The 288,358-nt window shown below is 39.6% G+C and overlaps 2 protein-coding genes, 4 long non-coding RNA genes and 1 other non-coding gene across 12 annotated transcripts; 5 read left to right on the forward strand and 2 right to left on the reverse strand.

Annotated features, from left to right (window-relative positions):
• Positions 1-13,351: 13,351 nt before the first annotated feature.
• Positions 13,352-18,345, reverse strand: LOC129642291 (uncharacterized). Its single transcript, XR_008709596.1, has 3 exons — positions 18,291-18,345; positions 13,991-14,037; positions 13,352-13,521 (listed from the first exon to the last, which is right to left on the reverse strand). It is a non-coding gene; the product is annotated as an uncharacterized LOC129642291 (long non-coding RNA).
• Positions 18,346-21,924: 3,579 nt separating this feature from the next.
• Positions 21,925-24,569, forward strand: LOC129640213 (uncharacterized). Its single transcript, XR_008708705.1, has 3 exons — positions 21,925-22,384; positions 23,408-23,483; positions 24,010-24,569. It is a non-coding gene; the product is annotated as an uncharacterized LOC129640213 (long non-coding RNA).
• A 285-nt stretch (positions 24,570-24,854) lies between these two features.
• On the forward strand, positions 24,855-25,930 carry LOC129640220 (uncharacterized). Its single transcript, XR_008708706.1, has 2 exons — positions 24,855-24,922; positions 25,761-25,930. It is a non-coding gene; the product is annotated as an uncharacterized LOC129640220 (long non-coding RNA).
• Positions 25,931-26,849: 919 nt separating this feature from the next.
• On the forward strand, positions 26,850-50,967 carry RGMB (repulsive guidance molecule BMP co-receptor b). The gene is made up of 3 exons (XM_055565424.1): positions 26,850-27,450; positions 32,611-33,119; positions 47,508-50,967. The coding sequence occupies exons 1-3, from the start codon at positions 27,282-27,284 to the stop codon at positions 48,174-48,176; spliced, it is 1,347 nt and encodes a 448-aa protein (XP_055421399.1). The 5' UTR covers positions 26,850-27,281; the 3' UTR covers positions 48,177-50,967.
• A 15,005-nt stretch (positions 50,968-65,972) lies between these two features.
• On the forward strand, positions 65,973-66,189 carry LOC129642436 (small nucleolar RNA U3). The gene has a single exon (XR_008709711.1). It is a non-coding gene; the product is annotated as a small nucleolar RNA U3 (small nucleolar RNA).
• Positions 66,190-69,991: 3,802 nt separating this feature from the next.
• On the forward strand, positions 69,992-75,454 carry LOC129642292 (uncharacterized). The gene is made up of 4 exons (XR_008709597.1): positions 69,992-70,222; positions 70,358-70,565; positions 71,799-71,889; positions 75,142-75,454. It is a non-coding gene; the product is annotated as an uncharacterized LOC129642292 (long non-coding RNA).
• A 19,217-nt stretch (positions 75,455-94,671) lies between these two features.
• On the reverse strand, positions 94,672-167,473 carry CHD1 (chromodomain helicase DNA binding protein 1). 6 transcript variants are annotated; one of them, XM_055565443.1, is made up of 38 exons: positions 167,335-167,473; positions 165,696-165,766; positions 164,913-165,112; positions 141,384-141,585; positions 140,279-140,389; positions 139,221-139,285; positions 136,904-137,053; positions 136,492-136,766; positions 135,378-135,603; positions 135,115-135,215; positions 134,725-134,903; positions 133,740-133,867; positions 132,647-132,863; positions 131,928-132,017; positions 130,864-131,054; positions 129,982-130,170; positions 128,551-128,713; positions 127,522-127,674; positions 125,539-125,610; positions 124,592-124,741; positions 121,665-121,813; positions 121,180-121,276; positions 120,970-121,065; positions 119,372-119,548; positions 116,237-116,397; positions 114,956-114,997; positions 114,143-114,273; positions 112,912-113,050; positions 112,544-112,694; positions 111,130-111,252; positions 110,192-110,320; positions 109,485-109,748; positions 108,990-109,130; positions 106,967-107,145; positions 99,570-99,666; positions 98,606-98,657; positions 97,636-97,846; positions 94,672-96,207 (listed from the first exon to the last, which is right to left on the reverse strand). In XM_055565443.1, the coding sequence occupies exons 3-38, from the start codon at positions 164,963-164,965 to the stop codon at positions 95,862-95,864; spliced, it is 5,400 nt and encodes a 1,799-aa protein (XP_055421418.1). In that variant the 5' UTR covers positions 164,966-165,112; positions 165,696-165,766; positions 167,335-167,473; the 3' UTR covers positions 94,672-95,861. The 6 variants fall into 6 exon arrangements, with proteins under 6 accessions (XP_055421418.1, XP_055421423.1, XP_055421429.1 ...); XM_055565448.1 differs by having other exon boundaries at positions 165,696-165,763; positions 167,335-167,455; XM_055565454.1 differs by lacking the exon at positions 165,696-165,766 and having other exon boundaries at positions 98,606-98,654.
• Between the last annotated feature and the right edge of the window lie 120,885 nt (positions 167,474-288,358).

Here is a 288,358-nt window from a genome sequence, read left to right on the forward strand (position 1 = left end):
GTACAGTACTTCCATGTATTCTTGCCACCTCTTATTAATCCTTCTGCTTCTGTTAGGTCCATACAATTTCTATCTTTTATTGTGCCCATCTTTGCATGAAATGTGCCCTTGGTATCTCTAATTTTCTTGAAGAGATCTCTAGTCTTTCCCATTCTATTGTCTTCCTCTATTTCTTTGCATTGATCACTGAGGAAGGCTTTTTTAATCTCTCCTTGCTATTCTTTGGAACCCTGCATTCAGATGGATATATCTTTCCTTTTCTCCTTTGCCTTTGCTTCTATAGGTATCTACTTGCTTCTCTTCTTTTCTCAGCTATTTGGAAGTTCTCCTCAGACAGCCATTTTGCATTTCTTTTTCTTGGGGATGGTTTTGATCACTGTCTCCTGTACAATGTTACAAACCTCTGTCCATAGTTCTTCAGGCACTCTGTCTACCAAATCCAATCCCTTGAATCTATTTGTCACTTCCACTGTATAATCATAAGAGATTTGATTTAGGTCAGACCGAAATGGTCTTGTGGTTTTCCCTACTTTCTTCAATTTAAGTCTGAATTTGGCAGTAAGGAGTTCATGATCTGAGCCATAGTTAACTATGTCAATAAAATACAAGAAAATACATGTTAGCTGTTGAGAGATAAGAGAGATTAGATGTTTTCTTATGTATGATCTTCCTGAAAATAGGATCTGTGTCTTTTGGATGCATTTAACTGGATCTGAGGTGGAAAAGGACCACTAGAAAAGCCAACAGGTGTGGAGAACAATGACAGCGAATGGCTGTTTTTACCACCCAGGACCCACTCATGTTTCTCTTGGCACAGAGCCCTGATGCTAGTTCTCCCTCCTCTCAACATGTAGGTTCCAGGTGAGCTACCCCAGATAGCTTGGGGATGGTGTGAGACACAGACCTAAACCAACCAGCATGGCACATTACCCTGGACCAGGCTGATTGACCAGTGATGGGCCCCTGATCCAATGGGAGACAAAGAGACACTTCTTGCAATTCAAGGACAAAGATTTGCAAGCTTTTTTGCATGGCATTTGAAGACTAGACCACAGAAGGTTAAAAACTGCTGCTGATCATGAGGGAGGACCCTCCTGAGATCAAAGTTGACTAGGACAATGTAGAGATGAGAGAGAGAGAAATCCCAGTCCCAGCTGGCATTGATTGAGTCCCTATATCCAGCTGGACCATATGTCTGCCAGCCAGTTGCTACTTTGAAACCCAGGCATCATCAAAGAAAAAGGACCTCTTTCTCTTTTCTTCAGTCTTCAATAAATGATTTCTGATCCTCACAACCATCCTTTTTGTTTTCTGTGAGCCCGCTCATTCTGCCCCTCCCCAAATGTACCTGTGTTTCAGAATGGTCTTATGTGTGTGTAAGACTGTTTACCTTCCAAAATATGAGCTCACCCAGGAAAAGGATTATAATCTTATTCTTTTCACAGATCTTACACAATTTAACTTTTGGAACATAGTAGGTACTCAAACTAATTGTAGAGATCGTGTGTGTGGCATTGTGGAGAGACTTGTAGAGCAAGCACAACTAGATTCAAACTAGATATTGTCTACAATATAGAGCATCTTAGGGCTTCCCTGGGGCTCAGACAGTAGAGAATCTGCCTGCAGTGCAGTAGGCTTGAGCTGGATCCCTGGGTCGGGAAGATCCTGGGACAAGGACATAGCAACCCACTCCAGTATTCTTGCCTGGAGAATCCATGAAGAGAAGCCTAGCAGGCCACAGTCCACAGGGTCACAAAGAGTCAGACACAGCTGAGTGACCAACACACACGCCCAGACACAGAGCATCTTGGTACCTCAGTTTCCCATATGTAAAATGGGAAGAATAACTTTCACAGTTTGTAGTAAAAGTTAGATAATGTTTGAAACATGTCTCTATGATCCCTAGCTTACAGAAAGTCCTCAATAATTATTGTTTTTTTCCAACTCCATTCCCAGTAAACATTATATTAATTGATAATTCAAGCAAGTGGTAATGAGAATGTGATAGAGAACTACAGTTATAGGAAAAAAAGAAGACCAAGTTTAGGAGATAATATAAAGTAATACAACAAATTTTGGTGAAGGACTGAAAAGAATCAAACAAACAAACACGTAATTGAATGTAACCTAGAAGCTGTGAGTACCGAGAGACCACTGATGACTTCATCATGATGCAGGGAGGGAGAAAAAAGCACAGACCATGTTATTGCTGATGAACAAATCCTCCTCCAAAGTTCCAACAATGTAATTGGCAGTTGCAGCAGTAAACTATAATTTAACTGCTGTGAACATGTTTATTAGTCAGACTCTAATTCTCTGTTAGGGCCTCCATCAGCCATTCCAGTAACTAATTGCCCAAATTAAGTTGTAAGCATTGAGCTCATTGATAAACAATTTAATGATAACACATAGCATATGGCAACAGCAAAAAAGAAACAGCTGAATATCCAAAGTGAGGTAAAGCTACCCTTTAGAGATAATCTCAATATTTGGTTGGTACCAGGCCTTCTTGGAATGTCCATTGAACACTTTTGATGAGGTTTGCCAACTGGAAACATGAGGAATGTCTAAATAATAAAATGAAGTGAAGGCTGAAACATCTATTCAGTATATGGATACAGTACAGATCAGTAAATGAAATAATTTAGCCCAATAACCTCTTTTTCCTTACTTAGAAAAGAGTTCAACTTAATTTTGACAATGCATTTCCATTGATGGAGTGGACAGTACCAAAAAGGTCAAAGAGATTATATGTATATTATCTGTAGTATTAAGCACACTTCTATTCAAGCAGTATAAATCTCTGTAACAAATTTAGACAGGGGAATTCCCTGGAGGTCCAATGGTTGGGACTCTGTGGTTTAACTGCAATGGCCCAGGTTTAATCCCTGGTCTGGGAACTAAGATCCCACAGGCCATGCAGTGTGGCCAAAAAAAAAAAAAAATTAGACAAGGAGGGTAGCATCTAGGCTACTGGACCCTTGGTGAAAAGGTACATCTGGATAGTTAACTTTTTTGGAAAGCTGACTTCATAATTTATGCACCCAAACTCTTAATTGTGTTGAGTAGAATTTTTTCTAAAATAAACCACTAATTTTGCCTGACTCTTTAAACAAAGAATATTAATGACTCAAACTGATCGTTATAAATTACAATTATTAAAGCCTCAATACTTGAACACCCTTCCAACTATTATTGTCATTACTAGGAATTTACCTTTAGAGCATAATCATTAAGACATACAAGTATTTTACTTCAAAGATACTCATATAAGATCAGTTTCAGAAATGATTGTTTGATGTATACTCAAAAGCCATGGAAATAGTATAGAATATGAATAGAATATGCAACAGTTACAATATGTTTACAAAGAGAAAAATGACAGTAAATATGTCACACTTTTTAAAAAGGAAAATATAAAAACGGTACTGTGAAAGATATTGTGCGGTGATGCACTATACCTTCAGAGCTACTAATGAGTATAGCACTATTTGCTCTAACACACATACAACAATCAGGCTCTAGTATAGTCCTTTTCAGGTCTTGACCTGACTTTTGAAATGTTTCTGCCTTTCTTCGTGGCTATAAGGCTGTCTGCTCCATCTTCTCAACACTGACAGTGTACCTGTCCCTGGCAGCCCGCCTTCATTTTCATTCTCTTAGCATCATGAGGTTGAATAGGACACCAGTGATCCCTGAAACCAATCTCCTTCCAGATGTTTATGTCAGCTCATTGACAAATCTGTCAAGTGCCATCCAGCTGAAACCTGGACCCATCTACCTGGACAGCTGACTTCATCGTCTGGCTGCATATAGCTCCTTTCAGCCTTGTGAATTTTTTTTATCTATTAATCCCCTTACAATATTCATATTTTGCTTTTAATGATAGCCATTCAAATCTGAACTCCTTTCTAGTTACAGTTTTTTAAATATTTGAAAATAACTATCAAAGTTTTCTCTCTTCCTTCAGTTTTCATTCAATGAATCATTATTTACACCCTACTAGGGCTTCCCTTGGAGAAGGAAATGGCAACCCACTCCAATATTCTTGCCTGGAGAATTCCAGAGACGGGGGAGCTTGGTGGGCTGCTGTCTATGGGGTCGCACAGAGTCGGACATGACTGAAGCAACTTAGCAGCAGCAGCAGCAGGGCCTCCCTGGTGGCTAAGAGGGTAAAGCGTCTGACTGTAATGCAGGAGACCTGGGTTCCATCTCTGGGTCGGGTAGATCCCCTGGAAAAAGAAATAGCAACCCACTCCAGTATTCTTGCCAGGGAAATCCCCTGGTGAGCTATATTCCACAGGGTTGCAACGAGTCGGACATGACTGAGGAACTTCACTTTCTTTCTTTCTTTGGTGAGGGGCACTGCTCTAGACACTGGGAATGTAGCGATGAATAAGTCCAGTAAGGTCCCTGTCCTCATCCGACTCACATTCTAGCAAGGGAGATAATATCAAGAAAATGAATAAGTAAAATAAGATAATTATAGGTCAGAGGAGTTATCAGGCAGAACCTAAATGGGCTTTTGTTCCAGAAAGGCACTAGAAGAGACTGAGTACTTAAAGGAGCACCGTATCTAAGTAGAGACCTGAAAGTTGATGCCCAACCAAGGGAAAAGCCAAGGGGGAAGCAGTTCAGGCAGAAGGAACAGAACATGAATTCACTCTTAGATAAGGAAACTCTCAAAGTGACCGAGGAAGGTAAAGGAGACAAACAACAGCCACTGGAGAGGGTGAGGAATGGGAGGAGCAAGGAGCGTGAGATGAGGTGGAAGAGGCACACAGCACCAGGTCGTGTAGGGACTTGGTAAAAGACTTAGATTTCCTTCCAAATCCAAAGGCAAGTGACAGGCGTGAACGTGATAAAATCTGATTTACGTTTGAAAAGATCATTCCGGCTGCCCAAACATCACAAATTCCAGTAACCATTTCTCACAGGAATGATTTGCATTACTTCTCTTGGTCCCACCCCTCTAAACATGCTCTAGTTTTTCTACATTCTTCTCCAGGAGGAAGCCCAGAGCTAAAGGAGGTGCTTTGGGTGCGATCTGATCATCTGAAATAGTCACCTCTCTTACCTGGGATGTTCTTCTACCACGTAGCTGAAGATTAAGACATCCAGCAAGGTTGAAAATATTCATTATAAAGAAGTTTGTCAAGAACAAAAGTAAATGAACGCTGTTTGAGGGCTCAAAACAGTGGTTCTCAACCTTGCCTGCACAATAGAATCAACTGGGAAGCTTTGAAAAAAAGATGGTGTCTAGACAACATCCCAGGCCAGTTAAATCAGAATCTCTGTAGATAGTCTTTCATTATGCACCCAAAGCTGAAAACCATGAGAGAATGGCTAGCTCGTGGGTTCCAAATTTTATTTTAAGAAGGAGAAATGTGACAAAGGCAGGCTAGCAAATATGCTTTTGTGAGAGGGAAGCTTAACGTGCGGAGATATCATCTGAGAATCTAAAATACATATTCTCATTCCCTGGGTCTGGGGCAGAGTCCGAGAACCTGAATCTCTCAATAATTTCCGAGTGATACCGTTGCTACTGGCTTAAAAGCCACACTATTGAATCAGCAAGGGGCCAGCCCAGAAGTTCTCACAACACGCACCAGAATCACTTGGAGGGTTTGTTAAAACACAGGTTATTGGGCCCCACTCTCAGATATTCTGACTCAGCAGATTCAGGGTGCTGTGAGACCCAAGAATTTGCATCTCTAACACCTCCCCAAGTGGTACTGGGATACTCCCCAGAAGATAGCTTATACAGGGACCACTCTTTGAGGCCCACTGAGCTACCCAATGAGGAAGAAACACATGAATTATAGGCTCTGAAGTCTGGAGCACACACTTTATGTTTGACTTTCATGACCTGCAAAATGTTTCAGGTCTTTTTGTTCTCCCCTGAATTCCATCTAGGCACACTGTTGATGTATATTTCCACAGAAAAAATGCTAACTAAAAGGAATTTTATTTCGAGCAGGAGAAGTGTGGCCATGGCAGGCTAGCAAATATGCTTTTTTGAGAGGGAAGTTACTTTGGGACACTGAAGCTAATCTTGATATGTTTTATCACTAAGAGAGGCTTACACTAAATTTTGAATTATCTCTCAAAGATTTTAGCTACAGTATGCAACCAGTTTCGCTAATTAGTAAAACCTCAAATATTCTGAGTCCTTTTATCTCTGTTGTGTATCTACCTATTCACTTCCTTGCTCACTTTGTTTCAATGCATCTTTGTGTCTTGTGAACATGCTGCATAATGCAAACTCATAAAAATACATACTACTGAAGTGTAAAGAGTTGAGAAACATAAATAGAAAATAAAGTGAATTGATCTTCCAGCACCAAGCATTTTCAGCACGTATTTTTCAGAAGAACATCTTTCCTTCCGGCTTCTCTGCATACCAAACATTTGACAGAGATATTACATTCCATCTGTTATATATATTTCTGCTGTGACATCATTCATTTCCTTTTTCTATCATTCTGTGACTATTTTGTTTTATTAATAAAATGTATTTAACATAATAAACCAGAAAGCCTACTTTCCCTATCAAAATATTTAATCAACATATTTTTTGTTGATGTCCAAGAACTACAAAATAATACCATGATCCACTGGCTATAACAGCTGTCCCCAACCTTTTTGGCACCAAGGGCTGGTTTCATGGACGACAATTTTTCCATGGACCAGGGTGGAAAGGATGGTTTCGGGATGATTTAAGCACACTACATTCATTGTACACTTTATTTCTGTTTGTGGCAATCTCAGGATATTCCACCTTGACTTTAAAGTTAGTGTTCACACTCCTATGAGAATCTAAGGCCACCACTGATCTGATAGAAGGTGGAGCCCAGGTGGTAATGCAAGCAATGGCGAGCAGCTATAAATATAGCTGAAGCATCCCTAGCACACCAGCCACTCAGCTCCTGCTGTGCAGCCTGGTTCCTAACAGGCCATGGACCAGTCGGTGGCCTGGGGGTTGGAGACCCCTGGTATATAACATAGATACAAAAAATCTACCAAGCTTAGCACTCTTCTGTGAATCCGTTAAGAATTCATACAGTTGTGATACAGGTTTTTGTAAAAGCCCAAAAACAATTATAGCACAGTTCTCCTCAATATACCATGAATTCTTACAGCTGTACGTTAGAGTATGAACATGCAAACTGCATACTTGTCAAACCAGACACGGGAGGGTAGATGATTGAAAAGCTTCAAGTGTTGTATCAGTTTTGATGCTTATTCTCAGAACAAAGGACAGTAATAAAAAGTACATAATGGAATTCTGTCTCCTATTCAATTTGTTTATTGATTTATGGGGGTGACGGGGTGCTCTCCTGAGCTACAGAGGGAATGGTCTCTTGGTTAAGATAAACCACAAGTCAGATTTATTAGATTTGTCCACAGTCAGCAATTGTGATCTTCTGCTGGTCTTGCCTTTCTTGGACTGCAGCACTTCTACCATATTCACATCTTCTTTCACTTTGCCAAAGACCACAGGCTTGCCATGTCCAGCTGAGACCGTTCACCTCAGACTGGGACTTGAACCCACGTGTTCAGGACTGATCCCAGCCAACACCCAGTATGGGACTCAAACCCACATGGCTGGGCCTGGAACCCCACAGTCTTCCAACAGAGATCATAGACCACGTTTCAGAACCTAGTGAAGCTCAGGTTCTTGATGTCTCATCGCAGAAAGAATTTGGTGAGAGAGAAAGTGGTAAGAAGTGAATTTATTCAGAGAAACACACTCCACAGACAGAGTATGGGCTGTCCCAGAGGGTGAGTATGGTCTCCTATTCAATTTAAAATGTCAAATTATTTTACTTCTTTTAACCATCCTGATTAGAAACATCTATAAAGGATAACAGAAAGGAAAAGAAAAAAAAAATTCCCATCAAGGTACAATTTACTGAGTTATCTTCAAGAAAATAAAAGAGAAAGATTCACTTGAGGACTTATATAATAATAAAGCTATTCCAGCAGAAACCCAAACAGAAACTAGAAGTTTCACATTGAAAAAAAAAAAAGGGATTTGATGGGCATCTTGTTTAACATCAGCCTTGACAGTTTAAGAAATCAGTGAGTTAACGTGGAGGGCCTTGCAAAGAAGTATAGAAAAACTAAGGGATACACTGGAACTCAGATTCCTTGTGATAAGTATTAGGTAGATGTCAGACAGTGAATTCAATGATAAGTTAAATTTTTATTTACCTCTTTCTCATAGAGTTTAGTTACACCCCTCAACCAGCTCTGTAATTTCTTTAACCACTCCCTGACTGGACTACCCGGTGTTGATTAGCTCCAGGATCCATGGGTGAAACTGCATTCCTGAAGTCACTAGGTTATGAGTATTGCCAATGCACACGGACTGATGTGTGCTTTTTAAGTGAGTTAGCCCTTGTAAGAGTGCACTCCAGTGTTCCTGCCTGGAGAATCCCAGGGACGAGGCAGCCTGGTGGGCTGCCGTCTATGGGGTCGCACAGAGTCGGACACGACTGAAGTGACTCAGCAGCAGCAGCAGCCCTTGTAAGCAACCCTTGAAACATGAGCATTTTGGCAGCTGGAGGGAAAGATGACCAAAAGCATGGACAAACAAAAGAGCTGTACCTGTCGTCATTGTTGTTCAGTTGCTAAGTCATTTCAGGCTCTGCAACCCATGGATGGCAGCATGCCAGGCTCCCCCGTCCTTCACTATCTCCTACAATTTGCTCAGACTCATGTCCATTGAGTTGCTGATGCTAACCAACAATCTCATCCTCTGGTGCCCCCTTCTCCTTTTACCTTCAATCTTTCCCAGAATCAGGGTCTTTTCCAATGAGTCAACTTTTTGCATCAGGTGGCCAAAGTATTGGAGCTTCAGCTTAGCATCAGTCCAGTGAATATTCAGAGTTAATTTCCTTTAGAATGGACTGGTTGGATCTCCTTGCTTTTCTTCCAAGGAACAAGTGTCTTTTAATTTCATAGCTGTAGTTATTGTCCACGGTGATTTTGGAGACCAAGAAAATAAAATTTGTCACTGCTTTGACTTTTTCCCCTTCTATTTGCAATGAAATGATGGGATCAGATACCATGATCTCAGTTTTTTTTAATGTTAAGCTTCAAGCTAGCTTTTTCACTCTCCTCTTTCACCCTCATCAAGAGGCTCTTTAGTTCCTCTTCACTTTCTGCCATTAGAGTGGTATTATCTGCATATCTGAGGTTGTTGCTATTTCTCTCAGCAATGTTGATTCCAGCTTGTGATTCATCCAGTCTGGCATTTCTCATGATGTACTATGCATGCAAGTTAGATAAACAAGGTGACAATATACAGCCTTGTCGTACTCCTTTTCTAGGAATTATTATTCAGGCCAATACTAAATGTGTGTAATTTCTTCCGTGACCAGAGATGGGAGAACCTAAAATCAAATTGTTGGTTAGAAAACATTACTAAACAAACAAACAACATGCCATTTGACCAAAAAAACAAGCCCTGAAAGTAATTATATGCAAATGTAAGATATTCCAACTGAACTGATTGGGAGAAACTGCCACTTACAGTTCTATAGTAGTCCTTTAGAAGCCAGTGTCTTCTATGTTTTCATTAAAAGCTTGGAGTGGAGATTTTAATACTAATCAAATTTATAAATGACTAGGAGAATATATATATGACAATATTTTTGGAAAATTAGAATTAAAATAGAATATGAACCTGAAAGCTGGTAAAATGGATTAAAAATAAAAATAGTTCATTCAGTAAAGAAAAATGTGAAGTTATTCACATAGAAAGCAGTGAGTAGTATAAAACACTAATGAGAACAGAACACAAAGAGCATAAGAAAAATGAAAAATATCAATAATGTGTCACTAAGACAAAAATTCTTTAATGCATTTTATCCTTCATTAAATATAGTATTTAACACAATTGAGTGAGTTTCACTTGGAATGCTTTGTTTTAGTACAAGTGAAATTCACTCAGGGAGTATTACATAATAAAAGAGATACAAATTCTTTCATTCAGAAGAAAACAGAAGAATTACTAAAAGGTCAATAAAGAAATTGCTTCCATGCAAAAGTGATAGAAATGTTTTATTCCAGAAAGAAAAAGAAGACAAAGCAAAAAAGATAGAACTCTTGTATAATATATAAATGGAAAATACTACCAGGGATAATGTTTAAGGGATTTTATTTTATTTTTTTAATTGAGGCAGAGTTGATTTACAGAGTTGTTGGTTTCTGCTGTACAGCAAAGTGATTCAGTTATGCCTATGTATACATTCTTTCTTACATTCTTTTCCACTATAGTTCAGCACAGGATGTTGAATATCGTTCCCTGTAGGATGCAGTAGGACCTTGTTGTTTATCTATTCTATATATGAGAGCTTGCATCTGCTAACCCCAAACTCCCAATCCAGCCCTCTTCCACCCAATTCCCAGTGGCAACAGCAAGTGTGTTCTCTGTGTCTGTGAGTCGGTTTCTACTTTGTAGATAGATTCATTTGTTTCATATTTTAGATTCCACGTATAAGTGATGTGTTCCTAATCCTTCTCTTTCTGACTTCACTTAGTACAATTATCTCTAAGTCAATCCATGTTTCTGCCAATGGCATATTATTTCATTTTTTTTAATTCATGAGTAGTACTCCATTGTATATATGTACCACATCTTCTGTATCCCTTCATCCTGTAGATGGAGATTTAAATTGTTTCTGTATCTTGGCTATTGTAAATAGTGTTGCTGTGAACATTGGGGCACATGTATCTTTTTGAATTATAGTTTTGTCTGGGTATATTCCCAGGAGTGGGGTGCTGGATCACGTGGCAACTCTATAAGAGACATGTCAGTCAGTGATTTTTAATTATCTCCTTCTCACAGATATTAGCTATACTGTTCAACTAGCTCTTCAGACTCTGAAGTCTCTTATAGACACGTGTTTGAATCCTACCTCCTCAACTACCAAGCATGACTTCACCTTTTAATTTCCTTACCTGTACAATGCAGAAAATAACGGTAACAGATTGGAGGGTTGTTATGAGAACTTAATGAGATAACAGTGTAGTTTACATTGGTTTCTGAGCTAATTTCCTATATTAATTAAGAGAATTTAGTTACACTTATGCCCTTCTAAAGCCAAAAACAAGTAATACAAAACAGGTCTCAACTATGGATTATTTTAAAATCAAGTTTTTTTTCCCCAAAATAAAGGGAATAGTCTAAATCATATTCCCAAATGTGCAAACAAAGCTTGTTCATAATACTTTGTTATACTTCAAGAGTGACTTTTGTCTTTAGACAAAACTATCCTTGTTCTCACCCTTATTATCTTTTGTTCCTTAAATTTTAACTTCTAAGATAAGATTTCTAAACTCAACATGTTCTTTCCTGCCTTAAACCGCTCTGTACTCATCTTTGCTCATTGCACATTCATCTGATTTCCAATCTACTTTTTTCAGTCTTTTTCCCAAAAGGCCTACATTTCCTATCACTTCTCTGGCTGCTTTGATCAAACTGGCTGTCCTGAATTTCATATGAAATACGAGGCACTCTAGGTGTTGGCAGGACATGTGAGAAAAACCTAGATCATTAACCTCTAACACTATAACCAAATGCATCATTTTATGTATTTTATCGTATATCATTATCAAAAAAGGTTTTGTGTATCTTTAGGCAAATTTACTAAAGATAGGTATGTTTTTTTAAATTTACTGGTCATCTGGGTATCTACAAGAGACAGAATATAAGATACACCTAGATAGGTATGAATATGAAATCAGTCATAACCAGCACCCTGCAATCTTTCATGATCCATGAATCCTATCACTGAAAAGTGAAACATCTGAAGTGTCAGATGAAGGAAAATTTGGTTTCAATTTCATTAAAGTAATTTTAGTAATATGAAGGCTGTTAAAAACAAAAATATTTATACAAGAGAAAAATAATTCCAAGACTTCATCTGCTTACTGAAATGAAATAAAATTGATTATTCAAATTGCACATTTTTACATGCAGCATGAGAATTCAGGACTGGATACAACACTCATCTTGATGTCAGGCAAGGAAATGTTGAAGGGATTTTTCACTATGAAATCTAACAGAAATCTTAAAGCTGATAAGTCCAAAACTAAAGTTCTGCCTTTCCTCACAGAAAATATTTAACTTTACCTGCGCCCTCTGCTCCCACTCTTTTGTGTATGAAGAACTGGCTAACCAAAAATCACCACCCTTCCCTCAAATATTTGAAGATAACTCACTTCCATTCTTCCTCAAAGGACTCAGATGGGAAAGAGCCTGCCCCGTCCTTCCTCATGACTCCCATGAGACGACCTGATGACTCCATTTTGTGTCTGCCTCTCTCTCAAGGTCCTTTCCTTTTCTTTGAGATGGCCCCCGTTAATGAACTTTCTCCTTATTGCAACGGACTGAATAAAATCATTTCCTTAACTGGTGCATTTTGTTTTTCATACCCAAAACTTGTTCCAACTCAGCTCAGCTGACAGCAGTACATCCTGACGGTGCCTCAGGCCAAAATCCTGAGAGCATTCCTTGACTCCTGTTTTTCTAACACTTCGATTTGATCTATCAAGAAATTCTCTTGAATCAAACATCAAAATATATCCAGAATCAAAACACTTCTAAACAATTCCTTTGCTACCCCTATTGGTCTAAGCCACTATCATCTCTTACACAGTTTATTGAAATAATCATCCCACTGGACTCTCAGCTTCCACCCTGGACTGGTCATCGTGAATTCTCAACCAAACAACAATGAATGAATGAATGAATTTATATCAAATCACTCCTTATTCCTCTGCTCAAATTTCTCCTAAAAATTCAGTTAGACTCCAGACTCCTTACAATTGCCTTAAAGATCTGGGGCCCCATAATACATCTGAACTCATAAGTCTCCCTTGCTCACTCTGTTCTGAGCAAACTGGACTCTTTTCTCTTTCTCAAAAGTGCCAGGCACGCTCCCACCTCAGAATCATTGCACGGGCTATTGCCTTGAAATTCCTTGCTTCAGATAGCTGCCTGGGTCACTCAGTCAAATCCTCCAAGTCTGCTCAGATATCACTTTCTCAGCTAAGCCCACCTTCACCACCCTTTTAAGAACTTTACCTAGAAATCAGCATTCCACCTCACTATCATGTTCTATTTTTCCCAGAGCATGTTACTCCTTTTAATATACTCTACACTGTCTGCAAGTTTATGTGTGTTTTCTCTCTCTCCCTCTAGCAGCGAGGACCTTTATGATTCATGCATTAATATATGTCTCAGTTCCTAAGTCTTTTTTTTTTCTTTCATTGATATATCCCTAGTGCCTAGAAAAGGACTTCCCAGGTAGCTCAGTGGTAAAGAACTCACCTGCCAAGCAGGAGAAGCGGGTTCAATCCTTGGGTCAGGCAGATCCCTTGGAGTAGTAAACAGTAACCCACTCCAGTATTCTTGCCTGGAAAATTAGATGGAAAGAGGAGCCTGGTGGGCCACAGTCCATGGGGTTGCGAAGAGTCAGACATGACTGAGTGACTGAGCATGCATGCCTAGAAGAATAATGGCACATAGTAGGTAGTTCAGTAAATGTTTGTAGAAAGACAGATGGGCCGAATAGCTAACTGACTGAAATGAATGAAGTAGGGATAAAACAGTTCTAACTCTTTTAAAAGTAATAATGAGTACAGTAATGAAGCTCTGCACCAATAACTCAGATTATTTTCCATTGTGATTGGACCAGACTTTTTCCACAAAATTACCTCTCGTGCTCCTTCCAGGCTCTGAATGTGGTAGGAAGCCACTAATATTACTGTGTATCTGGCACCATGGACACCACACAAGCATTGCCATAATCACACAGCCCTTACTAAGAAAATGGTACAAGCTATGTTGTGAAATGGGCACAATTATGTCCATAAGATAATTCTGTTTGTGAATTCACTAGAAACACACAGGCATCCCACTGCAGGAGTGAGCATCCAGCCACGCAGTCCCATGATCAAGCCATAGGCTACTTACTGGACATTTTATCAAGTGAAGACTGTTCATTCAAGTCTTGACGAGAGCTGTACAGAGTGACAGATGAGTGGAGAAAATCTTCAGGTCTTTGCACAGTTGAGGAGAGATTCTTGAGTGGGCTAGATGAGGACTACAGGTTTAATTTTAAATTTCTAAAAATAATTCTTAATGTTTTTTCTCAATAAGCTCCCTTTTTAATTCTCCTATTAATTACACTCATTTAATATGTTGGTGACACAAAAATCTTATAATGTTCTCTGTGCACTCTAACCCCAGGACTGTCCCTAAATAACACAGAGCAGTGAAGTCTAGCAGAAATAAAACTGGACTTTAGAATCAGAAAGACTTGGTTCAAATCCTCTACCAACCACGTGTCACGTACCTTTGGACAGGTTTTTCAATCTCTCGATCTAAATTTTCTCCTTTACAAAAGATGAACAATAATCTGTGCTTAGAGAGAGGTTACGAGGCAGTTAGAGCTCACCCACCCCCACCTCTGAGTCAGACACAGGGTGTCACTCCTAATAATAATTAAATAAATGTTCCTTCTGTTTCTTACCTTCCTAAGGCTTGGGAACAACCAGGACATCTCCCTCATTCAAATTCCATCTGGGAATTAAAGAACTCTACCTTAGATTGCTTAAAATTCTCCCACATAAAGTACTTTTTTGATATAGTTTTTTTTCTTCCTTGAACACTACAGGATTGTTCATACCTTGAGACACTGACCTCTGCCTGGAACCCTTTCCCCTCCACATTATTCCACGCCTTTCCATGATATTTCAGAAAGCCCTTTCTGTTAATGTTGACTCCTTCTCACCCTCATTACTAACAAAAGCCTATTCCTTAAACTCGATAGCATTATTAAAATTATTTTGTTTATTGGCTTGTTTATTTGTTTGTGTTCCCACCATCAGAATATACATTCAGAGCCCTGTCTGAATTATTTTCAGCAATATCCACAAATTTTGAAGCTTGCCAGGCTCATTGGTGCGTGCTCAAAAAGTATTTGCTTAATGGAAGGATTAAGAGAAAGGAATTACATTTGTGCATGATCCTTTCTTTAACAAAGACCGAGTGTCCTGGATGCTGTATGCTTCAGGGGGCCTAGGGGTGTGTATCCCCCATCTCCCTTGTGGCACCCCCTCCAGGGGGCAGGGGCAAGGGAAACGTCATCTATTTCACACAGATCCCCGCACCAGTCATGCATTCCTCACATTCTTAGTTGATGGACAGCCCCAGCTGGGACAGCTGAAGAGCACACTAACAACTCAGCAGCAAGAGCCTGACCTCTGAAAATCCTCTCCTATTCTTCATTTGAAATGAGCCCCACTCTTGAATTCAGGCAGATTTACTTCATTCAAACTTCTGATGAACATGTACTGTTTTCATCCATCCATAGGTTCATCCTCAGGCTTGAATCTAACCTTTCTTCTGGCATGGAGTAACACAGCCTGAGGCTCTCTGTGTGGTTAGACAACTTGAAATGATGGCATGATGAAATATGAGGGAAAAAAAGAAAATACTGGTTTTTTTTGCATTTGAGATTATTTAACATTTATTCCTTTGGCCCCATGGTTTTTTTCAATGTATTAAGTTGGATTAAAATATATCTCCTTGGAATTTTCTCTCCTATCTGTAGGTATAAACATATCATCTGTATATTAGAGAACACTTTTTTATTATTATTTAAACTCTTTTTTTTTTAACTTACTTTTTTTTTAATTTAATTTTATTTTTTAAACTTTACATAATTGTATTATTTAAACTCTTAATTGGTAATGTTGGCTATTAGAATTGAGGTTATCCAATTTCTCAAATGTCTTAGGTTCCATGGCATTTTAAGGATTTTCATATCTTCCATGGTGTCATATTTTTATAATGTTCCTACCATTGTGTATACAGGTGAGTGTGGGAAGAGATTACACCTCTGTAAGAAGTTACGAGTTACCATGGTAGGTCTAAATTGGTTTACAGAAGAGTAACTTCACAGTTTTTTACCTCTCTAAAAAGATTCTTTTACAATTTCTTGAGCTTTACCTTTTACAGAGCAAATGTAATGTAAAAGAAAGTGAATATTTGGGAGATGTATATGTTGCCTCTTAAGATTTAATTACAACAAACAAGTGGGTCCAGGAAATGGCAACCCACTCCAGTATTCTTGCCTGGGAAATCCCATGGACAGAGGAGTGACAAGCTAGAGTTCATGGGGTCACAAAGAGTCAGACATGACTTAGAGACTAAACAGCAATAATAAAATAAGTGGGATCTAATTAAGCCTAAAAACTTTTGCACAGTAAAGGAAATTTGTCAACAAAACAAAAAGAAAACCTACTGCTTGGGGGGAAATGTTTACCAGTGATATGACTGATGGGGGTAATATCCAAAATACATAAACAGCTCATACAACTCAACATTTAAAAAAAAAATTAAAATAGGCAGAAGAACCAAACATATTTTTGACAATGGAAACACAGATGGCCAATAAACACATGAAAAGGTGTTCAACATCACTAATCATCAGAGAAACCCAAATCAAAACCACAATGAGATATCACTTCACACCAGTCAGAAAGGCTGTCATCAAAAAGAACACAAATAATGAATATTGACAAGGGTATAGAGAAAAGAAAATCTTCGTACACTGTTGGTAGGAATGTAAACTGGTGCAGGCACTGATGGAGGTTTCTCAAAAAACTAAAAACAGAACTACCATCTGACCCAGTAATTCCACTGCTGAAACACACACACACACACACACAAATTAAAAAAAAAATATATATATACCCCCAAGTTCATAGCAGCATTATTTGCAATAGCTAAGATAAAGAAACAACATGTGTCCCTCAATAGATTAATGGATAAAGAAGATACAAATATACATACAGCAAAGTACCACTCAAAGCCATAAACAAGAACACAGTGTTGCCATTTGCAGCAGCATAGAAGACTCTTGAGAGTCCCTTGGACTGCAAGGAGATCCAGCCAGTCCATCCTAAAGCAGATCAATCCCGAGTGTTCACTGGAAGGATTGATGTTGAAGCTGAAACTTCAACACTTTGGCCACCTGATGCAAAGTTCTGACTCATTTGAAAAGACCCTGATGCTGGGAAAGATTGAAGGCGGGAGGAAAAGGGGACGACAGAGGATGAGATGGTTGGCTGGCATCATCGACTCAATGGACTTGAGTTTGGGTAAACTCCGGGAGTTGTTGATAGACAGGAAGGCCTGGCATGCTGCCGTCCATGGGGTTGCAAAGAGTCGGACACGACTGAGACTGAATTGAACTGAGATGAACTTGGAGGGCATTATGCTACGTGAAATCAAATCAGACAAAGAAAGATGAAATCAAGCATAGAACAAAAAAGAAGCAGACTCACAGATAAGAGATCAAACTAGTGGTTACCAGTGGCGTTGAGGCAGAAGGGGCAACACAGAGGTAGGGGAGTAGGAGGCACAAACTATTGGGTGTAAGAAAGGCTGTACAATATGAGGGCTATAGCCAAGATTTTATAATAATTCTAAGTGGAAAATAACCTTTAAAATTGCATAAAATTTTAAAGACAATATAAAGTTAGATTAGGAAATCTAGAAAATTTAATGTGCATGCGTTTATATGAGTACAATTGAAAAACATTTATAAACACAATAAAGAGAAGGTCAGTCCGTGCTGTTCCTTGTTCTACTGTCTTACACTGGGCTGAACGGCTGAAAGATGCATGATAAGAGCTTTTCTAATAGCAAGTCCACAAAAAACTGTAGCATCTTTTCCTAGCACTTAAAGGAGATCATTGTCTACTTTCTTATCACATATGTTCTCAAGAATATTAACTTTATTAACTCAATATGCATTTATATATGTACTTTATTGTGTACATATGTAAGAATACTTCTATTTTTTTAATTAGATTACTCTTCAAACTGTTTATTGGGGGTTTTTTGCTCACTCCTTGCAGTATGTAGGGTGTTAGTTCCTCAACCAGGGATTGAATCCACACTCCCTGCTCTGAAAGTTCAGGGCCTTAGTCACTGAACCACCAGGGAAATCCTGTAGGAATACTTTAGAATTGCAGGGTTTCTCCAGAAAATCAGGCTTGCTGACAGAATGTAATAGTTTCCACCTTCTGAAGGATTTTTTCTTTTTAAATTTTCTTTGCTCATTAGCTGCGTGTTCAGGGGTTTTATTTTAAAATTTCTAATTTGCCAGAATTCTTTACCTCAACCATCATGTGAACTGATGGCTCAGAACAGTTCTTGTACATCTTTGTATGGAGGGGATAAAAGCAAAGCAAATTCTCACCCTTTTACAAGTAGAAGTAGGTCTTAGATCCTTTATGATGTCACTCAATTTAAACATTGATCCTGTAAAGTAAAAAAGATCTTGAGAAACTTCAGTAACATTTAACTAAGTAAAATATTTTTATTAATCACTTGTAAAAAGTAGCATTTTCTCCCAGCATTACTATATAAATATTCTATTCCTTACCAATCTTATTACTGGTGTTACTAATATTTAAAATAGTGTGATTTATTAGCAATAACAATAATTCTCAAACTTTATGAGTAAATAGATCTGAGCATTAATCTGAAACTAGAGAAGAATTACAACAGCACATGCAAGCAAAGGGAAACAGGACTTCTCTGGTGGTCCCGCGGCTAAGAATCCACTTGCCAATGCAAAGGACACGTGTTCAACCCCTGGTCTGGGGAGATTCCACATGACTCAGAGCAACAAAGCCCTTGGGCCACAGCTCCTGAGCCTGCTGGGCCTAGAGCCCGCGCCCCAGGACAGAAGCAGCCACTTCAGTGAGAAGTCTGCAAAGGGCAAGACAAAGAGTAGCCCCCACTCACTGCGACTAGAGCAAGCCGGTGTGCAGCAACAAAGACCAGCACAGCCTTTTAAAGAAAGGAAAGGAAAACAAGAGAATCTGAAAACTGGATTCATCTGGTGCTTGATCATTGAGGCTACTCTTTCAATTTGCAAAAGGAAAAACTTAGGAATATCAAATGTAAACAAACTATGAATTTGACAGCTGGAGAGCTGAATGTGTACATTAGCTGAACATTTTAAATGCTGAAGTTCTAGCACGTGTAAGTGGAAATTCAGAGGCTGGTACAAATGCACATTGAGTCATTAGAAGGTTTCTTTGCAGTCAATATAGAAACACTAAGTCAAACACTGAAAGCTATTTTTCTGTCTCTTTTCTATTCCCATCTTTGGTTTATTCTGGCTGGTATGAGGAAAAAGAGATTAAAATGAAATAAGAGAAAAAAGTTATGGAGCATTGAGTAAGATTTGGGAGAATGGCATTGAAACATGTATAATATCATATATGAAATGAATCGCCAGTCCAAAAAAAAAAAAAAAAAGAATTGGGGGGCGGGGGTGGATGGGAAATAAGCCATGTTCTTTTACTAATGAAACCTACCGTGTGGTATTTAATTAGAAATATAACCATTTTTAGCATATATGAATGGGACAGTCATGATGGTAGTGTGACGGATAGAAATGAAAGGAACAGAATTAGACAAGCTCAAAATGTTCCTCCATCACTATTATTTAAACAATAATTTATATTTCCCAATGAAAGTATACTTAAGAATTCTCTTCAATATATAATTTTTAAGTGTGCATTGGTATGAAAGCTAAGCAGTTCTAAAATTCTTTTGTTGAAGCTGAAGAAGCAAGAGATTTATGGTTTAAAAATTAATACTTCATTATAAAATTTCACCTTTTATTGTCATGGTTTCAGAAAAGATTCACAGAAAACAGTCAGGTTTTTCCAGAGGGAGAAATAAGGCTAAAGATTCCAAAGTGAGTAGTGAATCAAAAATTCTGGAAAGAATTATGAAAGAAAGTGAAAGTGAAATCTCTCAGTCGTGTCCAACTCTTTGCAACCCAGGGACTGTAGCCTGTACAAGGCTCCTCCATCCATGGGATTCTCCAGGCCAAGAATACTAGAGTGGGTTGCCATTTCCTCCTCCAGGAGATCTTCCCCACCCAGGGATCGAACCCTGGTCTCCCACATTGCAGGCAGACACTTAACCCTCTGAGCCACCAGGGAAGCTATTGGGCTTTCCCATGAAACTAAGGGAAAGTTTAGTGTATTGATTTGATTAATGCATTTACATGATAGCTGACAAGTTAGCATACAGGTTCCACTGACCAATATTTATGGAAAGGGGTGAAGGGAAAGGGGTTCTGGCAGCTCCTGCCTACTATTTATGTGCTGTCCAAAGCCAGCTTTAGCGGGGCTGTGGTGAAGGACTCCGGCTGCATTAGCAAACGTCCTCTGGGCTGGCTCCCTGGGCTTGCTTTGAACTCTTGTTCATCATTATTTTATGTGGCAGCTTGTCTTTGTGTTGGTGGAAGGGAAAAGAAAAACACAGGAGGCTTGCCTTTAGGTTTTAAATCAAAGCTCTGCTCTACTGATTGTTGGAGTAGCTTTTCAAAGTGAGGACATTAAAATTCCTTGTTTCTATGGACCAGGAGCTGAGGGTTATTATTTTTTTTAATTCTCAGTAGCAAAAAGAGCATTTTCCAATATATCTTACGTTTATCATGAAACATCCCCAGTTTTTGGTTTTCTTTTTTTTTCCAATTTGATTGGCACTTGGAGAAGATAAAGCCAAGTGGATAAATGCTTTAAAAGGGGAAAAGGAAACTACAGAGAGGGTGCCAGCGGGCATGTCTCATCATAGGATTTCAGAACCAGAAGGAACCCGGCCACTGCCCCTAACGCACCCTTTCTCCATAGTGACCCAGGAGCCAAAGACATCAGTTGCCTGACTCCTCTTCAGAAAGTCCCTAAAGGACCCGGCTACCTGGATTCCTACCCCGCCCTTTTTGCCCTGCTCTACGCTGCCTCTAGCGACAGACCGAGCAGCACCAGAGCGGGGACAGCAGAAGGCAAAGAAAAGCTAGAGAGGGTCGGAGAAACTTCCAAGGAGGCAAAAAGTGAAGTGCCTAGGTCAAGACGCTGGACTATCTGCCCAAACGAGGAGACGCAGCCTGCTTGTCTCAGGCCTTGATCGCACAGAATAATCATAGCTACTGCTGAATAACAGTGATGCTTATTTTCAACTTTGGAAAGTCAGCTAGTCCCTTCCCTCTAGCCCCCAGCCCCCCAACCCGCCTTCTGCTTTTACCCAAGGGACTGTCTTCCCTTGAACGTTGCGTGCGCTTGGGCTTGTTCTTTGTAACACACTTCCTCGCCTGTGTCTTAGATGTCTCTCTCGCCTGGTGGTGGTGGTGGTGGGGTTTAGTCGCTAAGTCGTGCCCGACTCTTTGAGCCCCCATGGACTGTAGCCCGCCAGGCTCCTCTGTCCATGGGATTCTCCAGGCCAAGAATACTGGAGTGGGTTGCCATTTCCTTCTCCAGCGGAATCTTCCCAACCTAGGGATCGAATCCAGGCCTCCTGCATTGCAGACAGATTCTTTACCAACTGTGCTACCAGCGAAGCCCCTCTCTCCCCTCGTGATTCCCAAATGGTTGTTCTAGGTTTGTCTTAAGCTATAAACTCAAACCCCTTTTAGAGGGACGGGACAAATGGCTGGATTCCTTATTTCAGCGAAACTCCAGAGGACCAATACTGCCCCCCTCCCTAGTTTAGACGTATTAGGAAGACACTCAGAGGTCGTGTATGGAAAGGGAGGAAGGCATTTAGACGCCGCTGGTGGGCAGAGAGAGAAAGGGGTGGAAAGCGGGGCATCCGCGTCTGTGCGGCAAAGCGCAGAGTAGGAACCACGTGCCCACGTTCCCTGCCGCCCTGCCCTGGCGACAGCTGGCACAGCCACCGACCGGGAATAGGTTGGTGCGGGGGGGTGGAACGGGGAGCAAAATGCAATGCAGCCGGCGAGGAGGGTGGCTTTGGCCGAGTGAAAGGCTCTTTGTGCCGGCCCGCGGGGTGGGGGGAACGCGGGCGAGCAAACCTGGAGGCTGGGGGTCCTGGCCAGCCGCTGCGCGCCCCTCCGCCGCCGCACTGCACAGATCCAGTGCGCGCCGGCAGGGGGAGACGTGGAGGGGTGGGGTGGAGACCCCCTAGATTTGGTCTTTGATAACGAAAGGGAAGAGACAGCAGCTTGGAGAAAGCGAGGACGCAGCTAAGGGCTTTTTGCCTCCCGCCCCCCTCCCCTAGGGAGCCGGAGAGATTGCGGCGGCAGCAAGGGCGCAGCGCCTCACCGGGCGCTCCCTCACAGTCGGGGAACCGGGAGGGCGAGTCCCTAACCCCATCCCGGGGCGGACCCCCCCCTGGCGCCCCCTGGTTCCCGCCGCCCCCACCGGGGAAAGAGAACCGGGCGCCGCGCTGCCTCGCTCAGCGCCCCGGCCGCGTGGCTTGCGGCTTATTTTCCCAGCTGGCAAGCGTCGTGCTGCAGACAAGGGAATGCCTGTGGTGAGCTGTTTATTTTGTTGAAGTTTGCGGTGGGCCAGAGGGCCGGGGTTGGGGGGATGGCGAGCGGCAGGCAGCGACCGGGACTGTTTTGTTTAGGTCTCCGTCCACCTGTGTGGTATAAATCTGCCCGCCTCGGGGCGGCGGGGAGCCAGGGTGAGAAAAGCCCAGCTCTGCAAAGGCCCCTTCTTGCCACGTGCAGACCTAGAACCGCACTGGATTCCCCACTCCCGGCTTCGGCTGGATCCGCCGGATCCCGGCGAACACTGCCACCCCCCACCCCCCCACCCCCGACCTTGCTCAGTGCTGAGAACGGGGCTGGCGCCCCAAAAGGGGAGTCAGCACCTGCGACCCGGGCCCAGCTGGCCGTCGAAGTTCCTTCCCGGGTACCCCCGCTGGTTCCGTGAGGCTCACAGAGCTGGAGGCTTTGATGCGACGGGCGCTTGCGAAATCAGTGGGGACTTGTTGGGGCTGTTTCCCGCAGCAAGTCGGTTCAGCGGTGTCGGGTCTGCCCGTGATTACAGTCTGGGGATCTGGGTTGGCCAGAGTTTCCCTGACTTGAAGCCGGGGGGAGGAGGGGAGAAGGTAAGCGGTTGGCTCCCGGGGGAGCCCAGAGGAACCCCCCTCCCCTCACCTCCCCGCCACCAGGGGCTGATGGCAGTCGCGGCAACGGCTGCGTTTGCCTGGAAGAAAAGCCTAAATACATTAGCGGGCTGGTAAAGCTTTTAAGGCCTTCTCGGGAATGAGTGGCTGGCTAATGAGAGGTTAATTCTGTTTGGAAGGGAAGGCTGCGCTGGTTTCCTGAGATAAATGGACAGGAAGCGCATTACCTCCGCGCGCTGGCAAGCGACTCCCAAATGCTTTTTGCACCTGCCGCTCTGAGCAGCGCGAGCCGCGGCTGAGCCCGCAGGGATCGCGGGGCCAGTCGGGTACGAGCGGGTGATGAACCCCACGCACGCCCTAGGCCCTCTCCTTCCGGGGGCGCAGCTCTTACCCCCGGCCCTGGAAATCCTCTGTCACACCCAGGTGCTGCGTGTTCCGGAGCTCAGGGGTCCCCCGATCCCGCCAAGCCCCCTCCAGGAGCGGAAGGGTTAAGAATGATGTAAGTACGATACACAAGCCGCTAGCCGCCGGGCTGTAGGACTCCGGGCTTCTTCTCCCCGGCTTTGCTGGGGAACAGAGGGGAATCTTTCCTCTAAAATGGGTGGCACACATCGCAGCCCTGGGTCCGATTCCTGGCTCCTCTGCCCCGGGGTGGTCTGTTAGAAGAGGGTCCTGGTAGATTTCTGGAAATGGAGATTCTGTATATTAACAGGGGAACAGTTAGACATCATGTAAAGGTTCCCGAAAAGAAACCCCGTCTGTTTAGAATCCATTAATGTTGCTGGCATGTGTTTTATTTCTACCCATTTGGCACGTTCATACTATGAGATGCTTTCCTGTGTCCCCCAATTGTACTGTTCTGGTTTCCTCTTTTCTTCCTGAAAATAAAAAGGAAGGAAGGAAGAATACAAGGGGCAAGAAACGGGATGGATTTGTTTGAATTATGCAAGCTGTCACCTCACGGTTTTATTTTTTATTAAAATATAAAACTTTTATAAGTCATCGATTTTATGTTTGTGTTCTAGCTCCCTCTCCAGATTTTTCTTCGTAGAGTCTGAAAAGACTCCTTAACTTGCGGCATACTAGCTGGGAAAGTGGGTACGCTATAATTGACCATTCACCACGCTCTTGCTTCCCAAGCTGACTTCGGATCTTGTTAACAGTCCGAATGTACCCGGCGAATGTGTCAACTAACCTAATGTCCTGAAAATAAGAACCACCTTGCGGTTTAATTGTGAAAATTAATATTTTCCTCTAGCATACTGAACACTTATGCAGCAATAAAAAATGAATTCTTAGGCGTATAAATCTTGGGCTTGTCAAATGTTTACAACAGAGGAGCAATAAAGCACCTCAAAAGAAATGAAGTTTTTCCTCTAAAGAACAATAGTTCCATTTCAGGACGCTAGGACGTGCAATGACTCGGGGGTGCCCTCTGTTGGTAAAATCTAGAGCAACCATGTACTTAAGGAACAAGATACAGGAGGGAGAAGAGGAAAGGGAGGAAAATTATAGAAAATCAGGAGTGAAAAAACTCCTGAACTCAAACTAAACTGAATTTGATCCTTAACTCTTGGTTATATGTTTTAAAGTATGGTCAATAAAGTGGGATTCTTCTTTCAGAGGAGTCGAATTAAATCTTGGGTTAAGGAAGAGGAAACATTAGACTGTTAGCAAAATGCTTTGAAAGATACTGTTTACATTTGATTACTTTGAAAAAGAGGTTTACCAGGGTTTCATTGACTTGATTTCATTAGTAATATGTAGTAATTGCAGGAAAATCAATTTGGGGCTTAACAGTATTTACTTCACAGTATCACCTAAAAATCATATCACATAACTTCCCCCCAAAAGTCATTTCTCCAGGCAACTCTGAAGCTACTATTAAGCATATTATGGATACACACAAGACTTGGGTTATATCGTGGGCAGTGAAAGGTATGTTTACCACTTGAGTCATCATAGTATGTAATAAGTAAGTAATGAAAAGTTGCAGTAAAAATAGATAGGCATCCTTCATTAGGGAGCTAGTGGTTTGTATAATTCAGAACGTGTGTAATGAGGAAGCTGGAGTGATGGAAGGTTTGCTCTCAATTATCCTGGTCCATTGACTGGCACTTTTTAACATGTGGAATACTAACATGTCCGTGGTTGATACGAAAATTCCTAAATTAGGGATTCTGAGTAATGTAGCAGGTAGAGTTGCAGACTGCGACTTGGATATAAGTTCATTTAAAATGGCAGCCCATTGCCCTTTGCGGTGCTGCGGTGCTGTGCCAAATCACTTAGTCCTGTCGGACTCTTTGCGACCCTACGGACTGTAGCCCCGCCAGGCTCTTCTGTCCAGGGGATTCTCCAGGCAAGAACACTGGAGTGTTGGAGAAAGGCAAAGACAGGACAGTATTAAGTGGCTCCTGGCCTTTGAGGCCGTTCTTGAGATTAGATACCACTTCACACCTGCTGATAGCAAATTGGAACCTATCATCGACCTCATAAAACATGCTTTCCTGTATCTCTGGAAGTCTCCTTTCCCTCCAGCAATTGGTTTCCCTCTCATTTTTGGAGCCATCCTATCGCAAAAGTAGAAATGGACCTGCTATTGAATTAATTTGCTAATAGACGATGAACATTTGTGGAAAAGCCACGGAGCAACAACAGATCATGGTATAAAATTACACTGCATTAAAACTCACTATCCTCATGAATCTAACTACAGTGTAACAGAACACGTAGACGTTCACCCTACTCTCAGACCCCCCTCCCCAACTGCTTTCAGGAAGGGAAAAATGTCAGAGTGACAGGAACACCAGCTGCCCGCGAACTCCACCAGGGAGCTGGTGGCTACCTTCCCAGGCCATCCGATTCGTTCCGGACCACGGGTCACATTCGCATTTCCAACGCGACTGGCTTTACCAAAAGTCCCGAATCGGCTCAGAAGGCGGTGGCTTTACTAAAAAAAAAAAAAAAAAAAAAAAAAAAGACTCATTTGAAAACACCCTGATGCTGGGAAAGATTGAAGGCGGGAGAAGAAGGAGCCGACACAAGATGAGATGGTTGGATGGCATCACCGACTCGATGGACGTAGGTTTGAGTAAACTCCGGGAGCTGGTGATTGACAGGGAGGCCTGGCGTGCTGCGGTCCGTGGGATCGCAAAGAGTCGGACACGACTGAGCGACTGAACTGAACGGAACTTACTTAAAAAAAAAAAAAAAAAAAAAGTCCACAGCGGGCTCAGAACGCGGCTCAGCAAATGCGATTGGCCTCGAAGGGATCTACCGCCGGGCGCTAGGCATAAACGCGCCCGTTTCCTCCGAGGATCCAGGGCTGTAGGGCAGGGACAGGGTCGGGGGCTGGTGATCTAAATAAATGCGTTACGGAGAGGGACGTTGAACCCGATCACTTTCCTTCTCGGAAAGGCCAAAGGCCGGCTTCTTTGTAACGACTTTGTAACGACTGTACGGAGCTGCCGTCGCCTGTCTCCACTGGGCGCGGGGCGATAGTACATTGCAGGAGAGGGTGGAGGGGAGCGCGGAGGCCGCAACCAGCAATAGGGAGGCTGGGCCGCAGCGCCGCCGACCTGACCGGTGGCGGGCGGGACGCGGAACTCGAATCACCCCGGGGAGGCTGGGAACAGGGGGCGGGGGCCCGGAGGGGCGGGGCCGGAGGGCGGGGCGGGCGCAAGGGGCCCTATGAGTGGCCGACTGCGTCCACAGCTCCCGCCTCTCTGCCAATGGAGTTAGAGGGGGCGGGGAGGGGCGGGGCGGGGCCGGCGCGGATTGGCGGGGCGTCGGGAGGGGCGGGGCGGCAGTGCGGGGCTGAGATTGATCGAGCGCGGGGGCCCCCCGGCACAGAGTGATCTCGGCAGCCGGCGGCTGCGGGCCGCCGCTCGGGGCTCCGTTCGGTGCGTTTCCGCGCCCGCCGAGCCCACGCTGGCCCGGGGACGCCCCGCGCAAGCGCTGCCGGCCGGGCTTCGCACTCGCTCACCGTCTTTGTGTCTTTTCCTTCCCCGCCCTCCGCTCTCTCCTCCCGCCCTCCGCCCGCCCGCCGACTCCGGCCGCCACGATGCCTCCGCTCCCCGCGGCCGACGCCGCCGACGCGCTCCGCCCGCGGCGCCCGGCTCGCTTCTGCTGCTCCTGCGGCGGCGGCGGCGGCGGCCCGCATCCGACGCGGGGCTGAAGGAGGAAGAAGAGGAAGCGGGGCGCTCCCTCCGGCCCATGCCGCCGCCCAGGCCCGGGACCCGCCACGGCGCCCGCGCCGCCGCCCTCGCCGGAGCCCACGAGAGCTGCATGGACGGGCATGGGCTTGAGAGCAGTATCGCCCTACTGCGCCGCCGCCGCCCCAGCCTCCGCCGCCGCTGCCGCCGGGGCTGAGCCGCGCCGCCGCCCCCGCCGCCGCCCCGAGCTCGGCCCGCCGCCCCTGGCGCTGCTGCTGCTGTTGCTGCTCAGCCTCGGGCTGCTTCATGCAGGTACGGGGGGCAAGCGCGCGGGGTGGGGGAGCCGCCTCTAGGGTCAGTGGGGCTGGGGTCCCCTATCCCCCCACCCCCGGGGGGCAGAAGGCGCTGGCCGGAGCGGGAAAGGCCTCCCCAGCTCCTTACCCGCACCGTGGCCGGGCTGGGGCGCGGCGGCAGGAACACACCCGCCAACCGAGCGGCGCGCCCAGGGCACACGGGAGCGGCCTTTCGCCCTGCCTCCCGCCCGCACGCCGTCCCCGCCTTCTGCTCGGACCGTGGATGGATCTCTCCTCCCGCAGCCACTTATCAAAGATGTAGCGCGCGGGCGGGGGGCTGCGCTCCCGAGACGAACGTTCCGGATGCTCTATTGCTCTCTACATGGGTGTTTTACTGAAAGTCGGGCTGGGATCAGGTTTCCGCCGCCGCCGCCGCCGCCGTCGCCTCCTAGGCTGGGGAGAAGAGCCTGATTGCTGCTGCTGCCCTGGAGTTGGGGGTGGCGTCGAGGCGAAGAAATGGCACCCGATGGGAAGATAATTCTACCCGTTTGAAAACCTGGGGGTTCATCTCGAAGTCACTTAAGACGTCTTTAAACTGGGATCGCTTTCATATTTGCGAAAGCCCCTTTTAATTTCAGCTTTCACCCCCCTTTGGAAAAACTTCGTGCTTTGTGGCTAGCCGCGTGTTTTGGGGGATTCCAGGAGAGTGTGACCGATCTCTTGCCTTCGGGAACTTCCCCAGTGGAAGCAGCAGTGAGGAATCTGTTCTTAACGAAGTAAAATCTTTTTGTCTTAGCGACGATGAGCCTTCTTGCGTGTTTTGCTTGTTTTTCTTTTTAAGATCTTTTCATGAACACGATGTATGTCAGTTATATCTCAAGAAAGCCGGGGTGGGGGGCGGGGGGTGATCTAGAACGCCCTTTACAAATAAGTACCATTCCTAGCAGCATATCTAGACAAAAAGTTTTTTCAGTGCCAAATTGAAAAAGACAATCTATCTTTTAGTTTGAGAGCACCTAGAGCATTAGATACTTATCCTTTGAGATCTTTTTGTCCTGTATTTGTGGGACAGCAATCACAACACTCTGATCTGGAGAATACTGAACTGTAATGCCACCCAACTGTGCCAGAGTTAATTTTTATTTATTTATTAAGTCATACCAGCGGTGTTAAAAATCCGGGAGGTCTTTTAAGTAATGGGGAAAAAATGTGACATTTGAGCAGATGACTAAATTTAGTTTTGCGTAACTTTGCATTGTGATGTAACAGCTGCATTTTAACACTGTCACTTGTGGAAACAGACTGAAGTCTTAATAGAGAGTGTAAATAGCAAGTTTTACAATGATGAAGGTTTTTAATTAGTGATTTTAGAACCTTAGAAAATAAAGTCAGTCTGCTCACGGTTGCATGGAAAACTTTTTATGATGTGTCAAAAAATATATTCAGGAGTGTTTTGTGTGAAAAAAAAAAAAAAAGTATCCATAATGTCAAAGTGTAGATTTCTTGAAATGGAAATTGAGCTGGTGGGCAGGACTGTGACCCTCTTGACTGCTTAGATGTTGTTTCCTTTACTTGCCATAGGGTCCTGTAACAGGATTGGAATGTGGTCCTTGAAGCTTTCTTCGATGGCCTCTGAAAGGCCTAAGAAGTTGGTTTAAAGGTTTAGAAAATTAAGGTGCCTGAGTTCAAGAACTTGGAATGTGAAACTCCTCTCAGTATCCTAATGTGCTCACACTGAAGTCCCCATTAGATTCGACCCCGAGTTGCCGTAGTGAGTGATATCTGTGGATAGATTGTTGGAATGAAGCAATTAATCTGGTTTTAGGAAAGAGGGCTCCTTTGGAGAGAGTTCTTTGAAGAATGGTGCTATTGAAATGCAGGGCAGTTGTGTCTCCTCAGAGCAGCCAGCCTCACCTCATGCTCTTTACAGATGGGCCACCATATGTTTTATGTCCGGATCCTTATAATTTGCCTGCACACCCCAGATGGCTCTGCGTTGCACTTAATTCATTTCAGCATATCTCATTTCTTTTATTATAATCTGATGATTGGGCTGCAGATTCACCCGTGCAGGCCTGACATTGCGGAAACCGCCTTGAATGGTGAGGTCTTTATGTCTGCATCATTCATGAGAGCTCTAGACTGACAAATCCTTTAGTAAATTTCATTTACTGGGATGAAAATATGGTCACATCATAGATGGTATGATTTGAAAAAATAAATCTGTAGCTGCACATTTTGAATTCTGCCCTTGGGAAATGAAAAGGATACTTTTATTCTTTTTTTTTTTTTCCTTAAGCAAACCTCTACACTTCCTGAATGGAGATCCAATATGGGAGTTCCTTGCTTACTCATACACTTCATGGTTTTCTTGGCTGCATCCTTGAAATTGTTTCTGCTCTGCATTGTCTTGGCATTTTGACAGGAGGCTTACTTTACCGCCTCTTACAGGCAAAGTGTGCATTGTCATTATAAATTCATGAAGCCTAGATATTTCTGGGTGTATGCTGCAAATTAGTCATTATACACAGGAGCCTGTGATGGGGCTGAAACTGCTGACCCACATGCACTTTCTCTCTGGTTAGCCCTCCTACATCCCACCGTCTCTATTCAAAAAGTCTGTTAGAAACCTCATCCAAAACAAAGGAATCCAAGGAACTGTGTTTTGTGTGAGATTTCTCAAAGGAATCAGCACCTACCTGCTATGACAAAGGGCGTGGGGAAGGGAGGAAGGGAACAAAAAAGGATCTGGGAGTCTAGATTCTGCTTTTCCTTTCTAAACAGTTGCATCTGCATTTCCATGCTGGTCTTACTTTTGATATTTTTATGACTATTTGAAATAATTATAAGTAAGTGTACGCTCAGCTAGATTTTATAGACCATAAAAAGAACAGAATAGGCCCTGCAAGTTTAGCGGAAAGTTCTTGTGTTGTCATTTATGTGTTGTCCAAAAGCTGTTCGATACTGAATGAGCCTTGGCTCATATATTTATTTTCTTGCTTACTGCTTGCTGTGAATCTGATTTTAAAAGAAAAAGAGAAAAGATGTTGCTGTTCCTGAAGTGTGTTTTTTTTTGTTTTTGTTTTTTTTTAAGCTATCAAGTACTGTCTTGGGAATCAGAAATTTTGTTGGGGGAATGAAAACGAGATTTGAGGAAAGGCACATGTCCTGGGCTTCATGCTGGCAGTTTACAGTCCAGCCAGGTCAAGGCCTTTAGTGTCCCTTTGTCTTGATTTTCCCATCTGTAAAATGGCTTTAATACCGCTTTGGGGGTTGTTGGCTGGTTTTATTTTTTTGTTTCCACTTTTGCCTTTTTGAGTAAAAACAGTTGAAAGATGATTTGATCTACTTTGTAGAGAGGAATTCTATAAATACTAGAGCTGCTTTTGTCGACTTTGGAATGAGAAAACATGAAAGAGGCCAAATGCATAAAGATGTATCTGTGATTTTTATTTAGTGCCTTTAAGTAACAGCTGTAAATTCACAGCTCCAAAATATTAAAATATTTTAATCTTCTCTTTTACTTGTGTTAAGTCAGATATCCAGTCTTGACTACATTTTCCCTTTTTGGTTTTGGAAACTTAGGGATGGTTGGGGGAGTGCCTTACGAGGTTGTCATCGACTCCTCGTTTCCCCAGCTGATGCCAGGAACAAAGATTACAGGCTATTTCACTCATTTAAAAGCAGTTTACTACTGAAAAGACTAAAATGTCTTTCTACAATGATTATTAGGGTTAATTTTAAAGTCTTTATCAGATAATGTCCTAAATCTTGATATCATCCTGAAGTTTTGTTATGCCTAAATCTTGAATAATTACACATTTAATAATACTCTACTGACTGATGCACCCCCTCGGATATTTCATGCCTAGAAAAGATCACAGAATTTACTTTCGAACAACCTATTCATTTCTCAGATGAGGAACCTAAGACTTGAGATTGAGGCTCCTCCATAGTTGAGATACCTATAAAGAATGTGCAGGTAACACAAATAATGTGTTACAGTTCATTTCTATAAAATTTGAGGTGGACAATATAGAAAATTGTTTTTCTTTTCCGTGTTTCTGGTGTTCTCCTTTTAAGGAATACAATATTAAACTGATTAGTACACACACTGACCTAGTATTGGCAGTTCATTGTGGGTTTTGTGCTTTGAGAGATTTTACAAACTTTTGTCTAAAAAGTTAGGGGCAAACCATAATTTGAAAACTCACTGTTTAAATAGTAGGGCAGTGATCGTATGATTTTTCATTACTTTATGTTAGCTTTGCTTAAATCATTAAGTTTATGTGAATCATTGATTTAAGGGGGAAAAGTAGTTTTATATATACTCAAAGAATTCTGTCTCTGGTTCTGTTTCTAGAAAAAAACACAGTTGGTGGGATCACCTGTCAGTGTCGTGTACATTTTGAGTTAGCATACTTTTACTGTGAACTGTTGAGGAGCTAGAATCCCGGGGTGATTGATATTATGGGATAGTGAATACCTAGCTTGGTCAAATCAGTCACTTTATTTTTTTAAACGATCATTTACACTTTGTAGAAACCAAGGGATTATGTGTGTTAGTTTATATGCAATTTGTTGGTAAATATTTCTCAAGAAAGACAGAATAACGTAGTACCTGGATTTTTTCCTGATATTCTTGCCCTGTAGCTAGAGTAGAATCGGGTAAAGGTGTTTTAACTAATCACGCTATAATTTAGGAGTTTCCCCTCCCTTAAGTGTGCAGGCTTTACTCGTGATTTTGTGTACAGACTGTGCTTTTCAAAGCAAATTACTTACGCAGTTTTCAAAATCAAAGCAAAGTTCACATCTTTGACTTGGCCTTAGAGCAAAGGGATCTTTCTCAAAATCTATAAACAAGAGCAAAGTTGATAAAATATTTCCTTTATCGTTCCCTTGTAGTTTAGCCTAAGAACACCTGGCTAAACTCCTGTTCACTCGCAATGGCCCACGCTTTAGTTGTTAAGTTAACCAGCTGCATGCAGTGGTTCTTCCAGTGGCTTACTTTGTGAGAGGCCAAGAAGCCACAATGCAACCCTATTTCTGAAGGCCTTCTTAAAATAGGAGTATAGGAAATAGAACAAACAGTTCCCAGGGGAGAATGTCCTTTTCTCATGCAGCTCAGAAAGTTGTGAAGCCTTTTAAAAACATTCGGTCTTAATCTTCTTTTTCCTAGGTGACTGCCAGCAGCCAGCTCAGTGTCGAATCCAGAAATGCACCACGGACTTTGTGTCCCTGACTTCACACCTGAACTCCGCGGTCGATGGCTTTGACTCTGAGTTCTGCAAGGCTCTGCGTGCCTATGCTGGCTGCACCCAGCGGACTTCCAAAGCCTGCCGTGGTAACCTAGTGTACCATTCTGCTGTGTTGGGTATCAGCGACCTCATGAGCCAGAGAAACTGTTCCAAGGATGGACCCACATCGTCTACCAACCCGGAAGTGACCCATGACCCTTGTAACTATCACAGCCACGCGGGAGCCAGAGAACACAGGGGCGGGGACCAGAACCCTCCCAATTACCTTTTCTGTGGCTTGTTCGGAGACCCTCACCTTAGAACTTTCAAGGATCACTTCCAGACATGCAAAGTGGAAGGTGCTTGGCCACTCATAGACAATAATTATCTTTCAGTTCAAGTGACGAATGTGCCCGTGGTCCCTGGATCCAGTGCCACTGCGACAAATAAGGCAAGTGTACTTTTTTTTCTTCTTCTTCTTTCCTTCTGTAACTTTCAGATGTTTGATTCTTCAGACGACTGTTGAAATATGATACAAAAGACCTTGTTTAAAAGGAACTTCTGTTGGCCAGCTCCGCACAGAAGGTGGATAAAGGATTAAATGAAAGTTACTTGGTAAAAAAAAAATTTTCTCACTGGAATTCTTGTAGGTCTAAGTTTAAATAGGCAATGATATGAAAAATAAAAAGGAAACAGTGAAGTTGGGTTCTTTAGGGAAAAGGCAGGCCTGTTTAATGAAAAAAAAAGTTCTTTTTTTCCAGTGATGTCATTTTTGAGTGCAGATGTGTGTGGCTCTTGAAGAAATCCATGTTCAGATTTATCAGATGACTGCAGTGGGTGCTCTGAACAAAGAACGCCGTGGAACCTAAGAGAGCGACTCATCAGGAAACCTTATTGGAAACTTGGAAGCTATAGTAAAACGTGGTGACCAGGGAAGTTAAGAAGTGGATTTTGCAGAGCAGTAATACCTAATTCCGTGTAACCTCAGGATAAAATTTAAGTCAACCAGAAGGGAAAACTGACAAAATTAAGCTTACCGGGTCTAGCTGCCATTGTCTGTGGTTGGTGTTTGTTCATTTTAAAGAAACTGATACTGATGAGGGAGCCTCGAAGCCAGCGTTAAGGCATCAGAGTCTTAGTGCAAACAGGTGGCGAGGAGCTGTGACTGGGTTTCCAGTTGTCAGGCCAAGCTGATTCAGGCGTTAGTAAATAAAGAGGTCCAAAAGGGTTTTCCACAAAAATGGTGTCCCAGGGGCTTCCCTGGTGGCTCAGTGGTAGAGAAGAATCCACCTGCCAGTGCAGGGGACACAGGCTCAATCCCTGGTCCAGGAAGCTCCCACATGCCTCCAGACTACTAAGCTCACTCACCATGTCTACTGAGTCAGAGCTCTCCAGCCCGTGTCCCGCAACAAGAGAAGCCACCACAATGAGAGGCCTGCACCCCACAACTGGAGATGACCACCCCCCACTCTGGGCAGCTGGAGAAGGCCTGCAGATAGCAAGGAAGACCCATAAACAAATTTTCTCAAATGTTTCTATTGTTAAAAAAAGTGTAACAACAAGGAACCAGCTCCTTGGCTGTCTTCTCCAACTATAAAATCACACATACAGGTTTTCTTATTTTGTATCATTTCATTTTGTTTATTGTATCTTTTCATCAGTTGGGTTAGATTAAAATGTAATTGACAGCTAGCAGGCTTTTATAATACTTAAGGACTGTTCTCTTGATTCCAAGCCTTGCCTTCAAACATATGTAGCATAGTTTTTAAGTGAATTTAAATTATTTTACTTGGCATTTTGTGGAGGGAATTTTAGCACACTTCCAGAGACTGTATGGAGACACCCTGGGGTGTCACAAATCTAAGATTAGAAGTCATCACCTTGAACAAAGGAGACTATACATTGGCCTAGACATCTTAGGGGAACTTAAAACTATTTACACTTCAGTTCCCAATAAAACCCAAGGTTGCCTTTCCAAACCTTATGTCTCAAATAAACTTTTCTTCCTCTGGATTTTGCAAGTATATAATTTTTCCTGTCTGTATATTACAATATGTATTTGCTATATGTTATAAAGTTAATAGCTGCAAAGTCATAAGGTAAGCAATGAGCAACAATTTATCATTGCAGACTCAAAGGGCATAAAACCTGGTAATAGGTTTTGAAAAGACATGGCACTGAAAATTCAAGAAGGCAATTCCATTGAAAATGCAGAAAATCATCAATTTTGCAGATAATTGAGGGCTTGGAAGGGTAGCTTTCACACGATACTTTTGAGATTAATAAATGCTGTGTGCATGGGAAAATTTACAGTTGACCCTTGGACAACATGGGTTTGAACCCAGCCAGTCCACATATGCGGATTTTTTTCGGTAGTGAATAGTGCAGTACTGCATGATCCCTGCTTGAATCGGGTACAGAACCCTGTACACAGAGGGATAGCTATAACGTTATAGTGGATTTTCAACTGCCCAGGGGTCATTGCAACTAACTCCCCTGTTGTTCAGGGGTCAGCTGTATTGTTTCTTTCACAAGCCCAGAGTTTTATTTTCCAAGCCTTCTATCCAGTCACATGTCACTCCTATTTGGTGTTCAGCCTTTCAAAACTGTACTTTTTACTGATCGTGTTGAAAATATCTGGGGACAGCTGGTTGCCTTATGAGTATGCATAGTATATGAATGCAACAGTTGACATTGAAGTACTTTAGATCATTCTATTTCAGTTGTGGTTGAACCTATCATAGTTTTTAGCAAATAACGTAAGTACAATTTGTTTTCTCCCTCACTTTGGTGAGGATCAAAGGTTTTACCCTTTCCAGAAAGGAGAGAGGGAAAAGTTATCTATCTTTTAACATAAATTCAAGCAGACAACGAAAATGTTTGGTCTTTAATTGCCCTATGGGAAAGTATTCCCCCACATCTGGTGACCATGCTGTTCAGCAACAAATTACTCTATAGCTTCATGACCTCCAGTGCTTGTTTTTTTTTTTTCTTTTCTCTTTTTGTAACTCTCTCCAAAGCTGCCCAAAAGCATGTGAAGGTTACTGTTTGAGGGCCTGTCTCCATGTTGGTATGGCCTTTGCTGGTGAAACCAAACAAAGACCTAAAATCTTGCACTGCAATTCCTTCTGCTATACCCAGGACCAAAATAAAACTTTTTAAAAATTTCTAAGCAATGAAAACAATCCACTCTGGTATTCACTCCTAGAGAATCCCATGGACAGAGAAACCTGGTGGGTTACTGTCCATGGGGTCCCATAGAGTTAGACATGACTGAGTGGCTAACACATATACACACACACACCACGAAAAAAATGCGATGCTGAAACTATCGTATCTAAGCAGCCATTCATTCCACCACCCTCAGCATGAAAGCAAAGCACTGGACTCAGGTATTTTCCTCAGGCAACTCAGTCCTGGGGCCATGGGCTTCTTGAGCAGGCCATCACCTTCAAGGCTGTCTTTGTGAGCTCTGCCTGCCCCCTGAACACCCAGGTTTCCCTCATCATGGAAAGACAAAGCTTAGGGGGGAAAGAAATCTAAACAACAGAGGGAAAGAAAACAAAGTCATCTCTGGTCAGTTCAGTTCAGTTCAGTCGCTCAGTCATGTCTGACTCTTTGCAACCCCACGGACCACAGCACACCAGGCCTCCCTGTCCATCACCCACTCCTGGAGTCTACTCAAACTCATGTCCATTGAGTCGGGGATGCCACCCAGCCATCTCATCCTCTGTCGTCCGCTTCTCCTCCTGCTAGCGAAGCCTTTCTTCGCCAGGCCTGCAGTGCTTGATGGTGTGGTATCATCTCCCCTGGTCCATGTCCTCTCCCCCTACCCAGCTGTGCACAGGTATGCCTTCTCAGGGCTGAGGCTCTGGGCTGTGCCCTGCACCAGCCTGTCCGGTTCCCTCCCTTCCCCAGAGTCTGTGTGCTTGGCCACCTGGCTAGCTCGATGCGTTCCTAGAGGGGACACCAGGGTTGTTTTTCCCCCCTGCTGCCAGGGCTCCTTGGCACACCTGCACCACCTCTGCTGAGATCCGTGTCCACTCTGGGCCACCTTCCCCATCTTTGTCTACAAGAGGCGGGCAGCTTCAGACCTGCAAATGCTCTGCAGAAAAGATATGAGAGAGGGGACGGGCTGAGAACGGGCAGGGTTGGCTCTGTGGGAAGGAGCACTGTTTGTATTTGGGGCTCCAGGGGGATACAGTGCTGTTTTCTCTCCTGATCCTCACACAGATAAACAAGCAGATCATCTGTGGAGGGTGCTGGGCAGCGTACCTTCTCTTCCACGTTCTCTTTGCCCACCCCTCAGTCTCAGCTTCATGTTGTGTAACTATGTATCCCTGTTTATGTGGGTCTAAGAAGGAATTGCATATGCCATGATTGCAGAAGGCAATTTTGGTGTGAATTATTTCAATGGAGTCCTAGTAGCATGTATGAAAATCTCCAATTTCTCAGGTACATTTAAAATGATTTCCTTTTCCCTAAAATTTCAAGGATGCATTTATTATACATCTAAACAATGGTCTTTCCTTGTAGCTCAGTTGGTAGAGAATCTACCTGCAATGCAAGAGACCAGGGTTTGATCCCTGGGTCGGGAAGATCCCCTGGAGAAGGAAATGGCAACCCATTCCAGTGTTCTTGCCTGGAGAATCCCATGGACAGAGGAGCCTGGTGGGCTACAGTCCATGGAGTCGCAAGAGTCGGACATGACTAAGCAACTAAACCACCAAACAGTGGCAATACTTTTAACAATTATTTTGTACAAATACCTTGTGTACTTTTGCTTTGTCTTTCAAACCTTTCCTTTCAATGTAATCATGTCCTTTTTTCAACATTCTGGCTTGCTTATCCTATTCTTCAAAGTCAGGGAAACAACATTGCAAGTAGGAGGGGATATTGAGATGACAGCCAGTCCTTTATAGATCTTCAGACCCTTCTATACTGCATCCGTTAGTGAGAGAAGGTGGTTTACCTTCAGGCAGTTTGGTTTTGGGGAGGAAGTGTGTTCCTTGTGCTTGACCAAGCCAGGCAAGTGGACACTCAGGTGCTTCGTACGTCCTTGCCGCTGCCCCAGGCCACCCGCTGCAGTAACCCATGGGCAGCAGGGCTCTGTGCCTATCCAAAGCATGAGAAGAGAGCCTGTCTTTCAAAGTCCATAAATATCTGTACTTCTGGAGCTGTGGCTACTTGCTGAGAGATTTTCCTGGAAATCACCACTGGCTGATGATACTGGAGATACAGGAAGTCTTGAGTTCCTGGGCTCTATTCTCGCTGGCTGCCCACAGTGTTCCCTGGTGATAAAATGCCCTTCCCTTGTAGGGTCCTGGAGCACGAGTTGGGTCCTCTCCTGCTTTTGATGCCCCTTAGCATGCCCTATTGTTCAGCAGGAGAATGTGGGCACGTAAACCAATGTTCTGGGTCATTCTCTGTTGGTTATAAAGTCAGAGCCAGATGTGCCTCTGTTGCAAAGCCTTCCAAGGATTTTTTTTTTTTTTTTTTTTTTTAGGCATATCTCTGGATCAGGCTTTGGGAATCTGTCCTCTTTTGACCCTAAGTCTAGTGGATTTTTTTTGTAGCTAAGTTTTTGTAACCAGTTATGTTTTTAGTATCTTTATGGAGACTCTGTGAGCTGCACAGTGGTGATCATTCTTATTTTTGTCCACTAAGGAAGATGCCTCATCCTCTTGTGTACAGAATTAGGTTTTGAATACAGGGACCCTGTCCTTGCATGCAACACTGTTACAGAGGCGATAGGCTATTCTTTGAGAATATAGATTCCTTCCAGGAGCTCCTTGCAGATAACTAACCCTTAAAATCTGAGATTGCTCTTTGTTATGATTATCTGTTAATACAGATAACTCTTGCCATCTTTAAGTTTTGCATCTTGTCCTGGTCCTCCTTGTTTTGCAGAAATGTTTTAAAAATTACAAAAAGTTGCAAGATATATTGAGCTATATTGTTGAGATATATTGCAGAACAGATGGGAAAGAAGTTTGCAGTTGTATAGCTCCCTGTGCAGAATACTGTGTTCATTTCTCTGATAAAAAGTACTATTTAGTGTTGCATTGGAAACCCCAAGCATTGAAGGGCCTATCGTGTCTGGGAGATGCCGAGGTGAATGTAGTCTCTGCCTTAGTCTAAGCTCATAACTAAACTTTGCTGCCTTCATGTCATGGAGAATTGTGGGGTTTGTGTCGGGGGTGGGGGAAAGCCGTTTTTAGGGTTTCTTTTCAGAACATTGGGGGCCCATGCTATAGGCTGGTTCCAAGTGCTGCAAGTTGCCTCAGGGGGTCAGGACCAGGAAGCTGGGCCTGAGAGATGGGCCGCTGTACCTCGGACATAACCCTGCCCACCGGCCACTGTCGCTGGTCAGTGTTCTCACTCTCAGCACTTGGTACCGTCTCCCTTTTCACCTCCCACCCTTAAGGTGGTCCCTCACCTACACCCAGATTTCCTCACTCCTCTGAGATACCCTAGCAGGGTCTGGAACCCTGGTTGCTGTTGTTGAAAGGTAGTTGATCTTTAATACCCAAAAGCTTGCTAGGGTAGTTGAGCATCAGAATCACCAGTTCTTAGTTAAGTTGATTTTTCAGGGTCTGTCTCATTTTTAAGACTCATAAAAGCATGTCTTAGATTAATCCTTTTCCTCCCTGAATTTCTTTATTGTAGAGACAATATTAAAAGAATAGTTTCTAGAACAGAAACCAGCTACAGTTGTTCCAGGTGGTGGTATTCCTGTTGGCCCTTTTCTGCTTCCTGCATAGCTCTGGTTTGTACTGGATTTTAAGGTCTTAGGCCCAGAAACTTTCACCTTCGCTTCATATAGTTTTCAGCAGACTGCCTGGGGGTGATTATATTTGGGCAAAGGAAGCAGAAGAAAAGGGGGCGACATTCTTAGCTCCATGATGTACCCTTAATGTGAATGATCATTTTGGGGGATGAAAACAGGCCTACCTGGCTTATTCTTTAGGCCATACTTGAACAAGATCTGCCTTCATTTTGTCTGTACAAACTGCATGTACTCTGGGTAACTAGGCCTCTGTCTTCTTTCTGTTCCCTGGAAGGAAGAAATATATAAGATGTCAGTGAAAACTGTCTAAAAATGTATAAAATTTGTCTCTGTATACCTTGTCAGTTTTACATTTCAAATCTCTGCGTGTGCCAGGGTCTCCGTCCCAGACGTGGTTTGGAAGGGTGAAAAGGACCTTCCGAATCTCCCCGTATGTAAGTGACAGTAACCCGGTGCCTGCCTGAGCCAGCCAGAATTCCCTGCGAGTGCTCTGGGCCTCTGCTACTTGAAAACAAACCTACCCTTCTCCATAGTTTGAACCAGAGGCGCCCAGCCAAGTCTGATACACAGCTGAGCGTTAGAACTTGTTTTTCTGTCACATTTCCAAATGTCTCTCTCTGCCCTGTTAAATTTTCTTTGAGTCAACATTTTGAGAGGAAGGGGCAAGCAGGAAACATTGGATGGTTGGTATTTTTTCTTTTTTTTTGGTTGTTGGCTTCAATTAATGCTAACCAAACAGTTTCTGCCCCTGCGGAATGTGGCATGTAAAAAGAGTCATACCTACAGTGTCGAACAATGAAAGCTGCTACCTTACCCGTTTCGTCTTTATTTGTTTTGACTGCAAGTAGAACTTGCTCTTCCACTGGTTTGGATTTTGTGTTCTCCTGGGTGGGGTAACTTCAGGACTTCTTAAGCTGCTCAGCTTGTCCTAAGTATAACAAGAATTGCAGCACACATCTAAGATGCAGAATTTAACGGGGGAGCCTTGCGGTGAAAACCCGTTGCTGTTGGGTCTAGAAAGAACTTCAGATGAAATTGGGTCTGTGCAGAGAGGAGCTCAGTATGTCCCAGTGAGCTGGTTCTTTTAGGAGTCGGAGCCCAGGGAACCTTAGCTCCTGCTGGTGGGGTTGCCTCAGTGCTGGAGCTGACTGTGTACGCTGGATAGGCTTAATGTGACAGCATTTAAAGACCAACTTCTCATCTGCTCTGCATGTGCCCCTGAAAAGGGTGTCAGTGTTTGCTCTTTCCTTTTTAAAGGTGTGAGTACACACACAAGCACACGTGTATGTTTATGTGGGGTCCATGCCTTCCCCGCTCCCTGCCTCAGGAAAATGAAGACAGAAGGATATTGTTTTGGAACTTTCCAGTTAACTGGCTTCTTGGAATATATGGTCACCACCTCTAACCACCTTGTTCCTGACTGGGCTTTGCTTTTTTTTGTTGTTAATAGCCCTAGGAACCTGAAACTGACCCTAGAAGTGACAGAATGTGAGTGCATTGAGACCTTTAAGCCCTTTTGCTTTTTAAATTACCTCCCCCAACTGAAAACCGATCAAAGGGGCTGTGATTTCCTGATAATCCCCGTCTGTTTGGGAAACAGCTGTGCTGAACCTCAGACCAGAGCGTTCACCCGGGGTGCTGCGAGAGCCTGGGGATCTGTGTGCCCCCGCTCCACCCCATTAGGAGGGAGATCCCAGAAAGCCAGACCTGCCGGGACAGATTCCTGCCCCTGAGTGACTGCAGTATTTTTAGCCTCTGGTCCAAAGCACAGCAGCTTCCCTGGTGGCTCAGAGGGTAAAGCGTCTGCCTGCAATGCGGGAGACCTGGGTTTGATCCCTGGGTCAGGAAGATCCCCTGAAGAAGGAAATGTCAACCCACTCCGGTATTCTTGCCTGGAAAATTCCATGGACAGAGGAGCCTGGTAGACTCCAGTCCACGAGATCACAAAGAGTCGGACATGACTGAGCAACTTCACTTTCACTTTTCCAAAGCATAGCGGCAGCCTCGGCCTGAAATACCGTCCCCACACACCTGACTTCCCATCTAGAAGTCTAGCGAGGGCCTCCTCACAGTGCAGAGACCGGGCACAACAAGCAAGAAGGTCCATCTGGAGTTCTCCGGGTGCCGGGAAGGCCAACGCACCCCAGGCCTCCCCTCCTCCCTGTAAACTCTGCACCTTGTGCCTCTGGTCTGTACAAGGAAGCTGGCCCATTTCCCTCTGAGCCTATTTATGCTTCCAGCCTTCCTTGTTTTAAATGTACAAAAATCGCTCTTTGGATGTCAACTTTTTTTTTTTTGCCTGTCGCTTTTATGTATCATCCCTGGGCCTGCTTCTCTCTCTCTCTCTCTCTCCCTCTCCCTCTCTCTCTGTTTCTCTCTCTCTTGCATGCTGTTTCCAGCCACGGAGCTTAATGCTTCCCCCCTGGACCACCCTAGCAGCCTCAACTGTGGGTGTCCTTCTCCTCTGGTTTGGTTTCTTCTTTCTCCAGCTGCTGCCAAGAAGCCCTCCAGCAGCCAAGGCAGCCCTTGTTCCTGCATGTATTACCTAGGGCAACCCTAAGAATAAATAAGTCTGATCCATTCTGTGTCTCTGGAATCCTGTGAGTGCTGCTACAGCGGAGCTCAGTGGAAAGAAACGCAAGAGGACAGAGAAACCTATTTGGGGATCTTTAGGAGGCTGTAGATTTTTGTAGTCTCATTCAAGCCTGAAAAGGGATCTAGAGGGAAATTTCTTCTGCCAGCCTCCTCTGAAACTCATGTACGGCTTTCTTCCTGTTAGCTATCTTGTCCTGGCCCAGTGAAGTGACTTAAACTGTGCTTTTGTAGATGTTGAATTCAGACTGTAGGTAGATAGCTGATGCTAGGCTGAGTTGCAATGGTAAAGTTACATTTGTTTCATTGAGTTCATGCCTTCCTGGCAGATTTTTTTTGTTTCTTCTTTTTTTTTTTTTCTAGTTTTTCAGGAAAATGATCAATGACATCGATTACTGACCTCCTTAAGTATGGTCCATGTACTCTCCAGAAAGTTATTCTAGACGGATATGCTTTTATTTTCTACCTCATAAAAAGGAGCGAAAGCCCGAGTTCTCCCCAGCCTAACTGAGATCCATCCTTAGTGCTTCAGAGCTTCCTAGTCTCGGACTTCTCTCAACATTGAGAAACATTGGCCCACTTGAGTTAAGATGATGTGTTTTAGAGCTGGCGATAGAGCATGTGTGTTTATTTCTTTGAAACACACACTCTCGTAGGAATGATCTTTGTGTTCAGCTCTGAGGACTAAGCAGAGGCTGTATGCCGCTGACCTGGTGAGAGCAAAGGCCATGGGCACAGCGTTCTCTGATTTCTCCCACAGTCATCTGTTTTTTTCAACCTATAATTGCACCCAGAGGATCTGAGGAAGTAGACACATCAGCTAATTACATGAAATAAAATTAATCTAAGCTTTCTTAACGCAAGCAGAATTTTAACTGGATACCTGTCAACATTGGGTTTCCCTGTGTTCCAGGCTGATTTCCTGTGATTTTCAGTTTGATTTGCTGGCCCATCTTAACCCGAGAGCTGGAGCCCCTTGTCTATAAAAGTCCCAGTTCTGGTATTAAGAGAATTCCAGTAAGGTCCCACACATGCAGTGCCAAATGGTCTGATTTAAACCCCGGTAAACATTTCTTCCAAAGAATGATAAGCACAAATAGTTCAGGGCACAGCCTGTGGGGAATTCTGCTGTTTGAAAACCTCCTCACAGCACTGTGCAAGGCTGTTGAGCTTGGAGAAGCTCTGTGCATTGGCAAGGCAGTGCCTGGTTCTGTGGGTGACCTCTCTTTCATATAGTTCATTTTTATTTTTATTTTTTTTTCCTGATGGAAAGGAGAGGCAGGTGCCTCTCAGTGTTGGCATTTCACAGCAAACCCTAAATCCTTTTTGCCTTTCTCATGTGGAAAGGTTGATTTGTAGCTGCTGTCTTGCTTCTCCTAAGAGACCCTGTAGGTGGTAAAGATCTCAGGGAGTGAAACATTAAAAATGAATGAGGAGACTGGAGTAGTGTGTATGAGGTGGGGGTTGGGAGGAGCTGGGCGGGGAAGGTTTAACAAAAGGCATTGATGTTTTAAATGCACAGAAATGCCATCCATCAATAATAAATGGTGTGGCATAGAACAGATGTGCCAAATTGAGTTATTACAGCATATGGATCAGTTCGTAGAGGGGGGAAAAGTAAAGAGCATAGCTGTTTTTAAATTATCTGTTTAAAAGCTTTAGAATACAATTTTGAATGTCCTATTGTGACCCTCTGATAGCTGCTAGCTGGAAATAGGAAATGTGTGGAATTTCCACACATTTCCATTAACATTTGAGTTTTTTAAAGGAAGAATTATTGAGAGTGAATACATTTTATTTAATTTTTCTGAACAGGAGGATAGAATTGGAAAATGGATTTCTGGCCCTTTCTGGTTAAGTGCTTGCTTTTTAAGACCTCAGGTTGCAATTGTATGAGGGATGAAAATACCTCACACAACTTGTCAGGGACTGTTTCCTAGTGTTTTCTACATTTCCATTGCTTGTATCTCTAGGTACCTCTTCAATATCTACTTAAACTACGGAGGACCACTCAAGAAACCTCTCATTCATTACCCTCAACATCGTGATTCAAGGGCTGATTCTATACATAGACTCTGAGAGCAAATTATCTCACCTAAAAGAGAAACTACTAGAGAAACATCAACTTCCTTGTCTTGTAGAGAAAGTCACTCCTAGGAAATTCGACAGATAGACAAAAATGCATTAGGTAAACTGGAATATTTTGTGAGTGTAGACAGTAATACAGAGGTTAAGCTGTAAGTTTCAGCTGTCTTCCAGAGGTGTGGGAGTTACCTGTAAGTTTCAGCTGTCTTCCAGAGGTGTGGGAGCTACCTGTAAGTTTCAGCTGTCTTCCAGAGGTGTGGGAGCTACCTGTAAGTTTCAGCTGTCTTCCAGAGGTGTGGGAGCTACCTGTAAGTTTCAGCTGTCTTCCAGAGGTGTGGGAGCTACCTGTAAGTTTCAGCTGTCTTCCAGAGGTGTGGGAGCTACCTGTAAGTTTCAGCTGTCTTCCAGAGGTGTGGGAGCTACCTGTAAGTTTCAGCTGTCTTCCAGAGGTGTGGGAGCTACCTGTAAGTTTCAGCTGTCTTCCAGAGGTGTGGGAGTTACCTGCTGGTGTCACAGGTAGAGCAGCGACAGTAAGGTGAGAGGCGTTTGAAATGACTCCTGAGTTGGAATTGGTGTTTTTAATGAAAACAGTGGAGACTTGGTGAGACAGGGAACTATTCCATTCATGTTAATATTGACCCTTGCTTGCCTTTGTTGGAAACTTGTTTGGAATTGGATCTCTCTGCTGTGTTGTCCCAACAGAACTAATTCCTCTGTGTTTTTCCTAAGGCGAACTGAAAAGTCCTTCATGGTTACAAATAAGACCAAGTTGGTTTAAATTTGAGGTTTGTTAGGTTGGAAGGACAAATGGCTTAGCTGTTGTAGAAGAATTCAGTTACTCTGAGTGTGGATGCTCTGGTTGAAAATGAGGACAGCGGCTGTACGCAAAGTCTGTTACTCTTATTGTAGCCATCTGTATTAACTTGCAGTCCTGTCAGGTGCAGAATTTACTTGAATTAATCTTTTCACCTCCAAGAGATCCCAGCTTGCCTCTAAAAAGCACCTGTCAAACTGTCTTTAGAGTCACCAAATAAATCTATTTTATAGTCCCATTAGATATCTAGCTTGAAAAATCCCAGTCGCTCTGGAAGGTCGTATGGTTGGATGCACAGCAAATTTCCTGAAATCATCTCTGGTACACCTCCTTCAGGTTGTTAGGAAGGTGTTGAAACGTGAGAAGGCTGGTCATGAAATTAAATTGTGGCTCAGAGTAATTAGGCAGGGAGAACACCAGGCATTCTCACAGTGCATTGTCTGGCTTTTGGTTGCAGCTGCAAAAAACGGATATGAATTTAACCAGTTGCTGCAGCCACAGCTGGTTCGGATCTGGCTTTACAACTGGCTGAAGTGAAATGAAATGGCTGGAAAATTCCAGTCAAGTAACACCAGTGGGAACATGTGGAATTAAATAGCATGAGCAAATGCTGGCTGAGCCGGGGCGGGGAAAGCCTTCAGACATAAACCTGAGGGTGGCGGGGAGGGCTTGTAGGGAGAAGGGTGGGGAGGGAGGCCCTCGTGGCCTTTTTAACAAGGGTCTATTGTTTTGATTAGTCCCTTTGCAGGAGGTAGCTGTTTGCCTCCATCCAGAGTAATTTGTAGAGTGTTTGGCCTGTCTCCCTTCCTCCTTGACTGAAGTCACCTGATACTTTTTTCTTTTCTTCAAGAAGAAAGCATAATAAGCCATTACCTCACTTACAGACAATAACTCAAATCTCAAAATGTTGTCTCCCCGCCGCCCCCACCCCGCCGCTTGGGGACCATTTTCCCACCTTGTGTGATCCAGAAGCCCGTATCTGTCTTAGCATCTTTTTATCCCCTGTAGCAGAGATGTCGAGGATGTTAGCGGTGAAGGTGCTCAGAGTTCTTTTTTTTTCTTTTCCTAAGTACTGTTCTAATTAAGGAAAGAAAGTTAAGTTCACTAAAGGGAAGTTTGTATATTATCAGTAGATTTTTTTTTTTCCTCCATAAATTTTCTGCTTAATTTGGAGAGTTGAGAGTTGACTGGGGAACAGATTTCTGAGAAGCTGAAGGGCCAGCATGCTCTTTGGGGAAAACATTTGCTGTAACTAGGTTTAGGGTATTTATTCTCTGCCAGTGCTTGAGCGCACTTGCCAAGTGATTTCGCTGTCCCAAAGATTAGCCGGTCATGTGAAACGTTTGATTAAGAGACTTAGAGAATCTTTCCTGAGGCACATGGTTGGTAGCTGTTGCTCGGCTGGCCCACTCTTCAGCTTTCTGTCTCTTCCCTGAGTGTGTGTGTATAGCTCAGTTGGTAGTGATGAGTCATAGGGTATTGTTTTAGAGTCCAACGGAGAAATTTTTTAGAAATCACAGTTCTGGTAGGTTTATTATTAATGAAGCCACTTAGAGCATCTGCATAACTCAGAAAGGAATCTTCTTTCTTTTTTTCTCAGAGCTATCTACCACAACTCATCTGTCTTTGGAAGGAGACAGGATACAAATGATCAATAAAACTTGCCTATATCCCAACAACAACATTTTTCTGTCTTAGGAAAATAAAAATTTTTTGCTGATACACACTCTCTGGATCTGTGTCAGTTTTTCATTCTAAATACATAGGACTTTGGGACTTCCCTGGCTGTCCAGTGGTTAAGACTTCTTCACCTTCCAGTGTAGAGGAGTGCAGGTTCGATCCCTGGTGAGGGGGCTAAGATCCCACCTGCGTCATGGTCAAAAAAAAAAAACACAAAAGTGAAACAATATCATAACAAATTCAATAAAGACTTAAAAAATGGTCCACATCAGAATGAATACATGTATATGTATGGTTGAGTCTTACTGTCCACCGGAAACTATCACAACATTGTTAATCAGCTGCTCTCTAATATAAAATAAAAAGTTTAAAAAAAAAAAGTCCACATCAAGAAAAAATACATCAGTTCAGTTCAGTGGCTCAGTCCTGTCTGACTCTTGTGACCCCATGGACTGCAGCAGGCCAGGCCTCCCTGTCCATCATCAACTCCCAGGGTTTACTCAAACTCAAGTCCATTGAGTTGGTGATGCCATCCAACCATCTCATCCCCTGTCGTCCCCTTCTCCTCCCGCCCTCAATCTTTCCCAGCATCAGGGTCTTTTCCAATGAGTCAGCTCTTCTCATGAGATGGCCAAAGTATTAGTTTCAGCTTCAGCATCCATCCTTCCAATGAATGAATACATAAGGTCTTCAAAATTGTCCCTAACAGTGACACCATTCACTTGCAAGGCAGAAGCAGAGACAGGCTGAGTTGGGAGATTCTGTCTCTAGCTGGTTCAGCCTCCAGAACTGGAGGGCAACTCTCAGGGCCCAAGGATGCTGTCGCCCATCTCTCTCCCATCTGTGTTAAAACTTTGTCCACCTTCCTTCCCCCACAGATCACCATCATCTTCAAAGCGCACCGGGAGTGTACGGATCAGAAAGTCTACCAAGCCGTGACCGATGACCTGCCGGCCGCCTTCGTAGATGGCAGCACCAGCGGCGGGGATGGCGACCCCAAGAGCCTGCGGATCGTGGAGCGAGAGAGCGGCCGCTCAGTGGAGATGCACGCGCGCTACATGGGGACCACGGTATTCGTGCGGCAGCTGGGCCGCTACCTGACGCTGGCCATCCGCATGCCCGAGGCGCTGGCCATGGCCTACGAGGAGAGCCAGGACCTGCAGCTGTGCGTGACCGGCTGCCCCCTGGGCGAGCGCATCGACGACGGGCAGGGCCAAGTGTCCGCCATCCTGGGGCCCGGCCTGCCCCACAGCCCCGCCGCCCCGGCCTGGCCCGGCTACACGCTGGAGACGGCCAGCGCACGGTGTCACGAGCAGATGCCGGTGAAGGACATCTACTTCCAGTCCTGCGTCTTTGACCTGCTCACCACCGGCGATGCCAACTTCACGGCTGCCGCGCACAGCGCCCTGGAGGACGTGGAGGCGCTGCACCCCAGGAAGGAACGTTGGCATATTTTCCCAAGCAGTGCCCGCGGGGCTCCCCGTGGACGCCCCCTGTCGTCTGTCAGTCTGGGACTCACATGCTTGATCCTAGTTGTGTTTTTGTAGGGGATTATCTCTTTCGTTTTTTTTTTGTTTTTTTGTTTTCTTTTTCTGTTCCGTTTCTCCTGTCTATAACAAAATTTTTAAAAAATATATATTGTCATAATATATTGAGGAAAAAGAGTATATATGTATATACCATGTATATGACAGGATGCGTGTGTCCCGGGATGCCCACCTGATTTGTACATATCGCGTTTGGCTATGTTCCACATAATGTTGGATGTAGTGTTCTTGGACCGTTACCAATTTTTTTTTTTTTTTTTGCAGTTTTGTGAAATGTTTTATAACGTCCCTGCCCAGGGACCTGTTAGAAAGCACTTTATTTTTTATATATTAAATATTTATGTGTGTACCTGGTCAGTACGTATATAGTACACGTGCACAGACACCGTATCCTGCGCGCCCTTGGAAGAGGACCGGCGACCTTGTTTGCAGCTCTTGCTGGCGGCGCCCTCACAGCCTTGGCCATCGCCGCATGCCCAGCTTTCAACTGCTGCCTTCCTGGTGCCACTGCCTCGTTCCTTGGAACTAGGTCCTTGCCCGATTCTCCTGCCCTCACTCCACGTGGAAGGATTGTTAACCGCCCCACCCCACCCCAGGACAGGTGCTTTTGGCTGTTAAACACTGATTCTGGGAAGCCCTCTCCCTCTTGGACAGCTGCCACTTGTTTTCAGAGGGTGGGGAGAATGTTAGCACAGTTCTTATTAACTAGGATTGATACATCTGAGCACTTAGAGCGTGGTAGGTTAAACGTATGGAACTGCTGTTTTTCTAGGTCAGGAAGGGCTCCAGATGGCAATGGGTAAGGAGATACCAGGCATCTTGCAAGAGCCCTTTCAGACTTTTGTCATCCCTCATTCCCTGTTCAAACTGTCACTTTTCCCTCTTTTAACTCCATTCTACATTGAACAAAGTGCAAACCTGTAAGCGCAGCGATCGTGCCTTGCTCTTCCCTCTGTGATTTGTACAAGCCCGCGTTCTCAGCCACCTCCTCTCTAGCTGTCTGGACTTGTACTCACCATGTCCACACCCAGTAAGCCCTCCCCAGGCTCAGTGTTGGAGCCCGGGAGCCCAGGCTCTGGGGTGTATTAGATTCTTTCATGTGAAGACCCAGATCCCATCACAAAGATTTCCTCTTCCTTGTCTCCCACACCGTGGTCTTCCCCAGTCTCCCACTTTGCGTCTGTGTGTGTGATAGGATGGACTGGGGTCCTGACAACAGACGTGCTTCCTTGGCCTGACCCTGTATGCAGCTTGACTGGGTGCTGGTTGGTCATTCTCATTGGCCAGTGTTGCTCCCCACATGGCCTCTCGATGTAGTCACTTTCCCTCTTAATATGTGTAGGTTGACTATTAGTTGCTCATGTAACTTGATAGTGATTTCACTGAGCTACACGAGCAACTCCTTCCTTCTTCCATTCCATCGTTGTTGGCACCTCTTGAAAAAAGGAAACCACCACCACCCAAAGGCAAGAGCAGTAGCTGAGAACATGAACTCCAGGATAGGTAGGTTTCTATTGTTATACCTAAAATGTAAATATCTGGTTCCAAGAATTAGTGGTAGAGTTTGTACTTGAGTCATTTACGTAAATGCAAACAGACGGTGAACTTGAAAGGCCACAGAGATTTGGGTCAAGTTTGTGTGTAGTTTTAGTTGGCTGGGTTAATTTCTTCCTTTTGATGAGTGGCACTGCCAGACTGGTAGCAAAGAGGATGCCGCTTCTTGAAAGTTCTGTTTCTTTGTGAACTGATCTGTTGGTCACAGCATGGAGCTGTCGACTCACCAGAAGTGGCAAAGCTTCTCTCTAGCCCATCTTCCAATGTACAAGAGAATGATCTTGGCCAGTCTGGGAAAATCCCAAAGGCATCCTGCCTCTTCCTGGGCAAAGATGCAGTGCCAGAGAGCTGAACCCAAACCTGTTATCCTTGTATCAAAGCCTAACGGGGGCCTGCCTGCCATCAGCTCTGTACGGTGACTGCTTTTGTTCCCTTATGGAATCACATGCCCAGGTCAGAAGCTGTAGTTAGCTAGTACTTCTGTTATGTAACCGAGTAGAATACAGGAGGAAAAATATTTAGGGTACCTCTAACCACTATTTTTGTGCAAATAGTCTAAAGTGGAAAGCGGTAGAAGTTTTCTACGATGTCTGGGTTTAGTGTGTACATGATGTAACATACCTGTGTCCTTTTCAGCGAAAGCAAAACAACCGCCTCTCCAAATACCTGGGAAGAGGAAACTGGGTTTTTTTGCCGCATCATTTTCCTGGAAAGGTTGCATCACGTCTCTTAATACCAGTGGATTTGGCTGTTCTCCCTTTGCAGTCAGTGTCTCTCTATGACTCTGAAGTCTTCCCCATGGATAACTGTTTCAGAAATACAGGTATTTCTCTAGAGAAGGGCCTGGTTTATTTTCTTCTGTTTCTTTCATAGAATGGGGAGGAAAAAGAAAAATGTTCCTTGCACATGTTGGTTTTTGAAATCCCCCCCTTAACCAGAAGCGTTTTGGGTCATACTCACACGTTAGGTAGGACGTCTTCTGGGGGAGCTTAATCTTGTGGGAACACACTGGTTTTCACAGATGCGCCACATGGCTGTCTGAAGACTCAAAACTGTTTTTTTGTCCTTCCCTTCTCTTTGTTATGCTCGGAAACCCCCCCAGTGTGTCAAGTCTTTGCAAAGAAACCTTTAGATGTGGTTCATAGGTATATGAATAAGTATCTGTGTAAAACAGTGAGTGTGCAGTGTGTAAATACTTTAAATTATTATGGTAGAAAAATAAAGTTACATACCCTGCTGTGGAATGTTTGTTCTGTGACTGTAGTGCCACCTGCTGGAAGAGTGGAGAAATAGCAGAAGAAAGGGAGTGAGGGGGTTTGTGTACAAAATCCTTCATGGTTACTGACAATGAGTTGTTCAACCTGTCCACAAACTCAACTTATTTTCTGAACTATATCACTACTATAGTTTTTCCTTTTTTAATTTCTAGGCAACTGGAAATAAGTCAGAATCTGTGAGATTAGTTCACTGGTATCATCCCAAAGGTCTTTTTTTAGTGTTGGTTTTGGTCCCCTGCAAGCATGGAACCTGCATTTGGTTCTTTGAAGGCAGCTTGGATGGTAGCAACTTCGTTAGTCCTGGTGGGGAGGATATTGGGGCAGGATTTTCTGGCTTTGTAAACTTTTGTAAATTCTCACTTCTTGGGTGTTCCAGAAAGAGACATCACAAGATCACAATTTGGTCTTTGTTCAAGAAACATGCCAAAGGGTAGAAAAGCTTGAGAGAATTAAACCCAAACTGAAGACACAGAAACACACTGTTCATGCCACTGGGTAGAATACTAAATGGAGCGAATTCTGATTGGGGAAACATACATAGTCATTTCTTAAAAGAGAAAGTTAACCCTTACATGTGGTGTTTATGTGTGGCCTTTCAGAACAAATAAAAAAGGAAAATGATGCCAACTGAGCCACCCACACAAAGTAAGATGCCAGTGTTCCAGCCGCTGAGTGCTTATGTCTGTACTGACGAACACTAAGAAATAATCTATGTCACCGTGAAGTCTGTGCTTAAGAAGAAAAACATTCTTCACTCTATTCACATCCAGACCTCCAGCTTTTCAGGGATGGAAATTTGAGCAGCTGTCCAAAGCCTTAAAAAGAAGCTGTTATTGTCTTGAAGAGCAAGTGGTGACTAACAGATTCTAAGAATCCTGTTATCTCAGTTTCTCTCTCTCTCTCTCTCTCTCTCTCTCTCTCTCTCTCTTTTGGTAGCCACAGCATTTAGCAGCATCCTAATGCCTGTAATCTGGAATAAAGCACAGGGATTTCTGCCGTCCTTTCTGGGCCAAGATACTTTCGCCTCAGTTTTTCCCGTTCCCACAAACAGTGATCTGTTTGTATGTGAACCAAGGAACATCTCTCCCATAGAGAATGTAACCCAGACATCCAAGAATCAGGGAGCAGTTCCCAGTTTGCTATCTCACCCCCTAGCCTACCATATTGTTTCTGCCTGCATCCATTTTCAGCATGTCTTTGAATTGGACGAGTCACATTCACGTTTTCATTTCGATGGTATTTTCTTCTGAATTTACTGTTCTTCTTGCCCCGAGTACCTCTAGTAAGCACGATGCTTAACACTATCAACTCAGTAATAGAACACACAGTCCCTTGTGCCCGAAATGTGATGTCTGGACTGTGTGCTTGGAGAGGCGCTGTCTTTGTGTCCCCTCTTCCTTGCGAGCATTGTGTGGGTTTATAAAGAGTCTGGGCATCCAGACTCCGGGAGGATACACTAACAGATCCTGTATATGCCGCTGGCCTTGTTAAAATGACGTTCTAACCAGTTGAGCAGACCAGCCTTGTCAACTAACATGTGTTAAAGTAGGTCCATCAAACGCCAACCAGGGCTTCCCTAATGGCTCACTGGTAAAGAATCTGCCATCTACTGCAGGAGACATGGGTTTGATCCCTGGTCCAGGAAGATCCCACGTGCCACACAGAAACTAAGCTGGCACACCACAGCTGTTGAGCCTTGTTCTCTAGACCCCTGGAACTGCAGCTCGACCCCAGGAAGCCGGCGCTGGGACTACTGAAGCCCTCACATCCCAGAGCCCGTGTTCCACGGCAAGAGAAGCCACTGCGATGAGAAGCCTGAGCACCCCAACTAAGAAGTAGCCCCACTGTCTGCAACTATAGAAAGCCTGGATGACCGGGAAGACCCAGCACAGCCAAAAATAATAAATAAAATTATATTAAAAAAAAAAACTCCAACCAGAAGAAAGTAACCAGGCAATGTTTTCTAACTGAAGGTTCTTGATGGGTGACAGTTCTAGGGCCATTTTTAGTTTAATAATGAAAACTCCAACTCCAGAAGAAGAGTGAAAAAAAGAGGAAACATTCTGCTACCAGAGTGGATATAGACCAAAGAAGTGTAGTGAAATCCAACTCTGCAACCCCATGGACTGCAGCCTACCAGGCTCCTCCATCCATGGGATTTTCCAGACAAGAATACTGGAGTGGGTTGCCATTTCCTTCTCCAGGGGATCTTCCCAACCCAGGGATGGAATCCGGGTCTCCTGCATTGTAGGCAGATGCTTTACCGTCTGAGCCACCAGGGAAGTGGTGACCAAATCACATACAAATTAACCAAGTATGAATTGCACCTACCTTAAATGACATTTTAAAAACCCGGATTCTCTCAATCAATAATGTAGCCCTGCCAAGGGAAAGGATGCTATTGGATGGCATCAAGGGCTTCCAGAGCTTCTAACAGGAAGCAGTAAGAGAGGAGTCACTGAAGGGGAGGATGACAGGGACAGTAATTTCATTTTCTCTCAAGACCCTCTCTGGAGCTGCCAAGTAGCAGTCCCATTAATGCTTTGTTGGCCCTCAGTGTGGTGAGGTCCGTGGAGAACTATCGATCGGCTCGCTCTCAGGGTAAGATTCAGGGCCAGAGTCACCGTGTGAATGTTCGTCTTCTTTCTTAGGAAGAATAGAATGGTGAAATAACCTGGGACCTGGAGAATCCCAGGGACAGGGGAGCCTGGTGGGCTGCTGTCTCTGGGGTCGCACAGAGTCGGACACGACTGAAGCGACTTAGCAGCAGCAGCAGCACAAAATATAAGATCCTCAGTGTCCTGTCAAGATGGACATTTGGATGATATTTAAAGGCTGGGTAAGACGTGCAAGTTTTATCTGCGGGCCTGGGAATGGAGGGCGGTACCAAACCAGAGGGACGAATATGGAGGGCATACTGACTGCATGTGTGACCAAGAGCCAGTCCTAAGGGTTCATTCGTGTGTCGGTGTGGGTTTTATATCCTCTTCCTTAGGGGAGGCAGCATAGCCCGCTGGTCAAGATTAAGGATGCTGGAGTCACCCAGTTCTGAGTACAAATCCATATGCTGTACCAGGAGTTCAGCCTCAGACACCCCAAGCCACGGCCTCATCTTTAAAATGAAGATCCCAATAGAAATTCACAGCTCAGACATTCACTGTGAGAGGTAAATATGTTACCACATCGAAAGTTCTCAGCACAGCACCTAGTACAGACCCACCCCGCAACATACAGTACACAGAAGTGTACCTGAGGGGGAGAATTGTGTGTTTACTATTCTTGTTGTTTAGCTGCTAAGTCCTGTGTGACTGTCTTGCGACTCCATGGACTATAGCCCATCAGGCTTCTCCAGGGGATCTTCCCACCTGATCTTCACATCAGGTGGCCAAAGTATTGGAGTTTCAGCTTCAGCATCAGTCCTTCCAATGAGTATTCAGGACTAATTTCCTTTAGTATGGACTGCTTGGATCTCCTTGCAGTCCAAGGGACTCTGAAGAGTCTTCTCCAACACCACAGTTCAAAGGCATCAATTCTTCGGGGCTCAGCTTTCTTTATAATCCAACTCTCACATCCATACATGACTACTGGAAAAAACACAGCTTTGACTAGATGGACCTTTGTTGGTAAAGTAATGTCTCTGCTTTTTAATTTGCTGTCTAGGTTGGTCATAGCTTTTCTTCCAAGGAACAAGCATCTTTTAATTTCATGGCTGCAGTCACCATCTGCACTGACTTTGGAGCCCCCAAAATAAAGTCTCTCACTAGGGGAATGGGTGAGACCAAAAGCAAAAGCCTTGCATACCAGATGCCTCCTCACTGCACCCCCTGCCCCCCACCCAGATCTCAGTGCCAATTCTTAAAGGATTCTGCTGCTGCTAAGTCACTTCAGTCGTGTCCAACTCTGTGCGACCCCATAGATGGCAACCCACCAGGCTCCCCCAACTCTGGGATTCTCAAGGCAAGAACACTGGAGTGGGTTGCCATTTCCCTCTCCAATGGATGAAAGCGAAAAGTGAAAGTGAAGTCACTAGAGTAATCCTGACTTGTAAGCAACCATTTGCCCTGGACAGAAGCTCAGGGCTTAAGAGTGACCTGGGGACAGGAAGAACTCTGCCACCAATAAAATAACTGCTGGAGATTTCTGGTCCTATATATATATACACACATACATACATATATACATATATACATGTATACATATATATACACATACATACATGTGTACACATACATGTGTACATACATGTATGTATATGTGTGTGTGTGTATGTATACATATATATATGTGTATATATGTATGTATGTGTGTATATATATATAGGACCAGAAATCTCCAGCAGTTATTTTATTGGTGGCAGAGTTCTTACATATATATATATATATATATGTAGGAGTCCCAACAGAGAGAGCATCCATCTTTGGAGAAGGACATTCTGAAGTGTCATCCTAGGCCCGGTTGCATGTAGAAGGCTGAGCAGCAGGACCTTCAGTAACCTAACTCTAACCCATCCATCTCTTCTAGTTGTGCAGACTAAGCCAGCTTGTTGACAACACATGGCTGTCTTCTCAGAATCGCTTGTAGTGGAACATGGAGAGAGCAAAAGGGGGAGGCCATGGTGGTGGCTGGCGAACTTTGAGCCAGTCCTTCTGGTGTGAGGATTTTTTTCACATGTTAAGAAGTAAGAGGAGAGGAATTGTGAGAAAGTGCACGCAGACATTCAATAAAAAGACAACACAGGAGAAAAGTTAATGACAAAGGTGTGGGAAACAACTGCAAAAGCAATAGAAACAGGAAAGAGAAATGAAACACGCGACAAAAGAAGCAAAGGGCGAAGCAGGGGTGATGGAGAAGACTTGTAGACAGCGAATAAAACACAGACTAGAGATACCAAAGTGCTTGAGGCATTTTTGAAGAAAAGCATGGAGGATTCAGATATCCCCATGTAGTTAGTTCTCCAGAGAAACAGAGCCAGTAAAACAGACACATGAAGAGATTTGTTACAGGAACTGGCTTCTGCGGTTGTGGAGGCTGAGAAGTCTCACCATCTGCTGTGCACAAGCCGGAGAACCAGGAAAGCCTGACTGTAATTCAGTCTGAGTGCAAAGGCTTGACAGGGACCTCTGGTGTAAGTCCCAGAGAAGTCCCGGAGTCTGGAGGCCTGAGAACCAAGAGCTCCAGCATTCAAGGGCAGGAGGAGCTGGACCTCCCAGCTCAAGAAGAGAGAATCTGCCTACCTCCACTATTTTCTTCCCTTCAGGCCCCCAGTTGACTGATGCCTGCCCACACTGCTGAAGATGGTCCCTTTACTCAATCTCCTGAACCAAACGCTAATCTCTTCCAGATACATGCTCACAGACGCACCCAGAAATCATGTCTGGGCATGCCTTAGCCCAATCAAATTGGCATATAAAATTAACCTTCACATCCTTCTGTTATATATTTGCTTATACATTTTGTTATATGTCCCTCAGGCATTGGAGGGACTAACATGGAATCAAGAGTCTGATTTCATCAACAAAAGCTAATTCAAACTACCAAGCACAAAAGCAGAAAGGAGGGCCTTGTTTTAAGTTATAGTACATCTTATAGACCATAAAGAAAGCTGAGCACCGAAGAATTGATGCTTTTGAACTGTGGTGTTGGAGAAGACTCTTGAGAGTCCCTTGGACTGCAAGGAGATCCAACCAGTCCATCCTAAAGGAGATCAGTCCTGGGTGTTCATTGGAAGGACTGATGCTGAAGCTGAAACTCCAATACTTTGGCCACCTGATGCGAAGAACTGACTCATTGGAAAAGACCCTGATGCTGGAAAAGATTGAAGGCGGGAGGAAAAGGGGACGACAGAAGATGAGATGGTTGGAGGGCATCACCGACTCGATGCACATGAGTTTGAGTAAACTCAGGGAGCTGGTGATGGACAGGGAGGCCTGGCATGCTGCAGTCCATGCGGTCACAAAGAGTCAGACACAACTGAGCAACTGAACTTTCACATAATGGATCTGGGGCAGGAATGGCACCTGGCCCACAAGGCTGGAAACAGTCTGGAAAGCTGTTGGGATCTCATCTCTGCTTCTGACTCTAAATGAGCTTTCGTCTCTCTCTCTCTGCATGCTGGTTCCTCTACTTTACAGGAACTCCTGGTGGGACAACTGAGTTACCCACCTGCATAGAGCTCATGTTCCTGGGGCATCTCTTTGCCCTGACTTAGGCCAGGTAAGCAAGCATAACACAGGATGGCCACAGAGACCTCCTTCGTGGCTACCCAGCCTTCTGCAGTTTTGGCACTTGGGAGCTGTAGGGTATTAGTGGTGTGGCTCGCTTTATTCTGGGCACATGACTGTCCTGTCTACAATAATTTGCCCTCCCTCATTCTCTACTCCCAGACTCTGCATGGTTTGTTTCTTCACTGTCTTACTGTATACTGTGTTTCACGTTTGTGTGTTTATTGTGCTTCCCCTGCTAGGATGTAAACTCCATAAGGACAGAGGTGTTTGTTTGTTTGTTTGTTTCCTATTTACTATTTTGTCCCTAGAGAAGACCATGGTGCCCAGCACGTATTAATAGAATATCTGTGGAAGGAAGGGAGGAAAGAAGAGAGGGAAGGAGGGAAGAGAAGCTGAAATTCAACATTGTGATCCCTGAAGCGGAGAGCTAGGACTGGAATTAGAAGAGACAAAGAATGGGCGAGTTGAGAACAAGCTGTAAGACAAGATTGTTATAATCAGCAAGACTTTGAGCCCATGGTAACCACTTCCTGACACATCTATTAGGAATATTGAGACAGAAGCCCTGTGAAAGGGGAGGAGCTGGTTTTAGAACTGGACTTATCCTGTGTCCCACAGAGGTCTAATACCTGTTGATCATTTGTTATGACCCCACACAAGCCAGGCACCTTGCAAACTCTATGAGACGTGAGAAAACTGAGGAGAGAGGTTGAGCTGTTAAACTGTGGTCACCAAGCCATGGGAGGTGGAGCTTATTAGCAGCCAGGCTCCCTGGGACCAGAAAGCCCATGCTTGCCAGTGAGACAAGCCCAGTAATCTTATACTGTTACTGTATGGTTTGTGTGTGTGGGCTAAGTCACTTCAGTCGTGTCCGATTCTGTGATCCTATGGACTGTACACCCCCAGGCTCCTCTGTCCGTGGGATTCTCCAGGCAAGAATATTGGAGTGGGTTGCCATGCAGTCTTCCAGGGGATCTTCCTGACCCAGGGATCGAACCTGCTTCCCTTACATCTCCTGCATTGGCAGGCAGATTCTTTACCACTAGAGCCAGCTGGGAAGCCCTCTGTATATAATCTGTATGGTTTACACTCGTTATAGTACCTGCTTGAATGGAAATGCTCACAACATCGAGTTAAATAGTCTATTAAACAAACGTTCTTTTATGAATTGTGAAGGTGGCTCAGACAGTAAAGAATCCACCTGCAACGCAGGAGACTAGGGTTCCATCCTGGGTCTGGAAGATCCCCTGGAGAAGGGAATGGCAATGTACTCCAGTATTGTTTGTTGCCTGGAGAATTCCATGGACAGAGGAATTTGGTGGGCTATAGTCCATGGAGTTGCAAAGAGTCAGACACGACTGAGTAACTTTCATTTATGAATAGTAAATACTACAAATTAAGTGTCTTCCCAGGTGGCTCAGCAGTAAAAAAAAATCTGCCTGCAATGCAGGAGACCTGGGTTCGATCCCTGGATCAGGAAGATCCCCTGGAGAAGGGAATGGCTACCCACTCCAGTATTCTTGCCTGGAAAACCCCATGGACAGAGGAACCTAGCAGGCTACAGTCCAGGAGGTCACAGAGTCTGGCACAATTGAGCAACTAGCCAACAACAAACTTCTACAAATTACTATTTTAATTGTTTGCTAATGATGAGGCACCTAAGATATTTGAGAATATTGTCATAAGAAGGTAAACAGTACATCTATAATCTTATTTATCAAACATTTCACTTAATTATTACAAAAATGAAGTTTATCATCCTTATTTGTTTTTTTTTTTTTTTTTTTTTTTTTTTTATGGTTTAAATATTTTTTTTTTTTTTTTTAAATTTTATTTTATTTTTAAACTTTACATAACTGTATTAGATTTGCCAAATATCAAAATGAATCCGCCACAGGTATACATGTGTTCCCCATCCTGAACCCTCCTCCCTCCTCCCTCCCCATTCCATCCCTCTGGGTCGTCCCAGTGCACCAGCCCCAAGCATCCAGTATCGTGCATCGAACCTGGACTGGCAACTCATATCATCCTTATTTGAATCGGTGGGATCAAAAATTAAAGAATGCTTTGTATGTTTTAGGTGTAAATACCGATATAAACACATATGTATGTGTATAACATTGATAAAACCTTATATAAGTTTCAACATTACTAATCACCTGATGAAAAAGTGCCAAAACTTGTCGTCTCATCAGAACCACATTCCTTGGCAGTCCTAGGGTAGGATTATGAATTCAATTTGTAAAATAACTCACTGTCATTGAAGAGGAATCTTAATGAGTAAGAAAATTGGACTGAGTGCAGTATGAAAAGGAAGAGCTATTCATTTAACAAATGTATACTGAGTATCTACTAAATGCAAAATGCTGTTGAAGTATTAGGTTGGTGCAAAAATAATTGTGGTTTTGCATTGTTGAAATTTGCCGCTTGATGTTGGAATACATTCTTAAAGAAATGTGGTTATTTTATACATCATTTTAATGTACATTTCTTGCTTTATGTTTTTTGCTAATGAATTATTACTTGCTGTTTATATTTATTTTAAACTATAGAAATTATGTTAAACAAAAAGCAAATTCAAGTGATTTTTTTATTTGAGCTCAAAATGGGTTGTAAAGTTGCAGAGACAACACGCAACATCATCAACACATTTGGCCCAGGAGCTGCTAGCAAATGTAGTGTAGTGGTGATTGCAGAAGTGGTGATTCATGGTGCTCTGCACAATTCAAGAAGTTTTCTGAAGGAGACAAGACCCTTGAAGATGAGGAGCATAGCTGCCAGCCAGCAGAAGTTGACAACAACCAATTGAGAGCCATCACTGAAGCTGACCCCCTTACAACTACATGAGAAAGTCGCCAAAGAACTCAATGTCATCCATTTTATGGTCATTCAGCATTTGAAGCAAATTGGAAAGGTGAAAAAAGCTCAATAAGTGGGTACCTCATGAGCTGACCCTCCCCCCCCCAAAAAAAAAACCCAAAGCGGTCATTTTGAAGTGTCTTCTCTTATTCTATTGCAACAGTGGACCATTTCCTGATTGGATTGTGATCTGCAACAAAAAGTGGATTTTATATGACAACCAGTGATGTCATCATACATGACATCAGCTCAATGGTTGGGCCAAGAAGAAGCTCCAATGCACTTCCCAAAGCCAAACTTACACCAAAAAAAGGTCACTGTTACTGTTTGGTGGTCTGCTGCCAGTCTGATCCACTACAGCTTTCTGAATCCCATTAAATCTGAGAAGTATGTTCAGCAAATCAGTGAGAAGCACTGAAAACTGCAATGCCTGCAGCTGGTATTGGTCAACAGAATGGGCCCAGTTCTTCTCCATGACAATGCCTGACCACACATCGCACAACCAGTGCTTCAAAAGATGAGCAAGTTAGGCTATGAAGGTTTACCTCAGTTCAGTTCAGTCACACAGTCGTGTCCAACTCTTTGTGACCCCCTAGACCACAGCAAGCCAGGCCTCCCTGTCCTTCACCAATTCTCAGAGCTTGCTCAAACTCATGTCCATCAACTGACTCGCTGATGCCATCCAGCCATCTCATCTTCTGTCATCCCCTTCTCCTGCCTTCAATCTTCCTCAGCATTAAGGTCTTTTCAAATGAGTCAGCTCTTTGCATCAGGTGGCCAAAGTATTGGAGTTTTAGCTTCAATATCAGTCTTTCCAAAGAAATTCATGGTCCAAAATCGCAATTACTTTTGTACCAATGTAATAGCTAGGCCATGGAAGCAACACAGGTGTCCATCAATAGATGAATGGATAAAGAAGTGGTGGCATATATGTATAATGGAATATTACTCACCATAAAAAGGAACCAATCTGAGTCAGTTCTAGTGTGGTGGATGAACCTAGAGCCTGTTATACAGAGTGAAGTTAAGTCCCATGGACAGGGAAGCCTGGTGTGCTTCAGGCCATGGAGTCACAAAGAGTCAGATACTACTCAGCCACCAAACTGAACTGCATAAAAAGAAAAATAAATATCATACAATAACACATATATGTGGAATCTAGAAAAACGGTACTGATGAACCTATTTCCGGGGCAGAAATAGAGACACAGGCATAGAGAACAGACTTCTGGACACAGCAGGGGAAGGAGAGGGAGGGACAAATTGAGAGAGTAGCATTGAAACATATACGTTACCACATGTAAAACAGCTGGTGGGAAGTTGCTGTAAGCACAGGGAGCTCAGCCTTGTGCTCTGTAACAACCCAGAGGGGTGGGATGGGGTCGGAAGTGAGAGGGAGGCTCAAGAGGGAGGGGACGTGTGTATACTTACGGCTGAGTCACCTTGTTGTATGGCAGAGACCAGCACAACACTTGTAAAGCAATTATCCTCCAATTAAAAAAAATTTTAAATACTGTTGAATGCTAGAGATTCAAGTCCAAATATTCATATTTCCTTACCTAGAGGAACTTACAGTTTAGCAAAAAGAAATATTATGGGAAACCCTCAGTGCTGAACTTTTTTTGTATGATTCCATTTATATGAAATGCCTACTACAGACAAATGTATAGAGACAGAAAGTAGGTTAATGGTAGCCCACGGCTGGGGAAATAGAAGAATGGTGAGTCACTGCTAAAAAATATGGGCTTTCTTTTGGGAGTAGTGAAAATATTACAAAATTTATTGTGGTGATAGTTTCACAGTGCTCTGAAGAGAATAAAAGCAATCGAATTGCACACTTTAAATGGGTGAGTTGTATTACATGTGAATAAGATTGTTAACAAAAAACCTACATAACCCAACATTTATTTTCTCACATTTTCTGTGGACCAGGAGTCTAGGCATGGCTTAATTGTGTCCTCTGCTTGAAAGTAAAAAAGTGAAAGTGAAATCACTCAGTCATATCCTACTCTTTGTAGACCCCATGCACCAGGCTCCTCCGTCCATGGGATTCTCCAGGCAAGAGTACAGGAGTGGGTTGCCATTTCCTTCTCCAGGGGATCTTCCTGACCCAGGGATTGAACCCAGGTCTCCCACCTTGCAGACAGAAGCTTTACCCTCTGAGCCACCAGGGAAGCTTAGGATTAAAGCTTAGTCCTTTGCTTAGGATCTCACAAAGCTGCAGTGAAGGTGTCAGGCAGGACTGTGATCATATCGCTCAGTGCTCAACTCTAAACCAAAGTCTTAAGGGCTAATATGTTTTTCATGCAGCAAGTGTAATTTCTTTCTATAATATCAACCAACAGTTTCAATAAAGTACTTTCTCTCATGGCTCTACAGATTTGCTGGGTTCAGCTGGGTGGTTCTTCCCTGGATCTCCCACGCAGTGGTGGAGAGCGGTCTTGGGGAAGCCCGTGCGTGCTCAGTCACAGAATCGCATCTGACTCTTTTGAGACCCCATGGCTGTAGCCTGCCAGGCCACTCTGTCCATGGGATTTCCCAGGCAAGAATAATGGAACAGGTTGTCATTTCCTTCTCCGGGGGATTCCTCCCAACCCAGGGATCAAACCTGTGTCTCCTGCATGGCAGGCAGTGTTTTTTTTTTGTTTTTTTTTTTTTGTTTTTTTTTACCAGTAAATCATTAAGGAAGCCATGGTACTCTGCTACAATTAAAAAAAAAAAAAACAACTATCCTGAGAAAAAGTGCTCTTTGATAAAACAAATAGGAAAAAGGATAAGGAGGCAGTGATCAAAAAGCTCAGTTGGGCTGGACATCCAAGATGCGAGAGGTGAGCTGGGTCGGGCACTAAACACCTGCACAGGGCCTTCTACACGGCTTTGACTCAGGCTTTTCGTGCACAGCCTGGGTGTTCATTGGAAGGACTGATGCTGAAGCTGAAACTCCAATACTTTGGCCACCTGATGTGAAGAGCTGACTCATTGGAAAAGACCCTGATGCTGGGAGGGATTGAGGGCAGGAGGAGAAGGGGACAACAGAAGACGAGATGGTTGGATGGCATCACCGACTCGATGCATGTGAGTTTGGGTAAACTGCATGAGTTCGTGATGGATGGGGAAGCCTGGCGTGCTGCAGTCCATGGGGTCGCAAAGAGTCAGACACGACTGAGAGACTGAACTGAACCGAACTGAACTGATGGTGGCTCTAAGAGGGAACACGGAGAGAGGGAACATAATGCAAAACAAAGCTACGATAAATCAAGAACAACTAAGGGCTGCACCAGGAACAACGAGCACAGTGTTAACTTCCACTGTATTTCATAAGTCAAAGCAGTCACAGGACCTGCCCAAACTTAGGAACATAGAGAAATAAACCATCTCCGGATGAGGGACATCACGACTACATTGCAGAAGATAATGTGGGATTAGAGTTATGGAAAGCATCATCTGCAACAGAGAGAAAAGCCATTGTTTTGAGCAATGTTTCATTTCAAATTGCTGTAACCAAGCATTAAAACTTTCAAATGCAGTAAATCATCATATCTATCTAGCAAGCAAGGTTATTCCCGTCTGCACTTTCCTCAAGGGAAAGAAGGAAATGCCACATTTGAGGAAAGAATGCTGCTCTAATGCTGAGTTGAGTACTAGTTCGGCTCTAACAGACACACCACACATACCCCACACCCCATGTAGCACAGAAACACGTGTTTAATACCCAGGGCAAGATAATAAATCCAGACAGTCTTCAGTGATAATAGATCGAAATGCTTATCTATGAGTGTCATGTCCTTTCAGCTCGTCATCAATTCAAGCAGACGTTAATCTATTGAAATTATCTATATGATACTGTTAAATGTTTTAGGCTGCGTAAAAGCTTATAATCCAGAAACCATGTCTTCCTGGAATTTACAACTTATGCCAAAGGGCAGGGAAATGTTGTCCCTTCTTCATGATTAGTCTCAGCAGCAGCTGATGTGTCCTTTGTTATCGTGTGTTTTTCTCTTTTGGCTCTTCCCCCCCCCCCAACTCCCACCCCAAATGGCTACCAGAATAAATTGCACAAAATTCAGAATTCACTTTTCATAAGCTGCCTTTTAACCTACATTAATTTAGAAATGAGTTCAAGCATCTCTTGCTTACTCATCAGTGGAGATTTTTGTAAAAGTCTCAGCATGATTCTGTAGCGCTGCATGTAAAAGAGAAATATGAACAATTTCCACCAAAAAACTAACATAAATTCATTTTTTAAACTGTCAGCAGCTCTTCATGTTTGAATATGGTCATTAGAGAGGCTTGGGAAACTCCAAAATATTCTCCCAATGCTTAAAAATGTCTGTGCCTCTGCGTGTTTTAGTCTTCTTAAAAAGATAGTTTACCTAAGTGGGGTCTCAGCAAATCCCAGATGGTAAATACACAGGTTCTGGCATGCCAGGAAGAGAAACAAAGATATTCAGTTCAGTTCAGTCGCTCAGTCGTGCCCAACTCTTCGTGACCCCATGGACTACAGCATGCCAGGCCTCCCTGTCCATCACCAACTTGCAGAACTTACTCAAACTTATGTCCATCAAGTCAGTGATGCCATCCAACCATCTCATCCTCTGTCATCCCCTTCTCCTCCCACCTTCAATCTTTCCCAGCATCAGGGTCTTTTCAAATGAGTCAGTTCTTCACATCAGGTGGCTGAAGTATTGGAGTTTCAGCTTCAACATCAGTCCTTCCAATGAATATTCAGGACTGATCTCCTTTAGGATGGACTGGTTGGATCTCCTTGCAGTCCAAGGGACTCTCAAGAGTCTTCTCCAACACCACAGATCAAAAGCATCAATTCTTTGGCACTCACCTTTCTTCCTAGTCCAACTCTCAGATCCATACATGACGACTGAAAAAACCATAGCCTTGACTAGACAGACCTTTGTTGGCAAAGTAATGTCTCTGCTTTTCCATATGCTGTCTAGGTTGGTCATAACTTTTCTTCCAAGGAGTAAGCGTCTTTTAATTTCATGGCTGCAGTCACCATCTGCAGTGACAAAGGTATTAGGAAGCTGCAGTTTTTCCTGGCAAGATCTTCCTCCTGTCTCACTTTCTGGTTCAGTGGAGAGGCAGGTTTCTTTCATATCACATTCTCCATGAGCAGAGATTCAGTCCTTTCCAGCTCCTAACCCCAGCATGCGCCTTTCTGCCACTCATCAGTAGGGACAGTCCCGATAGTCCCCAGCTTCTCTGAATGATGAAGCTACAGAGTCTCAGGAGGCTGGTTCACTGGAGAGCACTTTGTTTCAAGGGTAGGTCAGTGAATTCTGGGAGTGGGCTCAGGTGGCTCAGTGAAGAAGGTTTACTTCCCTGAGCTGCCTTTGACCTTAATTTAAGCAATTTATTTATAGTTGGAACCATGTCATTTTAACCTGACCTTAAATTGAATTGAACAAGCCAATTGACAACACAGTGATCACCAACTATGAAGCCCATTTTTTTTACAGGAAAAAAGATACATTAAGTCTTTGGGAAGATCTGGATAGGGACCAAGGTGGTGGTGGATGTGTGGGAAGAAATTTTCAGAAACAAAGATAAATGGTTTGTGTTTTAGAGGAATAAATAGGTCAATGTTCCACACACTCCATTTCATTAATCAAGTTGGCAACAGTATCAACAAACTCAATTGCTAGTAAATGATTATCTGATTAAAATGGCAAGAAGAATATGCCCAAGTAGGTAGCATAAATTTTATAAGATTTAAAATAATCCCAACGCATTCTTATCTGATGGTATCAGTAGTATGTTGGGTAATATTTTGCCAGAAAAAAAAAAAATCTCAAGGATGTGCTTATTTTTCACAGATTATACACCCCCTTGTTCTCTTGTGAATTACACTGATCTACTAAAAAAAGTAAAAATAAACTATATGTTCAGGGATCATTTCTATAGTTCGTAACTGAAGAAGTTTCTCTGAATGTATAGAGCACCAGAAACCATGAGAATGAGATGCAGCGTTCTCTCCTGAGTGTGAGGCTGGCTCGGTGTTGCTTCTGCAGCTGCTGTTAGCCATTGATGATCGTTCTTCTCTTCCTTTTGGAGAGTAAGAGGGAGAGAGTGTAGTCTGAGTGGTTAAAAAAAAATACTAAACAGACCTCCGATATCTTTGTTCATGCTACTAAAAATAGACTTCCTAAGATTGTATGGCTTTTCCAGTGGTCATGTATGTATGTGAGAGTTGGACTATAAAGAAAGCTGAGTGCCGAAGAATTGATGCTTTTGAACTATGGTGTTGGAGAAGACTTTTGAGAGTCCCTTGGTCTGTAAGAAGATCCATCCTAAAGGAAATCAGTCCTGAATATACACTGGAAGGACTGATGTTGAAGCTGAAACTCCAATACTTTGGCCACCTGATGCGAAGAACTGACTCATTGGAAAAGACCCTGATGCTGGGAAAGATTGAGGGCAGGAGAAGAAGGGGACGACAGAGGATGAGATGGTTGGATGGCATCATTGACTCGATGGACATGGGTTTGGGTGGACTCTGGGAATTGGTGATATACAGGGAGGCCAGGCGTGCTGCGGTTCATGGGGTCAAAAAGAGTCAGACACGACTGAGCAACTGAAGATTGTATTGTGTTACATTATCCATGTACTTTGTTGTACCATTCCCAAATGTTTAGGGTAGATAATAAAATCACTAAATGAAAATTAGATGCAACTTGCTCAAATTTCGGATAAGAAAGGAGTGTTCTTTTTGCTCTACCCAGGGAGTAAGAAAGTGACCAAGAGAGGCATTGACTAAGCCCACCATCTTGCTCCAGGGACAGGCAGGTGAAGTTGCAGATGGACACAGATGAGTGTCTGGGACATTCAAGCTCCAAGCCCTGGGCCTTCAACACCTCTGTCTCCTGCGCTTGACTGACTCACTGCTACAGTCCGGTTTGTCTGGTCTCTGTTCACATGCCACTCTTGCTTAACTAATCTATTAATGTATTGACAGATGGCTTTCCAAGCAACACTTCTGCAATCTCTTTCTCATGAAGGTGTTTGCAAGTCAGCTCTCCCTTTGACACCTTAGTCAGCATAATATTGTTTCCTATATAGATGAATGTTGCATCTGTCCCAAGATCAGTGATCTGGCAAACTCAACTATCCCGAACACAGGCCAGAATAAATAGGATGATAAAAAGTCAATGAGCCACTAAGGAAAACTAACAGAATGTGTACACAAAATCTTGCTCATTTTGCTCAGAGAAGAATCTCCAACTCAGGGCTTAGTTACTTCCACTTTACATACAAGTCGGACATGCCATTCAATCAACTTCCTGTGTAGCATCACAAGAAAAGCAGCAAATATGCAGAGCGGAGAAAGATGGCTGGAAAACAGGTACACTGGCAATAACCAGAAAAAAAAAAAAAAACCTGACAACTGCTTTGGATGCAAAAGTGAGAACTTCAAAAATGTACAACAGAATGTAGGAGCCATCAATGTACATCAGAGTGTGAGAGACTCACAACATCCCGAGGCAGCACTGGCCTGCTTCCCAGGGGAACTGAGTCATCCGGAAAAGGTTAAACTATTATTTTGAATTCCAGATAAGAAGGCAGAATGTGTATTGCCCATCACATAAAGTTTTCCAATGAAAATAGCTAAAATAAAGGATTTCATTCATTCCTTTATGAAATAGACATCAACTGCTTACCATGTGCCAAGGAGGCTTTCATTCCCTGCTTTTTCTTTTTTTTTAATTTAGATAACTGCAGCCTGGAAGATAAGCAATCTGCTCAATCCTAATGACCTTCTCAAAGTTACTCCTAGATTAAGCCAGGCCATAAAGATAGGGAGTCACCACCCCAGTGCTCTTTCTCCTGCAGGTTCGCAGGGGACTGTGTGATCTGTCTGAAACCTGTGGCTTCATTAACTGGGAGACACTTAGTGGAAACAACAGATATTCAGACCTGGGGATGCATTGTCTCTGTTCTTAATATAAAGAATAAGGCTGTCTCTTGTTAAGTTCTGGGCTTTGAGAGTCATAGAACTCGCCTTTGCCTTGGTACCTGGATGCACAAGCTAAGACTGTGATCCACTTCTCATCATTGAAGGGACTTGAAGGGCGTTATTTTGCACTCTGTGTTCTGATTCCGTACCTTTTGTTTTCCACTTGCCTCACCCATCTCACTTATTTTGAATATATATCTTCTTGCTCTAAAAGTGAAAGTTGCTCAGTCATGTCCGACTCTTTGTGACCCCATAGACTATACAGTCCATGGAATTCTCCAGGCCAGAATACTGGAGTGGGTAGCCTTTCCCTTCTCCAGGGGATATTCCCAACCCAGGGATTGAAACCAGGTCTCCCACATTGCAGGCGGATTCTTACCAACTGAGCCTATCGTTTGTTTTATTTTTATTTTTTTTAAGCTTGTACAGAAGTCACCGTGTGCTGGATGCTATTCTAAGCCCTTTTCAAATATTAACTCACTTCTTTCTCATAATTATGCATGCACTATCCATTTACAGATCATTAAAAGCTGGCACTGAGAGATTCCCTATCATATGTATCTCTCAATCTACAGAAAGTATTTATGGAAAATAAGAAAATATATTGCAATCCATAAACAATTAGCTCGTAAAATTAACTGAAACATTTACTTAAATGCTCATCTTTATTTCCCAGTAGGGTCAGATATACCAGACATAGAAATGTATATACTTACATTCAAGTGATTTGAAAATGTTTATGGGATTCTTCAGGTTCTTAAGACACACTGTGATCTAACTGGGCCACTGACAGCTAAACCTGGGTGGGAAATCGCTGGTGATCTGACGCTCCCTGGCACACCTTCCTCCTGGCCTTCTGAGGGGCGTGTTTCCCACCTCTTTATTTAGCAGGCTGTAGTTCATGCCGGCCCTGGTGAATGGCCTCAGTCATACATCTTATTGGTTAACAGTGCTGTGGGCTGCCTGAGAATAAGTAACCCAAGTCTCCAAGAGTCCTGAGAACTGAGGAAGGGCTTTTCCATGATTGTTTCAGGGATCCTTTTTGAGGTGTTTAGTGCAGTGTACTGTAAATTGTTTCTTGAATTATTGAAAATCATGGGCATCCGGGTTGACTAGCTGAATAAACCTGAGTGAGTCCTTTACTCCCCAAGGGCAGTGCTGGGTTGATACGCACCCTTGCATTTGGCTCTGGACAGTGTAGAGGCTGAAAGAGGCTTTGTCATCTCAGATAAGACTAATCTCAAGGCTGTATATTGTCACCCTGGTTATTTAACTTCTATGCAGAGTACATCATGAGAAACATTGGACTGGAAGAAACACAAGCTGGAATCAAGATTGCCAGGAGAAATATCAATAACCTCAGATATGCAGATGACACCACCCTTATGGCAGAAAGTGAAGAGGAACTCAAAAGCCTCTTGATGAAAGTGAAAGTGGAGAGTGAAAAAGTGGGCTTAAAGCTCAACATTCAGAAAACTAAGATCATGGCATCCGGTCCCATCACTTCATGGGAAATAGATGGGGAAACAGTGGAAACAATGTCAGACTTTATTTTTGGGGGCTCCAAAATCACCGCAGATAGTGACTGCAGCGATGAAATTAAAAGACGCTTACTCCTTGGAAGGAAAGTTATGACCAACCTAGATAGCATATTCAAAAGCAGAGACATTACTTTGCCAACAAAGGTTTGTCTAGTCAAGGCTATGGTTTTTCCTGTGGTCATGTATGGATGTGAGAGTTGGACTGTGAAGAAGGCTGAGCACCGAAGAATTGATGCTTTTGAACTGTGGTGTTGGAGAAGACTCTTGAGAGTCCCTTGGACTGCAAAGAGATCCAACCAGTCCATTCTGAAGGAGATCAGTCCTGGGATTTCTTTGGAGGGAATGATACTAAAGCTGAAACTCCAGTACTTTGGCCACCTCATGGGAAGAGCTGACTCATTGGAAAAGACTCTGATGCTGGGAGGGATTGAGGGCAGGAGCAGAAGGGGACGACAGAGGATGAGATGGCTGGATGGCATCACTGACTTGATGGACTTGAGTCTGAGTGAACTCCGGGAGTTGGTGATGGACAGGGAGGCCTGGCATGCTGTGATTCATGGGGTCGAAAAGAGTCGGACACGACTGAGCGACTGAACTGAACTGAAGACTAATCTCATTCCCAGGTAGAAAATGGCAAAAAAAAAAAAAAAAAATCTTTCTGTTATCCACTTTAAAATCAGCCCAAAAATGAGAACAGAAAAGAAACAGAAGCGCAGTTCTTGATGATACTAAGATAAATCTATTTTTTCTAAACCTAGCGGACCCAGGTCTCCTGTGTCTTCTGCATTGCAGGCACATTCTTTACTGCTGAGCCATCTGGGAAGCCCAAGTCATCAGTGAATAGAGGGACTGTCGCCTACCAGAGTGAAGACACCCAGTGGAGATAAAGATAAAGGCGGATACCAGTGGGAAGCTCCTTGGTTAGACCAGCAGCACGTCTGAAAGGTTCAGGAATAGAGAAACCAGGTACCGAGAAAGGCCTGGGGGATCCTAAGCTATCCCTCTGAGCCAGTTTTTGAGTGGAGACCTGGGATCTTATTGGTATCTGGGTTCATTATCTTCAGATTGTTAAAGTTCCACTTCTCCGAAACACAGTCCAACTGTTTGCGTATATTTTATAAATTTGAAATGTAATAGTAATCATAATTTTTGCTAAAATCTCATTACGTTCTAATGATTTCTAAACTTTTAGAGGTTGTACGTATGCTATATGGACTCTGATCAAAAACTCTTGCTTCACATTCAGCGAAACTGAAATATTATCTCAGTGCTCACAGCAGTTTCAAGTCAATTAAGTATCACTACTTAAATTTGTTAAATTTGCATTTTTCATTGCTGTTACTCTAATTCAAAAAAAGCATATCCATAGCTTAAAAATAGATCATTAAAAAAGAGTGATGAAAATGTAGTGTGCACACTACAACTAAAAATGAAACTGGAAATATAGATAGGGAGCAGAACTCCAGGGTAAATACAGGATGTGAATCTGCAGGGGTTAGAGCAAGGGAAATTAAACGTGTGATGATTTTGCACAAGCAGCCAATTAAGGAGCGTGTGATTAAGTATGATGATGAATATAAGATAAATGAACTTTATTGGAAAATTGACCCACTGCCGCCAGTCCCAGTGCATTATCTGTTAAAACACTTGTCGATAGTGACATATAGCCCTAGAGGTTTTCTGGCACAATGACTGTGCTTGTAAAATCAATCACAGTTTTACAGAGCTATGCAAAAGAATACTATTTATTACATAAACTGCTGGATTTTTTTTTCCTAAGGGCAGATAAAAGACCAATGTGACAGACTGATATTTGTTCATGTTTATATATCTCCTTCCCTTTATTGCTACGAAGACTTTAAAACCAAAAAAGGTCAATGTTGTGTGCTTTATTGGAGAGAAAGCAGAATAATTTTGAAGAAAAATATGTTCAAACAGCCTGATCACTAGGTATCTCTAACTATGTAACACTAAGCTAAACTGTGTGAAACTGCCTCAGAATGAGAACAATAAGCTAGGAAAACAGAAAAGAGGCCAGAAATTGACCCAAGCATAAACAGGAAGTTGATATATAGTGGACTTTGTCGTTCAAATCAATGGGAAAGGAATGAAATATTTAATAAAGTGTGTTTGAACTACTGCTTATTCATATGCAAAAGAAGACACTGTAATCTTACCTAATTCTTTGTTGTCGTTTAGTGCTAAATCCTGTCTGACTCTTCTGCAACTCCATGGACTGTAGCCCACCAGGCTCCTCTGTCCATGGAATTTCCCAGGCAAGAATACTGGGGTAGGTTGCTGTTTGCTTCTCTAGGGGATTGAACCCATGTCTCCTGCCTTGGCAGGCAGATTCTTTACCACTGCCTCCATAAAAGTCCTCATTCTGGAATTTATTTTCATCTACATCATTCTAGATGAAAATACATTCCAGATGATTTAAAGACATAAATGTCAAAAGAAAAAACTTTTTAAATTTGAGAAGAAAATATAGATAGATTGATTCATGACCTTAAGTTAAGAATTTCTTAAACCATATACTAAAAGCACAAGAAGCAAACTACACGAAAAAAACATTAATACATCTGAACTATTTAATTTTGATAGAAAATTTTAGAACATATTTGTGTACAAAAATATTAAAAAATGTATCATTAGTAACTTGGGAGAGGAATGAAAGGAAAGATTCTGGGAAAGTATTCAGGAGTTTTCAGTTATAGCTATAATAGTTTATCTTTCAATATATATAACTTAAGCATGTATGGCAAAATGCTGTGGTCTGACAAAATTGACTTACTGGTGTAAGTTATATTGTTTTCTCTAATTTCTCTATTTTATGCTTAAAATAGTTTATAGTGAAAAAAAAAACAGATTAAAGAATGCTTAAGAGGCATGGCTGATAGACTATGAGGGTCATCATATGTAAAATCCAGTTCCAGAGGAAATGTTTGATATATTCAAAGAGATAATGGCTGAAGATTTTCTAAAACTGATGAAAGAAGTGAATCAAGACTTAAATCAAGGCATACCCTTTCTTGAATTCTCACGAATACACACTTTTCTTAAAGAGCAGTTATGTTTGAGCTGAGATCTTTCTGGCTACAATTTGTTCCAAAAGAATAAAAGTGTGTGGGCTGAGGTAGAATAAATGTATTATGAAACCTGAATACGAACAACTGAATGTTGTTATGTGCCCGCCAGAGAACAAATGGCTACTGGTAAAATCCCTTATTCAGACGACGCTGTTAGATGTTATGTGATATAAATGGCGTATAATGCGGGACAGCAGTCATTTTCTTCTGTGCACTAGCTGATCATTTGCTTCATTGTTAATCGCCAGTGGTCAAAATATGACCATACATTTTGGCTTCGATGCAGAACTTACAAGGTAGAAGTATTTGATGATTTACTGTTTATTTGCTTTTTACTGAAAACCCAGGCTACAGAAGAACTGACTTTTTGTTTTGTTAACTGGTTTCTCTTGGAGCTGTGATATGGGCCAGGGGTTAACATACTATCAGGCCAAGTCTGACTCGTCTTCACCTGTTAGCCTCCAGCCAACAGTAGCTTTTATATTTTTACATGGGAAAATAAAAACTGAAGAGTAAATTTCCTGATATGTGAAATGAAAACAAAAACTTAAGAGTAAACTTCTTGATATGAAAATTATGTGAAATTAAAATTTCAGTGTTCATAAATAGAACTTTTTTTTTTAACACGGGCACTTTCGTCTTTATATTGTGAATGCTACTTTGATGCTACATTTAGGCCTGCAAAACCTAAAATATTTTCTCTCTGGACATTTATAGGAAAAGGTTGCCATACATTGACTATAAGTGTATCTCAAAACACTCCAACTGATATGCAGGAGGGAAGACACACAAATCACAAATAATTTATACATTAATGCCAATTTCTTTATTTATAGAGAGCAGTTATGTAGAAAATACGACATGCAGTCATGACTCACACTAAATGAAGTTGTGAAAACTGTTAATGTAATTAAATGTGGTGATGAGTATAACTGCTTTCCTCACGTTATGTGACGAAATAATAAGTAGATGACTCAGCTTTTACATATCACAGTAAACTGGCTTTTGAAAGAAAAGTTGCTCTCATGAGTTTTTTAAAGACGAGATGAAGTAAGACCCTTCATCGTGACCATGAAAATACCAATAACGGTAGTATTTTACTTTCATGTTGTATTTTTACTCTAGTGAATAGCCAGAATCTAATAAATCAAGACCAAAATTGCACAAGTTTTTAGGTTGAAATAAGCATTTGAATGAAAATAATGTTGAAGATAAATTTTCCTAAGACAAAATTTTTGTTCAAATCACTGCTTTGCTGAATTTGACCCTTGCAAGCACTTGATTTTTTTTTTTTCATCCTTCAGAGAATGAAATTAATGAGCTATTATAGTGTAAACCTTGTCTCCACCTAAATGCCAAGACAGAGCTTGAAGAAATGTCCCAGAGCGAAATGAAACCTACAGGTTCACCTTTTTATGTTGAAGCAGTCAGCTTTATAGGTTTTCATTGTTGCTGTTGTTTTCTGTGTGATAACTCATTTACAGTCCAGCAAAGTGATGAAAGTCATTTTCAGAGAGCAGTCTCTCTAACTTCAGTGTTATATACAAACACAAACATGGAAAACTGATTATTATCCAATAGTTTCTCCCATTCTTAATGATACATGAATGTGGTTTTCTAATTCAATTAAAACAGAGATCAAGAGAAGAAACACCCCAGATACGGAGCCTCACTGTGCTACTTTGTGAAGACTGCACATACTGTCATTGTCCTCCATGGTCTGAAGCAACGATAATTAATGTTTTCAGTACTGTTCCCCTTCTATAAAGGGTGATAAATTCTTGTCTTTTGATTTGATTCTTGCCTGAAAATTAGTGGCTAAACTTTGCATATAAAGTGGCCCACAGCCACTGTTAGGTTGCATAAAATGTTCGAAATGGAATAAGTATTTTTTTTTTAAGAAGTAAATGGTGAAAATGTCACAAAGAAAATCGGAAATAACGTGAGAATTGAAGGACAAGTAAGACTGCTAATAGATATATTTCAGGGCCCAGAAAATATACATGCAAAGGTATGGAAAATAAGGTAAGTTTGGGGGTGGTGAGTAGACCAGTTTCTGAGAGTGAAAAATTAGTGTACGGGAGATGGAAAATGACTGCAAAGGTGATTCACAGGGAAATTCTTTGTTTCCTCAGTGATGACTTAGAAAATTCCATTTATTTTTGAAGTTTTTGAGCTTTTTCTCATTCCAAAGGTAGAAGCATATATGACCTTAAAGAATTTCCAGGTCAGATTGTAAGTGTCTGGCACAAGAAGATGTTCCAGATATGGATAAGGATTGAAAAGCAGCATGTTCTACTAAACCACTGGTTTGAAAAAAGAAAAATTAAGTTCTAGCCTAAATTTTTAAAGCCTTCTCCAGTATCAATTACATTGCAGATTTGGAAAAAGAAAAAAAAAATTTTTAGAAATACATTCTCAAAAACGTAATTCTTATTTATTTTTTTTCTCAGAATGCTACTGGAGAATATACTCCACCCGAATAAGGGGATTGACCCAGGAGGAACTCGGGGTTCCAGGAGCCAGGGGATCTATTGCAGGAAAGAAGCCAACAGGATTCATAAATGAGGCCACGGCCATGCAGCAGGCTAGAGGCAGCCCCACCCCAAATGGGAAAGGCGAGAAGGCTTTGGAAGAGATTTCTTCAAGACGATGAAATTGTTTCAAACCTAACACATCCGAACATATTAACTGAGGATTTATATAATTCAGGGAGTTTGGAACTGAAGTGATTAGGTAGAAATCTATTAAAAATTCTGAGGAAAATAAAATGTTGTACAGGCCAGAGTTATCACAGCGTGCTGCCTATGTGACTCAAACTGTTTACCTGATTCTCATAACGTGGGAACTTTACATGCTTCCCTTTAAAGCTGTATCTACTCAGGAACGATTGGGAACTCTGCAGGGCACAGATGGGAGCAAAATCTATCTGAATTCTCATCTTTCATAATGGAAAATTATGATAGTTAATGCCTACAACTGTAAGATTGAGCAGTAGCAATACCCATGGTGTATTACAGTACAATCGTAAAATGGACCAAGAGTTTAAAAAGGGAGCTAAATGATGCTGGAGGGAAGTGGGTAAGACCCAACTGTTCTTCATAAAAGCTTTGTGGAGGTGTCTCTGTGTTTATAGCTTAAGTTTTTAATTTTAATAAAAAAGTATATTTCAAGCAGTTAAAATGCAGAATGCAAAGTCATATCTATGATGATAGGAACAAGAGTTAGAAGAAGGTATAGACTAATAAAACACTTTGATTTGGAGAAAAAAGTTTCTTCATTGGGCTTTAAAAGAGTATGTTTGCTGCTGCTGCTAAGTCACTTTAGTCGTGTCCGACTCCGTGCCACCCCATAGATGGCAGCCCACCAGGCACTTAGATAAAAATCAGATTTTGTGTGTGCTTCTCAGTTTTCATCACATCCTCTCAACTGATTGCAAATATCCAGAGGTGAGATTTATTTTGCTTTAAGTTACTAAGGACAATAATCTTCCAGCTGATGAATGTGCAAACTTTCTAAGACGTACATACACATGATTTCCAGGTCCTCTTGTTTCATAGGTAATATTCCTTGGAACTATTCTGGCTGAAACCCTCCTTTAAGCTGGAGATCATGTTGGTTTTTCTTGCCCACTGCCTCTTCGTAATCATTCTTCTCCCAATTAACATGTGAAATGCATATCCCTCTACTATCCTCTGTCTTACCATGAAACGATGCCCTGATTTGAAAAACTTCTGTAGCGTCAAGCCCGGGCATAGTTCAAAATATTACTTAAGCAAGTGAATGACTCTAATGAATAGGTAACAGTCATTTTGCAAATCAAATAGTTTATTTTTGTTATGGAACTTTGTTTAATATTTTAATCTTATTGGAGTATAGTGGATTTACAATGTTATATTAGTTTCAGGTATACAACAAAGTGATTCAGTTTTATACATATCCTCATTCTTTTTTTGACTCTTTTCTTGTATAGGTTATCACAGAACATGGATAGATTTCTGTGTGCTCTGCAGTGGGTCCTCGTCGGTCATCTGTCTTGCCTATGGTGGTGTATGTGTGTTCATCCCAAGCTCCTGATTTATTCCTCTCACCACCTTTCCCCTTTGGTAACCATAAGTTTTGTTTTTGGTATTTGTAAGTCTGCTTCTGTTTTGTAAATGAGTTCATTTGTATCTTTTCATTTAAACTAGAGTCCACATATGAGTGTATATGCCATGTGTCTGACTTACTTTACCTACTTTAATAATCTCTGGGTCCATCCATGTGGCTGCAGATGGCATTATTTCATTCTTTTCTATGGCTGAGTAATAGTCCATTGTGCTGTAAAAAGAAGAGAAGTGAAAAGCAAAGGAGAAAAGGAAAGATATAAACATCTGAATGCAGAGTTCCAAAGAATAGCAAGAAGAGATAAGAAAGCCTTCTTCAGCGATCAATGCAAAGAAATAGATGAAAACAACAGAATGGGAAAGACTAGGGATCTCTTCAAGAAAATCAGAGATACCAGGAGAACATTTCATGCAAAGATGGGCTCGATAAAGGACAGAAATGGTATGGACTTAACAGAAGCAGAAGATATTAAGAAGAGGTGGCAAGAATACACAGAAGAACTGTACAAAAAAGATCTTCACGACCCAGATAATCACGATGGTGTGATCACTGACCTAGAGCCAGACATCCTGGAATGTGAAGTCAAGTGGGCCTTAGAAAGCATCACTACGAACAGAGCTAGTGAAGGTGATGGAATTCCAGTTGAGCTATTCCAAATCCTGAAAGATGATGCTGTGAAAGTGCTGCACTCAATATGCCAGCAAATTTGGAAAACTCAGCAGTGGCCACAGGACTGAAAAAGGTCAGTTTTCATTCCAATCCCAAAGAAAGGCAATGTCAAAGGATGCTCAAACTACCACACAATTGCACTCATCTCACACGCTAGTAAAGTAATGCTCAAAATTCTCCAAGCCAGGCTTCAGTAATATGTGAACCGTGAACTTCCTGATGTTCAAGCTGGTTTTAGAAAAGGCAGAGGAACCAGAGATCAAATTATCAACATCTGCTGGATCATGGAAAAAGCAAGAGAGTTCCAGAAAAACATCTATTTCTGCTTTATTGACTATGCCAAAGCCTTTGACTGTGTGGATCACAATAAACTGTGGAAAATTCTGAAAGAGATGGGAATACCAGAGCACCTGATCTGTCTCTTGAGAAATTTGTATGCAGGTCAGGAAACAACAGTTAGAACTGGACATGGAACAACAGGCTGGTTCCAAATAGGAAAAGGAGTATATCAAGGCTGTATATTGTCACCCTGTTTATTTAACTTATATGCAGAGTACATCATGAGAAACATTGGACTGGAAGAAACACAAGCTGGAATCAAGATTGCCAGGAGAAATATCAATAACCTCAGATATGCAGATGACACCACCCTTATGGCAGAAAGTGAAGAGGAACTCAAAAGCCTCTTGATGAAAGTGAAAGTGGAGAGTGAAAAAGTGGGCTTAAAGCTCAACATTCAGAAAACGAATGGCATGGCATCCGGTCCCACCACTTCATGGGAAATAGATGGGGAAACAGTGGAAACAGTGTCAGACTTTATTTTTCTGGGCTCCAAAATCACTGCAGATAGTGACTGCAGCCATGAAATTAAAAGATGCTTACTCCTTGGAAGGAAAGTTATGACCAACCTAGATAGCATATTCAAAAGCGGAGACATTACTTTGCCAACAAAGGTCCATTTAGTCAAAGCTATGGTTTTTCCTGTGGTCATGTATGGATGTGAGAGTTGGACTTTGAAGAAGACTGAGCGCCGAAGAATTGATGCTTTTGAACTGTGGTGTTGGAGAAGACTCTTGAGAGTCCCTTGGACTGTAAGGAGATCCAACCAATCCATTCTGAAGGAGATCAGCCCTGGGATTTCTTTGGAAGGAATGATGCTGAAGCTGAAACTCCAGTACTTTGGCCACCTCATGCGAAGAGTTGACTCATTGGAAAAGACTCTGATGCTGGGAGGGATTGGGGGCAGGAGGGGAAGGGGATGACAGAGGATGAGATGGCTGGATGGCATCACTGACTTGATGGACATGAGTTTGAGTGAACTCCGGGAGCTGGTGATGGACAGGGAGGCCTGGCGTGCTGCGATTCATGGGGTCACAAAGAGTTGGACATGACTGAGCGACTGAACTGAACTGAATAATTAGGCTGAGAATCTTTTCATGTACTTTTTGGCCATCTGTATGTCTTCCGTGGAGAACTGTCTCTTTAGATCTTCTGTCCATCTGGTGGTTGAATTGTTTGCTTTTTTGACATACAGCTGCACCAGCTGTTTGTACATTTTGGAGATTAATCCCTTGTTAGTTGCACCATTTGCAAAAAGCAAATCAAATAGTTTTCAATTCTTTCTTACCACGAATTAGGAAGATCTAAATCAGTTATCAACTTTAAATCATTAAAACATTTTGATGATCAGTAACTATGTGACTTTCCTCACATTACCTGGGGGGATTCAAATAACTTTGTGACATTGCCAAAACAAAAATCCTTCCTTTTCCATCTACTACTTAATGATATGATCAAGTTTGTCAGCATAATAAAAATAAAACTGATGCTGAATTTATTTTATTCTAAAATGGGTATATCCTCATCCTTCTATTAATATCTACATTTAAAATACATTTTTACTTTTTAGTTTTAATAATTAGTTATCAACATTTATAATATACTTACACTATTGTGATCAATTGTATGTTAGTAATAACTAAAATTATGGCCACTTAAAATTTTTAAAAACTATATTTCAATTTATTTATGATTTTTGTTGCAGAGGATGATGAAGAAAATCCTACAAGTATATATATATATTTTGATCGAAGTGGAATTTATATACAAGTTAAGAAGAAAATAGAAAAATATATATTTTCTAATTGCTTAAGAAAGCATTTTCCATGTAAAATTTTTAGGGGTTAAAAAAAGAGAGATTGTTTAATTAATTAAATACAAGGATAAGACCAGGCTGGGCAGAGGTAGAGGGGAACCACCTGGGGTCCTCCCTCCCCTCCACTCACTGTTTTTAAATGGATGATGATGTGTATCAAATTGCCATGGTATTTTATTGCCTTTGGATATATGCATTTCAAATATATGTGAAATTATATCCTTTATTATAACATACAAAAATTATGTCCTTATTTTGAAATTTATTAAATATGACTTAAACTTTTTGAAGTGACTCTTAATTGAAAAAAAAAAAAAATTAAAGAATCTCCATGCAAAATTTTGCAGAACACCTGTCGAGTCTTTTCTGTGGTTCCGTTTATTGGGTGGATTCATACTGCCCTCTGGTGGCCAATGGTTGGAACACATGAAGTACATATTTGGACATGTGGCATGTTAGAATTCCATTTACGTTTTTGCAGAAGGAATGGCCATTTGTTGTAGAGATGACTACATCTCACATATTCTCACAATTTTTTTTAATGAAATTTGGCTCTCTTGACAGGATTATGAAAATTAGGATGTGACAACCCAGTGAATCAAAAAAAATCAGCTTACACACCAAGCAAGATATTTTGCTTTCCAGAGACACCCAGAGGATATTCAAGGGTCCCTAGATGTGATACAGACACTCCATCAGCTGAATGTAAAATCAGCCCATAAGTTCAGGGTTAAAAAAGAAATATCGTTTAACTAACTCAATGCAAATGGGGAGTTTTACCTTTAAGTCTCCCTGTAGCGTCCTCTCTGCTTGCCAGCCTGTGCCCCGGGAGACTCTATACCCTGAGGCTGTCAGTAAATGACATGCACATTACTGAGAAAGTGTGGCATCATGGAAAGAGCAGGACATGGTGAAACTTGAAAGAACTGTATCTGGATTTTATCCCCCACCATCCGTAGCCATGATCTTGACAGAATTAACTTCTCTTGGTCGGTTTCTACAACAGGAAAATGGTTAAACTACTGGCCTCATAGGTGCCATGAAAAACTGAAAGCATCTATGTAAAGTGCTCAATAAGAGCGATCAACTGTTCTTATTCCTGTTTTATACATTTGAAAGATAAGCAGGTCTGTCCATTTTGAGCATAAAAAATAGAGTCACAGAGAGTCACTTGTTGGGGTGTCTTGGTCATTTTTAGTTACAGCAGTGCCATTACATGTATCTTTCTTATGTGTTTTCTTTCCCTTTAAGAGAAACATTTCACCATTTTTCATCATTATTAAACGTCTCTCTTCTCCATTTCTTAGGTGACAACTTGGTTTGTAGCAGTGAGAAAATAAATACAGCCCCCAGAATTACCAGCCTGTGAGCAACCCCAGCCACACACGGCTCACTCTTCTTTTACTGTGGAAAGTAACTCTTAGGTTCCACCTCCTTCCCCTGTGTTCTGAAGCTCTCTCTTCATAAACGCCCACCTCTATAAAGGCATGATCCTTGCAGCTATCCCCTCTCCTCTGTGTCATATTTTTTTTTTCTACTGGGTCATTTCTATAAATGAAAAATACCCTCAAGTATCTGCCTCCCTTTCAAGCAACCTCTGCTCCTAGGAAAAAATTTTTCCTCACATTTCATATAACCAACCCTGTAAATAGTGGCCTATTTCTCTGTTCCCCTTCACCATTGAATTTCTTGAAAATATCTGTGCATCAGTTTCTATTTCCACACCTCACATGCTTTCTTCATTTGCATTAATATCCTTCTCCATTTGCATTAATATCCTTCCACTTGGCTGAGATTTGTCAATGTCAGGAATTTAATTCTCTATTACCAAATCAAAAACTTCTCTAAACTTAAAAGCTATTGACAGTTGACCACAGAAATGAGGAAAAACATGGTATGTAAAAATGGTATCTTAGGGATGACTTTGTGGTAAAAAAGTAAACTCAGTCAAACTTAATAAAAAATAGATTTGTTTGGAAAAAGACCTAACATTGTCTTACAAAATAAGAGCAATAAATACAGCTGAAGCCCCATAAGATAATACACTAGGCTGCTCTGGTGTCCCGTCTTTGCTGCTCTCTGCATGTCTGTTTCATTCTTCTGCTCCTTTGAAGGCAACCAGTGTATATACCTTTCTAGGTCAAGGGATCAACAAAGACCCACAAAAGTCTCTCTAAGTCTCTCATAATGAATTCCCATGAGAGAAACTTGATCAGTCCTGCTTAAAATGTCCTGCATCTTTTCTCAGTTAGCTATGGCCAAGGAGTGGCAGGATCATGGTGATGGTTAATTTTATGTGTCAGCTGTGCTAGGCTGCCATACTCAGTTGTTTTGTCAAACACCAGTCTAGATGTTGCTGTGAAGGTATTTTTTAGATGTGGTGGTGATGGTGGTCTAGTCGCTAAGTCACGTATGACTCTTGCAACCCCATGGGCTGTAGCCTGCCAGGATCCTCTGTCCATGGGATTTACCAGGCAAGAACACTGGAGTGGGGTTACCATTTCCTTCTCCAGGGGATCATCTTGACCCAGGGATTAAACCTACATCTCCTGCATTACAGGCGGCTTCTTTACCAACTGAGCCATCAGGGAAGCCATACTTTTAGATGTGATTAACATTTCAATCAATAGACTTTGAGTAAAGCCGATGACCCGCCCTCCACCAACCCCATAATGTGGGTGGGCCTCTTTCAGTCTGTTGTAGGTCTTAAGAGCAAAGACTGAGGTTTCAAAAATAAAGAATTTCACCTCCAGACTGCAACAGAGAAACCCAAACTCATTTCCGGGCTGTGGGCCTGCCATAGGAATTTTAGACTTGCCAGCCCCCCAATCATGTAAGCCAATGCCTTAAAATAAACCAATCTCTGAGAGAGAGGGAGAGAGACAGAGAAAGTATATTTTTTTCCTCTGGAGAACCCTGACTAACAATCACAAAGTACAAACTTGACCATAGGAGTCTCCGCTGTGGTTGGAGAGCAGGTTTACAACACAAAATAAAGGTAGAGTGACCCAGCTGTATGATATTTAGGATTACCATATAATCTCAGATTTTATAACCAGTTATGTTTGCTCAAGTAGAAATTGACCAGCAATAATGTTAAAATGGGGCTTCCTTGGTACCTCAGCTGATAAAGAATCCACCTGCAATGCAGGAGACCCGGGTTCAATTCCTGGGTCAGGAAGATCCTCTGGAGAAGGAATAAGCTACCCACTCCAATATTCTTGGCCTGCCATGGTGGCTCAGATGGTGTAGAATCCACCTGCAGTGTGGGAGACCTGGGTTCGATCCCTGGGTTGGGAAGATCCCTGGAGGAGGGTGTGGCAACCCACTCCAGTATTCTTGCCTGGAGAATTCCATGGACAGAGGGGCCTGGTAGGCTACAGTCCATGGGGTCAAGGAGTCGGACATGACTGAGCGACTAAGCAGCAACAGCAGCAATGTTAATATTAGCATGTGTTCTTTACTATTTATTGTGTCATCAACTCAAATAAATTCAATTATTAGTTACATAATTTAATTTCAATCTCTAAAGAATTTGCCTATCAGTGTTGACATGTTTTCAGTTCAGTTCAGTCGCTCAGTAGTGTCCAACTCTTTGTGAACCCATGACATGTTATAGCTAGAAATAAAATGGGGAAAATACTTCGGAACCCTCTGCATTCTTGGAGCAGGGAAGAGGGGACAGTTTCAAAAGATATTCTATGTATAAGAAAAGTTCATTGTAATGGAGCAAAGAGGTGAGAAGCCCAAGGAAAGGAATAGGAAGGAATCTGACCTAACTTTCTGACAGCAACTAGTCACTAGTAAGCCATTTCCTTTCCCTCTTCCTTCTGGAATGGGAAAAGACTATCTTGAATTCCATACTAAATGTAAAATACTTATACAGAAGCTAAAATGACAGAAGAAATATAGGTGAGGTGGTGTTTTGTTTTTGTTTGTCTTATTTTCACATCATTTATAATTAGAGTAAAACTTTTGTTAACTGGAGTTCTACCAACCAGAAAATAAGTTACGCAGGAGCTGAGGTGTGGAGAAATGGTGCGAGGAAGGCACTCAGGTTGCTAAATTAAACAGAGTCCAGGGTGCTAGAAGACAACTGTTCAGTTCAGTTCAGTCTCTCAGTCATGTCTAACTCTTTGCGACCCCATGGACTGCAGCACTCCAGGCCTCCCTGTCCTTCACTAACTCCCAGAGTTTACTCAAATTCATGTCCATTGCATCAGTGATGCCATCCAGCCATCTCATCCTCTGTCACCCACTTCTCCTCCTGCCCTCAATCTTTCGCAGCATCAGCATCTTTTCCATTGCGTCATCTCTTCGCATCAGCGGGCCAAAGTATTGGAGTTTCAGCTTCAACATCAGTCCTTCAGAACTGATCTCCTTTAGGATGGACTGGTTGGATCTCCTTGCAGTCCAAGGGACTCTCAAGAGTCTTCTCCAATACCACAGTTCAAAAGCATCAATTCTTCGGCGCTCAGCTTTCTTTATAATTCAACTCTCACATCCATACATAACTACTGGAAAAACCATAGCCTTCACCAGATGGACCTTTGTTGACAAAGTAATGTCTCTGCTTTTTAATATCCAGGCTGGTCATAATATGCTGTCCAGGTTGGTCATAACTTTCCTTCCAAGGAGTAAGCATCTTTTAATTTCATGGCTGCAGTCACCATCTGCAGTGATTTTGGAGCCTAGAAAAATAAAGTCAGCCACTGTTTCTACTGTTTCCCCATCTATTTGCCATGAAGTGATGGGACTGGATGCCATGATCTTAATTTTCTGAATGTTGAGCTTCAAGCCAACTTTTTCACTCTCCTCTTTCACTTTCATCAAGAGCCTCTTTAGTTCTTTACTTTCTGCCATAAGGGTGGTGCCATCTGCATATCTGAGTTTATTGATGTTTCTCCCAGCAATCTAGATCCCAGGTTGTGCTTCCTTCAGCCCAGCGTTTCTCATGATGTTCTCTGCATATAAGTTAAATAAGCAGGGTGACAACATACAGCCTTGATGTACTCCTTTTCCTATTTGGAACCAGTCTGTGTTCCATGTATTAGCCAAACACTGGAAACTCATTTGTGAGCTGATCAATACAGCCATACAGCAGAATTTTACAAAGCAGTAAGAAGGAACCGCGGATACATACAACAACATGAGTTAATTTTAAAAACACTATGTGGACAGACAAAAGAGACAAAAGTCAGACAAAAAAGAGTGGGTAAATAAATAAAAATATAATCACCACTGGGTGATTTTATTAATTTTAATTTAAGTATTAAACTCTAGCTGTTTCTTAGTCTCTAACTTGTGTCCAACTCTTTGTAACCCCATGGACTTCAGCATGATAGGCTTCTCTCTCCTCCAAACTCCTGAGTTTGCTCAAATTCATGTCCATCAGTGATGCCATCCAGCCATCTCATCCTCTGTCACCCACTTCTCCTTCTGCCTTCAATCTTTCGCAGCATCAGCATCTATTCCATTGAGTTAGCTTTTCGCATCAGCTAGCCAAAGTATTGGAGCTTCAGCATTAGTCCTTCCAATGAATATCCAGCGTTTATTTCCTTTAGGATTGACTGGTTGGATCTCCTTGCTGTCTAAGGGACTCTCAAGAGTCTTCTCCAGCATCACAGTTTGAAAGGATCAATTCTTTGGTGCTCGGCCTTCTTTATGGTCCAAGTCTCACATCTGTACATGACTATTGGAAAAACCATAGCTTTGACTATACAGACCTTTGTCAGCAAAGTGATGTCTCTGCTTTTTGATATGCTGTCTAGTTTTGTCATAGCTTTCCTTCCAAGGAACAAGCAACTGTTAATTTCACAGCTGCAGTCACCCTCCACAATGATTTTGGAGCTCAAGAAAATAAAATCTATCACCGTTCCCCCTTTTTCCAATCTATTTTCAGTGAAGTGATGGGAGCAGATACCATAATCTTAGCTTTTTTTTTTTTTTAATCTTAGTTTTCTGAATGTTGAGTTTCAAGCTAGCTTTTTCAGTCTCCTCTTTCACCCCCATCAAGAGGTTCTTTAGTTCCTCTTCACTTTCTGCCATTAGAGTGGCATCATATACATATCTAAGGTTGTTGATATTTCTCCTGGAAATCTTGATTCCAGCTTGTGATTAACCCAGCCCAGAATTTCATATGATGGGCTCTGCATATTAGTTAAATAAACAGTGTGGAAATATACAGCCTTGTCATATTCCTTTCCCAATTTTGAACCAGTCAGTTGTTCCATGTCGGGATCTGGCTGTTGCTTCTTGACCAACATACAGGTTTCTCAGAGGTCAGGTAAGGTGGTCTGGTAGTCCCATCTCTTTAAGAATTTTCCACAGTTTGCTGTGATCCCCACAGTCAAAGATGCAGAAGCAGATGTTTTTAAGGCATTCCCTTGCATTCTCCATGATCCAGATAATGTTGGAAATTTGATCTCTGGTTCCTCTGCCTTTTCTAAACCCATCTTGCACATCTGGAGTTCTCAGTTCACAAACTTTTGAAGCCTCACTTAAAGGATTTTCAGCATAACCTTCCTAGCATGTGAAATGAGCACAATTGTATAGTAGTTTGAGCATTCTTTGGCATTGTCCTTCTTTGGGATTGGGATGAAAACTGACCTTTTCCAGTCCTTTGGCTAATGCTGAGTTTTCCAAATTTGTTGACATATTGAGTGCAAGCATCATCTTTTAGGATTTGAAATAGCTCAGCTGGAATTCCACCAGCTCCACTAGCTTTGTTCATAGTAATACTTCCTAAGGTCCACTTGACTTCACATTCCAGGATGTCTTGCTGTAGGTGAGTGACTATACCATCCTGGTTTTCTGGGTCATTAAGACCTTTTTTTGTATAGTTCTGTGTCTTCTTGCCACCTCTTCTTAATCTGCTTCTGTTAGATCCTTATCATTTCTGTCCTTTATCATGCCCATCATTGCATGAAATATTCCCTTGATATCTCCAATTTTCTTGAAGTGATCTCTAGTCTTTCCCATTCTATTGTTTTCCTCTATTTATTTGTATTGTCCATTTAAGAAGGCCTTTTTAGCTCTCTTTGCTATTCTCTGGAATTCTGCACTCAGTTGGGTATGCATGCATGTGTGCTAAGTTCTTTTAGTTGTATCCGATTCTGCAACTCTATGGGCTGTAGTCCATCAGGCTCCTCTGTTCATGGGGTCCTTCAGACAAGAATACTGGAGTGGGTTGCCATTTCCTCCTCCAGGGGATCTTCCCAACTCAGGGATCAAACCAGTATCTCTTAGGTCTCCTGAATTGGCAGGCAGGTTCTTTACCACTAGCACCACTTGGGAAGCCCTCAGTTGGATATATCTTTTCCTTTCTCCCTTGCCTTTCACTTCTCTTCTTTCTTTAGCTATTTGTAAAGCCACCTCAGATAACCACTTTGCCTTCTTGCATTTCTTTTTCTTTGTGATGGTTTCGATCCTTCCTCCTGTACAATGTTACACACCTCTGCTCATAATTCTTCAGGCACTCTATCTAATCCCTTGAATCTGCTTGTAACCTCCACTGTATAATCATAAGGGGGTTGATTAGGTCATACCTGAATGGCTTCATGGCTTTCCCTACTTTCTTCAATTTAAGTCTGAATTTCCTAATATGGAGCTTATGATCTGAGCCACAGTCAGCTCCTGGTCATCATTTTGCTGACTGTATAAAACTTATCCATCTTAGACTGCAAAGAACATAATCAATCTGATTTGGTATTGGCCATCAGGTGATGTCCATGTGTGGCGTCGTCTCATGGGTTGTTGGAAAAGGGGGTTTGTTCTGATTAGCATGTTCACTTGACTAAACTCTTAGCCTTTGCCCTGTTCTATTTGTATTCCTAGGCCAAACTTTCCTACTATTCCAGGTATCTCTTGACTTCCTACTTCTGCATTCCAATCCTCTATGATGAAAAGGACTTCTCTTTTTTGGTGTTGGTTCTAGGTGTTACAGGTCTTCCTAGAACTAGTCAGCTTCAGCTTCTTCAGTGTCAGTGGCTGAAGCATAGACTTGGATTACTGTGATGTTGAATAATTTGCCCTGGAAATGAACCAAGATCATTCTGTTGTTTTTGAGGTTGCACCCAAGTACTGCATTTCAGACTCTCTTGTTGACTATGAAGGCTATTCCATTTCTTTTAAGGGATTATTGCCTATAGTAGTAGATACAATGGTCATCTGAATTAAATTCTCCTATTCCCGTCCATTTTATTTCACTGATTTCTCAAATGTCAATGTTCAATCTTGCCATCTCTTGCTTGACTACTTCCAATTTACCTTAATTCATGGACCTCACATTCCAGGTTCTTATGCAATATTGTTCTTTACAGCATAGGACTTTACTTTCACCACCAGACACATCACAACTCAGCATTGTTTCTGCTTTGGCTCAGCCACTTCATTTTTTCTGGAGCTATTAGTAACTGCCCCCTGCTCTTTCTCAGTAGCATGTGAAAGGGAAAGTGAAGTCGTTCAGTTCAGTTGCGTCTGACTCTTTGCAACCCCATGAATCGCAGCACACCAGGCCTCCCTGTCCCTCACCAACTCCTGGAGTTCACTCAAACTCACGACCATTGAGTCAGTGATGTCATCCAGCCATCTCATCCTCTGTCATCCCCTTCTCCTCCTGCCCTCAATCCCTCCCAGCATCAGAGTCTTTTACAATGAGTCAACTCTTCGCATGAGGTGGCCAGAGTACTGGAGTTTCAGCTTTAGCATCATTCCTTCCGAAGAAATCCCAGGGCTGATCTCCTTCAGAATGGACTGGTTGGACCTCCTTGCAGTCCAAGGGACTCTCAAGAGTCTTCTCCAACACCACAGTTCAAAAGCATCAATTCTTTGGCACTCAGTCTTCTTCACAGTCCAACTCTCACATCCATACATGACCACAGGAAAAACCATAGCCTTGACTAGACAGACCTTAGTTGGCAAAGTAATATCTCTGCTTTTGAATATGCTATCTAGTTGGGTCCAATTCTTTGTGACCCTCCTGGGACTGTAGCCCACCAGGCTCCTCTGTCCATGGGATTTTCCAGGCAAGAATACTAGAGTAGGTTGCCAGGGGATCTTCCTGACCCAGGGATTGAACTCAGGTCTCCTGCATTGCAGGCAGACCCGTACCGTCTGAGCTACCAGGGAAGCCCCCTCAGTAGCATACTGGACATCTTCCAACCTCTGGGGCTCATCTTCCAGTGTCATATCTTTCTGCCTTTTCTTGCTGTTCATGGGGTTGTTGTGGCAAGAATACTGGACTGCTTTGCTGTTCCCTTCTCCAGTGGACTACATTTTGTCAGAACTCTTCACTATGACCTGTCTGTCTTGGGTGGCCCTGCAAGGCATGGCTACATTGCTTCAGTGAGTTATGCAAGCCCCTTCCCCATGACTAGGCTGTGATCCATGAAGGAGAGCAAGGTCACAGAGTAAAGGTTAAATCCCCAAAACAATGAACACTTAAAAACTGAAATTAAAATAAAACATAATTGCAGAAAAATATGAGCTACTAAAGGGTAAATTTAACTATATAATATTTATCCACTGAAAAATCACAGTACCTGATGAAATTAAAACCTAACAAAGGAGATACATCAAGTGTAAATAAGTTAGAAGTCTCAATTATTGTTAAATGGTCAGTATTCTCCAAATTGATTATAGATTCAATATAATCTCAATAAAGACCCTAGAAGCCTTCCTGGTAGAAATTGACAAGTTAATCCTAAAATATACATTAAAAAAAGCAAAGGAATTTAGAATGTCAAAACGATTTTGAAAAAGAACAAAATTTAAAGTTCCTACTACTTGATTTCATGATTTACTATAAAGTCACCAAGGTAGTGTGGTGTTAGCCTAGAAATATGAACTAATAGACCAGTTCAGGGAACCCAGAAACAGACCCACATGTAGAGGGCAGTCTTTTTAACAAGTGGTACTAGAAAAATGGGATACACATATTCCAAAAACAAAGAACGAGAAAACTTACCCCCCACACAATTTTGATCCATACTCATACTATAATACATATAAAAATCAACTTGAAATGAATCATAGACTTAAAAGTATAATCCTCCTAGAAGAAAACATAGAAAAATCTCTGTGACCTCGAGTTAGGCAAAGATTTCTAGACACAATTAGTGAACCATGAAAGAAAAAAAGTGGATAAACTGGACTTTATGAGAATTTTTTTCAAGTCTGCATTTCAAAAGAGATCATTAAGAAAATGAAAACACAAGTCATACACCTGGAGAAAACCTTTGCAACTTACCTAATAGATGACTTATATCAACAGTTTTATAAAATTGGAACAAAAACATGAACAGATACTTTACGAAAGAGATAAGGATGGCAAATAAAGACACTAAAAGCTGTTACCACTTATCATTAGGGAAATGCAAATTATCACTGCACACTTATCAGAATGGCTAAAAACAAAAAAACCAAACCTATACTACAAAATACTAACATGAATAGAGTAATAACTCACATCTGGTGGGAATATACAACGGTATATCCACTTTGAAAAATGATTTGGCAGTTTTTTATAAAGTAAAACATATGTTTTACCATACCACCAAGCAATCCCACTCCAAGGTATTTACCAAAGAAAGATAAGAATATGTCTACCAGAAACCCTTGTATGAAATGTTTATAGCACCTTAATTCATAATAACCCAATGATTGAAAACCTAGTTGGTTAATGGATACGAACTGTAGTATATCCAAAGAAGAAATGTTACACAGTAATAAAAAGGGGATTTTTGTATTTCACTTTAAAAATACTGCAAACACAACCTATTTCTCTTGCATTATAGTGTCTTTACAAGTTCTTTACTTGTCAATAGGAAAAGATAGTGGCATGCCACGTACAAACATTTCCTTTCAGAAATATACATTAAAATGTCTTATATTTTCTTATTACATACCAAATCTCTAAACATTTCTTCACAAAGTATCATTAGATTTCCTAAGGAGCCATAAGTTACAGAAACCAATTTTTCATTTATTTGTAAGCATATGCATGCTTATTTGTAACAGTGGAATTAACCTGTTATTCATGTCAATAAATATTAAAATCCCTATAAATAATACTTGGCCCTTCTCTACCAACTTTAATTCATAGAAAATGAGACTTAGTTGTTTCTATATTTCTCAAATGTCTCAGATGCTTTTTATTAGGTTTAAAAACTGAAAGATAGTAAACAGACTAGTAATAGAGATGCTGGTAACAGACACACAAGTTTCTGTTGATACTAACCTATCGGGTAACAGTGGCAAGAAAGAAAAGTTTGATAAAGCTGGCATTTATGGAGCACAGCATTTCTGGGAGACATCAAAATAATGAAGAAAAAATAGAACTGATACGTGAGGCACTCTTTCAGGTGCTGTGGATACAGCAGTGAACAAAATAAAGTAAAACTACATTTTAGTGAAGGGATAGCCAACAACAAATGAAAAAAAAATAAAGTCAAATAATTGTTCAGCACTGGAAGAGAAAGCAAGATAAGGAATGTAAAAATAAGGGCAGGGTACTTATATAGAGACCTGAGATGATACTTAAGCTGAGACTTCAATTAGGCGAGGGAACATGTTTCTTGCAAATCAGGGATGAAAACACTCTTAATCCAAAGATCCAAGACTATGCTTGGGTGTATTCTAAAAACAATGGGAGTAACATGAGTGAGGCAAAACAAACAGAAGTAGCTACAGGGAAAGTGTCATAGAACAGAGAGCTGTGAATGCTGAGTATATTTATCAAAAATTATGGCACATTTGGAAGTTGTTTTTTTTTTTTAAACTGTCATTGGTGAAGAGTTGAATCAAGTTTTACTATTTTAAAATTAGGTATCTATTACAAATCTTTGGAATTCGCCTGGCAATGCAGGAGACAAACAGGTTCTATCCTGGAGTTAGGAACATCCCCTGGAAGAGGAAATGGCAACCCACTCTAGTATTCTTGCCTGGAAAACTCCAGACAGGGGCGCCTGGTAGGCTACAGTCCATAAGGTTGCAAAAAGGTGTACATGACTGAGCATACACACATTAGATATCTAAGTGGAGATGACTTTATGGGGAGTGGTTAAGTTGAAGATACTTAGCACAGAAATGGAAAGAGAAGGAAAAACAGTAAAGTTGCTGAGACAGGGAACTGAAGTTCAAAAATCACAGGCTAGAATACCATATGAATTCCAGAAAGTAAAACCAACTGGGCAGAGGCAAGACCTGAGCAAATAAATTAAAAAAAAAAACAAACCACACCTAGACTTAGCACAGTGAAACTATACCACGAGGCAAAGCTTTTAAAATGAAAAAGAGGATAACACAAGCAACAAGTGCCAGTTCGACTCCACAGTTCATTCTACAAACTGGAAATCTAACAGCAGCCTACAGAATGAAATTACAAGGCAATGCACATTTCTGCATGTGAAGTGTTAATATGTATGTCATCAATGCAGGCAATGATCATTTAATAGGATCATTATAAGCTAGGGAATTCCTTGAGACTGTTTACACTTCAATTTAATATTTAGATCAAAACTCAAATGTAGAGAACATGAAACTAAAACATTGCATTCATTTGGGAGTTTGACTTACCAATCCCATTTCAAGTAAAGGTTGGGTAAATTTTTTTTTAACTGAAGGACAGGGTGGCTAATGGCCTTTTACAATAGAAAATCTGGCACATGAAGCCCCCCTGGAGACCTTGTATAGGGACTTGAAAACAATCTGAAAACTATTTTTTAAATTCTACTTTACCAAGTAATCTCATCTTTCATTATTTAACATAAGTACTATTTCTTAAATCTAGGTCTTTCTTTATAAGGAATCCAAAGATTATCTGTAATAAAATCAACCTATTAGGTAGGTGCTAAAATAAAAAATTAGCATAAAGCATTCTGCAAAATCACTATCAACGTAGTCTTTTCCAGGATAAAATAGAATTTTAATTGAACTTTATTTTAAATGTCTAAAAGTAAATGCCTTAAGAATTTTAACACAGAAGTTTTGCATTTTCTCAAGATATTTTGTTGGTGCAATATTACCTAGTTGCTTCCTTTTAAATGTGTTCCATCCATCAGTCTTGCATAAAGTGCCACAATAATATGTAACAGTTTGCATTTTTAAATTGAGCCTTGAATATAAATAATGTTTAATAGAAGTATCTATGTTAAAATGCTTAAATATATCAGTTCAGAAGCTTTTTTAACAGTACAGTCACATTTATCAATTCATACTGTTTCAGATGAAGCTGGCAAAGTCTAGGGAAAAAAATCGTATCTAAGATTAGTTGTTTGACCCAGAGGGATGGTACGGGGAGGGAGGTGGGTTCAGGACGGGGAACATGTGTACACCAGTGGCGGATTCATGTTTATGTATGGCAAAACCAATACAATATTGTAAAGTAATTAACCTCCAATTAAAATAAATAAATCCCACCTTAAAAACGCTCAAAGTTATTGATAGTCCAGTGATCATTTTCTAGTCAGAAGCAGTATGTGGTGCAGATAGTATTATGCCATCTACCTTTTGTGTATATTCTGGACAAAGCTCAAGGAAATGCAATCCGGGTAAACCAACATATAATCTACACAAACCTTCCATTAGTTAACCTCAAAGACAGAGCTCAAGAGAAATTACATGTGTAGTCTACATTTTATGCAACTTCAAAGGTTCTCATTTTATTAACCCACTCACTCTGAAATTAACAAACGAATCATTCACACTGGTTTTTCACAGTTTTCCAGTCTGAAAATTATTTTCTAACATACCCTAAACAAAGAATATTTTCTTTATACACAGACCATTGCTTTTAATAAGAATCATTTATTGTATATTTTTAAGGTGGAGAGTTAATTAGTACAGTACTATGCATAACCTCATTCTTAAAAAATTAAACACAAATGAATAAAAATGGCAAATCAGAATGAGCATGTAAAAAGACAAAAATTAGGCATATTTTTAAAAAGAATGTTTCCTGTCATACCTATGTACTGATGTTTTTCTCCATTTTGTCTTTTAAAATGTATGGCTTGTTCCTTTTCTACGTAATTGCTGATTCTTACAAATAATGAACATATTTGCCATCAACTAATAAATGTTACATACAGTTGTAGATTTTTCATTCAACTCAGCTGATTAGTTGCCTGAAATCCTCAACTAAACATAGCACTGTTAAGAAAGCTAAGAGTCCATTTCATTTGTCTCAAAAATGTACTGAGTTATGAAATTTTCACAATAGGATATAATGCGAATGTCCCAGCTACAGAGTGATGAATGGAAAATGTCAACCCTGATCTGTTAGCTGTATTAATATGACTTTAATAAGCATTACAAATTTTTTATTAAATGTTATATTGTGGAATAAAGTAATCATTTATACTAATAGTGGAAAAAATGATAACTCTTACAAAAACGTATACCAGCATTAAATTGTTTTATCACTTTTATAAAAATTGAGTTATTCCACAAGTTATCTGACATACCAGGAAATGACATTCAAGATAACTATCTAAACAGGAATCACTGCTGTTAAAAAAGGGTTGGGGGGATATAGAAGCTCTGTTTAGTACACATAGTGTAAATTTTAGACCTAACTGGACAAAAGGAAAATATTAAAAATATATCTATAGACAAGTATCTGTACATCACTCCCACAGCTAATCTATAGACACATTTAAGAATATTATAGGAATATATCAATATACTTATATTTGTGAAAGTTAAGGTTCAAATGTGTTATATCACAGCACACATCCAAGAGTGTATGCCACAAGATTTAAAAATTCCCACTGAATATAACAAAATAAAAAAAAATCTGTAAATAAATATAAGGCATTCTAAAATAATATCTGCAGAAAATCAAGAGTCCAGCAAAGATTTCTATTATCTAAATTTTACTTCATATATTCATATATTCTTCAAAATAGATTTAATTGTAGTGCTACAAATTAACAATGTTCAACTGCTTACCAAAATACTCTTTTCTGGAAACTAAATGTTAGTATTAAAAAAAAAAAGTTAGGTGCTTGAGGGAATAAGAATGCAGCAGAAAATTACAGGAGCCCACATATCCTTTTTCTTAAATTTAATTTGTCATATATAAGGTTTTTATATACAATCAGTGTGCATTGTAACAGTTTTTATTAAAAGTCAATCAAGTTTACCTAAAATGTTACCTGGCTGCATAGCACATTTGACATTATTGCCCACATGAAAAGGAAAACAAATGGATTTACAACAACTTTTGGCCTTTTGGATTCTGGAAGTGTTCATAGACCTACCCTTTTAAACCAAATGCATCTGAAAAAAATGTTTCCAGAGCATGCAGTTTAGATTTTACAGATCATCTCACCATTCTGTTACACAATATTAACTAAAAAAGGGAAAAGGAAAGAAATAACATGTATCTAATAAAATAGTCAATATAAAAAGGACTATAATGGAATTAAGTGGCCCCTTTCCCCATTTTTTTACATTCTAAACAATGATTCCATCAAGATAAATCATTAAAAAGTGTTATTACACTGATATATATATATATATATATATTTAAACAATAAGAAGGCCTGAGTTGGTAGGGAAAGGAACAGTCAAAAAAAGCCTGAGAAGGGGAAGGAAGTAAGGAAAGCTCATTTAATTCATTTACAATAATTTACAGCCATTGTTTGTGTGTGTGTAAAAAGGCATAATAATAGATCACAAACAGGAAATTCCTGGCTATTTTACAGATATAAGTACAGAATTTAAATATTCAAGCTTGTGATGAAAAGCGGCAAGGTGGTCGCAGTGTACAATGTAAACAAGTAGCTTTGGAAAGTGAATAAAGTCCTTGAGTGTGTTTTCTTTATTAAGAAAAGAACTCTCTTTCATTCCTTCCTGAAACATGATCACAGGTAAGAGTAAAGTTCATATACAAACATAATTTAAATGGACGTCAGTCTAAAATCACTGACTTAAAAGTTTTATCCAGCCTACATGGAAGGGCAGTGTTGAGGTCCCTGTAATAGTAAACATTTTCCATTTCTTTAAAAAAGAAAAAAAATAGTACTACAATATTTGTAGTACAGTGCAGCATAATCCTTAAATATAAAAATATTTTTTCTTCTGTTGGGATAATAGACCTTGCATCCTGGAAAGAAGTAACAATACTGCTACTGACAGAAGATCTGTTTATATCTTTCAAGTCATGTAAGGCAATTACTGTGTTGGTTTATGATATATGGCTAAAAGAAAAGTCCAGAAAGACAGTATCAGTTTTCGTTATGTTTTCCGACTACTCCAGGTATGCTCAGGTGTACTTTTGTGTTCAATTGAGTGTTCAAATGGAGATCTGGAGCCATAAGGAGACCTCTGGTCTAGTGGAGATCTGGGACCACTACTGGAAGCTCTATGGTCCATCTGCCAATCTGAGTGATACCTATAATCCCTGGAAGATTTATGGTGTGTATATTCAGAACTTGATCGATGGTCTGAATGTAACCGATGATCTGAATGAGAACGATGATCAGAATGAGTTCTGTCTTTTAAACTTCCTTCCAGATTTGATCTGTGGTCTCTACTCCTGTGATCATCCAGTTTTCTGTGTTTCTCTCTATCACTGTAATATCTAATAAAAGAGAAATCAGGAATTTTAAATTAGCAATGCTAATTAAATGTTTCCAAATAAATCTTATTAAAAATAAAACAAAAATAATGCATACTTCTAATTCTATACAAATTCAGTGTTTCATCACAAAATTTCATAAGTGAGTTCATTAAAAATCACTGAAAAATTATCTCTGCATGTCTTTGGAAAAACTATTCCATTCATAAAACTAAAGTGAAACCATACAAAGCACTTCAGATGGCGTCTAACTTCACATGGCCATTTAAGATTGGTTGCTACTTTTTCTTCTATGCATCATTTGTATTTAATGCATCTTTACTGGAACTAATTAATTAGAATTAAGACAACTATATCCATCTAAAATACCCTTGAAATCAGAGCCTTTTGAGTCTGCAGCAGGAAAAATAAATAAAACCTCTAAAACAGTCTATGAAATATATCTATAAAAGAGAACTTTTATTGGTTGGTGATGCCTATTGAAAGCTTCCTTAATCTGATTATTTATATAGGAAGACCTGATATACAAATCATTGTGAAATTTACTCCACACATAAGTGTGTGGCAGTCTGCTAAAAATTTATGGGAGTTTAATGAAAAGTAATTTCTAAAATATTAGCCTTTTCAAATAAAATACATCAAATACAATTTAATGTTTTTTTGTTCACAAAAGGTCCTTATTATAAGCAATATAAACTGTTATGCAAGTCTGTGAAATTATAAACATATACCACTACAAATATGGCTTTTCTTTCTCACTGTGTACTTTTCTAAGTTTATGTGGCTGTGCATCTCAGAAGAAATTTTAGTGAGCACAACTAAAATACAAACAAACCTATTAATTTCTGATCTTTTACTCTTTTCGGTATTTTTATTTGGTTTATTAATGAAAATATCCCCTTATCAACAGGAGTAAAATGTATTCTGTTATTATGTTCCAGCTGTTTACTACTTACACTTTAAAAAAACAGTAAGTGGAGAAAACTTCATGATTTCAGGACTATCTTCAGATTGCTTTGATTAAATTTAACCTCAATGAGTTGTTTTCACATAAATTAATTATTCAAACAAAAATTAGGTTTTTTTAATGCAATGGAATGTAGAATTCACCATCACACTTCAGCCACAGTCCATCAATCTTTTATTTTACCTCACTATATTTTGAAAAGTATTTTAGCCCATATTCGCCAAACCAACAATGAATTCCATAACTAATTATAGAACTCCCCACACTAAATATTTTTTTATTGTATACTCTGACCTTAAATTTATAATTAAAAACCCATTTTTATAGAGAAATTTATTTTTTATTATTTAACCTTTATTTTACATAAGACGTGTTTTGATTACCTGAAAACTGAATTGGTCAATAAAGTCAAACACAACAAATAAAGACATCAATATGCAAAATTTTAAAATTGTCAAGTTTACCTGCTGTCTTGCTTGTAGTGATCCCAATCACGATGATCTTTACCATTACTAAAAGAAGAATAAGGTCTCTTCCTAGAGTCACTTTTCTTGTACGAATCTCCCTGATGTCGGTCTTTATGATGATCATGATATTGAGATAAGTGTCTATCAGACGAATAACTGTCCCTGCTGCTGTCATCATGATTTGTATTCTCTTTTAATCTTTCTACATCTGTTAATATAAAAGTGTCCAACCTCTGTTAATGACTTAAAAAAATACATGGTAAACAAAATAATTTAACTGCTAGATTATAAGAACTCCTGTTTCAGCTCCAACCAACGAAAGTGAGCAAGTCAAAGTGTTAGTCACTCACTCCTGTCCGACTCTTTGAGACCCCATGGACTGCAGCCAACCAGGCTCCTCTGTCCATTGGATTCTCCAGGCCAGAATACTGGAGTGGGTAGCCATTCCCTTCTCCAGGGGGATTGTCCCAACACAGGGACTGAACCTGAGTCTCCTGTAATGCAGGCGGATTCTTGACTGTCCAGTTCCCAAATACAAGCAGTTAAAGCATTTAGAAAATAGTTTATAAGAAGTCATTCTAAGGCTTATGAATAGGTTTACTTTAATCTGAAATGTGAAGAATCACAACAAAAAATTTAAGGTCCATTTCCTTCTCAGACTATACTTTTATGACTCTTGCACAGAGCAATTAATCACTCAATTAATTAGATTAATATAATCTATTAATATTAACTAATCTGTTAATACTCCAAATAATTTTTTAAAAATATGTTCAACAATTCTATATTTTTTAGAAACTGGTTATAGTGATTTATGAAAAGTTAATAAGCTAAAAAGGATTATTAAGATACTAAATTTAACATGGGCATATATCATCAAAAACACCTCACCCTCCCAGCAAAAAAAAAAAAAAAACAGACCAATTTTTAAACTGACTTTCCAAAACAATTAACAAGACTGACTTACCTGGATTTCTAATCACTTGTGTATTCAAGCTGCTGTTCTGGTCATTATTCTGCTAAAATGAATACACATATGTAAGAATCTTTTAAGTGGCATCAAACAACATTGTAAAACATGAAAAAGAAAATCCTGATGCTAAAAGAAGGTCTCCTCTATTAGAATCTATAAATGTAACATTAATATATTTTTTAAAAGCAGAAACTATGGGTCCTATGACTTTTTTTTAAAAAAACCAAAATAACTTTAGACTTAGAGAAAAGCTGCAGAAATAGTACTGAGAGTTCCCATATGCTTTTTACCAGTTTCTCCTAATTTTAATGTTTCTTATATAACCATAGTATAATAATCAAACCTAAAAAATTTATACTTTAGTACAATACTCTTAACTGAACTACAGACTTTATTCAGATTTCACATTTTTCCACTAAGGTTCTTTTTCTCCAGAACCCAATCTGGGACAGTTTTCTTGTCTTCTAAGACCTTGACACTTGATGAGTACTAGACAACTACAGAGTATTTCTCCACTGGGGTTTATGTGATATTTTCTCATGATTTGACTCATGAGATTCCTTTTTGCCAAGAATTCCACAAAGTGATGTACCTTTTTCAGTACACAATACAGGGGGTTCATGGTGTCACTATGTCTTATGACTGGTGACATTAATCTTAACTGCTTGTTTAAGGCGGCTAAGGCAGGTTTCTCCTCTACAAAGCTATGATTTTTCTCTTTGTAATCAGTAAAGATCTTGGAGGAGATACTTTCAGACTATGCTAGTGTCTTGTTTTCTTGCCCACTAATTTTTAGCTTTCCTTGGAAGCTCTCACCTGAAGCAATTTTTGCTGTGGTATTAATACTTTAATAGAGATTTTCTACTTCCCTTATTCCTTCTACATTTATTAGCTAAATTCTTGTATAAGGAAGAGTATCTGTTTTAATTACATAAAGAAAAATGATGCATTTACTTACTTGGGATTCCTGCCGTTTTTTAATAGCATGCTTATATAATTTATGTAATTTTCTTGCATCGAACTCAGTAAACTTAGATACAAAAATCCACAGGTTTCTAGAAGAATAAAAGGCAAATTAGTCTGATTGAAAATACTTGGTTTTTAATGAAATCCTTTTAGTATACACAGAAACACACACATCTTAGCCCTCTCTGGAAAGAAGTCTCAAGATGTTATTTCTAGCATTAAAAAAAAAAAAGAAACCAACAAAAAAACCTTCGTAAGTGGGTAAGATTCCCAATAAAACTAGACAGTGTTAACTTTTACTTCTCTTCCAAATTCCTTCATTTTATAGTCTTCGGATTTGAAGATTTGAAACTAAAGAGAAGTAAACTTACAAATTAGGAAGGGATTCATATTATGTTTCAGATTATATATAAAAGGAATAAACTATGTTAGTAGTTCAAGTAAAATATCATCAGAAAACATGGATTAAGCTTGTGAAAAAGAAGTCCTGAATAATGCATTAAAAGGTTCCTGTCATTTTATAATTGTGATGTAATGGTCATAAGAGTAACATGATCAGACACTGTAAGCCCAGGACAGTACTCCATGTTTACACCTCTCTTCCCATCCCAATGCTGGGATTAGGATTAGTAATTGACCATGGTATTCCTTCATAAATTCAGATGCAGTCTTTGGATTTGTCTCAACAGAGCTTCTTCAGAGCCACTACAAATCAGTGACATGTGAATTGAAGTCTGTCTGCCATCACTATAAAAGTAATAATTTCATATATTTACAATTTTTCTCAACCCTCTAGCTTTCCGGTAGGTATGTTAAAGATTTTGAATCTTGTGTACATAAACAGAGTAAAGAAATTACTAAAGAGCCAATGATGGAGGTTTAGTGGACTACCTAACATCAATATCTTTACTGAGTTCAAGCAACAAATTTTAAGTGATTTTTTTTTTAAATTTATTTTTGGCTGTGCTGGGTCTTCGTTGCTATGTGGGCTATTCTCTAGTTACGGTGAATGGGGGCTAGTCTTTAGTTGTGACATGTGGGCTTCCCACTGCAATGGGTTCTCTTGTTGCAGAGCCACGGGCCCTAGGTGTGCAGGCTTCAGCAGTTGTGGCACATGGGCTCAGTGCAGATGTGGTTCTCGGGCTCTAGAGCATGGGCTCAATAGCTGTGGCGCATGGGCTTAGTTGCACCAAGGCATGTCGGATCTTCCTGGATCAGGGATTGAACTCATGTTTCCTGCACTGGCAGGTGGATTCTTTACCACTGAGGCACAAGTCCACATTTATGTGATTTTTAAAAAAATAATAAAACCCTGTATGTGTGAATAATGACTTCCCCAAAGAAAGTCATCTCTCAGTGATAGTACAGAAGAAAGTCTAAAAATCAAAAATCCTTAGCTAAAAAATAACTTTTCTCATTCCTTTTTATGGGAGAAATAAAATTGTACAACAACAGCACTTAATTTGGGGATTTCTTAATAGCCAAGACGTATTTCTCTCAACTACCAAGCATCAATTGCCCAGGACTACAAAACATACACTGTCAGGAAGTCTTGAATGAGATAACTGTGTAAAGTACCTAAGCTGTACCATCCTTCAGGTAGGCACAGTCAGATGTAGCAGAGAATTTTTAAAATAAACAAATGGGGTAATGAGACTAAGTGACTAGGTAAGGCCAAAAGACAGGGTTTCTAATTCTTTTTCCACTAAGATCAAACATTCGCAGCCTTTTGATTTTGAACACAGATATGTGTGAAGAGCTGCTTGCTTGTAAACTACTAAATTGCTAAATGTTAATAAATTCTGGAAATCAGACATCTGTGTCATGCAATAACTACAAAATTATCCCAGCATATGTGCATACAGAGATGGATAACTGGTGATTTCTAAAAGAATTCTTAGCAGTGTTGTTAAGTCAGATGTGGCTTTCTCAAGTGCTTTCATTTCTTTTTTAATTTAGTTTGGAACAGCTGTTTGCTTAACTGCAGTATAAGATGATACCTATTCTTCATCAATATTTGGGTCTATAATTTTACAAAAACTACAAAAATGTATTGCAGTTTAAAGAGCAGTCACTCAAACCCTTATATTTAATGTGCATATATATGTGTAATATTCTCAAAATTTGTTTCTCTAGTAATACTTCATATAGCCTGTAAATTTTTGCTACTTAAGTAAAATATGCAGCATATTAACAAGGCTTATCAAGTTATCAAGACAAATATTATCAGGCTAATTTAAATTAATGGAACATTTTCATAATACACATGCATAACTATTTTGTTAATTTTTCAACATGAAAATTTTCATACATCCAAAGATACAAAAGAACTTTACAATGATCACCCGTATACTTAACACCTAGATTCTCTTATTAGCATTTTACTGTGCCTGCTTCATCACATATCATTCCATATAGCCATCCCTCTCAATTGCTCTAATTTTTGTTTGCATTTCAAAGAAAAAGTATAGGTATCAGTGTATCTCCCCCTAAACACTTCATTAAGTAGAGTCAATATTACTTAGCTTTTTTATTTGAACATTCTTTAGACAATACTATTCTCTGTAATCAATTATCAATGAAATGAAAGAAAGAAAAAATAGCTAATATCAAGTCATGAAAGATATCAGATAGCGGTTGGGAAAATCAAACCCTTCAACAACTTCAATACTAAATATATTAAAATCTTTGTAATTTATATACTAATTAGCCAAATCCTATTTTTATCCATTGTTTGACATTAAACTAAAACAGCTTATTTTGAAATTAAAATATATAAAAAAGCAACTGATAAAAAAATGGGTGGAGAACCTGAGTATTTTTCTAAAGAAGACATACAGATGGCTGACAGGTACATGAAAAGATGCTCAATATCACTAATCATCAGGGAAATGCAAATCAGAGCCAAAACGAGATGTATCACTTCACACCTAACAGCTATTGTAAAAAAGGAAAAACAAGTGTTGGCCAGGATGTGGAGGAAATGGGGTCCTCATGCACTGTTGCTGGGAATATAAATTGGTATGGTCACTATGGAAAACAGCATGTAGGTTCCTCAAAAAATTAAAAATAGAACTACCATATGATCCAACAATTCCACTCCTCTGTACTTCTTTGAAGGAAATGAAAACACTAATTCAGAAAGATATATGCACCCCCAAGTTCACTGTGGCATTATTTTTTTTACAAAAGCCAAGACAAAGAAGCAACCTAAGTGTCCATCCATAGATGGATGAATAAAGAAGTAGAATTCTCTCTCTTGCACGTGCGCGCGCGCGCGCGCACACACACACACACACACACACACACACACACACACACACAGAAATATCACGCCGACATAAAAAGGAATACAACCTTGCCATTTAGGACAACACGGACGGACTCCAGTTGGGTAGAACATACAACAGAAACAGACTCACAGAGAACAAACTGTGGCTGCCAGAAGGCACGTGCACAAGTGCACGAGTGAGACAGGTGAAGGGCATTAAGAGTACAAACTACCAGTTACAAAATGAATACGTCACTGAGATGTAACATACAGCACAAGGAAGAGAGTCAATAGTATAAAACTGTATGGTACCTAATCTATAAAACTATCGAATCATGATGTTGTATACCTGAAACTAACAGTGGAAGTCAACTATACTTTAATAAAGTAAAATGCAAGTTTTGTCTTGTTTAAAAATAAATGAAATTAAAATTGTGACTAATGTTATTGGCTTCTATTAATGTATAAAGTACCTGAGTTATTCATTAAATATAATGAGCACATTCTAGTTTTCATTTTGTTGTTTATTACAACAAAAGGCTAAAAAGAATCAGTATGTCTTTATGTTGCCCCTCCCCACGAGTATCAGCATGTCTTTAAGTTTTTAAGAATACTGTGTTAGGGAAATGGTCATCAGAAGATATTAAAATGTTCACTATAGGTATGACATTAACCTTGAAATAAAATTTATAAGCAAACTTCAGTTCAGTTCAGTTTGGTCGCTCAGTAGTGTCTGAGTCTTTTCAACCCCATAGACTGCAGCACACCAGGCTTCCCTGTCCACCACAGGGACAAACTTGAAGTGAAATCCACAGCAGCTGAGAAAATTCAACTAGTCCTTAAATGAATTTATCGACTATTGCCATTCTAGAGTGAAAAGAGTAAAGAGATAGGGAATTAATAAACTGTGTTTTTGTTAGTAATTTCTCTTTAACAATATCTTTTCTGTAGAAAAAAATCTAGTTGAAATTAGATTCAGGTCCTAATTATAATCACCTGCTAAACTGTGTGATCTTGGGCAAAACTCCAGACCTGGAGCTAGTGCAAGAGTGAGTGCCTTGTTAAAGCTCGCGCTACACGCCTCCTCTGCCATACCCCAGGTCCTAGCCCTTCAAGGTGGTTTACCTGAGTCCATTTTTTTTTTCTTCTGTAAAGTGGAACTAATAACTATCAAGACTTCCTAAACAGAGCATTTTTAAAGGGATCTTAGAATGAAGCATAGGAAAGTACAAGTGAAACACAAATATGCATTATTATGGTTATCACTAGATTACAAGTGATTTTTAAATAAAAAACTAGTGTCGTATTTCCTCATCAACTATTCATGTTTATATACAAGCCAAAATATTTGTATATAAACATCTGTAAGAAATAAAGCAGGTTATAAAATTATGGTTACTATGAAAATTTGCTTAAAGTATAATCATGGATCAAGTCTCTATCTTTACAATTGCAGGTAAGGTCTTGATAGTTCTTCCTTTTGTAGAATCAGTAACCGTAGCTGTGTTCTGTGGGGTGGAGTGGGGGCAGGGTCAGGTGATCAGAAGTTCAACCTTTAATACAAGGGACTCTTTCCCTTGCTTCTACATTTTCCCCCAATTTTTCTCCAAGACAGCAGACTAAAAACTAATTTGCTTTTGAAATATTTCTCAGTTAGGGTCTTTCTGTTCTCCTTTACCATTTAAGGGAATCTGGCAGTGGCAGCAGGAATAAGTACCAAGGAATATGAAATCAAGGTAGATGAGAGTGGGAGGGAAAACAAAACGTAAGTTGCCCAGCTGTGTAGAAAGAGAAATAAAGCCTTGGAAGTTAAGGGCGAACACAAAAGTCTCTTGGCTATTTGGTCTCTCTTCTTTTAGAGGTTTTTCCCTCCCCCTTTCCTAGTAACTAAACCTGAAGTAACTACTTGTATTAGTCAACATGTAATTTCAACAAGATGCTGTTCATTTCTAATCTTAAAAAGTCAGTAAAATCGATACTCTGCCTTCTTCATAAACTCAAAAATCTAAACTCTAATTACATGAAGGTTTAAAAACTGGTATATAGTACACAAGTTATTTTCAGAGAGAAACTAAGCTCCTGTTACACTAAAGGCAGGAAATACTTTTAATATAATCCTTTAATTAAATTCAGTTTTAAAGATAACTCACTGCATTTCTTTTATTTTCTAATTTTATCTCAGACAAACAACAATCAAGATATCAATATGTTCAGGAGTCAATGACACAGAAAATTTAACTTTGGCTCTTAAATATGAAAAGACAGAGAATGTGACTATATTCTCACTTAATCCTGGTATATATAGTTGAACTTCTACTGTATTCCTATCCTGTAGTTCTGTACTTTAGAGGTCACTGTATGAGTAGATAAGAGTTTGAGAAAAATGGAATAATCTCTTTTATGGTATTTAGGAAAGCAGTAAGCTCTAGTATATATACTCCAATCATAAATAAAATATTAAACTAGACACTATGAATACAGTACTTGAGAATGACTGCCTCTCATTCCTCATAAAAGGGCTTCCCTGGTAGCTCATGTGGTAAAGAATCTGCCTGAAATGCAGAAGACCTGGGTCGGGAAGACCCGTGGGAAGGGATAGGCTACCCACTGCAGTATTCTTGACTGAAGAATTCCATGGGCAGAGGAGCCTGGAAGGACTCAGTCCATGGGGTCGCAAAGAGTCAAACATGACTGAGTGACTAATACAGACACACTCTTCATAAAAATCTTTCATTATTCTTCAGTAACTGAAAAATATGCAGTCTTAGCATTTTACAGGTGATAATACTGAGGGCTCATATATAGTGGTAACTGTTCAAGGTCATAAAGTCAAAAATTAGGCAAGTTGCAACTAAGTATGCATGTCTTGTGATCCAACCACGGTGACCACTCCACGTCATTACAGGCACATGGCTTTAGACTCTACTACGTCCACGCAAGGCTTCAGTTTCTTTAGACATAAGCTCAGCTTCACTTGTTTACAAAAGCCTTGTGATCACTATCAACTTCCTATCTCCTCTTTCTAAAATGAGTCCTGGTTGAGTTTAAGAAGGGGATAAGGATAGTTTTCTTTTTAATTTAGTGAAATCATAATGCCTCCTACAGAAATGTGTCATGAAAATGTTTTGTTTTGATATGCAGCTGCACTGCATGTAGCAAAGAAATCAGTAGGTTAATAAACAGTTGACAATAACTAGTTTGTGCTCATTTTATTGTTTTCCTAGCCTGTCTAGTAGTCTGGCTTAACAGTGACCTGGATTTGGTAATCATTAAGTGATTAATACCACTTATCACATTATAGTATCACTTATCACATCATATCATAGTTCAGATTTATGATTTTAAGATCAAATGTGTTGCTGCTACTTCTAAAATGAAGGGGAAAATAGAGTCTGCATTTTACACTGCTTGAGGACATTTATTTTTACAAGGCTTTACAGTCATACTGAGAAGATGAACTGCTAAATTTATGTAACAAATTGGCATACCAACATTTGAGGGTATTACTGAGAATAATTTGGTAAATTGGGGAAATTTTTAAGAATAAAATGCAATCTGAATTTTAACAAAATACCTTTCACTATTTATTTAAAGGCAGAGATGCCACCTGTGGTTTTTCATTATGCATAATTAAGGAATCACTTATTTATAAAACGTTTTAAAGGAAAAAAATGAAAACAACCAGCCTCCCTCTGTAAACATTCTGTGACCTAAACTTCAGGAGGTGAAAAAGAAACTGAAATACAAGAGACAAACAGTGAAGTGAAGCTGTTCAGTCATGTCCGACTCCTTGGAATTCTCCAGTCCAAAATACTGGAGTGGGTAGCCTTGCCCTTCTCCAGGGTGTATTCCCGACCCAGGGATCGAACCCAGGCCTCCCACATTACAGGAGGATTCTTAACCAGCTGAGTCACAAGCGAAGCCAATGAATACTGAAGTGGGTAGCCTATCCCTTCTCTAGCAGATCTTCCTGACCCAGGAATCGAACCAGGGTCTCCTGCATTGCAGGCGGATTCCTTACCAGCTGAGCTATCAGGGAAGCCCTAGACACAAGTAAGAGACAAACAGACAGTTACACAATTACAAATTTAACACGTCCTGAAAAATACGTCACTTACTTTCTCCACTGCTTGATTTGTTCAGGATTTGTATACTCTTTCAGACATTCTGTGATATGGTCTCCGATTTTTATCAAGCACTGTCTAGTATGTTCCAGTTGTTCTCTTTCCGAAAGGCCTCTCTCAGGCCTATCAAGCTGCTTCAATGCTGCTTTGACAGGCCTCATCCTCTCTTTACACTTAAATAGGAAAAGAAGAGCAGAACTACGTATTAAAGGCATGAATTCAACACAGAGCTACTTCTTCCAGTGATACTTACATGAGTAAATGTAGCATGAAATGAGCATTAAACCTCACCTCACAGCTCTTAAATATCAAGAGTTTTCCCCTCAGACTTTATTCAGAAAGCAAGGTTTTCCATTATTTAAAAATCAATCTTTGTGTAGGTAAAAGCCTTGGATTTTACTTACTTTTTACAAAAGCAGTTACTTTCTACACTGTATAGCACACCATTCTAAACAGTTTTAATGTTAAAAGATAAAATATTTCAGAGTATAACTTAAATATTCTATATTGGCTCTAATACAGAATAAAATGTAAAAGAAACTTTATATAATACACCGCAAAGCTATAACTTCAATATAGCTACAAGTATAAACTGTCTATTCTTCTAATTCCTTAGGACAAAACAAAGTAGCTAATGATGAATTTTGCTGCTATCCTATTGCAGGTAGTCAGGGATGTCAGGGTGTTTGATAGAAACTAATCTTTTCCTTGGCCTACATATCACCAGAATGCTAGTAAAAGGACAACATACCATTCAATAATGGACAACTGTACCATTCAATAAAGTCCAATTTATGTAATAAAAACTATTAACCTTGTACCAAAACCAGACTAAAAATATTGCTAGAAAATCAAACTACAGATAGATTTTATTGTATATAAATGCAAAAACAACTTTAAATTTTATAGTAACTATATCCATGAGTAGCAAGTAGGGTTACTTCTGGTATGCAAGGATGGGTCAACTACAGACGGTATATTTAGTTGACCTAATGCCACCATTTATTTGAAAAACAGAAATCCTCACATCCCTGCTGTGAAGGGCCTTTCTTATAATCAGGTGTCTACCTTATTTGTGAAAATCTGTTTCTGAGTACTTTATTGTTTTATTGACCTATTTCTTCACATCAGTTGGGAAACTTTCCATCTTTTGTCAGGCATAATTTAAATAACACTGGAAACACTGGGAATTGTGTATTCTGTAGTTAAAATTAGAACTCAGCCAAGCCTGACTTTTTTAAAAAGGGAAAACATTTGTTTTCTAATTTTTATGTTATTCATATTTGTTCTCTACATTTTCTATTTCTTGTTCAATTTTGGTAGTTTATATTCTGCTGCTCAGACTCAGCTGGGTGCATGCTCAGTTGCATCCAACTCTGCAATGCTGCACACTGTAGCCAGCCAGGCTCCTCTGTCCCTGGGATCCAGGTAAGAATACTGGAGTGGGTTGTCATTTCTTTCTTCAGGGGATCTTCCCAACCCAGGGACTGAACCTGCATCTCTTGTGTCTCCTGCATTGGCAGGCAGATTCTTTACCACTGCACCACCTGGGAAGCCCCTTGTAGGTTGAACACATACTATATTCTAGACATTGTTCTAGACCCAGAAAATAGAGCAGTAAATAAAATGAAGACCCTGCTTTTATGGAGCTTGTACTCCAGTAGAATAGAGCCAACAAATAAACAAGATATAGTGTTTAAAATGGTGACAACTATGATTTAAAAAAAAAAGTAAGACACGGCAGGGAGCTTTCTACCTTATATAAGATTTCAGACAAGGGTAATGTTGGAGCAGATATCTAAAGAAAACGAAGGAGTAAGCCATTTCAAGCAAAGGGAAGAGCAAGTAAAAACATCCTGTAACTTGTCTGACATGTTCAAGAACAGTAAGAATTCCAGTACTATGAAATGCAGTACTATCAAATTCAAATACATCTCTAAATTTAAAGTTTTAAAAGATGAATATAAACTCAAATGTTACAGGTATTTTTCAAATAACCAGAAACTTTACTACTTACAATGCTGAATGTCTTCTGATCCAGCTCTTCAGATTCTTCCGCTATGGGCACTGGTTCACCACTTGCGGTGATGTGAACTGGAGCATCCAACACTGAAGATTTCTTAGATCTTTCCTTGCTTTCAGACTTGGATTCACTCAGCTGGTGAAAGGAGAAAACAAATACACAACAACAACAAAGGCAAAAGTGATTAACACCTCCAGAAGACAATTTAGTCTCACTGTAGTCTATAAAGTTTATTCACATTTAACAGTCTTATGTATTCAATCTTTTCCCCACTTGGGGAAACCAAAAATAAAGCTATCCTATGATGTTACTTATTAGGTAAGGCATCTAAAAAGGATTTAAACCTGTTTTCTACTCTACTAGATATGCATATGTACTTTTAAAGAACTCAGTTATTGAGATTAACTGGGCTGACAGGCAGTTTATTCTCCTAAAATGTAAATATGCTGATTGTGTCACTTTCTAAATTTTATATTATGATTTGCATACCTTTTCTTCTTTTATGTCTTTTTCTTTCTGTATAGCTTCTTTTACTTTGTTTTCTCTTTTCTCTTTAAAATCTTTTTCCTTTATATCTTTCTTATCCTCTTTTTCTTTTATCTCCCTTTTAAGTTCTCTTTTATTTTCCTTTTCTTTTGCTTCCCTCTTTTCTTCTGGTTCCTTCTTTATACAAACATCTGGCTCAGTTTTTTCTTCACTGTCTCTTTCTGTTTTAATTTTTTTGTTTGGATGTTTCACAGAAGTGATTTCATCCTGAAAAGTGCAAGTATGGCCAATGTATTACTAACCAAATCTTGACAAAGACTAATTTCTTTTCTCTGCATGACTACTGATTGCATGTATGTGGATTCTGAGAGAAATAATCCAGAATCCCGTTAGTAATGATACATGCAATAAAAACTAAGATAAGCCAATCCCATTAAAAATTTATAACAAAATGAGACAATGTCTTCAAATGGCAAATGTTTGAAAAGGAAGGACCTTCGCTCTCTCCCTTTAGTGACAGATGATATTCTACTGGATGGCAGAATTCTATTCTATAAATGAAACTACACAACAAACTATAAAAAAGGACTTCAGTATCTAGCAGTAAAATTTTAAGCCTAAGTTCAAATTTCAAATGTAAAGCATACTGAAAACATGCCACGTGCCCTTTTCTATAGATAACAGGTTGCTTTTCTAAAACACATTCTTACCTTATCATCATCTTCATCAGACTTGTCTGAGGGCAAGGGAGAAGAATCACTCTTTATTTCCTCTTTCACTTTTATAGACTTCATTGCTTTATTCTTCTTAGCTCTTGCTTTTCGCCTTTTTGAACCTCCCTAAAAATAATTATTTTTATTCTCACCAACCCCACAGATTCCATTAAAAAATCTTAAATACTAAATCTATGAAGCTAAAAGAACACACATTCCTACCCAATCCTTAGTCTGTTGGTACACCAATCTTAGAAATTATCAACAAAAGTGATATAGCTTAATCAAATGCAAATTAATCTGAATAAATGATAACCAACTGTAATTATTCCTTTAAAAAAAAAAAAAAAGAGTTGAGAGAAGTAGGAAGGCTGTTCACAATCCTAAATTATTGTCTTCAGCTAAACAATGCCACCAGAGCTAGCATTAGAAATTATTTTAAATAGTACAGAGGTAGTTATTGACACTGTGGTTACAGGTAAACTTTCAAAGGTTGCTTTAGTTTCCAATCACCTCTCTTTTACTGCCTTTTTCCTTCTTTTGTGGAACACAATCAATAAATAAGCTTGGTGATCTTCAATACTTCCTATTCCTTAAGCTGCCCAATGTCTCCAAATCCAATTACTGCCCTGTCTCCAGTAATGGAGGCTTGACCTCTCAAAAAACACCCCATTTCACTCCAAAAGTTGCTCCCATACTAAATACTAGGAAAAAAAGAGATTCTTCTTCTGAAAGACATGACTCACTGGAGTTTCAACATGAATGCTGAAATCAATCAGTTAAGGCAAAATACTACCGTATTCAAACAAAGCTACTAAATTACAGATAAACACACTGATGAGCCCATGTTAACCACAGGAATCTAGGGTGATGGGGTAAACTAGGTTTATCTTATCCAAAAGTAAAGTGCTCTTAAGCATCATATTTTAACTTACTGCACCAGAAAGCCTCTGAGCTTCTTTTTTTGCAAGATCTCTACTAAGTAATTTGATGAGGTAGTCTGCACGTGTCTGTAATTGTTTTGCTTGTGGTTTTTTATCAGGATCATCTGGAAGAATCTGAAAAGCAATTAATTTTTTCATCTTGTCTTTAATAAATAACATGAGAAATAATAATCATTTAAAAATGCCTTCTCAAAAAAAAAAACATGTATAACGTGCTGGCAAGTTACAAATCTTAAAAGAATAAACAACACTGAATGGAAAATACATTTCTTATACCTATGCCACAAAGATTTCTTTCTCTAGAAATGAATTCTAAATACACAAGAAAATTATCCCTCTATTCATAAAGAGATTACATAGTATGAGGTTAGAAATTTCTTTCAAATACATAATGGTGTATTAGCAGTCAGTGTCATTAAAATCATAGTATTCTTAGATTTCCTTCCTCCTAAACAGTGTATTTAACTATGAAGTATACAAAAATCCCAAGAATATAAAGTATCATCCATCTAGAAGAGGACCCAAAGCAGGCACTGTGAGAAACCTTTTGCAATGAAAATATAAACTAATTTTGCTTCATAGTAGCAAATGACAAATAGCTGAAGGTTCCCACTTGTCCATGAAGTAAAATATAAAAAGATGAATTATAAGAACTGGGCAAGCTTTCAGTGTTTCCCATTCCAGGCAAAGAAACGATTATAACGACTGTGTGCTGTGTTGTGCTGTGCTTTGTCGCTCAGTGGTGTCCAGCTCTTTGTGATCCCACGGACTGTAGCCCGCCAGGCTCCTCTGTCCATGGGGATTCTCCAGGCAAGAATACTGGAGTGGGTTGCCATGTCCTTCTCCAGGGGATCTTCCCAACACAGAGATTGAACCCGGGTCTCCTGTATTGCAGGCAGATTCTTTACCATCTGAGCCACCAAGGAAGCCCAAGAATACTGGAGTTTGTAGCCTATCTCTTCTAGGGGAACTTCCCGACCGAGGAATTGAACTGGAGTCTCCTCAATTGCAGGTGGATTCTTTACTAGCTGAGCTACCAGGGAAGCCTATAACAAGTGTGGTAGCATCAAATCACCAAAAATCCTAAACACTGGTATTTAAATATATACACACACACACTCACAAAACAATCCTTTTCTGCTCTTGATTAATATAGATGGTTAATGATTAAATGAGAGGCTTACTTTTTAACCTGATACTGTGAAAATAACAGAAACGAAATTTCAGAGGTAAAGCAGAATCTAGACATCATTTAAATTCAATCCCTTCATGAAAACCAAATTCCAAAGAAGCCAAGATCACAAAGCTAACTTTCCTGACCCCGAGTTGACTTTATTTCTAACATAATTTAAAAGCAAAAATTCAATTTAACAAGAATGGTCAACAGAATCAAGTATTGCAGTACCTTGTGTGTCAGACTGAGGTCAGGATCCATTTTAATCATTTCCCAGCTTCCATATCCATATTCGTAGATACCAATTAACAAATTGGAATCATCTTCTTTGCCCCAGTCTATATCAAAATGAGCTGCCTTCGTGTGGCATGGGATGATATACCTATCATTGAAGTTAACAACCACTGTCAGGTTTATAATTGCCTCATTAAATATTTTGAAAACCACGTTTGATCATTAGCACTTCAAAATATTGAGCTTTATTTTATTTTTAAAAACATTTCATTCAAATTGGCCATGGAATAAAAACCACTTCTAACATACACTCATGTCCATATTATTGAGTAACAAGTATTTTACAGCAGAAAAAAATAACTCACTGCTTTCTTTCTTCTGGATCTGAAGGAATGGATTTGTGCAGCGGTATTAATTCTTCTTCATGGGAGATGACCAGCTTGGCATTCACCTGTACACCTGATATTCGGAATGTTGGGCCCTTTACTTTTCCAAGTCTACCACCTATATTTGGAAAAGAATATCAAAAAGTATAAAATATATAATTCTACAAAATACAAAGCAATGTATGTTATTACTTATATAAAAAAGTAGTAGTATTTATTTACCTATTATTTTTAAGTATTACTTATTTGCATTAAGGGGAGAGGCTTGCTGGCAAACCTTAAATTTCACTCCAAGTCTTTTCACTACATACTAGTGATTATAATACAGCACAAGAGGATTCACAAAAAGCATTTCACGTGCTACAGCAAACACATGTACTGTGCTGTGCTCAGTTGATCAGTCATGCCCAACTCTTGGACTGTAGCCCGCCAGGCTCCTTTGTGCATGGGATTTTTCAGGCAAGAATACTGGAGTGGGTTGCTGTTTCCTCCTCCAGGGGATCTTTCTGACCCAGGAATCTAACCTGCACACCTTCTCAGTCTCTTGCATTGGCAGGCGGGTTCTTTACCACTGCACTACCTGGGATGAATATGTCAGTCATTCTAAATAAGAGTTCCAGTATGATTTTTTTTCAGTACATCTAATTATTGAATCTTATCTAAGATGAATTACAAAGTATAATGAAGTAACTATGTTAAAACCAATATCACATGTGTATACTTATAATATCTCATCTATACTATAGTAAAAATACAGTAAAGAACCCACCTGCCAATGCAGGAGACATAAGAGACATGAGTTTGACTTCTGGGTCAGGAAGATCCCCTGAGGAGGGCATGGCAACCCACTCCAGTATTGCCTGGAGAATCCCATGGACAGAGAAGCCTGGCAGGCTACAGTCCACAGGGTTGCAAGGAGTCGGACACAACTGAAGTGACTTTGCATATATACTAAAAATATAGTAGAACTAACAATTTCTGATGTTACCTCCCAGCAAGAAAATATACCAGGCAGATAGTTTCTATTGCCTTCAATAATACAGTTCTGTTCCCCATTTTCTATTACCCGGAAATGGCCTTACTTTGTTTTATAAAGCGTCTTTTAAGACTAATATATAGGTAACTTAAGACATACTATCAACCAAATTCAATAAAAGCAGATTTCAACAATTCCATTTCTTTCTTTAAATCACTTTCATTTTATTATCACCTGTTCGTTCTGTTCCTGAAGAGTTGTCCTTTAAAGCTTTAATGCAACCATTATGCACCAATTCTCCTAGTCGTCTGAGGTCTGTCTCTGACTTATCAACTAATTCAGCATCTCGAGCAATTGCATCTAATCTGTAATAAAATAATACAATTTTCAGGTAAATGCAGAAAAAAATGAGGCCATTTAACATACATAAGAGTAAAGTTCTATAATTTTTTTATTACTAGACACTACGCAGAGAATATAAATAATGATAAATGTTCAAAACATTTTTTTCTTCATCTAAAATAATTATGTAAGTATTCCATTGTAACCTCATACAGGTCCTCTCAAAATAAAATAGAAAATATCCCATTTTAAGGTGGAGTTTGGGGGAGAAAAATAGAATTAAACCAATTTGAGTCTCTGCCACTCTATACTTGAGATAGTAGTTACAGCAGTTATTGAGAATAACTGATAAGTCTGGTCTCTAAAGTCAGAGGCTAGGTTAGCAACTTAGCCTCTCTATGGATGAATCTGCTATTTTTATAAGATTGTAAGGAAAAGGTAAGAAAAAGCATTTGAAAAGTACAATTATAAAAATGCAAATGTTTTATAATCCATGTATTTTATAGAAAACATTTGTAGATAAAATTTTAGAGACCAGAAAGAATAAAGGATAGTACTAAAACACTTTAAAAAATCTATGTGAAATTTGCTTTTTACAGACTAATTTTGTAAAAACTTGTTGCAGAAAATTTAAGAATAGTATAAATAAAACTAATAGCATGTGACACATTCTGTAATTCTATTGAGAATGACAAATGTATTTACCTTTCCAGAGGGCCACCAAATTTCTTGTAACTCTTGATAAACCTAACAGAAAATAACTGGTTTAAATGTGGGCTTCACTATTTGTTACAAAATAGATATACAGAAATAATACTTGTTAGTGTAAATATTATCAATAATTCAAGGCACTATTACTAACAAAAATGAATAAGCTATGCTAGAATCAAAATGTTAAAAGGTTAGATATCAATAAAGATAAGACATATTTTAACACCCAGGATGATATTTAGAAACCAATATAAATAAAACAATAGAAGCTAAATTTTATTTTAGAAATTACTTTATTATTTTCACAGGACAAAAAAGGTTCAAGGCTATCAGAGGAAGTGTCTCCAGAATTCTCAATCATATTACACCACCTCACATTTCAAGTGTTGATAAAAATTTACTGAATATAGTTTTAAATCAGATATATGGCATTATACCAACAATGGAAAAATAAGTATTACTTAGGAACAAAGCTACCCAAGTGGTTGATGGATGAGGGAAAATATCCAGGAAAAGTAGAAGTTGCATTGTCTCTTCAACTAAAGACAGAAAGTCCAGCAAATCAGGTGGCCATAAAAGTACCCTAAATAAAATCTAACATATATTTAGTTTTCTGGTAGAAAAAAATGAGGAAGAACTTTATCAGACAGGTCTATGATTTAAAAGAAATGAGTTACAATAGTTTGAAAGAAACAACAAACTCTGAAAATACAACAATGAACAACCTTTCACAAATTTCATACACAAAAATATTACACAGTAAACAAAATAAGCTGTTATCCCATCCTCCATAAATAAAGCTGTGTATATATATATATATAAATAAATCTGTAAGGCCAATCTTACCTCAGTTTCTATTTGGACATATCAAACACTTTTAACATGGTTATTTTCAAAAACCAATCACCCCACTGTAAAAAAACTAGAAAAATATGGAACTAAATTACTCCCACATAAAGAGTAATGTTGGGAGTCATATACAGTGAGAATTTTTAATAAATATATATTGAAGTATACATTCATCATTCAAAAGGACCACTATTCTGAACCACATTAATAAAACCAAAATAATTTAGCAGTCCAAATAGAGTAACAATAAATAACAGCATAGATGCCAAACTCATCTTTTACTCATACCAACCAAAATCAGAACCACCCAATCCCCACACAATTATATTTGCCTCTTCTAAAACTTTATATTTTGTGGAGTTTCTGTTTTAATTTTACCCCCTACTAAAACCAAGCTGAAGTAAAAATGGTCTTATGTCATCTTACCGCCGAATTTCTGCATCACTAAATCCTTTAATATTTTCCCGAGGGATAGTTCGTGGTCTTCCACGTTTCTTTGGCCTTTTTCTTTCTGATATTGAATCACTATCAGATCCAGAGTATCTCCTACTTCTACTGCGCCTCCCTTCACTTCCATTGAAACTAATCTGGAATTTGAAAACAAAATTTTGCCCATGTTTAGGTAAAACAGGCTTCTGTTTTAAGAGCAATGAAAGTATTATGATTGACAAAATTAACATGTACATATAAAAAAATATTCTATAAACGGAATTAAAAAGCAAAAAAACTCCAAAAAATACAGCAGATTAATGTCAAAGAGTTATATTAATAGTCTTAATGCTTAAAACATTCCCGTAAACCAGCAGGAATATATCCATAGTCCTTTTGTAAAAATATGTGAAAGGTTATTAACAGTGATTAATTAAATAACAAACAGAATTATACAACTTCCTAGTATATTTTTAAAAACATGAATTAAAGTAACAATGCAGTGTAATTAAAGTTACTCCATCAATTTGACCAATACTAACTAACTAATACTAGCCAATACTGGTACTGGTAATGAAAAACAGAGTCAAACACCTCTGATGGCTATTTACACAACAGAGGGCAATTTGATATTGCATCAAACGTCTTAAAAATGATCATTCTGCTAACCCATCAATATCATTCCTATTTTTCGTGATAGCAGAAATGAAAAGGAACACTAGCCAATAAAGCCATTTTTATCATAAAAGTAAAAAAATCTAATCTACAAAACATTAACTTCCATTACACACATCAAATCGCAAGGCAATCTAATAGGATAAAAGTAAGGAAATACAGATTATAAGAGGTGGAAGTCGAACACTGGCTTACTTGTGAAGAGGATGAATGGTAGACGTCAAGTACCATACAAGAAGATAAAAGTCAGCTAACATTTGCTAAAGACTGAGCTGCCATGAGGAGAGAGGGTTCCTAGGGACAAAAGACACAGGGAGAACCTGCACCCACCCACTCGCAGGCACTTCACAAACCTCCACCAACTCACACCAGGGGCTCATGAGAAAGACTGGAAATGGGGCTGGAGATTAGAGAAAACTTTCCCTCATGGTGAAGGCCTGGAGAAAGAGAGTCACCTTTGAGGGGACAGTCAGGAAGCCTGGCCAGATCTTTCTCACCTACAGAACTAAGGACACAGAAGACCTAATACGCTTGTAGGAAAAGAAAAACCAAACCTGGCAGGGCAGAGTCTGGGGTGTGTTCATTTGCCTCAGACTCAAAATTTAAGGAGATAACAAAAAATTCAACAATCAAGACATAATCTTGAAATACAACAGTATTCTAAAAAATCAGAAGCTAATGCAAAGTTTTTCCTCTTGCCACAGGACCCAATATAGCTTGGCATGGCACTGCTACCATTATTTAAAAATCTAACACTCTGTTCATTTGAGCCATAAAACAAACACCAACAAATTGCTAAAAATTCGTATCACACAGGGTATGTTCTCTGACCATAAGAGAATTAAAATAGAAATCAACAATGAAGACCCCTGGAAAAATCCCCCAAACATCTGAAAACTAAACAACACACTTCTTAAAAAACCTATGGGTTACAGAGGAAGTCACAAAAGATATTAGAAAGTACTTTGAAATAAATGAAAATGAGATCACAACAAATTCAAAATTTAGGAAATTCAGAAAAGACAGTGGTTAATGGAAATTTGCAGCATCAAATGCTAATGTTGGGACTTTCGGTGGTCCAGAGTTTATGTCTACCAATGCAGGGGGCACAGGTTCGATTCCTGGTTCAGGAAGATTCCACATGCAATGGGCCAAGTGGCACAACTCCTGAAGCCCAAGCACCCTAGAGCCTGTGGTCCACAAAAAGAGAAGCCACCACAATGAGAAGCCCGTGCACTGCAACAAAGGGGGAAAAAAAGCCTGAGCAGCAACAAAGACCCAGCACAGCCATAAATAAATACATAAACTCACGAGGTACAGAAAAAGCAGGACCTTAAAAAAAAAAACTATTAGAAAAGGAAAGTCTTAATGATCTAAGCTTTTATCTTTAGACACTTATAAGGAGAACAAAAGAAGGAAGAAAAAAAAAAACACACAGAAATCAATGAAACTTAAAATATAAAAATAAAAAATAAAACCAAAAGGTGGTTCTTTGAAAAGATGAATAAAATTAACCTCTAGCTAGAACGATCAAGAAAAAAAATGCCAATCAGTTCAGTTCATTTGCTCAGTTGTGACCAACTCTTTGTGATCCCATGACAGCGGCATGCCAGGCCTCCCTGTCCATCACCAACTCCTGGAGTTTACTCAATCTCATGTCCATTGAGTCAGTGATGCCATCCAACCATCTCATCCTCTGTCATCCCCTTCTCCTCCTGCCTTCAATCTCCCAGCATCAGGGTCTTTTCAAATGAGTCGTTTCTTCGCATCAGGTGGCCAAAGTATTGGAGTTTCAGCTTCAACATCAGTCCTTCCAATGAACACTCAGAAGTGATCTCCTTTAGGATGGACTGGTTGGATCTCCTTGCAGTCCAAGGGACTCTCAAGAGTCTTCTCCAACACCATAGTTCAAAAGCATCAATTCTTCAGCACTCAGATTTATTCACAGCCCAACTCTCATATCCATACATGATTACTGGAAAAACCATAGCCTTGACTAGACAGACCTTTGTTAGCAAAGTAATGTCTCTGCTTTTTAATATGCTGTCTAGGTTGGTCATAACTTTTCTTCCAAAGAGTAAGTGTCTTTTAATTTGGTTAACAGAATGAAAAAAAGGGAAATCACTAAATATCCTATAAACACTAAAAGGATAGTATGGGGGTATTATTATGAATAACTTTATGCCCCATAAACTCAACAACTTGGATAAAATGAACAAAGTTCTTGAAACAACCAACCACACTCATTCGAAAAGTATATTGATAGTTGTATATTTATAAAATTTAGGTTATAGTTAAGAAGGAACACTTTCCAACTAATTGTATGAGACAAGCATTATTAAATCCGAGGAAGTCATTACAAGAAAAGAAGTACCAGTATTTCTCATAAAAGAGGTAGTCCAAGAGTAAATAAATACTCTTTATAGTACAGAAACAGCTTTTAAATTAAAAAGTCACCTGTTTTGCACAGTTTCTCATTCTGGGGAGCATATAAATTTCTTCAAGTTCCTTTTGTCTTTCCTCTTCTTCTAATCGTCGTCTTTGATCTTCAGGAATGATTTCTTCCCAGTTCTTTGAATTTCTTTCAGGCTCCAACTCAATATCATCCTCATCCATATTTGAAAAGTTGGCCACCTGATAAATTCCAGAATTTTAGCAGAATAAAATTAAAGAACTATTCATCCTTACGTTTTTTTCTTTCTTAGCAGGAAGGAATAAGATAACAAATAGCCCTAGGATAATGAATATGACTATAGGTTAAACCAAATATGATTGCTAAGCTGAGTTTATTTCTTTATGAGGTCAAAGTAGATCAAACCAAACAACTTCTAAGAATTATCTTCCAGGAATGATTCTCTTTTGCCCTGCTGATCAACAAAATTACTACTAGAATAGAACTAGAGGAAGTTAACAAAGTAACAACAAATTTATACAGTATCACACTCAATCACCTTCTGTAGTAATTACCACACCAGTCCATTAAACACAAAGTGTCGTAAAACAACCCAATATTCTTGTTTTTATGATCATAAAAAAAATACCTGAAGAGTTTGATGACAAGACACAAGGAGCTCAGAGACCACAGATAAATTTATTTAGGTTCCCTAAGTGCTAGTTTCTTCATTTCTAAAACAGGAAAGCTAGTAACAGCATACTAACTTTTGTGAGGATTAAATAACAATACATTTAAAGAAGTGTGCAGAGTTTGGTATACAGAAAGCACTCTTTAAGGTTAACTGCCAATATTGGGACATTAAAGCTTACAGGTAATTGGAAAGACAAGAAAACTATGCTCTGTGTGTGTGGCACATTGCAGGTACTCAGTAAGTATTTGTTGAATGAAGGAATGACATTAATTGATCCTTAAAAACGTCAGCTTGTGGAAAATGGCTAGGATGCAGAGAAATCTGCTTTTTTACGCTAAACAACTGGCACACACTTTACTCTGGGGCTGGGTGACTTATGTTGCTTTAGGACTCCCTGAAATCTTTTTAGCCCGCATCTAACCTGGGGTGGGGTTCACTGGTGACTCAGTTGGTAAAGAAGCTGCCTGCAATGCAAGAGACCCACGTTCAATCCTGGAGTTGGGAGGATCCCCTGAAGAAGGGAATGGAATGAATACCCACTCTAGTCTTCTTGCCGGTATAGCCCATGAGGTTGCAACAGTCAGATATGAGTTAGCAACTAACCCACCTAACCCAGGGGTATCTATCACAGTATTACTGCTTACTCTGTCTGATTTACTTGTGTTTTCTTAGTTGGGATAATGCTTAAATTAATCTAATGTCAAAAACTGCTGCAATAAAAATCAGCTAAAAGTCTTCAGTTATGAAAATGGTTTCAAATCATGTCACTCACTGCTAGTCTGTCAGAAGAAGAAAGAAAAATTTTTATACATCATTGCAAATTTTAAGACAAAGACGTTTTTAACATTTTTTAAGATTACCCTGCTAATCCTGCCTAAAAAAAGATGAATAAAACACTAAATGACAAAAGAAAAATCCCACCTTCTCCATTTATATAATTATGAAGAAAAATTCAAAAAGAAAATCTACCTTGAACTGAGAAAGTAATTCATCTCCTACAGTTAAAGGTCCGGCTTCATTTTCATGAGTTTCAGCCCTCTTCAAGATTTCATCTATATCCATTTCCTAGAAAAAGAAATCTTTACTTTAAATAGGCTTTATTATGTTTTAAGATATATACATTTTACATTTATAGTTTTAAAAATGACATATTTTGAGACAAGCTTTTTTTTTCTTTACCTGGGGCTCTTGTTCTTCTCCTTCAGGCTCCTTAAAAAGTTCCTCAGCACCAAACTTTAAAATGGCTGATAATTCTTCTTTATTGAAAGGAGTAGAACTAAAATTAGAAAAAACAAAAATTACTTAATACTAACAGTCACAAATTTAACATTTACATAGCACTTTCATGAATTATTGGCATAGTCCCCTTTATAACAGTTAATATGACATAGTTAGAAAAGTGAAAGATTACTAGTATATTTATTTTAAAACTAAAGAACTTGAAGCCTAGGGCTTTCCCCCAAGATTACAAAATTAGAATGGTGAAACCATGCACTCACTGAATGTATGCCACTGACCAGGAATTACCTCAGTGCTTTGAAACACAGAAGCACAACACTAAACACAGTACTTCAGCGATCTGCTTACACTATGTAACATTTTGGAAAAATGAGCATAGTATGATTATGTAACAACTTTTTTTTATTTTAGAGAAAAGTAACTACCTTGAAGGGGCAGAACCTGTGTGTAGTACTGTCTTCCCAGTTGTGTCCATTCTTTGAATCACAAGATGATCTAAAACCATCTTCTTTTTGGCCCTTTCAAGAATATCCTCTTCAACTGATCCCTTTGTAACCAGACGATAAATATTCACCTGTAAAGATACACACAATGGAATTTAAAGCACAGTAATGATTCATTCTGCTAATGATGAATGCCCAAATACTGGTTAGAGTCGGGAATTCATCCAACGTGAAATTTTCACTGGTGAAAAGCAAAAAAGCTTCCTCAATTGAAAGATTATTTGAGACTATGTCCTTCCTTATAGTTTGGTCAGTTTGCTTTTTCTTTTTTTAAAGGAATGACAGTAATTTTTAAAATTATATTTCAGTGTGGAAAGGGGGTGGTGGTAAACTTATGACAAACTTATACCAGTTCCCTTAATTTTGATTGTTTCATCGTTCTATACAGTCTAAAATTCCACGAATTACTGTTTAAGTTAACGATGAAGCTCTGCCATTAACAACAACAAAAAGCTTTGCAAAAGACAAAACTCAATGAGTAGTGATTTTTGTCCCGTTTCTCAAAGTCAGTGGTTCTATATCACACAATACTCCCCTTCAGGGACCACTGTTAGTTTTCACAATGATTGGGCTCACCAGCATTTAGAGCACTGGGACCTGGAATATCAGGCATTCTTCATTAAACTGGACATTTTGGCACAATGACAAATTACCCTGTGCCCTTTAAGCCTTCCAAATGATTTTTTAAAACTGTTTTAAATTTTCTTGAGTCTAAATAGTTCCAAATACAGAAAGGAGTACGTCAAGGCTATATATTGTCACCTTGCTTATTTAACTTATATGCAGAGTACATCATGAGAAACGCTGGGCTGGAAGAACCACAAGCTGGAATCAAGATTGCCGGGAGAAGTATCAATAATCTCAGATATGCAGATGACACCACCCTATGGCAGAGTGAAGAGGAACTAAAGAGCTCCTTGATGAAAGTGAAAGAGGAGAGTGAAAAAGTTGGCTTAAAGCTCAACATTCAGAAAACGAAGATCATGGCATCTGGCCCCATCACTTCATGGGAAATAGATGGGGAAACAGTGGAAACAGTGGCAGACTTTATTTTTTTGGGGCTCCAAAATCACTGCAGAAAGTGATTGCAGCCATGAAATTTAAAGATGCTTACTCCTTGGAAGGAAAGTTATGACCAACCTAGATAGCATATTCAAAAGCAGAGACATTTCTTTGCCAACAAAGGTCCGTCTAGTCAAGGCTATGGTTTTTCCAGTGGTCACGTATGGATGTGAGAGTTGCACCGTGAAGAAAGCTGAGTGCCAAAGAATTGATGCTTTTGAACTGAGGTGTTGGAGAAGAGTCTTGAGAGTCCCTTGGACTGCAAGGAGATCCAACCAGTCCATTCTAAAGGAGATCGGCCCTGGGTGTTCTTTGGAAGGAATGATGCTAAAGCTGAAAGTACTGAAACTCCAGTACTTTGGCCACCTCATGCGAAGAGTTGACTCATTGGAAAAGACTCTGATGCTGGGAGGGATTGGGGGCAGGAGGAGAAGGAGACAACAGAGGCTGAGATGGCTGGATGGCATCACCGACTCTATGGACGCAAGTATGAGTGAACTCTGGGAGTTGGTGATGGACAGGGAGGCCTGGCGTGCTGCAATTCATGGGGTCGCAGAGTCGGACACGACTGAGCGACTGAACTGACTGACTACTAAAATAGCAAGTACATGAACCATAGGAATCTTACACGTCATCAATAATGAAATAATCAAGAATCTACCTCATTAGTAATGAAAATATACTTCATACATATACTTACTTTAAAAAAAGAATTTTAACACGATGAAAAGAAAGTTGACTGCATTATTTTGTGATTGTATTCAGGTATTCATCCCAGAGATCTACCACACAGCTTTCTATAGTATTTTGTCTTACTGGTTCTGATTCTTTTCCTAATATTTCCTCTTTCTTCTACCCTGTATTAGAGGATGTGGTGGCCGAAGTCTTTAAGTAGCATAAGTGGAATGTTTTGTCTAGCCATGTGTTTGTTGAGGATTTCAACATAGGAGCTGTCTATCAGTGCAATTAATCACTTTTCCCCATTTCATTCATGACACAGAAATATGCTGTCTCTTCACAAATACATTAGGCCCAGCTCACCTGAAAGAATATCCTATCTACTCATTTTCTCGTTTTTCAACAGTCTGTAATTTGTCTTGGCTTACTGTTATCCCTGTTTCAAGTTTCCATCTCTTTCATGAGAATTATTCGGGTAAAACATTTTTTTCATTTTATACTATGGATTTATTTCTCAGTTGAAAATATGAATATTTACAAAGTAAATAAAATGTACTAAGCCTTTTTGTGCTACTTGTTCATCACCTCCTGCTTTGAAGAAGTTTCAGGCACTATCCCAGATGAAGGTAAATGTAATTAAAATACAAGGACCAAGATATCAAAAAGATGACAGACGGTTTTTCTCAAGGGCTATTACAACTGTTCCAGAGAGTTATACAAAAATTATGAGAATGGCTATTTTGCAAGGAGAAGCCTATGGGTACACGGCTAACAAAGAAGAACAATGTATGAAGCAAAATCCCTTTCAATAGTTAAGTATATGAAGATATTTTAAAATATATATATTTATATAGTGAATGAAACACATTATATTTATTCTACAGCTGTGAACAGAATTATGATCAAAAAAAGAGTACATGATCCTATTCAGGCATAGTTTTCTCAGTTCTGTCAATTTCCAGATGATTCTGATAAATTCAAGCTCCTCTGCACTCTATCTGTTCAATAACAATATGCATGTTTCAACAAGAAGGATAAACCGAAATAAATTCTAAACACTGATGATAAAAAAGACTCTGAAACAGTAAAATAAGGAGGATAAAAAATACCTGTTTCTTTTGCCCAATTCGATGAGCTCTAGCCTGTGCCTGAAGATCATTTTGTGGATTCCAATCAGAATCAAATATAACAACAGTGTCAGCTGAGGCTAAGTTAATTCCTAAACCTCCAGCTCTTGTGGAAAGCAAAAAGCAGAAATCCTAAAAGGAAATATAAAAGGCACAATTTTAAATTCTTAACTGTGACTGTGAATAATCAATGTGAGAATTTTATAACTGAATTCCTGAATTTAAAAGTATTTTACCATGCTCCCCTGTTGACTCAGTAGTAAAAAAAAAAATCCACTTGCCAATGCAGGAGACATGGGTCTGGAGAGGGAAGATCTCTCATGCTGTGGGACCACTAATGCTGTGCGCCGCAAGCACTTGAGCCGGTGCTCGAGAGCCTGTGAGCCACAACTCCTGAGCCCTTGTGCTGCAGCTACTGAACCCTCCACACCTAGAGCCCCAGTTCCGCAACAAGAGAAACCACTGCAAGAAGCCCGTGAGCTGCAACGAGTGAGCAGCCCGTGCTTCCTGCAACTGAAGAAAGCCCATGTGGAGCAACGAAGGCCCAACACTGCCCTGAATTAACACAATTCTTTAAAAGGTGTTTTACCAACAAAAGTGAAACACAGTTTTAAAATTGCTAATAAAATGTATCTAGCAAAACCAATAAACAAGACTCCCAAATACAAATATATATGGGACTAATAAACAACAATTCATAAAGAATTCTAAATCAAAACAGGCTAGTTTATTTAGAAGCAAATTAACTGTCCTATATTGAAATAGTATTTATACAAAAGGGTAAAATTCCTCATATTTAACAGACAATATGGATTTTAAAACCTCACTTGTAAATCAAAACTGGCCATCACCAATAACACTTTTCTTAAAAAACTATAACTAAAATAATGACTGAAACGATTTATTTACAATTTTAAAAGCATTCATACCTCTGATCCTTCAGCATTAAAATGATCTAGAGCTTGTTTCCTCAGCTCCCCTTTGATTGATCCATCTAATCTCTAGAATAAAACATTAAAATACTACATTGTAACAGAATCAAAACTTTAAAAAGCAATTAAAACCAAGTATGAAAAAGCAGCACTACTTTTGATAAGACCAGAAAGTACTTACAGGTAGGAAAGCAACGCCTAAGCATTCTGTCTCCAAAGTCTGTGTTCTTAACCACTGGAACTACTTTTGCTGATAGTAAATAATAGCACTGACCGTCATTTTACCTGAGACCCACTATAAGAATATGTTTTACATGTGAATGAGTACACAGTATACACGCAAAGCAAGTTTCATGACACAGTGTACTGTGAAATACCCTCATTATTTTATTATCTATTTCATTAAAAAAAAAAATGTTAGTACAACATTTGAACAACCCATTAAACTGATCCTCAGATCCATTAATGGGTTAGAGCCCATAGTTTTAAAAAAAAAAAGGCACTGATTGAGTCCAGTGTGGTTATGGACCCACACATCAGTGAGAACTTAGAAATGCAAATTATTGAGACCCATTTCAGATTTACTGAGTCAGAAACTGTAAGAGGAACTCAGCAAAAGCCCTCTGTTTTAAAATATGAGAATCACTGATTCAGGGCCCCATGGGCTCTAGTTGAACAGCCCACATTTGAGCATCTTTACTGTTCACCAGTGCCTTGAGCAAGTGATTTGCCTTTTTTCCTTGTCAGTTTCCTCCTCAGTAAATGAACACAGGAAGTACTACTTCCTTCATACAGTGAGAGAACAGAGTAAAACACTTTGCACAGTGTCTGACACAGTCTATGTTAAGTGTTTACTAAATATTAGCTAAACAAGAAAAGTCCAAAATCAAAAGCTTTTTTAAAGTACCAAGTTTGTTTTTCATGAAAAATTGCAACTAGTAAAACCTTTCATTCTTTTTACTTTTCCCCCTAAATGACTAGATGTATCTCAATCATGTTGATATCACCCAACATCTGTTCTTCATAGCACTTACCAGTCATAACATTACATTTATTTGTCATTACCTGCTTAATGTGTCTCCCATACGAGACTGTAAGCTCCAATAGAGCAGGGATTATGCGTGATGAGGTTCATCATTGTAATTCTACTTCTACTTTACTGTCTGCACTAAATACACATCATTTATTAGCTGAATATGCTAGTTGCTATGTTTCAGGTATTATTCATAAAATTGCTCTAAGGATTAAATAAATTAGATGTAAAGTACTAAGACTGACTCTATTAAACATTCATCACATTTGCTGTTGTTTAGTCAGAGTCATGTGCAACTCTTTGCGACCCCATGGACTGTAGCCTGCCAGGTTCCTCTGTCCATGGGATTTCTCTGGCAAAGAATACTGAAGTGACTTGCCACTTCCTTCTCTAGGGGATCTTCCCAACCCAGGGACTGAATCAGCATCTCCTGCACTGACAGGAGGATTCTTTACCACTGAGCCAACAGGGAAGCCCAAACATTCATATTAGCTGTAATTATATTGAATGAATTTCAAAATAAATATTGAATAGATGGAATATAAGCCCTTTTTGCTCTTTGGTATATTCTCAAAAGTCATGTATTTTTATTCAGCAAACTATGCACTAGAATAACTATGAGCATACAATCTTCAGAATCTGCAACAGTTCAGGTAACACCAGAAGTGCTGCTCTCTCCTATCCTTCCTCAGACTAAAGCCTAATACATAAGGCTGCCCCTTTAATTTGAACATAGAAGAGCTACACAAAAAAAAACTGTTTTGCTGGTAAATGTAAAGTCAAGAAGAAAAAGAAAAGGAATAATGACAAAAATTTTTAAACAGATCTATTTTCTTAAAAAGAGTAAGGTTATATAAAATCTACTCTTCATTTACAAAAGAATTTCAAACATGCCCAGGGATTAGACAAAATTTAAATCAACAAAAAAGACAAAATGAAATGCTTACTTGAAAGGGAAACTGACGATACTTCAAATATTCTGCAAGTATATCTAACATCCGCACCATTTGAGAAAAAATAAGAACTCTATTGCCTCGCTCTCTTAGGCGAATTAACAGTTTGTCAAGAAGAATTAGTTTTCCGCTACTACGGATTAAGTGCTATAAGGAAACAATAAATTATAATTGTTATAACATGTTAAAAGAGCTGTATTTAATGAAACAAATGTCTCTCACAACACTTCAGTTTCTTCATTTTAAATTAAGATTTTTAATTTTCATAATGTTGAAATAGTTTATTTACGTTTTCAAAATTTTTTAGAACCTTGACCAATTTGTTCTATGACTTAAGCTAAATTTTCCTTGCCATTTAGCACCTAAGTTTTGCTGCATTTTCTGGAGACCCAAAAAAAAAAAAAAAAAAAAAAAAAAAAGCACCATTTCACTCTATTTGTTAGATATCACACCATTTCTCCAAAAATCTTAGCTAAAAACAACTAAGCGACAATACACTGAAAGAAGAAACAACTAAGTAATCAAAGGTTTTGAAAAAGTGAGAAGTGCCTTCTAATTTATGTCACTGACAGCAGTTCAAAGCAATACTACAGCTGGATGACAACTGTGCCTTCTTCACACTCTTCATTTGTCTTCCAGAAGTGATAGGAAGAGGAAGATCTAAGGTCCAGATGCCCTTAAGACTACCATTTGCCATGTCACAAATTCACACAACCACTATTAGTGAAATTTTTTTCACAACAAAAAATACACTAAGGGGTTTTTGCTGGATAAAGTGTGACAGACCATGGTTAGATCAGCTTTTCAAAAAATTTATCAAAATGACTAAATGGATAAATTATAACTTTTAAAATATTTTTATGAACACGAAAAAATAAGCAGCACCATTATTTAAATACATCTTTAACCAAAAGGAACATCTAACCAATATATTAGAGCATTGTGGTATTTTCACTTAAAGCTGAAATAAACATTTTTAAAATTTTGCTTTACCACGAAGTAATACAATTTTAAAATTCTTACTTGTAAGGCCTCCTGTTTATTATAGAATTCATTATTATCTGGTGGTTTAATGAGGTAGCAATGGTTACAACATTTCTTTAGCTCCATCATAATATTCAAAAAGCCTGAGGTACTGCCCTTGGAACCTTTGCTGAGGGCTTTGTAATTCCTAGTTAATATCCACCTGTTTAAAAAAAAAGATTATGAAAATGATGTAGCAGAATTACCAGGATGAATTCTAAAATCACTAAAAAAATTAAGTACCAAAGTAAAACTGCACCATTATGAAGTTCAACTCCAAAGACAAAGGACTAAACTTTGTTCACAAAACTAAATGAACCTCATTCATAAGACCATGACAACACACTGTTATTTAAACCATTAACTATACACAGTAAAGGCTTAACATAACATAGTGAATTAATAGTGCATAGTGCATTAATCCTTTACCCCAAAATTTATTTTTAAAATGGTCAACTTTATAATCTATCTTAACTTTCCAACAAATTTTGCTATGCTGGGCCATTAATGCAGATACCTCACACCTCATGAGGATACGATTTAGCCAAACTGCCTTGTCTAAAATAGTTACACAATACACATGCAACTTAAGAGATAAATTGTAAGTGGCTATTTTATTACTGCAAATTATGCGTAACATTTCCTCTCACCATGACTTACCTTGTCTAACATCTTTTATTTTCTTCCTTTTTACAAGGTTAGTTTTGGAAGGAACTTGAAACAATTTTATCTGATTTGTCTCAAAACGACAGAACAGGGGAAGTGAGGGTGGTTGGCTATGAGCTGAAGACCAAGCTTGAGTGATGGAATTTATATTATTCTATTTTGTATATGGTCTGAAGTTTTCCATAACAAAAATGTAAAATTTATGTAGTAAATGTATTTTTAAAGTGAATGGCACTTATACACTTATCATAAAATATGTTTCTGAGAGTGCAAATGCATGAAGCAGAGCTTTATGCAACTAAATGTCTGAACAGAAACTAGGATGGATACTTCTTTTTGATTCTTTGAAGTGTTACTATACAGATCCAACATACATAAATAATACAAAATATGATTTATTAACATTTTTCAAAAAGCAGAGGGGCCTAAAATTTTGTTCTAAGTTTGTTTCTCTGGCTTCTACTTTCACCTGTCAATAACATAATTATCAGAATTATGTAATAATTCCTTGGTATCATGGCAATTCTAAAACTTAAAAAGAAACCTTCTATAATGTAACATAGTACAAAATAAACACAATTAATGATGTGCTATAAGGTGAATTAGTCTTATATCACCCGTGATCTTAGACATGCCATTAAATCTCTCTCTGCCTCACTATGCCATACAATAAACCTATTCTAAAATTCAAGAATTATTACTGCTCTCTAAGACTCAATCAGGGCTAGGGAGCACCTCAGAACATGTTCTCTGTTTACAGCTTACTTGTAATATTGTTTCTGTAAAGCACTCATTTCCATTCTTAAAATCTGTTCAACCTTGGCAGGAAGAGATTTTTCCACATCTTTCTTAACCCTCCGCAATAGAAACGGCTCAAGCTCCTTGTGGAGGCTTGCATAACCATATTCTCTGCCTTTGCCATGTTCTTCTTCAAAATCTTCCCAGGAAGAAAACCTGAAAAATTTAAGCAAATGGAAGAATCAGTGAAAGAAGTCAAACTGCATTTGATATTTTACAGGATAGTCAGACATAAACAAAACATAGATTTGGGGGGGGGGAGGAATTAGTTAAAATTAATTACTTCTAATAGCTATCCTTCCAAGAAATCTATTGTATATCTACAGATGTAAAATATAAGCTATTTTATGAAAAATTGTTTACTTTCCTTGAGTTAAATAAAGACGAAATATTTTCAAGTATGGGAGTAATTATCACTAAAATATTTCTCAAAGAAAGTTATACATCTATTGAAAGAAAATATGTATATGACCTTGGACAACTTATCTTAGTCTGCTTTTCCTAAAATTATTAGAAAATGGAATTTTCTAACAATACCTTGTTATTGTTATTACTACTGTTTAAGAATGATACTATTTCCATTTTTAAGCAATGGATATTCTGAACAACAGGCAAAACCAACTGTTATAATTTATTATCCATGGCTCAAGCTTATTTATTTACAAAAATTGAAAAATAAAAATATTATTTTGAATTCTATTCCATCCCATTTCTTTTCTTCTTAATAATCTCTGATCCAATGTTTGGGACAATAAAACCTCCTTCTGACCTTATTATCTACACTAATTATTTTCCTGCTAAACTTAGCAAATGAAACTAACATTAAAATTGTATCTTAATTTATCTTACTTTTCTGGCATAATGAAATGCAGCAAAGACCAGAGCTCTTTCAGGGAGTTTTGCAGAGGAGTTCCAGTGATAAGGAGACGGTGATTGGACTTAAAATCTATTAAAGTTTTATACAGAAGAGAGTCATCATTCTTTAATCGATGTGCTTCGTCCACACCTATAAATGCCCAATTCAGACCTCCAAGGAATGCCTTAAAATGAATAGAAGAATGTAGTTAATATTTTGAGAGAAAAATGGAATTCAAATCATTAAAATGAGGCAAATTTAAATCTATGTCCAATATTTCAAATACAAATTATGTACTATTCTAAAATTTATTGGAATCTTCAAATCAAGTAACTCAGAATGAAAAACAAAGTTCCTTCCATGACTAACTCAGCCATTAGAAAAACAGAAATTATCAAGTTTTTACTAGCTTACATACTGAAAATAAAACCTATAGTGTCATTTAAAAATTTCACAATGTTTACAGCATAAGTCCAGTAGAAACCTCATTAATGTTAATTTGGAGAAAATAAATTCAGAATAGTATCTAACTCCAAGTATAGTTACAATTAACTGCTATGATTTTTATGAATTATTTATTTACAATATATACACAAACTTTATAAAGTCTTAGTTTGACTTATGGAGACGGACCTGATTCTGCTACTTAAAAGTTACATGACTTGAGGCAAGTTCATCAACCTCTTTGAGATTTGACTTTTTTTCACAATAGGGACAGAAGTGTATTATAAAGTAATTATGAAGAATTAAAGAAGATAATAGCTATAAAGCGTTTACCCAATGGTAGTGTGATACTTCCTCCTCTTTAAAGACCTTACAAATCAACAGACACTATACCAAGCTGGTTTCATATCCTTTGGTTTGTATTTATAACACTTAAAAATGTAAAAATCAACCTTACTTCAAGGATCATAAAAAAATAAACAAACAGAGAAGCTGGACTTGACCCAGAGACTTTGCATCTGCTGACCACTGATTTATGTTTATCTTTTCATCCTATCCACAATGTAAAGGAAAAACTGATATACACCAAACAGAAAAACAGATTAATACATACCTTATCCTTCAACAAGATTTCATAAGTTGTTAACAGTATATTAAATTTTAACCGTTTGGTCTGGGGATGCATCCATTCATGAGTTCTTATCTATCAAAAAATTTCAAAGACAATTTTAAAACAAATATTTTTTTAGAAGTATACTTTTACTTGAGTATCTGAACTAAAATCCATTCAAAATACAAAAAACCTGTCTATATGTTTCTGTAATAAAAACTTTAACAATTCTTTATACAGTACAAGCTACACTGATCTTACTTATAAGTAAAATATAAATACTCCAGCATATCAAAATCTTCTATAAAAAAAGCCACATTTTTAATATATGTTTTTCACTGAAGGAACTTCTCATTTGACCAAACAAAAGTGATTTCCTTTTTGTAGATGAAGTAAGTCTGGGGTTTGCTTCACAATAATAATTGGGAGGAAAGTATCATGTAGAGGGACAGATGAAACAAAACGGGCAAGAGTTAAAACTGTGCAGTTGGACATAGGACATGGAGATTTTATTACATTCTTCTGTAGGCTTTCATATATATTTGAAACTTATAATAAGGCAGGAAAAATATATATATAACAACACTAAAACAAAAATTAACTTTTATTAAGCCAATCAAACGTGATGAATCTTACTGTGTAACAAGTTTCATGCTGGAAACTAGACTTGTCCTCAAAGATGAGTTTGTCTAAATTTCTAAATTTGTGGCGAAACAACTTACCATGTTTCTGCTGTTGATGTCACCTAAATAAACCACAGCGTTCATTTGAGAAGCCCATGTCTGAATCTCCCTTTGCCAGGAAGTGAGAGTGGAGAGTGGTACTACTAACAGAAAAGGTCCATATAATTGGTGTTCATGAAACAAATAGTTCAGAAATGAGATCGTCTGTATTGTTTTTCCAAGGCCCATTTCATCAGCAAGTATGCAACTATTACCTCTGCAAAATGAAAAACAAAAATCATGTATGCAATAAAGATTCAAATTTACAAGTAACCTTTATACATAATCCATGTAAAAATTTATATGAAGTTAAACCAGATTAATCTGATAGGTATTATTTACAATATGCATTTTTATTAACTATAATAGTGTAAGAGAGAGTTTATGATTTTAGAACATAAAAGCAGCTTAAAAATTAACAGAATTATTTACAGTCAGTTATGGAGATAAGGACACAATCCATCTACAAGTGGTAGAGTCTGGATAAAACTACAGCTACGTTAAAGTTTAAAAAACAAAAAAACTGCACCCTAGTCACCTACACTGCCAAAAACAGAGTAGGCGACACAGGAAAGAGGAAGAGAAAAACAGAAGCCAAACTGGCTATTAGAAATAACTGGAAGAGAGACAGTCCAGGACACTGTGAAACAATGTATACATATTCTTATTCCAATTAAAACATTTTTAAATATTGCAACAATCAAAAGGTTCTTTTTCTTCTTAATATAAGAAGTACTGTTTATATCGGGCTTCCCTGGTGGCTCAATGCTAAAGAACCCACTTGCCAAGACAGCAGAGACAGGTTTGATCCCTGGGCAGAGAAGATCCCCATGGAGAATCAAATGGCAACCCACTCCAGTATTCTTGCCTGGGATATCTCATGGACAGAGGAGCCTGGCAGGCTATCTAGTCCATGGGGTCACAAAGAATTAGACATGACTGAGCAACTAAACAACTGTTTATATAATAGGAAATTCAAAGACCTATGTATAAATACCAGAGGGTCTTATCCTTTATGCTGGTGGAAGTCTTTTCCAAACCCCATATTTGTAAAAATTTATCCTCTTAAATAAACAATTCAAAATATACATACTTGCACCAAGAGTGAGCAAGCCAATTTAAACCATTCAGTTGATAATCTCTTAATTCTAATCCTTCATGTCCTCCAATATAGGATGGCTGTTTCTTTAGGGCTACAAATCTTGGCCTTTGTTTTAATACCTTTTGTAGAAACAAATATTAACATGAATTATTAAACATAAGAAATCATATTAAAAGATTAAGATCTCAGCTTTTACCATAAATTTTAAAATTTCATCTCAAATCATCACACTCAGAAATTCCATGACAAAATATATATGAGGACTGAAAGAAGTCTGTTTTCTATAACAATGTACAGTGACATATTCTGGTCTCTTTTCGGAACAAAAAATGACAGAGGTAAGTGAGTTTTTGCTGAAATACTTGGATCTCACATGTTTCTCAAGTAAAAGCTATGTTAAATTCATTCATTTTACCACAGTTCCAGCCCTGACCTAGAAATAAAACATAAAACTGTTTAACTTTCCATTTGATTTCTCATTTCTAAATTACCCTTATGAATTTAATTAAATCTTATAATAAGAAAATAAATTCTAGTAGTACATAGACCCCAAACTATCACTAGTAGTAAATTTTAAGTATTAGGTAAGGCAGTCCTTGATACTTTCTTATGGGGACGTCCCTCTTTTCCTTTCCTATCATCAATGATAATATTCACTACCTTTTAAATCAAGCATATACATCTAGTTTCCAAGAAATTTTCCATTTTTGACCTTCCTAACCCAGTCCCCACAACTGCCACCACCAATTTATTATCTTTCGGACACAAGTTTCAGTCACCAAGGCTAGAAGACAGTGCCATATCTAAAATGGCACAGCAATTACAGGAGTATCATTTCCTGTAGGACCTACTACCATCCAAACAGTTCTTTCCTGTAGCCTGTATGAAATCAGGATCCAACTCTCTGTGTGGGGCTTGTAATACTTATGATGCATAAATACAGTTTCAATAATTTAAAATGGCAAACAATACTCACTTTGCAGTCTTTAAAAGGAGTGGTTTTTGATTGATTCCTGCTGAAATACTCATCTATGCATGCTTGAAACTTTTTGGAAATAAGAGCGCCATCTTCCCAGCTGCATTCTGAGTATGGAAGACCCTGCCATTTGCAATAATAATCAGGATAGCCAGCAGCTGACTTCTGATTGGAGTGAGCTGTAAGATAAATCAGATATATTTTACAGTGAATTTTATCTAAGGAATAATTCTTGGTAAAAACTATACAAATAAAAATAAGCCATCTGGTTTACACTATTATTATTATAAAAGCAAGCTACTGTATTTGATATGTAAGCAAAACTTTAAGTTTTCAGATGACTTCAAGCATGGAAAGATAAATGTTTAATTAGAATCATTTATTACTAACCAATTATTCGCTCCACTATTTGATACTGCTTATGGAGATCATCTGTAAGTTCTTGCTGACAATTATAATATTCCACATCTTCTGGAGAAGCATTTTTCAACCTGAAAGATTATTAACCCAAGAACAAAGTTAAAAATCTCCCCTAAATCCCATCTGTGCACGAAATCTCCCATCTTGTCACTCAAATGTGAATCAATTTGAATAATGAAGAGACTGAAACAAATTTAAGCATCACTAATTTTTAACTCCAACATAAAACATACCATCTTTTTGTTTCCTGATCTTTTTTCTTATAATTATCTAATTTTTTCATTCCTCTAACATTTTGCTGCTTAAGGGTTTCCTCTGTCTCCCAAGTATTATGGATATGTGACCATCCTTTCCATTTAATTAAATACTGGATCTCTCCTGGTTCCTTGTTTTTTTCAAATCCTGCATTCGGGTCACCATCTGCTTCAACTGCATAGATGGTTGTAGTAGCACCAGTAGCTGAAAAAAAATAGTACAATACTTCCATGTGATTCAGTTATTGAAGTATTTCAACTCAAAATTTCAAGAATATAAACAGAAAAATATATGCTCTTTTAAATAAGTAACAAACAGGGTATGAGTTTATAGGAAACTACATTATACATTCATAAAAGAAACTGAATTCTAGAACAGAAAGATTAACTAAAAATCACCTTTAAAAACTACATATTTGAAATCACTATGTAGAAGAGATAGCTGCACTCCCATGTTCACTGTTATATCACTTGTAACAGGTAATAAGCGTCCACCAACAGATGACTGGATTAAAAAAAACACTGTACGTACATATACAATGAAATACTATTTGGCCATAAAAAGGAGGAAATCTGCTATCTATAACAACATGGATGGACCTCAGTAGCATCATGTTAAGTAAAATAAGTCAAGAGAAAGATAAACTGTATGTTCACACATATATGGAAAAGGGAAGGAGGGAGGAGGGAATTCATTGACTGAGAGATCAGATTCAAACTTATCAGAGGTAGGACAAGTATGATGAAGTGGTCAAAACAGATTCTTTACCACTGAGCCACTAGGGAAACCCTAAGCAAGGTATGTGTGCGTGTGTCCATGTGTTAGTCGCTCAGTCGTGTCTGACTGTGCAACCCCATGAACTGTAGCCTGCCAGGGACCTATGCCCATGGGATTCTCCAGGCAAGGATACTGGAATGGGTTGTCATTCCCTTCTCCAGAAGCAAGGTCTATTTTATAGCAAATAAGTATAAACGTAAAAATTCCATCCTCAGCTTTCAAAGTTGAAAAGTCTTCAGGAAAAAATTCACTCTAGTAAATATTAGTGAAAAACAAAACCAAAAATGAAGGTTTCTTTTCTTTTTCTTTAAATACCTCCTTTTCTTCCAATCCGACAATCCATAAACCGTTCTATTGTTTCAAATTCCTCTTCCTCAGGTTGAGGAACATCCTCTCCACAGACTTCCAGGAGGTCATCAGAATCTGTTTTCATTTCCTCATCTTCCTTATAGCTAACATTGACAGTTGCTTGGCGACGAGAGCTTCTTTTATCATTATCATATTCTTCTTCATCATCCTCCTCCTCCTCAGATGAATCAATCTGTCTCTTTTTTTGTCCAATAATCTTTTTTCCATTTTTTGACTTAGATCTAGGGAAAAGTGAAGGAAAGAGGTATTTTACAGAAATATTGGCATAAAACAAGATTTGAGAAACTCTAAGAAAAAGAATGAATACCTTCTGTAACCAGTAATTTTCAGAATCAAACCAAGAACATACTATACTTACCTATTTTGAGGTTTTCTACTTTTAACTTTATTTTTTGGCTCATAATCTGATTCTGTTTCATCACAACTGCTTTTATCTCTTTCTTCTTCAGATTCTGAATCCGAACCAGACTGAGAGGGCGATCCCGATCCAGACATCTGCCAATCTTCACTGTATATAAAATATATAATATGTTTACTTATACATATATAGCAAATTTTGTCTGACAAAATATAAAAATAATCAAGCTAAATTACATTCCAGCTAATATAAAAAATATCATTTTCACTCATTATAAAAATATTCAAATATCTGTAGAATAAGAAAATGCTGGAAAATATTCTTCATAGATTTCTCTAACTACAGAGTTTTTGTTAATCATTTAATCATACCTCAAAATGCAAGTAAGTGGAGTTTAGGTGAAAACACAGTATGCTAATTTAGAGTCACAGTGCTTAATTTTGAAAATTCTGTCCAATTATACTTGCCATTTCAAAATAGATTCTATACTAATTCCTTTCATTCTAATTTTGTGGAGATTGTGATTTTTAAAAACATATCCTTTAAAAAAATTTTTAAATATTATACATTAAGAAACTTAAACTAAGGTATCAAAAAATTGAAGAAAAAATAAAAACATTCCATCTTAACCAACATTCAGTAACTACCTTACCCTTATTACTATTTTTAGTCTATTTAATTTCAAATAACAAGAAAAAAATGTTGGATTCGCTGTTAATATTCTACCATAGTATTAACTTTAAATGAAAGATATACATTAAGTTCTTACATATACACTACATTCTATATTAAAGGCACTGTTTCTACTCCAGTGCTCTGCACAGCTTATACCAATTACAACTATGTCATGTTAAGGGTTGCATAAGCAAGCCACATGATAAAATCTGGTTTATGATATAAAAAAAAAAAAAACCATAATGGAAGAAGCTAATTTTTTATCTTGAGATTGTTTTTCAGAATTTGCACATTAGACATAGCAATAGGCAGCATATATGAAAAAAAAATCTCCATTTTATATTTTTATAGTAAGTACTATAATCATTTTTATATCCAACAAAATCTATCCATCATCTTAAATTTCTCATATTTTAAAAATATTCTTTGCTTGCACTCATACTAAGTTTAGAAATTACTAATTCAGTGGAAAAGTTGAACAGCTGATAAGACACAGTAGCTGAAAACACACTCAGTAAAACAAAAGACAGATCTAAAGAAATCAGCCAGACTATAGCACAGCAACAAAAGGATAAAACACATGATAAAGTAAGACTCATGGAGGACCAGAAGGATGATCCAACAGATATATAATAGGTATGATCCAAGACAGATAAAATATACATCTGTTAACTGTAGTAACACAAATTGATAGAATGAAAAAGAGAAAATGCCAAGAGATGCAATGACTGAATTTTTAGAAACTAGTAAAACTCATGAATCTTCACATTAAAGATGCATAAAGTAAAGTGCATTAAGTGGGATACTGCTACTGCTGCTAAGTCACTTCAGTCGTGTCTGACTCTGTGTGACCCCATAGACGGCAGCCCACCAGGCTCCCCTGTCCCTGGGATTCTCCAGGCAAGAACACTAGAGTGGGTTGCCATTTCCTTCTCCAATGCAGGAAAGTGAAAAGTCAAAGTGAAGTTGCTCAGTCGTATCCGACTTGTAGCGACCCCATGGACTGCAGCCTACCAGGCTCCTCCGTCCATGGGATTTTCCAGGCAAGAGTACTGGAGTGGGGTGCCATTGCCTTCTCCATTAAGTGGGATAAATAAATAACAAATCCAAAGCTGGATGTACAAGACAAGACAATGGAACAATGTTTTTGAAGAAATGAGAGAGAAAACAACTCAGACCATCTAAAGTATCAGAACTGAGACTTGAAGTATTTTTTAACACTTCCTGGGTCAAGATCTTTGGGAAATTACAGTGAGTTGCTAAATGAGTTCTAAAGAGGAAGTAAATTTCATGTGCAGACAAATTAAGGATAGCTATTAACATCCGAACTATCTGAAATCCAACATCTTTGGTCCCAACATTCCTATATAAGTTTTTCAAGTTATTAAGATCTTCTGATATTGTGACTAAGATCTTTGAAGTTTAAAAAATATACAGGAGAGGTGTTATAGGAGATAAACAAGTGACACAAAAAAAACCCATGTTGTCACAGAAACATAAAAGAATTAATGGTTTAAATTAACCTAATAGAATGCCATGAACCAAGAAGTTCACTTCTGGCAACAATTGGTCATAAAGGAAGAAATATAAATCATTAGGATTTTCTTGATATAAAAGTAATCAGTTGAACAAAATAGCATACTCTTTATGCTTTTTCCTTTTGACCTCACTGGATGAGTCATCGGAATCTTCACTGCTAGAGGAATCCTGTACAGAAAAATATACAAAGTTAAGGCTGCTAATGATTAGAATTCAACTATAGTAACAGTTTTTCTTGTCATACTATTAAACATTCACTTTACTAATAAAACTGTAAAGACTTTTTTCCATGTTACATTTATACCATAAATTAGCATATAAAGTAATTATTTTTACTGCAAATATGTTAACAGCCAGTGAAATTAAGTAAACATCACAATGTCAGCATTTTGAATAAAATCTTATAATCTACCATTTCTGGATACTACTACTGTTGCCTAGTAAGACTTCAAAAAGGAATCCTAATTGTTGGTATGTCAAATTCTCATTTAGTGTTTTTCTTTCTCAATAGGCAGTTTTTGATATACAGATACCCCCCCAATCTTTGAAAGTTCAATTTATACCACTACACTTCTACAAAAGAACCTACACCAGTAACTGTTTTCACTAACTGAAACAAATCTGAAGAGAATTTTCACTTTTACAAAACTCAATTCTGAGCACTCAGCGTTTGTTTCGCAGCAAGCTGCTACTGAGGTGGCAAGCACGCGGAGCGGCCCCTTCAAGCTCCTTCCCTGGGAACTACCCTCAGCACTGAGCTGCCAGGATTCTGAACTGTGCCTGTGAGCATCTGTGCTTTCCTCACTTTGCCCATGACAGTTACCAAGATGTGGCCTAAGGAAGCAGCCTCCTTGCTTTTTCATACCACTTGGCTCAGGAAAAAGGACACTCCATTTTTGGATAGGTGGGGAAACCTACAGTTCTTCCTGAATGTTTTTGTGCAAATACACACACATGCAAGCTCATGTGTACACAGGAACTACACTGTTTATAATAAAAGTATGTCTACACTTCAAGGCTACTGATGCACATTTAAATGTAGTTATTTTCTTATCCTTCTAATACCCTTACTGTTTCTAATAATTTTGTAAATAGCCCCCAGTTAAATAATTAGGCATCAAGACTACTTTTCAGATAATAGCTTTCACAATGAATAGTCACCTCCTCTGATCCACTATTAGATGAAGCTTGATGTTGCTGCTGCTGCTGCTGCTGCTTCTTAAGCATTGCAGATCTCTGAACGGCCAAAATACTAGGGCTAGATTTCCAGAACTGTAATAGAGATATACACAAGTGAAGAACAAAGTTTTGAGAAAACTGGAAAAAGGATAATCTATTGAAAACCAATATCAACATTTTCACTGCCTCCAAATAATAAATAATAGTAAGACTATTTTCCTTACTCACATATATGTAAAACAATATTGCTGCAATATAATTAAAATAATGCTGAGCTTTAGATGTATATAAATAATTTATGGTGTGTTGAGTTTCACAGACAGACAGCCTTAATCAATGTATTCTTTGGTGTTAGAACTATTGTCAAAAACAACAGGATAATATATGCCACCAGTGCTATTCAAAGTGTGGCTACCAGTCTTTTAAACTGGTGTGAGGTGAAGATGAGGAGCTAGAGTCAGAATGCAAATTAACTAAGCACAGTTTTAGTTCAACTGACTTTTTTGTTTCTGGTAGCAAAACTTCCTACATGAAGGAAACTGTGTATATTCTGGCCCAAGCATCTTATCATGACTGGTACTCTAAGTAACACTCTGTATACCATTCTGATGTATAGACAAGTTTTACTAAATCTTACAATTGCTTTTTTAAAACAGAATGGCCCTTGGCATATTCTACCACATATCTTCAAGGAAGCAGAATTCTATTAAATACTCCTATTGGCAATACATTATATCCTTTGAAGATCTTGAAAGTAGAGATAACACTGTAAAATTAACAAAAAGACCTCAAAAGCCTTACATTTTTATCCATGAGACACTGAGTATTTATTTAACAATTTCTGCTTCACAAAGTTTCATGTATGTTCATTTTATACTTGTCGTATACATCAATAGTTATAGACTGCTTCTCTTCCAAGCCAATTAGTCCACAGATGACACCAAGTTCGAGAACAATTTAAAGTGTATTTTAATACTTACAATCAACTTTTTCTAAAAGCTAGATCAAGAATGCTCTAAACCAATGCTATACATTTTCCCAAAGTAATACAGGAAATCTACCTGTCATTGGATATGTTATTCATTACCTCAGCTCCATCAACTTTCGGTGGTTTTGCTTGAACTTTATTGTCTCGGGAATTGTCTGACTCAGACTCTGACTGACTGCCCGATTCGGATCCAGAGTCTGAGTCGCTGCTACCTGACTGGCTACTGCTTCCATCACTACTGCTTCCAGAACTCGAACCAGATCCAGAGCCGGAAGCTGACCCAGAATCATCATCCGACTGGCTACAATTTAAAAATAAATAGATTTCAAACAAAATTAATTCAAATTTTAGCTTTTCTTAACTCAGCAAAAAGCTCCACATCATTAAGCCTTGTTTGTTTAGTATGTCAACCATGTATAGCCAAACAAATAGAAAAAGGGAATTAATGTTAATCTACAGCAATAACTGACTTGATAAATTTAGTAGCCTGGGCTAAAACATAATTATATCGCAATCTTCCTCCAAGGGTAATGAACAAAACCTACCAGGTAGAGAATCCTGGGCTAGAAACTTAGAATAACAAAATGTTTAAGACACAGTCCCTATTCTTAAAAGGCTATTTGATATAGTAAACATAAAGAAGAAATTGTGTGAAGAAAAAATGTGATAAAAATTCTCATTTAGTAAAAGGCAGAAAACGAATTAAATTGAGTTTCAACTTGTTTGTAAGTCCACATCTATGTTCTATCATCTCAGAGGAATGTAACTTATTACAACTAAGCTATGATAAAGTACAATTTACTAAAAAATAAGATTACTAATTTCTTTTCTGAGAAAATTATTCAATTTTTTATGGTTCCATAGTAATACGTCTGAAATAGTAAATTCTCACAACCTTTCCTAGCCTCTGTACACATACACATACACTTTCCAGCACTTATTTCCTGTCCAAAGTAGTCTAGAAATGGTCTGTACCTAATTGATTGTGTCAATCAATATTATCCGAAAGGCCATTTGTTAACTGGTGTTTACATTTGGATTGCTGAAAACCAGGGCATTAAATTTTTTAAATATGTGGCAGACTCAGCTTTTGATGTAATTTTAACCGACTTTATGAGAAACAACAAGATAATGTCACACACAGAGCAAAACTCAAGCTTCTTATTCTCTTGCTGTAGTTCTCAGAAACACCACTAGATGGAGGTATTACTCTACAAAAACTACAAGAGCGACCAGTAACCCTTCCTAAAAGTAATTTTTGAGAGCAAGGCGTTAATAGTTTCTACCTGGAAACACAGACATGTAAGTTTTCAAGAAGACCTCTGATTCTAAAAGTTTTGCTTACAGTGTGAACAAACATACACCTACTTTTAAAATTTGGGAATCTAGTGGAGTATGTTTTTCTTCATAGAAAGAGTAAACAAAAAGTTCCATCTTAAAGGCTATATCAAAACCATTTCTGCCAGTTTCTACCCTCCAGACACATGGTTCAAGAATAGCATAGTGCCTTTCAATTAAAAAACAAAAGTGACCATTCTGCATTTGATTTGGGCCCTTGAAATTTCAGTAAGAATATCAGAGAAGATATTTTTCCTAACACACAATTTCATTTTTCCTTTAACCCACTAGGCAAGCAACACTTTTCATTTATTACTTTAGCAAAAACTATCATTTGTTAGGCACAGGGAAGACTGAGATGAGACAAAAAGTCCTTACCATTATAAGAACGTCTAACCTAGTATGGAAAGACAGTCATGTCAACCAATAAATACCTCTCTGGGCTATATTTAAAATAATTCAACCAGGGGGTATGAAGAACACAAACAAGTGAGGCACAGTAACTGGAGAACATTTAGAAGAAAGTGAAGATGAACTAATCCTTTAGAAAGAATTAAGTAGAAGGGGTATCATTTTAATTGCTTATAAGCTTCTTGAAGGTACTGTTTTTTTTCCCCAGAGTATCTTACACTGGTGGACGCTCAGTAAATACCTGAAAAGTAAATGGATGGATAATTGAATCTGGGAGCTATCATGGGCCTATATTCTTAATTATATCTTGAGAAAATAGCTAGTCAAAATTCCTTCTTAATGTATCAAGAGTCCTTGTTAATGTATCAATATTCTTAAGTGAATGCAGGAAATCTTTCTTTCATAATCTTTAGGTGAAAGTAGTTCTGGCTGATGAAAAAAGCAAACAGCCTGAGCCTATACCACTCTAAAGGCAAATAGGCTTATTATCAGAATGTCTTCACCTTAGATATTAAAAGCATGAAGTATTTATTTCACTTAAATTGTTCATAGCAGGACTTAAGAATATACACAGAATTAGTAAGGAATACCTTATATACTGCCATAGAATGAGATACAGTTATGTTAAAAAGAAAGCAAGCTACAAAACTGCGTTTATAGTATGGTTCCTTTGTGTATGAAGGGAGAAATGTTTACACATATTTGCTTATGCTTTTTTCAAAAGCAATAACGGTGTATAAAACAATTAAGTTAAAAATGGTTACCTACAAAGAGAAGGGAAAGAAGAAAGCAGAAGGAACAAGGATTGAAATGAGTTGTCAATTTCTGAACCATGCAAATGTTTTACACAATTTATTTTAAAAGGAAATTCTAACACTTGAGAGATAAATATATATATATATATATATATATATAGGTTTGGGGGATTGGAGAACAGTGGGACATAAAATTCTGAGGAAAAACAGGTAAAAAGCCTCTCCGTAATGAAGTAGTTCTATTTCAACCCACTGTTGCATATGCTCTTTCCAAAATAATAATCAAACCTGCCCTAACTGGGTAAGTCTTCAGTGGCTCTGTAACAAAAGTAAAACATCTATGAGGTGCAGGAATCTGTCTCTGCCAACCTATCTCCAGCCAGTTTCCCATCTAAACCCTTAGTTTTAGTGATGGCATACTACTTGTAATTCTCAGAAAGTGAGTTTCTCTTTCCACTTTCTGCTTTTGCACAATTACTTCCTTTTTAAAATTTTTTTCACTATATAATTTCTACTTGAGCCTCACTTCATGGATACTTCTCTGACAAATCTCTCCTGACTCCAAAATCAAATCAACCCAACATTAAAGCTTCCCTAGAAGGCTTCCCTAGTAGGTCAGACGGTAAAGTGTCTGCCTGCAATGCTGGAGACCAGGGTTCGATCCCTGGGTCAGGAAGATGCCTTGGAGAAGGAAATGGCAACCCCCTCCAGTATTCTTGTCCTGAAGAATCCCATGGACAGAGGAGCCTGGTGGGCTACAGTCCATGGGGTCACGAAGTCGGACATGACTGAGCAACCAGCACGCGCACACACACACACACAACATGAAAGTAGGAATACTTACCTCAGTATTCCCACAATATCCTGTACCTATTACTATCTTAGCTATAAGCACATAATGTAATATTCACTGTAGTTTCTGTTTTATTTTTTGGTATTCTACCGTATGTTCCTAGAGTGCTGGAATTTTTACTTGTTCTTTGTATGCTGAACACTAAATGAAGGGCTCAACATATGTTTGGTGAGGGGATGGATATATACATAAGCAAACAAATCAAAGATGCTTACGGATATAATATCTTATATAAAATTCACAAATAGAGTTGGACTATACAAATATTTCTCAGGTCTAATTAACATTTTATTTAGGTAGTAACCAATACCACTGATTTTTTAATACAGTATCTGTATACCACTTACGAGTTATCCTTATGAATTATATTAAATCTCAATAGCCCAACAGTATAAGGCAGAAGATTATTAAAAATACTTAAGTCTTTCCCTTATCGTTTTCAATTTACAAAAGAAAACTCATCATATGAGTACTTAGATAAAAGAGTTTTCTTAGGGTAAATTTAAGTAAAAAAAATTCATTTAAAAGAGAAAACAGCAATTCAAATTAAAGTTTCTTTTCAAGATTGTTTTTATGCTCAATTTCAAATATAAACAAGAGCAATCGAATTACCATTTATCTATCAACCAGCTTCACAATTATCAACTCATAACAATTTTGTTTCAAATAATCCAGCTTTCCACAAACACATAATCTCAAACATATTGAAATTTCATCCATAAATAGTTTAGTACTTATATGTAAAAACAAACAACAAAAACTCCACTATTTTTAAACATCCACAAAACTAGTACCATATTTTTAAAAAAACCACATTTTCGTAATGTTAAATATGAAATTATTATTTTTTTCCCCTGCAATTTATTTTGTGGAATAAATTAGGCAGTTTTTCCTATAGACGCTTCCTGCTTTCCAGATTTTACTAACTGCACTTCTGTGGTATTATGTGACATATTTTTCTGTCCCTTGTGTTTCTTATAAATTGTCAGACCTAGAGGCTCAGACTTAATTCAGTTTTCCTTGGCAAGAACATGTTTGAAAAGTTGCTGTGGACCTCTAGTAGAAAAAAACAATGTTTGGTTGTCTCTTTTTGTGTGAGGTTGTTTGATGTGTGTGCTCATGTTATTTTCAGCCTTATCCCTCCATCACATAGTTCCTCATAAGCCCCACACAAGCTCATCCACTATTTATTTAAAGGCAGTAAAATGGTGATATTGTCATTCTTTACTTACCCATTATATCATTTCTCCACTAATAGGTGGAATACTTATTAATATAATGAGAAATTTTCCCTCATTATATTTGTTAACTTTGAGGTACAGTTCATACAGGAAAGGCATTTTCATTTATTTTCCTTCTTTTCCAGCTTTCAAAATGAGCTAAATTGCTAGCATCGTTTCAAGGTAAGAAGACCAGTAATGTTCTAAATCTCACTATGAACTCATGGATTGAAATTATTTGATGAATTTTAACAATCCATTATCATCATTAATACCCAAACTGTCCCCTCTTTAGCAAACAGGAAACCCTTTATTACTTCCTGAATCCTTTTCACAAGACCTCAAGTTGTCTTTGACAGCTTCCTCACTTTCTGGTCTGACAAGATGAACCAGGCTCATCTTGTGTATTTCTTGCCTCAAATTGTAACTCAGGCATTTCATCAAAAAGCCTTGCTTCTGTTTATGTTAGAAATTAAATTGCAACCTGAGTGGGTTGGTTATAACTTTTAAGTTTTTTTTTAATAAGATGAGTTAGGATATGTGTATTTTTAGAGACAATGTATTAAGGATTAATACCAATATTTTCAATTTAAATTTGTAGGTTTTTTATTTCTTTGATTTTTCTATTTATACCATCACTTGGGTTCAGTTTCTTCGTTCCAAATGACACTAGTAAAATTATTTATTTGCTTTATCTTAGAATACACGTAACAGTTGCAAAACAGTAATATCATTATTATATGATAACTAAAAGTTAACATTTCTTCATAATTCTTCTTGGCCTTCAGGAATACTCACCCTTACTATCAAACTATTGCTTTGAAGCCAACTAAAATTGTTTATTTCTGTATGGTTACTAATTTTGTTTAATTAGGGTCATTTGCTTTTACTTCATTTTTAGGAACTGCTTTTATTCACTTTGATTTAACGTTGCTTTATTTATTTACTTACATTCAATTTGAAAGGTACAAAAAAGTTAAAATCCAAAATCCAGCTTTTATCTTTTGTCTTCTCTACATCATGACCTTCCTCCCACTACAGTAATTATTTTTTAAGTTTCATTTATTTTTCCTTTATCGATAAAAGCAAATTATAAATAAGAGTATTTTTATATTCCCCTTTCATAAATGATTATTAACTTATTTATAATCTTAAACAATTGATGCCACATTGTATATACATTGTATCCTGGAGATCACTGCACAACCGTGTACAGTAGATATACTCCCTTCTCCTTTATGCAACTGCATATTCTCCATTTTGTAGAAACAACATAGTTTCAACCTGTCCCTCAAAGATGAACCAATCTTTGATACCACAATGATATAAAAAAAACCCTGTGTATCATTTTGCATTTATGACAGTGTACCTTATTCACTACTTATCAACCAATGTAAATATACCACCTTTGAAGTTTTAAATTTATAATCAGCTAGCACCCAGATCTTGATTCCAAAATACAAATCCACACTTTAGTAAACTAGGTGTCCTTTAGGAAATGGCAGATTCTAAGGCTGGGACAGGCAAGGTACCAGATGAAACTAAATAAGCTTGCTGTGCCAAAAAGCAAAATACTAAATACAAACAGAACGAAAAAACACGATATAGGAGCCAATCTGAAGGGCTTCCACTGGCTAAATCTGATTTGGGCATCAAAACAAATAGTAAAAGATAATTAATTACCTAGTAAATAAAACAGGAATCCTTAAGTCCGTGCTGACGACAGGTAGACAGGGAGAAAGACAGATGGCAGGGGAGGGCTAATAGAGTTCTGAATGCCAGCTGGTAATGTGGACAGGGTGGTAGTGCTGGAAAGTTACCATGTTGCAATCATCATAGAAAACACTGATTTGGGGAAAAACCACCAAAGATGCTAAATGTGGGGGGAGGCGAGGAGGAGGCTTTGATGAGATATTTACAGTCTCAAAGTATCTTCTTACAAATTGCTTATTAGCTATATTAATGGATAAATTAGAAACTACAGTGGGGGGAAAAAAAAGATACTACCCTGTCCTGGTGATCAAAACTAGTATTATCAATAGGGACAGACATACATCGTGAGCCTCCAGATATGATACCTTGTGAAAGACGTATTGTCACTCACACAGTCCTCCAGCCAGGGAATGCAAGTGTAGGGGAGGCCCAGGGTAGGGGACCCAAGTGTAGGGAATGTATAACTTAGATCAAATCATAAGTAAACAAGTAAAATCTAAGTTGTGAAATATATTCTATAAAATAACTAGCCTATATGTGCCTATATGTAGCCTTCAAAAAGCTTATGTCAAGAAAGACAAAGAACTGCTTCAGATTAAAGGAGATTAAAGAGACATAACAACCAAATCCAATTTTAGACAGAACCCTGTACTGAAAGATGACTGGGATGACAAAACTGGAATACAGGTTAAACATTAGAGTATATTACCATAAATTTTCCTGGATTTAACTACTATATGGGGTTTATATAAGGGAATTCCTGGGCTTTTATACACACACACACACACACACACACACACACACACACACACACTGAAGTATTAATGCATAAATGGATATGATGTTTGCAACCTACTCTAAAACTCTTCAGGAAAAATATGTATTACATATATATAAACATGTATGAAGGGTGAGGATAAAAGGGAACTGTGGAAAAGCTAACAATCAGTGCATGCAGAGAGTACACACAGGAAGTTCTTGTACCTATTCTTTCATCATTTCCATAATTTGAAATTAATTCAAAATTAAAATGTTAATAAACAAAAAAAAATTTCTCCAACACCACAAGTTTTGGTCACTAATATTCAATATTGTGAAATCTCATATTCAAATAATAAAAGCTACAAAGGTGAGGAAGTTTTAAAGCTGCAGAAGTCAAATGCATATGAAATAGGCAAGTAAGTAAACATTCAGTAGCATGGAAAATAAAAGTATCAAAAATTCAGTCAATAAAATGGCTAAGCTGTACAGATAGAAATATAAAAACTACCTAAAGCTTTTCCTTAAGAGATATGAAAAGGTAAAAATACCAAGAAGGGGAGATTAAAAACCAACTGCCTCCAACAGCTGCCTCAGAAACTGCTAATCGCCTAACTCAGCATGTCTTCTTTTCCTTAGTAACAGAAATCTCAAGATTAAGGTCCACCCAGTATAAAAAGAGTATAGCACAAGCTCCTTGCAGCAAAGTATGGCTATTAGCTAAAAGTTTCAACAAATGAGATATAAGCAGAAATGCTGGGCTGTACTTCCCAGAAGGCTACTCAGCAGGCTGACTCAGCTAGGAGATGCTCCCTCTCCTTGGCCCTTGTTTGCCTCCAGCATTTCCAGCTGTCTGACAGGAGGGAAAGTGCTCAAAATTCACATCTGTACAGATTCTTTTAGTATAAAAGCCAAGATTTTTTCCCAGTGTTCCCAAGGTTATGGTAAATCAGTGTTTTTAATGACTTGAGTGACCACAAAAAATTAGTACTCTGTTCAGTAAGACATTAAATCCATTTTTAAACTGTTTTTTCAAGTTAAATATTTAGGAGCTTTAGCGCACTATCATCTACAGTGTACTTCCTCATGAGTTCCACAAAACTAAAATGTTATGATTCTGTATCTACGGATTAGCTTTGAGAAATGCTTTTCAAACAAACAAACATCAAAATGAACATCCCTCTCTCACTTTACAATTATGCATGCTTTGGTCCCATCTCAGAGGCTTTGGTCACACCTTAAGAGGTTTTAATGGCTCACCTTTGTTCTTGGGATAAAATGATTAAAATCTGACCTCTGCCTACCTTTCCAATTTATCTTAAACATCTCTCTGGTGGCTCAGAGGTTAAAGCATCTGCCTGGAATGCGGGAGACCTGGGTTCAGTCCCTGGGTCAGGAAGATCCCCTGGAGAAGGAAATGGCAACCCACTCCAGTACTCTTGCCTGGAGAATCCCATGAAGGGAGGAGCCTAGTAGGCTACAGTCCATGGGGTCGCAAAGAGTCGGACATGACTGAGCGACTTCACTTCATTTCACTTCATTCTGCACCCTAGGCTCGCTAATTTCCTTCAGTCTTTGAATCTGCCACACCTTCTCACCTCATGCTGCTGCTGCTGCTGCTGCTAAGTTGCTTCAGTCGTGTCCGACCCTGTGCGACCCCATAGACGGCAGCCCACCAGGCTCTCCCGTCCCTGGGATTCTCCAGGTAAGAACACTGGAGCGGGTTGCCATTTCCTTCTCACCTCATAGGCCTGGGAAACTTGTTAATCCCTGTCCCACCTTCATCCCTAGTTCGAGACCTCTCCCCCAGGACTGCATTAGACACCCAGCATGGTATCTGGCAGAGTGCAAGCTGAACATTAAGCTAGTATGAGCACTGCGGTTTATACTAACAACTGTATCCCTACCTTCTGGCACTCTACCTGACATGTACTCTGAAAATATATTTGTGAAATTAATAAATGGTTAATACCACCTTCTCATTACTTCTTCAAAAATAGCATAAGTCTTCCATAGAAACTTTCTTGTTCTTACTTCTGATTTCTCTGTCTTTACTTTTCTCTTTTGGGTTTTTTCTTCCTCCAAGTCATCTAATTAGAAGTGTTTGGGGGAAAATAATTTTAAGAAGCAGCTTTAAGAATCAGATGATCTGAAAACACTAGGTCCACTTCCCACATGGTCACAACTGTCTATATCTAAGTAGCACTGGTTCCTTTTGATGAAGGATTTGACCTCCAAATTCAGCCAGCTGCCTCCCCTAAACAAATGTCTTATACCTGGACAACTTCATACATTTATGTTATCTGTTGGCCCTTTGGCTGTTTCTCATTTATGCTCCAATTAAGACAAAATTTTTAATACCTTTTTATAGCTTTCAAAATATTTTGGTACTGAAATCCATTTTATCCTCACAACAAGAACAAAATGTCCTTGAAGGCACACAGTTTTTATAGACCATTTTTAGAGGAGACAACCCTTCTAAGGACCCAGCAATAAGGAGACTTAATTCTGTAGTCAAATACTAAGTTCTGATCCCAACCCCAGCATCCTGTCTGGAGAGTCTGTATCCTTCCAAATATCCTGTGTTGCGACATTTGCTCAGAATTTACTGCTCTGAGTCCCCTTCTGTGCCTGGCACATCAAAGCTTTCTCTAAAGTTCAGGAGCACATATACTCTTCCCCCCCTTTGCCCTGTATTATTTAGCATTTTCATGTGTCTGTGGGTAGAAGTGCTTTGGAGTGCAAGTCCATGTTAGCTCAGCCCCACCTGTGCAGAATAGCAATACCTCCTTTTCTTTATATTCAACTTTATACTCTAATCAATCCTGGGAACTAAAGAAAACACTAACACCTATACTGGATACTTAAGAATGATGTATTCTCAAGTGAATAAACAAAGAGTCTTTTGTGTTACAAAGAAAAATAAGCTTTTTTATCACAGATATTGGAAACTAGTCTGTAATGGAACATAAAGGAAGAATGAATAAAATAATGACCTTCTAAGAAAGGGGTAGCAGTAGACAGCTGCTTTCCTATCTCCAACAGAAGAAATAGCCCGGCTAAATCCTGGAAAAGATAGAAAAATCAAAAGTAAAGCTGGAATTTCCCTGGTTGGTCCAGTGAATGCCATCAATGCAGGGGGCACGGGATCAACCCGTGGTCAGGGAACGAAGACCCCACATGCTGCAGAACGACTAAGCCCACACCCCGCTATCACTGGGCCTGCATGCTCCAGAGCCCACGTATCACAGTAAGAGGCCCTGTACTGCAAGGAAAGATCAAACAAATAAATGTTCATAACAAACAAAAACAGTAGCACTAATGAAGAAGAAAAAAGACTATTTAAACATCCTATGTAAGTTAGACTACCTGTATCAAAGTCTTAGGATCAACGATTTCAGTTTAAGAACGCATCCATTTATTTACGTCTTTCTTTCCTAATAAACATTTGCTTTCTAATACATATCCCATTCCCCCCTTTTTTTTAAACTGGTAGAATTTAGATAAATTAGACTCTGGGGAGGAGGGGAAGAAAAGTTACAGGATACATCAATAGAAGGTAATGGATTTTAGACAGATTATTATAATAGAGGATTGTGTGCCTGACATTTACAGTAATAATTTATGTATTAAATTACAATAAATAGAACTGTATTTACAATTAAAAAACTGTATTTACTATTCTAAAGAACAAGTATCCTGCACTAAATTCTCACTTTATGCCTTTCTGCCGCCCACCTTAACTACTGCTTTAACATCAAAAACATTCAAAAGGACATCTTTCAGAGAGTTTTTGAAAGAATTTTTTGACAGACATTTGTGAGGAAATTCGAAACTTGACAGTATTATGAAATTCGACTTTTCTTCTTCTAGCCTCCTAGCCTTTTTGTCTCATCATATTTATGTATGTACACCCGTATTTTTCTGCTGGGAAAAACTGAGGGCAAGAGGAGAAGGGGGCGATAGAGGGTGAGATGGTTGGATGGCATCACTGACTCAATGGACATGAGTTTGAGCAAACTCAGGGAGATAGCGAAGGACAGGGAGGCATGGCATGCCACAGTTCATGGGGTAGCAAAGAATCGGACATGACTTAGCAACTGAACAACACCACCCATTAGATAAGCCTTAGGTTTCTACCACACAGAAATAATAAACATACTTAAGGATTACTGTGAAGATCTTTAAAAAATGTAAAGCATAATATCTGACCTATACTAGGAGCTCAATACTGCTGCTGCTGCTAAGTCACTTTAGTCGTGTCCGATTCTGTGTGACCCCATAGACAGCAGCCCACCAGGCTCCCCCATCCCTGGGATTCTCCAGGCAAGAACACTGGAGTGGGTTGCCATTTCCTTCTCCAATGCATGAAAGTGAAAAGTGAAAGGGAAGTCACCCAGTCGTGTCTGACTCTTACTGATCCCATGGACTGCAGCCTACCAGGCTCCTCCGTCCATGGGATTTTTCAGGCGAGAGTACTGGAGTGGGCTGCCATTGCCTTCTCCAGGAGCTCAATATTAATATCTATTTTAGAATTTAAAAAATGATTTTTTTTTTTGGAGTTCAAGATCAGAATCATTACTTCAAAATTTGTTTCAGGTGTTATCTGGACTGTCATAATTATAAGTATAAATACATAAACTGTCTATGAATGAACCCTGTAGAAATACTAACATTTTCAAACAAATTGATTTTTTTAAAAAAAAAAAAGGGGGGGGTGGGGGGAGACATGGTCATTACTAACTGGTACTATGTACCAAACACTGGATTCTTGTCTCATCCTTTCCTTTTCAAATAACAAAGCTGAGGTTCAAAGAAGGCTAAGTGAAGAAACAAATACTAATATTAAGAAGAATTGAAAGAAAATTCAGAAAAATGAAAGCCACTAAATTCTTAGGATGATACACATTGTTTTAAAATAAAAATCCTTTGTGTGCCATAAGTATGCTGTCTGCTTGCCCCCCTCACTTACCTAGCATCCACTGGCTTGCCCTTTGGTATTACATAACTGGCACTCTAGTGTAAAACGGCACATGTCCACCCAGCTAAAGATTTCCCAGTATGTCTTTCAGCTAGGTGTCTTTCAGCCAAGAGATTACAGCTAGAAGTGATGTGAAATTTCTACACCTTAGCCTTAAGCATTAACTGCTTTGCCTTATACCCGCCCCACTCCCATCCATCTTCTTGCTGGCAATCACTGGGGCAAGATAAGCTGTATGTTACATATTAACAAAGCTGTCCCACTAGCCAGAGCACCTGAATAGTGTCAAGGGGTAGAGCTTAGTCACTTGATAATAGTTTAATTATTGAAAAAAAAAGTAACTATTTTTGAGACCCTGGGCTCTGAAGACTCTAGTATATATCACTTTAATTGGTTCTCCGATTTGCTACAATGATGTTTTTGCAAAAAACTTTTTTGAAATAAGACCTGTACACAGATAATTTGAATTCATTTGTTCATCTCTTCAACTAACAAGTATTGAGCAAGAGTTTCTATTAAGGACAAAATGCCATGGGAAAAGTAAAACTTGAGAAATCAGAGATATAAGGACAAAGTTGGGGGGGGGGGGGGGCGGGCAAGATATAAGGATGTATTGGTTCCTGATGGAGGAACTGGAGGTAGGGCAAATGAGACTAGGGGTAAGGCTTCAGGGAGGGAGCAACTTTAGAGCTGGCTATTGGTGTATTCTCACACTTTCCCTTTAGAAAACACTTCCTCTCTAAAGCAACCGATAAAATTTCTCACTCTTTAAGATTACTCAAAAATATCCTATCCTTCATGTAACCCTCTCCAATATCTCCAGGGATAGGTCATTGCTCCAGCCCATGTGTTCACAATATTTTTCTCATATGTTACTAATAATTCCTTCACAATATCACAATTATGCTTATACATGTATCTCTCTTCTAACTACATCCTGGAATTCATTAAGTTGGGGCCTGTAGTTATTTTTATAGACCATTATCCACTTCAACAGGCCTAGAGAAACAATATGGAAATTAGCAGATACTGAATACTTAAAAAATTCTTTTTTTTTTAAATTAGAAGTCAAAGGCTTTCAAACTTTTGGGGGCATGACTTACATAATACATTTTATATACTGATGCAGTGCACACATGCAACATAACAAAAGTTTGATGAAATAATATTCTACAAAAAAACACTATCAGCTTACATTATTCTTTCATTTAAAAATCCAATTATGATACTCTAATGTGTGTTTCAACTCACTATTTACAATATATTAGCCTAGAATAAGTCACTTAAAAATGAGAAGGGTTCACCTAGATGCTAAGATCAGACCACCTTTAAGTTCTATAAAATTACATTGTATTAAAATGTTATCCTCCATATCCTTTAAGACAGGCCATAAAATAATTATCAAAATTTGAGAAAATCTGTGAAGCATTCACCCCCATGGGTCTGAAAACCAGTTAACGCCTTTGTTAGGGACTAAAGGACAAACACAACAGCTTCTTTTAGCATTCTACATTACCAACCCCAAAAAAATTCTATCAGAAAGTAAACTCAAAGTACAGTATTATTCTTAAAGTTTCTAACTGAATAAATGAGAATAAAACTGCCAGAAATAGATGCTAAGAAAGATAACATTTAGCAAGACTAATTTCAAAGATGATCAAGTTTAGTTATGCTAAATCTGAGATAAAGATAGTGAACTCAAAAGTTTCTCTAGTAAGCATCCAGAAATCAGATGAGAAATCAAGACTATGTATACATAGATGTCAAAGTTACAACAGTTTCACAAAACACATATGAAATGTGTTATAATATTAATGATGTGATAAAACCCTCCTATTATTTATAATTATAACCAGTAGGCAAAACTTAATGATATTTACTAGAGAAGGAAATGGCAACACATTCCAGTATTCTTTCCTGGGAAATCCCAGGAACAGAGGAGCCTGGTGGGCTACAGTCCATGGAGGTCACAAAGAGTTAAACAATGACCGAGCACACACACAGCACAGAAACAAGAACCATCTTCTCTGCGGGAATTTAGATTAATCTAACTGTTTTCCATCAGCCCCACTCCTTTACATAAAAGTTCTTCAGCATAATGTATTGTCTTGTAACACTGTATTTCCTGGGTATAAAAAATTACTCTTTCAGTTCAGTTCAGTTCAGTCACTCAGTCAGTCTTGTCTGACTCTTTGAAACCCCATGAACTCCAGCACGCCAGGCCTCCCTGTCCCTCCAGCTCCTGGAGTTCACCCAAACCCACGTCCATCGAGTCGGTGATGCCATCCAGCCATCTCATCCTCTGTCGTCCCCTTCTCCTCCTGCCCTCAATCCCTCCCAGCATCAGGCTCTTTTCCAATGAGTCAACTCTTCGCACGAGGTGGCCAAAGTACTGGAGTTTCAGCTTTAGCATCATTCCTTCCAAAGAACACCCAGGAGTGATCTCCTTTAGAATGGACTGGTTGGATCTCCTTGCAGTCCATGGGACTCTGCCAAAGTCTGTCAAAACATCTTTACCACCATAAAAGTCACATTACAAAGACTTTTAACATGCATAAAATTTAAATCTACCAGGGTTTTAAATGAGAATTCAAAAATAAACAAAATCCACAAAACTTCATTTTGATACTGGGCTTGATGATATACAGATTAACCATTTGTTTTATGATCAAACTTGCCTGTCTTCTACTTTTGAAGAGCTGCAAACTCTCCTTGTATTTACCATACCCAACTCAAATGTTCTCTTTCTCAACTTTAAGCTTTAGAAAAAATCTCAAATTTTAACATCACATAGTAGTTGCTCAATAATCCAAACTAAATAACCATCTGAGTAGAGAACTGTATTTCTAAAAGCAGTGACAGGAGAGATGTGAAACAGCTAATGGGAATGGTTTCATTAAGGAAAAAGCTCTCCACCACATTTGCGCTTATGCCACAGCTCCGGCACTGTCAACAGTGGATCCCATAAGCCAGTACTGCTTGGCCACAACTATGTGTCTCTGCACTTTAACCTCAATCACTGAGATCTCAACCTATCCACAGCGAAGAAACTTTCAAATTCAGTTAAACATTTATTTAAAGTAGGCTTCCAAGCAGTCACCTCATATCACAATGATAGATAATGTATTTGTAATTATAAACAGCTATTTTCTCAGTCATTAAAACGTAAGAACTTAATTCTGCTACAAGAGATACCTAGAGTCTCTCTGAAACCAGTAGATCTAACCAGTTCATTCACATGGAAAATACAGTCCCTCCTCATGGATGTCTCTTAATACATGTAGAGTTTATTCAGCTAGGCTTCCTTTTATCCTCCTTCCACTCAGGACTAAACTATACAAAAAATTCCGTGTGACAATAAACAAACCTCAGGGTAAAGAACTGAAAGCTAAGATGTCCAACACATTCTCTGTTCTAGGGAACTTGCACTTCTTTATTGGGGGACCCTGATCCTTGTGAAAACCTTCCTCTCCACCTTACTTAATATACCCCATTTGTTATTCTTATCTTTTCAAATCACAGCATTTCTTGTCACTGTTAAGATTACAGAAGTTTCAAAACTCCATAAAAACTTCCCATACAGCCCATCTCCTCACTCCAGTAATTTGCCCAATTTCTTTTTCTTTTAACCTCACTTGCACATCTATACAACACCATGAGTCTGCATCTTGATTGTGTAGTTAAACTTGGTTACTGGGCTTCCCTGGTGGCTCAGCTGGTAAAGAATCTGCCTGCAATGCAGGATACCTGGGTTCGATCCCTGGGTTGAGGAAATCCCTTGGAGAAAGGAAAGGCTGCCCATTCAAGTATTCTGGCCTGGAGAATTCCATGGACTGCACAATCCATGGGGTCACTAAGAGTTGGCCATGACTGAGTGACTTTCACTTCACTTCACTTCATTCCATTCTTACTCATAGATCAAAATAATCTTTCTTCAACCTAATTTATAATTTCAAAACACGGCGAGAAACTAAATGACTCCAGGTAAACAGTTTCATATCTTTGTGTATAAATTTGATATGCTCATACATCTCCTTGGGAATTTAGTTTAATCAAAATTTCTGATTCAGCAGACCTCAGACACACAGGCCAAGTTTTAGGGTGAAGGTATCATTCTGTACAGTACTGGGGTGGAGGATAAATGATTCTGTGCATTTGTCAAAACCCATAAAACTATACATCACAGAATAAATGTAACATATACAAGTTTAAAACAGAAACCCATGTAATTGAGGCTGAAATGTAAACTTAAATTCTAACTTTATTACAAATTTATGACATAACCACACTGACGGGGATGAAAGTGAAGGTCGCTCAGTTGTGTCAGACTCTGCGATCCCATGGACTATACAGTCCACAGAATTCTCCAGGCCAGAATCCTGGAGGGGGTAGCCTTTCCCTTCTCCAGGGGATCTTCCCAACCCAGGGATCGAATCTAGGTCTCCTGCATTGCAGTTGAATTCTTTACCAGCTGAGCCACACGGAAAGCCCACTGAAGGGGATAAACAAGAGCAAAGCTAACTTGAATAAAAAGTTTGGAAAACAGTGCTCTGACTTGAAACCGTACGACTATATACAATAGGAACCATACACAAGCTATTGTATTTTGCCTGGTAAATTTGCTTCTTCTGGGGGTATGGCCTAAAAATACTATTCAGTACTTCATTCGTATACTAAGGTTGGAATGTATGCATGGTGGATGGTAGACAGTGGGAGCAAGGTTTTTACTACAGATGGAAGTTACAAAGGTACAAGAAAGGAGGATTAGGATGAATCCTGTGTATAGGATCAGAGTTGGAGACAACAGTCCTAATTCATGTTTATCTTACTATGCACACAGATGGACAGATATAGAAGCAACTATAAACACACATGGTTTAACATATATAAACATACATGGATTGGTATAACCTAGCTCTGTCTGCTCTGTCTACTGAGAGGGCCTAGAAGCAGTGACACCTGAGAAGCAACTCAGCACCCAAATCATGGTTTCTAACATCCTCTTCTCCAATAAAAAGGAACCAGGGCTCTTTGGGGGAAATGGCTGATTCTAGGACACAAGAATGGGAGGGTATAAAATGAATACAGAAGACAACTTGAAAGCATTCCCAAAGGGCAAGGCTAAAACAATTTGAGCAGTAAAATACTTACTGGATTATAATTCAAAGTATAAAATATACATGTCCATGGTTATTTAAGTGGATAACGGAATTAATGAGGGAGAAATTACTTCTTTATAGAAGAATTCCATTTAATATTAGGTAGATAGTAGATACTCCCTCCTTGGTGGCTTAGACGGTAAAGAATCTGCCTGCAATGTGGGAGACCTGGGTTCGATCCCTGGGTTGTTGGGAAGATCCCCTGATAAGGGCATGGCAACCCACTGCAGTATTCTTGCCTGGAGAATCCCAGAAACACAGGAGCCTGGTGAGCTACTCCTATGGGGTCGCACAGAGTTAGATGCGACTAAGCACAGCAGAAACTCCCTTCCAGGAGGAGGCAGAACTTAATTCTCACCCACCCGACCAATTAACACATCCCTTGAGAGAGGGCTAGACATAGTGACTTACTTCCAAAGAATATAGAATGGAAAGGGAAAAACAGTAAATTTATAGTGAAGAAACCTGGCAAACACTATCTTGGCCAAGTGATAAAGGTTAATTAAACATCATCAGTAATAACAAGTGGAGATTATGCTCCCGATATAATGTGATGAGCACAGCATTTCATCTCCACTGACACTCTCTCTAAAAACTGATAACCCTATTTTAACCTTTAAACCTAACAAAAAAACCAGGGAAATTCAAATTGGGGGACATTCTACAGGATACCTGGCCAGTAGTTCTCAAGACTGATAGAAAAAATTAAGGAAAGACTTAGAAACTTTCACAGATGAGAGAACATTGGGGAAAGTTAACAACTAAATGCAACATGGTATCCTGGATTGAATCTGGAATAAGAAGGCGGCATTAATTGAAAAACCAATAAAATCCAACTAAAGTCCGGAATTCAGTTAATAGTTGCTGGGTTTTGTTTTGTTTTTAAGACCTTAAAGTGGCTATAAATCTGGTTTCCCCTTCTGGAGAGTGGGAATCACAGTACTGTATACATCACAGGAGTTCTGGAAGGATGAGTTAGGATAAACTCATGTAATGTGCTATGTACATACACCATGGCTCAGTCAGAGTAAGAGCTCAATAATTATCAGCTGCCATTATTATTGCTTCTAGAGAAACGAAATGTACCCTGCTTCTTGCTTGCATGGCTTATGACACAGCTATCTGGGGGTTCTGAGAAAACAAGACGCATGTGTAATAAAATCAACAATAACAAGTAACAAAGGTGGTAAATGACTCCATGCAAACAGCTTCATACATAATACATACAAACTTAATATAAATACAAATCACCAGGGAATCTTATTAAAAGAAATTCTGATTCAGTAGGTCTGGGATGGGACCCAAGGTTGAACATTAAAAACAAGCTCCCAGGTGATGTTAATGCTGCTAGACCAAGAACCACAACTGGAACTACAACATTTTTACTTCTGTAATGTTTTAAACTTTTTCATAAAAAATGTAAAAAAAGTTTTCTCCGACAATTCTTTATATCGTCACCACAAATACTCATATTTTTCAACAGAGAACGGTACCAACTATAACCCACAGGTCACTAATATCTTAAATAAGCAATGACATAAGCAGCATAAAAAAGGGGCAACTACACGTCAGTATTTGCTCCTACATTATGTCACACCAATGAGAATAAAAGTAACATCACTGAAAATCAAATCACACACAATTCTCTTATCTTTGCCAATTAAAAATTAGTCTAAATACATTAAAGTGATATAGATTAAGCACAACCTTAGAAGTTCTGTCAATTTGGTTTGAAGAGAGAGCAACACATTACCAAAGCTCCTAACAGTTTGAATTTTCAAAGCCTACGAAATGACCTGAGGTGATCTGAGATTCAGCAGCATGTATTAACAACTAATGCAACATGGTACCCTAGATATCCTTCATACCAGACACATGACGGGAAAAAAACTAGTAGGAAAAGATGGGAAAAAAAAAATATATATATACTGAATCAAGAAATAGGGATTAGCAAAAAAAAGAGAGACGTAAAAGAGTCATACTTTCCTACAATTAATGTTGTTGTTGTTTAGTTGCTAAGTCATGTCCGATTCTTTTGTGACCCCGTGGACTGCAGCCCAGCCAGACTCCTCTGTCCATGCGATTTCCCAGGCAAGAATTCTGGAGTGGGTTGCCATTTCCTCCTCCAGGGGATCTTCCTGACCCAAGGATCGAACCAGTGTCTCCTGCATTGGCAGGTGGATTCTTTACCACCGAGCCACTAGAGAAGCCCAATTAATGACGTCATAGTTAATTTCAAAAACCGGTTTAACGCAATGATTGCAAACCATTCTGGCTTTGTGATTGCACGTTTTCCTGTCTTCCTTAAAATGCTTCTTTGCACAAACTTTTGAAATTTAAGAATAAACTGATCCTTTTTTAAAAAACACTGAGATAACTTCAAAGTAAGCTTAGGAAACACGATATTATTGCCTTTAAAAATTATTCAAATTCATTTATAAAAACTTATTTTGATGGCAACAAATCTTTCTGGTATGTGTATACATAAAAGCAATGCTCACAAAAACGGCATCCCATAGTAGTCTTTAATAAGACACTAACAGATAGTTGGTGAGATATGTGGCCTTGTGTTCAAATTAACTTTGACTTGGTGTTCTTTAAATTTAACAGGTCATTTAGACTAACCTGGCTTTTTTCTCAAAGCCTCTAAAAAGTCTTCGAGAGATTCTGAATTTCTAAAACTGAGATTTTTCACTTAAAATATTTCCACTGATCATATTTCCTACTGAGGAAACACTTAAAAAGTTGCGATTCAAAGATTCTTGAAGCATAAAACAATGAAAATATTTTGAATAAGCCAAGGAAATTTAATTGTAACAGAGTTCCTCTAATGTAAAGTGTACACACATACACATTTAAAACGTATTTATAAGTTTATTAAGTCAAAGACTGTGAATGGTATAAAAAGGTACACTATATCAAGGTAAAGAATTCTTGGACTTCCCTGGTGGTCCAATGGTTAAGAATCCACCTGCAAATGCAGGGGTCGCGGGTTCCATCCCTGGTCACGGAAGATTCCACACGGTGAGGGGCAACTAAACCTGTGCACCAGCTACCGAGCCCACACACCACAGCCACTGAAGCCTGCATGTCCTAGTGCCCATACTCCACAACAAGAGAAGCCAACATGACGGGAAGCCTGCACACAGCATGGAAGAGCAGCCTCCTCCACTCACAACTAGAGAAAGCCTGCACACAGCACCAAAGACCCAGTGCAGCCAAAGATAACAAATAAATACAATTAAAAAAAAAAAAAGAATTCTTTTAGAATCAGGTCAACATTACATAGCTATAACGTAGTTATAGTTATCAGCTCTGGATCAATTCTAAGTAGTTAAGACCATCATAACACATCACCAAAATTTCCTTTACTCTGTAATAATTTTTCATGAGCATACTATATAAAGTGATTAAAATAAATCCTCAAATTTACATGAACAACTTTACATTATTGAAAATTTAATCTGTAGGCAAGCAGAGAAATTCTTCTGAGTATTAAACATTTATCAATCATCCAAAAATCAGCAAAATGTAACTATGTATTTCTGGTCTTTACCCACAAATCTACCTGTGGAGCAAATCATCATTACAGATAACCTTAAGATAAAAAGTGTCTAACCAGGATTTGAAAAATTTCATTCCAAATAACAAATCCACATAGCTGAGAACTGATGCTTTGAAATCTTTCAATAGTTATCTTCAGAAAGCTTAACTTCAGTTATACAACAAACTTTGCCCTAACTTGAAACTGAGGTACAGGTGCATCCTGACCCACATTTCTTCGTAAATAAGTTTCAAAACTGTCAGTTATAACATAGCCAAACAGACATTCTCCTGTGTATTCTTCTTCCTTTCTGTCAATGGTTACAGAAAGGTTTTCACATGAAAAGAGGCAAACACTTCTGAGTAGAAAGTTAATTTTAACAACTAAAAATGCCAAACAACTTCTTGTTTAATTCTACTTCATTTCATAAATTTCAACAAAGGAAAAGAGGAACTCTGAAGCAAAAATACATGTAAAAACTTCTAGCCAATAACAATCAAATTGTATAACATATATTGATTTTAAAAGCAAAAATATTTCTCCCTTCATCATTTTATATTAATATTCATAGTTACGGTAACTTCTGTTTTTTGCAAGAAACTCCCTGCATCTATAAAGTTCACTTCATCACTCTTAACTAGGCACAATCTCCCTCCTCTGTACTGCCTTGTTATGAAAACTTTTGGTGTGGGGGCGCTGAGGCTTAGTAACAACAGTAAAGCAACGCAAAGTGACATAACAGCATAACAGCAGTAAGGAAGAAAATGAAAGGAAAACATAGGCAGGTCTCCCTTCTACTGATAAACACCACGGCAGTTTGTTGCAACAACTAGATAACTTGACAGCCACAATTCTCAGAAGTACATAAAACTTATATGGTAGAAATACTGACTCAGAATAATTAGAGAATATACTTTGCGATTATTTAAAATGAGTATGCACTGCAAAAATTCCTTTAAGTAAATCTGACTTTACAGGGTTTAACTTTTGTCATCTCTACAATATCAAATTTTATTTACTACTCCCCCTTTACTTTACATACAGCAGCAAAATACACAGAAAATTATTGGAAGAGGCAAGGGTTCAGTATGTGTTAAGTATGTGATCTCTCTACATACTCAACTAGAAAATTTACTCTCAAGAGTCTTATTTCCTATTTCACGGGTAGTTAGGCTCCTGTGTTTCCTCTAGATACTTCTACCTATTAACCATTTAATTGTTCACTAATGAATAAGAGAATGTGGACAATGTGACTCTCCTATGCACTTACTACAATCAATTCACCTGTAGAGATTTGAATCAAAGCTGAAATTTAAAGGTTTTCTACTTTAACCCCTCAACTCTGGTCCTTCCAGTTACACTACATTGTTAAATACTTTGTATATTAAGTAGCAGAATGATACTTCAACATTATTCCATTCGACTCTCCTTATTTTACAGTTCAGAAATCATTCAGAGAACTTAAGTTAGCACAGAGACAGTGTCAACTCAGGGTGTGTTAACTCCTAAGACCAATACTTGTCCTACTAAATAATTCTGCTTTCCATAACTGCTCCATTTTTTCTATGATGTCCTGTTATTCAAACAATCTGCCTTTCAAACTGATAAAGTACACCCAGCATAACCAGAAAACCCCAAGCTCAGGTCAAATACATCTACTACTGCTTTATTTTCTACCCAACATTTTTCTGAAGCCCTCTTAACTGCCAAGGGTTTCCTGTTCCTTGTCCTTCACATTTCTCCATTACGGTAATTAATGTTTCAGTTATGTACTATTCTATGTTATAAAAAATGTGATGCTAATTTGGAGTGCTCTTTATATCAGGAAATATTTTAAGACCTTTAAATACAGCATCTCACTTAATCGTCAGCTTCAAATAAGATAAATACTACTATAATGCCTATTAAGTACAAAACCCAAAGCTTCAGAGAGGGCTAAAAAAATCTGCCGTAATTCACAAAGCTAATAAGTACAACTGGGTTAATAATCAGGCAGTCTGACCCCAATATCCATATTCTTGATCTCCCTATATGATAAGTCTATATAACTACATGGATTGTATTATAAACATAGTAACTTAAAATTTGGGCGCTACAGAAGAATTTTAAAGGTTTTTGCATTTGAAGAGATTTCTTACACATTAAAATACCTTAAGGTAGTTTACTCTGATAAATCCTATCTTCTTTGCAAAGACATGGCCCAAATAAGAATTCTTAACTCATTCATATATAATTAAAACTCAAATTTGAAAAACTAATGCGGCGGGGGTGGGGGGAGGCTGGCTGCAGCAACACTTTAACAAATATACAGGATAGAAATGTTCAAAACAAGCTTTGCAGTGATAGGAATGTCTTCTATTCTGGTCTCTCCATCTCAGTAGCCACTAGCCATGTGTGACTATTCAGCACTTGAAATGTGTTTAATGTGACTGAATACTGAATTTTGAAATATTTTGTAATTTTTAAATAGCTACATATGGGTACTGACTATTACACTGGACAGCACACATATAGAAGACAAAATGCCAGAAAAAAATAAGTAAAGAAATTCTTATTCCTTTTATTTGGAAAGCTCAGATAATAGTCAAATCAATTTAAATGTCTTCTTTTACTTGTTCTAGTTTCAATTATTAAACCAAATAATATAAACCTTCAAAGAGATTTAAGTATCCCAATCTTTCTACACCTAAATTTTCCTTTGTATATCTCAATGGAAAAAATAGTTAAAATCTGTATTTTCAACAAAGCATCATTTATTAGAAACTTTTTTACTGTGTGGAAAGTTAAGAGTGAATCTGATCTGAAAACTCTGCCACCTATTAGAAAAGCTAAAAATTACAGTCACATAAGTTTTAAATTGTTATCATAATAAATACTTGGTAATAACATGCTTACCTTGATTCTCCACTACTGTTTCTAACACTTTCTTCATCACTGTGTCCATTCATTGTAAATATCAAGAAGTTTTAAAATAAAATATAAATCTTCCCAGTTTAAAAGATGAGTATAAATACTGACTCCTCTTTGAATATTAAAAATTCACAGATGAATTTTCTTCAACATTCACAGGTTTCCTAGGACCCTTTTTGACTCACCTAAAAAAAAAAAATTCAGTGAGAAGAAAATTGCCTGTAGAGAAAAACACTGAAGAAGTCTATTCAGAATTTATACTAATTTACCTAAACCAATTAGATTAGATGTGGCAAGGAATGGGTAGGGATCTTTTTCTCAAAATACCTAGGCTTCTATTAACTACATTCTTGACTACTTATTAGAATTGAGCACACCATTGCTTATTTTTGACAGAAGAAATGAAAATGCTTGTGGAGTGACAGAACTTTCAGACCAACTGCAACTGTGTATGTACAGTATACACCACACATTATGGCCAAATAACTAAAGCAGGGTGGTAGTACCTAACATCTACCTAAGTTCCAAATATAGAAAAACGGAGTCTTAATAGATACTTGGTCAAACAAATAAATGAGGGGCGCGGGGAGGGGGGAGGAAGGTTACTGTTAATCCAGCACTAATTCCTATCACCAAGGGCTTCATACACTAGAGTGAGGGAGAAGTTTTGAAAATGCTCACATAAGAACAGGATAGTAAAAGTGTATCACATAATCTGTGCCAAAAAAAAAAGTACATATCAAAATAAACGTGTTCTTTCACATTTACCGGTAAACTAAATAGCGGAATTTTGTTTCAATAATACAATATGTATCCAGTTCGGACGTGCAGAGATTCTACTGGAGGGGGAAAAAAAAGGTATAGGATAAACACTATGGTTTTTTTTTTTTTTTTTAGTAAAAGGGTACGGGGCAGAAATCGCAGACTAAAGAGCCAACATTTCCACCTTTCAAAATACCAGCACAACACTGGAGAGTCACCTACAAGCCAACCACGAATAAACAAAGGAGATCTCTGGCAGGGGAGGGAGAGGAAGAAGCGGGGGGAAGGAGACGTCAGATCCTTCCCCAGCCAGAAAGTACCGACCGAGACGGGCGACTGAGAGCAGAGCTGCCCCTCCGACATGAGCACACAGAACTGACTCCTACGATTATTTCCATTCCGCAAGAAAAAAAAAAAAAAAAAAAAGTGGGGGAAACAGGCTGCTGCCAACTCGATTACCGCAAACTCTACATTGAGATCGCGGTTTTTTATTCCCCAGGGACTAGAGTCCCATCGACTTGGCAGCAAACTGTTAAACCCCCTCCCCCCTTAAAAAAATTATTTCACGCAACACTCGTTCCTCACGTTAAAGATGAAGGCCACCGGGCCAGAGAGCTTCCCTATTAAAACGATCAGGTCTTAAAAAAACAAACAAACAAAAATCTGGGCACTCTAGCAAACTGCCTCTCTTTCCCGAAAGTCTCTCTTCGCTGAGGAAAAACAAAAGTTCACTTTTCCTTCTTTCCTTTTCACCTTTCACGTTTGCCCCCCTCAAAATGGCTTTTCTCTAGTACTTTCTAACTTCCTTTTTCCTCCCCGTCTTCCTTTTTGCGCGGTCGAGTCCTCATGCCGAGACCCTCCACGCTCCGTGAGGCTCCGGGCGCCCGCGGCCCCCGCCGGCCCTCCACACGGCGCGACGCCGCCGCTTCCCCTCATCCCGTCGCCCTCGCTGCGGCGCCCGTCCTCCGCCCCGGCCTCTCCACGGCCGCGTTCCTCCGGCTAAGTTTTCCAAGCGGGACTCGAGCGGAGCCTGGAAACCTCCCTCCCTGCGCTTTCCGCCGCCGTTCGGCTCCCTTCAGCCTGCGCCGCGCACTACCCCCCCCCCCCGCCCCGACCCCGGGGCTCACCCCCAACCCCCCGCCCCACTCCTCATGCCAGTCCCGGGGTCTCCCCCTTCCCGCCTCAAACTTCCCACACGCCGGCCCGCGTCCTCCCGGACGCGCTCGGGCCGGGTCCCCTCCCCCCGCCGGGCCCGCTCCCCACGTGCCGGGAAGAAGCCCCGGGGGTGGCGGCCGGCCCCACGCCCCGGCCGGCAGCGCCGCTCATGCCTCGCGGCCCGGTCGGCCCCGCGCCGACGGAGGCCGGGGCTCGACCGCCAGCTGCACGTCCGCCCGGCCGGCCGGCCCGGAGGATGCGCGCTCGGTGGCGCCGGCCTGCGCTCGCCGCTCACACGCCCCCCTGCGCGCCCGGCCCGCTCCGCCGGCCCTCGCAGGCGCCCCCCGGGCCTGTGCCCACGGTGTCCCGGCCCTCTGGGCCGCCGCCGCCCGGGCACCCCCGCCCCCTCCCCGCCCCGGCCCTCGGCCGGGCCAGCTCCCGTCCCTCCCTCCCTGCCACATCCCGACCCGCCCGCCGCCCCCTTTCTTACCGGCAGGGCGTGCAGGCTTGGCGGGGCGGAAGAAGCCGACTGGAGAGGCGGCCTCCCCGGCGCCCGGGCCCCGCGGTCGGCGTCCTCGGGGCTCCGGGGCGTGTGTGGGCTGTGGAGGGGTGCGGCGGTAAAGCAGCAGTCCGCGAGGAGGGGAGAGGGGGAAGGGGAAGGACGCGGAGGGGAAGGGAAAGCCCCGGCGGCCGGCTCCGACGCGCCGCGATCCCCCTGCAGAGCGGCTCCAACAATCAATTCATTATCGAAGCACCGAACAACTGCGAGGGCCAGCGAAAGCGACAAGTAAGCAGCGACCGTCTTCCCCGCGGCCACGCGCGCGCGCCCACTCCTGCCGCTTATCGGCTCCCGGCCGCCGCCATGACGCCGAGAGAGCGAGCGCTACCGTCTCCGTCGTAGCCGCCGCCGTCTCCGCCACCGAGGTCGCCGTCGCCTCCGCCTCCCCGCGACGTAAGAGACTCTGCTCACTCCCCTTCCCCACCGGGCGCGAGGCGGGCGAACGGGCGGGCACGCGCACGCCAAACTCTACCGGCTGGCTGGCTGGCGCGTGCGCGCGCGCGGAGGTAGGCGGGGCTACGTCCTGGAGCCGGGGGTGGGGGTGGAACGGGGTTGGGTGGGGGGAAATGGGGGGAGGCTTAGGAAGAAGCCGATTGGTTCTGTAACTGGGGCGGAGAGCGGAGGGCGCGCGCGCGGTGCTGGGAGCGCGCACGCTGGCCGCGCAGAGGCTGCCGGACTCTGGAGACCGTGGTGGGCCGCTGATCCTGGGTTTGGGGCTGCCTATCTCAGCGGTCCCGGAGTTGAAGTCCGGGAAGTGGGAGCTGCAGTCCCGCTACCCGCGGGTATGGACGCTCCTGTCACTCCGGGCGGTTGCGTGAGGACGTCTGGAAACAAGAGGCCGAGAAAGAACTAGGGAAACGTGGTGGGGGTGAGGGGGGAAGGTGGGAAGATGCTGAAGACGGAGCGGGCTGGCGGAGTCGCGGGGGCGGGGGCAGGCATGGGGTCTGGTCGCCCGGGCCTCAGCTGGCCGCCGGTTCTGAGCGCCCGCCCTAAGGGGCGGAGGTGGGGGCGCTGCGTCACACGAGGCAGCCTGGGAACCCAACTGTTGGGCAACTGTGGTCTCCTCCCGCCGCTCCCTAGGCTTAGTTGCCCTGAGACAAAGGCTGCCTCGGGGGTAGGGGTGGAGGGGAAACCAGGCACCTGAGAAGGCTGAGGGTGATAGACCGAGTTGTCCACCCAGTGTGACCCTTCCGGAATCATTCGTAGTATAGCCTATATGCCTTACTCAAGAAAAAAACTTCCAGGTCTCTGGAGGGCGGGGTACTGGAGGGTGCGCCGCCGAATCGCTACGTTTAAAAAAAAAATGCAACGAGAGACGTTGGCAACTGTCTCAGGTTAACGTAACTGCAATTTAGTTGACGGTTTCTTTCGTAACTGTAACTGCGGGACTCCGTTACCCTGCCCCCCACCCCCGTTTATAGATCTTCCCAAAGAAACACTTTTTCAATCCTGGTGGTAGTGTTCCGCTCCAGCTCTTTTAAAGTTGGACTTCTTTTACGCTCCATTATTTTTCTCGCCCACAGATCAGTCTTGAGTCATTCCAGGTTAATGATAATTTTTGAAACTTTCTAATATCCCGTTCTTCAGTTACTTGATTTGATGTAAAGGCCTGCCCTCCAAGTCAGATGAGTGAACTGGCGGTATCTGCTTCCCAAAATAATTGTTTTCATACATGAGAAGTACTGCAGTTTTCGTCTGCTATTTAAACAGTTTGGTTCACAGCCTTCAAGAAGATATCCAAACATAACACCAAATGCATATTTATTATGTGGAAAGGTATATTTACTCTTGGAGAGTATTGTAAGGCAAACAGGTACATAGTCTACTCGGGGGGAAAAAAATGTGTGGTCAATGAATAGTGTGACAAAATGAAACACCACTATAGATTGCAAAATGATCTGTTTTTTTTTTTTGCTTGCTAGTTGTTAAATTGCTGTAATGTTATGAGGAATAATAAGATCGTGCAAATCTCCACCTCCGAATTCCCTGGAAATAGGAACTAAGTGCTAATTTTTAATACCATGCTTTAAAAATTTGATAAAGGGGCCTTAATAGGAACTTTCAGTTTCTCAGACTAATTTCTTTATTGGATTACTAGAGTGGTAAGTAAAAAATAAAAGCCTGAGAAAACATCGCAGATTTTTGAAATAAGTGTGGTTCAGATAATAAAGTTTTCAAGTTTAACCGTTGTCTTACAAAGTGATTACTGTATGGAGTTTTATATGTTTGTTGAAAGTTCATGTCAAGCCTTTTTAAACTACTGAGTTGCCATTTGAATATGATATGCTTCATATAATTTCGAGGCACCTTTTTTTGCAGGAAAAAAAACCTTGCCAAATTTGTAATAAAATACTTGAAACTTGGAGATTTATATTGTGGTAAAATCATAATATACTTTATGATTCCACAGAATTTTACAGTGATTGTTGAGACTGTGGAGAAATACAAGGTAAGTGGAAAAATGAAAGTTTTTTTTTTAAGCCGGTTGGTAAATAAAGGCAAAAGTACATTTTTTCTGTACAGTAAGTTCTCATTTTCACTTTGTTTAAGCAAACTGTATGTTTACCTCTTGGTACTAAAAACAATAGACAACAGTAAATAATCTGAGCATTTGACTAGGAAAAATTCCTGAAAATTAGTATCAACCAGAAGGTCTTTGGCTTCCCTGGTGGCTCAGACGATAAAGAATCTGTCTGCAAGGCAGGAGACCCAGGTTCAATCCCTGGGTTGAGAAGATTCCCTGGAGAAGAGAATGCCTACCCAGTGTTCTTGCTTGGAGAATTCCATAGACAGAGGAGCCTGGTGGGTACAGTCCATGGGGTTGCAAGGAGTCAACACGATTGAGGAACTAACACTAACAAAAGGTCATTGTTATTGTCTGATCTTCCATTTGGGAAATTGCATATTCTTTGTAAAGAATATTACACAATCTAGGACAGCACTTGGTAGGTTTTTAATTCTGTTATGCTCTGCTAGGACTAGTTACCAGTGGGTATCCTTAGATGGGAATAGATTGAAAGCCACTTACCAGAGTTATGAGATGCACAGCATAAAGACAATGAGCACTCTTGTTGTTCAGTTGATGTTTTGCATGCCAGATTTGTTCTTGTTGCTTAGAAGATTTGTGTACAAGAAGCTGCTAAAACAATCAGGACAGTATTAAAATACCCTAGAATCTCAATCTATGACATTGTTCCCCAGGTTCTTGCCAAACAGAAAGAGCCCTCCAAATATGATACTTAAATTTACAAAGTCCTTCATAAACAGAACCCATGAAGTCCCAAACCACCTCATAATGAAAATTTACTGGACATTTTCTGTTTGCTTGATCATAAAAATCAGAGGAGAGGAGCCATGGTTCCCAGTGTTGGGCAGGGACAGGAGTCAGTCACCTTGGGAAATTTTTCTTAATTACACGTGCCAAACTGTCCCTTTCTGAAATGCACAATTTCGAGGTTCTAAGTAGTATTTGGAAAAACTAGATTGTTCTGATAACCACCAACAGCTCGCCCACCTTGTTGATGGCCACAGTATTTGGAGATTTTTCTAACTTATAAAATCATAGTTAAATTTCAGATGTGAAATTCTTGGAGATGACACTAAGAAGCAACTGTATAAAATAGGTATTGAAGTGGATTCAATGATTCTACTTAAAAATTTAAGTATGCAGAGGTGGTGGTGGGAGGGAGTTCAAGTAGCTAGCTTCAGAATATCAGATTACTGCCTTGATAAGGTATCATTCCTTTCTGCCAAATCCTTTGTATACTGTCCATTTTACCTCATATATGTTGTTGTTCAGCTTTTCTGCTTAATCCCCACTACTTAGTACCACATGTATTTCCATACATAATATTTTAATTACTTCCTTCACAGTCTGATTCCAGCATTGCATCCCATTATACCTGGGAGACAATATTCTAGCCACACATTTCTTCAGGTTATTGGGAAGGTATTAGTCTCATAAGTGGATGTAGTCCCTCTATCTTATGAATCAGTTTATTTTAGGTGTAAATAAAACAGCTGTTGAGTACCCTGTCACAATTGTGCCAGTACCCTATGAGAAATGTAATGCAGCTCTCTCACCTCCCTTTTAGGACATTGAAATTTTGTATTCTGTAGGTACACCGTATCATTATATTGAAATAAAGAGTTGCTTCCATACTACAGTGTGAGCTCCTGTCCCCATCGCATTATATTGACATTCATTCACTGTGTTGCATACCAGGCATTCTGCAGGAACAGGGAAGGAGGGTTATAATAGAACAAAAACGGACGAGTTAAAGTCTACTGCAAGAAACAATCAGGCTTGGAGATCATAACTCAAAAAAATGGTATGAAGAAACATTTGGGGCCGTGAGAATTCATAATGCACAGAACCCTAGTCTGAAAAGGAACTGACATGGTTTGAGAACTTAAGTATTTAATGTGAATTAGATAAAAGGGAAGTGAAGAGCTTCATAACAGGTAAAGGTAATATCGTAAAAAATTCTGGGGCCAGAGGGACGGTTTCTACTTAATACCCCAGTCTGCCAAGGATCAGTTCAGCCCCTCAGGTCCAACTTTTTGTGACCCCATGGACTGCAGCACACCAGGCTTCCCTGTCCATAACCAACTCCTGAAGCTTACTCAAAACTCATGTCCATCGAGTCAGTGATGCCATCCAACCAGCACATCCTCTGTCATCCCCTTCTGCCTTCAACCTTTGCCAGCATCAGGGTCTTTTCCAATTAGTTCTTTGCATCAGGTAGTGAAAGTACTGGAGTTTAGCTTCAGTATCAATCCTTCCAATGAATATTTAGGACTGATTTCCCCTAGGATCGACTAGCTGGATATCCGTGCAGTCCAAGGAGCACAGTTCAAAAGCATCAATTCTTCGGCACTCAGCTTTCCTTATAGTCCAATGCTCATATCCATGACTCCTGGAAAAAAAACATAGCTTTGATGAGACAGACCTTTGTTGGCAAAATAATGTCTCTGCTTTTTAGTATGCTGTCTAGGTTGGTCATAGATTTTCTTCCAAGGAGCAAGTATCTAATTTCATGGCTGCAGCCACCATCTGCAGTGATTTTGGAGCCCCCCCCCCCCAAAAAAGTCTCAATTTCCATTGTTTCCCCATCTATTTGCCATGAAGTGATGGGACCAGATGCCATGGTCTTAGTTTTCTGAATGTTGAGTTTTAAGACAACTTTTTCACTCTTTCTTCAAGAGGCTCTTTAGTTCTTCACTTTCTACCATAAGGGTGGTGTCATCTGCATGTCTGAGGTTATTGATATTTCTCCTGGCAGTCTTGATTCCAGCTTGTGCTTCATCCAGGTCGGCATTTCATGTGATGTACTCTGCATTTAGGTTAAATAAGGAGGGTAACAATATACAGCGTTGATGTACTCCTTTACCAGTGTGGAACCAATCTGTTGTTCCATGTCCAGTTCTGTTGCTTCTTGACCTGCATACAGATTTCTCAGGAGGCAGGTAAGGTGGTCTGGTATTCCTATCTCTCAGAATTTTCCAGTTTGTTGTGCTCCACACAGTCAAAGGCCTTGGCATAGTCAATAAAGCAGAAATAGGTGTTTTTCTGGAACTCTTGCCTTTTCAATGATCCAACGGATGTTGGCAATTTGATCTCTGGTTCCTCTTCCTTTTCTAAATCCAGCTTGAGCTTCCTTCACTGTTCACATACTGTTGAAGCCTAGATTGGAGAATTTTGAGCATTACTTGCATGTGAGATGAGTGCAACTGTGTCAGTGAAAACTGACCTTTTCCAGTCCTGTGGCCACTGCTGAGTTTTCCAAATTTCCTGGAGAATACAGCACTTTCACAGCATTATTGTTTAGGATTTGAAATAGCTCAACTGGAATTCCATCACTTCCACTAGCTTTGTTCGTAATGATGCTTCCTAAGGCCCATTTGACTTTTCATTCCAGGATTTCCGGCTATATGTGAGTGCTCACACCATCGTGGTTATCTGGGTCATGAAGATCTTTTTCGTGCAATGCTTCTGTGTATTCTTGCCACCTCTTAGTATCTTTTGCTTCTGTTAGGTCCACACCATTTCTGTCCTTTATTGTGCCCATCTTTACATGAAATGTTTCCTTGGGATCTCTAATTTTTTTGAAGCGATCTCTAGTCTTTCCCATTCTATTGTTTTCCTCTATTTCTTTTCACTGATTACCGAGGAAGGCTTTCTTATCTCTCCCTGCTATTCTTTGGAACTCTGCATTCAGATGGGTATATCTTTCCATTTCTCCTTTGCCTTTTGCTCTCTTCTTTTCTCAGCTATTTGTAAGGCCTCCTCAGATAACCGTTTTGCCTTTTTGCGTTTCTTTTCTTTGGCGATGATCTTGATCACTGCCTCCTGTACAATGTCATAAACCTCCGTCTGTAGTTCTTCAGGTACTCTTATCAGATCTAATCCTTTAAGTCTGTTTGTCATTTCCACTGTATAATTGTAAGGGATTTGATTTAGGTCATACCTGAATGGTCTAGTGGTTTTCCCTACTTTCTTCAATTTAAGTCTGAATTTGGCAATAAGGAGTTCATGATCTGAGCCACAGTCAGCTCACAGTCTTGTTTTGCTGACTGTACAGAGCTCCATCTTTGGCTGCAAAGAATACAATCACTCTGATTTTGGTACTGACCATCTGGTGATGTCCATGTGTAGAGTCTTCTCTTGTGTTGTCGGAAGAGGGTGCTTGCTATAACCAGTACGTTTTTTGTTTTGTTTTTAATTTAAATTTATTTATTTTAATTAGAGGCTAATTGCTTTACAATATTGTATTGGTTTTGCCATACATCAACATGAATCCGCCACATGTGTACACGTGTTCCCAATCCTGAACCCCCCTCCCACCTCCCTCCCCATACAATCCCTCTGGGTCATCCCAGTGCACCAGCCCCAAGCATCCTGTATCCTGCATCGAACCTGGACTGGCGATTCGTTTCTTATATGATGTTATACATGTTTCAAGGCCATTCTCCCAAATCATCCCACCCTCTCCCTCTCCCACAGAGTCCAAAAGACTGTTCTATACATCTGTGTCTCTTGCTATCTCGCATACAGGGTTATTGTTACCATCTTTCTAAATTCCATATATGTGCGTTAGAATACTGTATTGGTGTTTTTCTTTCTGGCTTATTTCACTCTATAATCGGCTCCAGTTTCATCCACCTCATTAGAACTGATTCAAATGTATTCTTTTAATGGCTGAGTAATACTCCATTGTGTATATGTACCACAGCTTTCTTAGCCATTCATCTGCTGATGGACATCTAGGTTGCTTCCACGTCCTGGCTATTATAAACAGTGCTGTGATGAACATTGGGGTACACGTGTCTCTTTCCCTTCTGGTTTCCTCAGTGTGTATGCCCAGCAGTGGGATTGCTGGGTCATAAGGCAGTTCTATTTCCAATTTTTTAAGGAATCTCCACACTGTTCTCCATAGTGGCTGTACTAGTTTGCATTCCAACCAAGAGCGTAAGAGGGTTCCCTTTTCTCCAAACCCTCTCCAGCATTTATTGCTTGTAGACTTTTGGATCACAGCCATTCTGACTGGCGTGAAATGGTACTTCATTGTGGTTTTGATTTGCATTTCTCTGATAATGAGTGATGTTGAGCATCTTTTCATGTGTTTGTTAGCCATCTGTATGTCTTCTTTGGAGAAATGTCTATTTAGTTCTTTGGCCCATGTTTTGATTGGGTCGTTTATTTTTCTGGAATTGAGCTGCAGGAGTTGCTTGTATATTTTTGAGATTAGTTCTTTGTCAGTTGCTTCGTTTGCTATTATTTTCTCCCATTCTGAAGGCTGTCTTTTCATTTGCTTATAGTTTCTTTTGTTGTGCAGAAGCTTTTAATTTTAATTAGGTCCCATTTGTTTATTTTTGCTTTTATTTCCCATATGCTGGGAGGTGGATCATAGAGGATCCTGCTGTGATGTATGTCAGAAGAGTGTTTTGCCTATGTTCTCCTCTAAGAGTTTTATAGTTTCTGGTCTTACATTTAGATCTTTAATCCATTTTGAGTTTATTTTTGTGTATGGTGTTAGAAAGTGTTCTAGTTTCATTCTTTTGCAAGTGGTTGACCAGTTTTCCCAGCACCACTTGTTAAAGAGATTGTCTTTTCTCCACTGTATATTCTTGCCTCCTTTGCCAAAGATAAGGTGTCCATAGGTGTGTGGGTTTATCGTTGGGCTTTCTATTTTGTTCCATTGATCTATATTTCTGTCTTTGTGCCAGTACCATACTTTCTTGATGACTGGCTTTGTAGTAGAGCCTGAAGTCAGGCAGGTTGATTCCTCCAGTTCCATTCTTCTTTCTCAAGATAGCTTTGGCTATTGGAGGTTTTTTGTATTTCCATACAAATTGTGAAATTATTTGTTCTAGCTCTGTGAATACCGTTGGTAGCTTGATAAGGATTGCATTGAATCTATAGATTGCTTTGGGTAGTATACTCATTTTCACTATATTGATTCTTCCGATCCATGAACATGGTATATTTCTCCATCTATTAGTGTCCTCTTTGATTTCTTTCACCAGTGTTTCATACTTTTCTATATATAGGTCTTTAGTTGGTTTAGGTAGAATATATTCCCAAGTATTTTATTTTTTTTGTTGCAATGGTGAATGGAATTGTTTCCTTAATTTCTCTTTTTATTTTCTCATTATTAGTGTATAGGTATGCAAGGGATTTCTGTGTGTTGATTTTATATCCTGCAACTTTACTATATTCATTGATTAGCTCTAGTGATTTTCTGGTGGAGTCTTTAGGGTTTTCTATGTAGAGGATCATGTCACCTGTAAACAGAGTTTTCTTCTTTTCCAGTTTGGATTCCTTTTATTTCTTTTTCTGCTCTGATTGCTGTGGCCAAAACTTCCAAAACTGTGTTGAATAGCAATGGTGAAAGTGGGCACCCTTGTCTTGCTCCTGACTTTAGGGGAAATGCTTTCAATTTTTCACCAGTGAGGATAATGTTTGCTCTGGGTTTGTCATATAGAGCTTTTATTATGTTGAGGTATGTTCCTTCTATTCCTGCTTTCTGGAGAGTTTTGATCATAAATGGATGTTGAATTTTGTCAAAGGCTTTCTCTGCATCTATTGAGATAATCATGGCTTTTATTTTTCAATTTGTTAATGTGGTGGTGAATTACATTGATTGATATGCGGATATTGAAGAATCCTTGCATCCCTGGGATAAAGCCCACTTGGTCCTGGTGTATGATCTTTTTTATGTGTTGCTGGATTCTGATTGCTAGAATTTTGTTAAGGATTTTTGCATCTATGTTCATCAGTGATATTGGCCTGTAGTTTTCTTTTTTTGTGGGATCTTTGTCAGGTTTTGGTATTAGGGTGATGGTGGCCTCATAGAATGAGTTTGGAAGTTTACCTTCCTCTGCAATTTTCTGGAAGAGTTTGAGTAGGATGGATGTTAGCGCTTCTCTGAATTTTTGGTAGAATTCAGCTGTGAAGCTGTCTGGACCTGGGCTTTTGTTTGCTGGAAGATTTCTGATTACAGTTTCAATTTCCTTGCTTGTGATGGGTCTGTTAAGATTTTCTGTTTCTTCCTGGTTCAGTTTTGGAAAGTTGTACTTTTCTAAGAATTTGTCCATTTCTTCCACATTGTCCACTTTATTGGCATATAATTGCTGATAGCGGTCTCTTATGATCCTTTGTATTTCTGTGTTGTCTGTTGTGATCTCTCCATTTTCATTTCTAATTTTATTGATTTGATTTTTCTCCCTTTGTTTCTGGATGAGTCTGGCTAATGGTTTGTCAATTTTATTTATCCTCTCAAAGAACCAGCTTTTGGCTTTGTTGATTTTTGTTATTGTCTCTTTTGTTTCTTTTGCATTTATTTCTGCCCTAATTTTTAAGATTTCTTTCCTTCTACTAACCCTGGCGTTCTTCATTTCTTCCTTTTCTAGTTGCTTTAGGTGTAGAGTTAGGTTATTTATTTGACTTTTTTCTTGTTTCTTGAGGTGTGCCTGTATTGCTATGAACTTTCCCCTTAGGACTGCTTTTACCATGTCCCACAGGTTGTTATGTTTTCATTTTCATTCATTTCTATGCATATTTTGATTTCTTTTTTATTTCTTCTGTGATTTGCTGGTTATTCAGCAGCATGTTGTTCAGCCTCCATATCTTGGAATTTTTAATAGGTTTTCTCCTGTAATTGAGATCTAATCTTACTGCATTATGGTCAGAAAAGATGCTTGCAATGATTTCAATTTTTTTGAATTTACGAAGGCTAGATTTATTGCCCAGGATGTGATCTATCCCGGAGAAGCTTCCCTGTGTGCTTGAGAAAAGGGTGAAATTCATTGTTTTGGGGTGAAATGTCCTATAGATATCAATTAGGTCAAACGGGTCTATTGTATCATTTAAAGTTTGTGTTTCTTTGTTAATTTTCTGTTTAGTTGATCTATCCATAGTTGTGAGTGGAGTATTAAAGTCACCCACTATTATTGTGTTACTGTTAATTTCCCCTTTCATACTTGTTAGCATTTGTCTTACATATTGTGGTGCTCCTATGTTGGGTGCATATATATTTATAATTGTTATATCTTCTCTTGGATTGATCTTTGATCATTATGTAGTGTCCTTCTTTATCTCTTTTCACAGCCTTTGTTTTAAAGTCTATTTTATCTAATATGAGTATTGGTACTCCTGCTTTCTTTTCGTCTCTATTTGCGTGGAATATCTTTTTCCATCCCTTCACTTTCAGTCTGTATGTGTCCCTTGTTTTGAAGTGGGTCTCTTATAGACAACATATATAGGGGTCTTGTATTTGTATCCATTCAGCCAGTCTTTGTCTTTTGATTGGGGCATTCAGCCCATTTACGTTTAAGGTAATTATTGATAAGTATGATCCCATTGCCATTTACTTTATTGTTTTTGCTTCGAGTTTATACACCCTTTTTGTGTTTCCTGTCTAGAGAATGTCCTTTAGCATTTGTTGGAGAGCTGATTTGGTGGTGCTGAATTCTCTCAGCTTTTTATTTCTCCTTCATATTTGAATGAGATCCTTGCTGGGTACAGTAATCTGGGCTGTAGGTTATTTTCTTTCATCACTTTAAGTATGTCTTGCCATTCCCTCCTGGCTTGAAGAGTTTCTATTGAAAGATCAGCTGTTATCCTTATGGGAATCCCCTTGTGTGTTATTTGTTGTTTTTCCCTTGCTGGTTTTAATATTTGTTCTTTGTGTTTGATCTTTGTTAATTTGATTAATATGTCTTGGGGTGTTTTGCCTTGGGTTTATCCTGTTTGGGACTCTCTGGGTTTCTTGGACTTGGGTGATTATTTCCTTCCCCATTTTAGGGAAGTTTTCAACTATTATCTCCTCAAGTATTTTCTCAGGGTCTTTCTTTTTGTCTTCTTCTTCTGGGACTCCTATGATTCGAATGTTGGAGCGTTTAATATTGTCCTGGAGGTCTCTGAGATTGTCCTCATTTCTTTTAATTCGTTTTTCCTTTTTCCTCTCTGATTCATTTATTTCTACCATTCTACTTCACTAATCCTATCTTCTGCCTCCGTTATTCTACTATTTGTTGTCTCCAGAGTGTTTTTTATCTCATTTATTGCATTATTAATTTTATATTGGCTCTTTTTTATTTCTTCTAGGTCCTTGTTAAACCTTTCTTGCATCTTCTCAATCCTTGTCTCCAGGCTATTTATCTGTGATTCCATTTTTATGTCAAGATTTTGGACCATTTTCACTATCATTATTTGGAATTCTTTATCAGGTAGATTCCCTATCTCTTCCTCTTTTGTTGGGTTTGGTGAGCATTTATCCTGTTCCTTTACCTGCTGGGTATTCCTCTGTCTCTTCATCTTGTTTATATTACTGCGTTTGGGGTGGCCTTTCTATATTCTGGCAGTTTGTAGAGTTCTCCTTATTGTGGAGTTTCCTCACTGTGGATGGGGTTGTACTGGTGGCTTGTCAAGGTTTCTTGGTTAGGGAAGCTTGTGTTTGTGTTCTGGTGGGTGGAGCTGGATTTCTTCTCTCTGGAGTGCAATGAAGTGTCCAGTAATGAGTTATGAGACGTCAATGGGTTTGGAGTAACTTTGGGCAGCCTGTATATTGAAGCTCAGGGCTGTGTTCCTGTGTTCCTGGAGAATTTGCGTGGTATGTCTTGCTCTGGAACTTGTTGGTCCCTGGGTGATGCTTGTTTTCAGTGTAGGTATAGAGGCGTTTGATGAGCTCCTATCAATTAATGTTCCCTCGAGTCAGGAGTTCTCTGATGTTCTCAGGATTTGGACTTAAGCCTCCTGCTTCTGGTTTTCAGTCTTATTTTTACAATAGTCTCAAGACTTCTCCTTCTATACAGCACCATTGATAAAACATCTAGGTTAAAGATGAAAAGTTTCTCCACAGTGAGGGACACCCAGAAAGCTTCACAGAGTTACATGGAGAAGAGAAGAGGGAGGAGGAAGTTAGAGGTGATCTGAATGAGATGAGGTGGAATCAAAAGAGGAGAGAGCAAGCTAGCCAGTAATCACTTATGTGCGCTCCACAGTCTGGACCGCTCAGAGATGTTCACGGAGTTATACAGAGAAGAGAAGAGGGAGGAAGCAGACAGAGGTGGCCAGGAGGATAAAAGAGGGGAATGAAAAGGAGAGAGACAGATCTAGTCAGTAATCAGTTTCCTAAGTGGTCTCCACCGTCAGGAACACAGATTCACAGAGTTGGGTAGAGAAGAGAAGAGGGAGGGAGGAAACAGAGGCGACCTGGTGGAGAAAAAGGAGAGTCCAAAGGAGGAGAGAGAATTCAAGCCAGTAATCTCTCTCCCAAGTAAAAATGAGTACCAAAGATTGGGTTCTTAAAGGTACAAAATTGATAACAAATACCAAAAAGCAAAGATTAAAAATCTAGAGTAAAGATTGGATTTTTAAAAATTCAACGTTAAAAGAAGAAGAAAAGTCACAAGAATTATTAAAAAAAATATATATATATATGAAGTTTGCTTTAAAAAATAGGGTCTTTTTTTTGAAAAGTAATAGGTTATACAAATGAAAATTAAAGTAGTAATAGAGGACTTAAAATTTTTTTAAGTTAAAAAAATGATCATAAAAATAGTAAAAATATATCTAGGGCTTTTTCTGGTGGTGGTGTGGGCAGTGTGGTGTCAGTTCATTTTCAGATAGTTCCTTGGTCTGGCCTATATTTCTCAAGATCTATAGGCCCCTTCCTATGTAGTCGGTACTAACTACAGGGTTTTAATCTACGGCACCTGTCACTTCCAAGGCGGTTCCCTCTGTTTTAGCTTCTTCTGTTTGCTGGTCTCTTCAGTGTCTGATTTCCACCCTGACACAAAGGGGGCGGTGGTAGACACTTTTTTAAGGCTCACTTGTTCAGTCACACTGTGGGGAGGGAGGGATGCTGCAAACAAATAACACTGGTGTGTGCTTGCAGTGTTTCAGCCACACTGGGCCTGCTCACGCTCATAGCGCGTGTGCCCTCCCTTGCCCACGCAGCTCAGGTTCTAGGTTGCTCTGCTGGGAACCGTCTGAGGCCAGCCCTGGGCTGCATGCACCTCCCAGGTCTAAGCTGCTCAGGTTCAGGCACTCGGGTAGTCCTCAGAGGCACAGACTCGGTTGGGCCTGCATTTTATGCCCTTCCCAGGTCGGAACAGCTCAGGTGATGAGGTGTTTGGCAAGCGCGGTTGCTGCGACATCGCCTCTCCCGTCCCTGCTGCTCGGTTTTCTGGGTGTACAACCAGTGCACCTTCTCAGGCAGATGATGACTGTCCAGAACCCCAAGAAGTCTTAGCAAAGAAGCCTGCTTGCAATTTGGTAGATAATGTCTCAGGCTGTGATTGCCCCCTTCCGGCTCTGGCTGCCTGTCACCGGAGGGGGATGGTCTGCAGCCGGCTAATTTTGTTCAGTCCTTTGTTCTGTGCGCGGTCCTGGCGGTGTCTTAGGTTAGAGCTTTTCATGTGGTATCTATCCCACAGTCTGGTTTGCTAGCCCAAGTTAGTTCGCTCTGATTACCCTCGGGGCATTCAGGTCCGATCCTTACTCTAAGCAATGCAGCCCTCGCCTCCCTGCCCAGCCCCCGCCTGCTAGTGGCGGATGCAGGTGTCTGCGCTGCTTCTCCACTGGGGGAGTTACTGTTGGGCTCGTAATCTGTGGGTTTTAGTTATTTATTTTTCCTCCCTGTTATGTTACCCTCTGCTTCCAAGGCTCGCCACAGACTCAGCAGTGAGAGTGTTTCCTGGTGTTTGGAAACTTCTCTCTTTTTAAGACTCCCTTCCTGGGACGGAGCTCCATCCCTACCTTTTTTGTCTCTTTTTTTGTCTTTTATATTTTTTCCTACCTCTTTTCGAAGACAATGGGCTGCTTTTCTGGGTGCCTGATGTCCTCTGCCAGCATTCAGAAGTTGTTTTGTGGAATTTACTCAGCATTTAAATGTTCGTTTGATGAATTTGTGGGGAGAAAGTGGTCTCCCCGTCCTATTCCTCAGCCATCTTAGGACTGCTCCCCTGTTCAACTTTTAGCTTCTTCAGCATTTTTAGTTGGGGCATAGACGGATTACTGTGTTGTTGAATGGTTTGCCTTGGAAACAAACAGAGACCTCTCTGTCTTTTTTGAGATTGCATCCAAGTACTGCATTTTGGACTTGCTTGTTGACTATGATGGCTACTCCATTTCTTTTAAGGGATTCTTGCCCACAGTAGTAGCCATCTGAGTTAAATTCACACATTCCAGTCCATTTTAGTTCACTGCTTCCTAAAATGTCGATGTTCACTCTTGCCCTCTCCTGCTTGACCACTTCCAATTTACCTTGATTCATGGACCTAACATTCCAGTTTCCTATGCAATGTTGCTGTTTACAGCATTGGGCTTTACTTCCATCACCAGTCACATCCACAACTGGGTGTTTTTGCTTTGGCTCTGTCACTTCATTCTTTCTGGAGTTATTTCTCCACTGATCTCCAGTATATTAGGCACCTACCAAGCTGGTAGGTTCATCTTTCAGTGTCCTATCTTTTTGCCTTTTCATACTGTTCATGGAGTTCTCAAGGCAAGAATACTGAGGTGGTTTGCCATTCCCTTTTCCAGTTAACCACGTTTTGTCAGAATTCTCCACCATGAACCATCCGTCTTGGGTGGCCACACATGGCATTGCACATAGTTTCGTTGAGTTAGACAAGGCTGTGGTCCATGTGATCAGTTTGATTAGTTTTCTGTGATTGTGGTTTTCATTCTCTCTGCCCTCTGATGGATAAGGATAAGAGGCTTATGGAAGCTTCCTGATGGGAGAGACTGATTTGAGGGGAAAACTGGGTCTTGTTCTGATGCCTTGTTGCCAAGGATAGACCTTTTCTTACTTTCAGAAGTATCCTGATTTGGATGACACGTTGTTGCTCTAGGGGTCTACAAGAAATACGGTACGGCTGGAGCAATAACTCAAGAAGATGAAGCTCATGGGGGCCAGGGCATTTAAGTGCTCAAAGGCTGGGGAAAGAAGTAAATTATTTCCCGGGAATAAACATTTGAAGGATTGTAAACTGGGTAGTAATGATAGGATTTGCAAATTGAAAATTTTAACTGTAAATTCCAAAACAAACAAAAACATTAAAGACAGATCAAAGCAGTCACAATTTTCTCGAATTAGGAGTCTAAAAGGTTAGAAATAACTTTAATGAACCAGAGTAATAGTGTGGAAGTAGAGAGAGTAGATTTGGGAGAAAGTGTCCATAGGATTTGTTGATGCATTTAGGATTCTGTGTTGGGGAAGGAGAGAAGCTGTACATACAGTGGAATGAAGTTGAATAGCAGTATGTTTAGAAATGTGTATGTGTGGAGATGATTTAGTTTATAATTGAGTTTCTCCTGTCTTTTTAAGTCATCCGAGAAGCTTTTCAATAGAAGTCTGGACCTGAGGAGCTCTGGACTGAAAATAGAAACTGTTAAGTGTGTAGGGGGTAGATAAATCTTTAGTGTACGTGAACTCGGCTTGGAAGACAGCCTTGGAGTGTATAATGAAGAACTTCAGTTAATTTTTGGCTAGGTAGAGGAATATTAGCTGGATGAGGAGTTGCAGATGTCAGAAGGGTGTGCAGTGGAGGCCAAAGGCCTAAGTGCTTCAGGAAGGAGTGGTGAATAGTGTCCAGTGCTGTTGAGACGTGATGTGAAATAAGACCAAAACAATATCCACTGGATTTATTACCATGGCAGTCATCAGTTACCTTAGCAAGAACTATTAACATTTTGTTGGAATAATAAGCCAGATTGGAGTAGAATGTGATAAATGCAAAAGTGAGCCTCAATTTCTCTTTCAGATGATTTTACTTTGGCTTGCAGGGGAATATGATTTTTTTTTTTTTCCCCTACCTCGTTTTCATGATTTTTTTTTTTTTTTTTTTTTTTTTTTAGGTGAGGGATTTAGAGTGTTTCAGACACAATGGAAAATGTCCTCATGAGAGAAAGATCGAATATATGAGTTAGCTACAAGAATTAGCTGGAGGGATTACCACATAATCACTCAGAAATAAATTACATTATTTTAAAAGTGATTCAGGAAAAGGAAATTTTTTTCAATCAGAAACAACATTAGATAGCACTGTTTATGGTTATGGGCTATCGGTGGTCCCTAATTGCTAGGATTTGAGAGTTTCTGTGAGCCTTCTACTCCTCAAATACATGCCTCATGCTCTACTAGTGTTTGAAAAGTTGATGGAAATCTATTTTAAAGCATATATTCATGGGGAAAGTAATCTGTTAAGAAAGTGGTTCTCAACTGTGCTAAAATTTACAATCACCTTAGGAGATTCATGACAAAATTACCCAAGTCCTACTTCAAGGGATTCCATTCCATTGTTCTGAGGAGGGGGCTAGGCATATGTATTCTCTAAAAGTTTACTTTTTAAAATGTTAATCTAGTCTGTCACTGGCATTTAAAAACACATCATCTTGTTGATATTGCATTGACTCAAATTTATTTTAGATGAAGTGCAGAGAGGCCAGTTGCTTATTTTCAAGACAGTGATCATTAATAGGGAGAGAGATTTTGCATCTCTGGGGACATTTGGCAAAATATGGAAACATTTTTGGTAGTCACACGGAATCGGGAAGGGATTTGGTGCTGCTGCTATACAGTGGGTAGAGGCCAGCAATACTGCTGAAGATACTGCAATGCACTGGACAACCCACTACATCAAAAATTAACTGGCCCCAAAGGACTATAGTGTTATTGTTGAGAAACCCTGCTATAAAATAGGATAGCAAGCCACGTAGTTATTTTTTTAGTGCCGTTAAGTCCCCTACATATGAACCTTCCAAGTTGTGAACCTTCAAAGATGCGAACGTGTGCTCCATCAACATCAGGCGTGGGTGAAGTCGCAGCTCGCCCTCCGTCTGTTGGTGCTGACGATCCTTCAGCTTTACTGTCTCCCACCTCCTTTCTCCCTCCTGCAGTAACTCTTCTTGCCTGTTCACATGACACCTGTCCCTGCATGCCAGCTGGTGTTCTGTACTACTTTTCAAGGTACTGTGCTGTAAGGTTCAGAATGTTTTATTTTTTGCTTGTTTTTTTAATGTGTGTGTGTGTGTGAAAACTATTATAAACCTATGAGTACAGTACTCTATAGCCAGTAGTGTTAGTTGGGTACCTAGGCTAACTTTGTTGAATTTAACAAACAAATTGGACTTAAAATATACACTCTCAAAACTTGTTCCTATATAGAAGACTTACTGTAAAATCTTAACAGGTGTGGCCTGTGGTTTAGTAATAATGGTAATGAAGAAGGATCTACCTGACAACTTAGCTGTACCTAACAGCTTAGCCTTGCTTACACACAGCAACAAAAGAGCCTCAAATAAAATACATTTGTAGAACTAAGCAGTGTGACTAGCACAATAGACTGATAGCATTATTTTGTTTAAAAAAAAAAAAAAAAGTCCAGCTGAAACTCTTACTGCTGTTAGGTGTATAAATTGGTTGTAGTCACTTTGGGAAATTGATATATTTTACGAATACTGTAACAGTATTCTTTACAGTTGAATTTAGGACTGCTGCTCCTGCTGCTGCTAAGTCGCTTCAGTCGTGTCCGACTCTACGACCCCATAGACGGCAGCCCACCAGGCTCCTCCATCCCTGGGATTCTCCAGGCAAGAACACTGGAGTGGGTTGCCATTTCCTCCTCCAATGCATGAAAGTGAAAAGTCAAAGTGAAGTCGCTCAGTCGTGTCTGACTCTTAGGGACCCCATGAAGTGCAGCCTACCAGGCTCCTCCATCCATGGGATTTTCCAGGCAAGAGTACTGGAGTGGAGTGCCATTAATTCATCAGTTTCTCTTCTGAGTGTATATCCAAGAAATTGAGTGCAGATTTCCACTTATATAGGGATGTTCATAGTAGTTTGATTCATTATGGCCTCAAACAGGAACAAAGTGAAGTGTATTTGTACAATGGAATACTACTCAACAATAAAAAAGAATAAACTGCTACACACCATAACATGAATGGATCTCATAGGTATTTGTTAAATGAAATAGACAAAAACCAATTCATATTATATAATTCCATTTATATGAAACTCAAGGACAAACAAAACTAATTCATGATGATAGAAGTCAAGATAGTAGTTACTTCTCTAGGCATGGGTATTGACTTAGAAGGGGCACAAGAGAGCCTTGTAAAATGATGGAAATGTTCTGGATCTTGATCTTACTGGTTGTTAAATGATAGCATACATATGAAGTTCATCAAGCTGAATATTTAAATTTTGTGAACTTTACATGTGATGTACCCCAATTTTTAAAAATTAGTTAATTATGGAAAAAAATAAGGAAACCTAATTTTGAACTACTTGAAGTGTTGTATCTTAAAACACTTGGTCAAACACAGGGTTGGCTCACCTAACAAGTTCTCAATAGGTAAAAACAACTCTAGTGCACTGTTAGTGAAAATAAGTTTTGGATTTGAAATCAGACCTAATTTTGTAGCACAGCTTCATTATTACTATATGACGTAAGGCAAGTCCCTTACATTGGAAATTTTTGTGACTGGAAGAACAGAGGATGAGTTGGGAGAAATATAAAAAAAATTCTTAAAAAGTTTAGGCTTGGTTCATGATCCCCCACTACTGAGAAATAGCCACAGACATTCAGGGTGGGCCTCAGCAGCTATATATATATATATATATATATATATATATATATATATATGTACAGGAACCCCCTGCTTTCCGAAAGTTCTCTTGACGCCATTTCACTTTTATGAAAAACGTACCTTGGTGCTTGTTTTCATTAAGCAAAAGAAATCCAAGGAGGATTTTTGTTTCTACAAAATAACACAAAAAGTGAAAATAGCATTCAGCATTTGTTTTGTAGTGAGCTATTACAGCAGGTGGCATGTACCCTGAGCAGCGAGAGTGGCACTTCTAAACTCCTTCCTTGAAAAGACACTCAGCCTCTCAGCATCAAGTCATCATACTTTGAACTGTGTCTCTGAGCATCTGTGCTTTATCTCCACTAATTTTGTACATCCCTTAGCAAGTTGTGTCCTAAGGTAATTGCTTCTTACCTTTATATCATTTAGGTTTCAAAATGTTTCATAGTAACACTATCCTAGCTTTAGCTAGGGTGAACAGCTGAACCCTATCTGAACCAATCAGGTTGTTCTGAGAATTTAAAATTGGGATTGAGAAAGTATCAGACAGCTGATCTTTTCCTGAGAAACATAAAATTAGGCCAAGGCTACTTTGGGAGCAGCACATGGAGAATCAGAGTTATGTTCCCTACAGGTGAGGAAACTGAGAAGTAAATGAAATATTTTTATTTCCTTTTCTCTCTCTCTTTTTTTTGAAGCTAAAATAAAACCCAGGCAGTTTGATTCCAGTCTGTGTTTTCATGAAGCAGTGCTGACATGTCAGGCCTAATAGCTGCTTTGATTCCTGATAATTTTCCAGTTCCTGATCGTAGTCCCTTGTGAAGAGGAATCTGCTCCTTATCTTTGAATTATTTGTCATAATTTATTCTTATAATAAAATTTCATGTTTGCCCAAGTGGATCAGCCAGTTGCAACTGAAAGAATCCTGCTCTAATTTGACTATGAATGGGAATGCAAATAACAAAGTTCAGAGAAACCAAAACTGAGTGAATCAAAGTAGGGCTGCAGGCAATAGAGACTTTCCTGCCTTAAGATGGTAAACTGTTAGCTTCTGTTACACAGCAGTGAATCTTTTGGCCAGGCTTTCTCCGGTATTGTCTTAGAACTCTGACTAATACAGTCACTGTTGTACGGCACGGAGATCTTGGTAGCCAAATATAAAACACACTGGTGCATTGCTTTCTATATGTAGAGTTTTGAAAAGTATATTTGAAAAGAATTCCAAAAAAAGTTCCTAGATGAAAGTAGATTGGAGTTGACGTGTGCCAAATTTAGCAAATTATTAGAAGTCAATTTGCCTTTGGTCTGAGAATATACAACCAGATCAAGAAATGACTGAAGGGGCTCATTGAATTACAACATAATTTTTTCCCACCTGTTTCTAACACTAGAATACCAGAAAATGAAATTTTAGGAATAGGACTCTCATGGAAAAATAAGTGATATTAAGGACTCCAGTTCCTCAGCTTCCTCCAAAACATTTTCCAGTTCCCATCCCCTGTCAGGCCTCACAAAAGTGTAGTGACCCTTTGCATTGCCTATCATTAGCTGCTAGGATTGGATTGCAGTATGTGTCTGGGTATATTACTAAATGGCAGACTGCAAACTGCCTTGCCTATTTTCTTCTCTTGTTTGCTTTGAGGCTAAAGCAGAGAACAGTGGGGTGGACAGTCTCAACTGTTGCTAAGAAACAAGTCCAGAAGAACTGACAAGGAGAAACCAGACCCGCTAAAGTCTTCCACACTAGCTAAATATGAAAGGAATCTCCATAAAAGAAAATTAGCAGGCACTCCTCCACAGTAGAGCAGTTGCATGCCATAAAATCCCAAAGGAGACTCAGACCACAGACTGCAGTGCTTAGTCGCTCAGTTGTGGCCCACTCTTTGCAACCCCAGGGACTGTAGCCCACGAGGCTCCTCTGTCCATGGGGATTCTCCAGGCAAGAATACTGGAGTGGGTTGCCATGCCCTCCTCCAGGGGATCTTCCCAACTCAGGAATTGAACCCAAGTCTCCCACATTGCAGGTGTATTCTTTACTATGTGAGCCACCAGGGGACCGCAAGACTACCTCAATCCCTCAAACACCTGTTTTCCAGTACAAAAGATTCTGCACCAGCTAGAAGTGGGTATCCTTACACCAAATGAAGAATCATAGTGTCCCTTCTCAAGAGTGGCCCTGGAGGACTCAGTACAAGAGAATTCAAATTGGGTAAAGACAGATTTTCAAATAACTGACTTGGCAGTGGGTCAATTAGCTCATGCCTTATAAGATTTCAAGGGTCTCTTGTTTACAAGGACTTCTCTGGTGATGGTGTTCAGCCACTGAATTGTGTTCAGCTCTTTGCAACCCCATGGACTGCAGCACACTAGTCTTCCCTGTCCTTCACCATCTCCTGGACTTTGCTCAAACTCAGACCCATTGAGTGGTTAATGCCATCCAACCATCTCCTCGGTCATCCCCTTTTCTTCCTGCCTTCAATCTTGCCTAGCATCAGGATCTTTTCCTATGAGTCAGCTCTTCACATCAAAGTAAGGGGCCAAAGTAAGGAGCTTCAGCTTTAGCATTAGTCCTTCCAATGAGCATGCAGGGTTGATTTCCTTTAGGGTTGACTGGTTTGATATCCTTGCTGTCCAAGGGACCCTCAAAGTCTTCTGCAGCTCCGCAGTTCAAAAGCATCAATTCTTCAGCACTCAGCCTTCTTTATATGTTCCAACTCTCACATCTTTACATGACTCATCAGAAAACCCATCTGTTAACGCAGGAGACGTGGATTAGATCCCTGGGTCAGGAAGATCCTCTGGAGAAGGAAATGGCAACCCCCTCCAGTATCCTTGCTTGTGAAACCCCATGGGCAGGGGAACCTGGAGGACTACAGTCCATGGGGTCACAAAGAGGCAAACACAGCTTAGTGACACAACAGTTTTCTGTCTCACTCCTACTGGGTACAGTATATGCTTTAGCAAGCTAGTTAAACTTATTCTACAGACTCCAGAATTAATTGAAGTATTTCTTGTATGATCTTTATATACCTATCCTAGGGTTAGTTGTATGGAAAATAGTGTCAAGGTGAACAAGGGTTTCTTACTTGGAATAGACATTCCAGTTTGGGAAAGGGGGAGAAGAGAGAGATGAGTGAGGAAATAAGCTCACAAATTGGGATGGATTTTATAAAGGAGAAATAGTGTAATATCAGAGTAAAGAAAGACGTGCTTAGATGGAAAGAGCAATGGGTGGTCGGAGAAGGCTCTTCAAGCTATAATTAAAAGAGTAAGATGGAGTGTACTGTGGCAAGAACTATGAGAAGAGTAGGAAGGAGAACAAGTGCGAAGACCCTAAGGTAAGGAAGAATTTGTTACCATGTGAAGGACTGAAGGAGGTGAATATAACTAAAACATAGTTGAAGCTGGGTTGACCCTGAGATTGAAGAGACAGTCAAGGAACCTCCATTGATCTAGAGCTTTGTAGGCATGGAAAGCATTTGAGTTTTAATCCCAAACATGACAGAATGCCATTGAAAGTTTTTCACACCAGAGAACAGCATAATCTGATTTGCTTTCAACAAGATTGTTCTAGTTGCTGTGTAGAAAATGGACAGTAGTAGTAGCAGGAGTGACTCTCCACACTCTAGCTGTCCACTTAGAAGCCTACTCTAAGTATAATGGCTGTTAAAATCAGAGGACTAGCTTTGGAGATGTAGACATGATGGAAACAAGATAAACTGGGAGTGTTAAAACATTTGAGATCCTCATTTACCATTCATTGATAAATAGCAATACAAGCATGTTATTTGGAAATGAGACATATAAAACTACTAGAAATATTGAATATAGTTGGGCATAGAGAAGTGGGAGAGAGGAATGCTATTCTTTGTTATAAAAATTGTGTAAATGTGTGTATGTGTCGGAGAAGGCAATGGCACCCCACTCCAGTACTCTTGCCTGGAAAATCCCATGGACGGAAGAGCCTGGTAGGCTTCAGTCCATGTAGTTGCTAAGAGTCAGACACGACTGAGCGACTTCACTTTCACTTTTCACTTTCATGCATTGAAGAAGGAAACTGCAACCCACTCCAGTGTTCTTGCCTGGAGAATCCCAGGGATGGAGGAGCCTGGTGGACTGCCATCTATGGGGTTGCACAGAGTCGGATACGACTGAAGTGACTTAGCAGCAGTAGCAGTGTATGTGTAACCTTTGTTGTGTAAAGGTCAGAGAGGTGTTATCGATGGAGGAAATCAGAAGGATTTTTTTTTTTAAAGTAGGACATACTAATGTACATTGGCAGACTGGCATGAATAATAAGCAGAGAATAAAAATTTGATTTAATGGATCTTTTCATCATTGAACTTTTTTTTTTTTTTTTAAAAATGTACTATACAGTGTGTTGGTTTTAAGTAAAATCTCATCAGTTCTTTCGGAGAAGGCAATGGCAAGCCACTCTAGTACTCTTACCTGGAGAATCCCATGGATGGAGGAGCCTGGTGGGCTGCCGTCCATGGGGTCGCACACAGTCGGACACAACCGAAGCGACTTAGCAGCAGCAGCAGCAATAGCAGTAGTGAAATGGAATAACTGAAGAAGCAAAATATTGAGAAGAAAAGAAACTAAAGGTATTAAGAGGTAGAGTTGCCCATAATAGGAAAAATGACACTCTTTCAATTTTGAATGGAAAAAAAGGCTAAGAAGCTGAGTACAGATAAAGAGAGGTGTGAGTATTTGTTGGAGTGAATATGAAGTAAATCCTTTCACGGTTTCTGTATTCATAATGAATTATGAAGTAGGATCATCAACTGCAAATAGGCAGAGTAAAGGAGTTTGACATAATGGGGCGGGGGGAGGGGGGGGATGACATTTTTACCTTAGAAAATGTGAGCATGAACTTCCTAGGGAAGCACAATAGGATTGCCAGGTTGTCTTGAGTGCTAATTTGCAGTCTGTGCTTATGAATTTAAAGAGAAGTCATTCAGCTCATTGTATTGTTTCTTTAAGTTGCTTGGTTTTCTGCACAAAGAACCAAATTGAGTTCAAGCAGGTTTAGGGTTTTGTTAAGTGAATTCAACAGACAAGAGACATGGGAGCCAAGGCAGTTATTGTGCTTGAAAAAGAATGAATATAGTGATGAACCATGAAATCCAAGCTGGGTAAACATGGGAGTAAACACAGATAATTAAAAAGTAGTGGGGGTGGGAGGTGGGGCATCAGTGGACTGGATATCTCTCGGAGGCCAAAGGCTTATTGCCAGTACAAAGTGAGGCGGTGGACTGAATAAGATACCCCAGACTGACATTTCACGGGTAGTGCAGTTATCAGGGCTTACATGGTCTGCTGCTGCTAAGTCGATTCAGTCGTGTCCAACTCTGTGCGACCCCATAGACAGCAGCCCACCAGGCTCCCTGGTCCCTGGGATTTTCTAGGCAAGAACACGAGTGGGTTGCCATTTCCTTCTCCAATGCATGAAGGTGAAAAGTGAAAGTGAAGTCGCTCAGTTATGTCCAACTCTTAGTGACCTCATGGACTGCAGCCTACCAGGCTCCTCTGTCCATGGGATTTTCCAGGCAATAGTACTGGAGTGGGTTGCCATTGCCTTCTCCGTTACATGGTCTAGGGTTAGTCTAAGATATGAATTGAAGCTATATAATAGTCTTTGGAGGCGAGGAAGTTAAAGAATTTCATTTTTTTCTGGTTCTGTGTGTAAAGAGCTTACAAGTTTTCACTTTGTCTTAACGGAGTAAAAAATCAACAACTTTTCTTGGATCGGTAAGTGTGGGGAGGACTCAGGACAGATCTCTGTCCCCAGATTGGAGAGACAGGAGAATTTTGGTAGTTACAGTTTACCTAAGTAGAGATGAGCATAAACCACTGTGGGAACCATCCAGGAGAAGAAAATCTGAACTATAATTGTGAATTGCTGGAAGCTCAGTGCAGACAACTCTTAAAGAGTTAAAAAACTTCAGGGAACTCAGTCATGGAGGGTAGGGAGGACAAAATGGTAAAATTTACCTCCAGGAGTTCCCGTAGTAAATATCTGACAAAAAATCTTCCTGAGCTTCCAGCAGGAGGAAAAGGACCCATTCTGGAATATTTCAGAGTACTCTGGTCTAAAGAATGCCTGCCCTTGGGGAAACTAGTTAACCAGAGCCCAGTCTCCTAGGATATTATCAGAGCCTAACTGACCTAGGGTGAGGAAAATACCCAATTCCAGCGCACTCTAGCCATCCTGTCCCACCTAAGAAGTCAGAAAAAGAAAAACCTGAGAAACACTATGAAGTACACAGTCTGGAGGCATAGACTCACTGAAAGACTGATACCTAACCATAAGACTGTAGAATGCTTCCCCTCCCCTCCCCCCATCACTGCCGCATTGCTAAAGATCTATTTACTGCAGTTTCTTTTACCTAATACAACATATCCAGCTATCAATGAAAAATTACCAGTTATGTCAAGAGGCAAAAAACATAATTTGAAGAGAAAGAACATCAAACCCAGACATGGCAAAGATGTTGGAATTATCGGAATGGGAATTTAAAACAACTATGTTTAGTATACTAAGGTCTCTGACTAGTAAAGTAGACATCATGGAAGAACACATGGGTAATGGAAGCAGAGAGTGGAAATCCTAAGAAAGAACCAAAAAGAAGTGCTAGAGATAAACCAAAAACAAACAAACAAAAAAACCCACTGACACAAAATTGAGTACGCTTTTGGATGGATCATCGACATGTATGTTTTTAAGTCAATGAAAATGACCATATATTGTCTTGAAAAGGGAAAACATGATAGTAAACAGGAACTAAAGTTGATCATAAGAGAGCAACTGAAATGAAGAGCTAGAGAGGACTGACCTGTGGTAGAGCTGATAACATTGGCTTCAAAGGAGCATATATTTTGGAGACAAGGAGGCCAGGGTTGGGACCTGGTGTCCCAACCCTGAAATTCATCATACAAGAGCAAAGAAAGTCTTCACTTTAAAATTGATACAGCTGAATCATTATGAGTTTAAGACAACCTAGATTCAATTAATGTTAAGAATGCAGGGCTTAGTTTGAAAAGGACACACTATTCAACAACTATGTGTTGAACATCTGTTTTTTGCTTTCTGTTTTAAGTGTTTTGAGATATGGCAATCAACAACAACCAAAATAGCCCCCACATTGTTTGGAGCTTATATTCCTGTGAGGGGAGCCAGAAAATAAACATATGGTATACCTAATAGTGGTACATGCTATGAAGAAAATATATAATATATATATATGGGGGGGGGTAGAGGGTGATGGAGATGGTACTTTAAACAGAGTCACAGAGCGCTTCTCTGATACGGTAATAGACGTGAGCCGCCATCTGAAGTAAAGAAGAGAGACTTGCAGATAGGTTTCAGGGGCAGAGGTATTCCATCACGTAGAAGAGTGAGGAAAAAAATCATAAGGCTAGAGTGTACTTATTCTGTTTGTTGAGCAGCAAGGAATCTGATGTGATTTCAGGAGTATGAGTGAGCACTCACTAACTTTTAAAAAGTGTTTATTTTCATTTATACTAATTTTTGTAATAAGTTATAAATTTGAGAAAGTGTTTTATTTAGCTAGAAGCTTCTCTCTTTTCATATTTTAAATTCTCCATAGATTTTAATTTTTCAACCTGAAATTTAAAGTGTTTGGAGACTTGGTGTAACAGTTTTAATAAAGGTTTTTTTTTTTTTCAAAAAAAAAAATTAGAAATCAATTTGCTTCTGTGGTTTCTGGTATTACTTGTTACTGTGGTTCACCTATTTTTTTCCTCTGAGCAGTTAATATCCCTTTAATTAGACAAATGTAGGTAAAAATTGCGTGAAACTATCAATTCAAAAAAGTGAGCATACATAATTTGTCTGAAATAATTAGCAAAGACTAATAGATATATTTGAATGGAAGGAAAAATAAGTGTGAATACTTAAAGTTTGATGTCCTACAGGTCTTCATATTTCAATAAACATTTAATTTTAGATGACAGTACATTAATACTTAAAGCTGAATAGAAATTTTAAAAACTGTTCAAAGTTCTTTTTTAAAAACGGTCTTTATAGAACACAAAGTACACTCCAGTAGAATCACTATGAGAAAGAGAGTGGCCACAGTATCCTGCTTGTTTTCCCTAGTTTCACTGCTGCCTTACCCTGCCACCATCCTTCCAGCCACTCTCAGTATAGCAACCAGAGGGTTCTTTAAGAACATAAGCCATATCACTCTACTGTTTAACACCCTTTCAGAAAAGGCCAGCCTCCTTTCCGTGGTCTTCCAAGAGCTTGCATGATCTCACTTCAGTCTAGCTCTCCAGAGCCTCCAGACCCCCCGTTTTTCTCCCCCGTACTCATTACGTTCCAGTCACTTGGCCTCCTTTCTGTCCTCAATGCCTGCCAAATTCTTTTCCACTCACAGGCTTTTGCTCTGGTTGTTTCTAGGCCTGTTCTCCTTCTTTCAGCTATTCTCACGCAGGCTATGCGTTATCCTTCAGGTCTCACTTCCTTAAGAGCGGTTTTCTAAACAACATACTCTAAAGGAGACTTCCTCAGTGACTTTTCTAGTTACCTTGTTTTCTTCATAGCAATGATCATGATTTACAATTTCTTCATTTTACTTGTCTTACTTGCCTTTTCCTTTCTCCCCTACTAAAAGGTAAAGTTCCCTAATACTCTGCTACAGTGAAACATTTGGAAAAGTAAAGGATATGTGAACAGTAAGTTTTGTACAGTTTTTTAAAGCAACTAAAAAGTTACAGTTAAAGTCTAAAAGTGCTACAGAAAGGAAGTAAAATCCTAGGACTCATCACCATCTTTTCCAGAATCATCATAAAGTTAACACTGTTACTATTTTAAATAAATATGATGCTGTAATTCAGTGTGTTTAGGGTAGGAGTGACATGTGAATACTAAATGCCTACAGCAAAAGTCAGCGTTGTCCTTCCACATCCATTCCACCTTTCCCCTATTGCCTAATGGTCATGTAATTCAACTTTAAAAGTGGATCTGGTTAATCCTAATTGACTCATGTAACCTAATTCCCCTTGCCACTCTAATAAATTTATAGATGGGCAGGTGTTAGCCAATACATTCATGACATTCCCTAGGCCATAAGGGATGGTTCAGGGGATGAGCTGTGACCCAGTTTGTAGTACTAATGTAAAACTGTCTTATCTGCCTTAGTCGCTCAGTCATGTCCCACTCTTTGAGACTCCATGGACTGTAGTCTGCCATGCTCCTCTGTCCATGGGGTTCTCCAGACAAGAATACTGGAATAGGTTGCCATGCCCTTCTTCAGGGGATCTTCCCAACCCAGGGATCGAACCCAGATCTCTCACATTGTGGGTGGATTCTTTACCATCTGAGCCACCAAAGGAAGCCCAGAACTATCTAGGAATTCAGAAAAAAAGAGATGTCTTTGTTCCAATGTGAAAGATCAGAGAATGAACCTCTTTCTTTCTCTGGATTTGGGTGTGTCAGTATGAAACCAGAAACTGTTAACAGGGTTTTTGCCACCACCAGAGAAGCAGTCTAAGGATGGAGACATCACCCAGAGGAGAATGGAACCCAGGGAATCACATAGCACTGGAGCTGGAGCCACTGAATGAAAGCTGACTCAGGTTGACTACAAACTCTGGGCTTCTAACTGTGGGAATTTGTATACTTCTTAATTCTTAAACCAAGTGGGATTGGCATTACTAGAAGTTGAGGCATCCTAACTGATGAAATCAAACTCTCTCTTAACAACAAATCAGATATTTAAAATATGTAAATAATATATATATACACATTAATATGTATTATTTATAAAAGTGGAGATTGCTAATGGAAGAAATAGCTTTACATAGTTGAAGTGTTTGCTTCTTGGAAACAGCGATGAGAGATGGAAAGAAGGGAGATGAGGCCCAGGCTATTCTTTTCCATTGTTAGCCTTTCATAACTATTTGATTTCTTAAACATGTGTTTTGATTATTTATATATTTTTTAGAAAGAACCTAATGAAGTTTAGAATTTTTAATTGAATTCATTTAAAAAATTATTTCTTTAAATTACTTTTTTTGGGGATATGCCACGTATCTTTCGGGATTTTAGTTCCCTGACCAAGGATTGAATCTGGGCCCTTGACCTTGAAAGCACAGAGTCCTAACCACTGGACTGCCAGAGAATTCCCTTTAATTGTTATTTTAATATAGACAATTATAGATTAAAATATTTGACATTCTAAATGTAAAAAGAATAAGTTTGAAGATATCTTTGTTTAAGTGACTAATGGCTAATAACTTTAAATATATATACAGTGCTGCGAAAGTGTTGAATAACCGAACAAGGACTGAATGGTTGTTATAATAGATTTCTTAGAATGAAATGAATATTTTATATATATGGTTATCATAGTCTATTTCTAATCAGTAGGAATATCAGCTTTTCTTTTTCTTTGTTGTTGTTCAGTCGCTAAGTCGTGTCCGATTCTTTGCAACCCCATGAACTGCAGCACACCAGGCTTCTCTGTCTGTCACTATCTCTCTGAGTTTGCTCAAAGTCAGGTCCATTGAGTCAGTGATGCCATCCAACCACCTCATGCTCTGTCATCCCCTTCTCTTCCTGCCTTCAATCTTTCCCAGCATCATGGTCTTTTCCAATCAGTCAGCTCTTCACATCAGGTGGCCAACATATTGGAGTTTCAGCTTCAGCATCAGTCGTTCCAATGAATATTCAGGGTTGATTTCCTTTAGGATTGACTGGTTTGGTCTCCTTGCTGTCCAGGGGACTCAAGAGTCTTCTCCAACACCACAGTTCAAAAGTGTCAATTCTTTGGCACTCAGTCTTCTTTATGGTCCAACTCTCACATCCATCCATGACTACTGGAAAAACCATAGCTTTGACTATACAGACCTTTTTTGGCAGAGTGATGTCTCTGCTTTTTAATACACTGTCTAGGTTTGTCATAACTATTCTTCTAAGGAGCAAGCATCTTTTCATTTCATGGCTGCAGTCACTGTCTACATTGATTTTGGAGCCCAGGAAAATAAAATCTGATACTGTTTCTGCTTTTTCCCCATCTATTTGCCATGAAGTGATAGGACCAGATGCCATGATCTTAGTTTTCTGAATGTTGAGTTTTAAGCCAGCTTTTTCACTCTCCTCTTTCACCTTCATCAACAGGCTCTTTAGTTCCTCTTCACTTTCTGCCATTAAAGTGGTATCATCTGCATATCTGAGGTTGTTGATATTTCTCCTGGCAATCTTGATTCCAGCTTGTGATTCATCCAGACCAGCATTTTGCATGATGTACTCTGTATATAAGTTAAGTAAGCTGGGTGGGAAAATACAGCCTTGATGACTGCTGTGCCAATTTGAACCAGTCAGTTGTTCCATGTCTGGTTCTAACTGTTGCTTCTTGTCCTGTGTACAGGTTTCTCAGAAAGCAGGTAAGGTAGTCTGGTATTCCCATCTCTTTAAGAATATTCCACAGTTTGTTGTGATCCACACAGTCAAAAACTTTAGCATAGTCAATGAAGCAGAACTAGATGTTTTTCTGGAGTTCCTTTGCTTTTTCTATGATCCAGTGTATGTTGGCAATTTGATCTCTGGTTCCTCTGCCTTTTCTAAATCCAGCTTACACATCTGGAAGTTCTCAGTTCATGTACTGCTGAAGCCTGGCTTGAAGGATTTTAAGCATAATCTTGCTGGCATGTGAAATGAGTGCAGTTGTATGGTAATTTGAACATTCTTTGGGATTGGAATGAAAATTGACCTTTTCCAGTCCTGTGGCCACTGCTGTTTTCCAAATTTGCTAGCACAATGAGTGCAGCGTTTAACAGCATCATCTTTTAAAATTTGAAATAGCTGATCTGGAATTCCATCACCTCCACTAGGTTTGTTTGGTAGTCATGCTTCCTAAGGCCCACTTGACTTGACATTCCAGGATTTCTGGTGGACAGCGGCTCCCTGATGGTGGATCCACTCCAAGATGAACAGTGACTCCTGGGGAGTGGATCGGCTCCAGGGCGGCCAATGGCTGCCATGAGACTAGGGTGCTCTCCATTCCTTGGCATCATCAGCTTCAGCCTTCTCCAGACCCCCTTCCCAGCCACTCCAGCAGGGTCTTTGCCTTGACCCCTGGCCACACATTGACCGACACCCAACGGTCAGTGAAGATTTAAACACTCAACGAGGACCAGCAATGGGATAGCTAGAGCACCAGGCATGTCATCCACCTATGCTGAGTGGCTGAAGAGCATGTCCCTGCTAGTTAAAGCCTGACAAAACATGGTACACTGGAGAAGGGAATGGCAAAAAGCTTCAGTAGTCCTCCGCTCAGAATCCCATGAACAGTATGAAAAGGCAAAAAGATATGACACTGAAGATGAACCCCTCAGGTCAGTAAGTGCCCAATATTCTACTGGGGTGGAACAAAGAAATAACTACAGAAAGAATGAGGAGGCTGAGTCAAAGCAGAAATGATACCCAGTTGTAGTTGTATTTGGTAGTGAAAGTAAATTCCGCTGATGTAAAGAACAATACTGCATAGGAACCTGAAATATTAGGTCAATGAATCAAGGTACACTGGGTGTGGTCAAATAGGAGATGGCAAGAGTGAACATAGACATTTTAGGAATCAGTGAACTTAAATAGACGGGAATAGGAGAATTTAATTCAGGTGATCATTGTATCTACTACTGTGGGCAAGAGTCCTTTGGAAGGAATGGAGTAGCACTCCTAGTCAACAGAAGAGTTCAAAATGCAGTACTAGGATGCAGTCTCAAAAATGAGGGAATAATCTCTGTTCATTTCCAAGGCAAACCATGCAACAACACAGTAATCCAAATCTATACCCCAACCACTATTGCTGAAGAAGTCAAAGTTGAATGAGTCTATGAAGACCTACAAGACCTCCAGAAAGTGAAGTCGCTCCGTCATGTCCACCTCTTTGTGACCCCATGGACTGTAGCCCACCAGGCTCCTCCGTCCATGGGATTCACCAGGCAAGAATACTGGAGTGGATTGCCATTTCCTTCTCCAGGGGATCTTCCCAACCCAGGGATCGAACCCAGGTCTCCCACATTGTGGGCAGATGCTTTAACCTCTGAGCCTCCAGGAAAACCCTAAGACCTCCAGAACTAACACCAAAAAAAGACGTCCTTTTCATCATAGGGGACTGCAATGCAAAAGTAGGAAGTCAAGAGATACCTAGTATGACAGGCAAGTTTGGCCTTGGAGTACAAAATGAAGCAGGGCAAAGGCTAACAGAGTTTTGCCAAGAGAATGCACCAGTCATAGCAAACACCCTCTTCCAACAACACAAGAGATGACTCTACCCATGGACATCATCAGGTGGTCAGTACTGAAATCAGATTGATTATATTCTTTGCAGCCAAAGATGGAAAGACTCTATCAGTTCAGTTCAGTTGCTCAGTCGTGTCCGACTCTTTGTGACCCCATGGTTGCAGCATGCCAGACTTCCCTGTCCATCATCAGCTCCTGGTACTTGCTGAAACTCATATCCATCGATTTGGTGATGCCATCCAACCATCTCATTCTCTGTCATCCCCTTCTCCTCCTGCCTTCAATCTTTCCCAGCATCAGGGTCTTTCCCAATGAGTCAATTCTTTGCATCAGGTGGTCAAAGTATTGGAGCTTCAGCTTCAGCATCAGTCCTACCAATGAATATTCAGGACTGATTTCCTTCAGGATTGACTGGTTTGATCTCCTTGCAGTCCAAGGGACTCTCTATACAAGGGAGAGGTTATATATAGTCAGCAAAAACAAGACTTAGAGCTGACTGTTACTCAGATCCTTGCAAAATTCAGGCTCAAATTGAAGACATTAGGGAAAACCACTAAGTCATTCAGTTATGACCTTAATCAAATCCCTTATGAGTATTGGTGGAGGTGACGAATAGATTCAAGGCACTAGATCTGGTAGACAGGGTTCCAAAAGAACTATGGATGGGGTATGTTGATAATACACTTTCTCTAAATAATACAGTGGCCCATGTTCCCCTTGTAAAATACTTTTCTTTTTCCATCTGAAGCAAATTTGTTACTCCCCAGTAGATGTTTACAGTGCTTTCGTGTTCACTCTACATAAAATTTCAGATAATGTTTGATACCTTCCTCCTCTTACTACAAATTCACTGTATCTTTTCTCATCCAGATTTTAAATGTCATCTGACATATATGTCGGTGGAGTGTTTCAGCACCTTCCACAACCACTTAATTTTTACATATGCTAGATACACATTGACTAATTTTTTCACTACAGAGAAGTGTCCACATGAGGAGGAAACAGTGGCTGAAATCCAGCCTGTGTCCACTCACTGTGTAGTCTGGATTTTGCTTCCAAGAAGAAAGGGCACATTTTGTCATTCACACAAGTTTTCCATATGTATTAATGGTGGACAAGGTTGGAGAGGGAAAACAGCAGTAAAAGAAGGTTATAGAGTATTAATATATAATCAGTTTGCCAACAAAGGTCCGTCTAGTCAAGGCTATGGTTTTTCCTGTGGTCATGTATGGATGTGAGAGTTGGACTGTGAAGAAGGCTGAGCACCAAAGAATTGATGCTTTTGAACTGTGGTGTTGGAGAAGACTCTTGAGAGTCCCTTGGACTGCAAGGAGATCCAACCAGTCCATTCTGAAGGAGATCAGCCCTGGGATTTCTTTGGAAGGAATGATGCTAAAGCTGAAACTCCAGTACTTTGGCCACCTCATGCGAAGAGTTGACTCATTGGAAAAGACTCTGATGCTGGGAGGGATTAGGGGCAGGAGGAGAAGGGGACGACAGAGGATGAGATGGCTGGATGGCATCACTGACTCAATGAGTCTGAGTCAACTCCGGGAGTTGGTGATGGACAGGAAGACCTGGCGTGCTGTGATTCATGGGGTCACAAAGAGTTGGACACGACTGAGCAACTGAACTGATCTGAACTGACATAATCAATTTCAAATAAGCTTTTTGGATCACACACTGAGGGTCAGGCACTGAGACACAGGAATGAAGTAATTGGTGGGCCCGTACTGAGTAGGAGAACCACAGACCTGTGTGCACAGGGCTACTGAAGTTCATATCTGTTTTCTCATTGTCCCATCTGATTAGTGTCTTTTCGCTCTCAAGTGTATAATAATTTGGACAGTAAATTATGTAGTCACCTAAAAAGAAGAAAAAAAAGGCATTCTAGACTAAGTAGCAAAGTCATGAGTAAGTGAGGAAGTGTGATCTTCTCTGGTTTGGCATGACAGGGAAGTTGGTGGGGCATAAATGGCATGAGGTAGAAATATGATTGAAATGATAGGGAGTCTGAGCCAGTGATGGGCCTGATACACTACTTTTAAGGAGTTTATGTGTCTTAAAGGCAGTGGGGACTCATGGTGCCTTCAGTCAGTTCAGTTGCTCAGTCGTGTCCGACTCTTTGCAATCCCATGGACTGCAGCACACCAGGTCTCCCTGTCCATCACCAACTCCCAGAGCTTACTCAAACTCACGTCCATCGAGTCGGTGATGCCATCCAACCATCTCATCCTTCGTCCACTTCTCTTCCCACCTTCAATCTTTCCCAGAATCAGGGTCTTTTTCAGTGAGTCAGTTCTTCACATCAGGTGGCCAAAGTACTGGAGTTTCAGCTTCAACATCAGTCCTTCCAATGAACACTCAGGATTAATCTCCTTTAGGATGGACTGGTTGGATCTCCTTGCTGTCCAAGGGACTCTCAAGAGTCTTCCCCAATCTTCTGCGTTCAGCTTTCTTTATAGTCCAACTTTCACATCCATACTTGACTACTGGAAAAACCATAGCTCTGACTATGGCAGTTTGGAAGCAGATAAATGATAAGATCAGATCTGTTCAGTGTTGAAAGAGCAAAAGTACATTTCCCGACCAACTATTCTCCATGTTCCGCCCCCACATGCAGGGTGAGAGAGAAGGAGACGAGAATCATGTCCTTTCTGAATGTAAACACACTCATAACTGAGCTCCACTTAATCTTTAAAGCCACTCTAACTCCTTGGAATGAATAACAGACCCTCTCCTTTCCATCTGTAAGAATGCTGCTGTCACCGGCATGTTGAATCGCTAAATGCTCACAGGTGGTAAAGCTACTCTAATACGACATACATTTCTGCTCTTATAAGTTGAACTGTGTGTTTTAGAGATTACGTGTTTGTTCTTAAGCCTATTGATGCCACTTGTACTAGTTATCACAATTATGTAATTGAAAGAAATTGTGTAAACTGATGAACTAAGAAGGCAAACCGTTCTTTCCATGAAATTTTTGTGGAATGCTTTTTGAAAACTGAAGGCAGCTGACTAAGAATATTCAGATAAATGAGGCATAGATGAAACAACTGTTAAAAAAAAAAAAACACGACAGAAATAGCATAAGCATTCAGAAGTTTCTGTGCTCAGTTAGCCTTTTCACATACTGTATACCTGAAGCCATGTTAATATACTCTAGTAAAGAGACAGTTTGAGGCTGGTACCTGTAGTTAGGGCTGGCTACTTGACTGGGCTTGCTGGTCATTCTCCAGGATTCATCCAGTTTTTGCAGGAGACAGGTGAATTAAGTAGAGTTATGACAGGAACCACTTTCCAGGTGGATCTGAGTCAAGACTCTGCCTGCCAATGCAGGAGACACAGGATCCATCCCTGGGTTGGGAAGATCCTGTGGAGAAGGAAATGGGCAACCCACTCTAGCATTCTTGTCTACAGAATCCCATGGACAGGGGAGTGTGGCAGGTTACAGTCTGTAAGGTCGCAAAAGAGTCGGACATGACTGAGCGACTGAGCACGCATGCCTGATAGAGACCATGTGTATTAGTCAGGATTCTCCAGAGAACCACAACCAATGGCATATCTACACACAGAGATTTATTATAAGGAATTGGCTTGTGCCGTTATAAAGACTGAGGTGTGCCAAGACCTGCAGTTGGCAAGCTGGAGACCCAGGGTAGTCCTTGGTATAGCTCCAGTTCATGACCCAAGACCTGAGAACCAGGAATGCTGATGGTGTAAGTTCCAATTCGAGTCTGAGTCTGAAGGCAGGAGAAGACTGATGTCCCAGCTCAAAGACAGTCTGCCCAAGAGAGCAAATTCTCCCTTACTCAGCCTACATGCTCTTTCAGGCTTTGTGCTCATCAGACTTCAACAGATTGGATGAGGCTCACCCACATTATGCAGGCTTCCCTGGAGGCTCAGACGGTAAGCAGGCCGCGTGTGATGCAGGAGATTCGGGTTCATCCCCTGGATCAGTGATACCACCTGGAGAAGGGAATGGCAACCCACTCCAATATTGTTGCCTGGAGAATTCCGTGGACAGAGGAGTTTCATGAGCTACAGTCCATGGCATCACATAGAGTTGGACACGACTGAGCAACTAATACACACACACACACACACACACACACACTGGGAAGGCATTTTGCACAGTCAACCAATTCAAATGTTAATCTCATTCAGAAACACTCTCATAGACACACCCAGAACATTTAACTGAATATTTGGGCACCCTGTGACCCAGTCAAGTTGACACATAAAATTAAGCATCACAGACAACCCTTGTGATTTTTAAGAGTAGGACTCATCTCAGCCATCCCCACCTAAAATGTGATATGTTGCTTTCAGTTTATTTGGTCTTAAGTGGGCTGGGTATCCGTTTCCCAGACTTCTGCTTGGCCTTCTCCCACTATAATAGCTCTTACTTCAGGAGCTAAAACCCAATGTGGGGATTCTGCCAACTGCCAAGTGTGTCAATCACAACTGTAACCTTCAGGGACTGAGGAAATGACCATTAGCTGTTTCTATGGACCCAGATACCCACTGTGAGCCAGGATTTGACCAGGACTACATTTACTACCTGGCCTCTAAGTGTTTCTTAATGGGGAGGCCAAGGCCAGAGATACTTTAGATCTCTAAGTATACATGTCAACGCAGACCCTGTGTCTGATTTTCCCTGAACTGTCTGGATATTCCCTTTTCCTTGGGATACAATCACCAAAAAAAAAAAAAAAAGGCCTAGATGCCTTTAGGAAAGGACCAGAAGAATCATTATAATACACACTTGCCATCATGTGTGGAGTGCTTTCCTCTGGTACCTGCCACCTCCACAGTCAGCAGGTTCTGGGTCTAAAAGCTGGCTCAGATCTGGGAGCTGGGCAAGAGATTGTGACATTTTTTACTGTTGTGACCACCCTCACTCTCCTCATCCACTTTTGCTGTCTTTGATTATGTATGGCAGACATAATCTTGCTGCCTACCCATCTGTTTTTCTCTTAATAACACTGGGTTCTATAAAACACCTCAACCAGTTCCAGGTCAAGCTCCCTTAGCTGTCACTCCAGTTTTGCTAGTCACTAGGAGGGCTTCCTAGGTGGCGCTAATGGTCAAGAATCTTTTTCTTGCAAGGAGAATCCCATGGACAGGGAGGCACCTGGCGGGCTATGGTCCATGGGGTCACAAAGAGTTGGACACTACTGAAGCTACTTAGCACACATGAACACACGATGATTGTGACTATACTGATTCTTGGCATTATGTTCTGCCTCCTGGTCTACTATGCTTCTAGGCCCCATTATTCCCACTGCAACTGAATATACCAAGCCTGTGAATAGCATCTCCTACTGTGAGCCTTGGCCCTCAGAGGTGAGCTGTCACTGAGCTTCCTGCTGCTGCTGGTGCTGCTAAGTCGCTTCAGTCGTGTCCGACTCTGTGTGACCCAATAGACGGCAGCCCACCAGGCTCCCCTGTCCCTGGGATTCTCCAGGCAAAAACACTGGAGTGGGTTGCCATTTCCTTCTCCAATGCATGAAAGTGAAAAGTGAAAGTCAAGTCGCTCAGTCGTGTCCGACTCTTAGTGACCTCATGGACTGCAGCCCACCAGGCTCCTTCGTCCATGGGATTTTCCAGGCAATAGTACTGGAGTTGGTTGCCATTGCCTTCTCCTACTGAGCTTCCTAGTGAGGGAGTAATACTTTTAGGAGGGCACTCCTGATGACCTTGGTGAATGGTGTACCCTCTGGCCCCTTTCCTGTGGGCTCCTGGCTTCCCATGATATATGCACTCCAACCTGCCCACTTCCCTTAGCCCTTTAATCCTACCTTCTGTTGTCTGCAATTCAGGTATTTCAGCATCTCAGCACAGTTACTTTCTCCAGACTTCTAGAAACCATCTTAATAGGAAGTTGGCACTATCTTTTGGTGCCAGGGTATTAAATCCTGTATCCCCAAAATGCCTCCAAGTCAATATATTCACCCTTACCCAGTCTCACCTAGCTCTCTTGATCAAGGACCCTCAAAATCCAGTCCCCAATGCTCCCCTGTTTCCTGCCAATATAAGCTGACAAATTCTTGCTGCTGCTTCAGAGTGTAGATCAGACCTAGCACATTGCTATGTATCTTGTGCTGTGACTTGCCACTAGTTGTCAGCAGCCCTGAGAGGAGGTGAGATAGGTTTCTGAGGAGTCTTGTGTTGTCTTGCTCAGAAGTGCTCACTGCAGTGGCTTAGGGGGAGTGCTAGCTTTTAATAAGGACTGTGGGTGACCTTTGCAGACTCCAGTGTTCCGAGGAGTCTCAGGAGCAGAATCTTTGAGGATGTCCGCACAGCTGTCCCCATTCCGTTTGTCAGGATCTCAAGTTTTCAGACAAGTTATCTGTCCTTGGCTTTAATGACCTTTAAAGCATCTTGACGATTAAATTCTAAGTTTGGTGTTCAAACTGTTTCTGTTTTCCCAGAGATAAGGAAACGGGCTTCTTTGGAAGCTACTCAAGAAGCCATTTGGCAATGAATTTTCACTTGTTTATTAAGCGCTTTCAGGTTTTTCATTAACTTTCTGTAGGCTTCAATGCAAGTTCGTAATGGCCAGCCAATAATAGCTTGTATCCATTGTTCCATACATGTACACAAACTTGAATTGCCTGCATTTTTCCCCACCCAAGGCATTCCTCTGTATCAGAATGGTCTCCCATGTCATAAATGGTGAGAGTTTTAGTAATCAGGCCTCCACATTCTGACAGAGACTATCTCTGCCCCAAATACTGTATGGGATGAGGTTAATTGATAGCGGGGTGGTTCTGGTCTAGCCCAACCCCTATCTTACTACTTGATTTTCTTGGACTACTCCTTTTACCCACAGTGTCACTTTGGGTGTTCCAAGAAACAGAAGATGACATGAAGTTAGGAGTACAAGAAGTCTCTTGAGAAAAAAAGAAAAAGAAGGTGAGAGCAGGAATGGGGAAAAGCTTCAGATTGTGAAACATAAATGACAAAAGCGCAGTCAACACGATAGGGGTCTCTGGAGCAAATATTCCCTGTCATGGAAATCCTACATTGGGCTGAAATGGCTCAGCCTCAGGACCACTGTCACGCTCAGTCATTGGCTGAGAGCCTTCTAGGCAAGAGATCACCTCAGCTGGAAGGCTCTGGCAGATGTTAAAAGTGCTGCAGGTGGAGGCAGTTAACTTATTAGCATTCATTGCAGAGGAATGGCGAAGTTACCTCTTCAAGGGAGGTCTGGGTAATGCATGCCCCGTGGCTGCGCTAGCCTGAGAAGGCTCAGGGGGTACCAGCAACTGTAGCAGGAGAACTTGAGTGGGGGGATGGGCCTTCAGGAAGGCTGCTTAAAAGCTGCTAAAGAAGCAATGAAATAATGCTGCTGCTGCTAAGTCGCTTCAGTCGTGTCCGACTCTGTGCGATCCCATAGACGGCAGCCCACCAGGCTCCCCCGTCCCTGGGATTCTCCAGGCAAGAACAATGGAGTGGGTTGCCATTTCCTTCTCCAATGCATGAAAGTGAAAAGTGAAAGTGAAGTCTCTCAGTCATGTCCGACTCTTAGCGACCGCATGGAGTGCAGCCTACCAGGCTCCTCCGCCCATGGGAGTTTCCAGGCAAGAGTACTGGAGTGGGGTGCCATTGCCTTCTCCGTGAGATAATGCTAGATCTCTTCATCTCCTTATCAGCTGGCAAAGGCCAGCAGCAGACAAGTTTCCTTGGGACATAGCCCTGCCCATCTGTGTACAGTGTTTATGGCTGCTTTCTTGCTATGACAGAGTTGAACAAATTGAAAATATATATCACCTGGCCACCCACAGAAAAGTTTGCTGACTCCTGACCTCTGTTCTTAAGTTTATTTACATCTGTGTATTCCTGTGGTAGAAATACTATAAAAAGTTGTGTTGCTGCCTATCTCTTCCCAACTCTGCACTCATAGGGATCACACTGGTAGCTTGACCCTGGCTGAGACAGGAGACTTTTAAACCAAAGAAATAAATATATGCTACAATTCAGGGCATTTTCTTTTTTTTGAGAGCTGCTTGTTAAACATTTACCAGCAGCATTTATTGCTGCACGGTGAGTACTGTGGACTTGACTGTGTCCTCTCAAAATTCATATCCAGGACCTCAGAATGTGGCTACATTTGGAGATAAGATCTTTAAAGACGTAATTCAGTTAAAGTGAGATCATTAGTGTAGGCCTTGCTCCAAAATAACTGGTATCCTTATAAGAAGGCACTTGGAAACAGACAGAACAGAGACAAGACTGTGTGAAGACACCTAGGAGAGAGGCTTCAGAAGAAATCAAGCCTGCTGACACCTAGATCTCGAGCTCCTGGCATCAGAGGACTCTGAGAAAATAAATCTCTTTTGTCTAAGCCACCCAGTCTGTGGCACTCAGTCTGTGGCACATTTATTACCTGGCCTCTAAATGTGTCTCCTCTTACTCGGGAGAGTAAGATGATACTCTGGATCTCCAAGTGTTGATGTCAACTCAGCCCTAAAATATGGTAAGTGACCCAAGAAAGCATCCAAGTACCTACAGAAGTAAATTTATTGAAATGACTTTCAAAGAGCTTTGATCTGGTGAGTATCTACACCCCACTCTTTTTACTCCCAACACATTTTGGTGACACTTAAATATCTTGGTACTCTAGCACCAAGGCAACCTTTCATACTCCTTGAAGGTCAGTTACCTTAGGGAATAAGAAAATATTTGCTAACTAGTAGTAGTATAGCATATAGTACTAGAATATGTATTTGAAAAGCCTCTTTAGCAAAGCATCTTTATTACTTCTTTAGGCATAATTTGACATTAAATGTTTTATAAGTACTTTATTTTTAAGGATGAAGTACTCAAGGGAAAGTGTTATTCTATTTTCAATTCAGATCAATATTACAGAAACTATAGTCAGAAATATTTTTGAATGTAGACAGATTTGCATTCAGTTAATAAATAGTCATCTACCCATATGCGGGGGTTTTTCTTTTTCCTGTAAGTTCAGTACCTGAACTTGAGGTCGGTAAATAGAAAGTGCTGTCTTTTGGGGGACTTCAAGCATGTTCTATATATTTTAAAAATTCTACTTGCATGAAAAAGGAGCAGTTCCTAAAACGTAATACCATGTGCTAAGTCTTCCCTGCTGGCTCAGATGGTAAAGAATCTGCCTGCAATTCAGGAGACCCAAGTTCGATCCATGAGTCAGGAAGATCCCCTGGAGAAGGGAATGGCAACCCACTCCAGTATTTTTACCTGGGAAATCCCATGGACAGAGGAGTTTGGTGGGCTACAGTTCATGGTGTCACAAAGAGTCAGACATGACTGAGGGATTAAAACCAAGAAACCAGTGAACTGTTTAGGTGTTGATGAGCAGTTTTTGAGACAGGATGTTTAAACTGTGTTTGAAGTGTTAAGTACATACCTTCTCTGGACACTGGAGTAGTTTAGCAAATTCCAAAAATTTTATTAATAAATGTATTCATTTTTTTTAGCAGTGAAACTGCTTTAAAACAAAAACTTGGTTAGAATCTTTAAAAGTCAAAGAGATCAGAGTAAGTTAGGGAGAGATACCAGAGAAGGCAATGGCACCCCACTCCAGTACTCTTGCCTGGAAAATCCCATGGACAGAGGAGCCTGGTAGGCTGCAGTCCATGGGGTCGCTAAGAGTCAGACATGACTGAGCGACTTCACTTTCACTTTTCACTTTCATGCATTGGAGAAAGGAATGGCAACCCACTCCAGTGTTCTTGCCTGGAGAATCCCAGGGACAGGGGAGCCTGGTGGGCTGCCGTCTATGGGGTTGCACAGAGTCAGACATGACTGAAGCGACTTAGCAGCAGCAGCAGGGAGAGATACAGAGGCTCTTCTCAGCTACCTTTCCATCATCCTAGAAGCGTTGTAGGTTTCTCCAAAAATCCTGGAGAAATACAGTTTGCAAATTATTGTAGAGAAGAAGCAGTAAGTAAGAATCTGAAAGCTTTGCTCTGAGTTTGTGACTTTAAGCTGAACACTAACTCTCTTATGGTCTTTGTTCTGATTTGTACAACGGAGATTTAAGATATAAATAATCTCTAAGGCATCACCCAATTCTAAAATTCTATGATCTGTTCTCCCTAGTAACAAATCATTTCTTATCTATCCAGCCAATACCAGAGGTTCAATCTATGTTTATAAGCTGGTGAAGCTATGCAAAGGTGAAACAGTTTTTGACTCTGTACATTGTATTGTTTTTAATTTTGGAAGCATATTCCATTTTCCACATTGGCTGTATTCATCTCTGGTCAGGAACCCATGATTATTAAACCATTGCCTGGTTTATCTGGCATGGCCTTGAAATGAAATAATTTGAAAATTCTGACTTCTAGTACGTGAATTGGAGAAGGCAATAGCAACCCACTCCAGTACTCTTTCCTAGAGAATCCCAGGGACAGGGGAGCCTGGTGGGCTGCTGTCTTTGTGGTTGCACAGAGTCCACATGACTGAAGCAACTAGCAGCAGCAGCAGCAGTACATGAATATCAAATTAAACAGGAACTTGATACATAGTAGGCTTTCAGCTTGATACATAGCTACTGTCCCTTGGGGCTAAAAACCACTGAATTGTATACACTTAAAGAGTGAATTTTATGGTATGTGAGTTATACTTTTTTAAGAAAGTCGTTGAATGAATAAAATAGTTGTATTTTGAATGTAGATGTAAGAGAATTCATTGCAGTTTTAAAATGCTGTTTTCTGATTCTTGAAATAAAACAACAGCAATGACCAAAACAAACACAAATAAAACAAAGTAAAAGGAAATAAAATTTAAGTCTGATTTCTAAATAGCACAATTAGTTGTCAGGAGACAGTAAAGATACTTGGTATATATCCTTGAATTTTGAGATTTTGGCAAGCATAAATATAATAGAAATTTCTTTGCTGCTTTTTCAGAGGCAAAATTGTGACTAGATCAACTCTGCTCCTTTTTTGGCATAAAAATATTTTTATGCCTTGTAAGTATTACACTTATATTTACTGACATGAGTTTCTGATGCCTAACATGTGGCATGTTATTTTCTTGGGTAAATTTAATGTAATAATAGCCATGGAGTTTCTCATTAATTATAAAATTTTACAAGCAAACTCACCTGAATGTCATATTTTAAAGTATTTGTTTTCTGAGTAAATGAGTATTTGTCATAAGGGGTGGTAGAAATCTTTTAAGTTAGTTTTAAAGTAAAACACTGTGTGTTTGGTTTATCTTTTATCTTCACCATGTAATTAACAGAAGAGGGCAGTCATAGACTGCTTTCAAGAATTCCATAGCTTACATATATTTCAGAGGCAAAATCCTGTAATTCTGCTTTAAAAACACTTCCTTCAGCTAGGAAGGACCTTCAGGTCCTACTTGCTATCTAAACTCATTGCTGCCAACCATTTATACCTTGCTTGTATTTCTTAGACATGAAGTTCAGTTCAGTTCAGTCGCTCAGTCGTGTCTGACATGAAGGGTCTCTAGTAATTTTCTAATTCTCATTTTTTTAAGATTGAAGTATAGTTGGTCTACAGTATTGTGTCAGTTTCAGGTATACAGCAAAGCAATTCAATTACACACACACACACATTTTCAGATTCTTTTCCATCATAGGCTTTTACAAGAAACTGAATATAGTTCTCTGTGTTATACAGGAGATTCTTGTTGGTTATCTATTTTATATTATATAGCAGTGTGTATCTGTTTACCTTATACTCCTAACTTATCCCTCCCTCCACCACCTACCCTCCACCACTTCTGCCTTTGGTAACCACAAGTTTGTTTTCTATGTCTGTGAGTCTGTTTTGTAAATAAATCCATTTGCATTATTTTTAGATTATACATATAAGTGATATCATATAAAATTTGTCTTTGTCTGACTTACTTCACTCAGTTGATAGTCTCTAGGTCTGTCTATGTTGCTGCTAATGGCAAAATTTCATTTTTTATGGCTGAGTAATATTCTATTACGTATGTATACATACATATCATGTCTTCTTTATCCATTCATCTGCTGACGGGCACTTAGGTTGCTCTCATGTCTTCCTATTGCAAATAGTTCTGCTATGAACACTGAGGTGCACATATCTTTTCAAAATAGAGATTTTGTCTTTTCTAGATATATGCCTAGGAATAGGATCGCTGGGTCATATGATAGTTCTATTTTTAGTTTTTTAAGGAACCTTCCTACTATTCTTCATAGTGGCTGCACCAATTTACATTTTTGCCAACATTATAGGAGGGTTCCCTTTTCTCCATATCCTCTTCAGGATTTATTGTTTGTAGACTTTTTGATGATGGTTATTCTGACCGCTGGGAGGTGTGGTTTTGATTTGCATTTCTCTGATCATTAGCAGTGTTGAGCATCTTTTCATATACCTATTGGCCATCTGTGTACCTTCTTCAGAAAAATGTCTATTCAAGTCTTTTGCCCATTTTTTAATTGTTCTTTTTTATATTGAGTTGGATGAGCTATTAATATATTTTGGATATTAACCCCTTATGGGCCAGATCATTTGCAAATATTTTATCCCATATCTACTTCAGTAGGTTGACTTTTCATTTTGTCAGTGGTTTCCTTTGCCATGTAAAAGCTTTTAAGTTTAATTAGATGCCATTTGTTTATTTTTACTTTTGTTTCCTTTCCCTTAGAAGATAGACCCAAAAAGATATTACTATGATTTATGTCAAAGCATATTCTACATATATTCTCTTCTAGGAGTTTTATGGTTTCTGGTCTTACATTTAGGTCTTTAATCCATTTTGAGTTTATTTTTATATATGGTGTGAGAAAATGTTCTAATTTCACTCTTTTACATGTAGCTATCCAGTTTTCCCAGCATCTCTATTGAAGAGACTGTCTTTTCCCCCATTGTATATTCTTGCCTCCTTTATTATAGATTAATTGACCATAAGTATGTGGGTTTACTTCTGGTCTCTTTAATCTGTTCCATTGATTTATGTGTCTATTTTTGTGCCAATACTGTTTTGACTATTGTAGCCTTGTAGTGTAGTCTGAAGTCAGGGAACCTGATATCTCCAGCTCTGTTCTTCCTTCTCAAGGTTTTCACCAACTCTAACCTTTTCTCTGAGATCTATATGAAAATTTTGAAAGGCTTTTTTGACGTCTCAAATTTTGAATTTTCTACAGACACTTCAAATTCATTTTGTTCAAAATTAAGCTCATAAAGTACTGAATTTATGGCAGAACAAAACTCCCTCATAGAGTCTCTGTCTCTTTGTATACAGTCACTATCTTTCCAGTTCCCTAAGTAAATGACCTTAATCATTATTATTCTTCCTTCATATCATACTAACAATTAGTCACAAAGTCTTTTTTTAAAAAATTAAAGTATAGTTGCTGTACAATATGTAAGTTACAGGTATACAATATAGTGATTCACAATTTTTAAAGATTATACTCACATTATATATGTGAATTTAAAGATTCACAATTTTTAAAGATTATAATAACTATATGGAGTATAATCTTTAAAATTGGCTGTAGTCCTTGTGTTGTACAGGGCACCAAGTCTTGAAAATTCTAATCAGAGGAATATCTAAAATCTAACTTTTCCTGTTTTATTCAGGTCCTCACTTTTTTTCTTTCATGGCCCAAACCACACCTACATATCCAATCTTATTTCTTCAATCATCCTCTATTTTCTCATTCAAACTTGCATCTCTTATTAAAGAAACTACCCACTGGTATTTGCAGAAGCTATTCTGGCCCCCACTCCCTGGTTCTGGTCCATTTCTCATATGTACTGTGATTCCTCATTCCATCTCTTCTACTCCCTGACCTTGGCATTTATGTGTAAGTCCCGGCCCTTAAGGTTTGAATCTGGGACTCCTAATTGGCTTCCTCTATTCTGGACCTTTGCAGGTAATTTAGTGACCGTAGTCATGCTCATGGCCAGTGGTCTGCAGCCCAGGCAAGCCTAACTCCCAGTCCCTATGTGGAGACACTGGATATTTTGCTGGTGTTGATTCTAGAAACATAGTTTTGTGTGTGTGTGTGTGTGTGTGTTTAAGATAGGTGCAAAAATACACTTTAAACCAGCAACTTTTTCTGCAAATATTTTTGCATACACACTGTATGCTAGCTGCTATTCTGGTTACTAATGATATAGCAGCCAACAAAAATCCTTACATTCTAGTGGGATAAGTGCATCTGTTGAAGTTCAGATATGAGGGAGGGGAATGCTGACCACATAGTTATACAAACCCACCCGGCTTAAAAAGAGAAACTGCTTGTCCTACAGGTGTCAGCATCTCCTCCCACAGTTGTCTAAGGGGTCTGCAGGCCATCACTGCTTTATGTATTCAAATATGTCTTGGAGTCGCTAAGGAAAACTGCCTTCCTTTTTTTTTTTTTTTTTTGCTGTGATGCACAGCTGGCAGGATCTTAGTTCCCCCAACAGCTTGAAGTCCTAGTCAATGGGCCACAGGGGAATTCCCCAAACTGTCTTTCTTACTTGTGTATGCATTCTAAGCCACTTCAGTCATATCCAACTCTTTGCAACCCCATAGACTGGGACCTGCAGGGTTCCTCTGTCCATGGGACTCTTACTTAAGCAATTGCAAATCTGTTTGGAAACCCAAGACTTATAATTGGCATGTTCAATAGTACAATATTTTATAATATTATACTAATACAATGCAGTGCTCATTGCAGCCTTCCTCCAGCCTGGGTTTGAATCTTATTACACAAAAGGAGCCCAAGGCCATCCCACAAGGAAAGCTATACCGAAAAGGACATGGATGAGCTTTAAACTCAAAGGCTGGCTTTCCTGACCTCTCTAAGAAGATAATTGTCTTTCAAACCTGAAGAGTGAAAAGGTTTCCCCAGACTCCTTTTACTTGCATTTAGCATATCAAACGGAGAAGGCAATGGCACCCCACTCCAGTACTCTTGCCTGGAAAATCCCATGGACGGGGGAGCCTAGTGGGCTGCAGTCCATGGGGTCGCACAGAGTCGGATACAACTGAAGCGACTTAGCAGCAGCAGCAGCATATCAAAAGCTAGGCCTAATAGCTACCAGTCTTTCAAAGCACCACAAGCCATAATAGGATACATTGTGTTCACATGACCCAGTTCACATGTGTGTATAACATTCAGGGTATATATCTGCCACAGGGGGAAAAAAAAAGGTTTCACATAAACAACTTACTTTTATTACTTGCAATGTATTTTGATATAATTTATCAATTTCCTTTCCTTTTAATCCACTATTCACAATACATAAAAAACTTGCCCAGGGCTTTTCAAAAGGCAGGATTCAAAAAGACAGAAAAGGAGAGAGTCAGCTTCTGGAGGGGATAAGGTGTTGGGGGCCAGGGCTGAAGGACAGGATCTTTAGGGATCTGGAGCATTTAAATTCCTGGTGTTGAGTAGAACTGATCAGGGAGACAACATCATATGTTGGAGGATGGAATTAAAGTGATGTAGGTTGTATGAAGAATGTATGAAGCCCCTGAATTCAGAGAGAATTGTAAGGTCATCAAGACACTGTGAGAAAGAGATAAGGATGATGCAACTGCAAAATGTTTACGTTCTTATGATGATAAGCACAGGATAAGCTACAACCGCAACTGGAGTTTGACCAAAGGACAAATTGTAACTGATGTTACACTGTATAGATCCCACTCCTGATGGCCTGGGCCATCAATCCCCTCTTCTTGATACTGATATTTTAATAAGAAAATTAATTGTTAAAACTGTGGTCTACTCAGTGTCTCCTTAGAGAAAAACTAGGGAGCATTTTTGGACTGAGAGGGAAGGAAACTGTGTTAAGAAAGATGAGAACATAAAAATTATAAAACTAGATTAAGCATAAAAATGTATAGACTTGCATACTTAGAATATACCTGGATGCCTTAGACCTATTATAATTAAGTGACAAGGTTGTATTCACTATAGCAGTAGAAGTTGTGTCTCTATGTTGCTTCATGAGTGTGCCCTATCTAATGCATTTGCGGCAACAAGTAGATTAGCCTGAGATTTTCCTTGGTAGGATTAAATTTAGATTTTCTTCTTCTTTGCTTCCTAAAATAGTAGAGTTTTACAAATAGGATCAGATAGAAGAGGCAAAGACCTCATTGTCATACATCTGAATATAGTAAGTAATCATGTAACCCGTTTCAAATGACTTTTGTTCAAATATCGTTCAGCAGGCCTTCCCTGACCACTCTATTTATAACTGTACTCTGACTACTCATTCTCCTATTATGCTTTACTTTCTTATATTGCATTTATCACAAATGAACAGTTGTGTGTTTGCATGCACACATGTGTTAGTGACATAATGAATCCCCATGTTCCCAATACCAAGCTTCATAGTTATTAATATTTTACCAGTTTTATTTAAGCTATACCCCAACTGGGCTTCCCAGGTGGTTCAGTGGTAAAGTATCTGCCTTCCAATGTGGAAGACACAGGTTTGATCCCTGAGTTGGGAAGATCCCCTGGAGGAGGATATGGCAACCCACTCCAGTAGTCTTGCCTGGAGAATCCCATGGACAGAGGAGCCTGAAGGGCTACAGTCCATGGGGTTGCTAAGAGTCCAACATGATTGAGCAACAACAAAAATAACCCAACTACTTTTTTTTCCTACTGAATTTTGAAGCAAATCTCAGATATTTTGGCATTTCCTTCCTGTGTTTTGCTTATTGTGTTTACTGTCTGTTTTATCTTACTAGAATGTGAACTAGATGAGGGCAGTGATTTTATTTATTTTTTAATTGAAGGATAATCACTTTACAGAATTTTGTTGTTTTCTGTCAAACCTCAACATGAATCAGCCATAGGTATACATATATCCCCTCCCTCTTGAACCTCCTCCCCTCTCCCTCCCCATCCCACCCCTCTAAGTTGATGCAGAGCCCCTGTTTGAGTTCCCTGAGGCATACAACAAATTCCCCTTGGCTATCTATTTTACTTATGATAATATAAGTTTCCATGTTACTCTCTCCATACATCTCACCCTCTCCTCCCCTTCCCCCATGTCCATAAGTCTGTTCTCTATGTTTTTTTCTCCATTGCTGCCCTGCAAATAAATTCTTTGGCACCATCTTTATAAATTCCATATATATGCATTAGTATACGACATTTATCTTTCTCTTTCTGACTTACTTCACGGCTCTAGGTTCATCCACCTCATTAGAACTGACTCAAATGGGTTCCTTTTTATGGCTGAGTAATATTCCATTGTGTGTATGTACCACAACTTCTTTATCCATTCATCTGTTAATGGATATCTAGATTGCTTCCATGTTCTAGCTAGTGTAAATAGTGCTACACTGAACACTGGGGTGCATGTGTATTTTTCATTTATGGTTTCCTCAGGGTATATGCCTAGGAGTGGGGTTGCTAGGTCATATGGTGGTTTTATTCCTAGTTTTTTAAGGAATCTCCATACTGTCTTCCATACTGGCTTTATCAATTTACTTTCCCACTAACAGTGCAGGAGTGTTCCCTTTTCTTCACACCCTCTCCAGCATTTATTGTTTATAGACTTTTTGATGATGGCCATTCTGACTGGTGTGAGGTGATATCTATTTGTACTTTTGATTTGCATTTCTCTAATAATGAGTGATGTTGAGTATCTTTTCATGTGTTTGTTAGCCATCTGTATGTCTTCTTTGGAGAAATGTCTGTTTAGGTCTTTTCCCCACTTTTTGATTGGGTTGTTTGTTTTTCTAGTATTAAGTTGTATGAGCTGCTTATATATTTTGCAAATTAATCCTTTGTCAGTTGTTTCATTTGCTGTTATTTTCTCCCCTTCTGAGGGTTGACTTTTCACTTTGCTTATAGTTTCCTTTGCTGTGCAAAAGCCTTTAAGTTTAATCAGGTCCCGCTTGTTTACTTTTATTTCTGTTTCTCTAGGAGGTGAGTCATAGAGGATCTTGCTTTGATTTATGAAATCAAGTGTTTTGCCTTTGTTTTCCTCTAAGAATTTTACAGTTTCTGGTCTTACATTTAGGTCTTTAATCCATTTTGAGTTTAATATTTGTGTATGGTATTAGGAAGTGTTCTAATTTCATTCTTTTACATGTAGCTGTCCAGTTTTCCCAGCACCACTTTTTGAAGAAGCTGTCTTTGCCCCATTGTATATTCTTGTCTCCTTTGTCAAAAATAAGGTACTCATAGTTGCATGGGTTTGTTTCTGGGCTTTCTATCTTGTTCCATTGGTCTATATTTCTGTTTTTGTGCCAGTTACCATACTGTCTTGAGGACTGTAGCTTTGTAGTATAATCTGAAGTCAGGAAGCTTGATTCCTCCAGCTCTTCTTTCTCAAGACTGCTTTGGCTATTTGGGGTCTTTTGTGTTTCCATATGAATTGTGAAATTTTTTGTTCTAGTTCTCTGAAAAATGCCATTAGTAATCTGATAGGGATTGCACTGAATCTGTAGACTGAATTTGGTAATATAGTCATTTTCACAATATTGGTTCATTCTACCCAGGAACATGGAATATCTCTCCATCTGTTTATGTCATCTTTGGTTTCTTTTATCAGTGCTTATAACTTTCTGTATACAGTTCTTTTGTCTCCTTAGGTTGGTTTATTCCTAGATATTTTATTCTTTTTGTTTCAATGGTGAATTGGATTGATTTCTTAATTTCTCTTTATAATTTTTCATTGTTGGTATATAGAAGTGCAAATGACTTCTGTGTATTGATTTTGCATCCTTCAATTTTGCTAAATTCACTGATTAGCTCTAGTAATTTTCTGATAGTATCTTTAGGGTTTTCTGTGTATAGTATCATGTTATCTGCAAACAGTGAAAGTTTTTCTTCTTTTCTGATTTGGATTCTTTTATTTGTTTCTCTTCTCTGATTGCTGTAGCTAGGACTTCCAAAGCTATGTTGAATAATAGTGGTGAGAGTGAACACCCTTGTCTTGTTCTTGATCTTAGGGGGAATGCTTTCAGTTTTTCCATTGAGAATAATGTTTGCTGTGGGCTTATCATATATGGCCTTTACTATGTTGAGGTAGGTTCCTTCTATGCCCATTTTTGAAGAGTTTTAATCATAAATGGGTGCTGAATTTTGTCAAAGGCTTTTTCTGCATCCATTGAGATTACCATACGGTTTTTATCTTTCAATTTGTTAATATGGTGTATCATATTGATTGATTTGCGTATACTGAAGAATCCTTGCTTCCCTAGAGTAAACCCAACTTGATCATGGTGTGTGAGCTTTTTAATGTGTTGTTGCATTCTGTTTGCTAGAATTTTGTTGAGGATTTTTGCATCTATGTTCATTAGTGATATTGCCCTGTAGTTTTCTTTTTTGTGTGTTGTCTTACTCTGGTTTTGGTATCAGAGTGATGGTGGCCTCGCAGAATGAGTTTGAAAGTGTTCCTTCCTCTGCAATTTTTGAAAGAGTTTTAGAAGAATAGGCATAGCTCTTCTCTAAATGTTTGATAGAATTCACCTATGAAGCCATCTGGTCCTAGTCTTTTGTTTTGGGGGAGATTTTTGATCACAGTTTCAATTTCAGTGCTTGTAATTGGGTTGTTCATAATTTCTGTTTCTTCCTGGTTCAGTTTTGGATTGAACTTTTCTAAGACTCTGTCCATTTCTTCCAGGTTATTAATTTTATTTCCATATAGTTGTTCATAATAGTCTCTTATAATCATTTTTTTAATTTTATTTTATTTTTAAACTTTACATAATTGTATTAGTTTTGCCAAATATCAAAATGAATCCGCCACAGGTATACATGTGTTCCGCATCCTGAACCCTCCTCCCTCCTCCCTCCCCATTCCATCCCTCTGGGTTGTTCCAGTGCACCAGCCCCAAGCATCCAGTATCGTGCATCGAACCTGGACTGGCAACTCGTTTCATACATGATATTTTACATGTTTCAATGCCATTCTCCCAAATCTTCCCACCCTCTCCCTCTCTCACAGAGTCCATAAGACTGTTCTATACATCAGTGTCTCTTTTGCTGTCTCGTACACAGGGTTATTGTTACCATCTTTCTAAATTCCATATATATGCATTAGTATACTGTATTGGTGTTTTTCTTTCTGGCTTACTTCACTCTGTATAATAGGCTCCAGTTTCATCCACCTCATTAGAACTGATTCAAATGTATTCTTTTTAATGGCTGAGTAATACTCCATTGTGTATATGTACCATCGCTTTCTTATCCATTCATCTGCTGATGGACATCTAGGTTGCTTCCACATCCTGGCTATTATAAACAGTGCTGCGATGAACATTGGGGTACACGTGTCTCTTTCCCTTCTGGTTTCCTCAGTGTGTATGCCCAGCAGTGGGATTGCTGGATCATAAGGCAGTTCTATTTCCAATTTTTTAAGGAATCTCCACACTGTTCTCCATAGTGGCTGTACTAGTTTGCATTCCCACCAACAGTGTAAGAGGGTTCCCTTTTCTCCACACCCTCTCCAGCATTTATTACTTGTAGACTTTCGGATCGCAGCCATTTTGACTGGTGTGAAATGGTACCTCATAGTGGTTTTGATTTGCATTTCTCTGATAATGAGTGACGTTGAGCATCTTTTCATGTGTTTGTTAGCCATCTGTATGTCTTCTCTGGAGAAATGTCTATTTAGTTCTTTGGCCCATTTTTTGATTGGGTCATTTATTTTTCTGGAGTTGAGCTGTAGGAGTTGCTTGTATATTCTCGAGATTAGTTGTTTGTCAGTTGCTTCATTTGCTATTATCTTCTCCCATTCTGAAGGCTGTCTTTTCACCTTGCTAATAGTTTCCTTTGATGTGCAGAAGCTTTTAAGGTTAATTAGGTCCCATTTGTTTATTTTTGCTTTTATTTCCAATATTCTGGGAGGTGGGTCATAGAGGATCCTGCTGTGATGTATGTCAGAGAGTGTTTTGCCTATGTTCTCCTCTAGGAGTTTTATAGTTTCTGGTCTTACGTTGAGATCTTTAATCCATTTTGAGTTTATTTTTGTGTATGGTGTTAGAAAGTGTTCTAGTTTCATGCTTTTACAAGTGGTTGACCAGATTTCCCAGCACCACTTGTTAAAGAGATTGTCTTTAATCCATTGTATATTCTTGCCTCCTTTGTCAAAGATAAGGTGTGCATATGTGTGTGGATTTATCTCTGGGCTTTCTATTTTGTTCCATTGATCTATATTTCTGTCTTTGCGCCAGTACCATACTGTCTTGATAACTGTGGCTTTGTAGTAGAGCCTGAAGTCAGGTAGGTTGATTCCTCCAGTTCCGTTCTTCTTTCTCAAGATCACTTTGGCTATTCGAGGTTTTTTGTATTTCCATACAAATTGTGAAATTTTTTGTTCTAGCTCTGTGAAGAATGCTGTTGGTAGCTTGATAGGGATTGCATTGAATCTATAGATTGCTTTGGGTAGTATACTCATTTTCACTATATTGATTCTTCCAATCCATGAACATGGTATATTTCTCCATCTGTTAGTGTCCTCTTTGATTTCTTTCACCAGTGTTTTATAGTTTTCTATATATAGGTCTTTAGTTTCTTTAGGTAGATATATTCCTAAGTATTTTATTCTTTCCGTTGTAATGGTGAATGGAATTGTTTCCTTAATTTCTCTTTCTGTTTTCTTATTATTAGTGTATAGGAATGCAAGTGATTTCTGTGTGTTGATTTTATATCCTGCAACTTTACTATAGTCATTGATTAGTTCTAGTAATTTTCTGGTGGAGTCTTTAGGGTTTTCTATGTAGAGGATCATGTCATCTGCAAACAGTGAGAGCTTTACTTCTTCTTTTCCAATTTGGATTCCTTTTATTTCTTTTTCTGCTCTGATTGCTGTGGCCAAAACTTCCAAAACTATGTTGAATAGTAATGGTGAAAGTGGGCACCCTTGTCTTGTTCCTGACTTTAGAGGAAATGCTTTCAATTTTTCACCATTGAGGATAATGTTTGCTGTGGGTTTGTCATATATAGCTTTGATTATGTTGAGGTATGTTCCTTCTATTCCTGCTTTCTGGAGAGTTTTTATCATAAATGGATGTTGAATTTTGTCAAAGGCTTTCTCTGCATCTATTGAGATAATCATATGGTTTTATTTTTCAATTTGTTAATGTGGTGTATTACATTGATTGATTTGCGGATATTGAAGAATCCTTGCATCCCTGGGATAAAGCCCACTTGGTCATGGTGTATGATCTTTTTAATGTGTTGTTGGATTCTGATTGCTAGAATTTTGTTAAGGATTTTTGCATCTATGTTCATCAGTGATATTGGCCTGTAGTTTTCTTTTTTTGTGGGATCTTTGTCAGGTTTTGGTATTAGGGTGATGGTGGCCTCATAGAATGAGTTTGGAAGTTTACCTTCCTCTGCAATTTTCTGGAAGAGTTTGAGTAGGATAGGTGTTAGCTCTTCTCTAAATTTTTGGTAGAATTCAGCTGTGAAGCTGTCTGGACCTGGGCTTTTGTTTGCTGGAAGATTTCTGATTACAGTTTCAATTTCCGTGCTTGTGATGGGTCTGTTAAGATTTTCTATTTCTTCCTGGTCGAGTTTTGGAAAGTTGTACTTTTCTAAGAATTTGTCCATTTCTTCCACGTTGTCCATTTTATTGGCATATAATTGTTGATAGTAGTCTCTTATGATCCTTTGTATTTCTGTGTTGTCTGTTGTGATCTCTCCATTTTCATTTCTAATTTTATTGATTTGATTTTTCTCCCTTTGTTTCTTGATGAGTCTGGCTAATGGTTTGTCAGTTTTATTTATCTTGTCAAAGAACCAGCTTTTGGCTTTGTTGATTTTTGCTATGGTCTCTTTTGTTTCTTTTGCATTTATTTCTGCCCCAATGTTTAAGATTTCTTTCCTTCTACTAACCCTGGGGTTCTTCATTTCTTCCTTTTCTAGTTGCTTTAGGTGTAGAGTTAGGTTATTTATTTGACTTTTTTCTTGTTTCTTGAGGTGTGCCTGTATTGCTATGAACTTTCCCCTTAGGACTGCTTTTACCGTGTCCCACAGGTTTTGGGTTGTTGTGTTTTCATTTTCATTCATTTCTATGCAAATTTTGATTTCTTTTTTGATTTCTTCTGTGATTTGTTGGTTATTCAGCAGCGTGTTGTTCAGCCTCCATATGTTGGAATTTTTAGTAGTTTTTCTCTTGTAATTGAGATCTAATCTTACTGCATTGTGGTCAGAAAAGATGCTTGGAATGATTTCAGTTTTTTTGAATTTACCAAGGCTAGCTTTATGGCCCAGGATGTGATCTATCCTGGAGAAGGTTCCATGTGCGCTTGAGAAAAAGGTGAAATTCATTGTTTTGGGATGAAATGTCCTATAGATATCAATTAGGTCTAACTGGTCTATTGTATCATTTAAAGTTTGTGTTTCCTTGTTAATTTTCTGTTTAGTTGATCTATCCATAGGTGTGAGTGGGGTATTAAAGTCTCCCACTATTATTGTGTTATTGTTAATTTCCCCTTTGTTACTTGTTAGCATTTGTCTTACATACTGTGGTGCTCCCGTGTTGGGTGCATATATATTTATAATTGTTATATCTTCTTCTTGGATTGATCATTTGATCATTATGTAGTGACCATCTTTGTCTCTTTTCACAGCCTTTGTTTTAAAGTCTATTTTATCTGATATGAGTATTGCTACTCCTGCTTTCTTTTGGTCCCTATTTGCATGGAAGATATTTTTCCAGCCCTTCACTTTCAGTCTGTATGTGTCCCCTGTTTTGAGGTTGGTCTCTTGTAGACAACATATGTAGGGGTCTTGTTTTTGTATCCATTCAGCCAGTCTTTGTCTTTTGGTTGGGGCATTCAACCCATTTACGTTTAAGGTAATTACTGATAAGTATGATCCCGTTGCCATTTACTTTATTGTTTTGGGTTCGAATTTATACACCATTTTTGTGTTTCCTGTCTAGAGAATATCCTTTAGTATTTGTTGGAGAGCTGGTTTGGTGGTGCAGAATTCTCTCAGCTTTTGCTTGTCTGAAAAGCTTTTGATTTCTCCTTATCTCTCCTTTTTCATTTCTAATTCTGTTGATTTGCTGTGGGGGCAGCTCAGATTCTAATCTGGCCCTACTCCTCTGTGTTCTTGCCTCCAATGTCCATAGCTATCAGAACTAGTGTGTTTTCTTTTGTGGGAGCTCTCAGTGTCCTTTTATATATTCCATAGACACAGAGTCTGCCTACTTGATCATGTGGATTTAATCTGCAGCTCGTACAGCTGGTGGGAAGGTTTAGGGTCTTCTTCCTTAGCCACACTGCCCCTGGGTTTCAATTGTGGTTTTATTTCCATCTCTGCATGTGGGTCATCCACTGGGGTTTGCTCCTGAGGCTGCACTGGAAGACCTGGGTCTGCCCAAGTGAGGGCCATGTGTGGAGATGAAATAGCTGCTTGGGTCACAGAGGCTCTGGTAGCACCAGGTACTCAGGCAAGTTTGTGGCTAGGCCAGCAGGAAATATAGTTCTCTGGAAAGGTATGGCAACCAGTATTGGCGAGTACACTCCAGTATTCTTGCCTGGAAAACCCCACTGACAGACAAGCCTGGTAGACCACAGTCCACAGGGTCGCAAAGAGTTGGACATGACTGAAGTGATCCCCACGTGCATAGATGCCAGACTTTTTTTTTTCGCCTGTAGCAACTCTGCCCCATTGAGGGTTAAGCATGAAAGTGGCGCCTTTGCTTGGGTTGTGGGGTCCCTGATGGCTCCAAAAGTGCAGGGACATGGATTGCCTGAGCTGCAGGAGTTATGGCCCTCTCAGAGTCTTTTTTCCAGACTCTGGTAGCTGGTGATCTGTAGGCCTCTTTGACTAGTTTTTCTCCGTAGCTCTGCCCATTCAGGCCCTTAGGGGGCCTCCTTGCCTGGGGTCCTTCTCTGTTGTTTGGTGCATCAGGCACGTAGAGGGCCTCCCCTCCCCACCACCCCCACCCCGGATGGGGTCCTTCTCTGTATCAGCACGTCAGGCACTAAAGGGGCACCCTGGGTGGGGTCCTACTCTGTTGTTCTGAGCATCAGGCACTTAATAGCCCAGCCTCTCTATTGTTCAGCTGCTGATGCTGGCGTGTGGGGAGAGAGAGGCCACAGTGATGGCTCTACCCACTCCGCATGACTCAGTAGTATTACCTTGCTTCCATGGCTGCCTGGATTTCCTTCACAGGTGTTTCCCACCACAATCTCCTCCCTCAGGTCCCCTCAGTCTGTCTCTCTGCAGTCAACAGCAGCCCTCTCCCTGAGATTGCTCCACAATCCCTATGCTCCAACTCCCAGCCACTGTGCCTTCTCTGGGACCTGCATGCCTGTCCAGGGTACATATGGCTGCAGCAAGGACTGTCTGATTCTCATTCCATTTAGGCTGTCACAGATCAACTGCTTCACTCTCAGCCTTAAATGTTTCTCCTCTGACCCAGACAATTGCCCCAGTGTGGGGACTGGACCCTTACTTCAGTTTCCCTACCTGCCGAGAGCAAGTCCAGGCCAACTAACACGTCTGTTTCTCCCCCTAGTTCCTTTGTCCTACCGAGTTTTGACGGTTCTATATATTCTTTTCTGGAGGTCAGATACTCCTCTCCACTCTCCACTGGTTTTCTGCAAGCACTTCTGTGTCTCAAGGTGTATTCCTGATGTATCCATGGAGAGAGATGTACTCCACGTCCACCTACTTCTCCGCCAACTTGTGCTATCTCTCTGAGGGCAGTGATTTTTATCTGCTACATTTGCAGAAACATTCCTAGCTACTAAAAAGTTTCCTGACACATAGTAAGTGCTCAATAAATACTTTTTAATAAATAAATATGTAATCTACAAAAGCAGCGTTTTTATTCTCTTGCTAATTAGGCATAGATAAATGTTTAACTTAATTTATATAACCTGGCAGTTCCCCATTGGGTAATTTATATGGGGGTTTCTGGCCATCTCCTAGACTTTATTTGAAGTAGCCCACAGAAAACAAGATCCTGGCATCCAGTCCCATCACTTCATGGCAAATAGATGGGGAAACAGTGGAAACAGTGACAGACATTATTTTCTTGGGGTCCAAAATCACGCCAGATGGTGACTGCAGCCATGAAATTAAAAGATGCTTGCTCCTTGAAAGAAAAGCTATGACCAACCTAGACAGTATATTAAAAAGCAGAGACATTACTTTGCTGACAAAGGTCCATCTAGTCAAGGCTGTGGTTTTTCCAGTAGTCATATATAGAAGAGAGTGGGACTATAAAGAAAGCTGAGCACCAAAGAATTGATGCTTTTGAACTGTGATGTTGGAGAAGACTCTTGAGAGTCCCTTGGTCTGCAAGGAGATCCAACTAATCCATCCTAAAGGAAATCAGTCTTGAATATATATTATGAGAACTGATGCTGAAGCTGAAACTCCAATACTTTGGCCACCTGATGCAAAGTACTGACTCATTGGAAAAGACCTTGATGCTTGGAAAGATTGAGGGCAGGAGGAGAAGGGGATGACAGAAGATGAAATGGTTGAATGGCATCACCAACTCATGGACATGAGTTTGAGTGAACTCTGGGAGTTGGTGATGGACAGGGGGGCCTGGGGGCTGCAGTCCATGGGGTCACCAAGAGTCGGACATGACTGAGCGACTGAAATGAACTGCATGTAGTTGACAAAACTATTAATAGATTTTAGTAATATATATTCTTTCCCCCTTCCTTAGCATGGAAAGGGAAGACCATTCCTCAGCTCCACCGCTGTTGAGTAGAGCTGTGGCACTAGATATGTGAGTGAAATGTGAGCAGGAGTGATGCGTATCACTTTTAGGCAGAGATAGGGAAACGTCCGTTGAAACTTTTTTTTTCTTTTTAATTTGGCCACCTGACATGTGAGATCTTAGTTCCCTAACCAGTGATTGAACCTGTGCCCCTGGATATGAAGCATGGAATCTTAACCATTGAACCACCAGAGAAATCCTTTTTTTTTTTCCTTTCTTTTTCTGCTGGTAATGGAGGAGGCCTTAAGCTGAGATGAAAGAGACAACCCATTGAAGCAATCTACATCAGTCGAAAGTCTATGGAACACAGCTGTGCTAAAACAGTCCCTAAACCTGCAACAAACTGCATAAAGGAAGAAACTGATTTTATCTGAGATTTTTTTTTATTTATAGTAGCATAGCCTAGATTCTCCTAATATAGCTACTATTGCTGTTATTTTTAAAGATGCTTTTATTTAACTGCTGAATTTAATTTTTTGGAGTACTGTTTTATAAAAAGAAAATTTTAATTAATAATAATTAATTCAATCCATTACTAATTCTTTTAGAATTCATCTTCAAAAGATATCCCAATTACCACAACTTTTTCAATATTTAAAAAAACTTTTAAATCTTTTATGTGGATAACTACAAGAGCCTCTGAACTCATCCTCTACATTCTCCAAATCACTTTTTCTCCCCAGTCTATGTTCAACACAGTAGCTAGAGATGGTTTAAAGGCTAAGTCAGACCATGCCACTTCTTTTTACCAAATTTTTTTTTTCTTAATTTAAAATATAGTTGATTTATAATGTTGTGTTAATTCCTGCTGTACAGCAAAATGACTTCACTTATACACATATATGCATTCTTTTTTTTAATATTCTTTTCCATTACCATTTATCATGGGAGACTGGCTATAGCTCCCTGTGCTATGCAGTAGGACCTTGATTATCTGTTCTAAATGTTAGTGATTTGCATCTAGTAACTCCATACTCCCAGTCCATCCCCCTCCTTATGAACCTCCCCCTGGGCAACCACAAGCCTGTTCTCTATGTCTGTGAGTCTGTTTTTGTTTTGTAGATAGGTTCATTTGTGTCATATTTTCAGTTCAGTTCAGTCACTCAGTCGTGTCCGACTCTTTGTGACCCCATGAACCGCAGCACACCAGGCTTCCCTGTCCATCACCAACTCCTGGAGTTTACTCAAACTCTTGTCCATTGAGTAGGTAATGCCAGCCAACCATCTCATCCTCTGTCATCGCCTTCTTCTCTCTCCTTCAATCTTTCCCAGCATCAGGGTCTTTTCCAATGAGTCAGGTATTCACATCAGGTGGCCAAGGTATGGGAACTTCAGCTTCAGCATCAGTCCTTCCAATGAATAGTCAGGACTGATTTCCTTTAGGATTTATTGTTTGGATCTCCTTGTAGTCCAAAGAATTCTCAAGGGTTTTCGCCAACACCACAGTTCAAAAGCATCAGTTCTTCAGTGTTCAGCCTTCTTTATGGTCCAACTTGTACATCTGTATATGACCATTGGAAAAACCATAGCTTTGACTATACAGACCATAGTCAGCAAAGTAATGTCTCTGCTTTTTAATATGCTGTCTAGGTTTGTTATAGCTTTTCTTCCAAGGAGCAAGTGTCTGTTAATTTCATGGCTGCAATCACCATCTGCAGTGATTTTGGAGCCCAAGAAAATAAAGTCTGACACTGTTTCCATTATTTCCCCATCTATTTGCCACGAAGTGATGGGACCAGATGCCATGATCTTAGTTTTTTGAATGTTGAGTTTTAAGCCAACTTTTTCACTCTCCTCTTTCACTTTCATTAAGAGGCTTTTTAGTTCCTCTTCACTTTCTGCCATAAGGGTGGTGTCATCTGGATATCTGAGGTTATTTGTATTTCTCCTTGCAATCTTGATTCCATCTTGTGTTTCATGCAGCCTGGCATCTTGAAAGATGTACTCTGCTTAAGGAAAGAGCTTCCCTTGTAGCTCAGTTGGTAAAAGAATCTGCGTGCAATACAGGAGGCCTGAGTTCAATTCCTGGGTCAAGAAGATCCCCTGGAGAAGGAAATGGCAACCCACTCCAGTGTTCTTGCCTGGAGAATCCCATGGACAGAGAAGCTTGGCAGACTACAGTCCATAGGGTCGTGAAGAGTCAGACATGACTTAGTGACTAAACCACCACTCTGCATATAAGTTAAATAAACAAGTTGACAATATACAGCCTTGACATACTCCTTTCCCAATTTGGAACCAGTCCATTGTTCCATATCCAGTTCTAACTATTGTTTCTTGACCTGCATACAGATTTCTCAGGAGGCAGGTCAGGTGGTCTGGAATTCCCATCTCTTGAAGAATTTTCCACAGTTTGTTGTGATCCACACAGTCAAAGGCTTTAGCATAGTCAATGAAACAGAAGTAGATGTTTCTTCTGGAATTCTCTCTTTTTCTATGATCTAATGGATGTTGGCAATTTGATCTCTGGTTTCTCTGCTTTTCTAAATCCAGCTTGAACATCTGGAAGTTCTTGGTTCACATACTGTTGAAGCCTAGCTTGGAGAATTTTGAGCATTACTTTGCTAGTGTTTGAAATGAGTGCAATTGTGTGGTAGTTGGAACATTCTTTGAGATTGCTTTTCTTTGAGATTGGAATGATAGCAATATTTTAAAAGCAACTCACCTTTATTGAGTCTTTAAGATATTAAATGTAGTTTTTATAGATATAACTCTGTCTTTTTACATTTATGTTTCTTTGATTTGATTTTAAGTTTTACTCTTATAGTTTAACATTTATTTACAATATAATACAATTAAAATATTTTTGCTTTATAATATTTTATTAAAATATTAGTATTCACTTATAATTGAATAAAAATAAATATCTCATTATATTAAGTAATTATACTGATAAGCACAGCTGGCTTAAATAGATCGGGGAATGCATATATAGCTCTTAAAACAATTTCAACTCATGTGGGAGAGTAGAATATTAAGAGGCACTGGAAAGGCACTCACTGCAAGAGTCATCAGATCATGGGCATCAGCCAGCAGGAGTGAGGCGTTAAATAAATTGTAGTTAACAGAGCTATTCTTTGACTGATTTTATGGAATACTACTGAGGTTTTATATAGCACCTCTGTTCCCATACTTGATACTTATTAAAGTTGGGGCAAATAATCTCCCCAGAGTTTTTATTTGCTCCCCAGGGGCAAATAAAATCCCCAAATTGTATATTAATACAATTAACTAATAATAAATAGAATTATTCTAGTTATTGGTAAATGAAGGTCAGTACTATGATTTTCAGTTTTGTATTCTGCTTAGGCAACTTTGCTTCCCTTTTGGTCTGTGTCTAGACCCTGACCCACTTTCCTAATACTCATCTGTCATCCTCTCATGAGCCCATATACTCACCTGGTTTCTTGATGGCTTGTAGATGGTAAGAAGAGGCTAGGCATAATTCCTCAGTGATAAGAGAAGAAACTGTGTATTATTTCAATATCTTTAGACCATCAAATTTTTACACCTTGTTTTATGTCCCTGGATATGTTCCAATGTCTCCTGGTTTATAATCTATGGGAACTTGAACAGAATTTGTATCCCATTGTTTTGTGAAAGTCGTATACATCTTAATTATGTTGAATTGGTTCATAGTGCTTTTCAGGTCTACTATATTAAGAAGAGGTGGCAAGAATACACAGAAGAACTGTACAAAAAAGAGCTTCACGACCCAGATCATCACAATGGTGTGATCACTCACCTAGAGCCAGACATCCTGGAATGTGAAGTCAAGTGGGCCTTAGAAAGCATCACTATGAACAAAGCCAGTGGAGGTGATGGAATTCCAGTTGAGCTATTTCAAATCCTGGTAGATGATGCTGTGAAAGTGCTGCACTCAATGTGCCAGCAAATTTAGAAAACTCAGCAGTGGCCACAGGACTGGAAAAGGTCAGTTTTCATCCCAATCCCAAAGAAAGGCAATGCCAAAGAATGCTCAAACTACCACACAACTGCACTCATCTCACACGCTAGTAAAGTAATGCTCAAAATTCTCCAAGCTAGGCTTCTGCAATATGTGAACCCTGAACTTCCAGACAATCAAGCTGGATTTAGAAAAGGCAGAGGAACCAGAGATCAAATTGCTAACATCCACTGGATCATGGAAAAAGCAAGAGAGCTCCAGACAAACATCTATTTCTGCTTTATTGACTATGCCAAAGCCTTTGATTATGTGGATCACAATAAACTGTGGAAAATTCTGAAAGAGATGGGAATACCAGACCACCTGACTTGCCTCTTGAGAAACCTATATGCAGGTCAGGAAGCAACAGTTAGAACTGGACATGGAACAACAGACTGGTTCCAAATAGGAAAAGGAGTCGTCAAGGCTGTATATCGTCACCCTGCTTATTTAACTTACATGCAGAGTACCTCATGAGAAACACTGGGCTGGAAGAAGCACAAGATTGCCAGGAGAAATATCAATAACCTCAGATATGCAGATGACACCACGCTTATGGCAGAAAGTGAAGAGGAATTAAAAAGCCTCTTGATGAAAGAGAAAGAGAAGAGTGAAAAAGTTGGTTCAAAGCTCAACATTCAAAAAACGAAGATCATGGCATCTGGTCCCATCACTTCATGGGAAATAGATGGGGAAACAGTGGAAACAGTGTCAGACTTTATTTTGGGGGGCTCCAAAATCACTGCAGATGGTGATTGCAGCCATGAAATTAAAAGACACTTACTCCTTGGAAGGAAAGTTATGACCAACCTAGATAGCATATTCAAAAGCAGAGACATTACTTTTCCAACAAAGGTCCATCTAGTCAAGGCTATGGTTTTTCCTGTGGTCACGTATGGATGTGAAAGTTGGACTGTGAAGAAAGCTGAGCGCCAAAGAATTGATGCTTTTGAACTGTGGTGTTGGAGAAGACTCTTGAGAGTCCCTTGGACTGCAAGGAGATCCAACCAGTCCATTCTAAAGGAGATCAGTCCTGGGTGTTCTTTGGAAGGACTAATGCTAAGGCTGAAACTCCAATACTTTGGCCACCTTATGCAAAGGGTTGACTCATTGGAAAAGACTGTGATGCTGGGAGGGATTGTGGGCAGGAGGAGAAGGGGATGACAGAGAAGGCTGGATGACATCACTGACTCGATGGACATGAGTCTGAGTGAACTCCGGGAGTTGGTGATGGAGAGGGAGGCCTGGCGTGCTGCAATTCATGGGGTTGCAAAGAGTTGGACACGACTGAGCAACTGAACTGAACTGATATCCTACTTCTCTGTTCATTCTATTAAATTTTGAGAGTTTGGTACTGAAACTCCAATTAAAAATTTTAATTCATCTACTTAAAAAAAGAATGGTAACATATAGTGAAACTATATGTAACTTTGGTCTATATATTCCAAGTCTTCTGTAAATATGTTATCATACTTCCATAATTAAAAAAGAAATATTAAAAAAAGAATTTATGAAGAACTACCTCAAGCAAAGGTATATTGCAAATGAAAACAAAAATATTTTTTTCCCAAAGACCAAACACATCAAACTTGAATAATCTCTTAGATCTCTTTTCCATGTGATCTTTTTAAAAGGTAAGGTTTAGGAATTGAAGAGAAGAAAAGGAGAAAGCACCTTCCCAGTTAGGAGGATATCTGGGCTTATCAGCTACTTACCCATTAAGGAACCAAGTTTCTTAGAGAAAAGCTGACTGAGGAAAAACAAGATATCATATCACATGTACTCACAGGACTTTAAATAGTGCTTCTCAAAGAAGAGGACCAGAAATGTGCTTTGGGGCCAGGTAGGGGGTTAGAAGCCAGACAACTAGGACCCTGTGTCAGTTGTCTCAGGCCAAGACATAAACTGAAAAAGGTTATAAAAGTAGTACTTTAGCCTTTTCACTTGTCACATTAAAAACTCCAGTCCCCAGCATGGTTACCTACTTTTGTATTTTATCACTTGTCCTGTTTTAGAGTTTAAGTGAAGCAAGAAGTACCTGGAGTACATAATGTGAGACGTTTTCTGTATATACCATATACATTTTAATAATGCAAATCTCTTCCCAGTGTCAAGCCAATCCCTTGTTCCTACAGAGAAATTGAAGCTCCAATATTGGATCCAGGGTCTCAAGCCCTCTTGTATGACTCCCTTCTTGCCTGCACTCATGCACATTTTCTCTTTAAACCATGCTTTCCCATATTCAGGGTCTAATTCAGGGGCCTTATTGCAGCCTGAGGTTTCTCCTCTGCAGCTATATCCTGGACCCTCTTTCACTAAGTTTGAGGTAAAACTTTTAGCATTTCCAAAATTTAGTTAATCCAATCCCAAAGCCCTTATCAGATTTACTTAACCCAAGTTCCTGAGGGTCAACAAGAATGAGATTATCATGGTAGCTGGTCTTATGAAAAAAATTTAGAAAAATAGAACATTCTACAATTGAACATGATCAAGGCAGCACTGTACACCCTAAAAGCCAATGTTTCTCAAAGTATGGTCAGGGGACTTCCTGAATCAGAATCTCCTAGGAAATTGGTTGAAAATACTCTAAGCATTTCCTGTCACTCTGTGCAGGGGCTCATTAAGAATTGAATTATCTCAGCCATGTCTCGTTCCCCAAATCTCACCTTTTGTCAGCATTGAAATCACATTATTGTTCAGTTGCTAAGTTGTGTCCAACTCTTTGTGACCCCATGGACTGCAGCACGCCAGGCTTCCCTGTCCTTCACTATTCCCCAGTTTGCTCAAACACATGTCCATTGAGTCGGTGATGCCATCCAATCATCTCATTTTCTATCACCCCTTTCTCCTCTTGTCCTCAATCTTTCCCAGCATCAGGGTCTTTTCCAATGAGTTGGCTCTTCGCATCGCTCCAAAGTATCGGAGCTTCACCATCAGTCCTTTCAATGAACATTCAGTACTGATCTCCTTTAGGATGGACTGGTTGGATCTCCTTGCAGTCCAAGGGACTCTCCAGTCTTCTCCAACACCACAGTTCAAAAGCATCAATTTTTGGTGCTCAGCCTTCTTTATGGTCCAACTCTCACATCCATACCTGACTACTGGAAAAACTATAGCTTTGACTATATGGACTTTTGATGGCAAAGTTGTGTTTATGCTTTTTAATATGCTGTTTAGGTTTGTCATAGCTTTTTTTTTTTTTTCCAGGGAGCAAGCATCTTTTAATTTCATGGCACATAGCTTTGGCTAAACTTATCATCTCATAGTGATGCAAATATTCTTTTCCATCACCTGTCCTCCTGTTTCAGCAGGACTTTTCTTTATTTTCTGTGGAGTTACATATTATTTCTTCTGCTCTGAGAGGAATAGGATGACAGAGGAAAACATTCTAAATGGGAGAACACAGAGCAGCCCAGCAAGATCACTGGCATTGCTAAGTTGGAAATTTACCTATTGAGATTCAGCCTTCAGATCGGCTTTAGAACTGAATCTTCATTTTCAGCACCACCATGGTTTACTTACTAGCTCCTTCCTGCTTTGTTCTTCTTGTGGGGATTTACCCACCAACAGTGCAACAGTCCTTCAAGTTTGAGATTCTCAAGAGATCTTAGCTCCCAAACCTTAGCTTTATACTCACTTCAATCAGTTTAACTCCCCCAGATGTTGCTGATCAGGATTCCGAATTCTGAATCATGTTATTCAGGGCTTCCCTGGTGGCTCAGAGGGCAAAACGTCTGCCTGCAATGCAGAAGACTCAGGTTTGATCCCTGGATTGGGAAGATCCCCTGGAGAAGGAAATGGCAACCCACTTAATACTCTTGCCTGGAAAATCCTGTTGACGGAGAAGACTGGTAGGCTACAGTCCATGGGGTCGCAATGAGTCAGACACACTGAGCAACTTCACTTTCATTTTTACTTTTGGCTTTCAACCCCAGTGTAGTCTACTCATCAGGACCCTGTTCAATCAGGTTCAATCTGGACCCTGTGAGCGTCCAAAGATTTCTCTTACCTGGATCAGAGGCAGACTGTGAGACCCATTCTTTAGGATTCTGGGTCATACAGTCGCTCTATTTTTAATTTTTTAAGGAACCTCCGCACTGTTCTCCATAGTGGCTGCCCCAATTTACATTTCCACCAATGGTGTAGGAGAGTCCCCTTTTCTCTATACCCTCTCCAGCATTTATTGTTTGTAGATTTTTTGATGATGCCCATTCTGACTGGTATAAGGTGATACCTCATTGTAGTTTTGATTTACATTTCCCTAGTAGAGATGTTGCGGAGAAGGCAATGGCACCCCACTCCAGTACTCTTGCCTGGAAAATCCCATGGAAGGAGGAGCCTGGTAGGCTGCAGTCCATGGGGTCGCGAAGAGTTGGACATGACTGAGTGACTTCACTTTCACTTTTCACTTTGATGCATTGGAGAAGGAAATGGCAACCCACTCCAGTGTTCTTGCCTGGAGAATCCCAGGGATGGGGGAGCCTTGTGGGCTGCCATCTATGGGGTTGCACAGAGTCAGACACGACTGAAGTGACTTAGTAGCAGTAGAGATGTTGAGCATTTTTCATGTGATTTTTGGCCATCTGTATATCTTCTTTGGAGAAATGTCTATTTAGATCTGTTGCCCATTAAAAAAAAAATTTATTTATTTTGGTTGCACTGGGTCTTTGTTGCTGCTCACAGGCTTCCTCTAGTTGTGGAGAGTGGGGATCACTGTTTGATGTGGTGCTCAGACTTATTGTGGTGGCTTCTTTTGTTGCAGAGCACAGTCTCTAGGCACCCAGGCTTTGGTAGTTGCAACACATGGGCTCAGTAGTTGTGGCTCATGGGCCCTAGTGCACAGGCTCAGAAGTTATGGCACGTGGGCTTAGTAGCTCCGAGGCATGTGGAATCTCCCCAGACCAGGAATCAAACCATGTCCCCTGTGTTGGCAGGCAGATTCTTATCCACTGTGCCACCAAGGAAGTCCTTCTGCTCATTTTTGAATGGGTTGTTTATTTATTTATTTTTTGATCTTGAGTTGTATGAGCTGTTTGTATATTTTGGAGATTAAACTCTTGTTGGTTACTTCAATTACAAATATTTTCTCCCAATCTGTGGGTTATCTTTTCATTTTGTTTATGGTGTCCTTTGCTGTGCTGAAGCTTTTAAGATTAATTGGGTCCCATTTTTTAATTTTTGTTTTTACTTTCATTACTCTAGCAAATGGATCCAAAAAGATATTACTGTGATTTATGTCAAAGATTGTTCCTCCTGTTTTCCTCTAAGAGTTTTAAAGTTACTGGTCTTACATTTAGGTCTTTAATCCATTTTGAGTTTATTTTTGTGCATGGTGTTTGAGAACATTCTAATTTCATTCTTTTACATGCAGTTATCCAGTTTCCCAGTACCATTTATTGAGGAGACTGTCTTTTCTCCATTGTATATTCTTGCCTCCTTTGTTGTAGGTTAATTGACCATAAGTGCATGGATTTATTTCTGGGCTTTCTATCCTGTTCCATTGATCTATATTTCTGTTTATGTGACAATCTCATACTGTTTTGATGGCTATAGCTTTGTAATATAGTCTGAAGTCAGGGAGCCTGATTCCAGTTCCATTCCCCCCATGCCTAGGATTGCTTTGTCTATTTTGTGTTTCCATACAAATTAAACAAAAAAATCTAGTTCTTTGAAAAATGACTGTGGTAATTTGAGAGGGCTGCATTGAATCTGTAGATTGCCTAGGGAAGTAGAGTCATCTTGACCATACTGATTCTTCCAATCAAGAACATGGTATATCTTTCTTTCTGTTTGTGTCATCCTTGGTTTCTTTCATCAACATCTTAGAGTTCTTGGAGTAGAGGTTTTTTGTCTCCTTGGGTACTTTATTCCTATGTATTTTATTTTTTTGATGTGATGGTAAATGGGATTATTTCCTTAATTTTCTTTTTCTGATCTTTCATTATTAGACTATATCCATATTATAGCATCAGTCAGGTTGGAGTTTACTGCTCCAAAAGATGCTGACTCAAAGAACACTAGACCATGGCTGGAGCTCTAAAACTGGCCATCACTGCAACTGTGTTCCCTAGCAAAGGAAAGTGTAATGAGAAATAGGGAAACATCTAGGGCAATTTCAGATTATCTCACTAGATGGAGGTACCCATATTTAAGACAATATAAAAGAGATAGCCATTATGTGGGAAAATGTGAATTCAGTTTTGGTTTTTAGTATTTGAGTTGTCTCTGAAATGCAGGGGTAAATGTCTAGTAGGCAGTTGGAAATACTACTCTGAAGCTCGGGTTATAGAAAGTTCTGAGATTGGGATAGAGATTTGTGAAGCAGAAGAAAAAGGTAGTAGTTGAAAGTATAGGTGATCTTTAGATTTTGGTAGCTCTATCCCATTGTTATTACTGCTTTTCATGTTGATGATGACTAATTTTTGCCTCACAGTTTAAAGCATGATGTTAAAAACGGGCAGAGAGAACTTCCCTCCTTTTCTGTATCCTCAGTAATATAATGCATTGATTCCATACTTAAGTGTTCTATATACAGGTTTCTTTCAAAGGGAGTTAACTGGTGCAGAAAAGGAGAGGAGAGTAGAGTATAGTTATCAGTATAACTATATCTGATATAGTTATCAGTATATTGATACTGATGAAAATCTCATCAATTTCTCCCATTCCCAGGCAGATTTTATGTCTTAGTTTAGGATTATTTCTCAAAATAGAGTTGAGAACATCATCACAATATTTTAAATGCCTATTAAAAATTAAAATTAAAATTTATAGGCCTTATCCATGCTTATCAAATTATATATATATATATTATAATATTCAAGCTAATATTTAAAAACCTGTGGCTTGGGCTTGATAATTATGATTCTATTGAAGATAGGTATTGATATAACCATCTCTGAAGCAATTCTCAAACTTTAGTATGTATGTCAGTCACCTGGATGCTTGTTAAGAATGAAGACTCTGCAGGTTTAGGAAAAGGCCAAGAAAATTGCATTTTCAATAAACATTCCATAAATGTGATCACTTGATCACAATTTGAGAAGTAGTATTGCTTTTCAAGGGATCCAAAGATAGTTGTAGAATGGGGTTTCTTAACCTAAAGATCCAGATACCCCCAAGGAGCCTATTGTTCACAAATTGGGATGTGAAGAATCTTTATTTCATCTTTATTTCAGTAACTTCTAACTAAACTTTAGCATTTAAAAAATTTTAAACATAGGCAACAAGCCACATAAAAAAGAGCAGTTCCTCTAGAACTGCTAGAACCGATAGAAAAACAGATATTTTCATGTTATATTAGAGTTGTTGCAAATATCTTAAAATATTGTTTACATCCAGTGTCTGCTATTGTTTACATCCAGTGCGTGCTAAGTAGCTTCAACCCAGGGTTGCAACTGTTTGCAACCCTATGGACTGTAGCCCATGAGGCTCCTCTTTCCATGGGAGTCTCCAGGTAAAAATACTGGAGTGGGTTCTACATCCATTACTACTTTAAAATTATGATAGTGTTTAGACTGTCATTAGATCTCATTTAATTTAATAAGGAAGCACATGTAATGCTCTAAAATTTTAAAAACACTTTGATAATTGTGCCTTAATAAAATTGATTTCTTTCATAACCCTACATATTTTCAAAGCATTTAGAAGTTGTTATGAGATGAGGCCTATGGCTTTACTAGAATGTTAAAAAGGCCCATGACATAGAAAGGGCTAAGAATCTTAATGTAGAGAAAAATAGTCCCGTATTGAGACATTAGAGGGATATATTAATTCTATGAAGAAAAAAATGCTTTTTACACATTGAAAGAGATTCTTTTCCAAGCACCTGTTCTTCATTCCCGACTAACTTCACTCTCCAGTATTTCTTCTCATGGAGGACACTCTCCCTGGGTTTGTTTACTGCTTCTCAACAGTTGAATGACTGTTTTTCATCAAGAATAACAGATTTTAATCACATATCTCAAGCCCATTATGAACATTAATTAATGTCTGACATCTCTTAATGAGGTAGATGAAAACTATTATTACTGCATAGGTGAGAAAATCAGGTCTAGGCAAGTTTGGTGACTTGTTCTTAGGCCACACAAGAAATTGTGGCTCATTTCCAGAATCAATGTTTATTTTTATATGCAAACAACTTTTTGATTCACCATACAACAATCTGTTGCAAAAACAACCTATTTTGCAAAATACTTTATTGATATGGGTATAGAAACAATCTTCCATAAGTAGAAACATTTGATGGTATTAATATTCATATTACTCAGTATGAATAGCTTGTTTGCTGGATTGTTCTCTGAAAAATAATCGATGACCTGTTAGGAAAAACCTCAAACAAAATAAACCATTAAAAACCATTATTCATTTTTTAAATAAAGTGATTAGCTTCTTATTTTCTTTCTTTTTTTTTAAATTTTATTTTATTTTTAAACTTATTTTCTTTAGAAACTTTACTCAATAAAAGAGTCAGAGAAAAAACAAAATGAACATTAGTCATCAAAATGCATCTACTTTACTTTTGCCCTCAAGACACCACAAGTTAGTAGTCAGCAAGGATTCTGTCTTTTTGAGGTCAGTTTGTTTTTTATGGGTTCATGTTGCTTTGATCAATGGCATTTATGCATCTGATCTTCTAACTTTTTTCATTTGACAAGTCCATCTGACTTGACAGTATAAGGACAAAACTTTGAAAATATTTTGTGAGTTGTCTTTTTAAATGGTGTTTACTTTTCTCTATTGCTGCTGGATTTCTGCTAGCCTGACAAGGAAAGGAAACAGAAGGAACACTCAAAAAAAATGAAAGAAACAAATAAATAAATAATTGAGGGGGAAGGGATAAGTCCTCCTTATATAAAAAATTCCAATTAATATATGTAGAGGGAATAAAGAAAATTGAAAGTCATTAGACAGACACCATAGTGATAATTATCAGAGGCAAAAATACAATGAAGGATGCTAAAATTCATGGGTAAAAGTTTAAGGAGAAGCAGAATATTTGTATAGTCTCAAAGTATCTCCCCTAAGATATTTATTAATGTCAAGGGAGTGGAATAATTACCTGGGGAAACTTGGCAGATACTACCATGTCTCCTGATATGTACTGAGCATAACACATCATTTCTATGGTGTTCTTGCCCAAAATGCATAACCTTGATCTAAACATGAGAAAGCATCAGATGAGTGTGTGACGAAATAGTTCCACTGGTACTCTCTTCCAAAGTGTCAAGGTCAATAAAAAATAAAAAAAAACACTGAGGAGCTGTGACAGATTGAAGGAGACTAAGGCAACTGGCTTCGCAAGTAGCGCTACTGGTGAAGAACCTGCCTGCCAAAGATGTGGGATCCTGGGTCAGATCCTAGAACAGAAAATGGACCCTGGAGGAAAACCAGTCACCACTTTAAAGTCTGTAGCTTAGTACTAATATTATTTCCTGGTTTTGATGACTGTACTGTGGTATATAAAATGTTAACATTAGGGGAAGCTGAATAAAGGGTATATGGAGACTATTTTTACTATTACTATTTTTGTAACTTTTCTGTCAATTTGAAATTATTTCAGAACTAAAATTTTAAAAACCAAAGGAGCATTTACAGCAATTTTCTGAAATAATCACCCATTGGTGATGGGGGAAAAGATTTTGATGGTTTCAAAATATCTGGATAATATATTTTTCCAACTAAGTTCAATAACTCTTTATCCTGTACTGTTTTAAGAACTTCACCTCTTTCAGATGCTTAGAAGATCATAGCCTTTTTCTACATGAAATGCTCTATTCTTTTTCCTCATATGACATAGGCACTCAAAAAATATTTTTATAGTATGTAAATAATGATTGCTGTCTTACCCACCCTGCTCTTCCCTGCTGAACTTACAGGGTTGTCCTAAAGTATAAAAGGATAAAGGAAGCAGAAAGTATCCTGCAAGTTGTAAGCGCTGTCCAAGTATAAGGTGCACTATACTTCCTCTGTACTCCAGTGGTATTTCCACTTATCTCCCAGGCGCTTGTGTGCTAAGCTGTTTCAGTAGAGTTGTGTCCAACTCTACGCAACCCTATGGACTGTAGCCTGCCAGGCTCCTCTGTCCATGGGATTCTCCAGACAAGAATACTAGAGCAGGTTGCCATACCCTTCAGGGGATCTTCCCAGCCCAGAAATGGAACCCGCGTCTCTTAGGTCTTCACATTGGCAGGTGGGTTCTTTGCCACTAGTGCCATCTAGGAAGCCCAAGGGAGTGGTATCAGTTACCAGAGCTCCAGCTGCCCTTTTCTTTGTCCCTCATGTCTATTCTCTTCTATGCCATATGAAATTACAGATGCAAGAAGAAATTTGGAGTAGGATAGGGCCATAGAAGTAATCCAACTCAGTGTCACATACATAAATCTGATTATGAGAATCATCTAGTGAGGTCATTTCAAACTATTTCTGGACCCCTGAAATCATAATCTACGGGGTTGTTATTTAGTCCCTCTTGTCTGACTCTTTTGTGACCCCATGGACTGTAGCCCATCAGGCTCCTCTGTCCATGGGATTCTCCAGGCAAGGATACTGGAGTGGATTGCCACTTCCTCCTCCAGGGAATCTTGGAAACTGCAGCTCCTGCCGCATGTTCTGCATTACAGGTGGATTCTTTTACCACTAGGTAAAAGAGTCACCAGATACATATCTGCAAGGCAGGTACTGCAATTTCTGGAGGCTTTCCTGACCCTCTCTCTCAAGGAAGAATTAGTTGTATTCAGCTTTGTTTGTATGTGCACGCACGCTAAGTCACCTCAGTCATGTCTGACTCTTTGTGACCCTATGGACTGTAGCCCTCCAGGCTCCTCTGTCTCTGTTCAAGAGATTCTCTAGGCAAGAATACTAGAGTAGACTGCCACACCCTCCTGCAGGGGATCTTCCTGACCCAGGGATTGAACTGGCATCTCTCATGTCTCCTGCATTGGCAGGTGAGTTCTTAACCACTAAGGCCACCTGGGAAGCCCCAGCTTTGTTTACTCTCCTAAGCAAAGTATACACTACAATTGTTTACATAATTGTTTCTTGTTCTGGATTGTATCCCAGAAATTAATATCTATCAAAGATAGTGTATGCTCTTTTAAAATATAAATTTGGTGATTTTGTCTCAGTTCCTCTATCTGTAAAATGTGAGTGCTTCTAAATTTGCCTGCTGGTAGTAACCAGTTGAAATATATATTTAAATACAGGTTTTAGAGTCCCTCCTCCCACCTCCAGGCTTCCCTGGTGGCTCAGCCTGGAATGCAGAAGATATAATAGGAGCTGCAGTTTTGATCCCTGGGTCAGGAAGATCCCCTGGAGTAGGAAATGGCAACCTATTCCAGTATTCTTGCCTGGGAAATTCCATGGACAGAAGCCTGGTGGGCTACAATTCATGGGGTCGCAAACAGCTGGACATGATGGAGTGGTTGATGACTATTTATTTGGCTGCACCAGATCTTCGTTGTGACATGCAGGATCTTTAGTTGCAGCACGCAAACTAGTTGTGACATATGGGATCTAATTCCCTGACCTAGGATGGAACCCTGGCCCCATCTTAGCCAGTGGACCACCAGGGAAGTCCCTCTATTCATTGACTTTTAATCTAATTTTCTTTGTATTGAAAGCAGGTTTCCTGTAGATAGCATATAGTTGGGCTGTGTTTTTTGATCCCCTCTGACAATCACTGTTTTTTAATTGGTGCATTTAGATCATTGAGATTCAAAGCAACTTTTGATATAATTGGACTAATATTTACCACATTCATTACTATTTTGAGTTTAATACAAGCTTTGACAATTATAAAGCTGAACTAAACATTCACAGACAGATCTTTGTGTGCACAGAAGTTTTTAGTTCTCTCGGGTAAGTTTTGGGAATAAGGCTACTACTCCCACATAATTATAATTTTTGTCAGATATTTACTATGAGAATCTAGTCAAGCTCCTGGAGGTAAATCTCACAATATTGTAAATATTATAGATGAATTGCCCTGGAGTTTTCAATTTTCAGTTGTTTGCTCTCAGTTGCTAAGTAATTTGCCAATGACAGTTCAGGCTTTCCTACCCCAGTGCTAGTTCCTGATGCTGTTCCTGGTCACCAGGCTCTGCTGTGGTAGACCACTGCTCCCTGTAGGCACCTGTCTATCTCTCAAATCTTGGGGTTAGTAGTTTGTTCTGTGTCCTTCTCTCTCCTATGAATCCAAGATGAATTGTTGAGTTTTCATTGTCTTTAGTTTTTAAATTGTTATTGGATGGAATGGCAACTTCCAAGTTCCTTACATGCAGAATGAGAAACTGGAACTAAAAACATATAAATTTATTAAAAGTCAAGCAAGATAAGGATCTAGAAAAGACTTTTGGATTTTTAAACAATGTATGTTGTTGGTGACTGAGCTGTTTTGATGAACTGGGGCTCATTAAAGCCTAACTGCATTATGTTTCAGAGGAAGTGAGGTGTATAAATGAAAACATGTAGTGTACATAACTTTTTATAGAAATTTAGCTATAAAGGGGAGAAGGAAAATAGCTGGATGAGAATGATAGCCCACAGAAATTTTTAACTTTTTATTAGAGATCAATTAGAAATAAAACTATTAAAATATGCAAATTATAGAGAAAATTACAGAATTTAATAAAAGATATAAAATATCCCAATAAGTAGATACATCATGTTCACTGATGGGATAGCTTAACATTATAAAAATTTTCAATGTTCTCTGAAATTATAAATCCTACCTCAGTGAAAATACTAATAGATTTTTTTTTATGGACTTTGCCAAAATAGATTCCAAAATTCATTAGGATAAGCAAATGTATAAGAATGTCAAAATCTTTTTACAACAGGTAGTACAACAGATGAATGGATAAAGAAGATATGGTACATATCAATATATACTATGGAATACTAATCAGCCATAAAAAGAGTGAAATAATGTCATTTGCAGCAACATGGATGGACATGGAGATTGTCATACTAAGTGAAGTCAGAAAGAGAGAAATATATGATATCACTTATGTGCAGAATCCAAAAAGAAGTGATGTAAATGAACTTATCTATAAAACAGAAGACTCATAGACTTAGAGAATGAACTTACGGTTACCAGGGGGGAAGAATGAGGTGCAGGGATAGACTGGACGTACATGCTGCTACATTTAAAGTAGATAAGCAATAAGGTATCAGATCAGATCAGATCAGTTGCTCAGTCGGTTCCAAATCTTTGTGACCCATGAATCGCAGCACGCCAGGCCTCCCTGTCCATCACCAACTCCCGGAGTTCACTCAGACTCACGTCCATCGAGTCAGTGATGCCATCCAGCCATCTCATCCTCTGTCGTCCCCTTCTCCTCCTGCCCCCATCCCTCCCAGCATCAGAGTATTTTCCAGTGAGTCAACTCTTTGCATGAGGTGGCCAAAGTACTGGAGTTTCAGCTTTAGCATCATTCCTTCCAAAGAAATCCCAGGGCTAATCTCCTTCCGAATGGACTGGTTGGATCTCCTTGCAGTCCAAGGGACTCTCAAGAGTCTTCTCCAACACCACAGTTCACAGGCATCAATTCTTCAGTGCTCAGTCTTCTTCATAGTCCAACTCTCACATCTATACATGACCAGAGGAAAAACCATAGCGTTGACTAGACGAACCTTTGTTGGCAAAGTAATGTCTTTGCTTTTGAATATGCTATCTAGGTTGGTCATAACTTTCCTTCCAAGGAGTAAGCGTCTTTTAATTTCATGGTTGCAGTCACCATCTGTAGTGATTTTGGAGCCCAGAAAAATAAAGTCTGACACTGTTTCCATTGTTTCCCCATCTATTTCCCATGAAGTGGTGGGACCAGATGCCATGATCTTTGTTTTCTGAACGTTGAGCTTTAAGCTAACTTTTTCACTCTCCTCTTTCATTTTCATCAAGAGGCTTTTGAGTTCCTCTTCACTTTCTGCCATAAGCGTGGTGTCATCTGCATATCTGAGGTTATTGATATTTCTCCTGGCAATCTTGATTCCAGCTTGTGTTTCTTCCAGTCCAGCGTTTCTCATGATGTACTCTGCGTGTAAGTTAAATAAGCAGGGTGACAATATACAGCCTTGACGAACTCCTTTTCCTATCTGGAACCAGTCTGTTGTTCCATGTCCAGTTCTAACTGTTGCTTCCTGACCTGCATACAAATTTCTCAAGAGGCAGATCAGATGGTCTGGTATTCCCATCTCTTTCAGAATTTTCCACAGTTTATTATGATCCACACAGTCAAAGGCTTTGGCATAGTCAATAAAGCAGAAATAGATGTTTTTCTGGAACTCTCTTGCTTTTTCCATGATCCAGCGGATGTTGGCAATTTGATCTCTGGTTCCTCTGCCTTTTCTAAATCCAGCTTGAACATCAGGAAGTTCACGGTTCACATATTGCTGAAGCCTGTTTGGAGAATTTTGAGCATTACTTTACTAGCGTGTGAGATGAGTGCAACTGTGCAGTAGTTTGAGCATTCTTTGGCATTGCTTTTCTTTGGGATTGGAATGAAAACTGACCTTTTCCAGTCCTGTGGCCACTGCTGAGTTTTCCAAATTTGCTGGTATCTTGAGTGCAGCACTTTCACAGCATCATCTTTCAGGATTTGGAATAGCTCAACTGGAATTCCATCACCTTCACTAGCTTTGTTCCTAGTGATGCTTTCTAAGGCCCACTTGACTTCACATTCCAGGATGTCTGGCTCTAGGTGAGTGATCACACCATCGTGATTATCTTGGTTGTGAAGATCTTTTTTGTACAGTTCTTCTGTGTATTCTTGCCACCTCTTCTTAATATCTTCTGCTTCTGTTAGGTCCATACCATTTCTGTCCTTTATCGAGCTCATCTTTGCATGAAATGTTCCTTTGGTATCTCTGATTTTCTTGAAGAGATCCCTAGTCTTTCCCATTCTGTTGTTTTCCTCTATTTCTTTGCATTGATCGCTGAAGAAGGCTTTCTTATCTCTTCTTGCTGTTCTTTGGTATAGCAAAAAAAAAGTAGCATATCATTTTTTTTCTGCCTGCTTTCAAGATTATTAAATTTCTTTGTCTTTAGTTTTCCAAATATAGAAATAAATACATTATAAAAAAAGAACTTGGTAATTGCCTCATTAGTTTTGAAGATACTATAAAGCTGTATTAATAGAAACAGTTTGGTACTAAGGCAGGAAAAGATATCCAAAATTTAGAGATAAGTGGAGTCCCTTGAGGAAGAATGCTATAACTCTACCAATAGGATATAATGTAAATCTTTCTCTTTGACTTCTTGGGTCATTTACCCAGGTATATATGTACTGGAAATAGGGAAGCATTCAGATATTTTGAAATTACTGATAGGCTTGGAAAGTGAAGTGAAAGTGAAAGTTTCTCAGTTGTGTCCAACTCTTTGCGACCCCACAGACTATACAGTCCATGGAATTCTCCAGGCCAGAATACTGGAGTGGGTAGCCTTTCCCTTCTCCAGGGGATCTTCTCAACCCAGGGATCGAACTCAGGTCTCCCACATCACAGGCGCATTCTTTTCCAGCTTAGCCACGAGGGAAGCCCAATAATACTGGAGTGGGTAGCCTATCCCTTCTCCAGTGGATCTTCCCCACCCAGGAATCAAACTGGGGTCTCCTGCATTGCAGGCAGATTCTTTACCAACTGAGCTCTCAGGGAAGTCCTAAGATAGGCTTGGGGTTGATGCTAATTCCTGGGGATCCCAAATATTCTTTGGTCAAATGGTGAGGATTTTTTTAAAGACTAATTCTATATGTTTATTTTTGGCTGTGCTTGGTCTGCATTGCTCCGTGTGGGCTTTCTCTAGCTGTGGAGAGTAGGGGCTATGTTGTAGTTGCCATGTGTAGGCTTCTCACGGTGGTGGTTCCTCTTGCTGTGGAGCACAGGCTTCAGGGTGTGAGGGCTTCAGTAGTTGTGGCTCTCTGGCTTTAGAGCACAGGCTCAATAATTATGGCACACAGACTTGGCAGCTCTGAGGAATGTGGGATCTTCCCAGATCAGGGATGGAACCTGTGTCTCCTGCGTTGGCGGGTGGATTCTTTACCACTGAGTCACCAGGGAAGCTGGGCAGTGAGCATTTATAGAGATTAGCTGATAAATGGAGGTTTGGTCTGATTCCTTCTAACAGTAGGCCCAGAGTGTCCACACATATAGCCCTATATCAGTTCTCTCTGTACCTGAATTTTACCTGAATTTATACTTCATTGACTACACTAAAGCCTTTGACCATGTGCTTCACAAAAAACTGTGGATAATTCTTAAAGAGTTGGGGATACTACACCACCTTGTCTCCTGAGAAACCTGTAAGGAGGCTAATAAACAACAATTAGGACTAGACATGGAACAACAGACTGGTTCAAATTTGGGAAAGGAGTACGTCAAGGCTGTATATTGTCACCCTGCTTATTTAACCTACATGCAGAGTACATCAGGAGAAATGCTGGGCTGGATAACATACAAGGTAGAATCAAGATTGCCCGGAGAAATAGCAACAACCTCAGATATTCAGATGAGACACCCTAATGGCAGAAAGCAAAGAGGAACTAGAGTCTCTTCATGACAGTGAAAGAGGAGAGTGAAAAAACTGGCTTAAAATTCAACATTCAAAAAACGAAGATTATAGCATCCAGTCCCGTCACTTCATGGCAAATAGGTAGGGAAAAAGTGGAAACATTTTATTTTCTTGGGCTCCAAAATCACTACGAACAATAACTGCAGCAACAAAATTCTAGGTGCTTGCTTCATGGAAGGAAAGCTATGACAAACCTAGACAGCATATTATAAAGCAGAGACATCATTTTGCTGAGAAAGGTTCGTATAGTCATGTAGTCAGGTGCAAATGTGAGAGTTGGACTGTAAAGAAGGCCAAAGATTTGATAATTTCAAATTGTGGTGCTGGGGAAGATTTTTGAGCATTCCTTAAACAGCAAGGAGATCAAACCAATCAGTCCTAAAGGAAATCAACCCTGAATGTTCATTGGAAGGACTGATGCTGAAGCTGAAGCTCCAATACTCACCTGATGTGACGAGCCAACTCATTGGAAAAGACCTTGAAGCTGGAAGCTGGGAAAGTTTGAGGGCAAAAGTAGAAAGGGGAGACAGTGGATGAGATGGTTGGATGGCATCCCTGACTCAATGGACATGAGTTTGAATAAACTTCAGGAGATAGTGAAGGACAGAGAAGTCTGGTGTGCTGCAGTCCAAGGGGTCACAAAGAGTCAGACATGACTTAGTGACTGAACAACAAGAACAATATTTCCTAAGAAAATATTTGCAAACCAGCAGATTCTTCATGCCGGCTCCCTGAATTGTGGAACAAGCGCTTATATGATTAAAAAAGGCCAAGTGAAAACCACTGTAATTGCCCTGCTCAACCAGAATATTAAATCAAATTCACTTCTGTATTCCTGAGGAGGCTCGTGGAGATTAATGTCAGAATGAAGGTCTTGAGTGATGCAAGAGTGTTGACTTGGCCTGACCGCATGGAGGTGGGGTTTTGGAGAGTGATAGAGGATTTCCCTAAACTCAATCAGCTGGTGACCCTAAATGCTTATGCTTTTATAGATAAAGTCTCCTCACTCAGGCAAAACCACATAATCTCTGACAACTGGTATACAGCTATTGCTCTGGCAAATACTTTACTCTTTCTTTATTAACCAAGAAGCAACAGACTTTCATATGATCAGGCAACAAGACACACTCTCTGTTGCTTTCAAATCCAGGTCTCTTTGTCATGATATAGGGTATCAGATCAGATCAGTTGCTCAGTTGTGTCCGACTCTTTGCAACCCCATGAATCGCAGCACTCCAGGCCTCCCTGTCCATCACCAACTCCCGGAGTTCACTCAGACTCACGTCCATCAAGTCAGTGATGCCATCCAGCCATCTCATCCTCTGTCGTCCCCTTCTCCTCCTGCCCCCAATCCCTCCCAGCATCAGAGTCTTTTCCAATGAGTCAACTCTTCGCATGAGGTGGCCAAAGTACTGGAGTTTCAGCTTTAGCATCATTCCTTCCAAAGAAATCCCAGGGCTGATCTCCTTCAGAATGGACTGGTTGGATCTCCTTGCAGTCCAAGGGACTCTCAAGAGTCTTCTCCAACACCACAGTTCACAGGCATCAATTCTTCAGCACTCAGCCTTCTTCACAGTCCAACTCTCACATCCATACATGACCACAGGAAAAACCATAGCCTTGACTAGATGGACCTTTGTTGGCAAAGTAATGTCTCTGCTTTTCAATATGCTATCTAGATTGGTCATAACTTTCCTTCCAAGGAGTAAGCGTCTTTTAATTTCATGGCTGCAGTCACCATCTGTAGTGATTTTGGAGCCCAGAAAAATAAAGTCTGACACTGTTTCCACTGTTTCCCCATCTATTTCCCATGAAGTGGTGGGACCAGATGCCATGATCTTTGTTTTCTGAATGTTGAGCTTTAAGCTAACTTTTTCACTCTCCTCTTTTCACTTTCATCAAGAGGCTTTTTAGTTCCTCTTCACTTTCTGCCATAAGGATGGTGTCATCTGCATATCTGAGGTTATTGATATTTCTCCCGGGAATCTTGATATAGGGTATAGAATCTATGAAATCATGCTAATATGCATCGAAGTAGTGAAATCTGGAGGCTTCAATAAGATGTATATGTGCCAGAATGTAGAAGGTAAAACCTATGAGAATTCGGTTGGTTTGTAGGGCTCCAGGAGTCTGGAATATACTGATATCTCTTCAAAGTAAAAACTGTGTTAATGTATCTTCCACCTGCTAATGTTAAAAAAGAGATCTGATGATTTGTGGGGCTCTTTAGGTTCTGAAGTGCCTCATTGGGTGGTTTACTTTGTACTTTTACTGGGTTTCAAATGGGGCTCAGAGCAAAATAAGGCTGTGAAGCTGGTCCACAGTACAAGCTATTACTCTACCATTTAGGCCATATGAAGCTGCAGGTCTGTAGCTTTTAGGGCTTTTCTAAGGAGCTTCTGGCGGCACCCCATAAGAGAATGGCTGTGCATTGCCCCTAGGATTTTAAAGCCAAGCCATGCAGAGATCCATTTTCCTTTTGCAAAATGGCACCTTTCTGGCTACTTAATGCTGGTTGGGACCAAATACTTAATTATGAAATACCAAATGACCAGACAGTCTGGGATGACTGTAATGAACTGGGTGTTATCTGATTCACAAAGCTCTAAAGTTGGATAGGAACAGCAGTACTCCATCATAAAGGGATAGCGGTGTGAGATTGAACTCAAAGACATATTGAATATATAAGTTGCATGAGCTGAAGTTCAGACCTTCATGATACCTACTTCTACTGCATTGTTGCCTCTCCTTCACCTCACATCTATGACCCTGTAGGGTGCTCCCTCTGATCAGATGACTGAGGAGAAAGAACTTCAGGCCCAGTTTACACATGTCTTCTTTGTGATACATTGCCACAGATCAAAGTGAATTGCTGCATAATTATGGCCCAACTAAGGTATGTTCTGATTGATAGTAAGGAAATGAAGTACTTCCACTGAGGAGAACTTCAAGCAGTAAATCAAGGTTGCTTACTCTGTCTGAAAGGAGAGATGACCAGAGATATAGATCACATGGGCAGTGGCTAGTGGCTGATACTAGATATTCAGGGACTTGGAAGATACAATATTGGGAAGATTGGAGTCAAGGAAATCTAGAAGACAAGGAAATCTAGGAAGAGGCAGATAGATGTAACTCTTAGAATGAGGACAGAATATGAAGATTTGTCTCATGTGAATTCTTATCAAAAGTCACTGACTAAAGTCATACAATTACCAGCTGGAAAAGATGGCAAATTGTGTGGATAACTTTCAGCTTCTCTTTCCAGTCACCTCAGTGCTTACCTAAGAGCTTATAAACAAAGTGGCATAAGAGCAGGGATGAAGATTATGCATGGCCTCAGAAACATGTACTTATTCTCGTCAAAGCTAATCTGACTACCACCTTTGCTGAATGCTCAACTGGCCAAAAGGGTAAATCATGGCTGAGTCTCTGAAATGGCAACAATCCCCTGGAAGACTAGTTAGCAGTCTGGTGACAGGTTGATTTCCTTGAGTGTACTCTTATTTTGGATACATTTGGAAAAATTTGGCTTCCCTGTCTGAAATGTCTCCATCGGTACCACCATCAGTGAATTTATTAATGCTGTATTATCTGTTGTGGTATCCCATATAACAGTGTGACTCTACGGTCTCCCAAATTCTCCCAAATTCTCAGGAAGTCTCTGAGGTCAAATCTGTGTTTTGTTTTTTTTTAATTTTAATTTTATCAGAGCACAGTTGATTTGGGCTTCTCTGGTAGCTCAGCTGGTAAAGAATCCTCCTGCAATACAGGAGACCTGGGTTTAATTCCACAGAAAGACCCCTGGAGAAGGGATAGGCTACCCACTCCAGTATCCCTGGGCTTCCCTGTTGGCTCAGACAGTAAAGAATCTGCCTGCAAATTGGGAGACCTGTGTTCTATCCCTGGGTTGGGAAGATCCCCTGGAGGAGGGCATGGCAACCCACTCTGGTATTCTTGCCTGGAGAATCACATGGACAGAGGAGCCTCATGTGCTATAGTCCATGGGGTCATAAAGACTTGGACACAACTGAGTGACTAAGCACAGCAGCATAGTTGATTTACAGTGTGTTAGTTTCAGGTGTATAGCAGTGATTCAGTTATACATGTCTTAATGCATATATTCATTCCTTTTAAGATTCTTTTCTCATATAGTTTATCACAGAATATTGAGCAGAATCTCCTATGCTATATAATAGGTCTTTGTTGCTTATTGTTGTTGTTCAGTCGCCAAGTCGTGTCTGACTCTTTGTGACCCCATGGACTACAGCATACCTTGTTTTCCTGTCCCTTGCCATCTCCTGGAGTTTGCCCAAGCTCATGTCCATTGCATCAGTGATGCCACCCAGCCAGCTCATCCTCTGTCACCCATTTTTCCTCCTGCCCTCCATCCTTCCCAGCATCAGGGTCTTTTCCAATAAGTTGGCTCTTCATATCAGGTGCTAAAGTATCGGAGCTTCAGTTTCAGCATCAGTCCTTCCACTGAGTATTCAGGATTGATTTCCTTTAAGATTGACTGGTTTGATCTCCCAGCTGTCCAAGAGACTCTCAAGAGTCTTTTCCAATACCACAGTTCAAAAGCATCAATTCTTCAGTGCTTTGCCTTCTTTATGATCCAGTTTTCACAACTGTATGTCACCGCTGAAAAGATCATAGCCTTGACTACACAGCTCTTTGTCGGCAAAGTGATGTCTGTTTTTTAACATCCCGTCTAGGTTTGTCATAGCTTTCCTTCCAAAAAGCAATGGTCTTCTAATTTCATGGCTGCAGTCACCATCCGCAGTGATTTCAGAGCCCGAGGAGAGAATACCTGTCACTACTTCCACCTTTTTCCCTTTTAATTGCCATCAAGAAATGGGGCCAGATGCCATGATCTTCATTTTTCTGATACTTAGTTTTAATAATTTAGTTTATTGATTATCTATCTTATGTATGGTAGAAAGTATATGTTCACCTCAAGCTCCTGATTTATTCCTTCCCTCCAAGTTTCCCTTTTGGTAACCATGAGTGTTTGCAATATATATATGTTTTGCAACTAAGTTCATTTTTTTTTATCATTTTAAAAAAGTTAGACTCCACATATGAGTGATAAAATATGATATTTGTCTTTGTCTGACCTCATTAGGCCTCTGGGTCCATCTGTGATGCTGTCAATGACATGGTTTCATTTTTTATGACTAAGTAATATTCCATTGTATAATGTACTATATCTTCTTTATCCATTCATCTGTCAGTGGACATATAGGTTGTTTCCATGCCTTGGTGATTGTAAATAGTGCTGCAATAAATATCAGGGTGCATGTATCTTTTCAACTTATGGTTTTCTTCAGATATATGACCAATAGTGGGATTGCTGGATCATGCTATGCTATGCTATGCAAAGTCACTTCAGTTGTGTCCGACTCTGTGCGACCCCATAGACGGCAGCCCACCAGGCTCCCCCATCCCTGGGATTCTCCAGGCAAGAACACTGGAGTGGGTTGCCATTTCCTTCTCCAATGCATGAAAGTGAAAAGTGAAAGTGAAGTCGCTCAGTCGTGTCCAACTCTTCGGACCCCATGGATTGCAGCCTAACAGGCTCCTCCGTCCATGAGATTTTCCAAGCAAGAGTACTGGAGTCGGGTGCCATTGCCTTCTCCGGTACACACACATGTATGTACACAAAACATACCATTTACATATATATATATATATATATATATATATATATACACACATACACATACACACATACATGTACACCAAAAATACCATTTACAACATGTGAAGATTTCAGATGCTGAATTTTCTCCTTTAAATTATTCCATTTACCTGTGGCGGATTCATTTTGATATTTGGCAAAACTAATACAGTTATGTAAAGTTTAAAAATAAAATAAAATTAAAATAAATAAATAAATAAATTATTCCATTTAATCATATGGTATCTCTATTTTTAGTTTCTTAAGGAACTTCTGTACTGTTCTTCATAGTGTTTGTAGCAATTTACATTCCTGGTGGGAATGTTCCCTTTTCTCGCCACCTTCTCCAGCATTTCTTGTTTGTAGACTTTTTGATGATGCCCATTCTGACTGGTATGAGGTGATACCTCATGGTAGTTTTGACTTGCATGGTAGTTTTGATTTCTCTAATAATTAGTGATGTTGACCATTTTTTCATGTGCTTTTTGGCCATTTGTATGTCTTCATTGGAGAAATGTCAATTTGGATCTTCTGCATAATTTTTTTTTCTTCTTTTTGGACATAGAGCTGCATGAGCTGTTTGTATATCTTGGAGACTAATCTCTTGTCAGTCACTCTGTTTGTAAATATTTCCTCCATTCTGTGAGTTGTCTTTTCATTTTGTTTATGGTTTCCTTTGCTGTGCAGAAGCTTTTAAATTTAGTTAGGGCTTATTTGTTTATTTTTGTTTTTATTTTCATTACTTTAGAAGGTGAATACAAAAAGATATTGCTTCAATTTACATCAAAGATCATTCTGCCTGTTTTCCTCTAAGAGGTTTATAGTGTCAATTTTACTTTTGATTTGTTTTGAGTTTTTTTGTGTGTGTATGGCTATAATTTCAGTTCTTTACATGTAGCTGTCTGGTTTTCCCAGCACCACTTATTGAAGAGACTATCTTTTCTCAATTTTATATTCTTGCCTCCTTTGTCATAGATTAATTGACCATATGTGCATGGGCTTATTTCTGGGCCTTCTATTCTGTTCCACTGATCTATATTTCTGTTTTTGTGCCACTATTATACTGTTTTAATGACTAGCTTTATAGTATAGTAGGAAGTCAGGGAGTCCAGTTCCTCTAGCTCCATTTTTCTTTCTCAGGATTGCTTTGGGTATTCAGGGTCTTCGGTGTTTCCATATAAATTTTAATGGTTTTTGTTCTAGTTCTGTGAGAAACGCCATTGGTAATTTGATGGGGATTGCATTGAATCTATAGATTGCCTCGGGTAGTATAGTCATTTCGACAGTATTGATTCTTTTAGTCCAAGAACATAGTATATCTTTCCTTCTTTTTGTGTCATCTTTGATTTCTTTCATATGCATCTTATAGTTTTCAGAGTACAGGTCTTTTGTCAAAACTGTGTTTTAATTAAACTAAGACATTGTTTGCCATTTTCTTTGTGTTCATTTATACCAGTGGTCCAATGATCAGTAAGACCTGTGACCCCTTAGAATGAATCAAGGAAGGGACAAGAAACTAGATGAAAAGTCATAGAATTCTTTACTACTAGGCACTCCCAGGAAAAATTTTTCACCCAGAATATGTAAATGTTCATCAGGGAACTCAAACTGGGGCTCAGTAACAACCTAGAGGGGTGGGATAGGGAAGGAGGAGGGAGAGATGTTCAAGTGGGAGGGGACGTGGGTAAACCTATGGCCAATTCATGTCAATGTTTGCTAGAAACCAACACAATACCGTAAAGCAATTATCCTTCAATTAAAAATAAATTTAAAAAAGAATATGAAAATATTCAAGATGAGATAGTCAAAATGTTTAATTTTACTAAAGTTTGACCCATCTAGGATATATCTGTGTAACAAAAGAGAGGTTGTGCATACAGCATTTTACTTTTGATAGGCAACAAATAGATTTATTAATATAAGACACTTGTAAGGGATATGAGTAGTCAGGCAAGGGCCTCTGCCCAGAGAACTAAGTGGGAAATCAAGTTTATTCAGAGAGATACACATTCCATAGGCAGACTGTGGACCATCTCAGAAAGTGAGAGCTTTAGCATTTTTTTACATACCAAAATATAATGTTTGTATTGTAGAAAAGCACTTATGCAACACGTAAATTACAAGTTGAACTAGCTGCCTTTTTACTTCAAAAACAATTGACAAATGAGAATTATTCAGACTTGTGTATTTGGCAGATATTTTCTCAAAAATAAATGAAATGAGCCTGTCATTTCAAGGGAAATAATTGACAATATTTGTTTCCAATGATAATATTCAAGCTTCCAAATAGGTTAGAATTTTTGAAAACTATCTACCTCTGTGAGTTTAAAAATTTGGCAATAAAGACTTTAGATACTATAATGGTGATGTTAATTAATGTGATTTACTTTTGATATCATATAATGGAATGTGTCACCATATGGAAGGTCTGAATAACTCAATGAGTCAATATTTTTGAAATGATTGAAGCACAGTGTTCCAAAATCACACACGCTAAAAGATTCATTTAAAGTGTAAGATAGACCAGTAGTTTTAATGTAACACAGTACATTAAACAACAAATTTAAGTTAAAGGCAAAAGACAATTGAGAAAACTATCTCTAACACATAGTAACACTTTGTCAGAAATAAAAAGCTTTTTATATTATTAATAATAAGTATAACAGACCATTGAGCTGTTTCTACTTCTTTGGGTATAAAAATGAAGTAGCTTTTTAAAAAGAAAAACCAAACCATTGCTTGAAAATATGCTGTGTTTAACTTTCCTTTTTTATCCCTTAACATTTTCCTGGACAGATTCCAAAATCTTATAGGGATTTTGTTATTAAATGAGTCCTGAATAGCTTAAGACCACAACCTCATATCCCCATCCCTGGTACCACTAGAAGCGGTGTCTCTGGCCAGTGGGAGTGACTTCAGGAAATGGGTGTAGGGAGTTGAGGAAACACTACAAAAACTGCCTAGCCTGGTGTTTTATCTGGGGTGGCAGATAGGGGTGAGAGGAGACTGGAAGAAATAGCATTGTTTCTGCTACCTTTTTCTACCTTAGAGTGAGGGAGAACTCTCTAGTGAAAGCTTTTGGTGACATTTTGGCACAGTGTATCTCTTTAGCATGTAGGATACTTTGTACCTCTGAACCTCAGCTTTAAACCTGAACCTAGATTCCAGATAGTGGACATCCTATTCTGCCAGAAAAATACTAATACTGCAGTAAAAAAAATGACCAAAGTGCTTAAACAGAAAATACCCAGGAAAACAAAAGACTCGCTTTTGCCATTTCAGATGACTTAAAAAATTATTATACTAGTATAATAATTTTACATATTCAGTTTAGTTGCTCAGTCGTGTCCGACTGTTTGTGACCCCATGAATCACAGCATGCCAGGCCTCGCTGTCCATCACCAACTCCCGGAGTTCACTCAAACTCATGTCCATCGAGTTAGTGATGCCATCCAGCCATCTCATCCTCTGTCGTCCCCTTCTCCTGCCCTCAATCCCTCCCAGCATCAGAGTCTTTTCCAATGAGTCAACTCTTCGCATTAGGTGGCCAAAGTACTGGAGTTTCAGCTTTAGCATCAGTCCTTCCAAAGAATACCCAGGACTGATCTCCTTTAGGATGGACAGGTTGGATCTCCTTGCAGTCCAAGGGACTCTCAAGAGTCTTCTCCAACACCACAGTTCAAAAGCATCAATTCTTCAGTGCTCAGTTTTCTTCACAGTCCAACTCTTGCATCCATACGACCACTGGAAAAACCATAGCCTTGACTAGACAGACCTTTGTTGGCAAGTATGACCATTAAAATGATAATACTGAGATGTTTTAAGGTTGTAGTATAGTAGGCACTTTTCATTTGCTATTAATGGAACTTTAAACCAGAATAGCCAGTTGTGAAGAACAGTTTGATGACCTGTGTCAAGAAATACATGTACATCCATACTCTCTGATATACTAAGTCTCCTTCTAGTAATCTATTCAAGAAAATGATTGTAGGTGCTATCAAGGCTATATGAGTAAAGCTACTTTTCATGAAATTATAAGAGCAAAGATTGCAACCACTTAAATGATCATAAAGAGAATTATTAAACTATGGTGTAACCATGTGATTTAAATGGTATATAGCCAAGAAAGGCAAATACTGTATGTTTTCACTTTTATGTGAAATATAAAAAACAAAACACACGAGCAAACATAACAAATCATAAACAGACTCACAGACACAGAATAAAACATTTGTTTGCCAAAGGAGAGGAGGGGGGCAGGAGGGGTGAAATAGGCAAAGAGGATTGAGAGGTACAAAGTACCAGTTATAAAATAAATGAGTCACAGAAATGTAATGTATAGCACAGGGAATATTTGGTAATAACTTTTTATGGTGTGGAATCTAAAAATATCAAATTACTATGTTCTATGCCTGAAACTATTATAATATTAAAAGTCAACCATGTGCATCCTCAGTTGCTTCTATAGTGTCCAACTCTGTGCGACCATATGGACTGCAGCCTGCCAGGCTCCTCTGTCCATGGGATTCTCTAACACAAGAATATTGGAGTGGGTTGCCATGCCTTCCTTCTGGTGATCTTCCTGACCCAGGGATCGAACCCATGGCATCTCCTGCATCACAGGAGAATTCTTTATGTCTGAGCCACCCAGGAAGCCCAAGTCAACTACACTTTAATAAAAAGGAAATATAACTGTGTTGGTCAGAGTTCTCCAGTAGGATACATAGATAAATAGATCAATAGATAGTTACTTAAGTGTACAGTTGACCCTTGAACACCACAGGGCTTAAAAGCTTTGAACCTCCAGCAGTAAAAAATCTGTGTATAACTCTTGACTTCCCCAAAGCTTAACTAATACTCTGCTCTTGACCAGAAGCTTTACCAATAGCATAAATGGTTGATCAATACACATTTTGTATATGTATTATATACTGTATTCTTGCAACAAAGTAAACTAGAGAAAAAAACATGTTATTAAGAAAATCATTAAGAAGAGAAAAACATTTATAGTATATAAATTATGTATTGATTGAAAATAATCCCCACATAAGTGGACCTGTGTAGTTCAAACCTGTGTTGTTCAAATGCCAACTGTGTTTGTCAATAAATAAAACTATTTATTGAATACTTTCACATAATTAATTGCTTACCTAAGTAATATCAAAAGTATAGTCTTTTTAGAGTTTAGAATAAGGAAGAGAACATATGCATGTAAGTTAAATACCCATAGGCTATAAGGAACTGTCAGTATTAAGAACACAGGAAATGCTATAGGAGTTCAAATTCCAAGGAATGATTGTTTTTACAAGGGACAGTGGCAGCCGAGGAAGTAAGGTGTAATTGGGCTTCCGGAAAAGAATAGAATTTTTTTAAAGAAGAAGGAAGAAGAGAAATAAAAGCAGAAGAAATAGTATCAAGAGAAGCTTGAGATTTACTCCTAGGGCTGCCATAGCAAAGTACCAACAACTGGATGGCTTGAAACAATAGAATTTTATTGTCTCATAGTTCTGGAAGATAGAAATTCAAAATCAAGGTGTAGACAGGGTCATGCTGTCTTTGAAACCTCTAGGGGAAGCCTTTCTTACTTCTTCCTGGCTCTGATGGTTTGCCAGCAACCTTTGGCATTCCTTAACATGCATCACTTTAATCTCCCATCTTCATGTGGTAGTCTCCCTGTCTCCATATTATCTTTTTTCTATTCATGTCTGTCTCTGGATCCAAATTTTCCCTTTTTATAAGAATACCAGTCACACTGAATTTGGGCCCCTCCTAGTGACATCATTTTAACTTGATTGCCTCTGTAAAAATCCTGTTTCCAAGTAGGGTCACTTCTGAAGTATTGGGATTTTGACATACCATTTTGGGGCGGGGGCGGTGAGGGTGACTATGAACTAATACAGTAGTTTTATGGAACCGAGGTTTGGAGTAACAGATGTTTGTTCCTTGGAAGGAAAGCTATGACAAACCCAGGCAGCGTGTTCAAAAACAAAGATATGACTTTGCTAACAAAGGTCCATAAAGTTCCATCAAAGCTATCATCTTTCCAGTAGCCATGTACAGATGTGAGAGTTGGACCATAAAGAAGGCTGAGCACTGAAGAATTGATGCCTTTGAGCTGTGGGGCCGGAGAAGACTCTCGAGAGTCTCTTGAACAGCAAGGAAATCAAACCAGTCAATCCTAAAGGAAATCAGTCCTGAATATTCATTGGAAGGACTGATGCTGATGCTGAAGCTCCAATACTTTGGCCACCTGATGTGAAGAGCTGACTCACTGGAAAAGACCTGGATGCTGGGAAAGGTTGAAAGCAAAAGGAGTCAGGCTGGCAGAGGATGAGATGGTTGGACGGCATCACCGACTCAAGGGACATGAATTTGAGCAAGCTCCGGGAGACAGTGGAGGACAGAGGAGCTTGGTGTGCTGCAGTCCATGGGGTCACAAAGAGTCAGACATGACTTAGTGACTGAATAACAACAGCAGTAAGCTTGAAGAGATCTGCTAGGCCATGAATACTAGACTGAGGAAGTAAAATTTTTTAAAATAGGTAAATAGGTGATGAAGAGCCATTGAACATGCTCAGGAGGGAGGACTAAACTCATGTACCTCCTTCACTTCCCTGCCAGGCTTCCACTGAAATGCCAGGAAAGCTGTCTTTGCTCTTCAGGTTTTGTTTGTTTGTTTGTTTGTTTTGGTAATGAAAGCACAGCATCGCTCTTAAGTAGGTAAGACGTGAGGAATAATAGGATGTAGAAAGCAAATGGTGTCAGATGGACTGATAAAGAACAGAGGAAACAGCACCATGGGATGTGGAGGGGAGCTCTGTTCTTCCTAGGAGAGCTCTGGAGAAGCTCTGGGCTAGATCCATGCAAAACAAAACAGAACAAGTGGGACATGAAGAAATCTACAATGCTTTTATGTATGAAAGCTGCCAAGAATTTCTATGAACTGGAAAGTCTATTCAAAATTTGCACTGTTGATACTGTCCAGCGATTATAACTATGGTGACTCATCACATAAAACCTAAAATGAGTTTAATTTTCACAGGCCACATGTTGGGTAATTGTCCTTGATATACGGCTTTATTATGACGTCATTCTTATTTAAGAGAAACTTTATTTCTGGAAAACTTCACTCTGTAAAAATTATTTATCTATAGCTGTTTTGCTTTAAATCAGTGCAAAAATTCTCTCATCAAAATGGTAAATACCTTGTTGAAGATGCTGTCACTGTAAATCCAACTTAATTATATTCTCAGAGTTTGAATTCTGGATGCAAGATCACACTCAAGAGGGCAAACTACAAACTCAAATTTTTGTAGAGGCTTAACTGTTCTCCAACATGAAATGTAAACAATCAAGATTCCAACTTTGTACACTTATCTCTGAAGCAGTCACAGCAAGTTGACTTTCAAAAGCCAACAAATCTTATAACAAAAACTAGCTTAAATGTAATATTGCATATTTTTAGGCACTGGAAGAAAATATATTCTTTCCTTTTGGTCTCAAAAATTTCAGATTATTTATTAGAAATGTCACAAAATGTTGGAGCAAATAGTCAATGAGCAAAATATTCAACTGTAGTCAATTGCTGAAATCTTAAAAGGAGGAAACTACCATATATGTCCCTATTCTTTGCCATGGGGGTTATTTTTTTGTTCAGTTCAGTTCAGTTCAGTTGCTTAGTCAGGTCCAACTCTTTGCAACCCCATGAAACGCAGCACGCCAGGCCTCCCTGTCCATCACCAACTCCCAGAGTTTACCCAAACCCATGTCCATTGAGTCGGTGATGCCATCCAACCATCTTATCCTCTGTCGTTCCCTTCTCCTCCTGCCCCCAATCTTTCCCAGCATCAGGGTCTTTTCCAATGAGTCAGCTCTTTGCATCAGGTGGCCAAAGTATTGGAGTTTCAGCTTCAACATCAGTCCTTCCAATGAACACCCAGGGCTGATCTCCTTTAGGATGGACTGGTTTGATCTCCTTGCAGTCCAAGGGATGCTCAAGAGTCTTCTCCAACACCACAGTTCAAAAGCATCAACTCTTCAGTGCTCAGATTTCTTTATAGTCCAACTCTCACATCCATACATGACCACTGGAAAAACCATAGCCTTGATTAGACGGACCTTTGTGGACAAACTAAGGTTTCTGTATTTCTCTGTAGTAATTTTATTACAAAAAAGGGAGACTCAGATTGAACCTGTGTGCCTGCCAATGAAGGAGACACGGGTTCAATCCCTGATCTGGGAAGATCCCACATGCCCAGACCAATTAAGCCTATACCCCTCAACTATTTAGCTTGTGCTCTAGAGACCTGGAGCTGAAAATACCCATGTGCAACTACCCATGTGCAACAGCCCACATGCCCTAGAGCCTGTGCTCTGCAACAAGAAAAGCCACAGCAATGAGAAGACAGAGCCCACAGCTAGAGAGTAGCTCTCACTTGTTTCAAGGAGAGGAAATGCCCACACAGCAATGAATACACAGCACAGCCAACAATAAATTAATAAAATTATTTTTTTAAGAAAGAGAGACTTATTCAGATATGTACTTGTCAGTCTGTCAGAGGAAAGAAGGAAAATCTATGTGAGTGATGTTTTGTTCTGATTCATATCTGCTTCAAGTTTTAATTGATCCTTAATCTAACAGTCACTGCCCCCTTCCCATCCTTCCTTTCAACTGAAGCCTTGAGGATAGTAAATCTAACTTTCTTATTCCAAACAAATCATTTCAAGATCATAAAGAGAACGGATTAAATGACAGATCAGCCTTCAGAAAATGAATGTCCATGTAAAAAATTCCAAGATGGTGAGATTCAGATCTAGGCTAGATGTATGCTGCTACTGCTGCTGCTAAGTCGCTTCAGTTGTGTCCGACACAGTGCGACCCCATAGACGGCAGCCCACCAGGCTTTTCTGTCCCTGGGATTCTCCAGGCAAGAATACTGCAGTGGGTTGCCATTTCCTTCTCCAACGCATGCATGCATGCTCAGTCGCTGCCATTTCCTTCTCTAGGCTAGACGTATATATTTCCATAAATAGTTGTGTAGATAAAAGGGCCCAAGAGACTGCAGAGGATTCTTAATAGGTCCATCTATGGCAATTTAAATATTCTTTAGATTGTTGTGGTTGATCTAGGACCTGATCTGTTATGTGGTTCTAGTCAAAGGAAGATCTCACCTCCTTTTAAATTGCAGAAACTGCAGAACTTTCCTCCTTAAGCATCAGATAAATTATTCAGAAAATCAAGCCAAGGAGATGTTTTCTTCCACTGCAAATCAAAAAGGAAAGAATAAGGCATCTCCTTTCCCCAAACAAGGGAGGAGAAGCCAACACTTTGTTTCTAAAGGCCTGAGTTAGAATTTCCTGAAAGTTCTTGTGCCCATAATTGCCACGAAGGGAGTGGGCTATTGGTCTTCAGGTGGACATCACAGGTTTAGGTAATGACAGAACTCAGACCAGAGTGCTTCTCCAAGTTATCACGGCAGGTCTGATAAGCTCTGCGGCCTCCTCATGATAACTAATGTCTGCTGATTTTACTTCCTTGTGAGTATGCGTGTGACTCCAAATTTAATTTGATTTAGGAAAATAAAGCAATGTGATACTTCCTGCACCTGGATGTATAGAAGACATTTGCATTCTAGAAGGCAAGAACCATGCTTTTTACAAGATTAGATCCACATCAGGGCTAACCCCAAGGTTTTCGAAGTTACTCTGGGATGTTTGTGCTACCAGTATAAAGTTATTCAGTGCTGGATTTAGTTTATACAACTGCTGCTACTAAGTCATTTCAGTCGTGTCTGACTCTGTGCGACCCCATAGACGGCAGCCCACCAGGCTCCCCCGTCCCTGGGATTCTCCAGGCAAGAACACTGGAGTGGGTTGCCATTTCCTTCTCCAATGCATGAAAGTGAAAAGTGAAAGTGAAGTTGCTTAGTCGTGTCTGACTCTTAGCGACTCCATGGACTGCAGCCTACCAGGCTCCTCAGTCCATGGGATTTTCCAGGCAAGAGTACTGGAGTGGGGTGCCATCACCTTCTCTGAGTTTATACAACTAGCCTGATAATAAAATTCTAGGAGGATGGGTGATCATTCAGAAGAGCCTAATATTTGTTGTTCATGAACTATGTTAACATACTTTTATTCTGTGTTTACCTATTATTCTGGCTGTCTTATCTAACTCTACTTTTTACTTCAGTTGTTTTCCCTTTTGTTAATAATCCCTCTCTCGACCAGTTGAAAACTCTAATATCTAAAACCAGGAAGGAAATATAAACTACTAAATGGGGCTCTAGTAAAAGCTGATAAATGGTAACTGGCTCTTGGCTTCAGTGTCAGGGAAGAATATAGAGGGACGTTGGGGGTGGGTTGGCACAATACCGAACACACACGTTCTATCTGAGGAGACTGGTCACCATTCAGATGTTAACCACGTGGAAATGTTGGTCCAAAGTTGCCAAATTTTAGATTTTTTTAAGAGAACTTGGAAGTCATGCTTATTTTCCCCTTGTGAAATACCCTGCATTTAAAATTGCTGGGTATGCAAATACAAGCTATAGAGACTCCATATTCTACTACAGATTGGCTAAGGTGTGGGACGGCATGAGATAGGCAAATAGATGCTCTCATGTACTGTTTAAGGAAATGTGAGTTTGAGAATATTTCTGTGGAAATCTTTTGGCATTGTCTGTCAAATCTGTATACAAATGCATGTATTCTTTGACTCAGCAAGTCTGCTTCTAGGAATTTACCGTGCAAGGATACTTGCATATTTGCAAAGTGATATGTGCATAAGGATATTCATTGCAGCGCTTATTTAATAGTAAAATATTGGCAACATCCTAAATGTCCATAAAAAGGGTCCTGTCTAAATAACTTATGCTACATGAATATAATGGAATGCTATATAGCCATAACAATAAATAAGGCAGCCTATTCATACTAACATGATGTGTATTGTTAAGAAAAGCAAGGTACATTTATGCTAGCCATTTGTCTTTATATTTTTCAAATAACAAGTATGTATTTTATCTTAAAGAAGATATATAATACCTATGTATGTAGTATATTAAATGTATTTAAAGATTATCTGTGGAAGAACATAACAAAACTAGAAGCATGACCTGTCTCTGTGATGGGGGCCTGAGTGGTTGGCAACAGAATCGGGAAGGCTACTATTTACTTTTCACTTGCATCTTTTGTCATTTTTTTGAAGATTGTTTCATGTGCATGTGATTATTTATTTTAAAAAAATAAACAAAAAGAGGGAAAATTTAAAAATTTCTGGTGGCTCAGACAGTAAAGCATCTGCCTACAATGCAGGAGACCCGGGTTTGATCCCTGGGTCGGGAAGATGCCCTGGAGAAGGAAATGGCACCCCACTCCAGTATTCTTGCCTGGTAAATCCCAGGGACAGAAGAGCCTGGTAGGCTACAGTCCATGGGGTTGCAAAGAGTCGGACACAGCTGAATGACATCACTTTCACTTCACTGAGTAGGTCAACTTTGAATGGGCCACCAATTTGCAGCCTGTCCTTGACCTACAAGTCACTGACTTGCTGTCTCTTCTCTTGCCTGAGCTCTTTGAGGCTTTTGCCTCTTCCCTCTTGTACCAAGTACTTAGCACAATATCTTCCTCAGAGTAGTTATAACTAAAATGAGGAGATATTCTCCTCATGTTTCACTTCTCTCACTCTCTCTTTTTTTATTCTTATTTTCCTTCAACAGAACCCCAAACTAGTCTTCCCCCAGATCTCTGGTCCTTATCCATCCTCTCTCTTCCTGCTACCATTCAAGATAAGAACGTGCACATCCTGTTCTGGGTCTCAGCAAAACGGTGGCCTCAGCTTTAGCATCTGACAGGCAGAGATGAATTTAGATGCTGGCTACCACTTACAGGTAGTGTAAATCTTTCCTACCTTCTGAATCTCAATTTTCCCTTCTGAGAAACAAAGAATGGCTACTTGGCAGAATTATTGTGACTTAAAATAAGTAAGGTACCAAAATTGGGGCTTCCCAGGTGGCTCAGTGGTAAAAGAATCCGCCTGCCAGTGAAGGAGATGCAGGAGACGCAGGTTCAATCCTTGGGTGGGATGGATCCCTTAGAAAATAAAATGGCAACCCACTCCGGTATTCTTGCCTGGAGAACTGCATGGTCGGAGGAGTCTGGCAGACTACAGTCCATAGGGTCGCGAAGAGTCAGACGTGACTGAGTATGCTTGCTTGCAACCAAAAGTGCCTTTAAAAAAGTGCCCAGTCCAGAGCTTATAACATAGTAAGTGAGCAATAAATGTTAATTCTCAGAGTGATCAATAATGGTTAATTGACTCTCAAAGTCTAAAGCGTTCCTCTGTGTATCAAAATTGTTTTTTAGAATCATCCATTAGAATATAATTAATAGTATTGCAGAAAGCATTTTCACTTTAGCAGAAATTAAAACATTAGGCTGAAGGCATAAACCTTAAATAAATATAATTTTAAGTATCAACTAAAAGAGAGAATTTGCTGTAGAGGAGAGGGAGCTGTGGGAGAGCATCTTGGCAAGGAGCTTGGAAGGCCGTGCAAACTAAAAGCAGTAGTTCCTGGGAGCCTCCTCAGTCCATCAGGCTTACCTGGGAAAGACATACAGAACTGTGGTGCTGGGGGACTATTTACCTTAAATATTGTTAATTAGAGCATTGCACCCCAAGGGAGAGGAAGCAATTCAGGATACAGTAGCGGTGAGTTAACAAAGCTACCTCTAGAGAATTTCTGAACTCCTCTAAGGATTTCAGAATCCATCTTGCAATTGGAACCTGAGAATTCCAGAATCTGAGAAATCTTTCTTCCTGCCTCTGTTGCCTGCCAGCTGCTCTCAGTTTCATTATAGGTAAAGTACATTTAAACTGCACATCAAAGGTAGCTTGGGGGGGCGGGTAGAATATTTCACAAGAGCCAGAGATAGCCTAAACGAACTGAGTGGAGAGAGACCCTATTCATATGGGTTACTTTGGTGAAGAGAGCAGAAAGAAGGGAAGAATCTGTGTGTGTAATTAATTTTAAAAAGTATAAAGCTGACTTCTTTGAGCATAAATGGGCAGCCAAAGATGACAGAGCTAAAGCTCTTTTAAGTTGCATGTTGTTGACTTTTCAAAACAAAAGGCCCAGAATACCCATCTTAACCTCTGCCCTGTAAGTCAAGACATTGCAGACTTGGAGCAGCGTTCTAGCAATGCCTTCTAAGTCGATGATTTCAGAGTATGTAATTTTCTCTTGAGGTGACTAGACCAGTTTTCAGACATTGCTTCATTTAAGTCTTTGTACCACTAAAAAAAAAAAAAAGTAGTACCTGGGATCTGGATTATTTTAGCTTCCGGATTCTAGTGAGTATCTTGGAGAGGGCAAGACCGCAAAGCACAGGAGTGGAAGAAATGTGCAGAAATTTGCTTAGAAAGTGCTGACTGAGCTAAGAGTTTCACCAGCATTTCCTGTGTCAAAAACAAGTTCTCACTTTGGTCATCAATGGCAGTAAAATGGGGATCAGAAACTGTTACTGTTTGTTCAAAAGCAGAACCTATAATCATTTCAGAGAAAGAGAGAGCAAAATTGAAACTGAAACTCTCCTTCTACCTGTCTGTAGCTCCAGTGGGATGTGTCCACTGGGGGCGTCTGCTCCCTTGTTGCAAGTGAAATGATTAACCACAGAGGGGTCTTTCACTTACATTCTAAATCGGGACATATCTTACTGTTTTCTGTACCAACCAAGGCATCTTATGGATACCCAAAATAGTTATCTGTGGCTTTATGAAGAGTCTTGCTTCTTTCCCTTTCCACAGCATGTGTATTCACTGACATCATTTCTGAGAGCTTCGGTCTGCTTTGGTAAATTAGACTCACCTGTACCATTAATCTTCCACTCCAGTGTTCTTGGCTGGAGAATCCCAGGGATGGGGGAGCCTGGTGGGCGGCCGTCTATGGGGTCGCACAGAGTCAGACACGACTGAAGTGACTTAGCGGCAGCAGCAGCACCATTAGCCAAAATGCTCTATGAGATAACCCAAACTCTAAAGAAGAGAACGGCATGATATGCAGATGTTAAGCTTCTTTTTTTTTTTTTTTTTTGTAAACAATCCTGTTTAATAGCCTTTTTTTAAAAATTTTATTTTATTTTTAAACTTTACATAATTGTAATTTATTTTAAGCAATTCCATGACCTTCTTGGGATCCAGTATCAGATTTAAGAGAATTAATTAGCCCTAAACCTTTTATCAGCAGGTTTCATTCATTCCTCATATTATGGTAGGCCACCCAGTATTTTATTATACTTTAAAATTTCAAAGATATTAACAGAAAAGAAATTAAAATAGAGGGAATTCTCTTGGCATCATGCATACAAGGAAGTTATGTGGAGGAGATGTCACAGAGGAGGCAAAAAATTGCCAAGAGACTGAGCAAATCAAGTACTTTAATACCGTCATCAAACATTCTCTTTGCCTCAAATGCTCTTTTCTTGGGTTTAAGTGATCAGCTCATTCTTCTAGGCTCAGTTCAAATAATTATTTCCTGCCAGAAACTCTCCTATATCTGCCCCCAAACCTCAGATTTACTGGTTTCTTATTTGTGTTTCTGTAGATGCTTCTCAATACATCATATTACAGATTTTAATTTTTTTTTTTTTTTAGTTTATCCTATGATAGACTCGGGCTTCCCTGGTGGCTCAGATGGTAAAGAATCTGCCTGGAATGCACAAGACCCAGGTTCAATCCCTGGGTCAGGAAGATCCCCTGGAGAAGAAAATGACAACCCACTCCAGTATTCTTGCCTGGAAAATCCCATGGACAGAGGAACCTGGCGGGTTATAGTCCATGGGGTCACAAAGAGTTGGACACGGCTGAGTGACTTTCACTATGATAGACCCAGTTCCCTGAGGATACAAAATGTGTATCCTTTCAATTCTTGTAATATGTGTATTATCTAATATGTGAGTGAAGAGTGAGTGAACTCGCTCAGTCGTGTCCGACTCTTTGTGACCCCATGAACTGTAGCATACCAGATTCCTCCATCCATGGGATTCTCCGGGCAAGAATACTGGAGTGGGTTGCCATTTCCGTCTCCAGGAGATTTTCCCAACCCAGGGATTGAACCCAGGTCTCCCACATTGTAGACAGATGCTTTACCATCTAAAGCCTGTTGAAGAGAACCAATTTGGGATAGGGCGTTGGTAGTTGAAAATAACCAAAAATGCCCCCTTTCTTTCATTTTATCTCACCCATTCTTCCATTTGTCTGGATATGTCTGTTACTGCTCAGATAATGCCTGATCATACACCCCATCTAGTAAGTTGTTTTTCAAATGTCAGACTTTCATTTCTAACAATGTTCCCCAAATGTGTGTTATTTTAAATGCTTCAAATCTCTTTTGCATGTATTACCTTATTTAGTTCTTACAAAAATTCTACAAGTTTCCAGATGAGAAAACTCAGACTTAACAAGCATTAGTGACTTGGACTACAGCTCAGGTCTGTTGAACCGTGTGTGCAGTTTCATTTGACCTAGAGCTTAATATTTTTAAGTCTTTTTTTTTTTTTTTTTTGAAATAGTTTTAAACTTAGAGAAAAGTTACAACAGTAGTGTGAAGAACATGTGTATTTCACCCAGATTTGCTCATTATTGTCATTTTTCTGTTTTTTCCTCCCTCACCTATTTATCTACCTGTGTGTTCAGTTGTGGAGAAGGCAATGGCACCCCACTCCAGTACTGTTGCCTGGAAAATCCCATGGATGGAGGAGCCTGGTAGGCTGCAGTCCATGGGGTCGCTAAGAGTAGGACACGACTGAGCGACTTCACTTTCACTTTTCGCTTTCATGCACCGGAGAAGGAAATGGCAACCCACTCCAGTGTTCTTGCCTGGAGAATCCCAGGGACGGGGGAGCCTGGTGGGCTGCCGTCTATGGGGTCTCACAGAGTCGGACACGACTGAAGCGACTTAGCAGCAGCAGCAGCAGTGTTCAGTTGCTCAGTTGTGTCCGACTCTTTGCGACCCCGTGGACTCTGTCCCCTGGATTCACGGTTCTGAGGCCTCTTTAGAGGTCCCAGTGGCTCTCGTCCTAGTTGTCTTTGGTCATGTCCAACCTGAGAGCCTTCCATGTACTGATTTTCCTTCTTCCATTTTATTCTCCTCAGTCCTTCCATCCCTGGTCCCTAGATCACTGTCCCTGATCCCAGAGTTACCAAAGAAATATTGAAATAAAATTCCCCTCAAAGCAATTTCATGATTGCCTTATATAAACTCATAAAATAAGTTCAGAAACTTCAGAGCACACATACCTGGGTTTTTTTGTTTTGTTTTTATTTCTCTCTCTCTCTCTCTTTTTTATTTTTTGGCCACACCATGCAGCATGCAGGGTCTTCTCTAGCCAGGGATCATACCTCTGCTCCCTGCATTGGGAGCATGATCTTAACCACTGGACCACCAGGGAAGTCACATACCTGTTCCCCCCCGCTGCCAAGTGTTTTAATTAGAAGTTAGCATCTTTCTTAGGCGCTGACCTGTCCAGACCTTCCTTCTTAACCCCAAACAAAAACACACCCTCTTCTACATTGATGTCACTCTATCAGGCTTGGTTGTGCCTTTGACACACCTCTGCAACCCCAGTTCCTACTCTATTTCCCCTACCAGAGCAGGGCCTTCCAAACTGTAACCCCTGAGGGCACCGCAAGAAAATGAGAAGGGTTTAGAGAATGTGATGGTGATTTCTCCTCTTTCTCACCATCCTATCCCTCAACTGTGCTGTTTCTTGCCACTAATTATTTGCACTTTGTCCTTGCTCATTTTTTGCTGATAGGCAACTCGTTCTCATTGTGGAAAGAAAATAAAACAGAGGAAAGGTGAAACTATTACTTAATCCTGTCTAGTAGCAGAACAGAACAGAACAAAATGCTCTGTACACCCAGGAAATAATTTGGGATACTGATTAAATAAAGGAAAACATCTTGATATTTGTGTGGCATGAAAAAAAGTTTTGAGAGTTGGAGAATTCTCTATCTTGGACATTAGGAAGACTGACAGTTGTTTCCAGTTCAATTCCATGACATAATTCAAATTTTAAAACCTCTGTAATAAATTCCTTCTTCTTTTAATTACAAGATATCTTTAGTTTTTATGGAGTTGAATAGAAATCTGACAATGGGATACTATAATATAATTTGTATCTATTTTTAGGTGATGCAAGAATAACCCTCAATATTGTATTAATCAATTTGTTTTTCTCTACCCTTACAACCCATTCAGGTATGTGGCCTACTTTATTTTTGTTGTGTTATATTCTGTCACATCTTTCTTAAGATATCAAGGGTGGACTATAGGCCTGGAGCAAACTTTGCCCTTGGACTGCAGACAGACATTGTGATTTAGGTTGGTATTTTGAGTGTAAACTCTCAGAATTGGAAGAGATCACAAGGATTCTTTCATGCAACTTTTGGCCTGGTGTAGGAAGTATACCTTGGAGAAGGCAATGGCACCCCACTCTGGTATTCTTGCCTGGAAAATCCCATGGATGGAGGAGCCTGGTAGGCCGCAGTCCATGGGGTGGCTAAGAGTCGGACACAACTGAGTGACTTCACTTTCACTTTTCACTTTCATACATTGGAGAAGGAAATGGCAACCCACTCCAGTGTTCTTGCCTTGAGAATCCCAGGGACGGGGGAGCCTGGTGGGCTGCTGTCTATGGGGTTGCACAGAGTCTAACACAACTGAAGCAACTTAGCAGCAGCAGCAGCAGCAGCAGCAAGCATACCTACATTGACAGCTTACCTAAAAGCAGCTTTTTAGTATAATGATTTCAACCACTGGGTAGAATTGTAAGGAGTACACAAGTATCTTGCTGCAAAGTTACTAGTCTACATTGTCTTTGCTCACACTACAATAGAAAGTATGCATTGTTGGTCATAAACATGACCATAAAAAAGATGAAATCATGAACCCTAGGTAATGAAATTTTGTGGTTTGAGTCACCTCGCCAGTTACAGAGGTGAACATGCAACAATTCAGCCATTTTCTCCTTGCAGAGATAAGGTGTATTTTGGGGGACTATGCCAAGGACAGGAGAATAAGTCGTCTATGGTACACAATATCCAAGTAAGCTCACCTGCTAAAACTTTTTCAAAGTAAAACTGAACAGGAAGCCACAGCCAATAATGCCACTCTCTTTACTGGTAATTACTGGCCTTTCAGTTTTAACACATGGCTGCTATAGGATAAAAGGTAGGTGGTAATTTAGGCAACAGATTACTGTTTCATAGTCAGCAGTAAGGAAGGGTGGCACTAGGGAATAGAAAGAATTTTTTTTTCAACTTTTGAAGTAAAGTAGTTAAGATAGTATTAACAGACTAAGACTAGAAGAACTATGTCCTAACTGTGGTTCTTTTTTTTTTTTTTTTTTAAACAAAAAACCAAAAAAACTCTGCTAGAGGGATCTCAAGTAGTGATTGAATCTGGGTGCTTGGCAGTGAAATCATGGAGTGCTAACCACTGGTTTACCAGGGAGTTCCTATAGTCTCTTTTTCTCATCTTCTCTTAAAGATGATTTCTACTGAAAGAAAAAGTTAGAGTTATGCTGGTAATAAAGGGAATAATAATTGTTTAGTTAAGATCAAAGAATTTCCCAAAATTTCAGTATACCAGAAGTCAGCTGTTTTTCTGTTTGATGCAACAGGGACTAGGTAACTCAAAGAAGTGAGGTTAAAAAGTACTTCTCTAGTACTTAAAGTGCTAGAATAAACTAAACTGCAAAATTTCATAGCATTTCCGGTTTTCAGGGGATCTTCATTTTCAACCAACAGGCTGACATTGTCTCTGCAAGAGCCCCACCAAGTGGTCATCCAGCTTGTAGGTGAAAGTCACAGAAAGATCAGGAATCCTAAGAAAGAATGATACGACAGAGGATGGATGAACACAAATCCTCCTCTGTAGAGAGATTCAGATTCAGGCTTCATGTTTAAGCAAGACATCTGCTTCTCTCCACCATTTGCTTCTGCTAGCTTTCTTGTTCTTACTTGAACTATGCTTGCTCTTTGACCTCGTGACCCCCAGTGCTTTGAGTCTTCCATTTTCTCCTAATCAATCAGCCCCTTCTGTCTTCCCATTTTCCCCTGTCCAGCCCCGGACACTGGTGTCCACCACTTAAATCATGCTTTCAGTATCACTTTCACCTCTTATACAGCCATCCTCTTTCTTTGGCCCTTAGACTGAGCAGCTGAGAGTTCCTGGAGAAAAATTACACAGCTGTGACCATTGATGTCACTATATATTGCTGCTTTCTGACTAAGGCTGGGTCCTTATTGATAGTCAATATGTCTGATCAGCTGACAGTGGTTGCTCTAAACCCTCTCTCTTGTCTTAAATCCCTCTTTTTGCCACCAAGCTTTCTCAGACTCAGCTGATGACAATTCTGCCATTTCCCCAAGAAAAGCCAAGGACACAAGAAAAGAACCGTATCTTCCTCTCCCTCTTTCTTATAAGCTTATTAGCATCTGTACCTCCCCTCCCTGATGGAAGAGATGCCCAAGTAAAGGTTCATTTTTAACCTATGGCCTGGATTCCATCCCCTCCTGGCTACACAATGAGTTCATTGTATCAGTCATCTCCCCTCTCCTCTTTTACCTTAGAAAACAGAGAGCACAGTGCTTTATCCCCTCAAAAACAGAACAAAAAGCAAGTCTACTGTACCAGTTTGGGGTTTTTAACCAAAAGCAAAGGAAATCAACTCAAAGTAATTTACCGAAAAAGTAGAATTCATTGGAAAAATATTGGTGTAACTCAGAGCCTAGAAGAAAACGCTAAACAATCAAGCTTTCTGAGGGCAGAAAGTTCAGCATCATAGAAAATAGAACGGTAGACCTTCATGGTCACATATATTTGCAGATATAGGTTCAACTGACCCTCCCTGGGCGTTACCACTCAAGATTCAGCTCCTAAGAAGGGATCACTCGACTGGCCTGGCCCATAAGAAACATGTAGAGGAGACATTCTTGATATTTCCACCTCTGACTTCCACATGGTACAGTTCACTGGATGTTGTTTCCCTTATCTTGCTTGATTTCTCTGTAGCACTTGACAGGGATGAACATTTCCTCCTGCACAAGTTCTTGTCTTTTTCTGATCTCTGTGACAGTATTCTCTCCACAAAAAGAAAAAATATATTGAAACTCTGTTTGGTCTCTATTGTAGATTCCTTTTTTTTTCCCCCCTGCTTAACAATTAAATATTGTCTTCCTGATGTCCCTGTGGATATTCTCTTCTCAGATGTATGGCTTCAGCTTCCTCTGCTGTCAATGTTACAAACCAAACCACATGTTAAAAGTTTCTTTCGAGGGACTTCCCTGGCAGTCCAGCAGTTAAGACTCCACACTTTCACTTCAGGGGGAGCAGTTTCAGTCCCTCATTGGGGGAACTAAGATCCTGCATGCCTCATGGTGGGGCCAAAGTTTTTCTTGCATCTTAGACTGAATCCCACACTTGAATTATCCAGTAAAATTAAGCATATCTAAAAGAGAGGCTTTCCTAATGGCTCAGAGGGTAAAGAATCCACCTGCAATGCAGGAGACACAGGAACCATGGATTTGATCCCTGGGTCAGGAAGATCCCCTGGAGAAGGAAATGGCAACCCACTCTAGTATTCTTGCCTGAAAAATCCCATGGACAGAGGAGCCCAGCGGGCTACAGTTCATGAGGTCATGAAGAGTTGACCATAACTGAGTGACTAAGCACAATAACAACAAAAGTGAACCTTCTTCTTTGCCCCAGATATGCTCTATTTTGGTGAATGGCTTATCTCTAATCAGTCTCCCAGTCCACTTCCTGCGAGCCTTTGACACTGAACACTTACTTCTCAGTCACCAATCACTCACGAAACCCTGTGTCATTTACTTCCTGAATATTTCTGGTCCTCCTTTCTCCCTCACTTATAACCACACATGAGGTTAGGATCTTCATACTTTCTCACTTAGATTGCTACATCAACTTCCTCAAAACCAGTTTCCTTCCAAATCATACTCCATTTTTTCTAGTGGTTTTTCTAAAATGCTAATCTAATCTGTAAGTCTGGATTTAGTCCTTTTATCTTTCAGGACAAACTTCAAAGTCTATCCCTCACATCCTGTCTTTGCCCACTTTCTAAGCCTTGCTTGATGGCCAGTTCCTTATGTCTTTACTACAAAACAATCAAGCTTCCTTTTGGAGCGACTTAAATTATTTTGTAACTTTGCCTGTGTGTAAGAAATTTGGGGGGTCCTGTTAAACCTGCTGGTTTTTGGCCCGGCCCTATTGAATTGGAATCTCCAGGGGTAGAATATAGGAATCCCTACTAATTCTTCAGATGGGGCTGGTTTATGACATACTACCTGGATGTTTCTTGGCAGTACTTTTACTCCTGTTGTTTCTTGTCCTGCAGCATCCTTCCCTCTTGTCCTTCAGAAGTTTAGTGTCACTTAACAGGCAATCCTCATTTTGACTTAGGTGCTCCTTTTCTGTGCTCCTGTAACACTGAGACCTCTCCCTATCACAGTTCTCAACACACAGATAAACATTATTTGACTGACTTCTCTGTAATACAACTGGTCTAAGAACTCATTGTTCGTTTTTCCTAGCACATAAGAAGCTAATAGTAGGCATTTGACAAAAATTGCTTTGATATATAAAAATGAATAAAAAGATCAATATGCTTATTGTCATTATGGACTGTTTTTCTGTTGCTTTATCTCTAAAGACAGGCATAAGATGAATGGTGTACAGCTTCTTTAAAACACCCTTATTACTCTGATTCCACTAGCATCACACTTTAGAACAATATTTTTTGAAAAATGAAAACATAATATATGTACTATAGGAAAACTAGCTGTTTAGTCGCTCAGTTGTGTCCGACTCTTTGCAACCCCATGGACTATAGCCCGCCAGCTTCCTCTGTCCATAGGATTCTCCAGACAAGAATACTGGAGTGGGTTGCCATTTCCTTCTCCAAGGAAAGTTGGCTAAGAAAATATATATATTAAAACCTTAAAAAAAAAAATTAAGTAAAAAAATATATCATTTCAGTTCAGTCGCTCAGTCGTGTGTGACTCTTTGCAACCCCATGGACTGCAGCACGCCAGGCCTCCCTGTCCATCACCAACTCCCAGAGCCTGCTCAAACTCATGTCCATCACGTTGGTCATGCTATCCAACCATCTTATCCTCTGTCATCCCTTTCTCCTCCTGCCTTCAATCTTTACCAGCATCAGGGTCTTTTCCAATGAGTCAGTTCTTTGCATCAGGTGGCCAAAGTATTAGAGTTTCAGCATCAATCCAATAAATATTTAGGACTGATTTCCTTTAGGATGGACTGGTTGGATCTCCTTGCAGTCCAAGGGACTCTCAAGAGTCTTCTCCAACACCACAGTTCAAAAGCATCAATTCTCCAGCGCTCAGCATTCTTTATGATCCAACTCTCACATCCATACATGACTACTGGAAAAACCATAACTTTGACTAGACAGACCTTTGTTGGCAAAGTAATATCTTTGCTTTTTAATATGCTGTCTAGGTTGGTCATAGCTATTCTTTCAAGAAGCAAGCATCTTTTAATTTCATGGCTGCAGTCAACATCTGCAGTGATTTTGGAGCCTAAGAAAATACCATCTCACTGTTTTCACTGTTTCCCCATCTATTTGCCATGAAGTGATGGGACCAGATACCATGATCTTAGTTTTTTAAATGTTAAATTTTAAGCCAGCTTTTTCACGCTCCTCTTTCACTTTCATCAAGAGGCTCCTCAGTTCCTCTTTGCTTTCTGCCTTAAGGGTGGTGTCATCTGCATGTCTGAGGTTATTGATATTTCTCCTGGCAATGTTGATTCCAGCTTGTGCTTCATCCAGCCCAGCATTTTGCATTATTTCTGCATATAATTTAAATAAGCAGGGTGACAATATACAGCCTTGATATACTCTTTTCCCTATTTGGACTCAGTCTGTTCCATGTCCGGTTCTAACTTTTGCTTCTTGACCTGCATACAGATTTCTCAGGAGGCAGGTTGGGTGGTCTGGTATTCCCATCTTTTTCAGAATTTTCCACAGTTTATTGTGATCCACATAGTCAAAGGCTTTGGTGTAGTCAATAAAGCAGAAATAGATGTTTTTCTGGAACTCTCTTGCTTTTTCCATGATCCAGCAGATGTTGGCAATTTGATCTCTGGTTCCTCTGCCTTTTCTAAATCCAGCTTGAATACCTGGAATTTCTCAGTTCATGTACTGTTGAAGTCTGGCTTGGAGAATTTTGAGCATTACTTTGCTAGTGTGCGAGATGAGTGCAATTGTGTGGTAGTTTGAGCATTCTTTGGCATTGCCTTTCTTTGGGACTGGAATGAAAACTGACCTTTTCCAGTCCTGTGGCCCCTGCTGAGACATTAAAAAAAAAATGTATACATATACGTAAAATATATTGGGGAGATATTCAATGCAATTTTATTACTATTATCTTTGGATGATGGAATAATGGTTGTTTTTAAATCTGCTTTCCTGAGAAATAAGTGAATTTTATGATTAAAAATAGGATAAAAAGAATAAATAAGCACTGTCTTCTCCAATCTACTTTGAATATAGTGTGCGTATGTGCACACACACAAATATACACAAGTGCACCCCAACTTCCCCAGTGGTCCAGTGGTTGAGACTCTGCGTTTCCAAGGCAAGGGGTGCAGGTTCAGTCCTTGGCTGGGAAACTAAGATCCTACATGCTGCATGGCCAAAAAAATAAAAATAAAAAATACAAATGCACCCCAAAAGTAAATGAAATGTTTGGACCCTTTAAGGCTTGACTGTTCTATACAAAGATAAAATTCTTCAGAGAAAAGTGCTCAGGAACACAATAAACATGTAACCCTTGTCAAAAATAATTATTAAGTATAAAAAAAGGAAAGTTGTGTTTAAAACCTATTCACTGTGGGAGAGGGCGAGGGTGGGATGATTTGGGAGAATGGCATTGAAACATGTATAATATTATATGTGAAACGAATCACCAGTCCAGCTTTGATGCCTGATACAGGATGCTCGGGGCTGGTGCAGTGGGATGACCCAGAGGGATGGTATGGGGAGGGAGGTGGGAGGGGGGTTCAGGATGAGGACCGTGTGTACACCCATGGTGGTTCATGTCGATGTATGGCAAAACCAACATAATATTGTAAAGTAATTAGCATGCAATTAAAATAAATAAATTTATATTAAAAAATAAAACTTATTCAAAACACAAATTCTTTGACATTTGTACCAGGCAGGGCTCAGTCAGGAGAGAGAAATGTCCTCCTGGGAGAACTTTTTACTCAAGTGAGATCTTGGGGTTGTTGAAGATTATAAACCAGTTAGATATATAATGCTATATATATCTTAACTGTTCTTCCTCAGGGCAATTTAGTCAACAGTGCTGTTAACATCATCAACTGCCAAAAGGAAGCAGTTTCCTGCTTCCTTTTGCTAAATAGATTAAAATAGGAAAAAGGAAGAGTCTAAAAGGATTCAAGTTGAATAGTTTTTATCTACCTTCAAGCTGGTGATCTTAGAAGACTTTTCTGTATTTCTTGAAATAGTGCTTCATGAAGTTTATTAATTTTCCTTAAATATTTCTGCAAATGTTAGTAATTAAGATTTACTCTTTGGGGGGATAAAAGACCTTTTAATAAAATAGAAATAACTGAATGGCCTGTGAGCCACACCTGCCCCTTCTTAGCTCTGGAGAGAAAAGCTCAAGGACATGATTGTATCTTAAAGCTCCAACCTTCACTGGTGTAATCAACAAGAAGAACGGCAATGTTATTGGCATGGAGGAAATATGTCAGCCTTCCTTTAGCTGGCCTTATCAACTCTGACTGTATATGTCATAAGAAGAAATAAACAATTGTTCATTTGTAACTGACTCATAAGTCTAAATGTAAAAAATATAAATTAATTCAAATTCCTGCATTTTGGCTGGAATAATGAACCTTAAAAGCTATCTGTTACCTTAATTAGAAATTTCACGGCCACTCGAGGCCTTCCCCAGTGGCTCAGTGGTAAAGAATCCACCTGCCAATGCAGGAGACCCAGGTTTGATCCCTGGGTCAGAAAGATCCCCTGGAGGAGGGCAAGGCAACCCACCTCGGCATTCTTGCCTGGAGAATCTTATATAGTCCATAAGACTGCAAAGAGGTGAACACAACCGATGCTACTGAGCACGCTTGGGGCACTTGAAATATATTCAAATAAAGTTAATCTCTAAAATCATTTATAATTTAGTCATAAATTTTCTTGTAGCATAATTTTTTTCCCATTGTGTATTTTGATGCTATTATTTTTTAATTAAAAAATGTTTAGCTATTTATTTAGCTTCAGTGGGGCTTAGTTGTGGTTCATGGACTCTCTAGTTGTGGTACACAGGCTTAATTGCTCTGTGGTATGTGAGATCTTAGTTCCCCAACCAGGAGTTGAACCTTAATCCCCTGCATTGCAAGGTGAATTCTTAATCACTGGAGTACTAGGCAAGTCCTCAGAAGCTATTATTTTAACTAAGAATTCCTGGTAAAATTAAAATATAAACTCCATGAATACCTGATTTGGGGACATTTTTTTCGGGAGTAGAGCTATTACATAAAATAGGGCCCCAAAAATCTGTATTTGAATATCACATTAATCTGCTTAAAATATATATTGTTTAGTTGTAAACCACTTCAAGCACAAAAGATTAATACTAGAAAATTAACACTGAAATGTGTAATGCTCTAGCAAATTGTGACTAGGGAATCTTAAATCAAGTCATCAGTCGACCAGAAAGGTTTAACATCTGGCCTTTGATTTATAAAACTGTGTTGCTTACTCTGCGGGTGTCAAGTCCTAAGTTATCTAATAGTAAGCAGCTTCTTTTTCCTTCTCTGCTTTCACAAAGCTAAGAGTTATCTTGACAACAGTCAGTAACAGGAGTGCTTTTTGAATCAAAGACCTGAGAAATTTTTCTTGGCCTTATTGAGAACTAGCATATAAATGGCAAGCATTGATTTATGTTCAATTAATTAGTTAGACTTCCCTCGTGGCTCAGCCAGTAAGGAGTCTGGCTGCAATGCAGGAGACCTGGGTTCGATCCCTGGGTTGGGAAGATCCCATGGAGAAGGAAATGGCAACCCACTCCAGTATTCTTGCCTGGAAAATCCCATGGACAGAGGAGCCTGACAGGTATAGTTCATGGGGTTGCAAAGAGTTGGACAGGACTGAGTGACTTCACTTCAACTTCAATTAGTTAGAACCTGGAGTCCTGTAAAACATCCTTTGTTCCTTCACTTTGGTGGGAATTATAGGTTAAATATGTTTTATGACTAACTTCAAAAAACTAGCATGAATATAATTTGATGTTAAAAAAATAAACAATCTATTTCAGAAAATGTGATATGCTTGCTTTGTGGGAAAAATAAAAAGGCAAGGAATTGGTAATTGAACTAGTTGAAGTTAAACTAAGCACTAAATTTTGATTTGAAAATAGATACCCAGATGTTACTTTTATATATATAAAAAGACTAAATGAAAAAATAATGAGCCATTTTATGAAAATTCCTTTAACTGAAGTTAGACAAAAGCTGATTTTATGAACTCAAGTTTTGTCTCTACATAATGTAAGCTTCCCTGGTGGCTCAGCTGGTAAAGAATCCACCTGCAATGCAGGAGACCTAGGTTCAATCCCTGGGTTGGGAAGATCCTCTGGAGAAGGGAAAGGCTACCTACTCCAGTATTCTGGCCTGGAGAATTCCATGGACTGTGTAGTCCGTGGGATCAGAGAGTTGGACACAACTGAGCGACTTTCACTTTCACAATGTAAGCTCCTTGAGAATGACCCTCTCCGGTCGACCACTACTTTTGCACTCAGCCTGGTGTTTATAGAGTTGAGCACCTGAAATTACTCTTGATCATTGTCCTTCACACCCTAAGTTCAGCTAACAGAAGCTACATTGCTCCTTCACAATTAAGTTCCTTGGGTGGTTAGGTAGTTAACACCTTCTAACTGTTAGGTGGCAGTGAAGACCATGGGTGTATTTTTCCTCAACCTAGATATGAGGTGACACATTTTACAAGGTGAGAAATCAAGAAACATTCAGACTGAATTTTGAAGTCAGCAAGCATCTATCAGCATGAAAACATCAACACAGTCATCCTACTCCTCAGTATTCCCAGTGAAGTCTAGCTCCCTTTCTAGGCCTCTGACAAGCAACTTGTGTGGAAGGTTTACTCAAGGCAGATGGGATAACATTAGAGCATCAGAATCCAGGACCAATATTTCCAGCAAAATATTTCCAGCCAATACATGTACATTGAACACAGTCATCTCACTAATACTAGATAATTTCTAAAATCCATTGTCAATGAATAAATACTTTGGTAGCTAGAGACAAAGATAGTTGAAGCTAGAAGCAGGTACTTTTGAAGGGCTTTTGAGTAGTTGTCAAAATGCTAACTGTCTCTGGTTTATGTATTCTGCTTTTAATTTGTAGATTAAGTCTAATATATTCATATATATATCACACTGTCTATGGTAATGTACTTTAAGTTAAGTAAATGTAACCATCCATCCTAACACTCCAATATAGCTTTTTAAAAAGAGAAACATCTTACATAGCCAAACATGACATTATCACACATAACAAAATTAATGATTTATTAATGTCACCTAATAGTCAGTTCATGCCTATTGTCTGCTTAGAAGTGGTCTATTTGAGACAAGATTCAATCCAAACATGTCTTGTTAAACTCCTTGAGTCTCTCTGGTTTTTCCACAGGACTTTTTGCAATGACATTCTGACTTGTGGAAGTTTTCCCAATTGTCTTTTAGGATGTCTTATATTCTTTGATTCCTTTCCTGAGGTCGTGTTATACTTGTTCCTTCACCTGCAATAATCTCTAATCTAGAAGTCAAAAGTAAAGGCTTTATAAAGTTTAAGTTTAAACATTCTTGCCAAAAAATAGGTTGTGTTGCATGACACTGGGAGTCACAAATGTCTGGTAATCTCACCAATGGTGATAAAATTTGGCCATAGGGTTGAGAGATTTGAAAGACCGATCCTTCCATTGTAAAGGTATGTTTCTCAGCTTGTGATCAAATTTTCATTTTAGACTAGAACTCACTGAATGGCCTGGTTACCAACAGCTATTTGCCTAATCCTTTTAGCACCAGTTGATAAGACTTGATGGAATCAGTAATCTCATTAGGGCTTGCAAAGTACTTACAGCTGTAATTCTATCATTTATTTCACAGTTCTTAGCTGACTTTCTTCTATCAGGTAGACTATCTTCAGGTGAGGGTATTTTTTATTTTAGATGACAGCTCCCTCTGAAAAGGTGGAAGAAATGTTAACTCATTTCTTGGCCTCTAAAGTTTGGAAGTAATTTATTGAGCAGATATCTGTCTTCAGAACTCTAACTGGTCCTGCACAAAGTGACTGCTTTCTAGTGTCTGTTAATTTTAAAAATAATTCCCATTGTGCTTGTGCCAAAGTGGCTTTCTGGGAACAATTATTATGGAGTATTGCATTTCCTATTTGTTTCCTGTTGTCATGAAAGTTCCCTTAGTGTCTGAAGATGTAGTTCAGTTCTGTTCGGTTCAGTCGCTCAGTCATGTCCGACTCTTTGTGACCCCATGAATCACAGCACGCCAGGCCTCCCTGTCCATCACCAACTCCCGGAGTTCACCCAGACTCACATCCATCGAGTCAGTGATGCCATCCAGCCATTTCATCCTCTGTTGTCCCCTTTTCCTCCTGCCCCCAATCCCTCCCAGCATCAGAGTCTTTTCCAAGGAGTCAACTCTTCGCATGAGGTGGCCAAAGTACTGGAGTTTCAGCTTTAGCATCATTCCTTCCAGAGATATCCCAGGGCTGATCTCCTTCAGAATGGACTGGTTGGATCTCCTTTGTTGGCAAAGTAGAAGATGTAGTAATCACTGCTTTTACTCTATGCATTATATGCCTTGTAGGAATTACTTGATTCATGAACTGATAGAGTATTCCCATGATCTTCCATGATCTCTGCTGTGTTTCAGTTATTTCATTTATAGCACTTATTTGATGCTAAATGGGTTCTCACAAATATCCAATGCTGTATCCTGCTCCTTCCCATTCTGCCATCACTAACATTCTCCTCAGTATCCAAATAAATCATGGAACTCTCTTGTAGGTGGCTTCAGAAACAATTCATATGGCCAATATAAAACAAAAAGATCTAACACATTGGGTAGAAAATCATATCTTGAAAATTTTAATTAGTTAATTAAATTTTATTTGAGACAGATATCTGCTCAGTAAATTACTTCCAAACTTTAGAGGTGAAGAAATGAGTTAACATTTCTTCCACCTTCCCAGAGGGAGCTATCATCTGGAGCAATAACAATAGTAGCCTCAGCTGAAGATAGTTTACTTGACAGAAAAAAGTCAGTTTATTGTTGTGGTTTAGTTGGTCAGTCATGTCTGACTATTTGCAATGCCATGGACTGCAGCACTCCAGGCCTCCCTGTCCATCACCAACTCCTGGAGCTTGCTCAAACTCATGTCCATCAAGTTAGTGATGACATCCAACTGATTGATCCTCTGTGATCCCTTCTCTTCCTGCTTTCAATATTTTCCAGCATCAGGGTCCTTTACAGTGAGTCAGTTCTTCACATCAGGTGGCCAAAGTCTTGGAGCTTCAGCTTCAGCATCAGTCCTTCCAATGAATATTCAGGACTGATTTCCTTTTGGATTGACTGGCTTGATCTCTTTGCGTCCAAGGGACTCTCAAGAGTCTTCTCCAACACCACAGTTCAAAAGCATCAATTCTTTGGCACTCAGCTTTCTTTATGATCCAACTCTTACATCCATATGTGACTATTGGAAAAACCATAGCTTTGACTAGATGGACCTTTGTTGGCAAAGTAATGTCTCTGCTTTTTAATATGCAGTCTGAATTGGTCATAGCTTTTTTTCCCAAGGAGCAAGTATCTCTTAATTTCTTGGTTGCAGTCACCATCTGCAGTGATTTTGGATCCCCCCAAAATAAAGTCACTGTTTCCACTGTTTCCCCATCTATTTGCTATGAAATGATGGGACCAGATGCCATGATCTTAGTTTTCTGAATGTTAAGCTTTAAGCCAACTTTTTCACTCTCCTCTTTCACTTTCATCAAGAGACTCTAGTTCTTCTTTGCTTTCTGCCATAAGAGTGGTATCATCTACATATCTGAGGTTATTGATATTTCTCCTGGAAATCTTGATTCCAGCTTGATGTACTCTGCATATAAGTTAAATAATCAGGGTGACAATATGCAGCCTTGACTTATTCCTTTCCCTATTTGGGAACAGTCTGTTTTTCATGTCCAGTTCTAACTGTTGCTTCCTTACTTGCATGCAGATTTCTCAAGAGGCGGGTCAGGTGGTCTGATATTCCCATCTCTTTAAGAATTTTCCAGAGTTTGTTGTGGTCCACATAGTCAAAGGCTTTGGCATAGTCAAGAAAGCAGAAGTATATGTTTTTCTGGAACTCTCTTGCTTTTTTGATGATCCAGCGCATGTTGGCAATTTGATCTCTGCTTCCTCTGCCTTTTCTAAATCCAGCTTGAACATCTGTAAGTTCACTGCTTAAAATTCAGGCTTAAACTAAAGGTAACTGGCCACTAAGCCAGACAGATATGACTTAAGTCAATTCCCCTATGAATACACAGTGGGGGTAATGAATAGATTCAAGGGATTAGAACTTGTAAACAATGTGCCTGAAGAAATATGGACAGAGATCTATAATATTGTACAGGAGGCAGTGAACAAAACCATCCCAAAGAAAAAGAAAAGCAAGAATGCAAAATGGTTATCTGAGGAGACCTTACACATAGCTAAGGAAAGAATAGAAGCAAAAAGTAAGGGAGAATGGGAAAGTTATATCCAATTAAATGCAGATTTCCAAAGAACAGGATGGAGAGACAAGAAGGCCTTTTTCAATGAACAGTGTATAAAACTAGAAGAAAACAACAGAAGGGGAAAGACTAGAGATCTCTTCAGAAAAACTGGAGATATCAAGGGAACATTTTGCACCAAAAATGGGCACAATAATAAGACAGTAATGATAGAGACCTAGTAGATCCTGAAGAGATCAAGAAACAATGTAAAGAATACATGGAAGAACTATTCAAAAAAGATCTAAATGAACCACATTACTACAGTGCTGTGATCAGCCACCCAGAATCAGACATTCTGGAGAGAGAAGTCAAGTGGGCCTTAGGAAGCACTGCTGTTAATAAAGCCAGTGGATGTGATGGAATTCCAGTAGAACTGTTCAAAAACCTAAAGGATAACGCCATCAAGGTGTTGCATTCAATATGTCAGCAAATCTGGAAGACCCAGCGGTGGCCACAGGACTGAAAATGTCAATCCTCATCCCAGTTTCCAAGAAGGGTAGTATATACTAAAGAATGCTCAAACCATAGGACAATTGCACTCATCTCCCATGCTAGAAGGTCATGCTTAAAAATCTTGCATGCTAGGCTTCAGTATTATGCAAACCAAGAACTTCCAGATGTCCAAGCTGGATTTAGAAAAGGAAGAGGAACCGGAGATCAAATTGCCAACGTTCTCTGGACCACAGAGAAAGCCAGGGAATTCCAGAAAAAACATCAACCTCTGTTTCAACGGCTATGCCAAAGCCTTTGACCATGTGGATTGTAACAAACTGTGAAAAGCTCTTAAAGAGATGGCAATACTAGAGTATCTTACTTGTCTCCTGAGAAACCTGTATGTGGATCAAGAAGCATCAATTAGAACCCTGTATGAGGCAATTGATTTGTTCAAGATTGATAAAGGAGTATGACAGGGCTGTCTGCTGTCACTCTGTTTGTTTAATCTATATACTGAGCACATCATGAGAAAGGCTGGGCTGGATGAGTTACAAGCTGGAATAAAGATAGGTGGGAGAAACATCAACAACCTCAGATATGTGGATGATACCACTCTAATGGCAGAAAGCAAAGAGGTACTAAAGGGCCTCTTGATGAGAGTGAAGGAGGTTTAAAACTAAATATTAAAGATCTGGTTTAAAACTAAATATCAAAAAAATAAAATCATGGCATTCAACCCTATTACTTCATGGCAAATAGAGGGGGAAAAGGTGGAAGTAATGACAGATTTCCTCTTCTTGGACTCTAAAATCACTGTGGATTGTGACTGCAGCCATGAAATCAGAAGATGTTTGCTCCTTGGCAGGAAAGCTATGACAAACCTAGACAGTGTGTTGAAAAGCAGAGACATTACTCTGCCAACAAATGTCTGGATAGTCAAGGCTATGGTCTTCCCAGTGGTCACGTATGGTTGTGAGAAAGAGAAAGAAGGAAAGAAAAGTGAAGTCACTCAGTAGTGTCCGACTCTTTGTGACCCATGGACTGTAGCCTGCCAGGCTCCTCCATCCATGGGATTTTCCAGGCAAGAATACTGGAATGGGTTACCATTTCCTTCTCCAGGGGACCTTCCTGACCCAGGGATTGAACCGGGTCTCCCGTATTACAGGCAGATGGTTGTGAGAGCTGGACCATAAAGAAGATGGAGCACCGAAGAATTGATACCTTGGAATTGGTGCTGGAGAAGACTCTTGAGAGATCAAACCAGTCGATCTTAAGGGAAATCAACCCTGAATACTCATTTAAGGACTGGTACTGAAGCCAAAACTCCAGTATTTTGGTCATCTCATACAAACAGCTAATTCATTAGAAATGTTCCTCGTGCTGGGAAAGATTGAGGGCAGAAGGAGAAGAGGGCATTGGAGGATGAGATGGGTGGATGGCATCACTAATGCACTGGACATGTATTTGGGCAAACTTCGGGAGATGGTGAGCTTCCCTGGTGGCTCAGAGTAGAGTCTATCTGCAATGTGGGAGACCTGGGTTCCATCCCTGGTCGGGAAGATCCCCTGAAGATGGAAATGGCAACCCACTCCAGTATTCTTACTTGGAGAATCCCCATGGGCAGGGGAGCCTGGCGGGCTATAGTTTATGGGTTGCATAGAGTTGGACACTACTGGGTGACTGTTAAACAACAACAATCCATTTCTTATTCATATTATTACTAAACTTTAAGGTCAGTTCAGAAACATGTGACAATACAATGAATGCACCACTTGAAGAAAGTGTCCCAATATCTATCATGCCTTAGGTTGTATCTCCTGTGTTGACATATCTAAAAACTTAGAAACACAATTTTTCCTAATCACATAGACATATTTAATCATGTACACTCACTAAATCTAGAGGAGACTGAAGTGTCAAGCAGAATGTCAATAGAAATATACCTGCCAAAGGGACAGAGCATTACTGACTAGTCTATGTGATTCCTCTTCTCCCTTCTGCCACTAAAATCTGTAGAAGGATCTTCAGGGGCAGGAAATTAGATACTTTTTTAAAAAATATAAATTTATTTATTTTAATTGGAGGCTAGTTACTTTACAATATTGTATTGGTTTTGCCATACATTGATGTGAATCTTCAACGGGTGTACATGCATTCCCCATCCTGAACCCCCTCCTACCTCCCTCCCCATTCCATCCCTCTGGGTCATCCCAGCGCACCAGCCCCGAGCATCCTGTATCATGCATCAAACGTGGACTGCCGATTCATTTCACATATGATAATATATGTTTAAATGCCATTCCCCCAAATCATCCCACCCTCGCCCTCTCCCACAGAGTCCAAAAGACTGTTCTATACATCTGTGTCTCTTTTGCTGTCTCGCATATAGGGTTATCATTACCATCTTTCTAAATTCCATATATATGTGTTATTATACTGTATTGGTGTTTTTCTTTCTGGTTTACTTCACTCTGTATAATAGGCTCCAGTTTTATCCACCTCATTAGAACTGACTCAAATGTAATCTTTTTAATGGCTGAGTAATACTCCATTGTGTATATGTACCATGGCTTTCTTATCCATTCGTCTGCTGATGGGTATCTAGGTTGCTTCAATGTTCTGGCTATTATAAACAGTGCTGCGATGAACATTGGGGTACACATGTCTCTTTCAATTCTGGTTTTCTTGGTGTGTATGCCCAGCAATGGGATTTCTGGGTTGTATGGCAGTTCTATTTCTAGTTTTTTAAGGAATCTCCACACTGTTCTCCATAGTGGCTGTACTAGTTTGCATTCCCACCAACAGTGTAAGAGGATTCCCTTTTCTGCACACCCTCTCCAGCATTTATTGCTTGTAGACTTCTGGATAGCAGCCATTCTTACTGGCATAAATGGTACCTCATTGTGGTTTTGATTTGCATTTCTCTGCTAATGAGTGATGTTGAGCATCTTTTCATGTGTTTGTTAGCCATCTGTACGCCTTCTCTGGAGAAATGTCTGTTTAGTTCTTTGGCCCATTTTTTTGATTAAGTTGTTTCTTTTTCTGGAATTGAGCTGCAGGAGTTGCTTATATTTTTTTGAGATTAATTCTTTGTCAGTTGCTTCATTTGCTATTATTTTCTCCCATTCTGAAGGCTGTCTTTTCACCTTGCTTATAGTTTCCTTTGTTGTGCAGAAGCTTTTAAGTTTAATTAGGTCCCATTTGTTTATTTTTGCTTTTATTTCCAATATTCTGGGAGGTGGGTCATAGGGGATCCTGCTGTGATTTATGTCAGAGAGTGTTTTGCCTATGTTCTCCTCTAGGAGCTTTATAGTTTCTGGTCTTACATTTAGATCTTTAATCCATTTTGAGTTTATTTTTATGTATGGTTTTAGAAAGTGTTCTAGTTTCATTCTTTTACAAGTGGTTGACCAGTTTTCCCAGCACCACTTGTTAAAAAGGTTGTCTTTTCCCCATTGTATATTCTTGCCTCCTTTGTCAAAGATAAGGTGTCCATACATGCATGGATTTATCTATGGGCTTTCTATTTTGTTCCATTGATCTATATTTCTGTCTTTGTGCCAGTACCATACTCTCTTGATGACTGTGGCTTTGTAGTAGAGACTGGAGTCAGGCAGGTTGATTCCTCCAGTTCCATTCTTCTTTCTCAAGATAGCTTTGGCTATTCGATGTTTTTTGTATTTCCATAAAAGTTGTGAAATTATTTGTTCTAGCTCTATGAAAAATACTGTTAGTAGCTTGATAGGGTTTGCATTGAATCTATAGATTGCTTTGGGTACTATACTCATTTTCACTATATTGATTCTTCCAATCCATGAAAATGGTACATTTCTCCATCTATTAGTGTCCTCTTTGATTTCTTTCACCAGCATTTTATAGTTTTCTATATATAGGTCTTTTGTTTCTTTAGGTAGATATATTCCTCAGTATTTTATTCTTTTCATTGTAATGGTGAATGGAATTGTTTCCGTAATTTCTCTATTTTCTCATTGTTAGTGTATAGGAATGCAAGGGATTTCTGTGTGTTGATTTTATATCCTGCAACTTTACTATATTCACTGATTAGCTCTAGTAATTTTCTGGTGGAGTCTTTAGGGTTTTCTATGTAGAGGATCATGTCATCTGCAAATAGTGAGAGTTTTACTTCTTCTTTTCCAATTTGGATTCCTTTTATTTCTTTTTTTGCTCTGATTGCTGTGGCCAAAACTACCAAAATTGTGTTGAATAGTAGTGGTGAGAGTGGGCACCCTTGTCTTCCTCCTGACTTTAGGGGAAATGCTTTCAATTTTTCACCATTGAGGATACTGTTTGCTGTGAGTTTGTCATATATAGCTTTTATTATGTTGAGGTATGTTCCTTCTATTCCTGCTTTCT

Source organism: Bubalus kerabau, chromosome 1, assembly GCF_029407905.1.
Source record: "Bubalus kerabau isolate K-KA32 ecotype Philippines breed swamp buffalo chromosome 1, PCC_UOA_SB_1v2, whole genome shotgun sequence".
Lineage (NCBI taxonomy): Eukaryota > Metazoa > Chordata > Mammalia > Artiodactyla > Bovidae > Bubalus > Bubalus kerabau.

Bases quoted from the DNA above. Each gene is read 5' to 3' on its own strand.
- CHD1 (XM_055565437.1), bottom strand. From the start codon at position 164,965: ATGAATGGACACAGTGATGAAGAAAGTGTTAGAAACAGTAGTGGAGAA. The intron at 134,904-135,114 runs GTTAGTAATAAA...TTTATCTTACAG, and splicing joins AATAGTGGAGCGAATAATTG to CTCACTCCAATCAGAAGTCA. The intron at 125,611-127,521 runs GTAAGCATTTCA...GTTTTATTCTAG, and splicing joins ATCGTCAGTTTCCCTTTCAA to AGATTAGATGGATCAATCAA.
- RGMB (XM_055565424.1), top strand. From the start codon at position 27,282: ATGGGCTTGAGAGCAGTATCGCCCTACTGCGCCGCCGCCGCCCCAGCC. The intron at 27,451-32,610 runs GTACGGGGGGCA...TCTTTTTCCTAG, and splicing joins CCTCGGGCTGCTTCATGCAG to GTGACTGCCAGCAGCCAGCT. The intron at 33,120-47,507 runs GCAAGTGTACTT...CTTCCCCCACAG, and splicing joins GTGCCACTGCGACAAATAAG to ATCACCATCATCTTCAAAGC.